The sequence below is a fragment of the Schistocerca americana genome, chromosome 9 (genome assembly GCF_021461395.2).
Source record: "Schistocerca americana isolate TAMUIC-IGC-003095 chromosome 9, iqSchAmer2.1, whole genome shotgun sequence".
NCBI classification, from domain to species: Eukaryota; Metazoa; Arthropoda; class Insecta; order Orthoptera; family Acrididae; genus Schistocerca; species Schistocerca americana.
Window position 1 is genome coordinate 138749502 of NC_060127.1, and position 288358 is coordinate 139037859.

The following is a 288358-nucleotide window of genomic DNA, read 5'->3' on the forward strand; positions in this document are numbered from 1 at the left end:
AATTTTCATGGATGACAGTGCGCCACGTCAGCGGACCACAATAGTTCTGGTTGGTTTCAAGAACATTCTGGACAGTGCGAACGTATGATCTGGCCACCCAGATCGCTCGACATGAATCTCATCGAACATTTATGGGAGAGAATTGAGAGACTACTTCGTGCACAAAATCCTGCACCGGCAACACTTTCGCTATTATGATCGGCTGTAAAGGCAGCATGGCCCAGTATTACTGCAGGGGATTCCAGCGCCTTGTTGAGTCCATGCCATGTCCAGTTGCTGCACTACGCCGTGCAGGAGGATGTCGCCACAACGTTGGGACGTATCTCGTGACTTTTGGCACGTCAGTATATATCGTGTTCGAACGTTGTGACTTACCTCGGAAGTAACGGTCTATTGGCAACAGTCAGCATGGATTCATAAAACAGACAACTAGTTCTTTATTCACACAAGGTAAAAAGTACTATCGACGGGGATCTTAAATTGATTCAATATTAATAGATTGCCAGAAAGCGACTTCCAGTCCAGTGGCGTGGTTGTGGAGAATCGTCTGAGTTGTGCGGCTGGATCTGTGATTTCCTGCCGGGAAGGTCACGGTTCGTAGTAGTCGACGGAAAATCATCGAGTACAAAAGAAGTAATATCTGGCGTTCCCCAATGAAATGTTATAGGCCCTCTGCTGTTCCTGATCTCCATAAACGGTTGCAGATAATCTGAGCAGCCCTCTTAGCCTGTTCGCAGATGATGCTGTCATTCGCCGTCCAGTTAAGTCATCAGAAAATCAAAATTAGTTGCAAAATGACTTAAACACGATGTCGGTATGGTGGGAAAAGTGACATTTGTGTCTCAATGAGGAAAAGTCATCCACACTAAGTACAAAAAGAAGTCAGTTAAATTTCGGCTTCACAAAAAACAACACAAATTTAAAGGATGCCAGTTCGTCTGAATAACTACGAATTACAATTACTAACAGCTTCAGTTAGTACTACAAAATAGTTAAATTTGCGGAGAAGACAAATCAAAGAGTGTGTTTTATTAGCAAAACACTAAGAAGATGCGATAGGTCTATTGAGGAGACTGCCTACACTACGCTTGTTCGTCGTCTGCTAGAATACTGCTGTGCGCTGTGGGATCTTTGCCAGGTAGGATTTACGGAGGCCATCGAAAAAGTTAAAAGAAGGGCAGCTCGTCTATCCGAAGGTTGTTGGAATAACCCTCTGCCAGGCTCTTAAGTATGAATTGCGAAGAAGTAATTTCGATGTAGACGTAGCTATCCTCTTTCCAAAACGCTGGCCATTCCGTTCAACTGTTCTTCCAAGTACTTAGTTGTGTCTGATTGACCTCGAAATTTTAATTTCTTGTCGCTGAACTTCAATTCATTCTCCAAAAGTTTCCTTGATTTCCGTAACTCCTAGGTCAAAGCGCAGATCGAATAACGTTGGGGATAAGCTACAACCGAGTCACTCCCTTGCCAACAAATGTTTCCCTTGCAAAGTTACTTGTGGAATTGCAAAGAATGTATCCAAGTTAACATTGTCAAAAGCGTTCTCTAAGCCTACATACGCTATAAATGTACGTTTGCCTTTCTTTAATCTATCTTCGAAGATAAGACTTTGGGTCAATATTGTTTCACGTGTTCATAAATTTCTCATTTCCCCGAGGTCACCTTCTACGAGTTCTTTCCAATCTTTTGTACATAATTTGTATCAGTATTTTGCACCCGTGATGTATTAAACTGATTGCTTGATGATATTCGCATCTGTCAGCGCCTGCTTTATTTTGAATCAGAGTTATTAAATCTTCATGATGTCTAAGGACACTTCGCCTATCTCGTATCATCTTGCACACCAGGAAGCATAGTTTTGTCACGACTGGTCCTCCTGATGTATTCAATAATCCTGACGTACTGTCTGTCTATTCCAGGGGCCTCGTCTTTCAGTGCTCCGTCAAAATCTTCACGCAGTATCATGCTTCCCACTTCAGCATTATCTACGTCCTCACCCCTTTCTGTAATGCCCTCATCTCACTTGCAGAGCCCCTCTATTGATTCCTTCCACCTTACAGCTTTCTCTTCTCTGCACTTCTCTTAGCCCTTGATACTCATAAAGCGGCTTCACTTTTCCCCAAACGTCTCTTAAATTTTCCTGTAGCCAGTATGTATTTTTTCTCATGCTTCTATAGACTTGCTGCTGCCCTCTCGCCATTCCTGCTTAGCCAGTTTGGTCTTACTGCAAATATCATTCTTGAGACGCACGTATTCCCTTTCGTCTGCTTCATTTGCTCCGTTTCTATATTTCTCCTTTCATTCCGCATCAATCGTGTTATCCCAAGAATTCCTAGTAGGCTTCTTTTGTTTACGTATTTGACCCTCTGCTGCTTTCACTGTTTCGTCTCTCGAACCTGCCATTACGTCTTCCACTCTATCCGCTTCCCCTGTTTCAATCATGTGTTCCTTTATGCTCTCTCTGAAACCAGCATTAACTTTTCGTTCTTTCAGCATGCCCAGTACACATCTCCTTAATTGTTTTCCTTTTCATAATTTACACTATCTGATGTGTTGGTAAATGTGCCAACACCTTGTAGATAGAGGAGGCCGAAATGGAAGCTATCTAACGCAGACGGGCGTGAATTCTGGAACAGGATAAGTATTGAATGCTAATAAGAAAAGTATGCAGCTCCTCGAATACTTATCTTTTATTCTTTGATGTGAATTACAGCATTCTTGATGACACATTTCATACGATAACTATCAAACTATGTAAGGCTAATGGCGCCTTGCTAGGTCGTAGCCATGGACGTAGCTGAAGGCTATTCTAACTGTCTCTCGGCAAATGAGAGAAAGGCTTCGTAAGTGTAGTCGCTAGCAAAGTCGTCGTACAACTGGGGCGAGAGCTATTCCGTATCTCGAGACCTGCCTTGTGGTGGCGCTCGGTCTGCGATCACACAGTGGCGACACGCGGGTCCGACGTGTACTAAATGGACCGCGGCCGATTTAAGCTACCACCTAGCAAGTGTGGTGTCTGGCGGTGACACCACACTATCTAATCAAAATTATCCGGACATCTGGCGGAAAATGATTTACAAGTTTTTGGCGCTCTCCATCGGTAATGCTGGAATTCAATATGGCTTTGGCCGATCCTTAGCCTTGATGACACCTTCCACTCTCGCAGGCATACGTTGAATCCGGTGCTGGAACGTTTCTTGGGGAATGGCACACATTCTTCACGGACTGCTGCACTGGGAAGAGGTATCGATGTTGGTCGGCGAGGCCTGCACAAATCGGCGTTCAGAAACATCCCAAAGCTGTTCTATAGGATTCAGGTCAGAACTCTGTGCAGGCCAGTCCACTGCAGGGATGTTATTGTCTTGTAACCACTCCGCCACAAGCCGTGCGTTATGAACAGGTGCTCGATCGTGTTGAAAGATGCAATCGCCATCCCCGAATTGCTCTTCAACAGTGGGAAGCAAGAAGGTGCCTAAAACAGCAATGTCGGCCTGTGATGTGATAGTGATACGCAAAACAAAATGAGGTGCAAGCCCCTTCCAAAAAAACACGACCACACCATAACACCACCGCCTCCGATTTGTACTGTTGGCTCTAAACACACTGGCAGATGACGTTCACAGGGCATTCGCCATACCCACACCCTGCCATCGGATCGGCACATTGTGTACCGTGATTCGTCACTCCACACAGCGTTTTTACACTGTTCAATCGTCTTTACAACAAGCGAGGCATCATTTGCCATTTACCGGCGTGACGTGTTGCTTATGAGCAGCCACTCGACCATGAAATCCAAGTTTTCTCACCTCTTGCCTAACTGTACTTTCAGTGGGTTCTGATGCTGTTTGGAATTCCTGTGTGATGGTCTGGATAGATGTCTGCCTATTACACAGTACTCTTCAACTGTCAGCGATCTCTGTCAGTCAACAGACGAGGTCGGCCTGTACACTTTTGTGCTGTACCTGTCCCTCCACGTTTCCAGTTCGCTATCACACCAGAAACAGTGGACTATGGATGTTTAGGAGTGTGTAAATTTCGCGTACAGACGTATTACACGAGTGACACCCAGTCACCTGACCACATTCCCACATTCGAAGCCTGTGTGGTCTGCGGAGCACCCCATTCTGCTCTCTCACGATGTCTAATGACTACTGAGGTCGCTGATATGGAGTACCTGGCAGTAGGTAGCAGCACAATGCACCTAATATGAAAAACATAGGTTTTTGGGGTGTCCAGATACTTTTGATCACATTGTGTATTGCGTTTTAAGTTAAAATCCATTAGCCATAAGATATGGTCAGAAAACACTTTCGGCTTTGGACATGTTGTGCAGATTATAATCTGGTTTCGAAATCACCGACCAACATCGCTACCTCTCCTCAGAGCAGCACTCCATGAAGAATGGGTGGCCATATCGTAAGAAACTTTCCAGCACCTGATTCAACGAATTCCGCGAGAGTGGAAGCTGTCATCAAGGCTAAGGATGGGCCAACTTCATACTGAATTCCAGCATTACCGATGGAGGGCGTCACAAACTTGTAAGTGATTTTCAGCCAGGTGTCCAGATACTTTTGATCACATAGTGTAGCAGAGATGCAGAAAGGTACAACAAAAATACTGTCAGAAAGTTAGCTTTCAGTTAACAACGCCCTTGTCAAAAATAGACAACACACACACACACACACACACACACACACACACACACACACACACACTATAAGGTGGCAGAATCAGATTCGCACCTTACATGAGACCTTTATACATCGCAACTAGATGGTGAAGATACCTAACGTAATTCGGCAGTATGAGAACATTTGCCTATCAGTGTGGAAAGCAAAGAGGGGTGACAGCCAATCGATGGTAATTAATACATCATTCCTATGTAAATATCTGCACAAGGGACGGAGAAAAAGCTTTAGAAAGCTGCGTTTCGAAATTCCAACGGAATATGAACAAGAGCCAGTGACGCATTTCATCCAGTGAGTGCCACACATGGAAAGGTCAATGTACTTTAAATGTCTAGAATGGGCACGAAACGTCCGATTGGCGGGAATGCACTTGGAAGGAGAAAAATACTGAAGTTTCGATGCAGTTTAATAGAAGGGACATTGGAATTGGTAGAGAGAGCTTTTTCAAAATAAGAGGAATGCTCCTATTGGTCGAAAAGGACCGTGACATGAAAAACGAATGAACCCAAGTGGGGGGAGGCAGTTCTGCCATGAGTAGGACAAGAGAGAAATTTTTGTGAACGCTTCTCTAAACTGGCGTGAAGTGCAGAACAGAGCGCTTAATACTCTGTACAACACTGAGAAGAAATCTGTGTGGACACTGCGTTCACAGCGGCTGCACTTCAGCTAGAAATTAGCTGTAGCAACGCTTAGCTCCAACTGTGAAGACACGAACCAGCCAAATTAGTTAATTGTTTTTGCAAGAACTGAGAGGGCACTATAATATGCATGCTACTCCGACCATGCACGTGTACATCACCACATAATAAGACTAGGGTCGAGTACATGTTTTCTCGCATATCAAGAAACATAGGGAAAGTTTCTGCTGGAAAGTTCAGCAAAGGCCAGATTAGTTTTGTAGGAATTTCATGTGGGAGAGAGCGGCCTTGCAGTCGGCAGCAAGTCGCAGCTTAAGATAAATACCGCATGCAGAGGCGTAAACTTTGGAAGTTCACCAGCTTGCGTCCACTGTAAACTCGAGCGGCCTTGGGTAATCTTGGGTCTTGGGTCTTTCGGTCTTGGACTATCTTCTCGGATGAGGGTTAAAATGGTTTAAGCCACCCTATTGCATTACCCGTTACTTAAAATGTCTAGTGCATGCCATGAATGTAAATATATGGCACAGGAAACATAGGAATACTAAATGTGTACGGCTTTCACCATCGAGGGCACAATATCGCTTCCGGTGAAAGCTCTGTGTACATTTAGTTTGCTTTTGAAGTCCTGTGTCATCTACTTAGATTGATGGCATGCTCTATACATTTTCAATAACGACTAATGCAATGTGGTGGCTAAAACCATTTTAACCCTCATCCATGAAGACAGTCCAAGACCGAATCCGGTAGATAGTCGGGCTCGAAATAGTATTTGGGTTTAAAATAAGAACAGCTGATGGTTCAAACATGCATTTTATGCAAATGATTGTCTTCAGATTCAATATTTGTTCAGAATGTAATCTGCCCTTTTCAAAGCCACCTTGATACCGGCCTAAATTGCTCTCCAGAGTTATCCTGTCAAGTACAGCCTTGGAAAATTCGTTGTATGCAACTGGTTGCAAGGGAGTTCTTCTGTTCTGTTAACTTGTTGTTCACTGCCTTTCTTACGTAGTGGCTGCATGAAGGCCACCTTCCACTCTCCGGGGAGTTTTTCTGTTTTCCAAGTTTTCTCAAAGATTAATTTTAGTTCAATTTTTTATTTATGGTAGAGACCATTTAAAAAGTTCTCTTGTAACAGCCTTCTCCATTAGCTTTAAAATGTTTTAATTATTTCAGTTTCTTAGATAGATAGGGCAAATTTCCTCTAGAGTTTCATAACTGTTTGAATATTCGAGCGTATGAATTGATTTTGGACAACTGAGAAGCTGATCAACACATTTCAGTGAGCCTGGTCCCATGCTTCTCCATTGTTAGTTTTACTGTACATTTGTAGTACATGTACCGAACTCTGTAAATCTGAATTTCTCATGGAAAGTTCTAATGGAAAAGGCTTCTTTACCACATCATCTACAGAAAATAGTTTCCTAACTATAGCCTTTTTACTTTCAAGGGTCGAAAACCGTAACGAGACGGAATCAATTAATTTTATATTTGTGAACTGAACTGTTCTTTTAAAATTTCGTGAGGAAAAAAAGAAGATAAAAAGTAATTGTTATTGTTGGGTCTTGCCCATCCGTCTTGTACAGGGTGTTACAAAAAGGTACGGCGAAACTTTCAGGAAACATTCCTCACACACAAATAAAAAAAAGATGTTATGTGGACATGTGTCCGGAAACGCTTAATTTCCATGTTAGAGCTCATTTTAGTTTCGTCAGTATGTGCTGTACTTCCTCGATTCACCGCCAGTTGGCCCAATTGAAGGAACGTAATGTTGACTTCGGTACTTGTGTTGACATGCGACTCATTGCTCTACAGTACTAGCATCAAGAACATCAGTACGTAGCATCAACAGGTTACTGTTCATCACGAACGTGGTTTTGCAGTCAGTGCAATGTTTACGAATGCGGAGTTGGCAGATGCCCATTTGATGTATGGATTAGCACGCGGCAATAGCCGTGGCGCGGTACGTTTGTATCGAGACAGATTTCCAGAACGAAGGTGGCCCGACAGGAAGACGTTCGAAGCAATTGATTGGCGTCTTAGGGAGCACGGAACATTCCAGCCTATGACTCGCGACTGGGGAAGACCTAGAACGACGAGGACACCTGCAATGGACGAGGCAATTCTTCTTGCAGTTGACGATAACCCTAATGTCAGCGTCAGAGAAGTTGCTGCTGTACAAGGTAACGTTGACCACGTCACTGTATCGAGAGTGCTACGGGAGAACCAGTTGTTTCCGTACCATGTACAGCGTGTGCAGGCACTATCAGCAGCTGATTGGTCTCCACGGTACACTTCTGCGACTGGTTCATCCAACAATGTGTCAATCCTCATTTCAGTGCAAATGTTCTCTTTACGGATGAGGCTTCATTCCAACGTGATCAAATTGTAAATTTTCAGAATCAACATGTGTGGGCTGACGAGAATCCGCACGCAATTGTGCAATCACGTCATCAACACAGATTTTCTGTGAACGTTTGGGCAAGCATTGTTGGTGATGTCTTGATTGGGCCCCATGTTCTTCCAGCTACGCTCAATGGAGCACTTTATCATGATTTCATACGGGATACTCTACCTGTGCTGCTGAAACATGTGGTTCGTGCCCGATGGAGGTTCTGCACATTTCAGTCTAAGTGTTCGTACGCTTCTCAACAACAGATTCGGTGACCGATGGATTGGTAGAGACGGACCAATTCCATGGCCTCCACGCTCTCCTGACCTCAACCCTCTTGACTTTCATTTATGGGGGCATTTAAAAGCTCTTGTCTACGCAACCCCGGTACCAAATGTAGAGACTCTTCGTGCTCGTATTGTGGACGGCTGTGATACAATACGCCATTCTCCAGGGCTGCACCAGCGCATCAGGGATTCGATGCGACGGAGGGTGGATGCATGTATCCTCGCCAACGGAGGACATTTTGAAGATTTCCTGTAACAAAGTGTTTGAAGTCACGCTGGTACGTTCTGTTGCTGTGTGTTTCCATTCCATGATTAATGTGATTTGAAGAGAAGTAATAAAATGAGCTCTAACATGGAAAGTAAGCGTTTCCGATGTCCACATAACATATTTTCTTTCTTTGTGTGTGAAGAATGTTTCCTGAAAGTTTGGCCGACCTTTTTGTAACACCCTGTATAGGGTGCCTAAGGGATGCTGCAGTCTTGGAATGCTATACAACAATTCAAGGAAATAACATTACCACTTTTATTTCTATGAAGCAGATCTGACAGAACTTGGAGATTTACAAGGAGTAGTTGCACGCGATGGGCGACATGCAAACAGGTAATGTTCGTCGCTATAGATAAAGTCCAAACAAGCAATGGATGTGGATCGTAGCACTCTCTTCTAGACCGCGCTAATGCTGTCCACTAATGTCAGCTATGTCCGCGATTCTGAGCCGATCTGAGCAGCTGGGCCGGCCGGAGTGGCCGAGCGGTTCTAGGCGCTACAGTCTGGACCCGCGCGACCACTACGGTCGCAGGTTCGAATCCTGCCTCGGGCATGGATGTGTGCGATGTCCTTAGGTTGGTTAGGTTTAAGTAGTTCTAAGGTCTAGGGGACTGATGACCACAGCAGGTAAGTCCCATAGTGCTCAGAGCCATTTCAACCATTTTAGCAGCTGGGGCTGGTAGGAGCGGTGCTTATATTCAGTTCTTGCACAGTCGCTCCTGGTGCGGCGCGGTCCTTGTCAGCGGGGCTGTTGGCTTACGTTTCCTCACCACTTTCTCTGGTCTTGCGTTCTTCCTCTCCGTTCCGGCGGTTGTGGTTGCGCCAGAACAGGTATCAGCGAGAATTGAACTTTTTAAGGTCCCATGCTCCAGTCGGCAAAACTGAATCCTTATGGGAGCGCATTGTTCTCCGTCTGTCTGTCCGACTGTTGGAAACCCCGTTTTCTCAGGAACGGGTAGGACGTTTCAATGTGAAACTAATGACACGTACTGATGTCTACAGTCCCTCGGCGAAGTACAGAATTGAAGCTTCCACGTCAGTGCAGTCGAAAGATACGGCCATTTACGTCACTCTCACTACCCGACCACGGGGTCCCAGGTTCGATTCCCGGCGGGATCAGGGATTTTCGCCTGCCTCGAGATGACTGGGTGTTGTTGTAGCTTCCTGGCAGATTAAAAATGTGTGCCGGACCGAGACTCGAACTCGGGACCTTTGCCTTTCGCGGGCAAGTGCTCTACCAACTGAGCTACCCAAGCGCGACTCACGCCCCGTCCTCGTAGCTTTACTTCTGCCAGTACCTCGTCTTCCACATTCCAACTTTACAGAAGCTTTTTCCAGTTGGTAGAGCACTTGCCCTCGAAAGGCAAAGGTCCCGAGTTCGAGTCTCGGTCCAGCACACAGTTTTAATCTGCCAGGAAACTTCATATCAGCGCATACTTCGCTGCAGAGTGAAAATCTCATTCTGGAAACATCCCCCAGGCTGTTCCTAAGTCATGTCTCCGCAATATCCTTTGTTTCGGGAGTGCTAGTGCGGTGTCACCGCCAGACACCACACTTGCTAGGTGGTAGCCTTTAAATCGGCCGCGGTCCGTTAGTATACGTCGGACACGCGTGTCGCCACTATCAGTGATTGCAGACGGGGCGCCGCCACACGGCAGGTCTAGAGAGACTTCCTAGCACTCGCCCCACTTGTACAGCCGACTTTGCTAGCGATGGTTCACTGACAAAATACGCTCTCATTTGCCAAGACGATAGTTAGCATAGCCTTCAGCTACGTCATTTGCTACGACCTAGCAAGACGCCATTACCGGTTACTATTGATACTGTGAAAAATGTACCGTCAAGAGCGACGTTCTCCATTTATGGATTAAAGTTAAGTATTCCACCAGCTACGTCCGTTTTTTCTAAAGTCTAATTTCCCTGTCCTGTTCCAGACCTCACGCCAGCCTGCGCGAGCTAAAGCGCGTGCCTTTCGGCTTCCTCTAGTAAAACGGCGTTGGCTCTCCTGCCAACCCACAACAGCTAGTTCTGCAAGGTTCGCAGGAGAGCTTCTGTAAAGTTTGGAATGTAGGATACGAGATACTGGCAGAAGTAAAGCTGTGAGGACAGGGCGTGAGTCATGCTTGGGCAGCTCAGTTGCTAGAGCACTTGCCCGCGAAAGGCAAAGGTCCCGAGTTCGAGTCTCGGTCCGGCACACAGCTTTAATCTGCCAGGAAACTTCAAATCAGCCCACACTCCGCTGCAGAGTGAAAATGCCATTCTGGGTGTTGTTGTGTCGTCTCTATCATCTTCATTCATCCTCATTACGGTCGGAGGAAGGCAATGGCAAACCACCCCCACTGGGACCTTGCCTAGTACGGCGGTGCGGGTCTTCCGCATCGTTCCGCTACGCTCTGTCAACGAGTATGGGACTTCATCGTCGTCATTTAAATACTAGGAAACTCACTCACATATAGGAAAGTTCTCGTCAGTATAGAATCGTCAAATTTGATGTAAAGAAGGTTTCACAGTATAACCAAAGGTAAAAATCTGAAGACTGTAAATTTGTAATTATATCATACAAAAATTTTTTCATTTCTTATCTGACTCTTACTCTCTTCGTCCTTCTGTTAAGACCCCTTCTTCTGGCGAACTGGTAGACATATCAAGTTGAACATTACGTCAATTACTCAGGTCTTTGGTCCCTTGGCGTTGTAAAAAGTTACAGCTTCTAAGCCAGTGCAGTCAGAAGACACGACATTGCACGTCACATGTTTTGACACTCGCAAACTCACACATCAAAACCTATAGGATACTTCCCCTTGGCCTAGAATCATGAAATTTGGCAAAAGGAACGAATTGCACTCCAAACAAACGGAAGAAAAATTCGAAAATCGTTAAAATATAATTGTTATTGTTGTGATCTTCAGTCCTGAGACTGGTTTGATGCAGCCCTCCATGCTACTCTATCCTGTGCAAGCTTCTTCATCTCCCAGTACCTACTGCAGCCTACATCCTTCTGAATCTGCTTAGTGTATTCATATCTTGGTCTCCCTCTACGATTTTTACCCTCCACGCTGCTCTCTAATACTAAATTGGTGATCCCTTGATGCCTCAGAACATGTCCTACCAACCGATCTCTTCTTCTAGTCAAGTTGTGCCACAAACTCCTCTTCTCCCCTATTATATTCAATACCTCCTCATTAGTTATGTGATCTACCCATCTAATCTACAGCATTCTTCTGTAGCACCACATTTCGAAAGCTTCTATTCTCTTCTTGTCTAAACTATTTATTGTCCATGTTTCACTTCCATCCATGGCTAAACTCCATACAAATATTTTCAGAAATGACTTCCTGACACTTAAATCATTACTCGATATTAACAAATTTCTCTTCTTCAGAAACATCCTCCTTGCCATTGCCAGTCTACATTTTATATCCTCTCTACTTGGACCATCATCAGTTATTTTGCCCCCCAAATAGCAAAACTCCTGTACTACTTTAAGTGTCCATTTCTTAATCTAATTCCCTCAGCATCATCCGACTTAATTCGACTAAATTCCATTATCCTCGTCCTGATTTTGTTGATGTTCATCTTATACCCTCCTTTCAAGACACTGTCCATTCCGTTCAACTGCTCTTCCAAGTCCTTTGCTGTGTTTGACAGAATTACAATGTCATCGGCGAACCTCAAAGTTTTTATTTCTTCTCCATGGATTTTAATGCCTACTCCGAGTTTTTCTTTTGATTCCTTTACTGCTTGCTCAATATACAGATTGAATAGCATCGGGAAGAGGCTACAACCGTGTCACACAAAAAATATTTCGTTTTGCATTTGTTACCAGAGATCAAAGTTGAAAGTAAAACAGTATTTCTGCATTCAGACTGACTGGGTCGCAATACTAAGGATCACACATTAGGCAAAGGATGACTTTATTGCTCTTATGACGCGTTTCGAAATTTATCCATCATCAGATATCTAGGAGCGATTACTGCACGTAGATATGGCATTTCAAGTTTTACGTGAGACAAACATTCGCAGACTACTCTGCAGAGTAGTCTGAGAATGATCGTTTCACATAAAACTTGAAACGCCATATCTTCCGTGATCAACGTAGCACACACCAGAACACGCGAGGTGGAAAATAGGCGGCTGCGTCGCTTCTCTGTGTTAACCGCAGCGCCGCTGACCGTCATTTCAGCGGTCGACACTGGTTTCCAGTTACCGTGAAGAAGCGCTACGAAACGTGTTTTCGACCGTTTTATTTGCATACCAGCACGCATTCGAAGAGAAGTGCACAATTTTAGTGGGATTTGTGCATCGCATTCGAAGATTTAAGATTTAAGCCCCGTATTCAATTCATTAATCAGAAGTGTTTTCCCTGAGGCCTGGTAACTGGCACAAATTAAGCCACTGCCTGAAAAGGACATCGCCACAGCCCACTCTGACTACCGCCCCATCTGCCTTCTTCCTGCACTATCAAAGACCTTAGAATATATAGTTCATGACCAGCTCACCGACTACCTAACTACTTACAACCTACTATACGAATACCAATCTGGTTTCCGTAAACATCGAAGCACAACATCCGCACTGCTAAAGGTGACAGATGGCCTGAAACTTGCCATGGACAGACAAGAACCGACTATCATTTGCTTCTTAGATTCCAGAAAAGCATTTGATACTGTCGACTTCGACATCTTACTAGCCAAACTTAGCGGTCTAAATTTCTCACCAAGTTCAGTGCAATGGTTTCGCTCTTACATGACGTCTCGTCAGCAACGCGTCCTGTCTGGGAATATAAAATCACAATGGCGGCAGGTAGTGTCAGGCGTTCCCCAAGACTCAATATTAGGTCCTATACTCTTCTCTCTGTATGTCAATGATGTGTCATCGGTTCTGACCTATTTCAAATATCATATGTATGCTGATGACCTTCAGTTGTATCTAAGTGCGAAACCAAGCAATCTCAAGAAAGCTATTGAAAATTTCAATACCGACCTCGATGCACTGTCAAAATGGGCACAGGACGTAGGTCTAAAACTAAACCCATCTAAAACCCAAGCGGTACTTGTTGGTCACTCTAAGCTCATTAGCCCAAAACATCGGGAATCCGTACCATCTCTTATCCTAAATGGAACAAATATTAACTTCTCTCCCTCAGCAAAGAGTTTGGGAGTAACAACAGATGAAAATCTAAATTGGACAGAGCACGTAACTGCAGTGTGCAAAAAAACATCAGCATCCCTTCATGTCCTACAAAAATATAAAAAAAATCCCTTTCGATCTGAAAAAGAAATTAGTACAAACGCTTATACTCCCAATCATTGACTACAGCGATATTATCCTACAAGGCCTCTCTCAGGAAAATTCGCGACGTCTAGAACTGGTCATGAATGCCTGCGTCCGATACATCTGTGAAGTTCGACTTTTTGACCACATTTCACCAGCATATGCAATTTTGTCCTGGCTGCGTGCAGACAAACGCAGAGATTTCCATACACTCTGTCTCATCTACTGCCTTATAAATGTACACTGTCCCTTATATCTCTCCTCGTCCCTAACGCTCATGTCGGAACAACATGACAGAAACACACGTTCCCATTATAATAAAATCCTCTCTGTTCAACTGCATCGCTCAGTCACCTTCTCCAAGTCCTTTACAGTAGCGGGAACCCGACTATGGGATAACTTTCCTCGTTATGTTAGAGAACTTAAAAACATGTCCAGCTTGACGTATCTACTTAAGCAACAGTAATGCCTTCCTCTGTACATGAATGCACTTCACCTCATTACTTCCCTCTTTCCCCCTCCTTAAATCTCCCTTCCCCAAAACTCGCTATACTAGTAAACTACTTTACACACCAAGATATTAATGTACAGCTGCACAAATCTTCATCACTATTGCCAATTTTTCTCATGTTTATCATAATTATTTGATTTTTTTACTGTTATTATGATGCTTTTATCATAATCTGTATGTATAGCACCTGTTGTAAAAATACTGCCAGCATTTACTTTATTAGTTCTTGGTCATGTTTATCATTATTATTTGATTTTTTTACTGTTATTATTATTGCTTTTATCATAATCTGTATGTATAGCACCTGTTGTAAAAATACTGCCGCATTTACTTTATTGGGTCTTAGTCACTACTCTTTATTCATATTGTCACTAGAGTAATCTAATTTTCTTATTTAAACTATTGTCATGATGTAAGTCTGACGTGTGAAATGCTGCACTGGCCCGTTGCAAGAGAGGGCCTGATGGCCCTAATCTGATCAGGTTAAATAAATAAATAAAAATATTCGAAGCGAAATGGCATACTTTAGTAGAATATTTACAATGTGTTATAACACGCTGGCACATGATAACCAGCTGCCATTGATGAAAATCTCGGTAGCAAAATGAAACATGCTGCTTCATTTGGCACAAGACACAATAATCACTAGTAAGAAAACCTCTTCTGTAGACATGGACAGAACACTGAACTAAAAGCTAATTATTGGTGCCCAGTGGAAAGCAAAGACTGGGGCGGCAATAGCAGAGAATACAGGTGATAACAGAGAGCAGTCGGCAACAACGATTAAACAATGCCAAAATGACCGAATGTGTCTGGACTGCTTCGAGTGCTTTCATTCAGTTGCTCCCTTGACTGGTTTCGTTCAAAAGAAATGACCTGATAATCCAGCTTACACATAAACCTGCAACCTAATTAAGCGACTGTCTTCATTCGTTTCTTCTTGCTACTGTATACACGTGCCTTGAGGAGACTACTTTCAGTTTTAACCAAGGCCGCCGTCACTTATGCAACAGCCAACACGTGACAGAGGTCACAGGTAGTAGTACTTAAGGCTCGTTTACGCTGGGGCAACATCTTGCAACATTGTAACGTGCTATGGAAATGTGAGCAACATCTTGCCGGCTATGTTGGATGCCGCAGGTTAATTTACATCAAAGCAATAGAATTTGTGCCACACTGAGTCGGTCTTGTAGGAGAACGAGTATAAAGCAATTGTGGCGGCTGCTTACTTCGTCAAAGCACGTGGCACTTACAACAGAAATGAAAATAAACGCCGGCCGAAGTGGCCGCGCGGTGCTGGCGCTGCAGTCTGGAACCGCGAGACCGCTACGGTCGCAGGTTCGAATCCTGCCTCGGGCATGGATGTGTGTGATGTCCTTAGGTTAGTTAGGTTTAACTAGTTCTAAGTTCTAGGGGACTAATGACCTCAGCAGTTGGGTCCCATAGTGCTCAGAGCCATTTGAACCATTTTTTTGAAAATAAACGGAAAAGAAAACGATGGCGGAAGACAAGAATATTTAAAGAACGCCCGCAAACGAGTATACTAGCAGATCTAGCAGCAGATGATGGTGAATTATTTAGTAGTTTTACGAGAATGCGAGAATGTCCAGAGAAGGCCGGCCGGAGTGGCCGAGCGGTTATAGGCGCTACAGTCTGGAATCGCGCGACCGCTACGGTCCTTAGGTTAGTTAGGTTTAAGTAGTTCTAAGTTCTAGGGGACTGATGACCTCAGAAGTTAAGTCCCATAGTGCTCAGAGCCATTTGAACCAACTGTACCAACAAAGCTGACACCGAGCGACCATCACACACGGGCGCTCACAGTGGAAGACATCTTCTCTCCACTGCTGGCTTCGTAGCTAAGCTCGGCTCCTCAGCCACGTAATTCCGAAACCGAACCATATTCCCAAAACTACGGAATATTTTCCCTCTCTACAGATTCTTCCGAATGCCGACCGACCATATTTTAGTCTTTTGTCGTCCAGTATGGAAAGTGTGCAAGGAAAAACCTATACTTGTACAATGGTACGGTTTTCAGAAAAAATGCTTGGAAATAACCCAGCGTGCGTGGTTGTGCCACTTCTTCGTTCCTCTCACCTGCGTCCAAGATTTGCAAATTTTCCGGCTATCCCTCCAGTCCCGCTACAATAGCGGCCGGCCGTCACCCTATTGTGCTCCAGAGCTCAGGTGTCACGACATCCATCTAGGTACTTCCTGTTTTTAAGCAGGACCAACGCCTGTGCAGGTCTTCCACCCAGAGCTTGAGTTCTGCCTGCCGTTTCATCTCCACTGGCGTTCCAGCCTCTAGTAGTATAGGCAGTAATTCATAACGCCGTTCTGATAGTAAAGACAATCCGTCACCTTTCATGCAATAAGCGTTAACAATTATTTACAAGGCGTACGTGACAATGTCAGTCTCCCTTAAATATTCATATATATGATGTACAGCCCATGAAATGATACCTAATTGTGGTTGTATTTCACGGCAAATTATGTGGATGAGTGCTTGTAAGTTGTGAAATTATAGCCTCCCTACAACACCCCCACCTAACGAAGTTTTTTGTACTAGGATGGGGTAATTCTTATAGTATTGTCTCATCCAGTACAAAATCATATAAGCATCAATTGTCTGTACAAATGAACTAATAAGAATACGAGGGTAGAGGAACACTTGAATCGTGGTATGTTCTTCTACAGTCATTCTGCATTCATTTCCGCTAGCCGCCCGAAATCAGAGAGAATTTCCTCCAAACCCGCAGCTGGCGGCACCCTGTAGTCTTCATGGCATTCGAAAGCACACTTTCCACATCCGGAACGACCCCCCCCCCTCCAATATGCGTACGGAGTTCACACTGGCTTCCTTCCCCATGGATTGGTATACTACAGTACTCAGTTAAGAAATATGAACAGTTATTGAAATCGAGATACAATTGAGCTGTCCATTCCTGCACGTGTTTCAGTCACATCAAAGATGAATTTTAATGTTCAAATGTGTGTGAAATCTTATGGGACGTAACTACTAAGGTCATCAGTCCCTAAGCTTACACACTACTTAACCTAAATTATCCTAAGGACAAACACACACACCCATGCCCGAGGGAGGACTCGAACCTCCGCCGGGACCTGCCGCACAGTCCATGACTGCAGCGCCTTAGACCAAATTTTAATGATTCATAATTTTGCGGACCATTTCCTTTCCGTATTACCCGCTGAACCGCTTTGTTTATTCGCCACGTCCTCGCAGCGTTCTCATCAATTTCATATTATGAAGCGGGATTTCGTATTCCGTGTTTTTTCACTACAATATTTTTACAATTACTTTTACGTTCCACAGAACCTCAGCTTGTCTGTAGTCCTCTGTGGATGCTAAATACTTCTTGTTCGACCACTCCATATTTTCGAATTCACTGCTCTCGCGCAGAAAGTTTCGCTCATGAACCTATCCAGCTCGGGAGTTAGCTGCGGCACTTTGCGACAGCTTGCGACATGATTACGGTGTTGTCTAGGCCGCGTGAATCATGCCACAACATGCGTCATGTAGCATGCGGCATTTTCGCATGTCACAATCTTGCAAGATGTTGTCCCAGCGTAAACGAGGCTTTACCGTTGGTAATGGTAGCGTTCGTGGTTATTACCATTTGTGTAAAGTACTCTCCGAAGGACTTGATATATTGGAATACTGTTTCAGTGAAGGGAAACTCACTAAAGATAAGCACACTCGCGTACATGGATTATACAGCACATCGGCAGATGATGTTCGAGAGAGATTTATTTGGTTGTTTGGTTCAACAGGTGTATCTGACATGAGGCTTTTGTATCACAGAGGGATGTTCTGTGTGCAATGGGATTGATTCTGGACACTTTCTAGAGATTCATTGGATATTTTACACAGCAGTTTATTTTAACTGAAATATACATTATTATTTGTTACATATTTTCAGGAAACATTTTTCGTGTTTTTGTCCACACTACCTCCTGCCAAAATACCAAAAGCAAAGAGCTTAAAAGTAGAAGAGATGTCGTTCACAGTATCGCAGATAAACAACTGCTCATATTTCGTGAGATATGTATTTTAAAGCCCATGTCTACAACGTATTTTCTTCTTTTGGTGTAAGGAACCAGTCCTTACGGCTTGTCGGTGTTTTTATGGGACACTCTGTATATTTAAAATCTATACTGCTACGTAAAGATAAGTCGATGTTTAACGTTGTTACAGTAAATATCGAAAATTTCTTGACCGATTTGCTCGTTACGCAATACAATAATAAACTTATGTACAGATATGTGTAGAGGGGCAACTGTCATGACAGTACACATGTGACGTGTTACGGCAGTGAAAGGAACCTCTGACCACTGAAGAGTGTCACAAGTTCCTCCAAAAATCGTAACACAACACACGTGTCATACTAACAAATGTAAATCCACCTGATGATGGCGGTTTAAATCTTTGAAACACGTCTTGGAGATGACTGGTAATAGTAAACTTGTTGATTCATTTAATGTCAACCCAAAATGTTCGCATTTAAAGTATTGCTGTTGTATCATAAGAAGCGCCCTCAGTTGGTCATTTCGTGCACTTCTTTTGTTTCAGTACAACCACACGTCATTTCAAAAATATATGTCAATTTAACCTATTACGTGAAATACAGAATTTTCAAATGTTAACACACTTTTAGGTTGCCCTGTATATGTTGTTGTTGTTGTTGTTGTTGTTGTGGTCTTAAGTACAGAGACTGGTTTGATGCAGCTCTCCATGCCAATCTATCCTGTGCAACCATTTTCATCTCCATGTAACATCTGCAACCTACATCCTTCTGAATCTGCTTAGTATATATTCATCTCCTGGTCTCCCTCTACGATTTTTACCCTCCACACTGCTCTCTAATACTAAATTGGTGAGCCCTTGATGCCTCAGAACATGTCCTACCAACCGATCTCTTCTTCTAGTCAAGTTGTGCCACAAATTCCTCTTCTCCCCAATTCTATTCAGTACCTCCTCATTAGTTACGTGATCTACCCATTTAATCTTCAGCATTCTTCCGTAGCACCACATTTCGAAATCTTCGATTCTCTTCTTGTCTAAATTAATTTCCGTCCATGTCTCACTTTCATTCATGGATACACTCCATACAAATACTTCCAGAAAAGATTTCCTGACACTTAAATGTACACTCGATGTTAACAAATTTCTTTTCTTTAGAAACGATTTCCTTACCAGTGCCAGTCTACATTTTATATCCTCTCTACTTTGACCATCATCATTTATTTTGTTCCCCAAGTAGGAAAACTCATCTACTACTTTTTCCTAATCTAATTCCCACAGCATCACCTGATTTAATTCGACTGCATTGCATTATCCCCGTTTTACTTTTGTTGATGTTCATCTTATATCCTCCTTCAAGACACTATCCATTCCGTTCAACGGCTTTTCCAGGTCCTTTGCTGTCTCTGACAGAATTACATTGTCATCGGCAAACCTCAAAGTTTTTATTTCTTCTCCATGGATTTTAGTTCCTACTCCAAATTTTTCTTTAGTTTACTTTACTGCTTGCTCAATATACAGATTGAATAACATAGGGGATAAGCTACAACCCTGTCTCACTCCCTTCCCAACCTCTGCTTCCCTTTCATGCCCATCGACGCTTGTAATTGCCGTCTGGTTTATGTACAAATTGTAAATGGCCTTTCGCTCCGTGTATTTCACCCCTGCCACCTTCAGAATTTGAAAGAGAATATTCCAATCAACATTGTCACAAGCTTTCTCTAAGTCTACAATACTAGAAACATAGGTTTGCCTTTCCTTAATCTATCTTCTAAAATAAGTCGAAGGGTCAGTACTGCCTCATGTGTTCCAACATTTTTGCGGAATCCAATCTTCACCGAGGTAGGCTTCTACCATTTTTTTCCATTCGTGTGTAAAGAATTCGTGTTATTATTTTCTAGCCATGACTTATTAAACCGGTAATTTTCACACCTGGCAACATCTGCTTTCTTTGGGATTGGAATTATTATAGTCTGAAGGTATTTCGCCTGTCTCATACGTCTTGTTCACCAGACGGAAGAGTTTTGTCATTGCTGGTTTTCCCAAGTCTATCAGTAGCTCTGGTGGTATATTGCCTACTCCCAGGGCCTTGATTACATGGTATATAAATACACACATCAACAAACGTATTGCATCACATCGGTTCCGAATAGAGATCCACATAAACATCATCTTCACCCTTTGTAATGGTCTTGAAAACCACACATTGTATGTCGTACCACCATACAACGACTCCCTCAGAGGTGGTGGTCCAGACGCCTGTACACACCGGTACCTCTAATACCCAATAGCACGTCCTCTTGAATTGATGGACGCCCGTATTCGTCGTGGCATACTATCCACAAGTTGATTAAGGCATTGTTAGTTCAGATTGTGCCATTCCTCAACGGCGATGCGGTTTAGATCCCTCAGAGTAGTTGTTGGGTCACGTCGTCCATAAGCAACCCTTTTCAATCCATCCCAGGCATGTTCGATAGGGTTCATGTCTGGAGAACATGCTGGCTACTTTAGTCGAGCCATGTCGTTATCCTGCGGGAAGTCATTAACAAGATCTGTACGATTGGTGCGCGAATTGTTGTTCATGAAGAAGAATGCTGCCGATATGGTTGCACTATCGGCCGGAGGATGGGTTTCACGTATCGTACAGCCGTTATGGAGCCTTACATGACCACCAGCGGCATACGTTGGCCTCACATAATGCCCCCCTAAAACAGTAGGGAACCTCCACCTTGCTGCACCCGCTGGACCGTGTGTTTAAGGCGGGTTGCCTCCAAACACGTCTCTCACGATTGTCTGGTTGAAGGCATATGCGACACTCAACGGTTAAGAGAACGTGATGACAATCCTGAGCGGTCCATTCGACATGTTGTTGGGCCCATCTGTACCGCGCTGCATGGTATTGTGGTTGCAAAGATGGACCTCGCCATGGACGTCGGGAGTGAAGTTGCGCAACATTGTCTATTGCACACAGTTTGAGTCGTAACACGACGTCTTGTGGCTGCACGAAAAGCATTATTCAACATGGTGGCGTTGCTGTCAGAGATCCTCCGAGCCATAATGCGTAGGTAGCGGTCATGCACTGCAGTAGTAACTCCTGAGCGGCCTGAGCGAGTCATGTCATCGACAGGTCCTGTCTCTCTGTATCTCCTCCAAGTCCGAACAACATCGCTTTGTTCACTTCGAGACGCCTGGACACTTCCCTTGTTGAGAGCCATTCCTGGCACAAAGTAACAATGCCAACGCGATCGAACCGCGGCATTGACCGATTAGGCATGGTTGAACTACAGACAACACGAGCCGTGTACCTCCTTCCTTGTGGAATGACTGGAACTGATCGGACGTCGGACACCATCCATCTAATAGTCGCTGCTCATGCATGGTTGTTTACATCTGTGGGAGGGTTTAGTGACATCTCTGAACAGTCAAAAGGACTGTGTCTGTGATACAATATCCATAGTCAGCGTCTATCTTCTGGGGTTACGGGAACTGGAGTGGTGCAAAACTTTTTTTGATATGTGTATATACATACCATGTAAAGTGGAAATGTTGTTAGCAAAAATATCGAAAGTTCTTGATCAATATAGAACTACTTGATCTTCAATTTGAACGATCTGTCAACGCAAATTCGACGCATTTGGAGGTCTCTTCTACGTGAATACGAGGAAAACTTGGTTCGAAGGATACCTCGAAGATGCCAAGTACTTATCGATGCTGTGGGTGACTGCACGTATTATTATTTGTAATTGTATTTATCTTACTGTGTATGGACATGTTTTAGTTTGTTGTCAAATAAATTTTTATACTGATTAACTCGCTCACTATCTCACTTAACAGATGGTGCTATTTTCACAGATCCAGTGTCAGGGGAAGTGCCTCTCACGGCTTGTGTACCAATGATCTCAACCGATTTACCCGTTGAGTTTAAGGGGTGGTAGGACGTCAAACGGGCCGACTTGGAGCAGGAGAGGCACCACAGGACATTTTATTTTCTACTGTTTATACTTTTACAAATAAATTCATAAAACTTCGTCAGCATGACCAGGGAGGATTCAGGATTCACACTCATATCAGTGGAGGTGCAAAAACATAACAAAATAATTTTTTTTAGATATGAAATTTCATGATTTTTTTCACTTACTGTTGGCTGCATTTGTTGCTATAGGTACATTTTTCTTCACAAGTAAGAAAGATTCTTTGATGAATTTTGCGCAGCATATAAACCATACTTACAGGTGTATGAAACTCTAGAATTTTCCAAATCTATGAAAAACTGTGGTAAAAATTGAGATAATTAACTGTAAAATTTGATTTTTTTCTAAACATAAAGTTTAGAACATGACAGCTCATTAATTTTTTCATAAGTTAAATAGATTCTAGAGTTTCAGACACCTGTAAGTATGGTTTGTATGCTGTGCAAAGTTCATCGAAGAGTCTCTCTTACTTATGAAGAGAAGTGTACCTATAGCAACAAACACAGTCAATAGCAAGTGAAAAAATGATGAAATTTCACATGTAAAAAAAATTATTTTGTTATGTTTTTGAACTTCCGATGCTACGAGTGTGAATCCTGAATCCTTCCTGGTCATGCTGACAAAGTTTTATGAATTTACTTGTAAAAGTGTAGACAGTGGAAATTAAAATGTCCTGTGATGCCTCTCCTGCTCCAAGTCGGCCCGTTTGACGTCCTACCACCCTTAAGAAACTTCAGTTTCCTCTCAAGGTTTCGTTAGCTATAACACTAAGCAAGGCTCAGCGTCATCGAGGGGGGTGGGGTGGGGAGGTGAGGGAAGGAAATGGGCAGAGGAGCAGAGGGATGGACATAAAGAGGGGAGGGGGGAGATAGAGAGAGAGGGACAGAGAGACTGCTTAAGAGGTGATGGAAAGAGACAGGAAGTGGTGGAGGAGGGGGAGCGGGAGGAGAAAGGGATTAGCAAAGAAGGTGGAGAGCACGTGATGGACAGAGGTGGGAGAAAGAGATCAGGATGTACATTCAATTCCCATACATATTCACTCTTAACGCCCCAGGTGTGGTGTCACAGACAGCTAGCGTTCGTTGTTTTTCTGTTTTGAATGCACAGGGGTGGCCGTACGAGACAACAGCGTTGTCGAGTCGTCGTTCTTGCCCAAAGCTGCCGTGATTTCTTTTGTCAGTAGCCACTTCAGCTTGGCGTGACCTAGACTGCTTCTTTTGTGATAGCAGTCTTTGAGACCACACCTGGCACTTTGGCGTGACCATCAATAGCCAGATCTTTATCTATTCGTCCTGCTATGGACCCTGACTTTTAGGAAGTGAAGTTAGATCGAATAATGACAACGAAGTTCCAACTGAACATAATTCAGAACAGCGTAAGTGTGAAAGTGAAGACGATTTTGTTTTGCCACCCGTGAATACCTTGAATGAAACAAATGTTCAAAGTCTAGAATGAGATTTTCACTCTGCAGCGGAGTGTGCGCTGATATGAACCTTCCCGCCAGATTAAAACTGTGTGCCGGACCGAGACTCGAATTCGGGACCTTTGCCTTTTGTGGGCAGGTGCTGTACCATAATTTTTTTTTTTTTTTTTTTTTTTTTTTTTTTTTTTTTTTGTGTGTGTGGTGGTAGATCTCAGGATCACGACGTCTCAAGCTCGTCTTCACTTAATAATAGGATAAATGTTTCCATGTCGTTCTGCATTCGTCATCCATCTGAGCTACCCAAGCACGACTCACGCCCCGTCCTCACAGCTTTACTCCTGCCAGTACCTCGTCTCCTACGTTCCAAACTTCACAGAAGCTCTCCTGCGAACCAGTTCGAGTCTCGGTCCGGCATTCAGTTTTAATCTGCCAGGAAGTTTCAAGTGTTCAAAGTGATTAAGACATAAGTGTAGAGACTGAATCTTTAGTTAAAGGTTCAGCTAGAAATATACTTGGTAGAAACAAGTATCACTGGTGGTCGAAGTCTCTCCCAACGATGGCCATTGACATTATTTTTCCGCGTGTTGGACGTAAGTGGGGTGAATGCATTTGTCCTTCGCAATTCCTACAAAGGCAATACTCACGTCAGCCGCTTCAATTTTTGAAGAAGCTTGCAAACCTATTGGTGACAAAAATGAAGTCAACAACTATTGCATAGTCCATGAACTTCGTGCATCCATGCGGCGTGTTCTGCATGTAGGAGAACCAAGAGTGCAAGTTGTTGTAGAACTATTGCAAAAACTCAAAACATGTTCTACCTGTGATCCAAAGAAAGAAAAACAAAAAGACGCTTTATATCTGCCATTGCTGCAAGAAGCCAGTTGAATTCTCTGCAAAAAATTTACAGCCAGTGCAAAGGAAACCTCTGAGAAGGGAACTAAACATCTAAAAGTTACTAGTGTAATTTTCATTTTTTTAGTGTTTTATGGGTGCTTTTTATGTTTCTATTATTATGTGTATAATAAACAACAAAAAGAAGAAAAAGTACAATGAAGAGTCCAGGGTATTTGAGTCTCCACAGCATTAACATTATCTCTTTTCGGTAAACAGGATTTCTGATAACAGCTATCTGTAAATACATCAGCTTTGGTAGAAAAATTTATGTTTAATGGCTTGCGGTCTCAGAGTACAGTGAGATATCTGCACAGTAATTTTTACTTTATTCTCCATTGGTGTATTTTGTATACATTTCAAACTCAGTAGCACCATTTCAGACATTATATATATATTTCATACACAGTACGATATGGCTAGGGACTGCACTTGTTGTGAGCGGACACAAGGAGAGGTGGCTGCTGTCCGTAAACAGCTGGAAGCTGCGTTGGCTATCATCCACTAAAGTGCGCGTCATTTATGACGGCGGCCGAGTTTAGGTTCGTTCTGCGCATTTGAGTTAACAAAACACAGTCAGCCAATGAACAGAGATCGACGTTGCCAGAGCTCGACTGCAGTGCAGAGCACGGACAAGTGTCTTCAGTTTTAGAAACGTTTAGTCATAAATAAAGTAATTGAACAAAAGCAATGTCTTGATAATGGACTTTCTTTTATAGAAAGTTTGGAAAAAGCATTCTTTATAGCAATTGCTTCATATTCTATTAATAAATTAACACAAACAAGCAATAAGCCTCCTAATTCAGGCGATAGCAAGGAAAGGTGTTTGTATCATTCTCACTAACCGCTTCTTCGCAATAAAGAACAACGGTAATTGTTTATTTCCTATTGTACTTCGATAAAACGTTAGTAATTCATAATCATACCAACAGTGTTTGTCGGTATTTTGCTTGATGGTTTAAAGTCCTCTGGGGGATATATTGAATGGCGAGCTGCATTAGCGTAATGGTTAAAGTGTATGGCTATTAAGTGAAAAGTTCTGAGTTCAAGCCTTGGTCAGTGCTTAATACTTTCTTTATTTAAAAACAATATCGAAGTGTCTTACTTCATGAATTTTATTCGTTTGAATGTAAGTTTTTGAAATTTCTAGTGGCAACTAAAATCGACCTTACGGAAAGTATACACTATGGACTTTTACCTCTGCAAACTCTTCAATAATTCGTGCAATGGTTTACTACATCTAATGCTGCACAATAACTGCGTTGAACATCGAAACAAAATTAAGCCATTTACGGGGGGAAGGTATCAGTCAAGAATATGTGTAAAAATCAAATTTTTGGGGCAAATAGTTTTTGTGAAATCGAATGATAAAGTGTGTCAAAGCAGTCGAAACACCTTGTGTCTGCACAGGCGAGCAGTGCAATGATGACAAAATCGCGCACATCGCGGAATGCGGGGAGCACGTCTCTGTAACAGCGAAGGGGTTAATGCGGCCATGGTGGCTTTACTTCATAAACTGCGCACTCCCCCCTAAACGTAAGTTTGCGAACTATACCATGGCGCTGCTTCTCTTCGCGCGTGCAACTGGCAACGCAGTAATCTCCCGTGTCTGGGCGGGCATGCGCGAACCGCCAAGATAAAAGAATTGGACTAAAGTTTCTAGGTAGGCTCAAAGTTGCGGTAACGTCGGGGCGCCAGCGACGAGGCCTGCGACACCTTTGGTGCCACTGGAATCCCCTGGGGGCCTGGACGTAGCTGCGGCTTCTGATACCCAACATCTGCCTTGTATGTCCTCACTCACGGGTGGATGGCAGACAGTGGTGGGTTCTCGTGTCACTGAGCGGAAGGCGAAAGAGGGAGCAGAGGCCGTGCGGCTGGCTCCCTACGTCTTAGCAACAGGCACGAGGTGCTGCCCAGTGCTGATGATAACTCTGAGCCAGCACGGGATACTTCTCCTGCTGGGCCAGTGGTCGATTTTCCTGCCCAGTCCGGACAAGTACAGAGGGCGGGTATGCTTGTCATTAGGAGCTCCAATGTTAGGCGGGTGATGGAGACTCTCAGGAAGATAGCAGGGAGAATTCCAGTGTGCATTCGGTATGTTTGCTGGGAGGTCTCATCCGTGACGTGGAGGAGGCCATGTTGGCGGCTATCGAGCGCAATGGGCGCAACCGGCTGCATGTAGTGGCACGTGTCGGCACGAATGACTTGGGTTCTGAGGCCATCCTCGGCTCCCTTCGGCGGCTGGCTTATTTGGTGAAGCCAAATAGCGCCGCAAGCGGGGTGCGGATGAAGCCCAGAGTCACGCAGGCACCTCGATTCCGAACTTGATGATTCAGAGAGAATATTCACCGAAGGCACTTTATTTCGCTTAAATTTATCTGATACGGCGAACAATTATTAATGACTCTTGGTGGTAACCAATCTTTAATTTCAGACAAGGGAAATAATGTCGAACCCGTGCCCTCTTTCCACCTCGTGCACCCACCAGAACACAGAAACATTGCACAAAGAAACAGACCAAAATTCTGAACAATTTTTCCGTGAACTGGCGTAAACAACCCGGTAAATTTCTTAACCATCTGAAGGTCATGGCGAATTATGTCTAGGTGTGTGAGGCGCAACTACACACAGTGTGGCACCCAAAGGAATTCATGTTGCACAAGTTAATTCCAATTCTAAAGAAAGCAGGTCCTGACAGGTGTGAAAATTACCTGAATTATCAGTTTAATAAGTTGGCTCTGAGCACTATGCGACTTAACTTCTGAGGTCATCAGTCGCCTAGAACTTATTAAATCCTAACTAACCTAAGTACATCACACACATCCATGCCCGAGGCAGGATTCGAACCCGCGACCGTAGCGGTCGTCCGGTTCCAGACTGTAGCGCCCAGAACCGCACGGCCACTCCGGCCGGCAGTTTAATAAGTCACGGCTGCAAAATACTAACACGAGTCCTTTACAGAAGTATGGAAAAACTGGTAGAAGCAGATCTCGGGGAAGGCCAGTTTGGATTCCGGAGAAATGTAGGAACACGGGAGGCAATACTGACCCTACAACTTGTTATAGAAGATAGGTTAAGGAAAGGTAAACCTACCTGTATAACATTTGTAGACTTAGAGAAAGAATTTGAAAATGTTGATTGGAACACTCTCTTTCAAATTTTGAAGGTGGAAGGGCTAAAATATAGGGATAGCCTGTTTACAATTTGTACACAAACCAGTTAGCAGTTATAAGAGTTGAGGGGCACGAAAGGGAAGCAGTGGTTGAGAAGGGAGTGAAACGGGGTGGTAGCCTATCTGATGTTATTCAATCTGTATATTAAGGACGCAGTAAAGGAAACAAAAGAAAAATTTGGAGTAGCTATTAAAATCCATGGAGAAGAAATAAAAACTTTCAGGTTTGCCCACGGTATTATAGTTCTGTTAGAGACAGCAAAGCACCTGGAAGAGCAGCTGAATGGAATGGACAGTGTCTTGAAAGGAGGATATACCATGAACATCAACAAAAGCAAAACGAGGATAAGGGAATGTAGTCGAATTGAATCATAAGCTGCTGTGAGTATTAGATTAGGAAATGAGACACTTAAATTAGTAAATGAGTTTTGCTGTTTGGTAAGCAAAACAACTAATGACTGTCTAAATAGAGAGGATATAAAATGTAGACAGGCACTGGAAGGGAGAGCGTTTCTGAAGAAGAGAAATTTGTTAACATCCAGTATAGACTTTCTGGAAGTATTCACACGGCGGGTAGCCATGTATGGAAGTGAAACATGGACGATAGGTAGTTTAGACAAGAACGGAATAGAACCTTTCGAAATGTGGTGCTACAAAAGAATGCTGAAGTTTAGACGGTAGATAGTGAGGAGGTACTAAAAGAATTGGGGAGAAGAGGAATTTGTGGCACAACTTGACCAGAAGAAGGGATCGGTTGGTAGGACATATTCTGAGGCATCAAGGGATCACCAATTTAGTATTGGAGCGCAGTGTGCAGGGTGAAAATCATAGAGGGAGACCAAGATATGAATACACTAAGCAGATTCAGAAGGATGTAGGTTGCAGTAGTTATTCGGAGATGAAGAGGATTGCACAGGATAGAGTAGCATGGAGAGCTGCATCAAAACCAGTCTCTGAAAACCACAACAACAACAAGGTAAAATTCGTAAAACCTGAATAAAACGCTCTCAGATTTCGTCACACGATAAACCTAAACCAGTTGCTACAAAGTAATTAATGAACTACGCAGCCACATGAATTTGTGAAGGATAAATTTTGCAACCTAAAAACCACAAGGTCGCGCCTGGCGCGAAGTCATGTCACATCAGAAAATTCCGCAGCTGACAAAAATCGATAAAATTATGACCTCTGCTCGGTTTGATAAATGATAAAAGAGCTGTAGAATATGGCTAAGCTACTGAATAAATCATTCTGATACCTCCGTCCAGTCGTTCGGCACGGGCGTTCTGAGGGAACGCCTGACCATTCACCTGTCTTCTTGTTCTCTCCACCTCAGTGGCCACGAGGACCTTTCTGTGTCCAGCCGAGCCTGTGCTCGTGTCGACCTCTGCACACCAAACCGTTAGCTTTCTCTCATATTTGTTTTGGCCGCCCTGTTCTTTACCTTCCCCAGACAGAAGTTGATAAAAGATTTCCGCTACACCTCTCTGGTTCGTCTGCTGTCACATTCAAAACCACTCACACCCGACAACATGATTCAGCAAAGGGCAGCAAAGAGGAGAGGGCCCAGGACGAGCACAATGTTCAGTAAAAGAAACACACTGACCCATAATTAGCTCATAGGCATGTTGATGTTTATTACATGGGGCTCAGTTGGGGTTGAAACGCCAGAGGACAACGAGCCAATCACCCGAAAACTGACTTTAATAATACACAAATACTGAGCGCACGGCTGGAGAGAGCACACAAGTGCCATTTTCCATTGTGCAATGGCACCGATTGTTCTATTCCAGCTTGAACAATATTTTAGGATGGATCGCAAGAGTGTTTTAACAGCTACTCCAAATTTTTCTTTTGTTTCCTTTACTGCTTCCTCAATACACAGATTGAGTAACATCAGATAGGCTACAACCCTGTCTCACTCCCTTCCCAACCACTGCTTCCCTTTCGTGCCCCTCGACTCTTATAACTGCTATCTGGTTTAAGTACAAATTGTAAACAGCCTATCGATCCCTGTATTTTAGCCCTCCCACCTTCAGAATTTGAAAGAGAGTGCTCCAATCAACGTTTTCAGAAGATTTCTCTAAGTCTACACATGCTATAAATGTAGGTTTACCTTCCCTTAATCTATCTTCTAAGAGAAGTTGTAGGGTCAGTATTGCCTCGTGTGTTCTCCGGAATCCAAACTGGTTTTCCCCGAGGTCTGCTTCTACCAGTTTTTCCATTCTTCTGTTTATGATTCGTGTTAGTATTTTGCAGCCGTGACTTATCAAACTGACAGTTCGGTAGTTTTCACACCTGTCAGGACTCGCTTTCTTTAGAATTGGAATTAACTTGTGCAACATGAATTCCTTTGTGTGCCACACGGTGTGCAGTTGCGCCTCACACACCTAGACATAATTCGCCATAACCTTCAAATGGTTAATAAATTTACCGGGTTGTTTACGCCAGTTCACGGAAAAATTGTTCATAATTCTACTGATTCTACTTTCCAAGTATTCAACCAATGGACAGAATCTACCACTGGACACATCATCTGAGCAGCATCTTTGATTGCTATTAATATTATCTGCAAGATTATTAAGGGAAGACGGAAGGCAATTTTTATCCCAATTCTGCCAATGCTATTTTACCCTTTGAATAAATACACTTTTCAAAAGAACTGTAAGTGATAAAACAATGAAATTTTTACTGCATATATATATATATATATATATATATATATATATATATATATATATATATATATATATATATATATACAAGTAAAATAAACATAATACCTCTTATCGTTTTGAAGAAAAATAATTTTATTCCTTCACTCGTAAAATTATTATAAAACTGTTTCTGATTGTTTTGTGGTTCTCAGTTTACTTGTAATAATTTATTACCATCTGAAGTACAAATGCCGACCGGTGTGGCGGAGCTGTTCTAGACGCTTCAGTCTGGAACCGCGCGACCACTACGGTCGCAAGTTCGAATCCTGCCTTGGGCATGGATGTGTGTGATGTTCTTAGGTCAGTTTGGTTTAAGTAGTTCTAAGTTCTAGGGGACTGATGACCGTAGAAGTTAAGTGCCATAGTGCTCAGAGCCATTTGACCCATTTTTGAAGTACAAATTGACCAAATATCATGTTTCTAAACCCATTAGTTTATCAGATAATGGTACCTGAAAGTAAAAAAAAAAAAAAGAAAGAAATGTAGTTTAGAGAAAAATGCATTTGAAGTTTAATATTGCAATTCTAGTATAGTTATTGAAGAGAGTTACTTACCTCTAATATTTTCCTGCACCATACTGAGCGTCATCTGAATCATACTGATCTTCGTTTCTTCTCTTGGTCCCTCTTCTTTTCTGTCTGGCTTCTTTTGTGCATTTTAAATTAGCAATATCTGCTTTGCGGATTCTCTCTTTATCTATTTGCACCGAGGAGTTTGCAGTATTTCCACTAGATTTTATGCCCAATAATTCCAAAACATCCTGTTTTCTAAGAGAAACAGAGAATCATAAACAGCAAATTTGAGGGTTGTAAGTTGAACAAATACGGGGTTCACCTCCCACGTAATGCCTCATTCACTGCACCAAATGATAACGGGTTTGCCGCAGTGGTAACACCGGTTCCTGTCAGATCACCGAAGTGAGGCGTTGTCGGGCTGGGCTACCACTTGATTGAGTGACCTAGGGTCTGCCGAGCGCTGTTGGCAAGCGGGGCTCACTCAGCCGTGGTGAGGAGCTACTTGATTGAGAAGTAGCGGCTCCGGCCTCGGAAGCTGACAAACGTCCGGGAGAGCGGTGTGCTCACCACATGTCCCTCCATATCCGCAGCCAGTGACGCCTAAGGATGACACGGCTGCCGGCTGGGCCTTCATGGCCTGTTCTGGAGGATTTTACTTAGTTTTTAGTGCACCAAACAAATGGAAATCACCAGGTGCTAAACCAGGACTGCAGCGGGGATGAGACAGTACTTCTCAGCCCATTTTGTCGATGGTTTCACGGGTTAGTTGAGCAATATCAGGATGTGGGTTGTCTTGCTGGAGAATCGTCCCTCTCCTCTGAGATCCACGACGTCTCTTCACCTTGTTTAAAAGCAAATTCGAGTAGTACTGGCTGTTCACTATATGCTGGTCTTCGAGAAAATCACAAAAAACTGGACCTTCAGCATCTCGAAACACCGTCAACATGACTTTTCCTGCAGATGCTTGGGTTTTGAATTTTTTCTTGACAGCTGAGATGGTGTACTTCCACTCCATGCTTTGTCTTCTTGATTTTGGCTGACAACAGTGAACCCAAGTTTCATCCAAAGTTAACGTTCTGTTGAGGAGGTCCTCAGCTTTTCTTTCATAAGTTCCTTTAGCTCTGGGCACACCCTGAACCTTGTTTCCTTGTGTAGCTGCGTCAGATCCTTTGGGCAGCCATCTTGCACGTGTTTTCCGGTACTTCAGCTTGTTACAGATAATGTTATGAACTGTACCAGTACTAACCTGAACCTATCAACCATCCTTTCCACAGTTACACGGTGGTCGGCACGAATAACGTCATCAATTCGACTTTCAAGTGAGGGTACTGAAATTACGATTGGTCGGCCAGAACGGTGTTCGTGAGTCACTGAGTCGCGACCATTTGCGAACTGCTCTGCCTACTTGTAAAAATTTGCCCGATTCATGCAACCTTCACCGTAAACTTTAGACGTTCTACAGTACATATGCGCTGGTGTCTCGCCTTCAACATGTAAAAAACGAATAACAACGTTGTTCAACTAATGTGGACGTTTCAAGCGGACTCGCAATCTCGAAATGTATTTTTGGGGTTATAAACAAAACAATGTTGACACATCAGCTGATCAGGTCTCATCCCAGTGACGCCAACTTAAAGCCATAGAAGTACCAAACTTGCCCTAGTAGCAGTTTTTTCCCCAGACCAATTTGTTTCTTAAATTTTGAATGACCCTCGTCCAATCGTATGCGGTATATGTCGAAATTTTTGACAAGACTGAGGAGGTCGCAGTATGTTATGGATGTAGAGCAACAGACAGATGTAGAAGTAACTTTAGATGTGCCCCTCGAAAATGTGCTGGGAATGTTACTGTTCGTGTTATATATTAAGGGGAGACGGAAGGCAAATGGGCTTCAAAAATTCGATTTTTAGATGTTAGCATATTTGAAATGCCTGGTCTTTCCTGCATGAAAAAGTTTTTGTTTTATATAAATACGACAATGTTTTCGTGAGTCGTGATGCTTTTCCTGACGCTTTGTGCAATCTGGCATTTAAATGCCACGCCTTCCTTTTTGCGTCATGCAGAGATAATGCATAGCATTCTTTTACTCCTTGTATATTATTGCATGCTTCTATTGTTTTATCGCTTCAATGTTTCCTACCCTGTATCTACTATCGATATGCTTGTCTGTTAGCACTCACAACTTAACGCAAACGTAGCTGCTCTCGATCGTTTATAAGTGCAGGCCGTCGGCCACTGCATTGTCCTTGTGAGAGGTAATGCCTGGAAGTTTGTATCCTCGGCATGGGCATAAGAAGAAATGTAGGGAATTTAGAAAAAAAGAAAAAAAAAGTATCGGCTATCTTTTTCCATAAACTTTAACCAAATGAAAATCTTTTTCCATAAGCTTTCCACAAATGAAAATCCAGTGCACGGTCTTTGCCCGAATAATCCTGACACTTGGTGCAAGTACAGGAGGGGTGCCAGATATGACCACTAACATTCTTTAACTGCATCAGTAATGGATGAAATTAAACCCATATTTAGAGACCTTTGTAAAGGTACCTTGTCAAAGATTATTTGTTTCGTCGGTGTGTAAATGACTGAACAAGGAGCAGTTTATTCAATGTTCATCTTATGCTCGTGTTCTGCGTGTACTGTTTGCCAGTGTAAACTTGGCTCTCACCTTTGTCTTTTGATTTTGAGCTCATCGTCAAATACTGGATCCAAGTAGTGACTTTCAGTTAATTAGCTGGACTTTTCCTTTTCCTCGCCACGCCGCGTGCTAAATGGCAAAGTTGAATTGTAAATCTTAACTTCCTACCTCATTTGCGTGGCTTCAGTAATAGAGCCCAACCTGTTAACTAATTAAGGTTTATGGTAAACAAATGTGTTTAAGTATGTTGTTTAAAATGTGTCAATGATTTATGTTGCGCTAGTTGATTCCGAGGTATGAACGGATGTGTTGGCACGTCTGCCGTGTAAGGGAATCCTGCTAGTTTTGATTACCTTCTGACCAGGGTCCCTGCTCGACGCTTGTCTACAATTACGCTGCTAACCTGGTGAGCGTATGTTGTGGCTATTTTGAATTAATCACTGCTCAATAGCCCAACACAGTTTGTCGGCCGTCAGAAGCTGTGTATTATTTAATCCTTTATTCTAGTCACTCTATAAGCATGCTATTCTTAATTTGTTACTCTTGGCAGCCATTAAGTTGCCATTTTTGGGGTGTTTAGATGCATTGCGGCTCCTTTGAGTACAGATTCGTCAATTTATTGTTTTTCTACCAGTTTTTAACTGTGCTTAAGCGCGTATATATATATATATATATATATATATATATATATATATATATATATATATATATGGGTGGAATATAAATTTTTTATTATTACTGAACTGTACTTAATGTCATATTGTAAAGAAAGGAACTTATTGGAGGTTAACTGATGCCCTAAGGTGTTGTGGACGGTACACTTTCCTGTTATTCATTTTAATGTTCTAGTCAATGTGTAAACTTGCTAATTATTTTCTCTTTACATGGACTGTACCTGCCTTTATGCTACAAGTGACCGCTTCATAAACATGTCTTTAACGCACCTATGCGCGTATTTATATTTATGGGAAAACATAAAGTATGTTCCCCTGTTGAACTTTAGTTAAAGTGCAGAAAACTGAATCAGGTGTTTATTGCTCTAGTGCTATTATCTGTCTAGTGTAACACGCGACATTTTCTTGGTCTGTTATCAAGTGTTACGATAAATGCAAATTGCAGTGAAGCGATGCGCTGTTTCAGTTGTTCCCGTGATTTCCTATCTCCGCATTGGTTAATCTAAACTCATAATATTTAATTGTTTAAATATTGGAGAGAGGTGAGTGTGTCCTAGGAAGAGTTTCCAGGACAACGGGGACGTGAAAAAGTTTGATGGAAATTGGTTCAAACATCAAGATAAAGAGTTCTTTGCAGCCGGAATAAAAAAGCTCGTAGGCCGCTGGAACAAGTGCATAAATGTTAAAGGGGATTATGTTGAAAAGTAGAAAAAAAGTATAGTTTTGTAAAAATAAACGCCTTTTTTCTCCAGACAAATTTGTCTCTTTAATTATTGAATGACCCTCGATATTTCGTTAATAAGCGTATGTATGGTATTGAGCCACACGTTTATCTGAAGTCAAGAAGTACTGCACCTACCTGACTGCCCTCACCCATGGCTTTCAGGATGTCACGTACGAATTGCGTTTCGCATGATCGATATTTTCGGAAGCCGTGCTGTTTGGCCTTAGAAGAGGACATTCTGTTCGAGATACACTTAGCTGACGGAAGTCATGGGACGCCTGCTAACATCGTCTCGGACCTCCATCTGCCCGGCGTACTGCAGCCTCTCGACGTAGCGTGGACTCAACAGCTTGTTGGAACTCCCCTGCAGAAATATTGAGCCATTCTGCCTCTACAACCGTCCATAATTGCGAAATTGTTGCCGGTACAGGACTTTTTGCACGAACTGACCCCTCGATTATGTCCCTCAAATGTTCGATGGAATAAATGTTGTGCGATCTGGGTGGCCAAATCATTCGCCTGAACTGTTCACCATGTTCTTCAAACCAATTGTAAACCAGTGTGGCCTGGTGACATCGTCTTTTGGCTACTTTTCTTTTCTTTTTTTTTTTTTTTTTCGTCATCAGTCTACTGACTGGTTTGATGCGGCCCGCCACGAATTCCTTTCCTGTGCTTGACGTATTCCAATCTCTGTCTTCTTCTGCAGTTTTTGCCCTCTACAGCTCCCTCTAGTACCATGGAAGACATTCCTTCATGTCTTAGCAGATGTCCTATCCTCCTGTCTCTTCTCCTTTTCAGTGTTTTCCACATATTCCTTTCCTCTCCGATTCTGCGTAGAACCTCCTCATTCCTTACCTTTGGGTACATAAAGTCCAGCCGGCCGGAGTGGCCGTGCGGTTCTAGGCGCTACAGTCTAGAACCGAGCGACCGCTTCGGTCGCAGGTTCGAATCCTGCCTCGAGCATGGGTGTGTGTGATGTCCTTAGGTTAGTTAGGTTTAATTAGTTCTAAGTTACAGGCGACTGATGACCCGAAAAGTTAAGTCGCATAGTGCTCAGAGCCATTTGAACCATAAAGTCCATAAATGGCGGAAAATGGTCTCTAGATAGCCGAACAAACCCATTTTCAGTCAATTATCGGTTCAGCTGGACCAAAGGATCCAGTCCATTGCACGTAAACACTGCACACACCATTATGGAGCTACCATCAGCTTGTACAGTGCCTCCATGGCAACTTGGGTCCCTCGCTTCGTGGGGTCTGCGCCACGTTCAGACCCTACCATCAGCTCTTACTAACTGAAATCGGCACTCATCTGACCAGACCATGGCTTTCCAGTCGTCTAGGGTCCAACCGATATGGTCTCGAGCCCAGGAGAAGCGCTGCAGGTCATGTCTTGTTGTCAGCGAGGGCACTCGTGTCCGTCCTCTGCTACTCATAGCCCATTAACGTCAAATTTCGCTCACTGACCTAATGGATACGTTCATAGTTCGCCTTACACTGATTTCTGGTGTTACTTCACGCAGTGTTGCTTGTCTGTTAGTACTGACAACTCTACCCAAACGCCGTTGCTCTCGGTATTTTACTGAAGGCCATCGACCACTGAGTTGTCCGTGGTGAGAGGTAATGCCTAAAATTCCAAAATTGAATTTCCCATTCGCTTGGATCCAATTACCATTCTGCGTTCAAAGTCTGTTAATTCCAGTTCTGCAGCCACAATGACGTCGGAAACCTTTTCACATGAGTAACCTGAGTATAAATGACGGTTCCGCCAATGCACTGCCCTTTTATAAGTTGTGTTCGCGATACTTTCGCTATCTCTGTATGTCCATATCTCGTGACTTCTATCACCTCAGCATCCTTCAATACGTTTGTGTTCAGAAAATGTTCTAAAACTCTACAATAAATAGATATCAAGAATACTGGACAGTATTTCTGTGGATGACTTCTGCTACCCTTCTTGTAGAAAGGTGTCACCTGCGCTTTCTTCGAACTACCAAGAACCTAGCAATATCAGGCACGTGGTATGGTACAAAAATCTTAGCAGTCGTGTATTAGGCCGCGGAGAGAAGTAGTCCTGGAACTGCGAGGGAGAGAGAGAGAGAGAGAGAGAGAGAGAGAGAATGTGCACGAATCGCTGTCTGGGCGCGTAGCACACGAGGTCAGCAAGGTTTTTTTTATTGAGAACTTGAGAATGTGCACGAATCGCTGTCTGGGCGCGTAGTACACGAGGTCAGCAAGTTTTTTTTATTGAGAACTTGCTCAGAAACCGGGAGTTGCCTGGGGCAGAATAATATTACATGAGAGAAAGTAGTTTGGTCGCGGTGCGTGGTAGTGGGTGTGCGTGTGGTGGGCAAAAAATACTCTGAGGCACAGATAAATATTAAATGACTTACGAACCATACGGTATGTGTGGAAATATATTTATTGTTTCATTCACGATGCAATGTAATGGTGATAGAGTCGTCAACGTGTTCCCTCCACATAGTGGTGGGTGATTATACTCACGAAGAGTAATGCAAAAGAAGAATAAGCGAAGTGATTTACGAAAATGAGCTAAATTATGAAAAGGATTACACTTACGAAGAATAAGCGAAATGCTATCGGAAATCACTGTGGTGTACCGCTCGATTATTCATTTGTTAGTTGCGAGTTTGAGTCTATCTGGATTCTTTCTTTGTGTCTGTTCATCGTCGGGAAAGTCTGTGAGAGGTTAAAAACTGATCTGTTTGAAATCACACGTCGTTATTAAAGTCTGAATGAATACACTGGGCAAGCATCGTATTATGAAGAACGACTGAAACAACAACGCACTTTCACATGTAGGTAAATTCCGTAAGCCACAGAGCACATAGCTTTTCCTAAGATTTATCGCTCTGTATTTCATCTAGTTTTGCTCGCCACACTCACCCACTACCGCTTACCGAAACCAAACTCGCTTCACAACAATGGTTCAAATGGCTCTGAGCACTATGGGACATAACTTCTAAGGTTATCAGTCCACTAGAACTTAGAACTACTTAAACGTAACTAACCTAAGGACATCACACACATCCATGCCCGAGGCAGGATTCGAACCTGCGACCGTAGCGGTTGCGCGGATCCAGACTGTAGCACCTAGAACCGCTCGGCCACCCCGGCTGGCCATCAGTATGTACTCACAGACAAAACTTTTCTACAGGGTACTCTACAATTCATGGTACACACTTCTGGAGGTTGCAGAGGGAACTGAGTAGATCAAGTTTTACATCGGAACCGGTGTCCGGAAACGTCATCCAACGGCGCTACAGAGCTTTATTCAGCATGCAAACGTCGTTACAGAGATTCGGATCTAGTTTATGACATCTTCGATATGCTTGCCGTCATTCCCGATGATCTGGCGCGGACGAATAGCGAAATTCTGCAGGACCCCCTGGAAGTGTCGGAACATCGATGCTGTCGATGACCTCCTCAGAGGCTGTTTTCGGCTCAGAAGTGGTTTTGGAGTCATTGCTGTACACCCTGTCTTTAATATAGCCCCAGAAAAAGGGGTCGCATGTGTTCAGATCCGGAAAATATGTCGGCCAATCGAGGCACATGCCAGTGGCCTCTAGTTAGCCCAGAGCCAGAATGCAGTCCCCAAAGTGCTCCTCCAGGACATCAAAACCTCTCCGTCTTCGACAGGGTCGAGCTCCATCTCGCATGACCCACAAGTTGTCGAAATCAGGATCGCTTTGTATAATGGGGATGAATGATCTTCCAAGGTCTTCATGTACCGGTCAGTAGTCAACTTGCCATTGAGGAGTATCACACCGATTATTTCCTGACTGGACATTGCCCACCACACAATCACCCATTGAGGATGAAGGGACTTCTCGACAGCGAAATGCGGATTCTCAATGATGTGTTGGTAAATGTGCCAACACCTTGTAGATAGAGGCGGCCTAAATGCACGCTATCTAACGCAGACGGGCGTGAATTCTGGAACAGGATAAGTAGTGAATTGCTGATAAGAAAAGTATGCAGCTCCTCGAATACTTAACTTTATTCGATCCTTGTGGTACATCGCTCTTGATAATACAAATAAGACTATCTTCAGATACGGTTAATGGCACCTTGCTAGGTCGTAGCCATGGACTTAGCTGAAGGCTATTCTAACTGTCTCTCGGCAAATGAGAGAAAGGCTTCGTCAGTATAGTCGCTAGCAATGTCGTCGTACAACTGGGGCGAGTGCTATATCGTATCTCGAGACCTGCCTTGTGGTGGCGCTCGGTCTGCGATCACACAGTGGCGACACGTGGGTCCGACATGTACTAAATGGACCGCGGCCGATTTAAGCTATCACCTAGCAAGTGTGGTGTCTGGCGGTGACACCACACTCAACCCCCCCAAAAATGCGGCAGTTTTGCTTATTGACGAACCCATCCAAATGAAAGTGGGCTTCGCCGCTAAACCAAACCCATTGTGCCCGCGGACCAGCTTTGCAAAACGTTCAGGCGTTATGACGATTCTATTTAATGCAGGGTTGTTCCGTCAGGATGTTACAAGCTTTCTAAGATTATGGAGAAGGATAAATATATCAATTTGAGGTAAGGGTCCCTGCATTGGAAACGAACTAGTCGATAGTTGTAAGAGAAAACCGTTCTGATACCTCTGACAGTGGAATACATGAACTGGTACTGCTGTTCTGCTGTTGCTAAGAGGGTAGGCCACTTCAGTGTTGGTAGTATGGCCCAAAACAATAAAAAATGTCTAGTTAACGTGGACTGTACAATGCATACCCGACGAGCTGTGAGTGTGTTTCATAGTAGCGAAGGTTTGTTGCATCCTCTAGGTGTTCTGCCATAAAATGAAGTCTTTCAATCGCCCTTCCCACAACAGTTTCTCTATGATGGTTCCAGGTTACATTCCCTTGGTGGAAGATATTAGGATGGAGACGCTGGCCGCAGTGCTGCCATCTGTGACGTGTTGTCAGCAGCTCACTTCTAGGAGCGGCAGGAATAGTGCAGTGCCCCGTCTCGGTAGGTAACAGGCCCACCAGAGACAACGCCAAACTCTCCATGTTGCTGAAGCAAAGTGAGCGAGCCAATGTGTTCACGCCCCATTCCAAACACATAACAGTTGCGCTCTCCTCGCCCACTTCCAGTTATGTGTAGAAAAACACCAGAATTCTGTCTGGGCAGCTGTCACCACGTAGTCCACGAAAATCATCGGACTATTAATAATTATTTTGACAATGAACTGAATGTGTTAACTTTTCGAGAAAATGATTCCAAAATCTCTTGCTGTTTGGAACTTAAGATTGTTCCCAGCTAATGAAACTGATTAATCCAAATTTGAATAACAAGAAATGAAGAATTTTGTAATTAATATTTTCGAGAACTATTGAAAAAGCTTAATCTTTGAAATTTCAAACAAATATTTCTTTTTTATTTAACTATTGTTTGTGTTTTTGTGGTCCTCAGTCCAAAGACTGGTTTGGTCCAGCTCTGCTCGCTAATTTACTCTGTACGCAAAGCCAGGGTTAATTTAACCACTTTGTCATGCTCAAGCCTCGCTCTCCAAGAAACATTTTCTCTCTCCCCCCCCCCCCCCCCCGCACACTATCATCCACTAGCAGCTTTATGATTCCTAGACCACTCAGGATGTATCATTTCAATGAGTACATGCTTTCAGTCAAGTTGTGTCGTAACTAGAATAGCTATGGGCATCTTGACCCACTTCTTATTACAGAGTAAACATCAATAAGTGGAACCCTGAAGGATCACCCTACCAATCATAATCACCACTCGCCCCCTCACAACCCCCTCCCATCCGTTCTAATTCAAAGCCAATGAAAACCCTGTATTTTAGAGGGTGCTAAAATGAGGCAGCCAATCTCAAGGTGGTATTTTAGTGGGTATTAAAATGAGGCAGACAATCAGAAAAAAGCTGTGAAATTATGTAAGCTCCGTATGAACTGCGTAAAATCGATGCCAAGATCAAAGATATTTGCTTTTCAATTGCGTAAATTGGCACCATCACACACACACACACACACAATGTACAGATCGGCATTTCATGTATTCTGTGTTTTGGTATGTCAAATTCATTAATGTGTCTACATGTTAACTCGCTCTATCTTGCAAAGTAACCTAGTAAACGTGCAGGTCTTTACAGTAGCTTTATTGCACATATGCAGACACACACACACACACACACACACACACACACACACACACACACATACTCACAAATGTACACATCGATATTTCATGTCCCCTGTGTTTTGATATGTAAAATTCATTAGTGCTTCTACATGTTACCTCGCTCTATCTTACAAAGTAACCGTGCATGTTTATTCCATAGCGTTACCATAGCGAGTAGAAGAAAAAGTGTGCCGTCTCCGCTAGTTTACAGGTTCCGTCGCAAGATGTCAGTTGCTCCGCTTGTGACCCACGGAGATGCATGTTATTACGCCAAACGCTGCGCACGAACTTATTCATTCATAAAACTTTTCTAATCATATGAAAAGTACATGGATATAATTAACTTACCTCAGTAGACATCAGCTGTCAGCTAGTTTGGATAGTTTCCAGGCAGTCTTGGAAGTTTTGGAAGACTTCAACTCCTTCAGAATTTGTGTAATGCCAGTGAAAAACCGACATTTCATGTAATGAAGAATCAGCTTGGAAACGATGCCCATTACATGATCTTTGCAGCATCCAACGTTAGATATTTCAACACTTATGTGGTCCAAACTATTGAGGCAATCATAAAAAATTTCGCCCCATAAACTGTCCTCACAGAGTTTTACCGTGGCTGTATTTTCCAGCTGCATAAGAACAGTGAAGACGCCTTTCGATGGATATGTGAGCAACGTCTTTTCTGTGGTAGAGCCGTAATCTCTAAGAGATGTAAGTAAAGAGAATTGGATGTCAGACGAATTTCCACTTAGAAGGCACAAACACTTATGGTATTTTATGGCTTTTCTTGCTTGATGCATCACGTAACCTGCAAGATGATAAACTAAACATTCCTTTCCTGTGGTGCTTTCAAGACTCTCCGGAATATGTTGTGGATTGGGATGAGCCTCTGTGAAGTTATGTGGATATGTCTTCCATTTGCAGAACTCTGTCCCTGTTCTTTTGCTGCAAATGTCTGGCTAACGTCCGCATTTGGCATACATATGACGCCAATGAAAATTCGTATTTATGTTCGCAGTTTCCGTCGTAAGATAGGTCTAGTTTTAAGGGAATGTAAACGCACTGTAACAAGTGAAAGCTCGAGAAGTCTATTACTGACGGGTGATCATTGCAACTCAGAGACCTTACGATACCATACGGCAAGAAAGGAAGAATCGATTGATTGTTAGTGTTAATAACAATCATCCTCCTTTACCTCCTCTGCATTACTGCAGATGACGTGTCACTGAGCACATTTGTTCTGTGCATGCTGACGCGCCTAGTTGTTTCCACTGCACCGTGTGGAATACAAAGGTTCTGTTATAGTTCACTAACCTGCTGTCTTCAAGTTGATGTCCCCAGCGCAGGAAACAGCACGAAGGTCGTAGGTTCTGTATCTTGAGGCTGAAACTGACTTTTAGCGAGGTTCTGTTCTGAAATAACGTAACACTTCTTTGGGTTGCCACTCGCGTATTTTAATATGGCCACACGACAAGACTACATGATCTTAACACAACACCTTCTGATACAGCAAAGTACATGATCAAACACAATGTACACTATTTGCGGCACGTGTCTGTGCCTCATGACTACCGGAGTGAATCATTTAATACTGAATACTGGCAAACACATCCTGCCACAGAAAACATGACTGTACATCTCGACTGACTAATCCAGAGTGACGAACAGTAACTTAAATAAAAATTGGAAACACATCCTACGACAGACAACATGTCTGTTCTTCTCATCTGCCTGATCCAGAGTGACGAACAAGAACTTAAATAAAAATTAGAAACACATCCTACAACAGATAACATGTGTGTTCTTCTCGACTGCCTAATCCAGAGTGACGAACAGCCCCAAACACTTCTCGTGCCATACCAGAAAAGGCGTGACCCGAACGCTTCCGAAGTGCTTCGTCTGCAATTTCGTCAGTCTTTTGTTTTTTATTTAAATTGTTTCTAATAATTCTAAAATGACTGATTGATAGTCCGCTTTTGAGAGATACTTATGTTAAAAAGTGAAATCATTCCAATGAGTAGTTTATCTAATAATAATAACTATACTTTAACGTTTTGGCGCCCTTGCTCCGAACACAGCAGCCTCACAGAGCAGTAGCATTATACAGACGGTCTTTCTCACGGGAATGGTACCGAATCTAACATCTGTCACAGGTACCTCACACCACATTTCGTGATCTATATACTTCTTGCATCTCCACTGCTCTGGGAACAGCTTCTTGGAGCCCAATATAATGGCTGACTAAGCCAGAAATATTACAACCGACAGGGTTCCCGGGTTCGATTCCCGGCGGGGTCAGGGATTTTCTCTGCCTCGTGATGGCTGGGTGTTGTGTGCTGTCCTTAGGTTAGTTAGGTTTAAGTAGTTCTAAGTTCTCGGGGACTTATGACCACAGCAGTTGAGTCCCATAGTGCTCAGAGCCATTTGAACCATTTGAGCCATTACAACCGAAATGACGTTCAAGTGGTCCTGATTAAATTTTGCAGTCAAGACATAGCTGAAAACTTTTTCCCACAAATATTCAGATATCTCTAATGTAATTTCAATGGTTACTCTTACACTGGAGTGTTCTTTCGGAAGCAAAGCTGTTATTTTTATCAGCGAGAATGCTTTTCCATTTGATTAACGTTTTGTGAGGCTCTGAGTTTTTGTAAAATGCATCCTTAGGAGACGAAGAATTAAGTGCGTCCACTACGCTGTTCATACATCTGGTGAGTGATTCCATTGTTTCAGTGCTTTCGAATCCTGTTGCTTTAATTTCGCTGAAGAACTTTGCGCCGTTGGCTACTGAGTTACTGAATAACTGCAGGGCTAATCTTACATTCATTCGTTGAAATGACGTCGGGCTCAAATGGGTGGAAGTTAACTTGTGGCAAACTTTTAATCTGGCAAATCCTGGGAAATTATCTTCTTGATAGACTCTGAGATAAAAGTTATAGTTGACGATCTCATCGTTAAAAAGTACTTCAGTTTTATCGCAGAAATTATTTCTTACACACTTCATTGAGTGAACAGCGTCTGAAAATGGCCAAACTATTCTGGTTTCATCAACAGGATTTGATATAGAGCAGGTTACTTTTTTTTTTTTTTGCCACTAATTCCAAGGCGTTGCCAGACATTTTTATTTGGTTGACTGCCATCACAAGTGAATGCAATAATTCTTGCTCCGGCTTGTTCCAGCTGGATAATCATTTGAATTAATATCTGCAAGACGACGTCGCCTGGAGTTGCATTGTAACTTGCATACACAACAACAGTTATGCAACAGAGGAGCAAACATGAACACGAGAGCATGATTGGCAAGTTTATTCTTATAGTCGTCCGGAGTATACTCTCCTAAATTGACGAAACCATCAACTTTCAGGAAATTGTTATTAAATTGTAGTTCTTCTTGGAGCTTAATTTCATAAAAATCAGCACACCTAAGCGTTTGTTTTCATGTTTCTCTTCCCGAAAATAAATGGCCTCCACAGCGTGTGTATTGATTCCATATGAACATATGAGGCCCTTTACTAAATTTCGAAGATGTTTCAGAAGGAAGTGGCAACAAACCACGCTTCAAGCAATGTCTGTATCCTTTGGGCGACTTAATTTTTAAGAGCACGCTGTCCAGAAGAAACTCGTCATCATACCGAATTCCCTTAGTGCTTTTTAACTGGCATTTCTTTATCATAGTGTCTACTATCATTTTCTGTTTCTTACTCAGTTCGGAATAATCTAGGACAGAGGGCCGGCAAGCGGGCCCGCGTTAGCTGGCCGGTCATCCCCGGTATCCGGCCCGCCAAATATTTGAGGTGGTACCTATACTGCCACCAACTGAGTTTCGAGGCCTATCGCGACCAATACACCGCGACATTGTCGGAGCTCTATCTTTACAAAGCGGAAGGTCATAGTGAAACTTGTAGCTATCTACAATAAACAGACAGACCATGCTCCGTGCGATAGTGGAAAAAAAAAAAACGGTTAACAGACTAGCACAATAGCAGTTTGTGTAATTTTGATAACAATAAGTATGGTATGCAGCCATATCAGACATATAGTTGCCCAAATCCTGCCCTTACTTACCTTCAACCTGCAGGTTTGCATTACTCATGACGGTAAAACTGAAGAAGTAACTTAACCATTGAGATCAACAATAAGCTGTGAAAAGAAACGGAAAAACCAAAGCGATGTGAAAAAACTCATGTTCTGTATGTAGTTTAAAATAAAAATGAGAAGAAATTCACGTCAAAAGCTTATTAGAGCATTTTATTCTACTCACGAGTCTGGTGCAAGTCTTTCAAATGGACGCCACTTCGGCGACTAGCCTTAGTAATCAATCATTATGGAAGATGCTTCTTAAGCGAGGTCTCACTTTCTTTTGATTACGGCGTAAAATACATACAGAATGTGCAGTGACATACTTTTTTGTCGGTGAAATTCGCCATAATAAAATACGCTAGAATATCGGTCAGGTACGTCCACCAATCAAAATTACGTAATTAAATAAAAATCGTAGTTCGTTTCAGTGCTAGCTATTCCCACAACCTTAGATTTATGCGATTTCATCTTTCCTTTAGCCTTACATTCCGATGATCATGGAGTGCTAGGGTGCTTTAATCCCACTAGGTAGAACTTGGCCCTTAGGACTTCGTGGAGGAGTGAATGTGGCCCGCGGACTAAAAAGTTTGGAGACCCCATATCTAGGAGATTTGTTTGAGCTGCCTTACGCTTTTCGTCTGAGAGCTGCTTTCGCAATAGATGGATTTCCTCATTCGCTGTTCTTAGTTTATTACGTAACCGCACAACTGCCAGCTTCTTACAGTTTAATGTTCTCTTTAGTGAATTGAGCGCTGCACCCGGTACTTTCCGTACATTTTCCTCGACAGATGAAATACTGGGAAACATCGTAACTTCTTGTTGAACGTTTTCTTTACAGCAGCTACCCTTTTGTGAGTGTTTTACTGGCGGTGGTGTTCTTTTGTGTAATATTTTCGATAGATATTTTTGGGTACATTTTGAAATAAATGAGGAACTGCCCCTGATTTTTGAGGCCACCTTTGTCTTGGAATTTCAAGTTGTTTACCCTCAATGATAAACACATCAGCTTTTATAATAAGTTCCTCACAGAAATGTGAATCACACACGAAACAATTGTAAGTTAGAATTCTGTCTTTCCAAGGAATTGCTCTGACCCATATTGCAAATTCTACTTCGTCTTTTGGAGGCCCAAAAAAATTTCTACCTCTACTTTCTCGGTAGTCAGATCTGCACCCTGGAACGAAACAAGTCGGTATTTTTTATCCTTCTTCAAATACGAGTAACTATATCCATAAACACCACTTATTCACCACAGACTTCAATTCTTCAACGTTCACTCACAGCACTATAAATACACTCACAAAATAAGCACAGACAATAGCGAAACACACCTTCCGATAAAGCAAAACCTGAGTCTCAAGCGACAGTGCTGCTGGTAGTTGGCCGGAACGCCACCCGTCCTATGCTGCCCGTGTTAATGGCTGGGGAGCCAGCACACTTTCTCTTCTACTCGCTATGGCGTTACTGCACATATGCACACACACACACACACACACACACACACACACACACACACACACACAGAGAGAGAGAGAGAGAGAGAGAGAGAGAGAGAGAGACACGCACACACACACACTCTTCTCTGTGAATGCTGTACTGCCTCATCATTAAATTTTATCTCATTTACGTACAAAAAATCAAAAAGTTATATACAATATTTTCACATTTCTCTGATTTATACACCACAGTAAATATATTCCATATATGTCTCTTTCTCTCTCTATCTCTCTGTAATGCTTGCTTTAGAGAGATGACAACATTGTATTATAGAGGGAATGAAAGTAAGCCCTGTTTTCGCGAATGGCTGACACTTGGAGCAGCTGACAACTCCTCTCTCCCAGTGTCCGACACCTCTGGTAGCTGACACCTCCACACATCCCTGTAGCCTACGCCTGCAGTAGTTAACACCTCCAACAGCTGGCACCCAGTGCAGTGTGGGAACAAGTTTGACTTGCTAAGTTTCAATATTTTTCCTCTTTTCAGAAAAGAATAAGTACATTAGCTTCATCAACAGTAAAACATACTCACACATCTGAGAAATATACTATGTGTGTCAGTGCAGCTACTTGCCACAAAAAGAGAAACCTTGGCAGGACAGTGTGTGAAAGAGATGTAATTCTCGTATCTCAAGCGAGCCTGCTAAGAGAGGTGACAGAAGTCAGCTTTGCTAATGTTGTGTCACATTCCATCTACATCTACTGCATGAAGCGTGAGCAACATATTACATAGGGATTGAGAGAAAAGAACTCGAATAAAAAATTCTCTAGGTACACACTCTTGATTAGAAGAAACAGACCACCTTTAACGACTAGAGATAAGACACTCATATTCACAGCACATGTTCTGGAGAAATGATTATCATTTCAGTCACCTCAGTTCAGCATGTGCCCTACCACTTCGTAGGTACAGAGTCTGCCATGGGCGCTGATATCTTGTTCGGTGTGCGATGACATCAATGCGTATAAGGTGCAAATGGTTTCCTATGGTATAGCCACTCATGCTGCCTTCACTTGGCTCCATTTCTAGTGGTTGGCATTGGATCAGAGCACTGAACCAGTCGTTTCACCATACCCCACTCATTTTCGATAGGCGACAAGTCTGGTGATCTGGCGCGTCACACACTGTGACGCCTAGAAGGTACATGTTTGTGCAGCAACATGTAGCTTTGCACTATATTGCTGAAGCGTGGCGTCTGAGGTGATGAGCAGAGAGGGCAGGGCTACAGGTGGCAGGACGTCATTCACGTACGTCACACTGGTCACAACGCTCTGGACATGCACTACCTGTGATCTGTGGCTGTACCCAGTAACACCCTACACCCTAGGGCAGGCTGTTCCAAACGAGCTCCAGGGCTCCGGAGCGCTCACTGCGGCAGCTCGGAGCCCGCGTGGAGGGGGAAAGCGAACTCACTGCCCCCTGGCCGCATGCAGCCGTAATAATCCGTGCTCAATGACAGCTATGACTAGCCGCGGGAGCTCTGTACCTCTATTGGAGGATACCTTTCTATTCAATTAGAGGGATGGTTGACCGCAGTGTTTTGTATGTCATAAAGTATTTAATTCTGCGAAGAGGTACAATATACAGAATTAAATACAGTCAGGTAGAAGGCGTTGCACGCAGAGAACTGGTAGCCAGGCTTAGGAACGACATACCAGTAGACGTATGTTTAAAAACGGATTCGTAATACGGAGGGTATCAAAACATGCAACATAGTTCGTGTTCTGTAATGCACCAAGAGGCACTGTGTGCTGAAACAGTAGAGCTAGGTGGCGTAATGAAAGATGTCGTGAACTGTGTGAATTTTGTGCGTCGTCAAAGGATTCCTGAAAGATGTGGAAGCGGAGTATGGGGATATATCTTACCACAGTACAGTTCGTTGGCTGAGCCGGGGAAAAGTTCTTGATGTTTTCTTTGCCATTAGTGAGGAAATACCCATTTTCTCGAAATGAAAGGGGAAGAAATGCGTTGTCTGAAAGACATAAAATGGATATCAGACCTAACGTTCCTAGCTGACATAACTATGCCTCTGAATAATTTAAATCTGTCATCGCAGGGCAAAGGGCAGCTAATCGTTGGCATGCACGACCAGATCAAAGTGTTCATGGAAAAGTTACGTTTATTTGAGAGACAGATGAGTAATGGACATCTAACGTTCTTCAATCATCTTGCTTCTTTAAAACTACCTGATGGTACTACTTTCGGCGATTACCAAGCAAAGTTAAAGCAGCTCATCACGTCGTTTGAAACACGATTCCGAGACCTCACTAGTTTGGTAATGGAACTTAAGGTATTCAGCACTCCTTTTTCAGTTTCCACCGATGACTTGTCATCGTCGCTTCAATTGGAGATTATTGATTTGCAAAATTCAACTTTGTTGAAAGAGAGGTACTACATTACGTTGTACACTCCTGGAAATTGAAATAAGAACACCGTGAATTCATTGTCCCAGGAAGGGGAAACTTTATTGACACATTCCTGGGGTCAGATACATCACATGATCACACTGACAGAACCACAGGCACATAGACACAGGCAACAGAGTATGCACAATGTCTGCACTAGTACAGTGTATATCCACCTTTCGCAGCAATGCAGGCTGCTATTCTCCCATGGAGACGATCGTAGAGATGCTGGATGTAGTCCTGTGGAACGGCTTGCCATGCCATTTCCACCTGGCGCCTCAGTTGGACCAGCGTTCGTGCTGGACGTGCAGACCGCGTGAGACGACGCTTCATCCAGTCCCAAACATGCTCAATGGGGGACAGATCCGGAGATCTTGCTGGCCAGAGTAGTTGACTTACACCTTCTAGAGCACGTTGGGTGGCACGGGATACATGCGGACGTGCATTGTCCTGTTGGAACAGCAAGTTCCCTTGCCGGTCTAGGAATGGTAGAACGATGGGTTCGATGACGGTTTGGATGTACCGTGCACTATTCAGTGTCCCCTCGACGATCACCAGTGGTGTACGGCCGGTGTAGGAGATCGCTCCCCACACCATGCTGCCGGGTGTTGGCCCTGTGTGCCTCGGTCGTATGCAGTCCTGATTGTGGCGCTCACCTGCACGGCGCCAAACACGCATACGACCATCATTGGCACCAAGGCAGAAGCGACTCTCATCGCTGAAGACGACACGTCTCCATTCGTCCCTCCATTCACGCCTGTCGCGACACCACTGGAGGCGGGCTGCACGATGTTGGCGCGTGAGCGGAAGACGGCCTAACGGTGTGCGGGACCGTAGCCCAGCTTCATGGAGACGGTTGCGAATGGTCCTCGCCGATACCCCAGGAGCAACAGTGTCCCTAATTTGCTGGGAAGTGGCGGTGCGGTCCCCTACGGCACTGCGTAGGATCCTACGGTCTTGGCGTGCATCCGTGCGTCGCTGCGGTCCGGTTCCAGGTCGACGGGCACGTGCACCTTCCGCCGACCACTGGCGACAACATCGATGTACTGTGGAGACCTCACGCCCCACGTGTTGAGCAATTCGGCGGTACGTCCACCCGGCCTCCCGCATGCCCACTATACGCCCTCGCTCAAAGTCCGTCAACTGCACATACGGTTCACGTCCACGCTGTCGCGGCATGCTACCAGTGTTAAAGACTGCGATGGAGCTCCGTATGCCACGGCAAACTGGTTGACACTGACGGCGGCGGTGCACAAATGCTGCGCAGCTAGCGCCATTCGACGGCCAACACCGCGGTTCCTGGTGTGTCCGCTGTGCCGTGCATGTGATCATTGCTTGTACAGCCCTCTCGCAGTGTCCGGAGCAAGTATGGTGGGTCTGACACACCGGTGTCAATGTGTTCTTTTTTCCATTTCCAGGAGTGTATTTGTCACGCTGGTAGTGTTCATTACAGAAAAAACATTTCCCAAACTTCACAAGAATGCGGCTCAGATCATTTGCGTGTTTGGATTTGCGTTTTGATGTGAGCAGCTTTTCTGAGCAATGAAAACAGTTATAAAGTAAGGAAGGATCGCTTCTTCAGGATGCAACAATGAAGGCCATCCTCCGCATTAACGCTGCGAACACTTTGACGCCTGATATTTCCGATCTTGCAATGAAAAGAAAATTTCAAACTACAGAGGCCCAATAAATTTAGTATGCAAATTCTTGTAAAACATTTGTTTTTTATTTATTTCCTGAAGATCGTATTTCCTGGTGTAGCACGTCACCACGTCTTAGCAGCTAAGAGTGTGAGGTTTTCGATCTTGTAAGACGCAGCTGGCACATCAAAACCCTTGCCTTGCCGCCTGCCTCAGCCAGCCGTGCCACGTGCCGGCGTGCCGGCCCACTTGACTGGTCACAGCGAGCGACGCGGCTCGCTGGAGCACGGAGCGCTCCGCGGCTCACAGCGGAGCCCACGAGCTGGAACAGCCTGCCCTAGGGTCTTCAGCTGGCGCTGAATGTCTTGTGTGAATGCAGTGACTGTGACGACGCTCCTCCCGTCTATGGCGAACCATAATGCTGCCATCGTTTTCGAACAAATGGAACCTGGGTTCCTATTAAAACTCTGATGCCAATCCTGTCCTCACGTCGTTCCATACTCCATTGCCGTCTAGCACGTTTCTGCACATTCGTAAAAGGTAAGTGGCGAAATGGACGACGCCTACGTAAACCATGCCGTAATAAATGGCGACGGACTCTCAGCCCTGATAGTGTAAGAAGTGTTACAGTGTTCCACTGTTGTGCCAGAACCGAGAAGGACGCAGGTCTGTCCTGAAGTGACTGAGCCGCGCGTGGCTCGTGTTCCCGCCATCATCTATTTTACACCCTGTTTTTAACGTATTTCAGTCTCACTTTTTGTTTGATCATCAGTCTACAGACTGGTTTGATGCGGCCCGCCACAAATTCCTTCCTGTGCTAACCTCTTCATCTCAGAGTAGCACTTGCAACCTACGTCCTCAATTATTTGCTTGACGTATTCCAATCTCTGTCTTCCTCTACAGTTCTTGCCCTCTACAGCTCCCTCTAGTACCATGGAAGTCATTCCCTCATGTCTTAGCAGATGTCCTATCATCCTGTCCTCCTTATCGGTGTTTTCCACATATTCCTTTCCTCTCCGATTCTGCGTAGAACCTCCTCATTCCTTACCTTATAAGTCCACCTAATTTTCAACATTCGTCTATAGCACCACATCTCAAATACTTCGATTCTCTTCTGTTCCGGTTTTCCCACAGTCCATGTTTCACTACCATACGATGCTGTACTCCAGACGTACATCCTCGGAAATTTCTTCCTCAAATTAAGGCCGGTATTTGATATTAGTAGACTTCTCTTGGCCAGAAATGCCTTTTTTGCCATAGCGAGTCTGCTTTTGATGTCCTCCTTGCTCCGTCCGTCATTGGTTATTTTACTGCCTTAACTTCACTGACTTCGTGACCATCAATCCTGATGTTCAGTTTCTCGCTGTTCTCATTTCTACTCATTACCTTCGTCTTTCTCCGATTTACTCTCAAACCATACTGTGTACTCATTAGACTGTTCATTCTGTTCAGCAGATCATTTAATTCTTCTTCACTTTCACTCAGGATAGCAATGTCATCAGCGAATCGTATCATTGATATCCTTTCACCTTGTATTTTAATTCCACTCCTGAACCTTTCTTTTATTTCCATCATTGCTTCCTCGATGTACAGATTGAGGAGTAGGGGTGAAAGGCTACAGCCTTGTCTTACACCCTTCTTAATACGAGCACTTCGTTCTTGATCGTCCACTCTTATTATTCCCTCTTGGTTGTTGTACATATTGTATATGACCCGTCTCTCCCTATAGCTTACCCCTACTTTTTTCAGAATCTCGAACAGCTTGCACCATTTTATATTGTCGAACGCTTTTTCCAGGTCGACAAATCCTATGAAAGTGTCTTGATTTTTCTTTAGCCTTGCTTCCATTATTAGCCGTAACGTCAGAATTGCCTCTCTCGTCCCTTTAATTTTCCTAAAGCCAAACTGATCGTCACGTAGCGCATTCTCAATTTTCTTTTCCATTCTTCTGTGTATTGTTCTTGTAAGCAGCTTCGATGCATGAGCTGTTAAGCTGATTGTGCGATATGTTAATCTAAATTACTACTGTCACTGAGCTGCTGCTTTGCTTGACCGTGACCAGCGCTAGCAGCGCGTATCGATATATTCCCTCTCATAATATCTTTGCTCGACTGCTATTACTTCCCGGTCGTTGTCTGTCACAAGGGAGTTAGCGTCTCGAGTTCGGGTCGCGAGGTCTTGCTGCCAGTCAGTTGGAACGCGTCTGGAGCGCAGTCCGCACCTGCCAGTCGGGGAGTTGCAATGCGGCACTAGTGCAGTCGAGTTGGAGCAGCAGTAAGATGTGCGTCGACATGAATCGCCCGACCACTGCCGCCATGCATCGCTTGAGCCGGGCCACGGTCTTGGTGGATCGTCGGTAGGTCGTCCTACCGGACGACGCGTTTTGTGTCGCCGATCGTTCGTGAATCGGCTGTCTGTCTGTGTCTGTCTGTGTGTGTGTGTGTGTGTGTGTGTGTGTGTGTGTGTGTTTGTGTGTATGTGTGCGCTCATCGACTCCCGATTTGTCTTCGTGTGTGCTTAGTTACTGTTGGGTATCGTTCAGGTCTTCGTGCAAGTGTTTGTCAGGTTGTGTGTGTAGTTCGCGTTATTTGGCTTCAAATGGCTCTGAGCACTATGGGACCTGACATCTGTGGTCATCAGTCCCCTAGAACTTAGAACCACTTAAACCTAACTAACCTAAGGACATCACACACATCCATGCCCGAGGCAGGCTTCGAACTTGCGACCGCAGCGGTCACGCGGTTCCAGACTGAAGCCACACCGGCCGGCTCGCGTTATTTCCTTGACAAGTTATTTTAAATGTTGTCGGCGTACTGCGTCTGGGAGGTCGGTCGTGTCATCGGGCGACGTATAACTGGGCCCCTTCAGTTACCATCTTGTGGAACTTAGATCGGTCCTTTCCTGGTGCAGATACGTCGTTTGGCCGTGGGCGTGTTTCCTCTGCATGGTTGGGCCCGATCTGCCTTCGTGTTCCTGGATGTGAGTCGGAGACGCAGCAGCAGTCGCGGACGGAGCAGCAGGCAGTCGGTCGGTTGTTGCGGACGAGGGAAGTTATCTTCGCGCGGTGCAGTCGGCTGGGGCCGCTGGCGACCCCTGCGCAGTGTCGGAGCGTGTGTGGAGCTGCCCAATTGCTACGACCTTCGTGGTTCACCGACTCAGGACGTGAAAGTTGAGTAGTGGTTTTAACTACCCAAGCCACGTCCATTCATGTTGTGGTGGTTCGTTTTGGTGGTTTGCTGTTGGGGTGGTTTTCCTGCGAGCAACACCAAGTGTCTCTACTGCTGAAATTTAGCCGTCATGCAGTGCAATTATTTATTTTGGTCGACTACAATTTGAGTGCACCAGTGTAATTTTCTGTCACGTGGCCGTTAGTGTTCTGATTAGCTGCCCTGGGCACTGACATAAATTCGGGCAGTGTTCTTTTGAGTGAAGTTAACTATATTTCCGTGTTTCAAATTCAGGTGTACCGGCGGAATTATCCGCCTAGTGGCCGTTAGTGTTCCAGTTACCTGTCCTGGCCACTAACGTAATTTTAGGAAGCGTCCTTTCATCACCTGTTGCCTGCTGCTCCGTCCGCGACTGCTGCTGTCCAGCGTGGTGTGTAATTCTGACAGCTAATACATACTCCATTGCGGATTATCACGTTCGTAACCTTTCTGGTTTGAGTTCTCATGTACTGATTGACGGGAAGCAAGTCGTTGTGTCGGTTGGTCTGTGGCTGTACCCTGGTTGGTTTCCGACGGAGCAAGTATAGTTTGACTCACCACCTGTCTCGTCTAAGTGAACGAGGACAGACCGACCTCCCTAGGGGCTACTGAGTGCCACCGGTGCTTAATTATCTGTTGTCAGCTACTTTAAATTCAAGGCTTTTTGTTATTTTTTTATTTTCTTAAATTTTTGCAAAATTAATTTTTAAATGTGTCTTTCAAGCTTAAACATTGCGGCCTTCTGCTTTTAAAATATTATGGTAATATATTTTAAGATTTTGAAACTTAATTGTGGCCTTCAGCCATTGGTATTGCACCTTGCATATGAATGATCTATCTGCTTAACCTTAAGGCTTTCCACGTAACCGTGATACGTTTCTTTAATTATTTGATTTGCCTCTTTAATTGATTTTTAATCTTGTTGATTTGTTAAGATTTCTTGTTTAGAGGCGTTCAGCTGTGAAAGAGTTGCATTCGGTAAGGGTCCAGCTATGTGCCGTTTTGGTTGTATAGGTTATTAAATTACAATAAATAACAATTAGAAGGAGAAACTGACCTCAACCTTTGGCCCTTTCCACAATCCTATTACCTGTTCTTCCCAGCAGGTTTAGCAGGCGTATCAGTGCCATTCAGATGAGATGTCCATCTTCTCTGGGGGGTGGTCTGGGTGGTGCAACTTGACCCATGTTGTCATGTTGTATGTCCTTCCGTGAACTATGCTGCACACACCTGTTGCACTGTCAAAACATTTCGTCCCACATGAACAGCAATTTCCCAGACGGATGCATCACAGTCTCTCATGCCAATAATGCGTTGTCTTTCATAATTACTGACTTGACCGTATGGTTCGTGCATATGTCTGCAAGGAGTCATATATGTCTGCTCAAGTCACACGGATCCATTATCTTAGGTTTACAGTGACAAGAGCCGCAGGAACAATTTACCAGTAGATGTTGGGCGGCGATATCGATGTTGACCCTCAACCTGCTGGCCAACATGGTTCAAATGCTAATCATTTATGCAGAGTGTACTAATGTACATGCCCTATGGATATGATGATCCTGTCTCTATTCATTCGAGATGTTCAGTTTTTTATGTAAAATTTAATATAATTTTTTATATATTTTCGTACAGTACCAGTATATCACAATAGTTGAAATTTTACAATGTTTCTAAATTTTCATATAATGTTTTTACATTCACTGTTTTTACATAACGTTTTAGTCTACTACGTACACTCTTACTATGGTAAGTTACATTCAGAGTTTAAATTGTAAAATGTTTTCACATTTTTCACATGTAAACTACCTGAGCAGTTATAATGGACGTTTTTTGTACACAAACACCTGTGAACAAGTAAAATTATATAAATTTTGTATTTATCATAAAGTATACATCATACTTGAACTCAGCCTCAAGATAATGTGAACTGTGGAGAATAATAATTGCTGCCAGACACAATAGAAGATGATTTTATTTAACATGTGACTGGTTTCATAAGCCTAACTCTCCTACATGATCTATTGTTAACTCAAGAAATAGTCCAGCGTATTTTATCAGCAGATAGCTAAAAAACGTTCTCGGCAATTTTTTAATTATGAAAGGAATTTCTCAATTGAGAGTAACTGTTAGCTTATGCAAGATGTCAAATTTGCACAAATGTCAGTGCATGGCAAATTTGCCTCAAAGGACATAATAAATCTTTACACTGATGTAGGTAATAATGACACAATCCAAATAATTACAAACAACCTACTGAAACAGATAAAGTTATCCAAGGCCCAGACATATGTCATTTTGTTACTAGAACTAATTATGACAAACCATTATTTCACTTTTAACAACAAAATATACAAGCAAGAAGATGGTGTTGCAGCAGACAGTGACTTGACAGGAATCCTTGCAGACATTTACAGTAATCATATACAAAATTAATTCTTCAGTCATAAAGCTTATTTACAGAAAAAATAATTTGTAACAAATGGTATGTTGATGATGTCATTATTTTGCACAGGGGTCCAACCGAACAGATTTAAAAACTTGCAAATGCTCTCAGTGGCATGTAAAACACCACTACTGTCACTGTAGAACATCAAGTAGCTAAACGAATCTCAAATGTAAAAAACAAACAGGCCTTTCAAATTAAGGAAACCTACCAGCAGTGATGTTGCCACAAACAACTCTTCCTGCCACCCAATACAATACAGAAGGGCGTTCTTCAGACCTATGCTTAATTTTGTAAGTCCTGCTCAATGGAAGCAACAATAATTAATAAAGTGACTAATGTACAATTCATAAGTGAAAAACGAAAACTTTTTTGTAAAAGTGAATGTGGAAATGATGGATACACAAGCTATGTGTAATTACTAGAATGTTTTACAACACATGTTGCTTAGCCACATCCAAATGTTTCATTTTGTATGTTTGGTCATCATTAAATATGATGGGTTTGTTTTTGATTTAAACAGTGATCTACAGCACTGAGTATGCAAACATGTACATGAATGTAAGTCGCCTGAAGATGTACACAAGCTGGAAACCGGTCATATGTAAAAAAAAAAAAAAAAAAGAAAATAAAAGAAAAAAAGAAAAAAGGAACACCATCTACTGTGACTGGCAGTCGTTATTATTGTACACCCTAAAAAGGAACAGTCAATGAGTTCAACTACATCCATTATGGATAAAATACATCATATTAAACTGGTATTAGCGAGTTTAATCTAGTCGATCAGGTTAAGTAAGTGAATTCACATCAGTTAAAATTTACAACTGCAATCTACAGTTTATATTTTTACACACACACAAGTTTTTCATGTCTTTCATTATTTACATTTTTAAAGTACTCTCCCATTTCTCATTTTCTACATTTTTCAGCTAGTAACATTATTCGCATTTTTTCAGGTATTTACACTAAAATCTGTCATCTTCATCACTATCATTTTTCAAGTGGCACTGAACATAAGCCAATGTACTCGCTTTAACCAGAAGTATAGCATTCAGTGCAGATAAACGCAGAAGCTAATTGGTGATTTGATTGAATTACATACTGTGCAATTGTTTTAACTATATATGAAGGTAGTATCTGTTCTCGAAAGCACAGATACCACTGATGACCGTGCAGCTTCTCTAGAATGAAATGATAATTAAATCGACACCCTAGCTGCAAACAAGCATTGATGTACATCACTGGGGACATGTTGAAAATGTGTGCCCCGACCGGGACTCGAACCTTGGATCTCCTGCTTACGTGTCAGACGCTCTATCCATCTGAGCCATCGAGGGCACAGAGGGTAGTGCGGCTGCAGGGACTTATCCCTTGCACGCTCCCCTGAGAGCCACATTCCCAACATGTCCACACAACTACATTCGTACTGCGCCTAATAGACGTTTGTCCATCACACTCATTACTCGTGGCAGGTTAATCTACGAAGTCCCATAAGAGTTGAGGCATAGCGTGTGCGTTCGCACAAGAAGGTCAGTGGCTGGGTTGCCATATTTTAACTGTATATGAAGGTAGCATCTGTTCCCGAAAGAACAGATACCATTGATGACCGTGCAGATTCTCTAGAGTGAAATGATAATTAAATCGACACCTTAGCTGCAAACAGGTGTTGGTATACATCATTGGGGACACGTTGAAAATGTGTGCCCTGACCGGGACTCGAACCCGGCATCTCCTGCTTACATGGCAGATGCTTCTATCCATCTGAACCACCGAGGGCACAGAGGATAGTGCGCCTGCAAGGACTTATCCCTTGCACGCACCCCGTGAGAACCCACATTCCCGACATGGCCACACCACGACATTCATTTAAAATGAAAAATGAAAAAAGGAACATTTTATAGAAAGTTACATGAAAATTTTAAATGTAAATCACTAATTCAAATTGTGAATGGCCGGGCTAGTGGCCCCGTGTTCTTCTTCCCATCGGCAGATGGCAGTACTTTTGCCACTCTTGTTCACCAGTTTGCTTCCTCCTTCACGTAGGATACTCCATGCTCTGCGCTCGCTAGTAGCACACCGCGTCTTGTACTCGTCCACTGAGACGCTCGGAGTCACAGCAGGAGGTGTGAGACTTGTCCTGATATTCTTGGGATACTTCTTTACCCAGGCAGTAGTCTGTAGTACTGTCTGGTGTCACATCGGCATTGACTTAGGTTTTACAGCACCTAGCCCGACTGGTGGTTTTAAAAAATAATTCTTATGAAATCTTTTTTTCATGTATATTGCTGCGTATAAGAAGTATCTCCCGTCTCTTGCTATTTTCAGTACGACACCTGAAGATGAGCGTATAAGAGCCCAAAACCCGTGGTGTCCTAAATAAACGAACTTACAACCGTAGCGGTATTTTCAACCTCTGGTATAAGGCTCAGTTGCGGATGTTCCTCCGACAGGATTGATTATATTAGATTCTTCCAATACCCTTATACCGTTTTCCTTGCGCATTATACGTCCATACTGTCTCAAGTGCCTATATTTTGGGTCACAGACCAACAAACTTTACAACAGGTACACCATTCATTTTGTCTTTGATTAATTCAACCCCTTCTTATTCGCCAGCGGGATATCATATCTGATACTTGAAGTATCAGACCTTGCGTGGAAATTATTCCTAACATTCTCATAACTATTTGGAGTTGAAATGTGATAGATTAAGCTATCAGTGTCTATGTATCACAGCATTACATGTTTCACTGGAAACGTGTTTAATGTATATCCGTAATGACAGTCGATTAGAATGGTGTTCAAAATATACAAAATTGCTGATGGGTTTATAAGAGACTTTATAAACCTGATCAATTCAGTTTTGACAAAATTTTCGTTAAAAATAACAATTCTCTGAAAATGTCGTTTGGCAGTTAATGCACCTGCTTCATATCTGCCTACTGGATATCACTAGTCTTAAGTCGTGCATGTCTCACATATTTTGCGTCGTTTTTCCAAACACACTATTGCTTTTACTCAATCGTGTATGTGCATTGATCTCAAAATGTGACTTCACCCAGGGAGCTTACCTAAATGATAAAATTCTATGAATTTGTCACTGTCTCAGAATCTGTCTATGAATCTGACATTGTCTCAGAGCTGTATAATGAATAACATAAAGATCCAAAATAATTTCTTAGCTTTGTTACCGTCGAGTGTTCGTGACATTTTTGCTGGACATAAGGGCAAATTTGAACGAAAAACGTGAATACTGTCAAGATATTCGACATTCACTTCTAAAACGTGCCCTATTTTGGAACAGTCTGGTGCGTTTTCGACACTGTCTGGAAAAAGCCATACAATATTTGGCTCGTGATGACTAGGTGTTGTGTGATGTCCTTAGATCAGTTAGGTTTAAGTATTTCTAAGTTCTAGGGGACTGATGACCGTAGATGTTAAGTCCCATAGTGCTCAGAGCCACCACCACCACCACAATATTTGGCATTAGAAGCTGTAATGGCTATTCACATCAGAACTTGTTACGTAAGATTCGTCAGTTTTAGCGTCTTAAGTGGCCATTAATCCGTTGTTGACAACGACATGTCTGTAAGAACAATGGACAGTACCACCTGTAACGCCAACTATCTCGAGTTCTTCAGTACTGGTAGTAAGTTGCAATTGCTTAAGTAATTTCCAGTGGAGAATTCATACGAAATCAGTTGAAGTAATATAATGCGCAGGATTCAGTTAATGAGTCATAAGGCATAGACCGGAAAAGTTTACAACCACATCAGCGAGTTCAACAATTTTCCTTCTTTAGGGGCAGTAGCATAATACATTAGATAATGACATGATCATTAGGAAGATGCACAAGAATAGCTGCATATAATATATAATCTTCATTTACAACATACCGTTTCCACATTTTCTTTTCCAAATACCTACGAATAAAATTTTGTCGGAACCATATATAAATGTGATTATCATTTATATTAAAGTGACTGTATTGTACTAACGTTTAGAATAATGTGATGTCCATATTACGTCGTTAGTGAACTGTCTTATACTATCACTGTTTTGGTAAGATAGTAAATGACGTAAATATATTGAGATAATACCTCAATTACAGTTTGACAGTAGTACACTGTTTAAAACAGTTAACAGTGTCATGACAAGTTTAACAACAAACTGAAGCTACCGTTTGTAATTTGTGGTAGAATCAGTTGCAGTCGTATTTGTGACTCTGGTTCATATTCCGATCAAGTACACTTGCTTACTGCAGCTATTCTACTAACTACACTGCAGCTATGACGTTGGCCAAACAGGAAGCAGTTTTAAAGTCAGATATAACGAACACATTGTAGACAGCGAGAATAATCAATCGAGCTTCTCTCCACATTTGAAAAATCAAAACCGCACTGCTGATTCCATGGAAATTACACTCCAAAGTCTGCACAGAATACTAAAAGAATTTCCAATGATCATTCTTGAAGAAATGGAAATCTATATACAGGCGAGAAAATACAGACAACAAATATTAAACGAGCCTACAGAATTTATTGAGCTCCTAGAATAGGAAAATGGATAAATCAAAAATAACAAGCGCAACAACCATAGAGTAGAAATATCTCAAGAGTGAGTATTCGGCTACGCAGAACAGGTTTTGTGTAGTCAGCCTGTTCACGTGACCTCGGGATGCTGTAGATTTGTACTTGAAGGGCCCTGCACGATTATGAGAAGGCCGGCCGGAGTGGCCGAGGGGTTCTAGGAGCTACGGTAGCAGGTTTGAATCCTGCCTCGGTCATGGATGAGTGTGATATCCTTAGGTTGGTTAGGTTTAAGTAGTTCTAAGTTATAGGGGACTGATGACCTCTGATGTTAAGTCCCATAGTGCTCAGAGCCATTTAAACCATTTGATTACGAGAATATCATACATCACTAGTACAGACACTTTATCTTCGTAGGTGCCGTGGATTTGGCTTAGATGTTTCGTGAAGATGATAACAATTTGTGTTTTATACCTGGAATAAACTAGTTTGAAGAGAAACAAAGGAATCCAAGGAGCTGAAGTCTGAAGAGCTTCTTTGCGACAAATCTCTCAGTTCGGATGCAATCATTTTTTTAATCCGGGTCAGCTTCGTAATTTTTCGGAATTATAAGGCACTAAATCGTATTATGGAGTCTGATGTAGTATATTTTTAATGTGATAGTATTGCAAAACGACTTGATAGCATAGCAGTGCCTTTGAAAGGTTCAGAAAACCACGTAATTTACCACGTGTTAGCGATTATACCATCTGCTTCATAGATTTTTTCCAGCTTCAGTAGATTTAGTTTCCTCTTTCTTGTATGCTAGCCTACAGTTCTGTTTACTGGTAACAATTTGGCGTATATATTTCGCGCATTTGCTTCCCACCGCATTACAGGCTAAGTAATAAGTGAATAAAAAATACGATTTCTGGTTAAATGCACTACAAAGTCAGATGTTTGCCACATATTACAAATATACTCGTATATGACAAGTTGCCCTCTGCTTTCGGCGCTACCCCGTCATTCCCCTTGAATCACAGTGTACTGCTTGAACTTATTACACCGTTGGCCTTTTACATTTATTTTACCTCTTCAGTGTCGGACCATACAACAGCATCAAGGGAAGTGGGCGATACACATGGGTGGAATATTATGTAACAATATTTTGTGTTCGTTAATCAGATGGTTAAGGCAATAAACCGAAAGTAAAGTTCAACAAAGCAGCTGGTTTTGTACTTTCGTTACATTCTGAGTGGGAGTGTGTGTGTGTGTGTGTGTGTGTGTGTGTGTGTGTGTGTGTGTGTTTTGCTTTGTCAGATTTTTGTTCCCCATTATTGCGATTCACATTCAGTCTGTTGATTTCTTATTGACTTATTTCCAGAGTAGAATGTGCAGTTTACGCTTGAGTATTCCAGTGTTATGAAAACAAACAGAGCAGTTGCTGTGTACAGCCTGCGCAGGATGCAGTGGCCGATGCGCAGAGACCAGTTTTCGTCCAAAGCGCTGGGCGCGTTCATTCCTTTGTGCGGAAGTTAAGGTCGACAGTGTCTGAAACCTTTCGGCTGGTCAGTGATGACAGGATCAAGGCGCACGCCCTGCAATCCTTCTGAAACGACCTTACAGAAAGCAATCGGTAAAAAAAAATCACTTGTGCTTTTCGTATAGCTTTGTATGTTAGCTTCATTATGGCGAGCCCATCATTAATGGTCATGTGGTATATACGTGGAAGTAATATACTGCACGAAATTCGTAAAAGTAGGAAATGGAAAGTAGAGGTCGCTATGATTTTTCGTTTGGTTCTTATTACCTAACATGTTGTAGCATACGAAGTTTAGCTAAAATACGAGGGTAGTTTGAAGAGTTCTCGGAACGGAATAGAAAGAAAGTACTTACATCCCTGATCTTTTTTTTATTTTTCAATGTAGTTTCCTTGTAGATTAATGCACTTGGCCCAACGATGTTCCAGTGCCTTGATCTCATCTCGAGAATGAGATTCTTCCAGGCCTGCAAAATAGTTGTCAGATCCGTTTGATGTGAACCTTCGTCCACCAGGAAAATTTTCAGCTTTGGGAAGAAAAGGAAGTCTGACGGAGCCATATCAGGTGAATTAGGGGGGGGGGGGGAGACAAAAATTCACACCTAGTTCGTGTGATTTTGCTATGGCGACGGCATATGTTTTTGATCGAGCGCTAGGAGTCGCGGCACCTATAATTTTTCCAATTCTAATTCTTCAGTTAAAATGTGATATACCCTTTCAGATGACATGTGGCAAGCACTTTGAATCGGCAATCGTCCATGACCATTTTGTTCACTTTTTCAACGATTTCTGGAGTAGTGACACATTTTGGCCGACCACTGCGCGGGTCATCATCTAAGCTCTCCCGACCAAATTTAAATTCATTTATCCACTTGGTAACAGTTGAATGTGAAGCAGTAGAGTCCCCCAGTGTATTCTGGAAATCAGCTTGACTGCCCTCTGCTTTCAGACCTTTCTTTTCGGAGTACTTAATCACTGCTCGAATCTCGATCTTTTTCATCCTGGCAAATCACTACGCGGGAACACGAGAGCAATGTCACCGCCAGAACTGTCTGCCAAGAGCTCTGACGTGGCACGTGTTTACAGGCAACAGTCCAACGAATATTACGTGAACAACTCGTTGCCCTAGCGCTGACCTCTCGTGGTGATTCCGAGCACTTTTCAAACCACCCTTGTGTTGAATGTTTGTTTAGACCTGGTTTAGGGTCTCTATCTGTCAACAATTTCGCGAAAACTAATCTGATATAGCACACACGTTTTGCGATCGTGTTGCGCCGCTGATAAAGCCAAAGTGAAATACCTACAATTCCTCAGCTTTCATAAACGGTTTCAGATGCCGGAATGAGAATTTGGTAAATAGTAGCACGTAAAGAGGAGATTGTTTTGCGACATAGTTATTGTGCAAAACTTGATTGCCTACTTTGTTATTCCACTAGCTACAAACTTTTTCGATGAAAAAAATTTAATTTTCAAGGGCCATCGATAATTGGTGAAACGAGAAACGCTTTGGGGTTTGCAACAACCTAACTGAAGGCATTACATACACTCCTGGAAATTGAAATAAGAATACCGTGAATTCATTGTCCCAGGAAGGTGAAACTTTATTGACACATTCCTGGGGTCAGATACATCACATGATCACACTGACAGAACCACAGGCACATAGACACAGGCAACAGAGCATGCACAATGTCGGCACTAGTACAGTGTATATCCACCTTTCGCAGCAATGCAGGCTGCTATTCTCCCATGGAGACGATCGTAGAGATGCTGGATGTAGTCCTGTGGAACGGCTTGCCATGCCATTTCCACCTGGCGCCTCAGTTGGACCAGCGTTCGTGCTGGACGTGCAGACCGCGTGAGACGACGCTTCATCCAGTCCCAAACATGCTCAATGGGGGACAGATCCGGAGATCTTGCTGGCCAGGGTAGTTGACTTACACCTTCTAGAGCACGTTGGGTGGCACGGGATACATGCGGACGTGCATTGTCCTGTTGGAACAGCAAGTTCCCTTGCCGGTCTAGGAATGGTAGAACGATGGGTTCGATGACGGTTTGGATGTACCGTGCACTATTCAGTGTCCCCTCGACGATCACCAGTGGTGTACGGCCAGTGTAGGAGATCGCTCCCCACACCATGATGCCGGGTGTTGGCCCTGTGTGCCTCGGTCGTATGCAGTCCTGATTGTGGCGCTCACCTGCACAGCGCCAAACACGCATACGACCATCATTGGCACCAAGGCAGAAGCGACTCTCACCGCTGAAGACGACACGTCTCCATTCGTCCCTCCATTCACGCCTGTCGCGACACCACTGGAGGCGGGCTGCACGATGTTGGGGCGTGGGCGGAAGACGGCCTAACGGTGTGCGGGACCGTAGCCCAGCTTCATGGAGACGGTTGCGAATGGTCCTCGCCGATACCCCAGGAGCAACAGTGTCCCTAATTTGCTGGGAAGTGGCGGTGCGGTCCCCTACGGCACTGCGTAGGATCCTACGGTCTTGGCGTGCATCCGTGCGTCGCTGCAGTCCGGTCCCAGGTCGACGGGCACGTGCACCTTCCGCCGACCACTGGCGACAACATCGATGTACTGTGGAGACCTCACACCCCACGTGTTGAGCAATTCGGCGGTACGTCCACCCGGCCTCCCGCATGCCCACTATACGCCTTCGCTCAAAGTCCGTCAACTGCACATACGGTTCACGTCCACGCTGTCGCGGCATGCTACCAGTGTTAAAGACTGCGATGGAGCTCCGTATGCCACGACAAACTGGCTGACACTGACGGCGGCGGTGCACAAATGCTGCGCAGCTAGCGCCATTCGACGGCCAACACCGCGGTTCCTGGTGTGTCCGCTGTGCCGTGCGTGTGATCATTGCTTGTACAGCCCTCTCGCAGTGTCCGGAGCAAGTGTGGTGGGTCTGACACACCGGTGTCAATGTGTTTTTTTTCCATTTCCAGGAGTGTATTTCGTTTGTACCGAGAACGTGCTTTTTCATTAGTTACTGATCTTACTTTTCCTCAGTTCCTCACTTAATAAACTTAATAAACCGGTTTGTCTAACTTCTTTTGCAACTACATAATATGTTAGTAAGGTGAGACGGTGTTAATTCCGCTGTGTTTTGGCAAAAGAAGCGAATTTTAACATGGCAGCTAGAAAAAAATGTGTAGGTTTTACTCACAAGGGAACCTCCACATAGCACCCCCCCCCCCCCCCTCAGATTTAGTTATAAGTTGGCACAGTGGATAGGCCTTGAAAAACTGAACACAGATCAATCGAGAAAACAGGAAGAAGTTGTGTGGAACTATGAAAAAATAAGCAAAATATACAGACTGAGTAGTCCATGCGTAAGATCAGCAACATCATGGCTAGTGTGAACACAGGAGCGCCGTGTTCCCGTGGTTAGCGTGAGCAGCTGCGTAACGAGAGATCCTTGGTTCAAGTATTCCCTCGAGTGAAAAGTTTAATTTTTTATTTTCAGACAATTATCAAAGTTCAGGCACTCACACATAATCAAATTCGCTCTCCAGTATTCCAGGACATGTTCAGATTTCCTTGGACATATGCAGGATTTGATGGTCTACACACGGAAAAATTTGAAAGCGTTAAAAACATATGTTCTGATAGAGCACAGGGAAAACTTTGCGACTGTGAAACTGTTGCATTCATTTGTTGCAGTTTATGTGACAAACTCTTATGTTTTCATCACATTTTTGGGAGTGATTATCACATCCACAAGAAAACCTAAATCGAGCAAGGAAGAAGAATCTTTTTACCCATTCGCCAAGTGTACAAGTTAGTTGAGTCGACAACATATTGCTGTCATGTGACGCACATGCCGTCACCATTGTCGTATAGAATATATCAGACGTGTTTTCCTGTGGAGGAATCGGTGGACCTATGACCTTGCGATCAAATGTTTTCGGTTCCCATTGGGGAGGCACGTCCATTCGTCTACTAATCGCACGGTTTTGCGGTGCGGTCGCAAAACACAGACGCTGAACTTATTACAGTGAACAGAGACGTCAATGAACGAACGGACAGATCATAACTTAAAAAAAAAGTAAACTTTTCACTCGAAAGAACACTTGAACCAAGGACCTCTCGTTCCGCAGTTGCTCACGCTAACCACGGGACCACTGCGCTCCTATTTTTACATTAGCCATCATGTTCCCTATCTTGCGCATGGACTACTCAGTTTGTATATTTTGCTTATTTTTTCATAGTTCCACACAACTTGTCCCAGTTTTCTCGATTGATCTGCGTTCAATTTTTCAAGGCCAACTTATAACTAAATCTGAGGGGGGTGCGATGGGGAGGTTCCTTTGTCAGAATGAGCCATTCGTGATGCTTCTCCGGAAGTTACAAATGGTTAACAAGCCAGGCGAAAATAATCGCTGCATTTTCTACGAAATTCATCTTAGATACTAACCAAAGCAGAGGTGATAGTAGATCTTGTTGAACAGCCACCATCCAAGTGTTGGCGTGGAGGGCCCCCACTTAATATTTACAGAAAATGTGAGTGTAGGCTTGAGGTTAGAACGGCTCTTCCCCTCCAGCGCTCAGCATTTCCGCTACAGCGGCTGCCTGTGACCGATACCACTGCCCACCGCTCTCCACACGTGTGCCCTGCCACTGCGCGTCTAGTGGCATTCCGCCGCAGGCGGCCGTGCTGTGCGGACGTGCGGAGCGGCTGTCGCGTTGTTTACATCGTCGCTGCGAGCGGCCGGCGCTGTGTGGTGAGTGAGCGCTTTCTGCGCTAGTCGTAGTCCACAATCATATTTCTAGAATGACATAATGGAGCGGACAACGCGACGCGATACTTTGAAGTTGATTTTCGATCCGAACTACGCCCGACCGAAATCTTACGAAGTTGAGGCATTTATCGAAGAAACTTTTCATATCAAAGTGGATGAATTGATTGGAATTCACCTGTCGATTGTCAGTCCGACTGTGTTCCTTAAGTTATCCAGTTCTGACAAGTGCGACCAAATTGTAGAAGCATGTGGTGGGGTGGCAAAATTCAAACATTCAGACGGACACATAGGGCAGGTCACGGTTTCGCGTGCCGGAACGGGAATAAGAACGGTTCGAATCTTTGAGCTCCCCTTTGAAATTACGCCCGACGAGATTAACAACAAACTGAGAGAATATGGTGCCATTATCAGCAATGTCGCCGAAAAATGGTCTAGCTTGCACAAGTATCCAGTATTAAATGGAGTCAGGCAAGTTAAGATTGACATGCTGAAACATATCCCATAGTATCTCTGGATTGGTGGATATCGAGCGATCATCATTTACGATGGCCAGCCGAGAACCTGCTCGGGCTGTGGTTCGACCCAACACGTCCTCGCGCAGTGTGTTCAACTGTGTGGCCAACTAGGTCAGACTCTAGTCGACCCAGGGGCTTCCTTTACTGCAGTGTCAAATGCTTATTGTCGCCAGCTAAAAAATATGTTCCGTGATATGAAAGCGACTGTGCTGAAGGCTGCAAGTGGGAAATACATCCAACTGACAGGAATATGTGTTGCAAGAGTAAATATCAGTGAGAGAACACAGCCAATCGAATTTGTCATTTTCACAGAATGTTATTCTCAGATGGGGCTTGCTGCATGTGACAAAGGCAATCACAGACTGAAGAAGATGGGTGCTCCAGACGGACGTACCTATTACAACAAAATTTGCTCTGGATGGTTGTTTGTCACTGAAGATGTTATCACACAATCGTAATCGAGAACGGCCATTTCAAATCGAGATACATAGTTAAATTGGCGATTGCTAACAACTACTCAGTCACGAAAGACTTCTACATGCCAGCGATGATCATATACATGTGAGTGGTGAATGAGAACTGTGGATCACTAATTGTGACAAGCAGCTCCACCTCATCCTTAAAGGAATGTGATTAGGGACAGCCGAAAAAGCAGCAGAAAAAAAGTGAAATATAATTGGCTAGTACTATTGACCGAATTAAAAATTTGAAATGTTGACAAAAACCTATTCATGAGAAGTTACAGTCTTATGTTACAGGTTTAACACATTTAGACTATTATTTAAGTTGGAATCTGTCTCTCTGTTTTGAGGGAGTGTAACGCGCGATGCACAAATTATCCAGACTATATTCATCCAGTATCCTTCCACTACCACGTGGACGATTTTCATATTCTCTCGCTCACTGTGCGCAAGCTACTAGTCCTGCAGAAAAAGTGAACAAAAACTTTTTGTGGGAAAATTCTTGTACCTAAATTTTATACTGCATTAAGTTTTTGCTAAAGGCCGCAGTTTTCGAATTATCCAAGAAAAACGCACAGAAGAGGTCTTCAAACGTGTTTTGAACAGTGGCCCTCCACGAAAATGTATCCCTCTACAAAATTTAACTACAGTAAGTTTCATAGATTGCACGTACAAAACAGAGAACGTGAAAACCGTTCATGTGGTATTTGAAGGTACTGTGGGACGCGTAAAGCCATATGTAGAGGCGGCTGAATCAGGCCATATAGCGAGTGGATTTGTACTGGCTATGAAGTGAGTACTTATTTACAGTTGTTAAGCAAGGAACTGTGTAAAGAGATTCAACGGCTGGATCAGTCAGCTGCCTACCACACAGCAGAGCCTGTGCCACGTGCAACAGTCTGTCAATATGTATTCGTAAATGTCAATTTCATTGTCTACAATAATTTTCGCATCACTAGGGGTATTAAATTCGTCACCTCAGCTCTCCCAACATCTGAAGCGATCCGGAGGCTTAAATTGCATCACTCTCCAACACAAGTAGGTCACCTGCATGTTATGGAATTTTAGGTACTTGAACACAAGTTAGGCTATGAATTATAGCAGGTTACTGTTCTAAACTTGATCATGATCAGTCCCATTCCGTCACACATATTCACACACATCTTGAAAGATATACCGTGAATGTGTGGTAATTGGCTCCACTCACTGCAGCCCTCTCTTCAAGTGTCAGCAATTCCTGATTGAAAAAGATTTGTGCCGCCTACCAGTAACACAATTATGTTGATAGAAGTGTAGTAACTTTCTGGTCATTCGTCAATTCATCGACAAGAGATTACAAGGCAGTTACACAGGTCTAAAACAGCCGTTAACGATAAAAAGCAGCGAGGTGCCACATTTACCAATCCCATCCATTTCCCACCAGCGCTACAAGGTCACTGACAACATAACACTTACAAATCAAAGACTTCTCAGCCACCGGCCGGAGTGGCCGAGCGGTTCTTGGTGCTGCAGTCTGGGACTGCGCGACTGCTACGGTCGAAGGTTCGAATCTTGCCTCGGGCATCGATGTGTGTGCTGTCCTTAGGTTAGTTAGGTTTAAGTAGTTCTAAGTTCTAGGGGACTGATGACCTCAGATGTTAAGTCCCATAGTGCTCCCATGGCACTACTCGTGTAAATTGTTAAACAATTAATCTGATTGGATAGTGCAAACGGACTACTTGCAGCCATTTTAGATGTTGAAATTGCTGCGGTATCGCAGTCGGGTTCTTGTGTAATCACGTGTTGCGCATTTATAAAGGATTTCGCTTAGCTCTCCTTGTGTACAATCAGCGACAGGTTAGTTCACACGCGAAAAACTGGTTTCTCTAGATAGGGGAGGGCAGTAGGAGGGAGGTATAGCGGGAGGCAAGAGTGAGTTAGTCAGTAGCTGCACATCGAACTGAAGGCATCACCAGCTACCGCCAATCTCTCCTGGCGATATCTTTTGGGACCAGTTTTTAGGTACTTGTGTTATTACAATGATTTTTCTGTTCCCAGCGCATGTGTAGCTTTATGACCTGCTGTTTACAACTATGTTTTCTTTTTATTTTTCATGACAATTTTTATGTGGAGTTTTCTGCCCTACCCCTTCTTACCACGTATCCTCAGTAGCTATACACTTGTAGGTCGGTAGGAGGCAATTCTTCCGGCAGCAGCTACCCTTAAGCGATCTGTTTGACTCTTGTAAATTGTTAAACAATTAAGGGTAGCTGTAGGGTAGTTTTGAGTAGTACTGTGGCCAGGAGCACACAGCAAGGTGAACATATACACACGCGTGATCGGAAAGGGGAGCAAAACCCAGTTGAGCCCTATACACCAAGCCGAGCAGCTCTGGTTCATTCGGTCTGGGGTTGCGAAATCGGAAGAAGCTGTATACTGCACTGTGGGTTGATCGGCCATTCCATACAGGCAAGAAACGAAGTTTACTATGCTTTCAACTACTTTTAAAGGTCAGCCTGACCCTATACTGCCTTTCCCTCTGCATGCAAATGCACACACACAAATCGCTGTAAATGAAACACTGTCTTAGGACTGAGTAGAGAATACGAAAGCAAATATTCTTGTACAAAAACTTTTGTTAATTTTTGCATATACATTCACACAGAAATAACTATTTCTTATTTTTGTTTGGTGTAGTTTTAATAACATCTCACATAAATTTTAAGTTATTATTTATGTCTACATGCGAATCATATGTTTCACTCTCCAGTCAGTAATTTGACGAGTACAAGGAAGGTATGTTCTTGGTTTATAATACACTCCTGGAAATGGAAAAAAGAACACATTGACACCGGTGTGTCAGACCCACCACACTTGCTCCGGACACTGCGAGAGGGCTGTACAAGCAATGATCACACGCACGGCACAGCGGACACACCAGGAACCGCGGTGTTGGCCGTCGAATGGCGCTAGCTGCGCAGCATTTGTGCACCGCCGCCGTCACTGTCAGCCAGTTTGCCGTGGCATACGGAGCTCCATCGCAGTCTTTAACACTGGTAGCATACCGCGACAGCGTGGACGTGAACCGTATGTGCAGTTGACGGACTTCGAGCGAGGGCGTATAGTGGGCATGCGGGAGGCCGGGTGGACGTACCGCCGAATTGCTCAACACATGGGGCGTGAGGTCTCCACAGTACATCGATGTTGTCGCCAGTGGTCGGCGGAAGGTGCACGTGCCCGTCGACCTGGGACCGGACCGCAGCGACGCACGGATGCACGCCAAGACCGTAGGATCCTACGCAGTGCCGTAGGGGACCGCACCGCCACTTCCCAGCAAATTAGGGACACTGTTGCTCCTGGGGTATCGGCGAGGACCATTCGCAACCGTCTCCATGTAGCTGGGCTACGGTCCCGCACACCGTTAGGCCGTCTTCCGCCCACGCCCCAACATCGTGCAGCCCGCCTCCAGTGGTGTCGCGACAGGAGTGAATGGAGGGACGAATGGAGACGTGTCGTCTTCAGCGATGAGAGTCGCTTCTGCCTTGGTGCCAATGATGGTCGTATGCGTGTTTGGCGCCGTGCAGGTGAGCGCCACAATCAGGACTGCATACGACCGAGGCACACAGGGCCAACACCCGGCATCATGGTGTGGGGAGCGATCTCCTACACTGGCCGTACACCACTGGTGATCGTCGAGGGGACACTGAATACTGCACGGTACATCCAAACCGTCATCGAACCCATCGTTCTACCATTCCTAGACCGGCAAGGGAACTTGCTGTTCCAACAGGACAATGCACGTCCGCATGTATCCCGTGCCACCCAACGTGCTCTAGAAGGTGTAAGTCAACTACCCTGGCCAGCAAGATCTCCGGATCTGTCCCCCATTGAGCATGTTTGGGACTGGATGAAGCGTCGTCTCACGCGGTCTGCACGTCCAGCACGAACGCTGGTCCAACTGAGGCGCCAGGTGGAAATGGCATGGCAAGCCGTTCCACAGGACTACATCCAGCATCTCTACGATCGTCTCCATGGGAGAATAGCAGCCTGCATTGCCGCGAAAGGTGGATATACACTGTACTAGTGCCGACATTGTGCATGCTCTGTTGCCTGTGTCTATGTGCCTGTGGTTCTGTCAGTGTGATCATGTGATGTATCTGACCCCAGGAATGTGTCAATAAAGTTTCCCCTTCCTGGGACAATGAATTCACGGTGTTCTTATTTCAATTTCCAGGAGTGTAGATGCCTAGATTTTTTCCTGTAAACTATCTCCTTTGTTGCTTCTTGCAGTTCTTATAGCCGAGAGCATTCGGGAATTTTAATTTTCCCTCTCATTTCCGGCATAACACAGTTATTTAAACACTCCATAGTATCCTGCGTATATGTTGACAGATCATCAGCTCCACATTCTTTCGGAATTTCCGTACTGAACTTCAACTTTACAATTTTTACAAGTTAATTCCTCTTGAATGATGTTACTCCATCAGTTTGAACCTTTGATAACGGTTGTTTTGTTACTAAGTGCACAAAACTGAGTCCACAAGATTCAGAAACAATGTAACCATCCTTTTTATTCAGATCCAGATGAGAATGGGGCTTTATAAACAGATTTTTCGTCTGTCCTTTAATGTAGAAATGTTCTCGGTGCCGGTATTTTCGGCCAGTTCTCCAACATACGGCCTCTTACCGCAGCTATTTACAGAAAATTCTAACAGCTGAAATTCTCCTCTTGCACCCTGGTTTTCCTGTACTCTGTGTGTAAAGTAAATTATTAGTCTTGCCTGTCCATCCCAGTGGCTTCTTCTTTTTTCTAGGAACAGTTTATACTCCTCCTTTGTGACAATTCTTTTCGCCATGTACTCCAGTTTTCGTTTTTTCGCTTCGACCTCTCGTATTTCCAGTTTTCTTTTTCATGCGCTTAAGACATTAACACAACAGAAAGGAGTAATTTCTTTATGATGGATGATTTAAGCCCGTTTGATAGATTGCTTATTTTTCGTAAGACTTGTAGTATAATACTATTTGTAGGAACAAATCTCAACTCGGCGATCTCTGTATCCGACGGTATTGTAGAGAACAATGTCCTGGATTGGGACAAATATGCTTCTACTGCTGTAATATTGCACTTCTGGATTGTACCTATATTGTCTATGTTGGAGTCAGTTTTAAGACTCTCCGCGTAATTTACAGGTGGATAATTAAAATTGTATGCCGGCAGAGCATAGCTTATAAGCTCGCCTCATTCTTGAGAGTCGGGCAGACTTACTTGCACATCAGTGAATTTTCGGGTATTCTTATTACCCCAGAAGACAACCAGCAGAACGTTGATAAACACCACACAGCAACTGTCCTGTAAGTTAGTAGTTAGTTGACACCACGTGAGTGTTTATTACAATGATTTTTCTGTCCCCAGAGCATGTGTAGCAGTATGATCTGCTGTTTACAACTATGTTTTCTTTTTATTTTTATGACAATTTTGATGTTCAGTTTTTTGCCCTACCCCTTCTTACCACTTTCTTAGTCTTGGCACAGAGTACAGTGGACCACATTGTAAGTAATCTTAGTCATAGATTAAAAGACTTCAACAGTTTTACATAGGGTCAGACGCACAATCCATTCTATAGTTGTAGCCTCCAGTCTGGTAATACCGTGCTGTTTAGCCAAGAGGGATGTAAAAGTTTCTCGTGGTCGCATGTGTGGACACTTTATAAAATGTATAATGTAGTTACCGATACCTTTATTCACACCCGGGCTTGTGATTCGACATACACATTTGCGATAAATCTTTACACTCCAGCTGGTCATATACGTCAAATAGTCTATTCCAGCTGTCTTATCGTTGTTCACAGACTGCTGCTTCCCTGGACGTCTCCTTCCATGCAGAAGTCGTTGTTTGATATTACATAGTCCGGAGAAACCTTGCGTTATGATTTTTTTTTTCTTTTCTGTTTCATTTTATTTGTGACCTTTAGAAATGATCCATTCTTCCAGTCTCCGATATACGATGTGCTAAAATTTAAAAGACTTACTCGATCAGACAAACATGGAACGACTAATCACACAGAATAATTACATTCGTTCGAACCCTATAAATTAAATCGTGATGTGCTCTCATCATTGCGCGAGACTCACTCCATACGCCACTTAACGTATGGAACTTTCCTAGCGTTCATTGCGCAAAAAGTTTCAGTTATACGAAAGCGTTTAGATTCGCTTTCCTAGCATTGTTCTCTGAATTTATACACAACCCTACACAGCGGTCCGTAAACAGATTTACCGCCACGACAGACAACTCTTCCGATCGTAGATACTTACTATTAGCGCAGCCCGTGCGATGACTAATGGGTCAAGACTCACCGGAGGAGAAACACCGCTCTGAAGATGTCCAGCGAAGCACTGGACGAAACGTTAGGAGCTGAAGAGTTTCATGGACCACGACCTTACATCCCGCAAGGTTTACCAGAAGATATATCATGGAGCTTTGCTTTTGTTTCAAACACTCTTTATTGGTCCAGGCTTCGTACCATAATCTGGCTCCTGCTTCAACGTTATTGATTTGATAAAACTATTGCAAACTTTTTAGTCTCTCATTAAATCTTCTTTCTGCTACATTTTCATTAAACATGGGGGAAAAATTCCACCTTAGAAAGGTACGTCTTTACCTTTTTCAAATCTTGTGTTAAGTGATGTGTTTTTAGATTCGATGTATTGATTGTAATTTGTCGCTTTGAAGTAGTCGTTGGCGTTGAGTACTTGACATTCAAATTGCATCCCTGGGGCTGCCTGCCAGGCAATCTTGGGATTTTTATATCTGTGTCTAAATCCTTAGTTTTTTTCCACTGGCTCGAAAATGTTTGTTAATTCGTCATTGCTTTCTCTCTGCTTTTGAAAATTGGCTAGCGTCTCAGTGTTGTACCTGCAGCCACAGTGGTGATCAATGTCAGTATATTCGACCATGTTCACTATTGGCCCTAGATACGAGGACTACCTTGAGGTAATGTGTAGGCAAATAATAAAAAGCAGCTGACGATGCTGCGCTATTTAGTCGCCTAGCACGTGGTCTGATGTCCTGATTCTCTTCACTGTCGTTTTCAAGGTGACTGAGGCTACCATTTACTGGCAAGAAGTTTTCTCTGAATACCTTTATTGATATATAGTTGTGTGACCACCTAGTTTCACAGAACAGTGTAATGTTAGGCACTGTTTTCGTACGCAATGCCCTTTCTTTAAAGAAACTAGTAACTACATTTATTGTTCCGACAGTATACAAATTTCCTGGAACCTGTTAACGTCATCAGCACTAAGTTAAGTGTTGTGGATTGGCAAGACAGCCAACCCACTATGAGAGGAAGCCGAAAGGCACGCGTTTTAGCTCACGCATGCTGGCGTGAGGTCTGGAACAGGTCAAGGAAATGAGACTAACAAAAAAAGTACGCAGCTGCTGGAATACATAACTTTAATCCATAATTGGTGAACATCGCTCTTGACGGTACACGTTTTACAGCATCAATAGTAACTGGTAATGGCGCCTTGCTAGGTCGTAGCAAATGACGTAGCTGAAGGCTATGCTAACTATCGTCTCGGCAAATGAGAGCGTAATTTGTCAGTGAACCATCGCTAGCAAAGTCGGCTGTACAAGTGGGGCGAGTGCTAGGAAGCCTCTCTAGACCTGCCGTGTGGCGGCGCTCGGTCTGCAATCACTGATAGTGGCGACACGCGGGTCCGACGTATACTAACGGACCGCGGCCGATTTAAAGGCTACCACCTAGCAAGTGTGTGTGGTGTCTGGCGGTGACACCACATTAAGTATGTACAGTGCACATTAGAAATAGTTTCTCAAGGATACTTTTCTCTAATCCTAGCTTGGACTCCAGTTTGATGGCCTGCGACTGTCGAACAGCCGTCAAAACCTAAGCTAAGTAACTTAATCATATCATTTTAACATAGACGAAGAAATTCTCTCAACGGCCAATGCAGTTAGCTTTGCAAAAGCTAAAAACGCTTCTTTTACTGTAAAGTTCAATTTCTTGTCAAAAAATCGAACTCTCGTCGACAGTTGTCCTTTTCCGCTAATATCAGCCGTACATCTTCCAATAATGAAACCGCTGCTGATCTGTTTACCTCTACAACTATCTCGTGTTGTAACATAGAAGCAAATATGCTTATTAAATTGTTTTGAACTCTATGCAACATATATTTTGCTTTTGCACTGTGGTTTTGTAAGTGGCCCTCCAACACTTTGTTGCTCGCACTAACTCTAAACAAAAGTAAATCTTGAAAATTTCCTTCACTCCAATACTTTCCTGTAATGGATATTTCATGTACCACAAAACATTAAAGTAGCAAGAATTGATTTTAGTTTGTTCTATTGACATTTATAAGAGGACTGATTGTTCGATCACGTTTCTCTCTCTCATTTCTATGGATTCGCAAAGACGTATGGCCTTATGTAGACTCGAGGCGCCCACTGCTCTTTTCGTGGCCTCGAGCATCATTATGAAATTGTCTATAATGTTGATCCTTAAAAAAACATGAAAGCACCGGATATTCCTCTCTTTAAAACTGATTTGGAAAGAGTAAAAAAGTTACAAAGCGCTCCCTTCAACTGGGTTAGTACATTAGCCATGAATACTTTTCTAGTAAAGTTTTCTAAAAAGATTTTTATATATTTTTTGTTGTCAACATCCTTTTTGACATTATGAGACAAATTTAGAGCACACGGGCGTGTTAGCAACAGATATTTGGCATCGCCTGTCACTGAATTGTGTACGCATTCGCCTGAACCAAAGCTGTGATTGATTGCTAATGAATGAGGCTTCCCTGGCTTGTTGACAGTAGACACTGAAGTTGATGGGGTGACGTCATCTAACGCAGTCGCTTCGAGAGTAGTGATATCAGGAGACTCAAAGCTAATGGTGGGTGAACACTGTGGCAATGACACTTCAGTGACCGGTAGTGGTGAATACTCTTCTAGACAAATAATGTGAAGTTAGAAGTTCGTGTTGGCAATAAACTAGTTGTGAGACCGTAACTTTTCCCGGCGAATTGAATGTTCAAATAACTCACGGGTTTGCTGCCGGGTGACGTCGTCCAAAACCGCCGATATTTCGACAGGAGCACACCCTGCCATTCTCAAGGCACAAATGCAAGGAGGAAGCAATGTGCAAGGGAATTTAATACCTCGGTTAACAGAGGAGAAACACACAGAACAAGTAACCGTTGAGTCAACACACAACCAAAGATAACCAACATCAGAAATATCGATGGTGACCATTAATCGACAGGTGAGGAAGCAGTAATTCTGTCCCTCTGTTTTTTGATGAGAAACAGAGCCTGATTCCAAGCAGCATTTAAAACAAATCCAGCATCTCTGTTTATAAGGTTGCTTTATAGTTTGATTTCAACAGCTTCCTTAACACTATCCCAACAGCTCGACGTGCAAGCCAGAATCTCCGTGTTGTTGTATTCCATAGGACGACCGGTGTCAAGGCAATGTCCCGCAATAGCGGATTTGTTCGGCTGTTGCTAGCGTGTGTGACGCTTATGTTCAATACACCGGTCTTCCACAGTCCTGTTTGTCTGACCAATATATGACATGCCACAACTGCAAGGAATACGATAAACACCAGCCTTACGCAAACCAAGATCAACTTTTACGGACGCCAACAGAGCCTTAATCTTAGAAGGTGGTCGAAAAACACATTTCATATCACATTTCCGCACAATACGGCCAATGCTGTTGGAAATGCTTCCTGCATAAGGCAAAAAGGCCGCAAACTTAGGTGCCACTTCGTTGCTGTCGTCACTCACCCATTGCACAGATTGCTGATAGCGAAACTCACGTTTGATCTGCCTCTCACTATAACCATTCTGACGAAAGGTGATTTCGAGATGTGATAGCTCAGCTGCCAAACTTTCAGGGTCTGAGATAACGTGGGCCCTGTGAACTAAGGTACGAAGTACTCCATCATGCTGAGCTGGATGGTGACAACTATCAGCTCGCAGATACAAGTCAGTATGAGTAGGCTTCCTATAAACAAAATGTACCAACGTACCATCAGTCTTCCATCTGACCAACACATCAAGGAAGGGAAGGCATCCATTCTTTTCCACCTCCATAGTGAACTGAATATTCGGGTGGATTGAATTCAGGTGTTCCAAAAACCGGTTTAAATTCTCACTACCATGAGGCCAAACAACTAAAGTATCGTCTACATATCTGAACAAACACGCAGATTTCAAGGTCGCTGACTCCAAAGCACGTTCCTCAAAGTCCTCCATAAACAAATTAGCCACAATAGGTGACAACAGGTCCCGTTGCAACTCCATCAGTCTGTTCGTAGTATTGACCATTGAATAAAAAATAAGTGGAAGTCAGCATATGTCGAAACAAATTTGTTAAATCTACACCAAACTTAACTTCAATTAGCTGCAACGAATCAGAGAGAGAGTAACGTGAGTGAAAAGAGAAACCACATCAAAACTGACTAAAATATCAGAGTCATTCACACGCAATCCCTGCAATCTACGTAAGAAATCTGCAGGGTTCTTAATGTGGTGTTCACACCTACCTACTATAGTGCGCATGATTTACGAAGGCGGCCGAGTTAAGGTTCGTTCTACGCATCTGGCGTCACAAAACAGTCAGCCAATGAACAGAGAACGACGTTGCCAGAGCTCGACTGTGGTGCAGAGCACGGACGAGTGTCTTCAGTTTTAGAAACGTTCAGTCATAAATAAAGTAATTGAACAATAGCAATGTCTTGATAGCAGACTTTCTTTTATAGAAAGTTTGGAAAAAGCATTTCTTTATATCAGTTACTACATATTGTACTAATTAATTAAACCAAACAAGCAATAAGCCTCCTAATTCAGGCAATAGCAAGGAAACACCTGTTTGTATCATTCTCACGAACCGCTTTTTCGCAAAAAAGAACAGCGGTAATTCTTTATTTCTTATTGTGCTTCGACGAAACGTGAGTAATTCATAGTCATAACAACAGTGTTTGTCGGTATTTTGTGTAATGTTTTAGAGTCCTCCACGATTTCTGTTCCAATACGAGCTGCGTCAGCCTAATGGTGCCGGCACGGTAACTCAGCGTGTTCGGTCACAGGGTTAGCTGCCCACTGTAATAAAAAAAACTGAGTTAATGGGTTAACAACGAACTGAAACGGGTGTCTTGCGACGTCCGCCCCGAGCAAATACAACGAGCGAAAACGAACAAAATGAGATTTAAAAAGAAAAAAATAGTTAATGTGTACGGCAGCCGCGCGGGAGGTTCTGAGTTAAAATCTTCTTCGGTACTTAATATCTTTTTTATTTAAAAACAATGTCAAAGTGTCTTACTTCATGAATTTCATTCGTTTGAATGTATTTTTTTGAAATATCTAGTGCTTTGCCTCTTCATTATAATCGTAAAAAGTTTTCGGTTTTTCTAATTTTGTCCTCCAATATTTCTTTTCACAGCAATTAAAAACAATGAAAAGGCACTCATACAATATTCATGTTATCTGTTTTGTTTGTATAACTTCTCTTCCGCAGTCGCTGTTTTACTATTCATATTGAGATATTCTTTTGCGACAGAATTAAAAGTATAATTTAGAGCAGAATTTCGGCTCGTACGTTGCCGAGCTACTTGATTGTCTGACGTATGCCGGCCGAAGTGGCCGTGCGGTTAAAGGCGCTGCAGTCTGCAACCGCAAGACCGCTACGGTCGCAGGTTCGAATCCTGCCTCGGGCATGGATGTTTGTGATGTCCTTAGGTTAGTTAGGTTTAACTAGTTCTAAGTTCTAGGGGACTAATGACCTCAGCAGTTGAGTCCCATAGTGCTCAGAGCCATTTGAACCATTTTTTGTCTGACGTAATTCTTTGCTTCGCTACTTTGGCAACATCATCATATTGAATGTTTGCTGTCCATTCTGACAAACACAAATTGTTTGCGCACTGCGCCTCACTGACAATATATTTTAGTTTCTATGTTTTATTACGTCCACAATTCATTTCTGTGTACTTCGCCAACTTTGTTTTAGTGAGAACTTTTTAGAAACAAGCGAAATGACTCTGGTATAAATAAAACTTTTACTACAGTCCCGAAATACGGAATATTTGTCAATATTACATACGACACTTATCTGGTACTTGAATTCAAATGGCTCTGAGCACTACGGGACTTAACATCTATGGTCATCAGTCCCCTAGAACTTAGAACTACTTAAACCTAACTAACCTAAGGACATCACACAACACCCAGCAATCACGAGGCAGAGAAAATCCCTGACCCCGCCGGGAATTGAACACGGGAACCCGGGCGCGGGAAGCGAGAACGCTACCGCACGACCACGAGCTGCGGACGGTACTTGAATTAAATGAGATATTGTTATACAGTAAACTTTATATGAAATTTAGGTATCTTGTCCACATTTCATTCTGAACATTCTGGCAACTAAAATCGACCATACGGAAATTGTACGCTATGGACTTTTACCTCTGTTAAGTCTTCAAAATTTCGTGCAATGGTTTACTACATTTAATGCTGCACGATAACTGCGTTGAACATCGAAACAAAATTAAGTCATTTATTGGGGGAAGCTATCAGTCAAGATGATGTGTAAAAATCAAATTTTTGTGTGTCAAAGCAGTCGGAACACCATGTTTCAGCACAGGCGAGCAGTGCAGTGCTGTGATGACAAAGTCTCGCACAGCGCGGAATGCGGGGAGACCGTCTCTGTAGGAGCGAAAGGGTTAATGCGGCCGTGATGGCTTTACTTCATAAACTACGCGCTCCCCCCTAAACGTAAGTTTGCGAACTATACTATACTATGGCGCTGCTTCTCTTGGCGCGTGCGTCGTTTGCAACTGACAACGCAGCAATCTCCCGCGTCTGGGCGGGCATGCGCGAGCCTCCAAGATAAAAGAATTGAACTATAGTGGGCTCAACAAACTAGCAAGATGTTTAGCTACACGATATGTCGGAGCACCAATATTAGAAACAATAGGCCTCAATGGGACAGCCTCTTTATGGACCTCAGGGAGGCCAAATGATCAAGGAGGTACAGCACAGTAAGAGTTAAGACTGCCGGCCGGAGTGGCCGTGCGGTTCTAGGCGCTACAGTCCGGATCCAGGCGACCGCTACGGTCGCAGGTTCGAATCCTGCCTCGGGCATGGATGTGTGTGATGTCCTTAGGTTAGTTAGGTTTAATTAGTTCTAAGTTCTAGGCGACTGATGACCTCAGAAGTTAAGTCGCATAATGCTCAGAGCCAATTGAACCAAGTTAAGACTCTTGATAGTCTCCTGTGACGAAGAACTTTTCTTCAGGAGGTTATTAGTCTTCCGATCAACCCTCTTAGTAGGGTCAGTACCGATTTTGCGATACGCCGAATCAGAAAGTAGACACTGCGTCTTTAGAATGTAATCGTGCTTGTTCAACAATACCGATGCATTTCCCTTGTCTGCAGGTAAAATTACAATATCAGGATACATTCTGAGTGAACGTAAAGCAGCCGCCTCAGCAGCTGTAATGTTACACTTGGGTGGACGGGCCCCAGTCAACACACAACAAGCTTCCCTCTTAACCTCTTCCGCAGCCTCGGAAGGTAGTTTATAAACAGCCTGTTCAATAGAACTAATAAAATCAACGACTGGCAAACTCTGAGGCGTCGGTGCGAAGTTCAAACCTTTCCCCAGCACGGACAAAGCTGCGTCGTCAAACGTTTTCTCCGTGAGACTGATCACAGAACGTTGAGAATTAAAATTATAATTAGACAATGAGCCAAGGAAACGTTCAAACTTCGCCGAATAACGAGCAGTTACGGACTGAAATTCCCAGTCAGACTGCGACCAAGATGCACCGTCCACCCAATCCCAAGAAAATTCAGAAACATTAGACGCCATCATTAAATGAAGCTGAAATAATTCCCTTGCACATTGCTTCCTCCTTGTATTTGTGCCTTGAGAATGGCAGGGTGTGCTCCTGTCGAAATATGGGCGGCGGTCGACGTCGTTACCCGGCAGCAAACCCGTAAGTTATTTGAACATAAACTAGTTATATGAAGACAATAACTGTTCTCGAAAGAAAAGAATGCTGTTGATGACCGTGCAGCTTTTCCCTGGAATAAATAATGACCTCACCTGAGGGTTAGTCATCATTTATTCCAGGGAAAAGCTGCACGGTCATCAACAGTATTCTGTTCTTTCGAGAACAGTTATTGTCTTCATATACATACTTAAAGGCTACCCAGCCATTGACCTTCGTTTGTGCGAATGCGCACAGGTTGCCCAAACTCTTACGGGAATCGCCAAAGCGTGCGCTAGTAATGAGGGGATGGGCAAATGTCTATAAGGTACACTACATATGTAGAATTGTGGACGGTTGGGAATGTCAGTCTCACAGGAACCGTGCAAGGTATAAGTCCCTGCAGTCGCGCTATTCATCTGTGTCCTCGGTGGCTCAGATGGATAGACCGTCTGCCATGTAAGCAGGAGATCCCGGGCTCGAGTCCCGGTCGGGGCACACATTTTCAGCTGTCCACATCGAGGTATATCAACAACACCTGTCGGCAGCTGAGGGTTTCAGTTAGTTATCATTTAATAATCTAGTTGTTCTGCGACGCACTTCCGAAAGTACTGCAGTTGCAACTTCTAATGAGTCATGCATGTTCGTTTTCTGTGTAGCAGAACACCTTTCTGTTGAAACAAATTCATGATATCCATCTCTGAAATAAATAAAATGAAATTTAACTTCAGAATAAGTACACAGTAATCCCCTTCAGAGGATCCCCACCCTACCATAGCAAACCGACTCAAATGTGTTTTTTACAAGAAACAGTAATATGCATCACTTATAATGCTGTATATTCACCTGCAAAATTGTACATATTTTGAACCGATCCGACGAAATAGGAAAACTGAAGAACATTATACAACAACCTTTGCGTTTTCATATTTACGCTTCTCAGCGATTTATTTACTCTACTTTAAAAGTTATTTGCACCGACTTGAGGCACTAAACTAAGTCCAGATCAAGCGCTGGGAACTACAGCCCTATGATGAAAAAACTCGTGTCTGCAGCAGCGAGAGGGTTAATGAAGAGACAAAGCACTAGAAATTTCAAAAAATTGCATTCAAACGAATAAAATTCGTGATGTAAGACACATTCATATTGTTTTTAAATAAGGAAAATGTTAAGCACCGCACAAGGTTTGAACTCTTCGCCTTTCGCTTACTATCCCAACACTTAAACAGTTACGCCAATGCAGCTCATCCGACACAGTTACTCCATGAGGACTCTAACAGCTCAAGCAGAATACTGACACACACTGTTGGTATGACTATGAATTACGCACACTTCGTCGAAGTACAATAGGAAATAAACAATTACCGCTGTTCTTTATTGCGAAAACGAGGTTTGTGAGATTGATACAAACACCTTTCCTTGCTATTGCCTGAATTAGGAGTCTTATTGCTTGTTTGGTTTAATTAATTGATAGAATATGAAGCAATTGGTATAAAGAATGCTTTTTCCAAACTTTCTATAAAAGAAAGTCTGCTATCAAGCATTGCTTTTGTTCTATTACTTTATTTATGACCGAACGTTTCTAAAACTGAAGACACTTGTCCCTGCTCTGCTCTGCAGTCGAGATCTGGCAACGTCGTTCTCTGTTCATTGGCTGACTGTTTTGTGACGTCAGATGCGCAGAAAGAACCTAAACTCGGCCGCCAACATAAATGAGACGCACTTTAGGATGACCTGACCAATGAAGAGCCTCCAGGCCGCCAAGACGGTGTTAAAGGTGATGGCCACCTTGGCAACTTATTGTGCCCCCAGAAAAGTTTCGTGTTGCTAGATACCTTCCCTATCATCTACCGTTGCTGCAAGTTTTCTCAGTACACTTCTGTATCATTTCAAAAATTGTATAGTCGTTTGTCACTCACCCTGTGCATTTATTGATAGTGTTCTCATGTCATCTAACCTTCTTCTTGTCTGCCCAGATTTCTATGGCGACAGATCTCTTCCACCTATTTATCATTATCAAGTATGTTTGGCTCCTCGGAAGATAACAGTTGCCGACTCCTACCATAACAGTTTCTTGTGACTTAGTGCGGTAAGCAGAACGGGGAATCACGTGCTCTATTTTCAGTTTGCTTTTTAGGAGGGAGTGTATAAACACAGTGTGGTGACCTACCATACCTCGCGCCTCTACCCCACACATGCCGCTCTTTACCTGATGGCACCTCTGGAACACAATTTATCTCTTAATATGGTTCTATTGCACTTAAATGTTCTACATACATTTGATGTTTGTTCTTAACCCACTTTGTTTAAAGACACATGCGAATCCTACAATGTTTACCCTAATATGCAATTTTTCCATCCCCTGCAACGCAGAAGTTATTAGCCACAGATAAAAAATGAATAGGACATTTTTTGTAGGAAATGTAATGCAGAGTAATTTCGTACTGGGAAACATTTTCTCTAGAGCCGCAGTTTACGAGTTCTTCGAGAAAAACACAACAATGTGACCTTAAAAGTCTACACGGCTATCCCCCATCCGCTCGTAAACCCCACTCAGCACCGGTATGTTGTTCACGACACTCCCTCTTATCACTGTGCAAAAATTAGAGCCTGCACGATTTGTTGGCCAAGATTCCTTCGTTGACTGCACAATTACAGCTAGTACAGGCTTAAGTCAGTGTTGGCGACGACGTCGAGGCTTCGAGCTGATCCTGAATATGTTTTGAGAGCTTACGTTATTTAGGGTTCATTCATGAACAGGTGTTAGGGCTTACGAAATGAGGTTTTACGTCATGATAACACGTGTTCTTGCAGTAAGGCAAAATAGTGATACTCTTACAGATTTTTCCAGGAAATTAGACGTGACTATCATGTTGCACGCATTTAAAACGCTTCTGGCCCTACATCGATTCTTCGTCGCGATATGAAAGCGCTTTCTTATTCTGAATATCAGATCGAAGCCAGATCACGTCAATATTATTCTTCGGATAAAAATTTTCCATAAAAATTGGTATATTTTCAGGACGTTTTCACTGAAGTCAGTTTAGTTCAAAAGAAAGTTGGCCAGATGCGTGTAGGACTCAGCTTTGAGAGCGCTGCACACACTTGCTTATGTATACAGTCTATCCATTCCAGGAGTCGAGAAACTCTACCAGTTTTGCCTGTTTTCAACACATATACTGGCACGATATCGGTCACAGGGATTCCAAGATTTCCAAGAATGTTTTAATTTCAAAATTATAAATATGGCATAATGTCATGCAGGAGGCAGTCAACCATTATTATAATAATCAGTAGTTCTCCATTCAGGCTAACTGGGTGGCAACGGTAAAAGTCAGACGTCAGTCAAGGAATTACTTCATTGCTCATGCGACGCGTTTCGGAATTTATCTATCATCAGATATCCAGGAGCGAGTACTGTGCGTAGATACGGCATTTCACGTTGTATATGACACAACGTTTGCAGAGAGTCTTGAAACGCCATATTTATGTGTAGTAATCGCTCCTGGATCTCTGACAATGGATAAACTCCGAAACGCGTCTTATGAGCAATGAAGTCATTCCTTGTCTGACGACGGCCGGGGTGGCCGAGCGGTTCTAGGCGCTACAGTCTGGAACCGCGCGACCGCTACGGTCACAGGTTCGAATCCTGTCTCGGCCATGGATGTGAGTGATGTCCTTAGGTTAGTTAGGTTGAAGTAGTTCTAAGTTCTAGGAGACTGATGACCTCAGAAGTTAAGTCCCATAGTGCTCAGAGCCATTTGAACTTTGTCTGACGTTTGACTTTTAGCACTGCCACCCAGTCAGGATGCATGCAGAAGTATTGATCTTTTTAATTTCAAGATTTTCGGCGGGATGACAAATAACAGCTGAAAGCAAGGGGAAACTACAGCCGTTATTTTTCCCGAGGGCATGCAGCTTTACTGTATGGTTAAATGATGGCGTCCTCTTGGGTAAAATATTCCAGGGGTAAAATAGTCCCCCATTCCGATCTCCGGGCGGGGACTACTCAAGAGGACATTGCTATCAGGAGAAAGAAAACTGGCGTTCTACGGGTCGGAGCGTGGCGTGTCAGATCCCTTAATCGGGCAGGTAGGTTAGAAAATTTAAAGAGGGAAATGGATAGGTTGAAGTTAGATATAGTGGGAATTAGTGAACTATGGTGGCAGGAGGAACAAGACTTCTGGTCAGGTGACTACAGGGTTATAAATACAAAATCAAATAGGGGTAATGCAGGAGTAGGTTTAATAATGAATGAAAAAATAGGAGTGCGGGTAAGCTACTACAAACAGCATAGTGAATGTACACTCCTGGAAATGGAAAAAAGAACACATTGACACCGGTGTGTCAGACCCACCATACTTGCTCCGGACACTGCGAGAGGGCTCTACAAGCAATGATCACACGCACGGCACAGCGGACACACCAGGAACCGCGGTGTTGGCCGCCGAATGGCGCTAGCTGCGCAGAATTTGTGCACCGCCGCCGTCAGTGTCAGCCAGTTTGCCGTGGCATATGGAGCTCCATCGCAGTCTTTAACACTGGTAGCATGCCGCGACAGCGTGGACGTGAACCGTATGTGCAGTTGACGGACTTTGAGCGAGGGCGTATAGTGGGCATGCGGGAGGCCGGGTGGACGTACCGCCGAATTGCTCAACACGTGGGGCGTGAGGTCTCCACAGTACATCGATGTTGTCGCCAGTGGTCGGCGGAAGGTGCACGTGCCCGTCGACCTGGGACCGGACCGCAGCGACGCACGGATGCACGCCAAGACCGTAGGATCCTACGCAGTGCCGTAGCGGACCGCACCGCCACTTCCCAGCAAATTAGGGAGACTGTTGCTCCTGGGGTATCGGCGAGGACCATTCGCAACCGTCTCCATGAAGCTGGGCTACGGTCCCGCACACCGTTAGGCCGTCTTCCGCTCACGCCCCAACATCGTGCAGCCCGCCTCCAGTGGTGTCGCGACAGGCGTGAATGGAGGGACGAATGGAGACGTGTTTTCTTCAGCGATGAGAGTCGCTTCTGCCTTGGTGCTAATGATGGCCGTATGCGTGTTTGGCGCCGTGCAGGTGAGCGCCACAATCAGGACTGCATACGACCGAGGCACACAGGGCCAACACCCGGCATCATGGTGTGGGGAGCGATCTCCTACACTGGCCGTACACCACTGGTGATCGTCGAGGGGACACTGAATAGTGCACGGTACATCCAAACCGTCATCGAACCCATCGTTCTACCATTCCTAGACCGGCAAGGGAACTTGCTGTTCCAACAGGACAATGCACGTCCGCATGTATCCCGTGCCACCTAACGTGCTCTAGAAGGTGTAAGTCAACTACCCTGGCCAGCAAGATCTCCGGATCTGTCCCCCATTGAGCATGTTTTTGACTGGATGAAGCGTCGTCTCACGCGGTCTGCACGTCCAGCACGAACGCTGGTAAAACTGAGGCGCCAGGTGGAAATGGCATGACAAGCCGTTCCACAGGACTACATCCAGCATCTCTACGATCGTCTCCATGGGAGAATAGCAGCCTGCATTGCTGCGAAAGGTGGATATACACTGTACTAGTGCCAACATTGTGCATGCTCTGTTGCCTGTGTCTATGTGCCTGTGGTTCTGTCAGTGTGATCATGTGATGTATCTGACCCCAGGAATGTGTCAATAAAGTTTCCCCTTCCTGGGACAATGAATTCACGGTGTTCTTATTTCAATTTCCAGGAGTGTATTATAGTGGCCAAGATAGACACGAAGCCCATGGCTACTACAGTAGTACAAGTTTATATGCCAACTAGCTCTGCAGATGACGAAGAAACTGAAGAAATGTATGATGAGATAAAAGAAATTATTCAGGTAGTGAAGGGAGACGAAAATTTAATAGTCATGGGTGACTGGAATTCGAGAGTAGGAAAAGGGAGAGAAGGAAACATACTAGGTGAATATGGACTGGGGCTATGAAATGAAAGAGGAAGCTGCCTGGTAGAATTTTGCACAGGGCGTAACTTAATCAAGGATAACACTTGGCTCAAGAATCATAAAAGAAGGTTGTATACATGGAAGAATCCTGGAGATACTAAAAGGTATCAGATAGATTATATAACGCTAAGACAGAGATGTAGGTACCAGGTTTTAAATTGTAGGACATTTCCGGGGGCAGATGTGGATATGACCACAATCTATTGGTTATAAACTGTAGATTAAAACTGAAGAAACTGCAAAACGTCGGGAATTTAAGGAGATGGGACCTGGATAAACTGAAAGAACCAGAGGTTGTACAGAGTTTCAAGGAGAGCGTATGGGAACAATTGACAGGAATGGGGGAAAGAAATACTGTAGAAGACGAATGGGTAGCTCTGAGGGATGAAGTAGTGAAGGCAGCAGAGGATCAAGTAGGTAAAAAGACGAGGGCTAGTAGAAAACCTTGGGTAACAGAAGAAATTTTGAATTTAATTGATCAATGGAGAAAATATAAAAACGCAGTATATGAAGCAGGCAAAAAGGAATACAAACGTCTCAAAAATGTGATCGACAGGAAGTGCAAAATGGTTAAGCAGGGATGGCTAGAGGACAAATGTAGGGATGTAGAGGCTTATCTCAATAGGGGTAAGATAGATACAGCCTACAGGAAAATTAAAGAGAGCTTTGGAGAAAAGAGAGCCACTTGTATGAATATCAAGAGCTCAGATGAAAACCCAGTTCTAAGCAAAGAGGGGAAAGCAGAAAGGTGGAAGTACTGTATATAGAGGGTCTATACGAGGGCGATGTACTTGAGGACAATATTATGGAAATGGAAGAGGATGTAGATGAAGATGAAATGGGAGATACGATACTGCGTGAAGACTTTGACAGAGCACTGAAAGACCTGAGTCGTAACAACGCCCCGGAAGTAGACAATATTCCTTTAAACTACTGACGGCCTTGGGGAGCCAGTCCTTACAAAACTCTACCATCTGGTGAGCAAGATGTACGAGACAGGCGAAATACCCTCGGACTTCAAGAAGAATATAATAATTCCAATCCCAAAGAAAGCAGGTGTTGACTGATGTGAAAATTACCGAACTATCAGTTTAATAAGTCACAGCTGCAAAATAACGCGAATTATTTACAGACGAATGGAAAAACTGGTGGAAGCCTACCTCGGGGCAGATCAGTTTGGATTCTGTAGAAATGTGGGAACACGTGAGGCAATACTGACCTTACAACTTATCTTGGAAGGAGGATTAAGGAAAGGCAAACCTACATTTCTAGCATTTGTAGACCTAGAGAAAGCTTTTGACAACGTTAACTGGAATACTCTCTTTCAAATTCTAAAGGTGGCAGGGGTAAAATTCAGGGAGTGAAAGGCTATTTACAATTTGTACAGCAACCAGATGGCAGTTATAAGAGTCGAGGGGCATGAAAGGGAAGCAGTGGTTGGGAAGGGAGTGAGACAGGGTTGTAGCCTCTCCGCGATGTTATTCAATCTGAATATTGAGCAAGCAGTGAAGGAAAGAAAAGAAAAATTTGGAGTAGGTATTAAAATCCACGGAGAAGAAATAAAAACTTTGAGGTTCGCCGATGACATTGTAATCCGTTCAGAGACAGCAAAGGACTTGGAAGAGCAGTTGAACGGAATGGATAGTGTCTTGAAAGGAGGATATAAGATGAACATCAACAAAAGCAAAACGAGGATAATGGAATGTAGTCGAAGTAAGTCTGGTGATGCTGAGGGAATTAGATTAGGAAATGAGACATTTAAAGTAGTAAAGGAGTTTTGCTATTTGGGGAGTAAAATAACTGATGATGGTCGAAGTAGAGAGGATATAAATGTAGACTGACAATGGGAAGGAAAGCGTTTCTGAAGAAGAGAAATATGTTAATATCGAGTATAGATTTAAGTGTTAGGAAGTCGCTTCTGAAATTTGTATGGAGTGTATCCATGTATGGAAGTGAATCATGGACGATAAATAGTTCGGACAAGAAGAGAATAGAAGCTTTTTAAATGTGATGCTACAGAAGAATGCTGAAGATTAGATGGGTAGATCCCATAACTAATGTGGAGGTATTGACTAGGATTGGGGAGAAGAGAAGTTTGTGGCACAACTTGACTAGAAGAAGGGATCGGTTGGTAGGACATGTTTTGAGGCATCAAGGGATCACAAATTTAGCATTGGAGGGCAGTGTGGAGGGTAAAAATCGCAGAGGGAGACCAAGAGATGAATACACTTAGCAGATTCAGAAGGATGTAAGGTGCAGTAGGTACTGTGAGATAAAGGAGCTTGCACAGGATAGATTAGCAGGGAGAGCTGCATCAAACCAGTGTCATGACTGAAGACCGCAACAACAACAACAACAACAACAACAAATAACAAAAGAATATTTTTCGTGTGATTTAATTACAAAACAATAATTTTCGGGTTTTTTTCCTTTACTTGTACTGCGATACCTAACATCTTACCAACTTTCGATGTTGTAGATCAGCCGGAAGTACCCTATATGTTTTGATGAGTGTGTTTCCAACTATCAAAATGTGCGACATAAACGGCTGTTCCATTTGACTGAACTGACTGTGGAGCTTCAGCTTTTTTACACTGGAACTATTCTATTGGCCGCAGTTTGTGACATGAATCTGAATTTGACACACCTACCCGTTCCTGAGAAAACGGGTTTTAAAGAGTGTCACCTAGAAAGGCAGATACACAGACAGACAGATCAACACCAAAGACATGCTATGAGGATTCCTTTTTTACCATTTGACGCACGGAACCCTAAATGTGAAAAAAAAAGCCTTAAAACTGTCCCTGTCACAAAGCCAGAATCTCGTTGCACTGGTTCGAGGAGCATGATAGTGAACTCACTTTGGTGTCTTGGCTACGAGATTCGTCAGATCCCATCCGCATGGAACCCTTTTGCAGCGCTATAGGCGTCAGTTACACCCCCAAATGTCGTCAGGCATAATTTACGGGGCACTGCTTGACATGTTGGTAGACGTGTCTGGCGCCGCAGACATCTAGGAACCTACCGCGGACTTGGCAGTCACGGACATGCCACGTGAGTTCGCCGCTGCACTGTGTTCCGAAAATGGACCTGTACGCTATGGAGCGTGTGGCCACAGCGTTTTGGCTCCTCATTGTTAGACAGCACGCCTCATTTCAACAACCATATATGTAGACGCTTTGAAAGAGCGGTAGTCACTGTAGAAAGTTTACCTAGATGGCTCGAGGATTGGAGTGCAGTACTTTTGCACTGAATTTATGGCACGGGTTGATATTTCATGCATTGTTGGTGCCGTTCGTGGAAATGTCGCGCATTTCTCTCTGTAGTTCTTCTATATACCGCTATTATGGTAGTAAATGTCTATGTACATGCTGACCTTCCATAAATCTGCATTAATATTACTTTTTATTCAAAGAGAATTTTCTTTACTTCAAAGGTGGATTTCTGTGTGGTTAGTGGCGCTGACCATCCCAGTTCTTCTCCATCTGTTATGTTTCGCCAAAAATGAATAATGGAGGATAAAGGTTATCAAATATTAATTGATGAAATTCCTACTAGTGACAACGGTATTGACAATGGTAAAAGTCATGACAATTATTCGAAATTCACTTTCATCGAGAGATGTAAAAAAAGCCTGTTAGCTCCAAAACTAGTTTTAGTGGCTGTGACGTCATCCGCTGTATATAAAAATGAGTTATCATCTCAGTACGTACCGACTTGACAGAAAATCCTAGGAAGTTCTGGTCTTATGTTAAATCAGTAAGCATATCCAGACACTCTGGGGTGATGATGGCATTGAAACAGAGGATGACACGCGTGAAGCTGAAATACTAAACACCTCTTTACAAAGCTGTTTCACAGAGGAAGACCGCACTGCAGTTCCTTCTCTAAATCCTCGCGCGAACGAAAAATTGGCCGACATCGAAATAAATATCCAAGGAATAGAAAAGCAACTGAAATAATTCAACAGAGGAAAGTCCACTGGACCAATTCGATTCTACACAGAGTACGCGAAAGAACTTGCCACCCTTCTAACAGCCGTGTACCGCAAGTCTCTAGAGAAACAGAAGGCTCCAAATGATTGGGAAAGAGCACAGGTAGTTCTAGTTTTCAAGAAGGGTCGTCGAGCAGATGCGCAAAACTGTAGGCCTATATCTCTGACATCGATTTGTTGTAGAATTTTTTGCTCACGTATCTTGTCATTTCTGGAAACCTAGAATCTACTCTGTAGGAATCAACATGGATTCTGGAAACAGCAATCGTGTGAGACCCAGCTCGCTTTATTTGTTCATGAGAGTCAGAAAATATTAGATACAGGCTCCCAGGTAGATGTCATTTTCCTTCTGGAAGGCGTTCGATACAGTTCCACACTGTTGCCTGATAAACAAAGTAAGAGCCTATGGGATATCAGACCAGCTGTGTGGCTGGATTGAAGAGGTTTTAGCAAACAGAACACAGCATTTTGTTCTCAATGGAGAGACGTCTACAGATATTAAAGTAACCTCTGGCGTGCCACAGGGGTGTGTTATGAGACCATTGCTTTTCACAATATATATAAATGTCCAAGTAGATAGTGTCGGAAGTTCCATGCGGCTTTTCGCAGATGATGCTGTAGTATACAGAGAAGATTTAAAATATGTAAATCATTATTCATGCCCCTCTATAATAAAATATTATGTTTACCTCCCCTAGACACTTAAGTGACTTTTTATTCGCAAAAATATTTTTCATTACATGCACTATTTATAAGGTGAAATTAAAATGATTCCGTTTGGTTGCGTTTTTTGAGCACATATGCAACGTAGCATGATGTCCATGAGGGTATATAAGCACCAATACTTAGGCAAGAGATTAGCACAGTATTCATGTCTTTTTCAGGTGAATTTGCAGTAAATACAGAAACAAGAGCTATCATGACGTTATCAGGAGCTTCCAAATAGGGCCAGAGTGCTGATGTTCTTTTCTTGGTTGCCAAAGGCAAACAGCGGTAGACGTCCATTAGAGGATGAAGAATGTGTATGGGACAGCATATCTGTCAGAAACCACCGCTGTGGAATGGTGTGACACCTGCTGCGCTGATCACTGTTCGACAAAGGACGCCAGTTGGCCTGGGACGCCAGCCCCGTCCAGTCAACTCAAGGGCGAGCCAGACGAGCACCCGCCCTGCAGTCCTGAACTCACACTGTGTGACTGCCACGCCTTTGGTCGTTTAGTAAAGGCCTTAAAGGTTCGCTGATTCCTTTCGAGAGAGGCTGTACACTTGGCAGTTACCGACTTATTCACACAGCAGGACACGATGTTTTACCAAATGGATATTCTTAGCCTGGTGCAAAGGCTGGATGATTGCCTGAATGACCATGGCACTTTTGCCTGACTGCCAGACTGATTATGGACTGTTTCCCTTCTAATGGAAACTTTTTGATTGCCCCTTACATCAACACAGTACTTTTAAAATGCCAGTATTGTTGACAAATTATCTGGTGCTGATCATTATTTCTCAACTTCTCTGTATACAATAGCAAGAAACATGAGAATATGTAACCAGCTGTGCTTCTTACTGCAGGTCGGTTATTGGGAGCCCTCATCACCTGTTGACTAATGGCGTGGTGGCCGTGGTTGTTGGTGCAGTTGGTGGTGTGGTGCTGCACTGGCTTGGTGGCTGTGCTGTGGTGGAAGTGGGCCACCAGGCCCCACATCGACGCTCCCGGGCCACCCACACTGCCCATCATTGGGAACATTCTGGACTTCCTTGAAATGCCAGTGACCACCCATAAGGTGTTTGACCTGCATCACCAGTATGGGAACTTGGTGAGGTGAGTTTATGGCATCTGGTGGGAGAATGATCGGCCACAACAAAACATATGGACTGAAATGTTATATCTAATCTCTGGAAATCAGTTATATAATTTTGGATGATGTGATACTTTTGCATAACTTGAGGCAATGAAGTCAACAATGATTCTTTTGAAACCTATAAACTGAAACTGAAGGTGAATGATACTGAAGTGGTGCAAAGTGGAGTAGCTCTCAAGGTTCTGTTCTGATACATCTCTTTTATTAACAACCCTAACATGTAGTCCTAAAGGTTTGATGATCTTCAAAAAACAGAGGCCCACCTGAGTGGATTTGTATTGGGGACAAAGACACAGTTTTACAAATAGGGGCATTTTATTTACAAATAACAGTAAAAAATCAAATGTCCCATTGTTTACACAAAAGAGAAGGTAATTATACGCATGTAAAGCGACATTTTTGTATATAAATAACCACAAAAACTCGATTTCCTCACTCATCCTACCTATGAGCGCAAACTGACAAGTAGATGAAATTGTTCTTTCAGTTACTTTCGATGTAAAGCCATATTAAGGGTAAAAATTCCAGTTCATGATACTCATTATCACTATATTTAAGCTTCTTCATTCCTTTGTGTCTCAAGTTAATAGTTCCATGTTCAAGAAACTGAAAATCACAACCAGTAATTTATTTATTATAACAGTTTGTTATATTTCTCTTAAATTATTTATGAAGTTCAATACAAATATTTTTCCCATATCTAGTTTTTAAATATTCACAACCCATAACCTAATAGAATTTGTTACTTCTAGCTGACTAATGTTCTTAAACAAATTACAATTGCTTACATTATTAAGCTTCTTCAGTAGAGTATCCGTTTATTTATTAAGCTTCTTCAGTAGAGTATCCGTTTATTTACATGAAAATTTAATATGTTTATCAACTTTTATCTTATAAATATGACTAATGTGTGGACCCATTTAAATTTCACGTTTTTGTTGAGGGAAATAATAAACCGAGAGAGAGACAAGTTGAATGTAATATTTGCAGAGACTATTTTAAACCATATTTAATTATAGAACATTTGATAACGACCATACTGACAGTAATGATGTATTTAAGCAAATTTATAGAGAAGAACAATATAAAAAGAGTTGATAGTTATGAGGAAAGTGATATAAAAATATAGGAAGAAATAGGGAAATGAGATTTTCTCTTTTTTATGACTGTCAAAGAAATAGCGAAGTGTAATTTGCCATATGGTATGTATTTATTTTACTGTTCAATACATATCTTTTATCATCTTGAGGACTGTACACTTTCTTGTTTACCCTAAATGTGTAGAGTTCATGTTTTTCACTTCAAATCATTTTCATTGTTCTGTATTGTTCTACACTGTTAAATAAACAATCTTTACACTCTTCTAAACTTATTCTGTTTTTAATAACATATTTCTTAACACCTATAGATTTATTCACTATTTTATAACCAACTTTATATGCGTTTATCTATGGTCTCAGACTGCAGAATCCTTCCATTATTTTTCCACTACATTTATTTGTCACTTTTCCTAAAACTTCTTGCCATACTGGGTAGCTGTGCAGTCTAGGGCGTCTTGCCGTGGTTCATGCAGCTCCCTCTGTTAGAGGTTTGAATCCTCCCTCAGGCATGGTTGTGTTTGTTGTCCTTACTGTAAGTTAGTTTAAGTTACTTTAAATAGTGTGTAAGCTTAGGGACTGATGACCTCAGCAGTTTGGTCCTCTAAGATCTTACAAAAATTCCCAAATTTCCGATTTTCCTAAAACTTTTTTGTTTACTTGTAGAATACCACAAATATTATCTGTTGGGTAATACTTGCATCAAAGTAATTAATCATCGACTTTGTATTTTCATATAAATGTTTAGTCTGTATATAGTAAATGTAACTGGCTGTATCTTGGTAAGGCAGTTGAATACTTTAAATACGAAAATTTTAGTTAGGCTTTACTGTGACTGTTATTGACATTAAATGAAACAACAAGTTTACTGTTATCAGTCACTGTTTATTTATCTCCACAAAGCACTTTAAAGGTTTAAATCTGCATCATCAGGTAGATTTACATCTGTTAATATGACATGTGTGTGTTTTGTGTCACAAATTTTTGGAGTAACTTGTGGCATTGTGTAGTGAGAGAAACAAAACAATATTTCAGACCATGGTTTTCGGTTTCTTTTGACAAGAAACTAAATGTTATATCTAATGGTCAAAATAAAGTGAGGGAAATAGAGGTCCTCCAGTCGTCACAGGTTCCTTTCACTGCCATAACATATCACATTCATACTATCATATTTTGTAAACAATTATGGCATCAGGAAAATATTAGTTGCAAGGATCATATTGCAGAAGAGAAACATTATCACAGAGTACATAGAATAATCATAGTAACAACATTATTACAGAATATATTTTAATTGATTTGGGAGATCTTTGTTTTGAGGTATTGAATATGTACATTGGAATAAATATTTCAGGTTGTATATAAATCTGGTTTGGTCTAGTTAATGTAGCTTTAACTTCATACTCGTTTATATAATAATGTGATATGTTGCAATCTTAAGGTACAATAAGTATGTTGACTACAGTGGTAAAACTATATACAAATAACAATTCTGTTTGAGATTCACAGACTGATATAAAAGGCTGGATGCAGAGTGAGAGGAAGTGAAAGAAAAAGTGAGAGAGAAAGGGTGGAAGAAGTGATTGGATGAGAGAGAACTTTCCAAAGCTGGGGTTCTTAGGATTATATCTGTTTTATGTAGTAATTGTCTAAAGGTTGTGGTAATACATTGGTTAATGCTTTAAAATATGCAGATGGATGTACAGTTCCTGCCATTAGATGATGTACTTATAATTTCCAGCTGGCGGGGGTACAAGTTGTTGGTGCAATAAGTAAATAAGATTAACCCCTCGTACATTTCAGGGATATCACGGTAACATAACTATTCATTGATAATATGAATGTGTCTGTGTGTTTGTGTGTGCATGTGTTTGTGTATGTGTGTGTGTGTATCTGTGTGAATTGCAAATTTAACAACATAGGCAGTTGCTAAAGCAGGGAGAGTACTATAGTAAATATTATCATTTTTGCTATTTAAGGCGAGTTCATATGACAATATAAATCTTTTACAAATTGCCATTAGAATAGAGAATAGCAGACAACAGTTTGAAATCTGTCAGAAGCCTACCACAACACATACAATCCTCTGACTAGGTAACATTTCATATTAGAATGCCAATGCCTACAAACAAAAAGGCATAAACATTTTTACCAGAGAAAACAAGACTAAACAGAATTTATCCCACAACATCAGCACATGAAACCCACTTCACTACACAGGTGTGTACAAAATAGAATACTTGGACTGTAACTGCTTCTTCATGAGCCAGACAGGCAGATCACTTGAAATTAGATTCAAAGAACAAATTGCAGCACTAAAAAACAAAAAATACCACACATTAGCAGTAGCTACCCACCTGCATGAAACAAAACACCATGTTAACAAAACAAGTATGAACATCCTACATATACAACCTAAAGGCAAAAAAGTAGACATCCTCAAAACACTCCAAACATACAAACACAAAACAAAAAACGTGAATCCATCTTTAATGACAAAAATGACAACATTTACAACAGTATCATCTCTATTTTCAGCAACTGTCTATGTTATTAAATATGCAATGCAGACACACACCCACACACACACACACACACACACACACACACACACACACACACACACACACACACACACACACACACACACACACACAGACAGACAGACAGCCATACACACACATTAATATTTACCATAAATATTTAGTTATGTTACCATGAGATCTCGACAAAGTACAAGGGATTGACCTCATTTACGAATAAATCATCATATCAACAGCTTCTACTCCCTGGCAGTTTGAAACAAAAGCCGGCCGGTGTGGCCGTGCGGTTCTAAGCGCTTCAGTATGGAACCGCATGACTGCTACGGTCGCAGGTTCGAATCCTGCCTTGGGCATGGATGTGTGTGATGTCCTTAGGTTAGTTAAGTTTAAGTAGTTCTAAGTTCTAGGGGACCGATGACCTCAGTAGTTAAGTCGCATAGTGCTCAGAGCCATTTTTTTGAAACAAAATGTTCATTAACTAGTGGCACCAACTGTACACCCATCTGCGTATTTTAAAGCATAACCAATGAATTGCTCCAACCTTTAGGCAGTTATTACATGGAACAGGTATAATCCTAAGAAGCCCTGCTTTGGAAAGTTTGCTGTCATCCAATCACTCCGTCCACCCCCTGTCTCTCTCCAACTTTCTCTTTCTCTTCCCCTCGCTCTGCAAGTAGCCTTTTATTTCTGTGTATGAATCGCAAACAGAATTGTTATATGTGTGTAATTGCCGGCCAAAGTGGCCGTGCGGTTAAAGGCGCTACAGTCTGGAACCGCAAGGCCGCTACGGTCGCAGGTTCGAATCCTGCCTCGGGCATGGATGTTTGTGATGTCCTTAGGTTAGTTAGGTTTAACTAGTTCTAAGTTCTAGGGGACTAATGACCTCAGCAGTTGAGTCCCATAGTGCTCAGAGCCATTTTTTTGTGTGTAATTTTATGACTGTAGCCAATATAATTATTGTACCTAAGGGTTGCAGCATGTCACCTTATTGCATAAATAGTATGAAGTTTCAGCCATATTAACTTGACAGAATCGGATTTATACCCATACTGAAATACTTATTCCAACCCACATATTAAACATGCACCTGATGATTGAGGTTTAAACCTTTGACACATACCATAGAGATAAATAAACAATGACTGGTAACAATTCAATACTTCCACCATACTTAAGTTTCATTAATATGTAGTGAAAATCGTACACCAGTTCTTTAGATAGATTGGGCATTCTCATGCCAACATCGATTGGTTTATTAAATTGATTTTTATGTTATTCATATGAATAGCAGCAAGATTTTCAGTACATATTGTTCTTCCCTTAAGGTTTGCTTTATTACATTTTTCTCTATCTGACAATAATATTATATCCACTTTGTTTCTTATAGTTTCCATTGCCTTACTGAATACTGAACTATTCATTACCTTGTAGAAATCTTTTGCAAAGTCGTTCTTTGATTGCATCGCCATTTGAGGATTCTAATCTAAATTTTTCTTCAACTAATCAGATTGTTTAAATTTTAAAACTCTGTATTTTTGTTAGCTTTATGACTTGATACAAGTATTTCTGTAGTGAACTACATAATTGTATTTAACATTTTAAGTATTCAATGACTTACTTTCCTATGTCCCTTGTCCAATTTTATTTTCAGGAACGAGTGGTGATCTGTATGCAAATCATGTAATTCTTTTGTATATTTCAGATGCACTTACGATGTATATATAATTTTAGCAATGTTGGTATTTCACTCATTTTTGTACAATCAAACATTGTTTGTTTCATCCCGTTCAAGTCCAAAATGCGTAAAATATGGACTCATAGCATAACCATACAAGTTGTATGCATCCAATTAGATAATTTGATATGTTTTTATCATCAAAATCTTTCTTATATTTATCACTTGCTGTGACGTATCATTTACAACACAGATACACCTCTTATTCCTTTTTCTATCATTAAAATCGTATCATAACTGTGTAATAATTTAAGTTGTTGTTTAGTCATTTGTAACTGTGCATCCCATGATAATCAAGGTACAGTAAAACACCAAGAAGGATCTAAATCATAACCTTTAATACAAGTTTTTCTGAAATTTTCAAATACATCGCGAATAATAAAACTTCATTTTCTAGATACAGATCGTGGTATTCACCAAGATCTTTAATATTAAACTTTTTCCACACTAATTGGGCATGATTACAGTCTTTATGTCACACTATTTCAGTATACTGTAAAATTCTCCTTTTGGTGGAAGAAGCTCCTCTACAACTTTTTTCCAAGAATCCATTTAATCATTTGGATACACAGCTTTTCTGATCACTATATTGAATAAATCTCAGTGAAAAAGTATCTGATGTTTTTCATTTGATCTCTCTTCAAAGGTTTAAGTGAAGAAGCGATGAACCTAAATATGTCAATAAATCTGATCTTAAAATTTCTGTGTTCTTCTCAAAACTATTGTATCTATCCTCATTGTTTGGTATTTAATCCTTGTCTTTATCATCATAACCAAGTTCTTTCACAAACGAACAAGAATCATATCCTGATAAATTATATACACAAATTGGTACAAAACTCAGATGTTCTAACTGTAACTTGCAATTACTACATAATGGACTTTTGTATTTTCCAGATAAGTGATGATGGTGACAAACTTTCTTTATTATATCTTGTATAATGATAAGTACAAAATCTACAAGTTTGCGATCTTTCACATGTTGATTATTCCTCAGGAGTTAGTGGTCGCATTTCTTCAATTTCAAAAGAATTTCCTCCAATTTCATCAACCTCTTTTTTATACATTCAGTAATTTTTTCTCACAGTTTGATCATGAGTATACAATGGGATTCTTATAATGTCCATTAATGTATTTGATATAGTAACAAAATCCTCTGTGTTCATGTTTTTGATATTTCATTGTATGTGAATATTCTGTATTTGGTTGACAGTTGTCCATCTTTTAATATACTCTCAAAATCTGTACAAATAACAAATGGGACTTTCTGCGTATTTCAATAATTTTCGAAAGTCACATGTGACTGTTTCTGTGGTAATGGTTTGTTAAGTAAGTAATTTGGTGTGTGACTATCTAATATTTCCTTACTATTTAAGTGGAGTATACACATATCACAAATATATTTTGATTCTCTATGTTTTGACATTTGAGCTGAAAAGAGTCCAGAAAAACTTTCAACAATGAAGTGAGTTTCCATTGTTTTTAAAATGTAATAAATTTACATGTTTTTCTTTCTTGCTTTTCGTATTTTCAATGGATACATTTCTTATTTGTCATCAAATAAATAAACATTAATACATACATTAACATGTTATCAACCACCGCAGGAAAGTCAAAATTTTCTAGTTTCTGATCAACACCATGACTAACGTTTTTATATTTTTTAACCCTTTGTGGTTCTTTATCCACATGATATAATGCAGATTTTAAAAACAACAAAAATTTTTCACCATCACGTTTTACATTAACACAAACTTGTTTTTCATTTACTTTTTCTTGTGATTTGATGCAAGATGATGCTGTCAATGGCATATATCTGTTGAATGCTAACTGAAGGCCAATAGCTCTATTTAATGTCCATCCCAATCCTTATGCTTGAAAATTAGATAATTTTGTTAAAATAACTTGGTTTTCAGTCTAAAAGTTTTCAATCAAATCCTTCTCTGTAGCAATAGTATAAGTTTATGTTTGTTGTCCTAATTTCTGAACTTTTTCATTTGTCTGCAATCGGTACTCACAAAAGAAATAAAAATTTATTTTCGAAGCATTAAATAGTTTTATATTTTCCTTAACTATTATCATATTTTTGTGGTTTGACCACATTAAACAAATGATTAGGCTCAATTGATGTTATATATTTTACAAGTTATAGTTTACAACATTGCAATGTGTTTTAAAATGTTGAATCAGCTAGGTAATCTTTAATTGTTTTTCTGTCTCTTTCCTCTCAAATATGGAATTATAAAACTGAAATATTCCTTTCAGATGTTTATATTCTTTATTTAGAAAAAATTCATCATTTCCTGTCTTATGAAACGGTAGTAGTGTCCAAGGGTCTTTTGAATATAAGAATGTCTTTTAATAATATAATAAAATCAGATTTTCTAAATTTATGATATCCCCACAAATTATTCCTTCAACAACAGTCATGAAGGTGAGCAACTGCGAATTGCTCTACTTATTAGAGATAAGAAAACATTAGAGTTTGGAAAATGGCTTCCGTTTTCATTTAATTTTACTCTTATTCATCCATAAATGTTCAGCATGTCTTCTACTTGTCAAATCTTGCATTTACTTGAGAGCTACTCCTAGGATGTGGGAGTTAAATGAAGAAAAGTAACCTCTTTAAATTCTTCATAACTGATACATTTGTAATTGTATTATGATAATCATCAATTTTCAGGAATAACAGTATTTCAGAATGCTCCTCACATGGAATTTGTTTTAAATGTTTGTTATAAAATTCAGATGTAATATTTTTCCTACATACAAAAAAACACTTAAATACATTTATTTCTTTGATAGTTTCTAATACATTTTTTTTCACATATGTGAATATTTATTCTTTATATATTAATGTGAGTGAATGTTATCAATTGACTTTTCCCTTTCACAAATATTACACTTCTTGGATATATACACTTCCATGTATTGAGATAATTTTTATGAGTTTGGTTAAAATTACTATTTAATAAATACAATGGAGATGTATAAGTTATTACAATTGGTAAAGAAAAATGCAGAAAGATATAAAGTAAAAAATGATCATTCTGTTATCAAGGAAACAAAAATTAAGGAACATTTTGAGAAAGAAATTAGAAAAATTAAAGATGAATGTATAACAATTACTCATTAAGAGAATATGTTCTCATATGAGAAACATATTAAATATTGGGCAAAGAAACAGCAAAATTATAGTCACCATAGCTAAACTTTTTATGATTTAGAATGCTCTTTTACAGCGATTTTAATACAAGAGATAGTAGAAGATTTAGAAACAGGATTTAATTTTTATGGACAACCAAGTAGTACTTGAAGAATTAACTTTATTCCACAATATAAAGAAAATTTCATTTTAATAAATGAGCCATCCTTCATGTTGCTGTGGACTAGATCACTGTATAGATAAAATATTTACAATCGCAATTTTATTTCTATCACAAGCATTTCTTCCCCATGAACCATGGACCTTGCCATTGGTGGGGAGGCTTGCGTGCCTTAGTGATACAGATGGCCGTACCGTAGGTGCAACCACAAAGGGGGGGTATCTGTCGAGAGGCCAGACAAATGTGTGGTTCCTGAAGAGAGGCAGCAGGCTTTTCAGTAGTTGCAGGGGCAACAGTCTGGATGATTGACTGACCTGGCCTTGCAACATTAACCAAAACGGCCTTGCTGTGCTGGTACTGCGAACGGCTGAAAGCAAGGGGAAACTACAGCCGTTATTTTTTCTGAGGGCATGCAGCTGTATGATGAGATGTATGACGAGATAAAAGAAATTATTCAGATAGTGAAGGGAGACGAAAATTTAATAGTCATGGGTGACTGGAATCCGTCAGTAGGAAAAGGGAGAGAAGGAAACGTAGTAGGTGAACATGGATTGGGGCTAAGAAATGAAAGAGGAAGCCATCTGGTAGAATTTTGCACAGAGCATAACTTAATCATAGCTAACACTTGGTTCAAGAATCATCAAAGAAGATTGTATACGTGGAAGAATCCTGGAGAAACTAGAAGGTATCAGATAGATTGTATAATGGTAAGACAGAGACTTAGGAACCAGAATTTAAATTGTAAAACATTTCCAGGGGCAGATGTGGATTCTGACCACAATCTATTGGTTATGAACTGTTGATTAAAACTGAAGAAACTGCAAAAAGGTGCGAATTTAAGGAGATGGGACCTGGATAAACTGAAAGAACCAGAGGTTGTACAGAGTTTCAGGGAGAGCATAAGGAAACAATTGACAGGAATGGGGGAAAGAAGTACAGCAGAAGACGAATGGGTAGCTCTGAGAGATGAAGTAGTGAAGGCAGCAGAGGATCAAGTAGGTAAAAAGACGAGGGCTAGTAGAACTCCTTGGGTAACAGACGAAATATTGAACTTAATTGACGAAAGGAGAAAATATAAAAATGCAGTAAATGAAGCAGGCAAAAAGGAGTATAGACGACTCAAAAATGTGATCGACAGGAAGTGCAAAATGGTTAAGCAGGGATGGCTAGAGGACAAATGTAAGGATGTAGAGGCTTATCTCACTAGGGGTAAGATAGATACTGCCTACAGGAAAATTAGAGAGACCTTTCGAGAAAAGAGAGCCACTTGTATGAATATCAAGAGCTCAGATGGAAACCCAGATCTAAGCAAAGAAGGGAAAACAAAAAGGTGGAAGGAGTATATAGAGGGTCTATACAAGGGCGATGTACTTGAGGACAATATTATGGAAATGGAAGAGGATGTAGATGTAGATGAAATGGGAGATACTGAAAGACCTGAGTCGAAACAAGGCTCCGGGAGTAGACAACATTCCATTAGAATTACTGACGGCCTTGGGAGAGCCATTCCTGACAAAACTCTACCCTCAGACTTCAAGACGAATATAATAATTCCCATCTCAAAGAAAGCAGGTGTTGACAGATGTGAAAATTACCGAACTAACAGTTTAATAAGTCACAGCTGCAAAATACTAACGCGAATTCTTTACAGACGAATGGAAAAACTGGTAGAAGCCGACCTCGGGGAAGATCAGTTTGGATTCCGCAGAAATGTTGGAACATGTGAGGCAATACTGACCTTCCGATTTATCATAGAAGAAAGATTAAGGAAAGGCAAACCTACGTTTCTAGCATTTGTAGATTTAGAGAAAGATTTTCACAATGTTTATTGTAATACTCTCTTTCAAATTCTAAAGGTGGCAGTGGTAAAATATAGGGAGCGAAAGGCTACTTACAATTTGTGCAGAAACCAGTTGGCAGTTATAAGAGTCAAGGGGCATGAAAGGGAAGCAGTGGTTGGGAATGGAGTGAGACAAAGTTGCAGACTCTCCCCGATGTTATTCAATCTGTATATTGAGCAAGCAGTAAAGGAAACAAAAGAAAAATTTGGAGTAGGTATTAAAATCCAGGGAGAAGAAATAAAAACTTTGAGGTTCGCCGATGACATTGTAATCCGTTCAGAGACAGCAAAGGACTTGGAAGAGCTGTTGAACGGAATGGACAGTGTCTTGAAAGGAGGATATAAGATGAACATCAACAAAAGCAAAACGAGGATAATGGAATGTGGTACAATTAAGTGAGGTGATGCTGAGGGAATTAGATTAGGAAATGAGACACTTAAAGTAGTAAAGGAGTTTTGCTATTTGGGGAGCAAAATAACTGATGGTGGTCGAAGTAGAGAAGATATAAAATGTAGACTGACAATGGGAAGGAAAGCGTTTCTGAAGAAGAGAAATATGTTAACATCGAGAATAGATTTAAGTGTCAGGAATTCGTTTCTGAAAGTATTTGAATGGAGTGTAGCCATGTATGGAAGTGAAACATGGACGATAAATAGTTTGGACAAGAAGAGAATAGAAGCTTTCGAAATGTGGTGCTACAGAAGAATGCTGAAGATTAGATGGGTAGCTCACATAACTAATGATGAAGTATCGAAAAGAATTGGGGAGAAGAGGAGTTTGTGGTATAACTTGACAGGGAGAAGGGACCGGTTGGTAGGAGATGCTCTGAGGCATCAAGGGATCACAAATTTAGCATTGGAGGGCAGCTTGGAGGGTAAAAATCGTAGAGGGAGACCAAGAGATGAATACACTATGCAGATTCAGAAAGATGTAAGTTGCAGTAAGTACTGGCAGATGAAGAAGCTTGCACTGGATAGGGTAGCATGGAGAGGTGCATCAAACCAGTCTCAGGACCGAAGACCACAACAACAACAACAACAGCATTTCTACTATGCTCTCCTATCTTATTTTGAAACGTTTGCATAATAAGCATTTAGATAGTGTCAGAAGTTCCATGCAGCTTAACATGGATGATGCTGTAGTATACAGAGAAGTTGCAGCATTAGAAAATTGCAGGGAATAGCAGGAAGATCTGCAGCGGATAGGCACTTGATGCAAGGAGTGACAACTGACCCTTAACATAGAGAAATATGATGTATTGCAAATACATAGAAAGAAGGACCCTTTATTGTATGATTATATGATAGCGGAACACTGGTAGCAGTTACTTCTGTAAAATATCTGAGAGTATGCATACAGAACGATTTGAAGTGGAATGATCATATAAAATTAATTGTTGGTCAGGCAGGTGCCAGGTTGCAATTCATTGGGAGAGTCCTTAGAAAATGTAGTCCATCGACAAAGGAGGTGGCTTACAAAACACTCATTCGACCTATACTTGAGTATTGCTCATCAGTGTGAGATCTGTACCAGGTCAGGTTGACAGAGAAGATGGAGAGGGTCCAAAGAGGAGCGGCGCGTTTCGTCACAGGGTTATTTGGTAAGCATGATAGCGTTATGGGGATGTTTAGCAAACTCAAGTGGCAGACTCTGCAAGAGAGTTGCTCTGCATCGCGGTGTAGCTTGTTGTCCAGGTTTCGGGAGGGTGCATTTCTGGATGCGGTATCGAATATATTGCTTCCCCCTACTTATACCTCCCGAGGAGATCATGAATGTAAAGTTAGAGGTATTCGAGCGTGCAAGGAGTCTTTCTGGCAGTCGTTCATCCCGCGAACCATACGCGATTATAACAGGAAAGGGAGGTAATGACAGTGGTATGGAAAGTGCCCTCCACCACACACCATTGGGTGCCATGCAGAGTATAAATATAGATGTAGGTTAGGTGTAATGAAAAAGAAATTCTGACATATAATGACAAATTCTTAAGGAAATTACTGAAATCTAGTTACGCATTTTTATCTGATATTTTTCTATTCTATATGTAAATGGAGTCAGCGATAGTTGAAGCAGCCTCAGGGTCATGTCCAGTTCCAAACACTTCAACAACTACAACATCTATGATGAATAAATTTAAATTTATTAATAGTAACAATTATCAGCTGAATTTAGGAAATTAGTTTAAAGACATTTGGCTTCCATTGTTTGAGATTAAACATGTACTAATTATGAAAGAAATTTTATTATTTTTACATGGAATTCCAGAAGGATCCATTTATCTCCATAGAAGTTTTAAAAAAAATTAAAATGGTTTAAAGGTTTATATTAATTTTTTTAAAGACAACAAAATATCATACACAGAAGTAAAATATGACGATCCTTTGGCTCTACAGTATGAATTTGTTCAAAATCGAAATTACGACATTAAGAGCTGTTAATCTGGTTCAAAAAATGGCTTTTGTTACCTGTTGAAAATTTTATAAGTTCAGTAACGACATAAATGCAAAACAATATAAACAAGTAAAATGTATTACATTACATCAGAAAAAAATTTACTCGATTATCTGAAGTATATGACAATTGTAGAAAAAATAAATCTCCAAAAATTACTGATAAGAAGTGATAAACATACAAGCAAAAGTTTGCAAGTAAGAAGCGTACATTCTGATATAGTAGAGATAAAGAAAGAGCAGATTGTTTACATAGCCACATCTAAGCATTATCCCAAGAACAGTAACCTTAGATTGGTGGTGTATTGTCTGCAAATCATCTTTCGGGAATGTTGTCTCGTTATGACAGTGGAAGACATAAAAAAGATAAAATACATTGTGTTTGAATGTATGAATGTACCGCTTATAAGTTAGTGAAACATATGTTTAATATTTATTTGGTGTACACAGAGTAGATCTAAAGTAAAGAAATGTGCAATATTCACTTTAATAGTGTATCTTATGTCGCTAAGAAATTATGTGACCAATCCAATGATATTGCTGATGAACTAAATGAAATGAGAAAATATATTTACGATGAAGTTTTGAATGTGCCCATTATACAATTTGAATTTATGGTATATATTTTAATTTTTATAAATGGAAATAATCATAAACAAGGTCGTCAAGAAACATGCATATAACAGCAAGCAAATATGTGTGATAATTGATGATCAGAATAATCCATGGTTTCAAGGAACAGATGTAGCTAAAATTTTAGAATATAAAACACTGAGAGATGCTATTTTTGATAATATGGATAAAACTGACACACAAATATATAGCGAATTATGTGGCAGCCAGTCACTAACATCTTTTAATATACAACTAGACAGAGTTTTTATCAAAGAATCAGCTCTCTAAAACGTTATATTAAAACATAAGAAGTGTGCAGCTGAAAAATTTACAGATTACACAATCTATAACTAAAGAATTTTCACCATCAATTAGAGAACATGGTGGATATGTGATTAGAACAGACACCCACGGATGTCAAATAACATATTTATGAGAAAAAACTAAAGTGGATGAAAAGCAAAAATTTGGAGTAAACAGAGAATACTGTTTTTGATGTATAAAACAGAAGAAACAAAGAACTAGATGTACTGTTAGCTATTGTCCCTAAAAGTATGACAATGTAAGACCAACTATTGTTTTAAAATTACTGTGTCATTAGAACACAAAGGTAAAATTAATGAAAAAGTAGCACATTATTCAAAATAGACATCTAAATTGTGATGAAATGTTAAGACCAATTTATGATCCTAATTCACTAATATTGTACCAAAGAATGAAAGATATCTTATTCATCGTTTGCTATCATAATTATTTTAATATTTCGAATGATTACATACAAGAAGAACTGGTGAATGATATTATAAATATTCACTGAATCGATTTGTAGTTTCAGACCTGTGTACTTGGCTCCCTTTCAAAAATTCTACTTTATAACAAAAATAGGGCAGCTATTCACTCCCTCCACAACAATTCAAAAACAGTTTATTAAATATTTTTATATATACAGAAGAGGGTAGTTATACATTACAGTCGCAAAAAATCAACTTTTTTCTTGGATATAAATGAAGAAAATCAGCAATCAGGAAAATCGACCACTGAATTTTAAAATTTTTAAGTATCGATAAACTGATTTTTGATATATTCACGTGCAATGCAAATTTCATCACCTTCCAGGTATTATAAATAATTTAGATCTTTATCACTTATTTGATTTATGAATATAGATATATTTTTCATTCGGAAAATATACGGATAGAAAGAATGAAATTAGTTTTTTCCCTCTTAGTGTAGCCATTTATGTGTAGCTATTTTTCTTTTTTCTCTATTACATGAATTACCAAATAATAACTATTTACATATCATTTATCTCCTTTCGTTCTCAATACTTTTTGAACAGGATATGCATCAGGATATTTAGTTTTCTGCAGTTCTTGTTCATAAAAATTTCCATTAGTATCTTTCAGTTTATATGTGATTGGATTGGAATGAATAATAGATTCAGTTTCCAATTAGCTGTGTATCCTTTCTCAAAAAGTCCTTCAAGTTTACTGTTTTTAGCTTTATCTACTTTTTTAAACCTGGGATTATCATTAGTCACAACAGTTGTAGGTTTATAATTCTTGTCACTGACTTCTATTTGTTTCATTTTAATTGTTAAATCTTTTGTATTCTTGTACTCATCAACAAATTTTGTAAATGTCAGAACCCATTTATTATTTTCTTTGAATAGGAAATTGTTTTCCAAATCTTTTAAGGAGTTCTATTAAAACCTTCAGCCAGAGGTGCTTTTAATTCAAGTAGAATAATGATTAATATTTTTCCATTAATTTTTCAGAAACCGATTATCTTGAATCTGGGTTTGAAAGAGAACCTGTAGGACCAGAAACCGGTTGTTTGAGTGAAAATCATCACCCCCATGCTGTTGCCATGTAGGTAGATGGCAGTGTCTTCAGCATAGTCAACATGATGATATACACTGAGATGCCAAAAGTCATTGGGTGCCTCCTCATATCGTGTAAAGTATCCTTTTACTTGGCGTAGTGCAGCTGCTCGACATAGTATGGAAGTTTCCTGTAGAAATATTGAGCTACCGCTGCCTGTAGAGCGATCAATAATTGCAAGAGTTTTGGTGATGCAGAATTTTGTGCATGAACTGACCTCTCGATTATGTCCCATGATTGATCCATGGGATTAATGTCACTTGTTGGAATTGTCCAGAACTTTCTTCAAACCAATCACGTACAATTGTGGTCCAGTGGCATGATTTACTATATCCATAAGTGTTTCATCATTGTTTTGGAACATGAATTCCATGAATGGCTGCAAAATGTCTCAAAGTATCAGATTTTCTCCATGTAGTCGAACATAACAATTTCCAGTCAATCGGTTCAGTTGGTTCAGAGGATCCAGTCAATTCCATGTAAACACAGCTAACATCATTATGGAGCCACCACCAGTTGCAGAGTGCTTTGTTGGCAACCTAGGTTCATGGCGTTGAGGGGTCTGCGCTGCACTCGAACTGTACCATCGACTCTTACAAAGTGAAATCGAAACTCATCTAACGAAGCAACGGTTTCTCAGTCGTCTAGAGCCCAAACGATATGGTGATGATCCAGGAGATGCTCTGCAGGCGATGATGTACTATTAGAACAGGAATTCGTGCCAGTTGTCTCCTATCATAGCCCATCAACAGCAAATTTCGCTGCATTATCTTAACTGATACGTTAGCCTTAGGTCCCATATTGTTTTCTGCAATTTTATCTTGGACCCCTCGCCAAAGCCCAGAGAAGATAACAGGGCTCGCCATTCAATAATTTTGGCACACAACGAAAGATATTTCACAGATAGATCGGTTCACTGCATGTTTTGTAGTCTTATACTAATCCCAGTTGCAAATGGATTGTAGACCAGTGTAATCTTTCTGCGTGACAGTCATTCTGTAAAAAAAAAAAAAAAAAAAAGAAATTCTATGAAGTTTTGCCTTCGCCAGCTTAGAAGGACCAATATAATTATATTGTTTCAGAAACTTTTTTACTGTTACTGAAACGAATTTAGTTTATAACAGTAAATTGCAGCGTTCTGCTTGGAATCAAGATGAATTGAAGCTGTGATATTTAGCATGTAGCTCAATGGCTACCATCATTAAGTTTTGCAGTTACGAATTACTGAAAATTAAATTACAAGGTTAGTAAATTTTAAGTTAGTGTGCGATTACTAAATTTCAGATAAATATGCATAGATATGAAGATGACTTTTCCAGCTTCACTAAGGGCCACTCACACGTTCAATATTAATAGTATTGTCAAATCAAACTATTAATATATTGGTCGTCTGAGAGTTCCTGCTGACATACTGTCAGTACCAAAAATATTGAGGAGCAGTACTGATGGCCCTCAAAATATTCTGAATAATGTCAACACATACTGAATTGCAGAGCTTCATGAGCCAGCCTAAAATTTTTGTTGGAATGAAGTGTCATTGGAGGAGCAATAACGAAGTGTGGTGTAAAAAAGCATTTGCTGCATGCATAGGACAACAATCTTGTATTAGGCCGATAAATTTGTGTTACTCGACTTCAGCGCAAATGTTGGTTGTACCTATGCTTACTTTCGTGTAATGCAGTGATGGGTGCAGTGATGAAGGGGTCAGTAGGAGCTGCAAATAAGATTTTCGGGAGGCGGGGAATGTTCTCGGTCTTATTCAGGCGAGCCGTCGGAACTGAACTCCTGGCGCCAGAAAATGCGTTCGTATCTGACATGATACAATAATGAAGTCTCAGATGTTATCAAAATTAATTCCATGGTGTCTTAACAACTTTCTCTCTGGAGTTTGCTACAAGGCTTAAGAGATCGCAGATTCATAAGCGACGAGATTTTTCGTTACAGAAGCTGAACGGTTTCACACCTTTATGGTATTTAGTATTTATTTCGGAATACTGTTATGTTTTCACGACAAAAATATGTGTTGCATGCATCTATCAGATGTGAGAATGTTCATATATTATATTCAGTCCAAATATGTCAGTGGTTCTGTGTTACACATAGCTTGAAATAATACACACACATGTACAGGGTGATTTTTTCACAGTGTACAAATTCAAGTGATCGTGAAGTGAGAGGATATGGATCAGAAAAGATCTAATGAACTTATGTCCGGAAATACATGGTTTCCATGCTAGACACCACTCATTCAATTATATTTTGTTACAGACTGCGGTCTAATACCCACTGCGCCATGCAACCACAGTTACAATATGCATGGGTTCCTCCTACTGTTCCTCATACGTCATGCCCCAGTGGCCTCTGCTGCCATAGTAATTGGTAATGTTCTGTCTGATTCACTTCTCTTACTGAGTCACCTTGTAGTGGATGCGATACAGCAGTGCACACAACGGTTCCATGCTGGAATCGAGAGCTTGCTGGCATGGTGTTTACTTACATAAAGGCAAATGACAATAGGCGGCCAGCATCAGAAAGTCTATCCCCACCGACAACAACCACAGCATTCAATGTTTGCAACAGTGTTCCACCATTTGTCTGATAGAGGGTCGTTTCAGGAATCTGGAAATAATGAAGGACGTACCAGAAGTGCTTGGACATCGAACTTGGAAGAAATGTGATAAACACTGTGGAAAGCGACTGCCATGTCTGTACCAGGCAGTCGGTCCCCCAGTACAGGGTACGCCAGACGGCTGTGTGGAACGTTCTCCATGACAATTGCTCCTACCTTCGTCACTTAAAGCGTGTGCAACGCTTACTAGCGACAGACTTTCAACACGGGGAGCAGTTTTGTCACTGGCAACCACGATTCCAGGATTTGGGTCATCCATCCTATTCACAGATGAGGCCACCTTTACACAGACTGATATTTTCGACTTTCATAATAGCCATCTGTGGGATAGTATGCAGAACCCCCATGGTATGGTGACAACGAATCATTAGCATAGGTGTAGCTGGAATGTGTGGGCTGGGAAAATTGGCGACCATATTTTGGGACCAGTCTTCGTTCCACGTCGCCTAACAGCCCGGAACTATTGGCGTTTCTCTCAGGTGACTTTGCCTCCCTGCTTAAAGTAATGTCACTGATGAGTCAAACAGTTATGTGGCTGCTACATGATGGTGCTGCAGCGCACTTTCCCACTAACGTTTGGATGCATCTCACTCGTGTGTTCTGTGGTCGATGGATCAGACGAGGTTGTCCAGTCACATGGCCTGATCGTTCACTGGATATCAATTCATGCGATTTCTGGTTAAGATTCCATCTCAAAAGTATCCTCTATTGCAGAGCTCAATCCATATGTGGAGACACTGGAATGGGGTATTCATGCTGTCTTTGACAGTATTCGGATGCGGCTTGGCTGATGTGATTGCATGAGACAGTGCATGCACACATGTGTTGAGGCACATGGAAACCATTTTAAATGCATACTGTAACTGTGGCTGCATCATACTGTTCATATTAGACTGCTGCCTCTGTAACAGTGTACGATTGAATAAATGGTCTCTAGCATGGATGGAAACCATGCATTTCTGGACATAAGTTCATTAGAATTGTTTCGTTATGTATCCTCTGATCAATCAATCTTTGTAGAGGTTGTGAACAGTGGAAAAATTCACCCTATATCATCCAACTAATATAAATCTTAATCATACAGGCAGAACGATTGCAAATGATAAGGCTAAATGGCTTGTTCTAGTAAAAATATAAGGGTATATATATATATATATATATATATATATATATATATATATATATATATATATATATATTCTTGCCTTGTTTAGTGTAGCTGTTATGCTGCTGTGGCTGCAGATTGCAGAACGATAATTTCCGTGACTCTTCACGAATCCTATGAGACGGAATTAATTTACTACTAAGTTCGCCGCAAATTCCATCATAGACTAATGTTGGGTAACCTTGCGTTCCAAACCTTGCTATATCCAGAGACAATTCTGTGACACATATGACGCCGCCACCCCAGTTTTCACTCGAATATACACAGTTTTAGTACTAAAAAAATATTAACATCGCCAGACATGACGCAGCTAGATCCACACACTAGGCTAACTGCTTGGGGCTGTCACCTTTTGGTTTTTTCAGCCCAAAGGTCATCCACACAACTGAGCAATTTTCAAATTCCACAGTTGATCCCTGCCTGTCTTATTAGCTTTCTGAAAATTGTAATACATTTCCCAAGAACCACTGAACATTATACTTATTATATCTATTCCTGACGTTTTAATTGTGCTATTGTAGAGTTGGTTAATACAAAATGTTGCATAAAATATACTGTCTTTATCATAAAAGTTCCAGGGCAGATTTTTTAAAAATACAAAGTTGCACTTACCAAGTAGTGATTGTAGGTGCTATCAAAATAGTGCCCTTGGTGATCTACACACAGTTTCCAACGTTTATGGAGGTCTTGAAAACAAGCAGGGAAGTAATGAACTGCGATGCGTGTAAGCTCATTTGTCACAGCCCATTGGATGTCAGCGATATCTTGATGAAACGTTCCTTTTAGTCGCCTTTTCACTCGTGAGAACAAGAAAAATCTCAAGGCGAGAGGTCGGGCGAATATGGCAGATTTGGGATACCAATTACAGAATGTCTAGCCAGATACACGGCAACAGACATAACAGTGTAGGATCTTGTTATGTAATAGAAATCGGTCCTGAGAACGCCACAAATTAGGGCGGTAACGTCGAACTGCTTGTCGCAAACGTTTCAAGACTTCGATGTAAAGAGTTTGGTTCACTAATTGATCAAGATTGTTTTTCTTCTCGAAGGTTGTCGTTTGACTTTTTTCGAGGGTGGTGATCCACGACTCAAACATTCTGCAATTTGACGCTCCATGTGAGGGTCTTAATGGTAGCACCACCTTTCACCCCACCAATAATATTTGACATAAACGTGGCTGCGTCCTGCAGTTCAGCAAGAATTCTTCATCTTTCGTCTTTCAATTTGTCTGTTACTGTGTAAGGGACGAGTTTTGCACTAAGTTTCCGTTTGCCTGAATATTCACGTAAAATCTTGTGACACAGACATTACGATTCAAATTAAGCTCTTCTGAAATCGTACGCACAGTTACTTTACAGTCTTCTTGCAAGAACTGCCTTACACGCTCCACGTTTTCATCGGTATGTGTTGCAGACGGGCGACCAGCTCCGGGATCGTCTAGCACTGAACCTCTGCCTTCAAGAAACCTTTTGTGCCACTGGTAACCACGACTTCTTGAAAGTGTCTCGCATGCATATGCCTGCGTAACCACTGTTCACGCTTCATATGGGGTTTTCTCGAGCTTAACGCGGAGCTTAATGTTCACTCTTTCCCCACAATCAGCATCAACTGTGTCACCGTAACTAATGCGCCAGTAGCCCAAACAGTGTGCTGCCAATCACAGACCCGCCACCCAGTGAGTTTGTGCAGAAAGGTGGCCAATGTCATCTTAAGGACGCACGCATACCAGGAAACATAAATACAGCATTTGTTCCTCTTTAGTACTCCAAACTCAGAAATAAAAATGAATCGCTCCAGAAAATTTTCTGACGATGGAGCATGTTGCGTTATGTATCCATGTGGATTATTTTAACAATGATGCAAGGTATTGCCAATTGTTATTTGTCGAATAAGATTTTTGACGCGCTGTATGGAGATAGATTGGGATAGTTCTGATTTGAGATGCCCTGCACCGTTAGCTGTAGGTGCGTGCATGGACGCCAAATGAGACAGAGTGATATCAACTATTCTCTTGTGGGATTGTCTTCAGCACTAGGCTTTAGCCTATTTCAGCTGCACTTTGTGAACACGTCCACAATGACAAAAAGTTCTGATATTCAATGTGATTACGTATTATGTGTATAGTGCCTACTGTATGTGTAAAGTGGCTGTCGGTTAAGCAGGCACTATTAGTGCAGATATGTTATAATTTAACGAACAACTGACGAAATCTTGTTACATATATTTTAAGTGTTCTAATTTTTTTAGTTTCTAATAAGGTTTTATATTTTATATTTAATAGGCCTGGATAGAAAATTTACTTGGTAGTTTGAAACTAGTTGTCAGCGTAGTTCACTCCATTTGAGACGCGATTATGTTATCCAAGTTTCCCGCTCTATCTTGACTTTATGTTGTAAATACATCGTTTGTTTTTCTCACGTAAATCTCGATCTGTTTAACATGTCACATGATTATCTTTTAATCTGAAAATTACAAGGAGCATCCAAGACAGCATCTTCGCAAACTGCCACGATTGTTGGTAACGTAATTTTACGAGATATCCTCATTTACCATCTCACATTATGTGATGTTAAATGTCTATTTATCCACCTGTTTGTTTTTCAGAGGAGTGAGTACCCTACCCTCTACATTGGAAATCTTTTTTTTTTACTCCCAAGTGTCTTCATCGCATTGGATGAAGCTACAACATTTCTTTAGTTTCGAATCTTATGAGCTAATATCTTATTATGAAAGTAATACAATGCACAGTCAGCTAACATTCATCTTGGTGTCTTGACACCTTGATTTAGTAGCAGCATTCATGTTACGTGTACTGTGACGATAGGAAGGACATCCGGCCAACCTCAGACACTAATATCGCCAAACCCATAGTAACAAGGCCAACCCCGTGTTGAAGCGGGACGAAGGCCAACGAAAATGATGATGATGTTACTCGTACTCAATCATCTTTTCCTTAGGCATCTTGTTTGAAGATGTTATCATGGTGATGGCAGTTCTAGCATGATATGTTATTCAGTGGCTTAGCGGACGGACTCCTAAAGGAACTGGATTGGGGTAAAATACAATCTCACCTCCTACAGGGAGGAATTGCAACTTCATGTACTGTTCCTTCTTGAGGTAACACCCCATGGCATACAATAAACTCACAAGTGTTCTCGTATGGAACATTGAAGGTTTGAAGAACGCCCTGCCTCTCTTCCCAATAGAAACGCTAAGAAGCTATGACGTCATCACACTGACAAACTTCCCTATCAGAGGAATATAATATACAGGGATGTTACGGAATTCATTCAATCGGGCGTCAGGCTGCAGGAAGACCAGCAAGGGGAGAGGCCTCAATTTTTCTGAAACCAAGCATAGGAGCAATAAAACAAATAATAAAAGAAGAAAACACAATCATCATAAAGACTTTCCAATTCTCAATCATCGGCATGTACGCACAACCGCACATTTCAACACAAGACCCAAATGAAAGAATTACAGAAGCGCTATCACAAACGGGAACAGATGACATTGCTCCGAATGGAACCACCACCATAGGCGGACAGACATCAAGTCACTCAACAAAAACGCAGTACGGAACTCTGCCATGGCTCCGATTACAAAGCATCTACCAATCTCAACAACCTTTAGCTCGCCGAGAACGACCGCCCATACCACAGAAGAAGAAAATATCCAGGAAATTAGATACAGAGAAACTTGGATACAACATCGAAGAAATAGGTAAAGCAAGACCGTTATTATAACAACACGATTTAACTAAAGCAGTAGAAATATGCACGAGAAGTCTACAAGTCTGCCCAACTCAAAATAAAGGAAGAAACTCCAACAATGATTTAATCAGGACTGCTATAATGAACAGCAAAAACCCTGCTAGCACTACATCAAGCGAAGGATACAAATCACTCAAATGACCTATTGCAAAATGCTGAGCAGAGAAGGAAATATAAGACACTAATCTACATCTACATCCATACTCCGCAAGCCACCTGACGGTGAGTGGCGGAGGGTACCCTGAGTACCTCTATCGGTTCTCGCTTCTATTCCAGTCTCGTATTGTTCGTGGAAAGAAGGATTGTCGGTATGCTTCTGTGTGGGCTCTAATCTCTCTGATTTTACCCTCATGGTCTCTTCGCGAGATATACGTAGGAGGGAGCAAGATACTGCTTGACTCCTCGGTGAAGGTATGTTCTCGAAACTTTAACAAAAGTCCGTACCGAGCTACTGAGCGTCTCTCCTGCAGAGTCTTCCACTGGAGTTTATCTATCATCTCCGTAACGCTTTCGCGATTACTAAATGGTCCTGTAACGAAGCGCGCTGCTCTCCGTTGGATCTTCTCTATATCTTCTATCAACCCTATCTGGTACGGATCCCACACTGCTGAGCAGTATTCAAGCAGTGGGCGAACAAACGTACTGTAACCTACTTCCTTTGTTTTCGGATTGCATTTCCTTAGGACTCTTCCAATGAATCTGTCTGGCATCTGCTTTACCGACGATCAACTTCATATGATCATTCCATTTTAAATCACTCCTAATGCGTACTCCCAGATAATTTATGGAATTAACTGCTTCCAGTTGCTGACCTGCTATTTTGTAGCTAAATGATAAGGGATCTATCTTTCTATGTATTCGCAGCACATTACACTTGTCTACATTGAGATTCAATTGCCATTCCCTGCACCATTCGTCAATTCGCTGCAGATCGTCCTGCATTTCAGTACAATTTTCCATTGTTACAACCTCTCGATACACCACAGCATCATCTGCAAATAGCCTCAGTAAACTTCCGATGTCATCCACAAGGTCATTTATGTATATTGTGAATAGCAACAGTCCTACGACACTCCCCTGCGGCACACCTGAAATCACTCTTACTTCGGAAGACTTCTCTCCATTGAGAATGACATGCTGCGTTCTGTTATCTAGGAACTCTTCAATCCATTCACACAATTGGTCTGATAGTCCATATGCTCTTACTTTGTTCATTAAACGACTGTGGGGAACTGTATCGAACGCCTTGCGGAAGTTAAGAAACACAGCACCTACCTGCGAACCCGTGTCTATGGCCCTCTGAGTCTCGTGGACGAATAGCGCGAGCTGGGTTTCACACGACCGTCTTTTTCGAAACCCATGCTGATTCCTACAGAGTAGATTTCTAGTCTCCAGAAAAGTCATTATTAACATAATACGTGTTCCAAAACTCTACAACTGATCGACGTTAGAGATATAGGTCTATAGTTGTGCACATCTGTTCGACGTCCCTTCTTGAAACCGGGGATGACCTGTGCCCTTTTCCAATCCTTTGGAACGCTACGCTCTTCTAGAGACCTACGGTACACCGCTGCAAGAAGGGGGAAAAGTTCCTTCGCATGCTCTGTGTAAAATCGAACTTGTATCCCATCAGGTCCAGCGGCCTTTCCTCTTTTGAGCGATTTTAATTGTTTCTCTATCCCTCTGTCGTCTATTTCGATATCTACCAATCAAGAAGACGAGGGCAGAATATATTGAAGAAGACGCCAGGCGGCGCGTAACAAACGCCCAAACAGACCCATTCATAGCGTTCAAGAAACCCAAAATCCCAGCGACAAATACTATCTTAAGGGCCGGCCGGAGTGGCCGAGCGGTTAAAGGCGCTACAGTCTGGAACCGCACGACCGCTACGGTCGCAGGTTCGAATCCTGCCTCGGGCATGGATGCGTGTGATGTCCTTAGGTTAGTTAGGTTTAAGTAGTTCTAAGTTCTAGGGGACTTATGACCACAGCAGTTGAGTCCCATAGTGCTCAGAGCCATTTTGAACTATCTTAAGGGAATCGTCGGAAAGCCACTTCAAAAACATCCTCAACCATCAAAGTCCACCAACAGCCTTTGAACTAACTACAGATACAACAACGGCAAATCGCACCCCCACAAGGAAACAGGAAATACTTAGACAATAACAACAGCACAAAACGGAAAGGCCCCAGTACCAGACAGCATCTATATCGAACACCTAAAGGAATCGCTTCATTTCATGCAAGACTATTCACCGAATACATCCACTCTGGGAAAATACCAGAACAATGGAGGTCATCATTAATGAAGGTGATGTTCAAAGGGAAAGGAGACCCCTGAGATCCTGACTCATACCGAAGTATAGCACTCGAAAATACATCCTTCAAGATATTCATCATAATCTTAACAAACAGACCCACAAAAATGGACTCACAAATACCAGAGAATCTGTTCGGCTTCCGAAAAGTAATAAGCCCCCTACGTGTCGTAAGCTACCTAATAGAGCAAACACAAATATACTCTGACATCCAAGAAAGAAATACTTTATGGTCTTCATGGACTACCGCAAAGCCTTTAACGCCATAGACAGAGCGACACTAGTCCAGAAACTCAATCATCTGATAGAAGCCACACACACGTTGGCAATCACAATCTCAATCTTCAGATATAACAATATCCACGAACATAATCTAGGCAAACGGAGTTCTACAAGGAGATCCAATTAGCCCAACGCTATTCAACATCATGACCGCAGACATCACAGACATAATCAGAGACAGCTCAGCATCACTTATTCTCTATGCGGATTACATGGCAATTGGCTCAGAAAATGCACGAGAGCTCCAAGGGGTTCACAACAGGCTCACATCGAGGGCGGAAAGAAATGGCTTGCAAATAAACCACAGCAAAACCAAACAAATGACTTTTAGGAAAGGAAGAAAACACGCTCCCAGAAAGTACAATGACCCTGCACAATAAACCTTTAGAGGTAGTGCCAAAATTCAACTACCTTGGAGTCACCCTGAAAACCACCTTGTCATCCTTCAGTAATCATGTCAAAGCTGCCACTACCACATCCAACAACCACCAAAAAATATCACTGGATACAGCAGTGTTACTCTTCAAGTTTCCCCAATAGCTACCTATGGGATCAGCATTATACGGGAAAAACTCACCCTAAGCGACCTGATAACAAGAGAAAAAGTCAAAGCTGGCTACATGAAAAGGATTTTAGGCATAGGAAAGTCAGCACCATCAAGGCTAACATATGTATTAACCAAGGAAAACTACTTCAGTACTGGCTGCCAAATACCAAGCCCTACGAGAAGCACGTCAAACCTTACAGAGAAGTGCAGAGCCATCTGGCCTGACTTCTACTCCACAGACGTCATAATGACGGACGAATGGAAACAAGCAAACTACTAGCTACGACACGCAGTTACGCGTTACGCCAGGCATGGGTATCACCATGGACTCTAGCAAAGAAAGAGATTTTACTAGCCGAACGAAGACTGTGTTTGTGATTTGTTTAATAAACATTGTGAGAGACACTACGCTCGAAACTACAAAATCAGGAAAACCCCGATTATAAAACTGGCTCTGGAATAGCTATTACTTTGTAATTTGTAATTTCTCTTTGGACATTGTGCGCTTTTCAAAATGGTTCAAATGGCTCTGAGCACTGTGGGACTCATCATCTGAGGTCATCAGTCCCCTAGAACTCAGAACTACTTAAACCTAAGTAACCAAAAGACATCACACACATCCATGCCCGAGGCAGGATTCGAACCTGCGACAGTAGCGCTGTTCGAAAGTGGAATATTAGTGAGTTATTTTGAAGGTGGTTTGATGAACACTCTGCTAGGTACTTTAGTGTCTATTGCGGAATATCGATGTAGATGTAGTGCTACTAATGAATATTTGTGGCCATTTATGTATGAATTATTGAGAGTGATCTTCAGGAACAGATATATTCCGTCTTTGACATGTTGTCAAGATGTTTAGAGAGTTTTGTTACAGAATTTGAGGAAATTACGTCATGATGAACTCATACACATCTTATACAGTCGTGCAAACCTCCTCACTGGTATATTGTCGTGTTCCTCAACTGTTGTGTCACACTTATTACAGTTGTTATATATGTACAGCTGTTTTGTCTGAACAAGGGGGTACACTTGTTATCCTGTGGCAGGCTGTATGTCGGCCCAATGCTGCTGGTGATAGTGGCGCATCCAGACGATGTGCAGCACGTCCTGCTGACATCAAAGCTGGTAGACCGCGGCACCATCGTCACCAACCTCTTGCGGCCCTTCGCTGGCGTTGGGTTGATCAACATTGATGCTAGGCGGTGGAAGCTGCACCGCAAACTTATCAACCCCACGTTCCACTCCGAGGTGAGTTAATCAGCATAGGTAAGGTGCATCCGTTATCAGCAGCCGCTGGAAGACCTACGGTCTATTCAACAACCCTGCAGTCGGCTCTGAGGTGAACTAGTTGTTCGAGCTAGGCAGCTTTCGTTGTTTGTAAGGACTTGCAGGAATGGGCAAAATACGCAAGCAGGAAATGAAAAAGGAACCTCTTGTGACAATGGGTGCACGTCAAGTAACTTTTATTCACAACCTACAGACATTGTAGATTGTTTAAGATCGAAATCTTAAGATCATAGTTTAGAGGACTGATACTCTACGACTGTTGTTGTTGTTGTCTTCAGTCCTGAGACTGGTTTGATGCAGCTGTCCTTGCTACTCTATCCTGTGCAACCTTCTTCATCTCCCAGTACTTACTGCAACCTACATCTGCGTAGTTTATTCATCTCTTGGTCTCCCTCTACGATTTTTACCCTTCACGCTGCCCTCCAATGCTAAATTTGTGATGCCCTGATGCCTCAGAACATTTCCTACGAACCGATCCCTTCTTCTTGTCAAGTTGTGCCACAAACTCCTCCCCAGTTCTATTCAATACCTCCTCATTAGTTACGTGATCTACCCATCTAATCTTCAGCATTCTTCTGTAGCACCACATTTAAAAAGCTTCTATTCTCTTCTTGTCCAAATTATTTATCGTCCATGTTTCACTTCCATACAAATACTTTCAGAAACGACTTCCTGACACTTAAACCTATACTCGATGTTAACAAATTTCTCTTCTTCAGAAACGCTTTCCTTGCCATTGCCAGTCTACATTTTGTATCCTCTCTACTTCGACCATCATCAGTTATTTTGCTCCCCAAATAGCAAAACTCCTTTACTACTTTAAGTGTCTCATTTCCTAATCTAATTCCCTCAGCATCACCCGACTTAATTCGACTACATTCAATTATCCTCGTTTTGCTTTTGTTGATGTTCATCTTATCTCCTCCTTTCAAGACACTATCCATTCCGTTCAACTGCTCTTCCAAGTCCTTTGCTGTCTCTGATAAAATAGCGGCGAACCTCAACATTTTTATTTCTTCTCCATGGATTTTAATACCAACTCCGAATTTTTCTTTTGTTTCCTTTACTGGTTGCTCGATATACAGATTGAATAACATCGGGGACAGGCTACAACCCTGTCTCACTCCCTTCCCAACCGCTGCTTCCCTTTCATGCCCCTCGACTCTTATAACTGCCATCTGGTTGCCGTACAAATTGTAAATAATCTTTCGCTCCATTTATTTTACCCGTGGTCTAGGGGTAGCGTCTTTGATTCATAATCAAAACGTCTTCGGTCCCGGGTTCGATCCCCGCCACTGCCTAAATTTTGATAAAAAATCAGCATTGGCGGCCGAAGACTTCCGGCATAAGAAGTCACCATCATTCTGCCAACGGCCTTCTCAAAGAGGGCGGTGGAGCGGATAGAGGTTCAGGGCACTCTCTTGTCCTAGGGGTGGGAAATTGCCCCTAAAGGCGGAAAAATCAGCAATGATCAACGACATGAGGATGCAGAAGGCAATGGAAACCACTGCATTAAAGACACGTAACGTGTATCCACAGGACATGTGGCCTGTAATTGAAGAAGTGTCATGATGATCTCTCCATTGGCAAAAGATTCCGGAATAATCCCCCATTCGGATCTTCGGGAGGGGACTGCCGAGGGGGAGGTTACCATGAAAAAAATATTGAATAATCAACGAAAGGATAACGTTCTACGAGTCGGGGCGTGGAATGTCAGAAGCTTGAACGTGGTAGGGAAACTAGAATATCTGAAAAGGGAAATGCAAAGGCTCAATCTAGGGATAGTAGGGGTCAGTGAAGTGAATTGGAAGGAAGACAAGTATCGGGTAATAACAACAGCAGCAGAAATTGGTATAACAGGTGTAGGATTCGTTATGAATAGGAAGGTAGAGCAGAGGGTGTGTTACTTTGAACAGTTCAGTGACCGGGTTGTTCTAATCAGAATCGACAGCAGACCAACACCGACAACGATAGTTCAGGTATACATGCCGACGTCGCAAGCTGAAGATGAACAGATAGAGAAAGTGTATGAGGATATTGAAAGGGTAATGCAGTATGTAAAGGGGGACGAAAATCTAATAGTCATGGGCGACTGGAATGCAGTTGTAGGGGAAGGAGTAGAAGAAAAGGTTACAGGAGAATATGGGCTTGGGACGAGGAATGAAAGAGGAGAAAGACTAATTGAGTTCTGTAATAAGTTTCAGCTAGTAATAGCGAATACCCTGTTCAAGAATCACAAGAGGAGGAGATATACTTGGAAAAGGTCGGGAGATACGGGAAGATTTCAATTAGATTACATCATGGTCAGACAGAGATTCCGAAATCAGATACTGGATTGTAAGGCGTAGCCAGGAGCAGATATAGACTCAGATCACAATATAGTAGTGATGAAGAGTAGGCTGAAGTTCAAGACATTAGTCAGGAAGAATCAATACGCAAAGAAGTGGGATACGGAAGTACTAAGGAATGACGAGATACGTTTGAAGTTCTCTAACGCTATAGATACAGCAATAAGGAATACCGAAGTAGGCAGTACAGTTGAGGAGGAATTGACATCTCTAAAAAGGGCCATCACAGAAGTTGGGAAGGAAAACATAGGTACAAGGAAAGTAGCTGCGAAGAAACCATGGGTAACAGAAGAAATACTTCAGTTGACTGATGAAAGGAGGAAGTACAAACATGTTTCGGGAAAATCAGGAATACAGAAATACAAGTCGCTGAGGAATGAAGTAAATAGGAAGTGCAGGGAAGCTAAGACGAAATGGCTGCAGGAAAAATGTGAAGAAATCGAAAAAGATATGATTGTCGGAAGGACAGACTCAGCATACAGGAAAGTCAAACAACCTTTGGTGACATTAAAAGCAACGGTGGTAACATTAAGAGTGCAACTGGAATTCCACTGTTAAATGCAGAGAAGAGAGCAGATAGGTGGAAAGAATACATTGAAAGCCTCTTTGAGGGTGAAGATTTGTCTGATGTGATAGAAGAAGAAACAGGAGTCGATTTAGAAGAGATAGGGGATCCAGTATTAGAATCGGAATTTAAAAGAGCTTGGGAGGACTTACGGTCAAATAAGGCAGAAGGGATAGATAACATTCCATCAGAATTTCTAAAATCATTGGGGGAAGTGGCAACAAAACGACTATCCATGTTGGTGTGTAGAATATAAGAGTCTGGCGACATACCATCTGACTTTCGGAAAAGCATCATCCACACAATTCCGAAGACGGCAAGGGCTGACAAGTGCGAGCATTATCGCACAATCAGCTTAACAGCTCATGCCTCGAAGCTGCTTACAAGAATAATATACAGATGAATGGAAAAGAAAATTGAGAATGCGCTAGGTGACGAACAGTTTGGCTTTAGGAAAAGGAAAGGGACGAGAGAGGCAATTCTGCCGTTACGGGTAATAATGGAAGCAAGGCTACAGAAAAATCAAGACACTTTCATAGGATTTGTAGACCTGGAAAAAGCGTTCGACATAATAAAATGGTGCAAGCTGTTCGAGATTCTGAAAAAAGTATGGGTAAGTTATAGGGAGAGACGGGTCATATACAATATGTACAACAACCAAGAGGGAATAATAAGAGTGGACGATCAAGAACGAAGTGCTCGTATTAAGAAGGGTGTAAGACAAGGCTGTAGCCTTTCGTCCTTACTCTTCAATCTGTACATCGAGGAAGCAATGATGGAAATATAAGAAAGGTTCAGGAGTGGAATTAAAATACAAGATGAAAGGATATCAGTGATACGATTCGCTGATGACATTGCTATCCTGAGTGAAAGTGAAGAAGAATTAAATGATCTGCTTAACGGAATGAACAGTGTAATGAGTACACAGTATGGTTTGAGAGTAGATCGGAGAAAGATGAAGGTAATGAGAAGTAGTAGAAATGAGAACAGGGAGAAACATAACATCAGGATTGATGGTCACGAAGTCAATGAAGTTAAGGAATTCTGCTACCTAGGCAGTAAAATAACCAATGACGGACGGAGCAAGGAGGACATCAAAAGCAGACTCGCTATGGCAAAAAAGGCATTTCTGGCCAAGAGAAGTCTACTAATATCAAATACCGGCCTTAATTTGAGGAAGAAATTTCTGAGGATGTACGTCTGGAGTACAGCATTGTATGGTAGTGAAACATGGACTGTGGGAAAACCGGAACAGAAGAGAATCGAAGCATTTGAGATGTGGTGCTATAGACGAATGTTGAAAATTAGGTGGACTGATAAGGTAAGGAATGAGGAGGTTCTACGCAGAATCGGAGAGGAAAGGAATATGTGGAAAACACTGATAAGGAGAAGGGCAGGATGATAGGACATCTGCTAAGACATGAGGGAATGACTTCCATGGTACTAGAGCGAGCTGTAGAGGGCAAAAACTGTAGAGGAAGACAGAGATAGGAATACGTCAAGCAAATAATTGAGGACGTAGGTTGCAAGTGCTACTCCGAGATGAAGAGGTTAGCACAGGAAAGGAATTCGTGGCGGGCCGCATCAAACCAGTCAGTAGACTGATGACAAAAAAAAAAAAAAAAATTTACCCCTGCCATATCTAGAATTTGAAAGAGTATTTCAGTCAACACTGTCGAAAGCTTTCTCTAAGTCCAGAAATGCTAGAAACGTAGGTTTGCCTTTTATTAATCTTTCTTCTAAGATAAGTCGTAAGGTCAGTATTGCCTCACGTGTTCCAACATTTCTGCGGAATCCAAACTGATCTTCCCCGAGGTCGGCTTCTACCAGTTTTTCCATTCGTCTGTAAAGAATTCGCGTTAGTATTTTGCAGCTGTGACTTATTAAACTGATAGTTCGGTAATTTTCACATCCGTCAACACCAGCTTTCTTCGGGATTGGAATTATTATATTCTTCTTGAAGTCTGTGTGTATTTCACCGGTCTCATACATCTTGCTCACCAGATGGTAGAGGTTTGTCAGGACTGGCTCTCCCAAGGCCGTTAGTAGTTCCAGTGGAATGTTGTCTACTCCTGGGGCCTTGTTTCGACTCAGGTCTTTCAGTGCTCTGTCAAACTCTTCACGCAGTATCGTGTCTCCCATTTCATATTCGTCTACATCCTCTTCCAATTCCATAATCTTGTCCTCTAGTACATCACCCTTGTATAGACCCTCTATATACTCCTTCCACCTTTCAGCTTTCCCTTCTTTGCTTAAAACTGGGTTTCCATCTGAGCTCTTGATATTCATACAAGTGGCTCTCTTTTCTCCAAAGGTCTCTTAAATTTTCCTGTAGGCAGTATCTATCTTACCCCTAGTGAGATAAGCCTCTACATCCTTGCATTTGTGCTCTAGCCTATTCGACTACACTGTTCTTATCTTGTATACCATATCATATGCAGATTACGTAAGCTTGAAATCCCAAATAAACAAATTAAATTTTTTCTCCAAAAACATGGTCATTCTGGTCAAGATGAAAAATATTACGTTTGGGGCATAAGTTCGTAACGCTTTTGTTTTCCATTTTGGTGTTCCAATTTCTATGGGCTCACTTATCGATTGTCATTTTTTATTTGTAGTTCTGCGTTGCTATTTGAGTTTACGAGTTAATATTTTGTCCTGTGTGGACGCTTTAAAATGGGGTGCTGACAAGGGAACCTCCCCATCGCACCCCCCTCACATTTAGTTATAAGTTGGCACAGTGGATAGGCCTTGAGAAACTGAACACAGATCAATCGAGAAAACAGGAAGAAGTTGTGTGAAACTATGAAAAAAATAAGCAAAATATACAAACTGAGTAGTGCATCTGCAAGATAGGCAACATCAAGGGTAATCAGTGCTTAGGACCGCCGTGGTCTCGTGGTTAGCGTGAGCAGCTGCGGGACAAGTCTTTCCTGGAGTGAAAATTTTAATTTTTTATTTTCAAACAGTTATCAAAGTTTAGGCACTCACACAAAATCAACTTCGCACTCCAAAATTCCAGTAGATTTTCAGATTTGCTTGGACTTACGCAGGATTTGGTGGTCTACACACGGAAAAATTTGAAAACGTTAAAAACATGTTTTGCCAAAATACAGGGAAAACTGTGCGACTGTGAAACTGTAGCATTCATTTGTTGCAGTTTATATGACAAACTCTTATGTTTTCATCACTTTTTTGGGAGTGATTATCACATCCACAAGAAAACCTAAATCGGCCAAGGTAGAAGAATCTTTTTACCCATTCGCCAAATGTGCAAGTTAGGTGGGTCGACAACATATTCCTTTCACGTGACGCACATGCCGTCAGCCGTGTCGTATAGAATATATCAGACGTGTTTTCCTGTGGGGGAATCGGTTGACCTATGACGTTGCGATCAAATGTTTTCGGTTCCCATTGGAGAGGCACGTCCGTTCGTCTAGTAATCGCGCAGTTTTGCGATGCGATCGCAAAACACAGACACTAAACTTATTACAGTGCACAGAGACGTCAATGAACGAACGGACAGATCATTACTTTGCGAAAATAAAGAAAGTAAAATTTTCACTCCAGGAGAGACTTGAACCAAGGACCTCTCGTTCAGCAGCTGGTCACGCTAACCACAAGACCACGGCGCTCCTGATCGCATACTGTCCTTGTTGTGGCTTATCTTATTGATGGACTATTCAGTTTGTATATTTTCCCTATATCTTTCATAGTTCCACACAACGTCTTCCTGTTTTCTTGATTGATCTGTGTTCAGTTTTTCAAGACCTATCCACTGCGCCAACTTATAACTAAATCTGAGAGGGGTGCGATGGGGATGTTCCCTTGTGAGTAGAGATGTAGGAACATTTTCGACAAATTCTTTTTGTATCATTTCAGTAGAAGGGTGACAGTTGGGGAGGCAACCAGAAACATTTTCAGGGTTTATGGGGAAAATGCCATTGAACAGAGCATGAAAAAATAATGGTTTTTTCGTTTTTAAGAAGGATCTTTTTGACGTTAGTGACTCTCCACATTTAGAAAGATCTTCGGGGTTTGATGAAGATCGTTTAAACCCATTAATCCACAATGATCCATGTCAGTGTACTGCAGAGCTTGCAAAAGTCATGAACTTTGATCATTCCACCATCGGGCGATATTTGCATGCAATGGCTAAAAACTGCGTGTATGATTACTGCGTGCTCTTAGACTGATGTAACGGTAATGGTTTCAACGTCGTCCGCCAACAGATAGTGTAGTGGCGCAGCTGCCAGAGCGCTATCCGTGTCTACCCATTAATATGGAATGCTCACAGCGGGAACGCTCAGTGTGTTGCACTGAGACGCGCTCGTGCTTCCACAGCCAACTACGCGAGCATGAAAGGTGTCAAATTGTGGTCTTCCGAGTGGCTGGATGCTCAGATTGTGCAGCGATTTTGGTATCAGTGGTTACGTGAAAATACTCATACCACATACGATGTTCTAGACGTCCACGCAGCACAGAAATCCGCCAGGACCACAGTATTGTAAGAGCCGAAGTAACATATCGTAAAGCTATCACAGTACAGGTAAGAGGGCTTGTGAGCCCAGACATCTCAATATCAACCATTGAAAATTGGTTATTAGCAGTGAGACTGCAGGCACGCTCACCTCTAGCCTGTCTTTCTCTCACGCCACAGCACGGAAGTGCACGGCTCGACTCGTGGAGTCAGAGAATCGCATTCGAGACGGAATGACTCGCTGTGGTCTTCAGCGATGAAAACAGATTCTGTCTGCGTGCAGTGTACACCTGGTGAGCGCTGTCTCGTGGAAGGCATACGTCCAATACACAGTGGTTCCGATGCAGGCCTTAAGATCTGCGGCGTGATAAGCCACTACTCTCGTTCACCTTTGATGTTTCTGGAGAGGATGCTAACCAATGGTCGGTATGTGCAGAATGTTGTGAACCTGTTCTTTTGCTGTTTTTGCAACACGAAGGTGATGTATTGTTCCAACAGGATAATGTGCCCCCACATACTGCCCATGAACCTGAATTTGCTCTGTAAGATGTGCAGAAACTCCGCTGGAGAACAATATCCTCCAATGAAGCGTGGGCGGGATATGAGGGGACGGGAAGTGACTTGTGTGACTGGTCAAGTAACAACTGATAAAGAGCTACGTGAGCTGGTCAAGCAGGCGTGAAGAAACGTATCCTAGCATAGTAATAGCCATCGGCACTGTCGACTGGATACCAGCACTGGGGCCTGTGGCTGCTACTTCACACACTAATATCATGTTTCAGCAAAGCTCAATACATGGCGCCTCAGAACTGCCTGTGCTATTTATCTGTAATTGTAATCATTTCATATACTCTACATGCACCGTTGTAACAATAAATCGTGGGTGAATTGGAAACCTCTAAAATCTGTGCTAATTTATTTTTTCTGGAAGAGTATATTAGAAACTATAAAGGGCCCAAGATAGAACCCTGTGGTACACAATTTCTAATTCCTTGCCGTTCAGCGTGGGTGCTATGGTATAGAAAAACCAGCGAGAGACTAATTTCTAGCATGCAAATGGGATAAATTCGAAGTCGTGGCAGCTATAATTGAAGATTAAGCATGTTTAAAATGTGCTGCTGGGTTACAGCTTCTGGAGGGATTCCTGGAGGCTTTCCACGACGGTGGTCTCTTCGTGAGCGAGCGGCTCGCCAGGGCCAGAGGCGCAGCTACCGACGTTCACCCTCCAGTGTTCTTGGCAACCATCCACAACTTCTGCAGCACCATCATTGGCATGAACCATGACCTCATACCAGACGGCATGGCAGGGGAGGAGCTGTCTGCCGCAGTGAACGATGGCTTGACCACTGTGCAGGTAAGATCGAACAAAGCAATGAGTTTACCGACTCACATTCCAAGAACGGCACTGTCTGTTGTCGCAGCTATTTATGTAGCCCTTGAACCACCTTACGATTTGTATCGCAGGAAACACAGTCCATTGTCCCACACGGCGAGTGTTGTTGGACACATAGATATCTTCACGAGTCCCTAGCGAAGGTTTTTTTCCCTTTACAAATAAAACTATCTTTAAAGCGGAATTTTATGCACTCGCAATATAGGGCGATTTCTTCCACAGTGCAGAAATTCAAGAGACTGATAGATGAAAGAACACGAAACAAGAAAGATCTAATGAACGTAGCTCCGGAAATGCATGATTTCCATGCTGGAGATAATTTATTCAGTCATAAATTGTTTCAGACACTGTGATCTACTTGGCGCTGGACCATCCAGACACAGTTAGAGTATGGACGGTTCCCTCCTACAGGGTGGAGCGGTTAATAATACGTGATGCCCTAGCGCAATCTCCATCCATAGTCATTGCTAATGTTGTGTCCGATTCACTTGTCGTGCTGACTCATCTCGCAGCGGATGTGATGAAGCGTTGTACATAATTGTTACGATTCGAATCGAGAGCTATCTGGCATGGCGTGTGCTTACATAAAGGCAAATGACAATGGGCGGCCAGCAGCAAGGTTGCATCAGAAAATCTACCCCCACCGACAACAACCACAGCATTCAATGTTTGCAACAGTGTTTCGCCATTTGTCTGAGACAGGGTCGTTTCAGGAAGCAGGAAATCATGAAGGACGTACCCGAAATGTTCGGACATCGCACTTTCAGAAAAATGTGATTAACACTGTGGAAGGCGACTGCTGTGTCAGTACCAGGCAGTTGGGCTGCCAGTACAGGGTAAGCCAGACGACCGTGTGGAACATTCTCCATAACAATTGTTACTACCGTTGTCACTTACATCGTGTGCAGGACTTACTAGCGACGGACTTTCCACATTGGGAGCAGTTTTGTCGCTGGTTTCTTCACCAGGCAACCACGATTCCGCGATTTGTGTCATCCATCCTATTCACAGATGAGGCGACCTTTACACAGAGTTGTATCTTCAACTTTCATTATAGTCATCTGTGGGATAGTATGCAGAACCCCCGTGGTAGGGTGACAGCGAACCATGAGCATGGGTGCAGCCGGAATGTGTGGGTCGGAATAACTGGGAATAACTGGTGACCATGTTTTGGGACCAGCCTTACTTCCACGTCACCTAACAGGTTGGAACTATCGGCGTTTCTTGCCGGTGACTTTGTCTTCCCTGCTGAAAGAAGTTCCATTCGTGGTTCCCAGTGTTGTGTGGTACTCCAGCCGACTTCTCCGTTGTGCAAAGGGAACGGGTATTCATCGATTTCGTAGCGCATAGAATAGAAACCTCTATACGGTGCAGAAATGCTACACTTGCCATTACTTAGGGTACCGAGTTAAGCGATGTGGACGAGACGCAGCAGTCTGCTACAAATGCGCCAATCCAGGACACATTCAAACCCATTGTACTGATGAGGCAGTTGGTTGCTACCATGAATGTACAGAAACCGTACTGATATCCCTTGCTATACCCTCAGGACAAGGCAGATAGTTTAATATGTGGAAAGGGGCCAAAATGAGTGGCTGTCAATTGAACTCGAACGTACTACTTCATTCATTTGACATACGACAGGAAAGAAAACATTAAAAACAGAGAAAGCCAAAACATTAATTTTAGAACTTATTACCCGGCTAAATGCGCCATTCCATCTCACGCCTCCAGGGCAAAACAACTTTAATTTGAAACCGGCTGAAGGCCAATCGCTTAAAATTCAAATTGTTGTTTTTGAGTCTGAAGAGGCAGGAGGCCCCATTTTAAAATATTTATCTAAATTAAGCTGAAGGCCAAAACAACTTTAATTTAAAGTCGGCTAGAAGCCATACATAAACAAACAACAAGGACAAGTAAGAAAAGGCAGCACAACAAACGGCGCTCAGAAGTTCCCGAGGGTCGGCCTGGAATTCAAACACTAACGCTTGCTTAGGTGAGGCAAGCAGTCAGCCAAATAATTCTTAATCCGACGGCAACCCAACTGACAGTCAACGGACCAAGCGACAGGATAACTTCCGGTCCATCTGACCAGCACACAACAGGGAGTTCAGTGGAACAACGTAGAAGGTATCGGCGCCCACAACGAATTAAACATTCAGCTGTCAAACTAGACGCCGTGCTGGACAGCCACAACACGATGAGGAATATACATTGCCCGAATTTACGTCAACGCCCAGAGCGGGTAACCGGAACGTTAACGGCAACAAGGCAGAAGATTTCGTTGGTGCACTTGAATTCAAAAGTAATCAAGTTAAGATGAACTCCACAGGAGGGCGGCTAGAATTTCGCCAACTTGAAAACACACGTTGTTACTCGCGGGAATGTCCCAAAAGCCCATAGCGAAATTCAAACGACACAATGTGAACAGTTGGGGCTGGCTGGTAGATTAAATAAAGACTCAACTTTCGTGTCCGGGACTGGTGAGCCACGGACCTCGTAGCAATAGGGACAGCCCCTCACACTCTGACCGCGCGTGGACGCCGAAAGCGGCCCCGGCCAGACACGCGCCACGAAGACTTCATCGCTGTCCACGCCAACCGACGAACTGCCCGCACACGGCACAGCCGGAAAATATAAGCCGAGGTCAACGATAGTAAAAGGGTGCGAATATCGATACACGCTGCTGCTGCCACTTTCGGAGAGAGCGATAACCGTGGGAGACTAATCACAGAATAGCAACCAAGATTTAATGTAAGCTGAGCTACGTGAACTTGGCTAAGGTGAACCCGATACAGCCTACCTGAACAGTGATCCTTGACCAACAGATTTACCAGGCCTAAAATACGCACGATCGTGCAAGGCCCCAGAAAACGAAGAGTAAATTTACTAAGATTCCTGCCACGCACCTGCCTCTCCGGGAAATTGCGGACATAGACTTGATCCCGTGGCCTCCCCTTAAAGGTTTATCGATTACGATTATAACGTTCAGCTTGTTTATTATGGGCTCTGAGTATATTACGTCTGGCCCGGTTCCAGTTTTCGTTGATAACTTGAGGACTAATATCCGCTGCAATAAGAGCTTGAATTCCCCGCAAGTCCGAAAAAGAGGAATTAAAAGGGTAGGAAAGGATCAAGGAGGTGGGCGTAGCTCGCTGGCTGTATTAAAGGCAAAACTAAGCCGAAGAAGACTGGAGTTCCATTTCTGATGATAAATAATCAACGTGGACTTAGGATTTCGGTTAACTCTCTCCGCAAAGAACCCCTGAGGACAATACAGGGTGGTCGTGATATGCTTGACACTGTTCTGAAAACAGAAGGCCTTGGAAGGAGCCGAAAGAAAAGCAGGAGCATTATCGCTAACAAGCTGCTTAGGTGGGCCAAAAACACTGAAAACATTAGTTAAAGGAGACATAGCGCTAGCTGCGGTAACGTTACGGCTCGGGAGGAGCCAAGTAAATCTGGAGAACGCATCGATAATAACTAGTACATATCGATGACCCTTCTTAGTACGAGGTAAAGTTCCTAAATAATCAATGTAGAGCTTGTGTATAGGACAGAACTCTCGTTCTTCACTCAACAAACCCTGTTGAAGAGATTTCTTGGGCTTGGCAACATTACACAAGCGACATTGGGATATCGTCTCTCTCACATCCCGGTCCATGGAAGGCCAAGTTAAATGCTCCTTGATTTCTTGGAGAGTCTTATAAGAACCTGAGTGGCCACCCACCAACGAATCATGAAGATAACGAAAAACCGCGCGCACCGAAGCTACAGGCAAACATATCTTGCACTGCCTAGCCCCGCCCACCCTCTTATAGAGAATACCACTCTTATCAACACACTCATCCGACAGGTCTTCGGCCAACACACGTTGCTTAATCGGGGCCCAAACAGGGTCCTGATCCTGATGCTGAGCAACATTCTCAAACAAGAGGGGAATTTCACCCAACACCATAAATTAAAACTGTCTCCCTCTACCTGCTGGTTTCCCTTACTAGGTGTTGTTTCGGCGATCATACGGCTGAGGACATCCGCAAGGATACTTTCAGAGTCTCTCACATGTTTAACTTCAAACTGAAATGCCGAAATGCGTCCCTCCCACCTGACAATAAGGCCAGTTTTACGTGGCCTAGCCAACACCCAGCTCAAAGCCTGATTGTCGAACTGGAAAACCCGTTGTTCAAGGTAGCAGCGGTATTTCGTTAATGCAAATAAAACTGCCTAAGCCTCGCACTCGTAGACAAAGTAGTTAAGTTCGGCATCAGTTAACCAACGAGACGCGTAGGATAATAGCTCTGTCTGCCCCTCAAACTTCTGGAGGAGAACAGTTGAAATACCAGCATTAGAAGAGTCAGTTTGAACAACAAACCTTTTATTATAATCGAGCACTCCAGGAACCGGAGGACTGGCTATTGCTGCCTTAATGTGCTCAAAGCCAGCCTCCTCGGCGGGTCCCCATTCAAAACGCGCGCCTTTCCGGCGTAACTGATTTAAGGGTGACACCAAATGAGCAAAATTGGGAACTAAACGCCTACAGTAGTTCGCCATGCCTATGAATTTAGCAATTCCCCGCTTATCAGTAGGCGGAGCAAAGCCAGTAGGGCTATAGTTCGCTCTTGGTCAATGCAAATATTCTGATCCGACACTATCTGGCCTAAGGATGATACCTGCTGGTTGGCTAGCGTCATCTTACTAGGCTTCACGGTGAGCCCGGCTCCCTGTACTCTCAAAAGAACTTGCTGAACATGCTCCAAACGGTCCTGAAACGAACGGCTATAGATAACTGAGTCATTCAAATACTTATACACACAAACTAACTTCAAGTCACCAAGGATATTATCCAGCAGACGAGTAAGCACAGCCGCACCAGTCGCTAGCCCAAAAGGAACTCTAAACTCAAACAAGTTCCAATCAGTACATGTTTACATTCTTCAGCCGACTGAATCCGATAATAGGCCCGATTCACATCAAGGACCGTAAACCGATTAGCGCCGGCAAACAAAGTAAGAGAATTATGCAGATCAGGTAGGGGTACCGATTCAAGGACAACCTTAGCGTTGAAACGGCGGTAGTCAACCACAGGTCTGAAATCGCGCCATTGATCTTCAGGTATAAGAAATATTGGGGAAGCACAAACAGAGGTAGAAGGCCTAACCACTCCTTGTTGGAGCATCTGAGATATCTTAGCCTTGAGTATCTTCTCTTTAGGGGGTGAGAGGTGGTATGGGGACTGCCTGACCGGATTATTGTCGGACAGACGGATGTGATAATCAAGAACGTTAGTACCACACAAGTTATCACTCAGGAGCTGGGGAAAACTGTGCAACAAACCGCGTAACTGAGAAGCCTGATGGGGCAATAGATGGGCAGATCAAACTTGTTAGCTGGGCCTCAACGGCGAACGCGCCGACAGTTCGATGCACAATAGGTTTAGCGCATCCGCAAAGGCCAAACTTCTAGTCAGGGGCGAACATAAAGGAAAAGGTGCGCCCAGAATAATCCAAGACCAACCTGGTTTTATTAATGAAATAACACCCAAAAATTAGATCAACCGGCAATTTCTTAACCAAGGCTAAAGACATAGACCAGGAAAAATCGCCAACCGATATACTCCCCGGGACCCAACCATGCAGAGGCAACAGTTGGCCATTGGCCACCCGACATCTCTGCAACGCCGAAGGGACAGACCGAAGTTTCATAAGAAGCCCAAATTCCAAAAACCACTCGAAGCCCAATAATGGGAAGGAACTACCAGAATCCAAAAGAGCACAGATCGGCTCGCCACCTACCCGAGAACAAACGTAGGGCAAGAGCGGTGATGAGGGAGCGACTACACGAGTATGCCAAGGTCTGAATGCTCGATCCCGAGTTCGCGGCCCAGCCCGGCGTCATCTATTGGCTCTGGGTGCACGAGGCTGAATACAAGAGCGCACCAACTGAGCCGTACTGTCGCACCTGAAAAAACACCAGGGTTCCCTTCTGATAGCTTCAGCGGATGTAGATACTCCGGAATCAGCGCCGACGACCTACGTTAACCTCGTGACGTACATTGTTCTCAAGTGTTAATGCTGATGCTGCTACGACCACGTCACGGAGCTCTTACCAAGTTGAAGGCTGCTTACGGTAGACAAAATGCGACTTATCCGCCGCGAGCATTCGCCTACGAACGATAGAGACCAACTCTTGTTCAGGCAAATCAATTAACAAGGCCAAAGAGGCTGTGTGAACTCTATCGACATATTGATACTACTGCTCCTCACCCCGCTGTACTTCCAAAATGTAACGACACTCAAACTGTTTACCCTTCCGCCATGGCTCGCGAGAGGAAGATCTGCAACTCACCTCTAGCTAACGGGTACAACAACGACTAAATTACATGGTGCGGAATGCGAAAGGCAGCCGCGTGTTGTTGTAAGCGAACTAGTAACCATAATAATTTTTCCACCTGATCAAGTCGCTCCACAACCAATTCAGTAATATCTCGGAAGAAATAGGCCTGAGGATTAGGCAACTTGGCAAATACGACGTCTAACTTGACAGAGGATGTAACAGTACCACCAAGAGGCTGGCCCTCACCCTCTCCCTGACAGCGCAAGTCCCGACCTTCAACCCTCCTCCCATCCAACTCCAAACACGTAAGCTTAAACTGTAATGCGCTCATCAAAGCTCCCAACTCACAATTTTCTGTGATGATCTTCCAAAGTTAACGTGCCTAAATCCGCTATCTGATTAGTTAAATGCATTAACTGTACCCGCAACCTATCCGGCTGACTGTACTAGGTTGGGTTCCCCCCAAAACACAAACAATGTGCTCAAGGCCTCTAACAGCCTCAAACAGAAGTTCAATTGCCGCTCCTGTCTCACCCACCACCGCCGACGTGACGTCAACCGGATGAAGAACGGCAGTGCAGGACACTTGCTTGACACTAATGTGCAGACTAACTGCAACAACAGCAAGAACATTAATTTCCCCCTCTTCTGTCGTTACTAGTTTCCTCCTGTTATGTCGTCTAGGTGTTATACTACCTCCTCCTCGTAACTGGTTTAAGAGGTTGATAAATAACTGCCGAGATGGTTGACTATTGGAATATCTTGCTACATACACCGTACAACAACAAACTGCGTTCTTCCTACACTCTCCATACATCTTGAACATGTCGGTTTTTTCTGCATTGGTAGATCCCAGCGTCCACTCACGACCTACTGCCTGGACTGTCATACACTAACTGACCAGCGAGTAACAGTGTACTCAAAGAACTCACAAGCACAATGTACGCATACATGACATCGTACCTAGCAACTACGCAGATTGAATGGCGCAAACAGGTGAAAACTTCTCAGAATACAGTGCACGCAGAGATGATAAATGTGATGGGATAGAGATATATCCAACATACCAATGACGGTAGTGTCGTGTACTCAAGAAATATTGGCGGAGCTGTCATTTGTACTCTGGTGATTTATGTGAAAAGGTCTCCGACGTGATTACGGCCGCAAGATGGGAACTAAGAGACTTTGAACGTGGAATGGTAGTTGGAGCTAGATGCATGGAACATTCCATTTCAGAAATCGTTAGGGAATTCAATATTCCGAGATCAGCAGTATCAAGAGTGTAATGAGATTGTCAGATTTCAGTAATTACCCCTCGCCCTAGACAACGCACTGCCTGATCGGCGGAGTTTGCGTAAAGTTGTCAGTGCTAACAGACACGCAAGACTGCGTGGAATAACCGCAGGAATGAATGCGAAACGTACGACGAACGGAACTTTAGAACAGTGCGGCGAAATTTAGCTCCTCTCCCAGTCTCGTGAGCATATTGGTTGATCCTAGACGACTGGAAAAGCGTGACCTACTCAGATGAGTCCCGATTTCGGTTAGCAAGAGCTGATGGTAGGGTACGAGAGTGGCCGAGACCCCACGAACCATGGGCCCAAATTGTCAACAAGGCACTGTGCAAGCTGATGAAGGTTCCATTGTAGTGTGGGCTATGTTTACATGAAATGGACTGAGTTCTCTTGTCTAACTGAAGCGATTACTGACTAGAAATATCTATGTTCTGCTACTTGGAGACCATTTGCAGCCATTCGTGAACGTCACGTTCCCAAACAGCGATGGAATTTGTATGGACGACAGTGCGCCATACCACTGGGTCACAATAGTTCGAGATTGGCCTGAAGAACATTATGGACCGTTGAACTGAATGGTTTGACAACCCGCACCACCCAGCATGAACCCCATTGATCATTTATGGGACACAATCGAGAGGTCAGTTCGTTCATGAAATCCTGCACTGGTAACTCTTGTGCAGTTATGGACAGCTACAGTGTTTTATAAGCTGTCTCCTTTGGAGATGAACCACATCTTCCCAAAATTCTACCCATGAACCGAAGACGACTATCAGCCTTCCCCACAACTGCCATTAGATGCTTGTCCCACTTCATGTTACTCTGCAATGTTACGCCCAAATATTTACTCGACGTGACTGAGTCAAACGCTACACTACTAATGGAGTATTCAAACATTACGGGATTCTTTTTCCTATTCATCTGCATTAATTTACATTTATCTATATTTAGAGCTAGCTGGCATTCTGAAGAAGTCATCTTGTATCCTCCTACAGTCACTCAACGACGACACCTTCCCGTACACCACAGCATCATCAGCAAACAGTCGCAAAAGTGCAAACAGCTTCTACTTCAAAAATAGATTGAAAAAAGTAGGATTTGGCAAATGGAACTTTTTCCCCCTGGCCAATATCTACACTCCTGGAAATGGAAAAAAGAACACATTGACACCGGTGTGTCAGACCCACCATACTTGCTCCGGACACTGCGAGAGGGCTGTACAAGCAATGATCACACGCACGGCACAGCGGACACACCAGGAACCGCGGTGTTGGCCGTCGAATGGCGCTAGCTGCGCAGCATTTGTGCACCGCCGCCGTCAGTGTCAGCCAGTTTGCCGTGGCATACGGAGCTCCATCGCAGTCTTTAACACTGGTAGCACGCCGCGACAGCGTGGACGTGAACCGTATGTGCAGTTGACGGACTTTGAGCGAGGGCGTATAGTGGGCATGCGGGAGGCCGGGTGGACGTACCGCCGAATTGCTCAACACGTGGGGCGTGAGGTCTCCACAGTACATCGATGTTGTCGCCAGTGGTCGGCGGAAGGTGCACGTGCCCGTCGACCTGGGACCGGACTGCAGCGACGCACGGATGCACGCCAAGACCGTAGGATCCTACGCAGTGCCGTAGGGGACCGCACCGCCACTTCCCAGCAAATTAGGGACACTGTTGCTCCTGGGGTATCGGCGAGGACCATTCGCAACCGTCTCCATGAAGCTGGGCTACGGACCCGCACACCGTTAGGCCGTCTTCCGCTCACGCCCCAACATCGTGCAGCCCGCCTCCAGTGATGTCGCGACAGGCGTGAATGGAGGGACGAATGGAGACGTGTCGTCTTCAGCGATGAGAGTCGCTTCTGCCTTGGTGCCAATGATGGTCGTATGCGTGTTTGGCGCCGTGCAGGTGAGCGCCACAATCAGGACTGCATACGACCGAGGCACACAGGGCCAACACCCGGCATCATGGTGTGGGGAGCGATCTCCTACACTGGCCGTACACCACTGGTGATCGTCGAGGGGACACTGAATGGTGCACGGTACATCCAAACCGTCATCGAACCCATCGTTCTACCATTCCTAGACCGGTAAGGGAACTTGCTGTTCCAACAGGACAGTGCACCTCCGCATGTATCCCGTGCCACCCAACGTGTTCTAGAAGGTGTAAGTCAACTACCCTGGCCAGCAAGATCTCCGGATCTGTCCCCCATTGAGCACGTTTGGGACTGGATGAAGCGTCGTCTCACGCGGTCTGCACGTCCAGCACGAACGCTGGTCCAACTGAGGCGCCAGGTGGAAATGGCATGGCAAGCCGTTACACAGGACTACATCCAGCATCTCTACGATCGTCTCCATGGGAGAATAGCAGCCTGCATTGCTGCGAAAGGTGGATATACACTGTACTAGTGCCGACATTGTGCATGCTCTGTTGCCTGTGTCTATGTGCCTGTGGTTCTGTCAGTGTGATCATGTGATGTATCTGACCCCAGGAATGTGTCAATAAAGTTTCCCCTTCCTGGGACAATGAATTCACGGTGTTCTTATTTCAATTTCCAGGAGTGTACATGATGGAAACTATAAAGTGCATGCAACGAAACGCACTTCTAGGAACACACGAGTTTCGATAAAATTTAAATTTCAAAATTTTGAAAAAAAAATTTATTTCCGAAAACCAAACTTCCTATACATCAAACGAATATTCTGCACAGAATATTTCTGCAAAGAACTTCAAACGATTCTTTGAGTCACTGCCACGTCGAGTTTCTGCACTACGTTAGCCAGATAGAATATTAAGAGGATCCCAACGCCTTTTGTCACCTCATTGTGTAATCTCACCGGACAAAATGTTGGTTACTGCTAGAGATATCAATACAGCCATATTTTAATTCCATTTAATCCCGCGTCTGAACTTGATGACCGCCTGGATTCGGTTAGGAGGAGACTCCACAAGTTGGTGCAGGCACGTCACATCCAGGTCAAGCCACACGATGAGGATTTCATGGGGTAATTCCTCCAAATTGCGGAGATGCTGATGTTTCGTCAACAACAGATTCTCTATGGATTTCTGCTTTGTTGATTTTGCAGACTGCTTGAGATGTAGTAGGGTTAGGGAGTGACCAGGAAACGAGTCGCATGTTCTTGCAACCCAGTGGACTTTGCTGTAGTCGTTTTTAAGGTGCTTGTGTGAGCAATGTTCGTTGCATGCGCTTCCAGTCCCAATGTTCTCTCACCGGTAGGTTGGGATGGACCCTGATTCACTGCCTCGAGCAATACTTGTCGGGTCTGGAAGGGCTTTTGATTCACGAGCCGCGAAACGCGTCTCCGACACACTTCACCTTTCTGTTTCGTGGCCACGTGTGTTACACCACTGTTTGCAAACTCGTTCAACAGTCCGCCGCGAAATACCAACAAATTCAGCAACTTCAGAGGCAGTCTCAACGAACCTCGGTGCACGAATGGTAAAACGTCATTTTTTCGGTTGAATCCAGGTTCTCTTTACAGCATCATGATGGTCACATCCGTGTTTGGCGACATCGCGGTCAACGCACATCGGAAGCGTGTATTCGCCATCGCCATACTGGCGTATAAACCGGCGTGATGTTATGGGGTGCCATTGGTTACACGTCTCTGTCACCTGTTGTTCGCCTTGACGGCACTTTGAACACTGGACGTTACATTTCAGATGTGTTACGACCCGTGGCTGTACCCATCATTCTATCCCTGTGAAACCCTACATTTCAGCAGAATAATGCACGACCGCATATTGCAGGTCCTGTACGGGCCTTTCTGGGTGCAGAAAATAATCTGCTGCTGCACTGGCCAGCACATTTTCCAGATCTCTCACCAACTGGAAACGTCTGGTCAATGCTGGCCGAGCAACTGGCTCGTCACAATACGCCAGTCGCTACTCTTGATAAACTGTGGTATCGTGTTGAAGCTGCATGGGCAGCTGTACCTGTACACGCCATCCAAGCTCTGTATGACTCAATGCCCAGGCGTATCAAGGCCGTTATTACGGCCAGAGGTGGTTGTTCTGGGTACTGATTTCTCAGGATCTATGCACCCAAATTGCGTGAAAATGTAATCACATGTCTGTTCTAGCATAATATGTCCAATGAATACCCGTTTATCATCTGCATTTCTTCCTGGTGTAGCAATTTTAACGGCCAGCGACCATGAAGATAACGGCTCAAACATAAGTAAATCAGCTTTTTCCTCGCTCTGCTTGCAAGTAGACCAGGAAAGGGAATTACTAGCAGTGGACAAAGTAACCTGCAACGTACTCTGTTTGGTGGTCTGCAGAGTATAGAATGCTGATGTAGCTTGTAGACGTACCAAAATAACTTTCCACCCATTTCCATACAGTCGATGGTGATTCTCAGTATGTAGATGGATCAACCCAAAAGTATCCAGTATGCAGTCGTTTTAGGGGAGGTAATATAAAGTGTAAAAAAAAAATGCCATACTCAGCAGTCGCCATGCGATTTCCCATCCCATTTCAAGACAAAAGTGTGTCAAGTAAAACCTAGTTCCGGCAGTAGGTTTAATAGAAATGCGATTCAAAAACGATTGTCTGGCAAAATTTTACTGCGTGCAGCGAGGTCAAGGGGCGCTACAGTGTGAACCCTGCAGTGCGCAAGGGTTGCCCTACTAGCGCAGTGAGACGAAGCAACGCCGACGAGAACAAATATGCAGACTCGCATATATCCGAGTCGCGTTTGCTCCGAACTCCTTTTTTAAGTTAAACCATCAAATTGTATCCAATTGTGTGTATTTCTTTCTGTTACTGTTGTCTTTATTTAAATTTTATTACGTAACATGAAGTTCTTACAGACTTTAACGACCACTTTCTTTCGGCTTTGACACACATAAGGTTCGCAAAAAATAGTAGTGAACGCATTAATATCGTCTGTATGCAATGACGTACAAAAAAATTCAATAGGCGGGATACATCATATTCCACAACATTGTCGCAGAAAAAGCCGAGTAGCACCATGGTGTAGTGGGTATGATACTAAACTGTTGCATGAAGGGTTGTGAGTTCAGAAAGCACCTGAACTGTACAGTTTTAATTTCTATTCTCGGTTCGAGTACATTCTAGAAGTATCCACAAATGGAAAGGATCATTGTAGTGGAATGTTCTGTAGCTGTATAAATACTGTATGTTTTCTGGCCGGAGGGGGTTCGCTCCGCGCTCTTGTATGTGCAAGTTCTGAATAAACCTTCGTTAAGTGGAGCTAGTATTCGTCATTCATCTAATTACACCATCTTCTACGTCACAATATGATACGCACAATAATTACATTCTATGCATTTGATGTCCAGACTTATCTTCACAGAGCTGATACGTACTCATACAAGCAATTTTCACTTCAGAGAAGATGTTCAAAGCAACCACTTCGTCACTCTCTGGATCATACTTTGCTGGAACCTTAGCAACACAATTGAATCCACCATTGCCAAAGCGTCATACACGCGATGTATTTGGTCGGGTAAATATCCGCGTGAAGTACGTAAGCTTGTGACTTTGTGTCTCCACAAACAGAAATCTAGTACATTAAGGTTCGGAGGACGTGGAAGCCACGACATTGGAACTCCACGACCAGCCATCCCTGGAGACGCTTCACTTAAATAGTGACGCACATTCGTTCCAAAGCGTGGCAGTGAATCATCATGATGAAACCATAGCTGTCACCGAACGCCAAGCGGTACTTTTTCTACTGCATCAAGCAAAATATTGCAAGGAAATGTATGACATAGTGGTGCATTCAACTTGTCCAGCAATAGGTAAGGCCCCAGAAACACTCCTGCCACGATTCGAGCCCACACCTTTACCCCTTAACGAAAAGCCATGTTCACGGGCGACGTGGGTTGTGTTCTGACCAATAATGGCTGTTGTGGATGTTGAAAATACCTTGACGAGTGTAACTTGATTCGTCAGTCCTAAGTTATTTATAAAATGTTCATTATCTTCCACTTGGTGCAAAAACCATTCACAAAACTGTACTCGTCGAATTTGGTCTTCTATCTGCTGGTGTTAAGTTAACGTGTAACGTGTAATGATATGTATACAGTTCTGCATCATGCTACAACCAGTCTTTGAGATATGTGGAACTGCCCTGCAATATCGCAAGCAACTCGAATGCTGGAACGCTTTCACCATCCGCCGAGAAGCATCTGTGACACGTTTGCGCAGGACTGCAGCGGTGGAGCACATAAGGCGGTAAGGCGGTGCTTGATACCTTGCTAACAGTCTTTCGACTCACTCTGATGAGGACCGGACGATACTCGGCCGAAATAGTAGTTGAAGAAGAAGTATTTTCACATATGCATGCCAGAAATTTTGTGAAAATTTCTTTTGTGCTTTTGTCGATGTGTTCAGAGGATCAATTGTGCTGTGTCGCAAGATACGATGTATGAAGTAAGTCATAGTTAAGCTAATGAACAACTAGAGGTGTTGGTCCATTTCCTGACGTCCTAACCGAAAAATTATGGTCACGAATAAGATTAACAACAAAATTTGGATGACTGATGATATTCATGTGTGAGGACTGCAGAACGGGCAGCCAGCCCCCAAGATGAAAGCCTTGTTCTAACTCGTGGATAACATTATAGAACTGCCTACCTCCCAATACAGCTCACCACTGTTTTAGTCCCAGAAGGCAGGGGGCAGGTTATTGTCTGGTACTGAACTACAGAGTACACAATGATAAGGCAATTTTAGAGTCACTGGCGCTTCCAGACCTACACAACTCTTTCACTTGATTTGTTGGGGCACGCTAGTTCGGATACAAACCAGGCGTATCGTCAAGTCTTCCTCACCAAAGACTGCAGACCATGTAAGTGCATTTTGCGCCAATTGGAATCTCTACGGAATTAATAAAGCTCCTTGTGCGCTATGCACAGGGGCAACCGTGTTGTCACGACTTTCAGACATGATACTGTTGTGTACATAGTTATGCGTAGTCAGCACGTACACAACTTTCCCACTAGAGCGCGCCCCACTAGGCACAACAGCGCAGACGCAGCGCTCGTTCCGTCTCCGCACTACGAGATGGCGCTGCCATAGAGATGGACCAAATTCTGCTTCCGCCGATCCGCGTATTAATATGTAACGCAGCCAATGATATTGCTGCTAATGTAGAACCTTTTCTCCTCGTGGATCACACTCGCGCAGTGATACATGAATGCGCGAGGTATTATAATGAGTGTACAGACCTCCCATTAGTCAGTCTGCATTTGTCTGCACCAGTCTGTACCAGTCTGCATTAGTGTACCAGTCTGCACGAGTTCAACATTTGTCTGTACCAGTCTATAGTCAACTTTCAGTCTGCGCCTAATAAGATTACCATATTGCTGTACATAGCCATGAAGAGAAATGTATAGACACTTTGTCAAGTATCAGAGATATGTGACAATAAGATTAACGTACCAAGACCAAAGGAACTTCAGATTGTCAATTGTAAATAGCATCCACACTCAAGTTACGTAAGGTTTATGCTTGTTACTATTTTAATAAATGTGTGTGAAAATTAATCAAGTTCCGTTTAAAGTTCGTCACCGTCGATCTGCTACTCTAAGTGTGCAAGTGGCATTTCTATTATCTGACCCAACGGCAGAAGATAAACTCGCCACGATAAGACCACAAGACATATTGCTGACACTCGCCTACTTCATTAGAGCGACAAGTCAAATAATCTGATGGTGTGTGTTCTGAAGGTCTGACAGTACGCTCACCACAGGTACTTTGTGAAGTAAAGTTGAAAAACACATACCACAAATTTGACGACATACTAGTGTACAGATCGATGTTTCAGGAGAACAAAAAAAAAATTGTTCAAATGGCTCTGAGCACTATGGGACTTAACATCTGAGGTCATCAGTCCCCCAGAACTTAGAACTACTTAAACCTAACTAACCTAAGGATATCGCACACATCCATGCCCGGAGCAGGATTCGAAGCTGCGACTGTAGCAGTCGCGCGGTTCCGGACTGAAGCGCCTAGAACCGCTCGGCCACATTGGTCGGCTCAGGAGAACATCTGACATCTGAAACAGGCTCTGATCCACCACCAGGAGGCCGATTTGACTGCTAAGCCATCCGAGATCAGTCCTGCCAGCAAGCAGATTTCCTTTTTGTGGCATTTAATGTTGTCACCTTATGGCATTAGTTCTAAAAAAAAGCAAGTTTCATAAATCTCCCTCTTCAAGGAATAAAAAAGGAGTCATCCGTTTCGTCGACACGGCAAAATTCCTTAGGAAATTCGTGTCTAATTTTGTCCAATGGAACACCCCGTTGAATAATTCACGCAAGGAGTGAGAAATTTTCCAATGGGGAGAGAGTCGGCAGTCCAGTTCGCCTCTGACATCCTCAGTAGTCCACCAGCCTTTGACATTCGGAATTTCGAGTGCTCCTTGATGCAAACTGATGCTTCGAATTGTGGAGTTGATGCTTTTCTTTTGCAATAACAAACTGGGAATTGTCGGCTGTGGCTTACGCCTCGAATGCCCTTTTCTCAGCTGAGCTGACGTAGTCTACGAACGGGAGGCCCTGGCGATGACGGTCCCCCTTGAAATTTTCAAGTTCTATTTAGAACACCGCCAACTTACCCTTGAGACCGACAATCAGGCCTTAAGTTCGGTTCTCACCCATCACAGAAAAATGGGGACTATTGCGAAGTGGTGTGAACGCATTTACGCATTTCGTTTCTCTGTGGAGCACATTAAGTGTTCAGACAAACAGATAGCTGATGCCTTTATTTGCATGTTTGAAGCGGGCGATAAGGAATTCCTAGGACATTATGGGATTGAAGATATTGAGATGTTGCGGTGTTCCGCCTGCACGTCTGGCAACCATCTGCCACAACAACGTCGCGGGTTGCCTATATGCAACGCAACCGCTCAGCCCCAGAAAACAGTTTCGCAGCAGTTCCACTAGGTGGCCCTAGCAGCGCCACAAGAAGTAAGTGGGAACCTGTTTGGGTCAGCGACCCACGTGACCTAAAATGTCCTGCCGCGAGACATACCGCTCGCTGTACAGCGTCAGTTCGACCCAGAGCTACCACAGACATCCACTCCACTGCGACGCTGCTGGCCTCTGCCCACCAGCTGCCTCTTGCACAGACACCACCTGGCCTCTGTAGTTTCACCGACGGTGCAGTCTCTGTGCTTGGATGTTATAACGTAGTTCACGAACTTAGGTAGAACACAGAATGTATTCTGTTTTCTCGATGATCAGTATCACTGTGCACGGTCTCAAAGTAAACTCTTGTTGAACTTGATTTTCGAGTGCAGAAGTAGAACTTTCTAAATATTAATTTGTGGAAAACTCGACCAAGTTCGAGACTTTTAGTTATTGAAAAAGCCTTCAGCCTGTCAGTAATTTCTGAGTGTTAATTGTGTTTTGTTCATCAGAGCAGACGACGACACTATTTTTTTCCAATAAACTACACTCATGTTCAAAAAGAACAGAACACCTTCAAAGACCAGAGACACGACGTTCATATTCACGGGACATGTACATTAGTATGTTCTGCACAAATGACTAGCATTTGAACCACGTCGACGTAAGTGTTCAGGGTCAACACCAGTATCGTGGTGCAACACCACCTACCCGGAAGATATGCCCGAGGCTCTTGTCGTCGCTATAAACCGGAGGTAATGAATCAATGTGGCTTGAGCAGACGTTTAGGAGGCCTCGCAGATGTATGCGCGAACCGTACCGTCAAATCAGTGAGATTGAAAGACGCATTATTGGCTTGAGAGGATGCGCTGCATCCATCCGGGAAACTGCTGCTTGTGTGTGACTAAGTGTTCTGGCAGTGCAACGGGTGTGTGCAGAAGAGTTCACGTAAGGCCGTATTACACGACGAGATGGGTCAGGTCACAACCCGTGGTATGTGCTGAAGCATTTCACGACAATACCACACTACCCCCAGTCCTCATTTGCAGAGAGGGTAAATCGTAACCTCAAACGTGCGTTGAAAATATTCCATGCCCACACTCAGAACAAATGGGATACATCCATACCCTGGTTGAACCTAGCATTTAACTCTGCTATCATGAATCCATCAGGGCAACGCCCCCATCTTTGAGTTTTAGGACACAGAATCCTCCCTTCACCAGTTGTTGTCCGTTAATTAGCTTCTTCCCGACATAATTATCCCTGAAATTACCCAACAAACCGGTGAGGAGCTTGGAGTAATACTGATCTAAACGCACCAGAGAAGGTGTAGCGTCATAATAAGTGTCAGTGTGCATTTAAGTTAAATGTCGGTGATCAAGTCTTCATTCATAACCTCAGTGTAAGAGGGCAGAGTGATGTTGCCAATTCGCGCAAGATTTCGCTTCATGTTATGGGACCTTATGAGGTTATTAAGTTACTGGGTCCAGTCAGCCTGTTGGTCAGAAATCTCATTACAGGCAAGACATCGAGGGTTCATATCATCCAGGTGAAAGGCAACGCTTAGCCATACTTGTTTCTAGGTCGAAAGGAGCAACGGAGATTTACTGGCTGTATGTGGGGGAAGATGAGCAGTGCAGCCTCCTGTCGATCTCGTTCTTAGGCACGTGGCATGCGCGAAGAAACTAGGGTGAGTGGGGGTCCGAAGTCCCGGTGGGCTGTAGTGCTGGGACGGCCTGACCAGAGACCACGAAGTGAGGAGCGACATGAAGTGCAGACATGGTGAGCCGGTGTCAGCTGCTGTGACGTAGCTGCCTGGCGAGTGTTACACGCGTACCAGCTGTATCCATACCATTCACAGCGAGTGCAGGCATTATCAAGAGATGCTTGTCATTCGTGGGTGCTCTTATGAGAATGGTTTATTCAACAAAGCATCAACCCTAATTTTAGGCAGTGATCTTGTTCGCAGATGAGGCATCGATTCAACGAGATAAGATTGAAAATTTTCACAATCGGCATGTATGGCCTGACGTCAATCTTCATGCAACTGTTTAAGCAGGTCATCAACAAAGATTTTCTATAGTTTCCAGAATGAGATTTTCACTTTGCAGCGGAGTGTGCTCTGATATGAAACTTCCTGGCAGATTAAAACTGCGTGCACCGACCGAGACTCGAACTCGGGACCTTTGCCTTTTGCGGGCAAGTGCTCTACCATCTGAGCTACCGAAGCACGACTCACACCCGGTCCTCACAGCTTTACTTCTGACAGTATCTCGTCTCCTACCTTCCAAACTTTACAGGAGCTCTCCTGCGTACCTTGCAGAACTAGCACTCCTGAAAGAAAGGATACTGTGTTTATTCAACAAAGCATCAACCCTAATTTTAGGCAGTGATCTTGTTCGCAGATGAGGCATCGTTTCAACGAGATAAGATTGAAAATTTTCACAATCGGCATGTATGGGCAGACGTCAATCTTCATGCAACTGTTTAAGCAGGTCATCAACCAAGATTTTCTATAGTTTCCAGAATGCCGGCCGGTGTGGCCGTGCGGTTAAAGGCGCTTCAGTCTGGAACCGCGTGACCGCTACGGTCGCAGGTTCGAATCCTGCCTCAGGCATGGATGTGTGTGATGTCCTTAGGTTAGTTAGGTTTAATTAGTTCTAAGTTCTAGGCGACTGATGACCTCAGAAGTTAAGTCGCATAGTGCTCAGAGCCATTTGAACCATTTGAACCATAGTTTCCAGAATGAGATTTTCACTTTGCAGCGGAGTGTGCTCTGATATGAAACTTCCTGGCAGATTAAAACTGCGTGCACCGACCGAGACTCGAACTCGGGACCTTTGCCTTTCGCGGGCAAGTGCTCTACCATCTGAGCTACCGAAGCACGACTCACGCCCGGTCCTCACAGCTTTACTTCTGGCAGTATCTCGTCTCCTACCTTCCAAACTTTACAGGAGCTCTCCTGCGAACCTTGCAGAACTAGCACTCCTGAAGTAAAGGATACTGTGGAGATATGACTTAGCCACAGCACTTGCCCGCGAAAGGCAAAGGTCCCGAGTTCGAGTCTCGGTCGGTGCACGCAGTTTTAATCTGCCAGGAAGTTTCATTTTCTATAGTGTTTGAGCCGGCATAGTTAGTGACGTCTTGGTACAGCCTCGCTTTCTTTCACTGAGGCTCAACGACAGTGTTGTAGAGAATGTTCTACGAGCCTTCAGCTGTGCGAGAAAACATGTATTTCATGCACGATGGAACACCTCCACATTTTAGTGTTTGTGTCCGTCGGCTTCTAAATAACAGATTCGGTGACAGATTGATAGCTAGAGACGCACCAGTTGCCTGGCCTCCACGTTCTCCGGATCTAAACCCACTTGACTTTTATTTATGGGGGCACTGGAAGTCTCTTGAGTATGGAACCCCTTCACAAGATGTTCACTCTCCGAGCCTGTATTATGGAAGGCTGCAAAAACCATACGGAATACGTAGGGGTACATCAGAGCATCGGAGATTCACCACGACGGCAGTATGATGCATATGTCAGTGCCCACAGAGGTTATGTTGAACATCTCTTGTTTATGTGCTATAGTGGTCGGTTCGAGTATGTTTCCCATGATTAACGAGTAGGAGAAAATGAGTTGTAACATAAAACAAAGCCCATGTTCATGTAACATAATTTCTTAGTTTTCGTATGAGGAATGTGTCCTGTGATTTGTGCAGTACATTTTTTTACACACTGTATATAAAAGCATCTGACAGATACAATCTGTTGGGTACAGACTGCTTTCCGATGCCGTTGTACTGTACAGGAAAGCGTCGTTCTTTATGGAACTGTAAGAGGATAAACCTTAGTTAGTGCAGACGAATAGATAAAACAATCCAGTAATATTCTAATACAGTATTATTATGCGTTGATTGAAAGGGTGACGTTTACTACATATCTAGCCGTACCTTTACAAAGCGATATGATGTGCATCAGTCTCGTAAGATCGGTTGTAGGGAAGGTGAATGCTAGGCTTCGGTTTGTTGGGATAATTCTGAGGAAATATATTTCATACTTTAAAGAGACAGTGTACGGAATACTTGTGCGACCCATTCTCGACAACTGATCCAGTGTTTGAGATATGCTCGATGTCGGGCTGAAGGAACACATTGAAACAACTCAGAGCTGTGCTCTTGTACTGGTCCGTGACTGGCAGTACCCAAGATCGATTGACAATGACAAGGGATTGTACTGTACCAACGTCTCTATGCCGTTACTGCAAAGTATCCTGTTGCGCAAAGTACTTAGGCCACCGGTCGACCACCACACCTTTAATTAGGTACAGTTTCTTATTTTTAACTACAGATTAAGACGGCAGAACGCTATCTAATTGCAGAAGATTCCAGTTGGAGAGGAGTCTCTGATGACGATAATAATCTAGCCCGCGCCGCAATCACACTGGCAATGAACCAATCGGACACGAAACCAGCCTTAGTACAATTAATATTGCAGCCATCTCAAAACCGCTGACCATGCAAACAGCCTGTCTGCCAAATAATGGGAACAACACCCTGCCTAGACATGACGCCGAAATCGTACCAAGCCACGACAGAACTGCGAATAATCACTTAACAATATTCACACGCCAGTGATTACTGAAGTTAAGCAGTAGTGAATAAATGGGCCTATTTAATGAACCACTCTCGTTGTCTACAATACTGATCTCGTCAGAGCAACAAATTACTTTAATTTCAGTACCTGATTATCTTGTGTGATGATAAATGCGACATCCAACTAGCAATTGTTATCTTTCGCAACGAGCTTTTCACAACGCAGTACGTACTCTGACATAAACTCGTAACTATTTCAGTACTTGTACTAAAATACCAATCTGTCTACCGTCTTGAAATGACTATTCTGTTTATGGACACTTCCATCTCTACTGTTAGGAATTAAAACATTTTTAATTCTCCCTTAAATATTTTCCCAACTCGACGCAGCGATAATATGTAAGTGATGAGACTTCGCATGCGTCACAGAATAACGAATCTTTGTTGGTAGCAAAATCTTTGGCCTTTCCGTAAATAATTCAATTGCTTCAGTTAAACTTATTCATCATTTAGAAAACTTTTTCCCTTAATTGAAATCTTTTCTTTAATATTGAGAAGATCTACTTTCAGTAGCTTATTTATAATTTCATTCGTTCAAGAACTTTTTACCAAACACATTTAAAAACACCACATTATACGTGATATCGACTCCACTGTATCAATATCTTTAAATTACACTCATTTATACTTCCGAAAATGATATAGATATATTCACACTAGATATCAATTGAATAGACTGGGAAGTTTCCTTTAACCCCAATAAAATTGGGTTTATTTTCCTTCTAGGTATCTCAATACACGTTGGTTATCACCAGTGAACGAGTGCCAGCAAATATATTATCAGTCTCCACAATACGGAAACAAGTAATAAAAAAAAATCAAACAAAAATCCTAAATGTCACCGCCACTTTTCAACTAACCTTAAGTTACGATTTAAAAGCAAACCTTGACCTCTTCAGGCGTTGACCACATGCGACCCGCTAAGTTCCCTAACATTTAAATCGGCCACTCGTCACCTTGATGAATCAAGTTTTGGTTTAGCTACGTGTAGCTCGTTAAATGGTTCCTTCGCTTGTCTGCTCAGTGATACGTGCACACCATCACCATATAGTGAAACAGTTCGTCGTTCTATGAGCCAATTCGCTGTCTGCTGCAAGCTAGTGGTCTTGAAAATACAACTACCAACACGTGTTCGAGGCTTTCCCTTCTCGATACACACACGCACAATACCCAAACCACCTCAATAAAAACGACAAGCAACTCAATTACCTCTGGGCGCGTCGCGACCACTCAACATACAATGCAGACGGGATATCGGTCACACCGATCCTACAAAACTCAGCACCTAACAAGGCAATCTCTCAATTAAATCAGGCTGACGCGGGACTCACCCCAGCAAATTTTACGAACGAAACTGTTCCCACAACTATAATCAACAAATTTCCGTGCACTCTCCCCAGACTTAGGTGTCAACTGACAAGGGAACATCCCCATCGCACCCCCCTCAGATTTAGTTATAAGTTGGCACAGTGGATAGGCCTCGAAAAACTGAACACAGATCAATCGAGAAAACAGGAAGAAGTTGTGTGGAACTATGAAAAAATAAGCAAAGTATACAAACTGGGTCGTCCATGCGTAAGATAGGCAACATCAAGGTGTATGTGAGCTCTGGAGCGCCGTGGTCCCGTGGTTAGCGTGAACGGCTGCGAAACGAGAGGTCCTTGGTTCAAATCTGCCCTCGACTGAAAATTTTGCTTTCTTTATTTTCGCAAAGTTATGATCTGTCCGTTCGTTCATTGACGTCTCTGTTCACTGTAATAAGTTTAGTGTCTGCGTTTTGCGACCGCACCGCAAAACCGTGTGATTAGTTGACGAAAGGACGTGCCTCTCCAATGGGAACCGAAAACATTTGATAGCAAGGTCATAGGTCAACCGATTCCTCTACAGGAAAACACGTCTGATATTTTGTATACGACACTGGTGACAGCATGTGCGTCACATGACAGGAATATGTTGTCGACCCACCTAACTAGTACACTTGGCGAATGGGTGAAAAGATTCTTCTACCTTGCCCGATTTAGGTTTTCTTGTGGATGTAATAATCACTCCAAAAAAAAGTGATGAAAACATAAGAGTTTTTCACATAAACTGAAAATAAAAAGTTAAAATTTTCAGTCGAGGGCAGATTTGAACCAAGGAAGCTGTTCACGCTAACCACGGGACCACGGCGCTCCTCGCCTCATATTGCCCTTAATGTTGCCTATCTTACGCATGGACGACCCAGTTCGTATATTTTGCTTATTTTTTTCATAGTTCCACACAACTTCTTCCTGTTTTCTCGATTGATCTGTGTTCAGTTTTTCAAGGCCTATGCACTGTGCCAACTTATAACTAAATCTGAGGGGGGTGCGATGGGGATGTTCCCTTGTGAGTAGCCTCACTATACCACGCAGTGAAACGCTGTAAGATCAGACCTGATATACACCACTACCAACAATTGGTCGGTGAGAGGTCTATCCGGGAACTAACCAACCCTTTTCGTTGTACAATAGGAACCACTTAAAACGAACAAACACGCAACGCCAATCCAACTTTTAACATTTAATGTAATGATCATCGATGCTGTCGATTCTTCGCAATAGCGGCTGGCTGCTGCGCGTCGGTCAGGCGGCATCTCTGGATGCAGCGAGGGCGATATGGAATATCGCTGCAGCCGCGCATGCTCGCATGTGATAGCCGCTCTCACATCGTCTATAACACAATTTGATTTTGGTTTTACCACATCATACACGTATGTTATGGTGACCACCAGGTGTTATCACTGATCTATCGCGCAGGACGCTCAGCTCCAGTAAGGGTGAACGTACCCCGTGCGTTTTGACACAGCACACTGTTGCATTTGTCACCAGTACGTTGGCCCAAAATACTACTATTACAGCATTGCTCAACGAACTCAGATGGGAAATCGCGGAGACAAGAAGACGTTCTTTTAACGAAAGATAATTGAAAACGTTTAGAGAACCAGCATATGCAACAGACTGCAGAACGAGCCTACTGACACCGAAATACATCTCGCTCAAGGACCGTAAAGAGAAGATGCGGTCTCATACAGAGGCATATAAGTAAATCCCCTTTTTCCTCACTCTGTTTGGGAGTGGGCCAGGAGAGGGAATTGCTATCAGTGGTACCTTCTGCCATTGCCTGCTTGTTGGCTTGTAGAGTATAGAGATGTAGGCGTAGTTTGTAGGTGTGCCGGGTCGATCAATGGTGACTGTCAGTGCTCATATGGACCAACCCAAATAACTGTAGAGTTTCGGATTGGAGTTTGTTAACCATATTCTGGAACTAGAGATTTGTTGGAGTCCTCTTCCGTTGTTGATCTCCACTTCTTAGGTTCATGGCGATAAAACGCACTATCTCAGTATGGCAGTAGCTTCCTCTGTTGTATATTTAATTGGTCGTTGCGTCAAAATCACTCAAGACAGATACGCCTAATTAGGTAACGGTTATGACTCATACCAGAGGCTGAATACCAATCGTGTGCTTAGACGTTAGGGGCTCTCTTCGACTACACATTGCTTTTTGATTAGTGCGAGTTGACTTCTGCAAGGCGTTCGATACAGTTCCCCACAGTCGTTTAATGAACAAAGTGAGATCATATGGACTATCAGACCAATTGTGTGATTGGATTGAAGAGTTCCTAGATAACAGAACGCAGCGTGTGATTCTCAATGGAGAGAAGTCTTCCGAAGTAAGAGTGATTTCAGGTGTGCCGCAGGGGAGTGTCGTAGGACCGTTGCTATTCAAAATATACATAAATGACCTTGTGGATGACATCGGAAGCTCAATGAGGCTTTTTGCGGATGATGCTGTGCTATATCGAGAGGTTTTAACAATGGAAAATTGTACTGAAATGCAGGAGAATCTGCAACGAATTGACGCATGGTGCAGGGAATGGCAATTGAATCTCAATGTAGACAAGTGTAATGTGCTGCGAATACATAGAAAGATAGATCCCTTATCATTTAGCTACAAAATAGCAGGTCAGCAACTGGAATCAGTTAATTCCATAAATTATCTGGAAGTACGCATTAGGAGTGATTTAAAATGGAATGATCATATAAAGTTGATCGTCGGTAAAGCAGATGCCAGACTGAGATTCATTGGAAGAATCCTAAGGAACTGGAATCCGAAAACAAAGGAAGTAGGTTACAGTGCACTTGTTCACCCGCTGCTTGAATACTGCTCAGCAGTGTGGAATCCGTACCAGATAGGGTTGATAGAAGAGATAGAGAAGACCCAAAGGAGAGCAGCGCCCTTCGTTACAGGATCATTTAGTAATTGAGAAAGCGTTACGGAGATGATAGATAAAATCCAGTGGAAGACTCTGCAGGAGAGACGCTCAGTAGCTTGGTACGGGCTTTTGTTGAAGTTTCGAGAACATACCTTCACCGAAGAGTCAAACAGTATATTGCTCCCTCCTACGTATATCTTGCGAAGAGACCATAAAGGATAAAATCAAAGAGACTAGAGCCCACACAGAGGCATACCGACAATCCTTCTTTCCACGAACAATACGAGACTGGAATAGAAGGGAGAACCGATAGAGGTACACAAGGTACCCTCCGCCACACACTGTCAGGTGGCTTGCGGAGTATGGATGTAGATGTAGATGTAGTTGCCTGGTTTCGCACCAATTGCCAACATTCTTCGTTGTACACTGCTGTGCAGAACACAAGTGTCATTGCCCAGTAACATAGATCGATGATCTTGGTATGTACACAGAGCGAGGGGCAATGTTATTCGAAGCCAACAATTACACTGAAGTTCCCTCTACTAAAAAGAGTGGGCCACGGCCCATAACACTGTGCCTGATCGGCAGTACGAGGTGCTCTCATGCTGGCCTAGAGGTTGGTTAGGAGCTATTGTGGTAGAGCGTCCAATTCCCCCACCAGCCTGCCTGAAGTAATGGATGGTCGTCGGTGCATCTCGACGCAGCCTACACGAGGTCGAAGGGATTTAATACACGGGAAAGAGCACGCCATTATATTCGGTGTACATCTTCTCGCTCCCAGACCTCATTCGTCTACACCTTTCGGTGCAGTCGTGTATTCTCATCCACAAAAATTACATCAGGACGGAATGCACTCCTCAAAAGACACTCATGTGGATGAAGTACAGTGTCATAACAGCGTTGACCGTGAGCGTACTGGCTTCAAAGATTTGCGATGGAGCCAAGAGCATAGGGACAGGACCAACGAGGAGTAGTGAGCGCGTATTCTTTCCAGATGGGATCAGACTCTGTCTGATTGGTGCTTCCGGACGTAGCCTCATGCGGCCAGAGGTGAGAACACGTAATGCACTCAGTAACATTGTTGAACATCATTGTTTTGGTGTCGAGGTGTTGTGGTGTTTGGAGCTACAATGTTGCACGGGAGTACTGACCTCAGCATCTTTGAACACGCCATACCCACCGATCAACGTTACTGCCCAAATGCGTCCTTTCAAGGGTGCACTCGCTCCTGACTTTGTTTTTATGAATGGCGTCGAACAGCTAAAGTGCGCCTTTTCAGAGGTGCATTCGGCCGTGACGACACTTTTGTGGATAACCGTGCACGATCGCATCTACATGTACATCTGCATCTACATGGATACTGTGCAAATCACATTTAAGTACCTGGCAGAGGGTTCATCGAATCACCTTCGCCACGCGGGATTAACCGAGGCGCTGCAGTCATGGACCGTGCGGCTGATGCCGGCGGAGGTTCGAGTCCTCCCTCGGGCATGGGTGTGTGTGTATGTCCTTAGGATAATTTAGGTTAAGCAGTGTGTAAGCTTAGGGACTGATGACCTTAGCAGTTAAGTCGCATAAGATTTCACACACATTTGAACATTTTTGGATCACCTACACAATTCTCTATTATTCCAATCTCGTATAGCGCGTGGAAAGAATGAACACCTATGTCTTTCCGTACGAGCTTTGATTTCCGTTATTTTATCGTGGCGATCGTTCCTCCCTATGTAGGTCGGTGTCAACAAAATATTTTCGCATTCGGAGGAGAAAGTTGGTGATTGGAATTTCGTAAGAAGATTCTGTCGCAACGAAAAACGCCTTTCTGTGAACGATGCCCAGCCCAAATCCTGTATCATTTCTGTGACACTCTCTCCCATATTTCGCGATAATACAAAACGTGCTGCAATTCTTTGGACTTTTTCGATGTACTCCGTCAGTCCTATCTGGTAAGGATCCCACACCGCGCAGCAGTATTCTAAAAGAGGACGGACAAGCGTAGTGTAGGCAGTCTCCTTAGTAGATCTGTTACATTTTCTAAATGTCCTGCCAATAAAACGCAGTCTTTGGTTAGCCTTCCCCACAACATTTTCTATGTGTTCCTTCTAATTTAACTGGTTCGTAATTATAATACCTAGGTATTTAGTTGAAAATGGTTCAAATGGCTCTGAGCACTATGGGACTCAACTTCTGAGGTCACAAGTCCCCTATAACTTAGAACTTCTTAAACCTAACTAAACTAAGGACATCACACACATCCATGCCCGAGGCAGGATTCGAACCTGCGACCGTAGCGGTCGCGCGGTTCCAGACTGTTATTTAGTTGAATTTACGGCTTTTAGATTAGACTAATTTATCGTCTAACCGAAGTTTAACGAGTTCCTTTTAGCACTCATGTAAATGACCTCACACTTTTCGTAGTTTATGGTCAACTGCCACTGTTCGCACCATTCACATATCTTTTCTAAATCGTTTTGCAGTTGGTTTTGATCTTCTGTTGATTTTATTACTCGATAAACGACAGCGTCATCTGCAAACAACCCATTATGGCTGCGCAGATTGTCTCCCAAATGGTTTATATATACAAGGAACAGCAAAGGGCCTATAACACTACCTTGGGAACGCCAGAAATCACTTCTGTTTTACTCGATGACTTTCCGTCAATTATCACGAACTGTGACCTCTGTCACAGGAAATCACAAATCCAGTCACATAACTGAGACGATATTCCATAAGCATGCAGTTTTATTACGAGCCGCTTGTGTTGTACAGTGTCAAAAGCCTTCTGGAAATCCAGAAATACGGAATCTATGTGAAATCCCTTGTCAATAGCGCTCAACACTTCATGTGAATAAATAGCTTGTTGCGTTTCACAGTAACGATGTTGTCTAAACCCATATTGACTGTGTGTCAATAGACCGTTTTCTTCGAGGTAATTCGTAATGTTCGAACACAATATATGCTCCAAAACCCTGCTGCATATCGACGTTAACGATATGGGCCTGTAATTTAGTGGATTACTCCTACTACCTTTCTTGAATGTTGGTGTGACCAGTGCAACTTTCCAGTCTTAGGTTACGGATCTTTCGTCGAGCGAACGGTTGTATATCATTCTTAAGTATGGAGCTAATGCGTCAGCACACTCCGAAAGGAACCCAATTGGTTACATTAGATTAGATTAATTTTTCGTTCCATAGATCCGTGCTGAGGAGATTCTCTTGGATGTGGAACGCGTCAATTTATTTTATTCTTTATAAGCTGAAATGACAGTACTAATAGTATGAGTATATACATCATTTTTTAAGGTGAAATAACAATACTAATAGTATGAGTATATACATCATTTTTAAGCTGAAATAACAGTACTAATGGTATGAGTATATAAAATACATCATTTGTTTCTATTAAAAAATTCGTCAATGGAGTAGGAGTTGGCCACTAGTAAGTCTTTCAGACTCCTTTTAAACTGATTTTTATTTGTAACTAAATTTTTTATGTGTGCTGGCAAATTATTAAAGATGAGTGTTCCTGAGTAGTGGACCCCTTTTTTAACTAAAGTAAGTGCTTTTAAGTATTTGCGTAGGTCATTTTTGTTCCTGATATCATATGTATGAACTGAGCTGTTTGTTGGAAAAAGAGATATATTATTTAGGACAAATTTCATTAAGGAGTAAATATACTGAAAGGCAGTAGTTAGTATACACAGTTCTTTGAAGAGGTTTTTACAGGACGTCCGTGAATTTACTCCACAAATAATACGTATTACACGCTTCTGGACTCTGAAAACTTGTGGTTGACTTGTAGAGTTAACCCAAAATCTTATACCATATGACATTATGGAATGAAAGTAGGCAAAGTATGTAAGCTTTTTCATTTTTATGTCGCCTGTGTCTACTAACACTCGAATTGCAAATACAGATTTGTTAAGGCGTTTCTGCAGTTCTGTGGTGTGATCCTCCCAACTGAATTTATTATCAAGTTGTAATCCCAGGAGTTTAAGACTGTCAACCTCTTCTATCTGCTCTTCTTTATGCATATACTGCGTGGAAACCTCTTACAGGTTCTGAATTGCATATAGTGAGTCTTTTCGAAGTTTGTCAGTGAGTTGGCTTTAAACCATTTATTAATATCAATGAAAATATCATTAGCAGATCTTTCTAGAACGACACTCAACATACTATTTATTTGCAATACTTGTGTCATCTGCAAACAAAACGAACTCTGCCTCTGGCAGTGTAACTGATGAGAGATCATTAATGTACACAAGAAAAAGCAATGGCCCTAAGATGGATCCTTGTGGGACCAGAAGACTTGCTTTTTTTTAAAGTGATTTAAGTTGATCCACTACTCCGAGGATATTTACTTCTACGTTACTCATATTGGCAAGTGTTCTCGATTCGAATTCTGGAATATTTACTTCGTCTTCTTTTGCGAAGGCCTTCGGAAGGCTGTGTTTAGTAACTCTGTTTTGGCAGCACTTTCTTCGATGGCATCTCCATTGCTATCGCACAGAGAAGGCATTGATTGTTTCTTGCCGCTGACATACTTCACATACGACCAGAATCTCTTTGGATTTTCTGCCAGGTTTCTAGACAAAGCATCGAACAGCGCAGGTGGAGTACCTCTTGGAGGGAGAGGGTACTCAGCAAATGGATTGGCCTCCCGAAACCCCTCGACTTCAGCCCCATCTTGAACGTGTGGGATGATTTGGGACGACGTACCGCAGCATGCCCATATGGACCAGTGACCTTCCAGCGTTTGTTAACCGTGGGCGTGGAGGAATGGAGCGCTTTGGCACAACAACTCATCACCAACCCTGTAGTCAACCTGAGAGCACTGAGACCTGGTAGTCAAGGGTAGGCAGGATTCGGTTTCGATTGTGGACGGGGCCGTAATCATGTACTATTGGTTGCCTTTTACAGTTACACACAACCTATTTTAAACCAGTAATTCCAGACTCAACAATTAATAAAAAGTACTACACGTTATTGATGAAAGAATAAACAACTGTGTAAATAATAGTGTTTTCAATGCGTTACACTGTAACATCACCATAAAATACAGATACAGATAATGTTTAAAAGAACCGAGCCCTTGGGATCACGGCTGAAGGCCTTACACTCCAAAAATGGCAATAAATTAAGAATATTTAAGAACTCGCTCCAATTACAACTTACAGGTATTGATATACTAAAAAGTACGTGGGCACTTCTGCCTTGAAAATGATAGGATTTTCACCTCTCGAAGTATCAGCGGTTGTCGTCGAGGTCACCCGGCTGCATTTCCGTAACGTGTTTGAACGTTGTTTATGCCAGAAAAACTCAGGTCCCATATTGTTTACTTGCGGTGTAAATAATTTTTACTCCCACATAAGAATGTAAAAAAATACTTTCACTTAAGAATTTGAACAGTGAATTCGAGTAATACTACGAGAGAAAAGTCAAGGTAAAAAAAAGTCGCATGGTAAGGTCGATAGGTGGAGCAGAAGCATACCTGTAGGAGCGGACGAGTAAGAAGATAAAACTGAGTGTCGCACGCAACGGTGGGGGTGAGTGTTCGTGGTCGTTATTTTGAGGCTCTAGTTTTGGTGTTACATGTACAATTTCGGCACACACCACAGACGAGGAAGCTAAAATGTAAACATAATACAGTACATATCGGACTGCAAATTTCAAATTCAAACACAGTGCACGGATGAGACAAAAGTCATGAGGTACCTCCTAATATCGTGTCCGACCTTTTGTCCGGAGTAGTGCAGCAACTCGGCATGGGGTCGACTCGACAAGTCTTTGGAAGTCTCCTGGAGAAATATTGAGCCATGCTGCCTCTTCAGCCGTCCATATTTGAGAAAGAGTTGTCTGAGCCGGATACTATTCACTAACTGACCTGTCGATTGTCCCATAAACGTCAGATCAGATTCATGGCGGCTGGTCTGGGTGGTGAGATCATTCCCTCGAATTGTCCAGAATGTTCTTCAAACCAATCTAGAACAGTTTTGGCACAGTGATACGTCGTCTTGTCAACCATAAAAATTCCATCGTTATTTGGGAACATGGAGCTCATGAATGGCTGCATATGGTCCCAGAAATAGAAGAACATAAAAATTTCCAGACAATGATCGGTTCAGTTGGACCAGAGGACCAACACTCTTCCGTGTAAGCACGGCCGACACCATTATGAGGCCGCCACCAGCTTGCCCAATGCCTTGTTGACAACTTAGGTGCGGTGACCTCGAGAATGCACGGTCGCAAGAAGATCGGACTCAGGACGACAACATGGCACTGTCGAGAGGGAAGACCATCGTGTTTGGCGAACGGCTCTCTCGGATTGTACTGCATCTGCAACAGCACTTTGAGCAGCAGTTGGTTCGACAGTGACAACGAACTGTTACAAATTGGTTACTTCAAGGACAGCTCCGAGCCAGATGTCTTGTAGCGTGCATTTCACTGACGCCAAAGCATTTGCGACTTCAATGGTGTCACGCAAGAGCTCACTGGAGGGCAGCAAGGAGCTCTGTATTGTTTCCTGATGATAGCTGGTTCTGCCTCGCTGCCAGTAATGGCCGCGTGCTGCTTACAAGGGAACCTCCCCATCGCACCCCCCTCAGATTTAGTTATAATTTCGCACAGTGGATAGGCCTTGCAAAACTTTCAGTCTAGAAAACAGGAAGAAGTTGTGTGAAACTATGAAAAATGAAGCAAAATATACAAACTGAGTAGTCCATGGGCAACATAGGCAACATCAAGTATGATCTGAGCACACGAGCGCCGTGGTCCCGTGGTTAGCGTGAGCAGCTGCGGAGCGAGAGGTCTTTGGTTCAAGTCTACCCTCGAGCGAAAAGTATACTTACTTTATTTTTGCAAAGTTATGATCTATCCGTTCGTTCATTGACGTCTCTGTTCACTGTAATAAGTTTAGTGTCTGTGTTTTGCGACCGCACCGCAAAACCGTGCGATTAGTAGACGAAAGGACGTGCCACTCCAATGGGAAAACACGTGTGATATATTCTATACGACACTGGTGACGGCATGTGCGTCACATGACAGGAATATGTTGTCAACCCACCTAACTTGCACATTTGGCGAATGGGTAAAAAGATTCTTCTACCTTGCCCGATTTAGGTTTTCTTGTGGATGTGATAATCTTTCCCAAAAGTGATCAAAACATAAGAGTGTGTCACATAAACTGCAACAAATGAATGCAACAGTTTCACAGTCGCACAGTTTTCTCTGTGCTCTGTCAAAACATGTTTTTAACGTTTTCAAATTTTTCCGTGTGTAGACCGTCAAATCCTGCATATGTTCAAGCAAATATGAAAATCTACTGGAATTTTGGAGTGCGAAGTTGATTTTGTGTGAGTGCCTGAACTTTGACAACTGTTTGAAAATAAAAATATAAACTTTTTACTGGAGAGAAGACTTGAACCAAGGACCTCTTGTTCCGCAGCTGCTCACGCTAACCACGGGACCACCGCACTCCTGTGCCCAGATCATCCTTGATGTTGCTTATGTTGCCCATGGACTACTCAGTTTGTATATTTTGCTTATTTTTTTTGATAGTTCCACACGTCTTCCTGTTTTCTCTATTGATCTGTGTCCAGTTTTTCAAGGCCTATCCACTGTGCCAAATTGCAACTAAATCTGAGGGGGGGTTCCCTTGTTAGAAAGAGGCCAGTTGAGGGCCTGCAACCAACCTGCTAGACGGCCTGAACCTGCACCCGTAGTTATGGTCCGGGTTTCTATTTCGTATGGCACCAGGAGCACTTTAGTGGTTATCCCATGTAAGACTGTAATTCAGTCCCATGATTCGACCTGTTGTGCTGCTTTTTATGAACAGCATTCCGAGGGTGATTCGGAACAGGATAACGCCCGCCCACGCACTGTTGTTGTACGAGTAATCCAACATGGTGTATATAGTGTCGACATGTTGCCTGGGCCCGCTCGATGGCCAGATCTGTCTCCAATCGAGAACATATGGGACATCATTAGACTACAACTGCAGCGTCATCCACAAACTGCACTAACTGTTTCTGTATTGACCGACGAAGTGCAACAGGCATCCCACAAACTGACATCCGGCACCTGTACAACGCAATGCAGACACGTTTTCATATTTGCATTCAACATTCTAGTGGTTACAACGGTTATTACTGTAACAGCATTTCTCGTTTGGCCGGCCGAGGTGGCCGAGCGGATCTAGGCGCTACAGTCTTGAGCCGCGCGACCGCTACGATCGCAGGTTCGAATCCTGCCTCGGGCATGGATGTTTGTGACGTCCTTAGGTTAGTTAGGTTTAAGTAGTTCTAAGTTCTAGGGGACTGATGACCTTAGAAGTTAAGTCCCATAGTGCTCAGAGCCGTTTCAACCATTTCTCGTTTCGGTGCAATGGCCTAGCTCGCGCTTACATTAAACTGTGATTCTGTAGTGTTAATAAATTAAATATGTTTACTGGAAAAATGTATTCCCAAAATTTAAAAACTCTACGTTAATTATTTGTCTGGTGTTCAAATGGTTGAAATGGCTCTGAGCACTATGAGACTTAACATCTATGGTCAGCAGCCCCCTAGAACGTAGAACTACTTAAACCTAACTAAGCTAAGGACATCACACAACACCCAGTCATCACGAGGCAGAGAAAATCCCTGACCCCGCCGCGAATCGAACCCGGGAACCCGGGCGCGTCAAGCGAGAACGCTACCGCACGACCACGAGCTGCAGACTGTCTGGTGTTGGGAAGTTTTCTCGGTCACTGTTTTGGGGAGACGTGGGGGTTCCTTTTTCCTTACAGTGAAAATCTATGGTTAAAAGGGAGAAGTGCACACACGGAAACGCCTCAAGTTTCTACCGGAACAAACTGAATTTACCACCTTCCAAAGACCTCACCAAGTCTGCCTTGGTGTTACCAAACACTACCTCCAGCTAGCTGTTTTCTACATGTTCTCATATGAAAGCTCTGTCCACCTAGGAAATGCTAGCTTGTTATGTCGCTCTCGTTCTAACAAAAACCGGAAAACAACTACACTGCAATTCTTAAACCACAGCTCATAGAGCCCACGACTTTCGTCCTACCTTTGTGAGAGTTGTGAGCAGACTCTTCTACTTTGTGAGCAGCTAACATTGCTCCAAGAAATTATTTTAAGATGCCAACCTTTCGATTAACCAGCTTCCGCAGCGCAATAAACACTGATAAGTCAAAACGTTATGGCCACTGCCCACCGCGACTTTCGATGCCACCTGGCGGCGTTGCGGGCACGTGACGTGGTAACAGAAGATCACTCTAGCGAAGATATGGGCTGAGAATTGGGAAACCCATTAAGATACGCGAATTTAATAAAGGGCAGATTATTATTACGCAGAGCCTGTGAACGAGTATCTCGAAAACGGCGAAGTTGGTCGAATGTTCACATGCTACAGTCGTGATCATATATGGAAGGACGTAGAAGAACAGTGAAGCCTCCACTCAGCGCTAAGTGGTTAGATGTACATGACTCTTCGAAGAAAGTGGGGTTCGAATGATTTTCTGCTGCATAATATAGGATAGATAGTGAACCTTGGCAACGCTGCCGAAAGAGCACAATTCTGGTGCACGCACAAGTGTTTCGGGGCACACCGATCATCGTACATTGTTAAAGATGGAGCTCCGCAGCAGACCACACCTACCAGTTCACATGTTGACCAAACGATATCGTCAATTATGACTGCAGTGAGCACGGCACCATCGGGCTTCGCCCATCCATCAATGGCAACGCTTCGGCTCTCCGGGCGAATATATATTAATGACTTGCCATTCTATATTCATGAAGATGCAAAGCTGGTACTTTTTACCGATGATACAAGTATAACTATCACACCCAACCGACAAGAATGAAGCGGTGAAATTGTAAACGATGTTTTTCAGAAAATCATTGAGTGGTTCTCTGCAAATGGGTTCTCATTAAACATTGACAAAACGCAGTATATACAGTTCCACACAGTAAATGGAATGCCCCATTAATAAATATAGACTTTGATCACAAATCGGTAGCTAAGGTAGTATATTCAAAATTTCTAGGTGTATGCATTGATGAGGGGTTGAGCTGGAAAAAAGACACTGAGGATCTGCTGAAACGTTTGACTTCAGCTACTTACGCTATTAGGGTCATTGCAAATTTTGGCGATATACATCTGAGTAAATTAGCTTACCACGCCTATTTTCATTCTCTGCTTTCGTATGGCATCATATTCTGGGGTAACTCATCATTGAGTAAAAGAGTGTTCATTGCACAAAAGCGTGTAATCAGAATAATTGCTGGAGCTCATCCAAGATCATCCTGCAGACACTTATTTAAAGAGCTAGAAATCTTCACTGTAGCCTCACAATATATATATTCGCTTTTGAAATTTGTTATTAACAATCCGAACGAATTCAAAAGTAATAGCAGTGTACATGGCTACAACACTAGGAGAAAGGATGATCTTTACTACTCAAGGTTAAATCTGACTTTGGCTCAGAAGGGGGTAAATTATGCTGCCACAAAAGTCTTTGGTTACTTACCTAATAGCATCAAAAGTCTGACAGATAGCCATGTAGCATTTAAAAGGAAATTGAAAGAATTTCTTAATGGCAACTCCTTCTACTCATTAGATGAATTTTTGGATATAGTAAGTGGGTAATTTTCCAACCTCCACAAAAAAAAAAAAAAAAAAAAAAAAGATGGTCATGTAACATTTTGTCTAATGTAATATCTTGTATAGACACCTTTTATTAACCTGACACGTTCCATATCATTACGAAGTGTATTCATGATCTACGGAACAAGTACTAATCCAATCTAATCTAATCACAAACGCCGTCCTCGGGGCGAACGGCGCGCCATCTACGCAGGCTGGTGGAAGCAGTATTATGCTATGGGAAATATTCTACTGTTCTTGCATTGGACTTGTGGCAGTAATCGAAGACACGCTGACAGCTCTAAACCACCTGCATCCCTTCATACTTGACGTGTTCGAAGAAGGCGATCTCATCTTTCAGCTGTATAACTGTCCGTGTCTCGGAGCCAGAACCGCGCTACAGTGCTTTGATGAGCATTACAGTGAACTCACGTTGATGTCTCGGCGACGAGATTCACACGATGTAAATCCTATGGAAGTCCCCTGCGTCATTATTGGGCGCCACCACTTCGTATACATACCAGCGTTCCGTTATTTACGCGAATTATATGACCTATCTAATGACATATACCTCCACAAACCTGCCAACAAACTGTCGGATCCATGATACTCAGAATCAGTGCTCTGTTGTGTTCCAAAGACGGATAAACAAGCTAGTAAGCAGATGGTCATAATAGTTTTGCCTCAGCAGTATAGACACTTCGTTCGACCATTTCTGGGCAATGCTTACAGTACCTACTGAAAGGTGTTTATTTCTGTCAATCATCTGACAAGTTTCTTTACTGGGTTTCCTTTGGGAATCAGTCGCTTCTGAAAACAGGAGGGTCGGGCCAGACAAGCATCTGTTAGCAAGGTAGAGGAAATGCTGATCCGTTATCTCCAGGCTGGAGAATAGTATCCATTTCCCTGAAACTGGATTACCGACATGAGCGTTCACGATAGCGACTACCACTAACGGGTAGGAGGAGCCAGGAACAGATGTATAATAGTTTATACGTTTAATCAATGTTTTAATTTCTGTCATGAATTAAATTTTGGCTCTTATATTCTTGATTTTATTTAGGGAGTTTCACATGTATTCGTAATTTGTGCGATTTGATTTGATTAACAGAGAACAGTGTTTCATGGCCTATTGTTCCCCCGCTCCCTCCCCACTCCCTCCCCACTCTCTCCCAGGTGGAGACTAGCACTGACGAGTGCCACATGGTTTTTACAGAAGATGACACTGCGGCCATGGATGCAGAACAAATTTCTGCTGCGGCTGACGTCCAAAGGACGTGGTGTGGTAAAGATCGTGAAAATGATGGAGAATTGGGCCATGCAGTGCATCGCCATAAGGTCGGCAGCCACAGAGGACGCACCTACCAAGAAACGGCAGCGCCTGCTGGAAGCTCTGGTCAAGCCAGGCGGTCAGACTGTGTTACCACTCGACGAGATTCAGGGCGAGGTGAGTCACAGGCAAAGACAGTCGTCTGTCCTGCAGTATCTCTTTGTTTTCCTCTTCGGGTTAATTCTCTTCTACGATGTTCTTTCCACTTCATCCACATCTGCAGCCTCCTCCTCGTCCTCATTTCTCTTCTCGTTCCACTTGCTTGTTTTTCCCACTTCTTTCCTTCCGCTTCTTCAGCTTCTCTTTTCTACTATACTTACATCTCCTTTTCCTCATGTGCGCTTCTCTTCCTCCTCTTTCACTTTAACGTCATCATTGTATTATTTCTACTTCTCCTTCATTCTTCCTCCACCTCGTCATCCACCTCTTCCTCTTCCTGTTCATCTTTCACTGTCTCATTCTCCTCCTACTTCTGCTCAACTTCCACCTCATTTTCCTCATCTTCAGTTCTTTTCCTCCACCCTCACTGTATCCTTATCCCTCTCCTAGTTCTACTCCTCTTTCATTTTTCCTTGTGCAGTTCATCCAAATCTTCCTCCACCTGCCCACCCACCTCCACCTTATTCCCCTCAGCTTCTTCCCCATGTTGAGTCTTCACCTTCTTTCACTCCTGCTTCCATCCCGTCTTCTTCTTTTGCTCCTTTGTTTCTTCTTTTCAATCCTTAGTTCAGTATAATCTTTATTTGCCTCTTTTTATATCTTTCCCCCCCCCCCCCCCCATGAACCATGGACCTTGCCGTTGGTGGGGAGGCTTGCGTGCCTCAGCGATACAGATAGCCGTACCGTAGGTGCGACCACAACGGAGGGGTATCTGTTGAGAGGCCAGACAAACGTGTGGTTCCTGAAGAGGGGCAGCAGCCTTTTCAGTAGTTGCAGGGGCAACAGTCTGGATGATTGACTGATCTGGCCTTGTAACATAACCAAAACGGACTTGCTGTACTGGTACTGCGAACGGCTGAAAGCAAGGGGAAACTACGGCAGTAATTTTTCCCAAGGGTATGCAGCTTTACTGTATGGTTAAATGATGATGGCGTCCTCTTGGGTAAAATATTCCGGAGGTAAAATTGTCCCCCATTTGGATCTCCGGGTGGGGACTACTGAGGAGGAAGTGGTTATCAGGAGAAAGAAAACTGGCGTTCTACGGATCGGAGTGTGGAATGTCAGATCCCTTAATCGGGCGGGTAGGTTAGAAAATTTAAAAAGCGAAATGGATAGGTTAAAGTTATATATAGTGGGAATTAGTGAAGTTTGGTGGCAGGAGGAACAAGACTTTTGGTCAGGCAAATACAGGGTTATAAATACAAAATCAAATAGGGGTGATGCAGGAGTAGGTTTCATAATGAATAAAAAAAAATAGGAGTGCTGGTAAGCTACTACAACCAGCATAGTGAACGCATTATTGTGGCCAAGATAGACACGAAGCCCACGCCTACCACAGTAGTACAAGTTTATATGCCAACTAGCTGTGCAGATGACTAAGAAATTGAAGAAATGTATGCTGAAACAAAAGAAATTATTCAGATAGTGAAGGGAGACGAAAATTTGATAGTCATGGGTGACTGGAATTCGGTAGTAGGAAAAAGGAGAGAAGGAAACGTAGTAGATGAATATGGATTGGGGGGAAGAAATGAAAGAGGAAGCCGCCTTGTAGAATTTTGCACAGAGCACAACTTAATCATAGCTAACACTTGGTTCAAAAATCATAAAAGAAGGTTGTATACATGGAAGAACCCTGGAGATACTAAAAGGTATCAGATAGATTATATAATGGTAAGACAGAGGTTTAGGAACCAGGTTTTAAATTGTAAGACATTTCCAGGGGCAGATGTGGACTCTGGCCACAATCTATTGGTTATGAACTGTAGATTAAAACTGAAGAAACTGCAAAAAGGTGGGAATTTAAGGAGATGGGACCTGGATAAACTGAAAGAACCAGAGGTTGTACAGAGTTTCAAGGAGAGCATAAGGGAACAATTGACAGGAATGGGGGAATGAAATACAGTTGAAGACGAATGGGTAGCTTTGAGGGATGAAGTAGTGCAGGCAGCAGAGGATAAAGTAGGTAAAAAGACGAGGGCTGCTAGAAATCCTTGGGTAGCAGAAGAAATATTGAACTTAATTGATGAAAGGAGAAAATATGAAAATGCAGTAAATGAAGCAGGCAAAAAGGAATGCAAACGTCTCAAAAATGAGATCGACAGGAAGTGCAAAATGGCTAATCAGGGATGGCTAGAGGACAAATGTAAGGATGTAGAGGATTGTGACACCAGGGGTAAGATAGATAATGCCTACAGGTAAATTAAAGAGACCTTTGGAGAAAAGAGACCCACTTGTATGAATATCAAGAGCTCAGATAGAAACCCAGTTCTAAGCAAGGAAGGGAAAGCAGAAAGCTGGAAGGAGTATATAGAGGGTCTCTACACGGGCGATGTACTTGAGGACAATATAATGGAAATGGAAGAGGATGTAGATGAAGATGAAATGGGAGATATGATATTGCGTGAAGAGTTTGACAGAGCACTGAAAGACCTGAGTCGAAACAAGGCCCCAGGAGTAGACAACATTCCATTAGAACTACTGACGGCCTTGGGAGAGCCAGTCCTGACAAAACTCTACCATCTGGTGAGCAAGATGTACGAGACAGGCGAAATACCCTCAGACTTCAAGAAGAATATAATAATTCCAATCCCAAAGAAAGCAGGTGTTGACAGATGTGAAAATTACCGAACTATCAGTTTAATAAGCCACGGCTGCAAAATACTAACGCGAATTCTTTACAGGCGAATGGAAAAACTAGTAGAAGCCGATCTTGGGGAATATCAGTATGGATTCCGTAGAAATATTGGAACACGTTAAGCAATACTGACCCTACGATTTATCTTAGAAGCTAGATTAAGGAAAAGCAAACCTACGTTTCTAGCATTTGTAGACTTAGAGAAAGCTTTTGACAATTTTGACTGGAATACTCTCTTTCAAATTCTAAAGGTGGCAGGGGTAAAATACAGGGAGCGAAAGGCCTATTTACAATTTGTACAGAAACCAGATGGCAGTTATAAGAGTCGACGGACATGAAAGGGAAGCAGTGGTTGGGAAGGGAGTGAGACAGGGTTGCAGCCTCTCCCCGATGTTATTCAATCTGTATATTGAACAAGCAATGAAGGAAACAAAAGAAAAATTCGGAGTAGGTATTAAAATCCATGGAGAAGAAATAACAACTTTGAGGTTTGCCGATAACATTGTAATTCTGTCAGAGACAGCAAAGGACTTGGAAGAGCAGTTGAACGGAATGGATAGTGTCTTGAAGGGAGGATATAAGATGAACATCAACAAAAGCAAAACAAGGATAATGGAATGTAGTCGAATTAAGTCGGGTGATGCTGAGGGAATTAGATTAGGAAATGAGACACTTAAAGTAGTAAAGGAGTTTTGCTATTTGGGGAGCAAAATAACTGATGGTGATCGAAGTAGAGAGGATATAAAATGTAGACTGGCAACGGCAACGAAAGCGTTTCTGAAGAAGAGAAATTTGTTAACATCGAATATACATTTAAGTGCCAGGAAGTCGTTTCTGAAAGTATTTGTATGGAGTGTAGCCATGTATGGAAGTGAAACATGGACGATAAATAGTTTGGACAAGAGGAGAATAGAAGCTTTTTAAATGTGGTGCTACAGAAGAATGCTGAAGATTAGATGGGTAGATCACATAACTAATAAGGAGGTACTGAATAGGATTGGGGAGAAGAGATATTTGTGGGACAACTTGACTAGAAGAAGGGATCGGTTGGTAGGACATGTTCTGAGGCATCAAGGGTTTACCAATTTAGTATTGGAGGGCAGTGTGGAGGGTAAAAATCGTAGAGTGAGACCGAGAGATGAATACACTAAGCAGATTCAGAAGGATGTAGGTTGCAGTAGTTACTGGGAGATGCAGAAGCTTGCACAGGATAGAGTAGCATGGAGAGCTGCATCAAACCAGTCTCAGGACTGAAGACAACAACAACAACATATATCTTTTTCTTTCAGCCTACCGTCACATAATACTTTGAGTTTTTTCTCATCGTTTTTTGCTTCATTTTTGTCCCTTTCCCACATTCTCCTTCTTCTCCGCCTTTTCTCTTCCCTCTCCCAGTTCTCTCCTCCCTCTTCTTCTCCTCCTCCTTCCCTTTATTCCCATCGTCATCTTTCTCTGCTGTCTGTTACGCATTTTGTTCTACGTTCTTCTCCCACTTCTTTTCTTTTTTTTCTTCATCTTCTTCCTCTATTCCTATGTATAGAATTTACACCTTTATGTCCTTATTCACATCTATGTTCCCTCTCCCTGTATCTTTTGACTTCTCTGGGTTTTTCCTCTCATCTTTCATTCTCTCTCCAATCCCATTTCTCTTTGTTGTCCTACTCACCCTCTTCATCCTTATTTCCCTCCCTCCTTTTCTCCCTTATAACTCTTCATCTTGCGATTATTCTCCATATTTAGTATCCAAATAAATATGCCTTAAGAAACTAATGGACACATTGAAAAATTCTCAGCTTGACAATTTATGAGTGTCTGTTTTTAAAGTAAGAAACAGATTTATTTCTTTATGTTGGTCACGTAATCATTTTACTCAGAAGATTCCATTAAAAACGCCCCGTTTATTAAAGTCTGTAAATAAAACCATCTTTCCACTTTAAGCAACACTGTCCGTGCAATGTGGGAAATTTTTTCTTTGATCTAGTAACATTGAGTTTATTAATGAAACAGAATAAGAAGAACCAGCATGGAAGCAGAAAAACTCTTTCGTTTGTTTATGATAGCGAACTTGTTAGTGATCATAAAAAGTTTATTCACTGGAAGGTACAGGAAAAGACAAACGGCAGGTGCACGTTGGTTGTCAGAAGACTGTAATCTTCACGTCTTTCCAGTGCTTGACTTTTGCCCATGTATACAGTATATGAACAGGCTTCCTCATGAAGAACGCGCAAATTAAAATCCAAACTAGTGCATAAGCAGCTCTTGATTGAGGTCTACATAAGACCATATTACTGTATTTATGAAAGAGATATTTTTTTAAAAAGTGGTTTCCTTTCTCAACTAGCGATTCAGCTTAATTTTACTGCTGCTGGCAGTCTTCCTGCAGACATACCTGCTTAGCCTATTAGACGAACACTCTTATAACGACCCTCCCCTGTTATTACGAAAAATCATGTAAATTGTCCGAATTTCAGAACGTGTAATCAAATGCACTTTTTTAGCTATTGAAACGTTACTAAAGCGCAGCTAATAAATCACTAAGAAGAAATATAGTGCTATGATAAACTATATTTTACTCATCTGTTTCTTATGGCTCTTCACTGAGAATGTGGCTCACTGAAAAATATGGCTCACTGTAAGAGTACTTTGTCTCCATGAAGTATGACGCAGTTTTGATTATTTCGATTGGAACACTCAGTATGCTTTAGTTGATGTGTTCATATCATTTTAATTAACTTTTACGTACAAAATCTTCACATGAAGACTGTTTAGGAACATGCAACAACTACAGCCACAAGGCTTCTAACAGACCAACAGATTCCATCTACAACAGATTCTACAACAGATTCCATCCATCATGTTACAGCAGCCCAAATCAGGCTTGAATTATTAACGCATACCAACACATGTTAGGTCAAGAAGAACAACAATATGAAAGCGACCAAAAACACTAATTTTACAATACACAGAAGTTGTTGTTTACATATCGGCTTTTCTCAGTCCTAGAAAGTCAGACATAGGAAATAATCTGCTTTAAAAATGTGATTCTTCAGTTTCTGCCGGCGTATTTGTTGCTCGAACAGTCCACGGGTGTACTGTTCGAGTACTTTACAAATGTTTTCAAATTATTATCCATTCTAAATTATAGAAATGACTATAGTGGCAATAATGTTTATTAGTTTTAAATATATTTGTAAACTTTACAAGAATGTAATTACTATAAAACGGAAAAGTGTGTCTATCGTGCGATCTGGTTATCTTAGCGTACTTTATACTCCGAGGACTTGGACCAGGTGAGTACTCCAACTGTTTGTGTGCATCGTCAAGTACAAAACATAACGAAAATGAGCTTTCCCCTTGTGACATTTTCATTACGTCAAAATGATGCAGGGAATTTAATTCTGCGAGGGAAACTGTTAAGTCTGCTGACAAGCACAGAATCAAATATGGAATAAAGCAGTTTACTGTGGAGACTCAGTCGCAAATTCTTCTTTGGCAAATGATATCGCAACAAAAGCCTATACCTGACACCTCGGAAAGAACCAATACGGAAAACCATAGAATCAGAACATGCCTTCCCTAAGCTTTCTACATGAAGTTATGGAGTTTATGGAAATTTTATCTTGATATAACACGAGAGCTTAACCTTATTCACACTAATAACACTCTGTAAAAGATATTTTCTTTGTCACGAGGGTCTCGCACTATAAGTATTTGAACACCGAGTGTCCCAGGAAATGGTTCACGGAACATGTCAAACGTCCTTACAGTGTTGTAATTTTCTACTGCACTATTTTTCGTTCTACCCCCATTCAAGTCAGAGGCATGAGTCCGCCACTTGCCTGAGGGGTGTCTTCGTTGGTTTACTGCATCTTAATAATTCTGTAGACCACACGTGTACCTACTGAGACCTGGTAGATTATCGAAGCCCATATAAACCATACATGTGGCCACATTCCTATTTACGTGCTGACTGTGTGACTCTCCTCGATTAAAGGTGTAATATTTATGGCTAATTGCCTTTTGTTATCTAAAAAGTCTCAAATATGACCTTAGTTTATTGGGAGATAATTACCAGAAGACAACTAACACAGTATACTGAAACTGTAATATCGCAGAATGTTGTGTAAACTCATGCAACACATCCATCGAAATGCATGGACGATCATGCGTAACGACTGAGAAATTCGTTTCTTCATCTACCATTGGCTGTCGAGAGCATGCTTTCTTAGGGACACGTGGCCTTTTCTGGCCTCTTATTGGCTAGCATTCGAGGGCAGAGAACCCCAGACAGCCTGACTGACACAAAGGATGGCGCCAGTCTGAGAGCGAAGATGCGCGTAGAAAAGGTACATTGTATGAGAGTGCTTTATATCCTGTTTCAATTGTGTGGAAGTATTTTCATATGGCCTTTGATAAGGATAGTGGCAATTAATGAAAAATACTGTGGCATCCTTCAAAAATACGCATTGCCAGTAGGTCAGAAGACTGTTAAAATCATTGCGACGCTCACTGCAGTCAAGGTCAGCGTCATCAATGGAACTACGACCAAGCGATACATTTTGCATAAGGGACACAGCTGTGGATGATGCAACATGAGTGAACAGAACATTTGTGAAGTGTGCCTGAGGAGTACAGGTTTACTTGCAATGCCCGTGTGAAACATCTGGCTCTTATATACAGTCCATGTAATCACGTTTACCGCTGTAGCATTGTCTGGAGATGATGCAAAGAATGCACCTACGTCAGACTACGAAATCTGTCGCACTGCTTAAGACAAACACAAAAATAGGTTCTTGCATATTTTTTTACCGACTTTCATCTTCTATATTTAATGTAAATTAATTACTGAGCCGTGGTAAAAATTGCTGTTTTGAAGAGCGCGCCGCAGCGCGTTGTTTGAAGCAGTCGCCCTGCGTTTCTGGCGGTGGCGCCGCTGTGGCAATCGCAGCTTTGGTGTCTCCCTCTGGTGGGAAAGGGGAACGGTTGCGTCTTCACGTGCATTTAAGGGGCGCTATAAGCTCGCGATTGTCAGTTGGTCAGCCGTGTCAGTGTGGGGCAGTCAGTGTCTGTCTGTCGTCCGGAGTGCTAGTATGTGTTAGGCCGCCAGTCTGCTCCAGTTGCTCAGGCAACGGTGATTGGCGGTTGGATCGATCGGTTGGTCGGTCGCGCACTGAGACACAAGATGACTTGTCCGCCTTGAGCGTAGGCGCATGTGAGGTCGCCACGTGAGTCCAGTGGGCCGCGGCGTATAGCGAGGGGTAGTGGCTTCGCGGTCGACACGAGAGCAACCGGAGTCAAACGACGACATCTGTCTGGCCGGGGCGAGCTGCGACGCCGTGAGACGGGAGATCGGCGCGCCTTCCTGCGTCCATTGAAGCGGCTGGCAGCGGACGGTTCGGGAGAGCGATTTGGGGGTGGTGCGCCAGGTCTTCGCCAGACATCGCAGTTTATTAGAAGTTAAGTGATTCGTGATATGTTGTTTCATTTACTTGTTAAATTCTACTTGTTTTCTTGGTCAGTCTCTCGTTCCCAGCTTGCTCGTCTGTCTCCCTTCCGCATTTGTTGGGCAGTTAGTGTCTGTCTGTCTGTCTGTTGCTCTGCCGTACGTTAATAGCTGCCTCTGTCATGTTTGTCTGATTCGGTGTTAACGAATTTATTGCTTGAAGTGTAACGGCCGAATTCCTGAAATATGTTTTTATCTTGCCTATCATCTTGAGAGGTGGTATATGTGTAATGTAGAGCATGTTTGGCCAATCTTGTATATTTTATGTAAGACTGCATTTCATGGGTTTTTATTTAAATGGTCATTTTAGTACATAAAGTTGCCACCCTTCCACCGTAAGACCCTTTTTTTTTTTCAAAATCAAGTTGTGATTTCCCTAAATCACTCCAGGCAAATGCCGGGATGGTTCCTCTGAAAGGGCACGGCCGACTTCCTTCCCCATCCTTCCCTAATCCGATGAGACCGATGACCACGCTGTCTGGTCTCCTTCCCCCAAACAACCAACCAACCAAAATCAAGTTGCACCTTCAGTGGCAAGTTAATCTTTTAATGTTAGTGTTTTGTACCATTTCCATCCCTCTTACGGGATCCATAGTTTATGTGCTTGTGTGAGTTCTTAAAATTTTTAGTTTAAAGTAATGTGGTGTGTTGCAGATTTGCACCAGTGTATTCTTTCAGAGGTTGTGACAATGGCCGTGTCAAAATGGAGCGGCAAGGTCCTCAGTCCTTAAGCTCATACTATCAAAGCTTTGTTCTTTCTGCCTCTGAATAAATTGTAACGTGATATTTAGAGGGTGCCTTCTGATTGTAATTTTAAATCTATTTCTTAAAAAAAGTTATTAGGAATAAAATTTCCATTTGTTGAAAGGAATTTGATTTGTTTTTATGAGTTACCCTGTGGCAACTACTACCACGCTCACATAGCGTGATTAAATGTGTTAATGTTCTTGATGAAATGCTAGTAAATAAAGTAAATTCTTAAGACAAAGTTTTGAAGGTAAATTCACGGTTCAATTACCACCCTATTTCTGTCGTTTTACATAATTAAGAGCAAATAAAACATGTACTCTTTCATATAGCTGTACAGTGATTGTTTCATCTATTACATTAGAATAATAGTAATACAAATATGAATCGTTAGATATGGAGTGCAGTATCCATCCTAGGATTGTGCACGGGGCACATCGTGAAAAACTCGAGTTCCCATACCTCAAGTTCTTCTATCCCATTCACAAGAAATAACGATCTGGAGGCTCCCATTTCTTGATCCACACCTACACGTTTATGCTGCAGCCACGCTGCTGGCACCTCGGGCGCATCACACCTCTCTGCTTGCCAGAATTTTTGTTACATCTACTCTGAAGCCTCCCTGCTCACTGCTCGCCTGGAGTAATTACCTCGCAACTGTTCACATTGCTCGCAGAGTCAAACACGGCACTGCTGGAGTGACGCTGAAGAAGCCCACCACCGATCAAGTTCCAGGCCACGTGGCGATGCTCGCGGCGCGAAACACAAACCATCTTCATATCACCGCCTGGGGAGCGTCATAGCGAGCAGAGATGGTGTGGCTTAAATGGGTCGTTAAGACTCTGCAGGCTTATCTTACTGCCAGCAGGCCAAGCCGGCGAGCATCGAGCAGTGAGTAGCGACATGGCAACAGAAACCTATCCTAAACATTGCTGGATCCACGATCAATAGGATTCGCTATCGGGTGGAGAAATGTAGGGTCCCCTCGAATAGGTCAGGCGTGCACTACACGCAGGAAGCGGCTACAAGGGTAGCGGAGTACGTGTGGAGTGCACATGTGCATTTTTTTGGTTAGAGGATTCCCTCCCTAAGCCCGACAAGACGCCACCTGAGACGCGGCAAGGTAGGAGTAGGCAAAATGTAACAAGGAATAACAATATTAATGTGCTAATAGTAAACTGCAGGAGCGTCTATAGAAAGGTCCCAGAACTGCTCTCATTAATAAACGGTCACAATGCCCACATAGTACTTGGGACAGAAAGTTGGCTGAAACCAGACGTGCCGGTGGTCTAGCGGTTCTAGGCGCTCAGTCCGGAACCGCGTGACTGCTACGGTCGCAGGTTCGAATCCTGCCTCGGGCATGGATGTGTGTGATGTCCTTAGGTTAGTTAGGTTTAAGTAGTTCTAAGTTCTAGGGGACTGATGACCACAGATGTTAAGTCCCATAGTGCTCAGAGCCATTTGAACCATTTGCTTTTTTGAAACCAGACGTAAACAGTAATGAAATCCTAAACTCAGATTGGAATGTATACCGCAGAGACAGGCTAGACAGTGAAGGGGGACGCGTGTTTATAGCGATAAGAAGTTCAATAGTATCGAAGGAAATTGACGGAAATCCGAAATGTGAAATAATTTGGGTGAAGGTCATGGTTAAAGGAGGCTCAGACATTGGATCTCCCTATAAGCCCCCTGGCTCAGCAGCTGTTGTGGCTGAGCACCTGAAGGGTAATTTGGAAAATATTTCGAGTAGATTTCCCCACCATGTTATAGTTCTGGGTGGAGATTTTAATTTGCCGCATATAGACTGGGAGACTCAAACGTTCATAACGGGTGGCAGGGACAATGAACCCAGTGAAATTTTTTTACGTGCTTTATCTGAAAACTACCTTGAGCAGTTAAACAGAGAACCGACTCGTGGCGATAACATATTAGACCTTCTGGTGACAAACAGACCCGAACTATTTGAAACAGTTAACGCAGAACAGGGAATCAGCGATCATAAAGCGGTTACTGCATCGATGATTTCAGAGGTAAATAGAAATATTAAAAACGGTAGGAGATTTTTCTGTTTAGCAAAAGTGACAAAAAGCAGATTTCAGAGTACCTGACGGCTCAACACAAGTTTTGTCTCAAGTACAGATAGTGTTGAGGATCAGTGGACAAAGATCAAAACCATCCTACAATATGCGTTAGATGAGTATGTGCCAAGCAAGATCGTAAGAGATGGAAAAGAGCCACCGTGGTACAACAACCCAGTTAGAAAACTGCTGCGGAAGCAAAGGGAACTTCACAGCAAACATAAACATAGCCAAAGCCTTGCAGACAAACAAAAATCACGCGAAGCGAAATGTAGTGTGAGGAGGGCTATGCGAGAGGCGTTCAATGAATTCGAAAGTAAAGTTCTATGTACTGACTTGGCAGAAAATCCTAAGAAATTTTGGTCTTATGTCAAAGCGGTAGGTGGATCAAAACAAAATGTCCACTCACTCTGTGACCAAAATGGTACTGAAACAGAGGATGGCAGACTAAGGGTCGAAATACTAAATGTCTTTTTCCAAAGCTGTTTCACAGAGGAAGACTGCACTGTAGTTTCTTCTCTAGATTGTCGCACGTATGACAAAATGGTGGTTATCGAAATAGACGACAGAGGGATAGAGAAACAATTAAAATCGCTCAAAAGAGGAAAGGCCGCTAGACCTGATGGGATACCAGTTCGATTTTACACAGAGTACGCGAAGGAACTTGGCCCCCCCCCCCCCCCCCTTCATGCAGCGGTGAACCGTAGGTCTCTAGAAGAGCGTAGCGTTCCAAAGGATTGGAAAAGGGCACAGGTCATCCCCGTTTTCAAGAAGGGACGTCGAACAGATGTGCAGAACTATAGACCTATATCTCTAACGTCTATCAGTTGTAGAATTTTGGAACACGTATTGTGTTCGAGTGTAATGACTTTTCTGGAGACTAGAAATCTACTCTGTAGGAGTCAGCATAGGTTTCGAAAAAGACGATCGTGTGAAACCCAGCTCGCGCTATTCGTCCACGAGACTCAGAGGGCCATAGACCCCGGTTCCCAGATATATGCCGTGTTTCTTGACTTCCGCAAGGCGTTCGATACAGTTCCCCACAGTCGTTTAATGAACAAAGTAAGATCATATGGACTATCAGACCAATTGTGTAATTGGATTGAAGAGTTCCTAGATAACAGAACGCAGCGTGTCATTCTCAATGGAGAGAAGTCTTCCGAAGATAGAGTGATTTCAGGGGAGTGTCGTAGGACCGTTGCTATTCACAATATACATAAATGACCTTGTGGATGACATCGGATTTCACTGAGGCTTTTTGCGGGTGATGCTGTGGTATATCGAGAGATTGTAACAATGGAAAATTGTAGTGAAATGCAGGAGGATCTACAACGAATTGACGCATGGTGCAGGGAATGGCAATTGAATCTCAATGTAGACAAGTGTAATGCGCTGCGAATACATAGAAAGAAAGATCCCTTGTCATTTAGCTACAATATAGCTGGTCAGCAACTGGAAGCAGTTAATGCCATAAATTGTCTGGGAGTACGCATTAGGAGTGATTTAAAATGGTATGATTATATAAAGTTGATCGTCGGTAAAGCAGATGCCTGGCTGAGGTTCATTGGAAGAATCCTAAGGAAATGCAATCCGAAAACAAAGGAAGTAGGTTACAGTATGCTTGTTCGCCCGCTGCTTGAATACTGCTCAGCAGTGTGGGATCCGTACCAGATAGGGTTGATAGAAGAGATAGAGAAGATCCAACAGAGAGCAGCGCGCTTCGTTACAGGACCATTTAGTAATAGCGGAAGTGTTACGGAGATGAGAGATAAACTCCAGTGGAAGACTCTGCAGGAGAGACGCTCAGTAGCTCGGTACGGGCTTTTGTTGAAGTTTCGAGAACATACCTTCACCGAAGAGTCAAGCGGTATATTGCTCCCTCCTACGTATATCTTGCGAAGAGACCATAAAGGATAAAATCAAAGAGACTAGAGCCCACACAGATGCATACCGACAATCCTTCTTTCCACGAACAATACGAGACTGGAATAGAAGGGAGAACCGATAGAGGTACTCAAGGTACCCTCCGCCACACAGCGTCAGGTGGCTTGCGGAGTATGGATGTAGATGTAGATGTAGATAGTAATATCCTAAATGTTACACAGATTACCATGTCTCCAGCGCATAGGCCAACTGCAGTAATCCTCTGATCGACAGTTGTAGAAATCAGCACCGCTGGTTTCCTTTTGCGTCTTCAGTGTATTGACTGGTTTGATGCAGCCAGCCAGCAGTTTCTCTCTTTCTACCATCTTACAGCAGCATTTGCAACCTAAGTCCTTAATTATTTGTTGGGCATATTCCAATCCCTGTCCAGCCCTACGGTTTTACCCTCTAGACTACCCTCTAATACTAAAGAAGCTGTTGTCTGATGTCTTCTGTCACATGAACCAAATACATAGCTGAGGTGGGGTGGCCTGCATGCGTCAACGGTACAGATAGCCATACTTTAGATGGAACCAAAACAGAGACGTATCTGTGGAGACATTAAGCAAACATTGTTTGCTGGATGAGACACTGGTCTGGCCCTGCAACGTTAGTCATCACAAGCTTGCTGTGCTGGTCCTGTGAACGGCTGAAAGCTATGAGAAACTACAGCTGTTACATTTCCCAAAACTATACAGCTCTACTTTATGGCAAAATGATGATGCCACTCTTTTAGTAAAATATTCCAGAAGTAAAACGGTCCCCTATTTGAATCTCCTGGTGGGGCTACTCAGATGGATGTCGTCATTAGGAAAACAGAAGTGCCATTCTACAGATCGGAAGTCATGTTAGATTCCTTAATCTGCTGGCTCGGTTACAAAGTTTAAAAAGGGGAAATGGATACGTTGAAGTAAGACATGGTGAACGTAAGTAAAGCTCTGTGACAGTATAATAGGACTTTTCGTCACTTGGTTACAGGGCTATAAATACAAAATGAAAGAGTGGTGACGCAGGTGTAGGTTATGCAAGGTAAGCCAGATAGTAACAAAACAATACTCGACGCAGTAGTACAAGTTTGTATGTCATGCAGGCATGTAGATGGTAAAGACATATATGATGAATTAAAAGACTTTATGCAGACAGTTAAAGAAGAGGAAAATTTAACTGCAACAAGTGTTAGAAAAAATTTGTAAATTTGTGGTAAGGTCTTAAGGGACCAAACTGCTGAGGTCATCGGACCCTAGGCTTACACACTACTTAATGTAACTTAAACTAATTTACGCTATGGAAAACACACACAGCCATGCCAGATGGAGGAATCGAACCTCCGACGGGGGCAGCTTCACGGACCGTGACGAGGCGCCTGGGACCGCGCAAGAGATTGGAATTCGGTAGTAGGAACACATGGGAGAATAGTATGAGAATTTTAACTTGGGAAACGAATGAAAGCGGAAGCTGTCTGGTACTATTATTAACAGTCGACAATTTAACCGCCGCTCTCACTGGGTTTAAGAATCACAAAAAAATGGTCGTATATATTGAACACGCCTGGAGATACCAGAAGGTTTAAAAAAATGGTTCAAATGGCTCTGAGCACTATGGGACTTAACTGCTAAGGTCATCAGTCCCCTAGAACTTAGAACTACTTAAAACTAACTAACCTCAGGATATCACACACATCTATGCCCAAGGCAGGATTCAAACCTGCGACCGTAGCGGCCACGCGGTTCCAGACTGTAGCGCCTAGAACCGCTCGGCCGCGCCGGCCGGCCCAGATGGTTTCAGGTGCATTGTATAATGGCAAGACAGAGATTTCCGAAACCAGATTTTAAACTATACGACAGTTCCAGACACGGTCATGTACTGTAACCATAATTTATTGGTTACGAAGAAAGAGAAATTGATGGGAGTTAAAGGAAACAAGGGAAACGAATACAGTAGAATGAGTAGCTTAGAATTATGGAATAGTGAAGGCAGCAGAGGATCAAACAGGCAAAAAAAAAAAAAAAAAACAAGGCCTAGTAGAAAACCTAGATATTGAATTTAATTGATGGAAGGAGAGATTATAAACATGCGGTAAATGAAGTAGAGGAAAAGGAACACAAATGGCTGAAAAGCGAAGTTAATAGATAGTGTGAAGTGGATAGGCAGGTATGACACGAGGACAAATGGTGGTCCGTAGAAACCTGTATAACTTGGAGAAAGATAGATATCGCCTAGAAGAAAATTAAAAATCCTTTTGGAGAAAATGGAAGCAGTTGTATAACTATCAAGAGCTCAGATACAAAACCAGTACTAAGGATAGGTCGGTAAGCTGAAACATGGAAGAAATACATGGAGTTTCTATACTAGGGAAATTAATTTGAAAGCAGTATTGTAGACAGAGAAGATGAATTAAATGAAGGAGAGATGGTAAATATGATTCTGAGAAAAGAATTGCGCAGAGTACTTAAAGAAATAAGCCCAAATAAGGGCTGAGGGGTGACTGATATTCCCTCAGTACTACTGATAAATTTGGAAGAGGCAGCCATGCAAAAACGTTCGTACGAAATGGAGAATGGTGAAGAAAGGGAAGGGATGGGTGGGGATTCGTGACTCCCAGCCGCACAGGACACTGCGGTAATGCAATGGCGAAAGCTGAAAACGGGTGGCAGACCTGGACTCACTGTGGGACATACCACTGCTCATCAGTGTTTGCCTTAACGACTTCAGCAATCCGGACACGACCACCAAGTGACAAAAATTTTCAAGTTATTGCCCGATGTAATGCATCAAACTAGTCTTCGTACTGAGAACTACAACAATAACAACATCCGATGTCGTAACACTTACCCTATCGCCTGGTCGCTTCTTGTTGTCATTGTTTTCCTTATACTCCTTCCTGTTGTTTTTAGCAAATGATTCTGCAAGACAGGTGTACGACATCACTCAGGCGAGAAGGCACAGCCAGGAGGGCTCTTTATGCTGTGAAGTAATCAGAGCAGCACAGGGCACAACCCATAAGTTGCAGCTACAACAGCGCTTAGGGACCTCTGTGTAGGGGCCGAAGCGTGCTGAGGAAAACTGACGTTGTAATTATTAAAGAGCACTCCACTTGTCTTGCCGGCCACTGTGGCCGAGCGGTCCTAGGCGCTTTAGTCCGGAACCGCGATTCTGCTACGGTCGCAGGTTCGAATCCTGCCTCGGGCGTGGCTGTGTGTGAAGTTCTCAGGTTAGTTATTATTAAGTCGTTTTAAGGCTAGGGGACTGATGATCTCAGGTGTTATGTCCCATAGTGCTTAGAGCCATTTGATTCCACTTGACCCGTCCAGAGGAACCACATCAGAGGTGTAGGGAAAAGACGTATTAATATGCGGGCCCGGAGGCCCAAAGCGAGCAACACGGTCTGCGTCTAGAACCGGAGAGTATGACGACTATTTAAGTTGCATCCCAACCACGACGACCTTCTGATGATGGATATCAGTGGACAACTGGCCCGCTGAAACTACCACCAACTTCCACTGCTTGGACACGCGATAATTGGGACAGGGCTGGCCGCACTGTGGAGCTTCACAGGCTTGAGGAGCGAGAGGGCTGCTAGCCTCCGCTCTGTGGGGGACATCGGCCGCAAAACTGCAAGCTGCCATCCACAGGTGCCGGTCCGGGGCTCGACGTGGTGGCCTCCAAAGTGCAGAGCTGTATCTTACCACGGACTGAGCTGCACTGGGTGGACGGCCGGAGCTGTCAAGGCTCACTACAACGATGGTGGTGGGCTGTTTCCCTTCGGCGCTCTGCTTGAGGTCTCTGAGATACTTGAGGGAGCGGCCAACCATGTCCCGGGCTACCGGCGCATCTGACACTGATGGCGGTCACTTAGCCGTGGCGTGATTAGGAGCGCCACGTCTGCAGAGATGGGCGTCCGGACTCTGCCATTGGCAATGGCATGCCGGGCGGCGCCAGCAACAGGGCCAGTGGAAGGCTGCTATGTACCTTCGATGCAACAGATGTCAATGTAAAACTTTCTGGTGTCTTTCTGCCCCCTGAGCTCAGGGGGGTTGTGATAATTTGGTGACAGGAAGTGGTCATTCTGCTTTCCAACACAATACGTTATGTCCATCTCAGACTTAGTTGTTTGAGCTAGGGTACACAGGAATCCGTGGACGTATCATTGTTTAGAGATATTGGTGGAGGTGCCACTGACATGTCCATTTTGTAGTTTATCTGGGCAAACCCACCGTTTACTGGAGCTGTAGCAGATGGATGGTTATTCGCCAAAGCAAATTCTTTGGGTAGGATTAAATAGGACTACGTGCCTTTTTTAAAAATAAAATCAGTTAAGGTGCAAGTAGGGTAATGTAAATGGTGGAAGCACATGCTACTGCGTTAGAGGTAGTTGATGCTTTAACTCGACAAGTGCCAGGTACTAACAGAGCAGTGTGAGCATGAAACGGAGAAATATAGAACTTCATCGTGAGTTAGAGGCTCGTTATGACAGTCACGATCAGTTGCAATCGGAGTCATGGGAAAGCAAATCTGAATTGATAGTGCCTTCTGTTCCATATGACCTGGCAGTGGTCGCACTGATTAATCCATTCTCGGGAAAGACAACGGAGGACATGACAGTTTTCATTCAGCATGTTAGGGACAGGTGAAGTACAGGTGAAGTAACCTTGTATGGTACCAATATGCGTTTGGCAGGGGACGCCAAAGTATATGCCGTCTATCACGAGACATTTAGTAAAGCACATACGTTCCAGGAATGGACCGCTGGATTGTGATACCAGTACGTTGTCGATGCAGCGCAACGAGTCTGTGGAAGCATTCTCGGATAGAATCCATTAGCTAAATGCAAAGACATGTGTACAGAACCAGAATGAAGACGCTAATACTGTTACAGGAGGCAGAAGATAGTGCGGTGGCCGGCTTTTAGCGTAGTATACACGGCGATATGTCACGGAGGATGCGGATGGAGAACTTAGATTCAGCTCTTAGGATCGCAACAGTTATAGAGGTGGTGGATATGGTCACACGGCAGGGAGTGGACCACTGCGTGTTTGCTTCTGAAGTCAAGTGTTATAGATGTGGTCGGGAGAGGCATGTAAGAAAGCAGAGTAAGCGACGAGAGTGCTATGTATGTGGCGTAGTGGGCCACCGAGCATTTGAGTGTAGAAGTAGGAAGCGTGGAAGGCACCGGGAAGAGAAGGAGCCATTAAATGGAAATGGGATTGCTTCAACCGTGGGGAGGTGGATCCGATAGAGTGTAATGTGGCACAAGTTGGCGCACATACGGAATGTGGCCTAGTAGGAATGTAGGGTGGCAGGAAACAGATATTTTGGTGGACTCAGGTGCGAATGTGTCCATTATCAGTGTGGATCTCTTGGTAAACAGGAGTCTTGGGCCAATATGGTATAGGTTACAGGGGTCGGCGATAATAGGGTGGAATAGTTTGGTGCAGCAGTTCTGGAGTTTTTGGTAGGGAAAACTAAGTTCAGCCAACGCCTGGAGGTGTTGTCATGCGTAGGCGAAGGTTATTCAGTGATTCTTGGGCTAGACTTCCTTGGAAAACATCAAACTAAGTTTGGTCGTCTCGAAAGCACATTGGAACTCAGTGGGACTTTGTTTCAGCGCTGGGAACAGTTGCAACTGAGACAAGGGCGCAAGGTTCACCTGTTACGGGGATGAGACCAACTAAACTGCTACGTTTTCTGTAATGATCGATCAGCGGGATAAAATACCCGCAGGTACAAGAATGATAGCGTGGGATTCAGTGGATTCCGATTTGTGGAAGGAAACATTATACAGGGCGAAGAGAAATTCGCGCCCTCTGGCTTCCCAGCACAACCCCTCATATGCCAACGATAAAAAAAACGTCTCTCATAAAATTTCGACTGTCGAGTACTTCCAGCAGAAAAAGGACATTGAAAAAGAGTGGAAATCTGGCAACATTGTTACCACATGTATGGTAACTACCACTGTCAACCCACATTAGTTACGCTGCGCAGTTGGTGCAGTGGCTAGACTTTTGGGTTAGTATGCAGGAATGTGGGAGGTCGTGGGTTCTATAATGGGTTGGGGTGCATTTTTTCATTTGCTAATTTCATTCTGATATTTCACACTGTAATATACACCGTTTCTTAGGTCTCAACATTCTGTAGTGCAGAACATAACAGATACGCGGTTGAACAAACAAGAAACAGACAGTTGAAACAAATGACCTGTCATAGGACAGAATAATTACAAAAAATGTCAATTTCGAATTGCTAAAGATGATAGCACAGTACAAAAACACATCATCTACTTGTAATTTGTACTACATGTAACTGCCCGCCCAGATGTACCACATTAGCAAGCAGTGGCAATAATAATGTCTGTGTTAATGACCGCATGACCTTCACAACAGAATATGTTGTCCTCTACATCTACATCTACATCTAAATGATTACTCTGCAATTCAGATTTAAGTGCTTGGCAGAGGGCTTCATCGAACCACAATCATACTATCTCTCTACCATTCCACTACCGAACAGCGCGCGGGAAAAACGAACACCTAAACCTTTCTGTTCGAGCTCTGATTTATCTTATTTTATTTTGATGATCGTTCCTACCTATGTAGGTTGGGTTCAACGAAATATTTTCGCATTCGGAAGAGAGAGTTGGTGACTGAAATTTCGTAAATAGACCTCGCCGCGACGGAAAACGTCTTTGCTTTAATGACTTCCATCCCAACTCGCGTATCATATCTGCCACACTCTCTCCCCTATTACATGATAATACAAAACGAGCTGCCCTTTTTTGCACCCTTTCGATGTCCTCCGTCAATCCCACCTGGTAGGGATCCCACACTGCGCAGCAATATTCTAACAGAGGACGAACGAGTGTAGTGTAAACTGTCTATTTAGTGGACTTATTGTATCTTCTAAGTGTCCTGCCAATGAAACGCAACCTTTGGATCGCCTCCCCCACAATATTATCTATGTGGTCTTTCCAACTGAAGTTGTTCATAATTTTAACACCCAGGTACTTGGTTGAATTGACAGCCTTGAGAATTGTACTATTTATCGAATAATCGAATTCCAACGGATTTCTTTTGGGACTCATGTGGATCACCTCACACTTTTCGTTATTTAGCGTCAACTGCCACCTGCCACACTATACAGCAATCTTTTCTAAATCGCTTTGCAACTGATACTGGTCTTCGGATGACCTTACTAGACGGTAAATTACAGCATCGTCTGCGAACAACCTAAGAGAACTGCTTAGACTGTCACCCAGGTCATTTATATAGATCAGGAACAGCTGAGGTCCCAGGACGCTTCCCTGGGGAACATCTGAAATCACTTGAGTTTTACTCGATGATTTGCCGTCTGTTACTACGAACTGCGACCTTCCTGACAGGAAATCACGAATCCAGTCGCACAACTAAGACGATACCCCATAGGTCTGCAGCTTGATTAGAAGTCGCTTGTGAGGAACGGTGTCAAAAGCTTTCCGGAAATCTAGAAATACGGAATCAACTTGAGATCCCCTGTCGACAGCGGCCATTACTTCGTGCGAATAAAGAGCTAGCTGCGTTGCACAAGAACGATGTTTTCTGAAACCATGCTGATTACGTATCAATAGATCGTTCCCTTCGAGTTGATTCATAATGTTTGAATACAGTATATGATCCAAAACCCTACTGCGAACTGACGTCAATGATATAGGTCTATAGTTCGTTGGATTACTCCTACTACCCTTCTTAAACATTGGTGCGACCTGCGCAAATTTCAATCTGTAGGTACAGATCTATCGGTGAGCGAGCGGTTGTATATGATTGCTAAGTAGGGAGCTACTGTATCAGCGTAATCTGAAACGAACCTAATCGGTATACAATCTGGACCTGAATACTTGCCCGTATCAAGCGATTTGAGTTGCTTCGCAACCCCTAAGGTATCTACTTCTAAGAAACTCATGCTAACAGCTGTTCGTGTTTCAAATTCTGGAATATTCCATTCGTCTTCCCTGGTGAAGGAATTTCGGAAAACTGCGTTCAATAACTCCGCTTTAGCGGCACAGTCGTCGGTAACAGTACCATCGGCACTGCGCAGCGGAGGTATTGACTGCGTCTTGCCGCCTGTGTACTTTACATACGACCAGAATTTCTTCGGATTTTCTACCAAATTTCGAGACAATGTTTCGTTGTGGAACCTATTAAAGGCATCTCGCATTGAAGTCCGTGCCTTATTTCGCGCGTCTGTAAATTTTAGCCAATCTTCGGGATTTCGCGTTCTTCTGATCTTCGCATGCTTTTTCCGTTGCCTCTGCAACAACGTTCGGACCTGTTTTGTGTACCATGGGGGATCAGTTTCATCTCTTACCAATTTATGAGGTATGAATCTCTCATTTGCTGTTACTACTATATCTTTGAATTTGAGCCACACCTCAGAACAAACGATGCTCAAAGCGACCTCCCTGCTCGTCCAAACAGTGCACAACCTGCCGAATTATACACCGCTGGACTCTTCACAGCAAAGCTGCGTGCTCAGTAACAAGAGCAGCATGAACACGAACTACCTATTCTTCCACATTCGTCGGCAGAGTTGAGTACACGTTCTTCTTCAGGTGTTCCCACAGGAATAAATCCAGGGGTTTTAGGTCAGGTGAACGCAGTGGCCCTACAACTGGACCTCCACGTATGAGCAATTTCCGTGGAAATGTTCTGTTTAAATACTTACGCACATTAATTCCAGTGTGTGCACGTGCACCATTCTGTTGGAACCTCTGCACAACATGTAGTGGAACATCTTCCCGCGCACCAGGCAGATAGTTGGAGAGAAATTTGTCATACCTATGTGCAGTCAACCGGTCAGGCAACATGCAGGGGCCAAACATCGGTAGCCCAATATTCCGCCCCAGGCGTTGATACCAAAGCGAACTTGACGTCCGCAAGGCGTTTGATACAGTTCCCCACTGTCGTTTAATGAACAAAGTAAGAGCATATGGACTGTCAGACCAGTTATGTGATTGGATTGAAGAGTTCCTAGATAACAGAACGCAGCATGTCTTTCTCAATGGAGCGAAGTCTTCCGAAGTATGAGTGATTTCAGGTGTGCAGCAGGGGAGTGTCGTAGGACCGTTGCTATTCACAATATACATAAATGACCCTGTGGATGACATTGGAAGTTCACTGAGGCTTTTTGCGGATGATACTGGGGTATACCGAGAGGTTGTAACAATGGAAAATTGTACTGACATGCAGGAAGATCGGCAACGAATTGGCGCATGGTGCAGGGAATGGCAATTGAATCTCAATGTAGACAAGTGTAATGTGCTGCGAATACATAGAAAGAAAGATCCCTTATCATTTAGCTACAATATAGCAGGTCAGCAACTGGAAGCAGTTAATTCCATAAATTATCCGGGAGTACGCATAAGGAGTGATTTAAAATGGAATGATCATATAAAGTCGATCGTCGGTAAAGCAGATGCCAGACTGAGATTCATTGGAAGAATCCTAAGGAAATGCAATCCGAAAACAAAGGAAGTAGGTTACAGTACGCTTGTTCGCCCACTGCTTGAATACTGCTCAGCAGTTGGGATCCGTACCAGATAGGGGTGATAGAAGAGATAGAGAAGATCCGACAGAGAGCAGCGCGCTTCGTTACAGGTTCATTTAGTAATCGCGAAAGCGTTACGGGGTTGATAGATAGACTCCAGTAGAAGACTCTGCAAGAGAGACGCTCAGTAGCTCGGTATGGGCTTTTGTTGAAGTTTCGAGAACATACCTTCACCGAGGAGTCAAGCGGTATATTGCTCCCTACTACGTATATGTCGCGGAGAGACCATGAGGATAAAATCAGAGAGATTAGAGCCCACACAGAGGCACATCGGCAATCCTTCTTTCCACGAGACGGGAATAGAAGGGAAAACCGATAGAGGTACTCAAGGTACCCTCCGCCACACACCGTCAGGTGGCTTGCGGAGTATGGATGTAGATGTAGATGTAGATATCCACGGTCGCGGGTGACATGTGGGCCAACCCCACACCAATGGTGGGTATTGCGCATATTGAAGAAATCGTCACGAGACAATACTGCTTCATCCGACCATATTATGGGGTTCAAGACGTCGTCGTTGGCTTCATCTACATCTACAACTATACTTGGCAAGCCGCCTGACGGTGTGTGGCGGAGGGTACCTTGAGTAGCTCTATTGGTTCTCCCTTCTATTCCAGTCTCATATTGTTAGAGGAAAGAGAGATTGTCGGTATGCCTCTGAGTGGGCTCTAATCTCTCTGATTTTATCGTCATGGTCTCTTCGCCAGATATACGTAGGAGGGAGCTTGACTCCTCGGTGAAGGTATGTTCTCGAAACAAAAGCCCGTACGGAGCTTCTGAGCGTCTCTCTTGCAGAGTCTTCCACTGGAGTTTATCATCACCGGAACGCTTTCGCGATTACTTAATGATCCTGAAACGAAGCTCTCTGCCCTCCGTTGGATCTTCTCTACCTCTTCTATCAACCCTATCCGGTACGGACCCCACACCGGTGAGCAGTATTCAAGCAGTGGGCGAAGAAGTGCACTGTAACCTACTTCCTTTATTTTCGGACAGCATTTCCTTAGGATACTTCCAATGAATCTCAGTCTGGCCTCTGATTTACCAACGATTAATTTTACATGGTTATTCCATTTTAGATCACTCCTAATGCCTACTCCCAGATAATTTATGGAATTAACTGTTTTCAGTTGCTGACCAGCTATATTGTAGCTAAATGATAAACGATCTTTCTTTCTGTGTATTCACAGCGCATTACACTTGTCTACATTGAGATTCAATTGCCATTCCCTGCACCATGCGCCAATTCGTTGCAGATCCTCCTACATTTCAGTACAATTTACCATTGTTAAAACCTCTCGATGTACTACAGCATCATCCGCAAAAAGCCTCAGTGAACTTCCGATGTTATCCACAAGGTTATTTATGTATATTGTGAATAGCAACGGTCCTACGACACTCCCGTGCGGCACACCTGGAATCACTCTTACTTCGGAAGCCTTCTCTCCATTGAGAATGACACGCTGCGTTCTGTTATCTAGGAACTCCTCAATCCAATCACAGAATTGGTCTGATAGTCCATATGCTCTTACTTTGTTCATTAAACGACTGTGGGGAACTGTATCGAACGCCTTGCGGAAGTCAAGAAACACGGGATCTATCTGGGAACCGGTGTCTATGGCCCTCTGAGTCTCTTGGACGAATAGCGCAATCTGGGTTTCATACGATAATCTATTTCGAAACCCATGCTGATTCCTACAGAGTAGATTTCTAGTCTCCAGAAAAGTCATTATGCTCGAACATAATAATGTACGTGTTCCAAAATTCTACAACTGATCGTCGTTAGAGATATAGGTTTATAGTTCTTCACATCTCGTCGATGTCTCTTCTTGAAAACGGGGATGACCTGTGGCCTTTTCCAATCTTTTGGAACCTACGGTACACCGCTGCAAGAAGGGGGGCAAGTTCCTTCTCGTACTCTGTGTAAAATCGAACTGGTATCCCATCAGGTCCAATGGCCTTTACTCTTTTGAGCGATTTTAATTGTTTTTCTATCCCTCTTTCATCTATTTCGATATCTACCATTTTGTCATCTCTGCGACAATCTTGAGAAGGAACTACAGTGCAGTCTTGCTCTGTGAAACAGCTTTGGAACCATTCACAAAATTGCATCCTCTGATGGCGATCTGCAAGATGCAGGTGTTGCGTGAAAGCATAATGATAGCGGTGCAGCACGTTAACGACTGTGCGTGGCGAGACACGCAGCTGCCTTGCTATGTCACGTGTTCGTCGCTGAGGATCTTGGTGTATGACTTCCAGAATAGCTTGCTCAGTAGCTGGGCTACGGCGACCCCGTGAACGACCTCTGTCTCGCGGTAGTGGCAGGAGAGAACCTGACTCTCGAAGGCACAGCTCCAGACAGCGGAACACATTTTTATCTGTTTGGTGGTGACGAGGATATCTAGAAGCTTATTTACCAGCGGCAACACCAGCCCTGTTATCAGATGCACCAAGGACCAGAAGCATATCCACATATTCATCGTTTGCGTATGCCATATTTCTGCCACACTGGTTTACAATGATAGAATTCGATTCATGTATGCATCTACATTGGAGTCTGTCACTGGCGCGTTACTCCACTGTCCGCAGCTCGTGGTCGTGCGGTAGCGTTCTCGCTTCCCACGCCCGGGTTCCCGGGTTCGATTCCCGGCGGGGTCAGGGATTTTCTCTGCCTCGTGATGACTGGGTGTTGTGTGATGTCCTTAGGTTAGTTAGGTTTAAGTAGTTCTAAGTTCTAGGGGACTGATGACCATAGATGTTAAGTCCCATAGTGCTCAGAGCCATTTGAACCATTCGTTACTCCACTCGCAACTAGTCACTGTCTGGTGGACAGCGCATGTAGTATAGACACGTTGTCAGTCAAGTGGTTCAAATGGCTCTGAGTACTAATGGGACGTAACTTGTGATGCCATCAGTCCCCTAGAACTTAGAACTACTTAAACCTAACTAACCGAAGGACATCACACACATACATGACCGAGGCAGGATTCGAACCAGCGACCGTAGCGGTCGCGCGGTTCCAGACTGTAGCGCCTAGAACCGCTCGGCCACCCCGGCCGGCCGCTGTCAGTCCTGCGTACTGTTCCACCTAACGTACATTACACCTCTGACAGGTATTGTTCTTCGTGATTCATCCCGACACCGCTAATTATGAAACGTTCGCTTCAAAATTACATTGTTTTTCTAACGGTAGTAGATGTGATGTTTTCACAATCCCATCGCCAGAATAATAATAATAATAATAATAATAACCATAATAATAATAGTATTAATAATGCATTGAGATACGTACTAAACAGCATGCGGTTACCAGACTCAATGCTGAAAGGCAGAATTAGTCAGACAATGGTGATAACACACTCAAATAGTAACCAAGTTTAGACATTATCCGCAAAGCACGTTGCTGGTCCTACTGGTAATGTAAGGCCCTAACGAAATGTAATGGACCTGAACGAGGCTATAATAATTGTTGGCACTAATTTATGGGACCATTGGAGAAGGTTACAAAGAAAAGAGGTTTCGCATCTTGTAGATGAAGTAGGAAGGTCGTCTTTCAAAGCTGACCAATCTTCCATTTCTGCAATTGTAGTATGTAAGTGCAAATGTTTTCTAGAGGACCCGCTGCAATCGCTGTTGACGATTGAGATGCCACATACCGTACCACATGGACTACATTTACCATGAACAAAACACATGCCTCAATCCGTGATCGAACTGTCGACGTGTTGCATGCGAACCCAAAACTCTATCCACTGCACCAACTGTACAGCAGAACTAATAGGTGCTGCAGAGGTAATTACCGTACATGTGGTTACAGTGTTGCCAGACTGCAACTCTTTAACGTCCTTTTTCTGCCGGGTGTACTCAGCGGACGTAATTTTGTGAAAGACATTTTTTTATCGCTTGCATGTGAGAGGAGTCGCGCTGCGAAGCCCGAGTGCGCGAATTTCGCTTCACCCTGTATGAGGTTCAGCCGCTTTTAACCCTGTGGCGCATAGCGTCCACTACAGTGAACAACTGTTAATGGTCGCTTCTTTGGCATTTTCAATCGGTCCTGAGGCTGAAAATGCCCACAGTTCATTGCAGTGGGCCCTCCCTACTGGTGTTGTGTCCTACATGCATTTGCAGCCTCATGACTAATTGAAAACGCCAGAAAATTGACCATTATAAGTTGTCCACTGTAGTGAAATTCATGCACCACAGGGTTACGTAATAAAGAGGTGATAGCTCACGTTTTATCCGCAAGAGTTTGGTGCATTGGAGCGAAATTAATGGGTCGCAGATGATTCTGGTTAGTGTGGGTAACTTTGGCAGAGGGGAGGTAACATTGTCAAAGAAGATCTTGGAACATGATGATTTCGATAGGTGGAGACTAGAGGCAAGCTAAAAAAAAAAAAAAAAAAAAAAAAAAAAAAAAAAAAAAAAAAAAAAAAAAAAAAATGGTTCAAATGGCACTGAGCACTATGGGACTCAACTGCTGTGGTTATCAGTCCCCTAGAACTTAGCACTACTTAAACCTAACTAACCTAAGGACATCACACACATCCATGCCCGAGGCAGGATTCGAACCTGCGACCGTAGCAGTCGCACGGTGGCGGACTGCGCGCCTAGATGGCGGACTGCGCGCCTAGAACCGCGAGACCACCGCGGCCGGCAGCAAGCTACAAGGAGACCGTCGATAAAGAAGTGTTACAAGGGAAAGTAGGTCACTTGAAGGGCAGTGACCGAATAGAAATGAAGAACTTGTTTTTGACGTTTAGCGATTTATTTTGTGCTAACAGAGGGTTACTGGTAACCCCGCTGATGCAAGATGGCACAACGACAGTGGACAGTGCACAAATTTACATAAAGCCATACTGTACAGCACAGCAACTGCAACCATTGATAGAAGAATTTATTGGACAACAACTACGGATTGGGATAGCAGAACCGTGTGATAGTCCCTGGAGCACAAACAATTCGTGTCGAAAAATTCGGCGGACAGGACACGAAAATACAGATTTTTCCGTGACTACAGATATCTAAATGCGCGAACCATTTCGGATGCTTACCCAAACACCGTTTACCGTCCCAGCAGGACAATTTCGTCAGAAACGCGTGCCATTTGGACTAAAGAACGCCCCGGCAAATTGTTTGGTCTACCTCGATGACAAAATTGTCTATTCAATGGATTTATCAGACACATGAGGCGTTCGGAGGATGTCTTTTGTAGACTACGATCGGCACGTTTGACGTTAAGTGTGAACAAGTGGCAATTTGCGAAAACACAGGTAAGCTATCAGGGGCACGTGATTAGCGAGCGTGACGTTCACACCGATCCTCACCTCACAGATACTGTTCAAAATTATCAAATATCACGAACAACGAAGCAGTACAGTTCCTTCGTCGGGCTCTGTGATTACAACAGATAGTTCGCGAAGGATTTTGTGGAAATAGGCGGACCATTGAACAAACTTCTGAAGAAGGGGTGAAAATTCGTTGATCACAGCAATGTTAGGAGGCTTTTGAAAAATTGAAAGTAATATTATTTTCTTTTTCTGGGTTTCGAGAAAGAGTTTATCCTTGCGTGTGATGCTTCAAATGAGGCAGTCGGTTGTGTTCCGGGTCTGATGATAGATGGTCAAGAACATTCGGTAGCTTACACTTCAAGGAAGTTAAAGAAGGTGGAGCATAACTGCTCAAGAACGGACAAAGAGATGTTAACAGTCACATTTGGTATTAGGGGAAGCTGGGGTAAGACGGGGAAGGGCTATAAGCAACAGTTAGAGTGCTGCCACCCGTGGATAGTTACGTCAACATCATCAATACACAGGTCCCAGTGTGTTGACATTGCTGAACCTTAGTTTCACGGCGGTTTCTGTGAGCTTCGCAAGGTATGTACAACTGTTATACTGATCTGCAATGTTTTACACCTTTCGAGGTCCTAAAACATGTGTTTCGTGAACATTTGCCCAAACTGTATACACTCCTGGAAATGGAAAAAAGAACACATTGACACCGTTGTGTCAGACGCACCATACTTGCTCCGGACACTGCGAGAGGGCTGTACAAGCAATGATCACACGCACGGCACAGCGGACACACCAGGAACCGCGGTGTTGGCCGTCGAATGGCGCTAGCTGCGCAGCATTTGTGCACCGCCGCCGTCAGTGTCAGCCAGTTTGCCGTGGCATACGGAGCTCCATCGCAGTCTTTAACACTGGTAGCATGCCGCGACAGCGTGGACGTGAACCGTATGTGCAGTTGACGGACTTTGAGCGAGGGCGTATAGTGGGCATGCGGGAGGCCGGGTGGACGTACCGCCGAATTGCTCAACACGTGGGGCGTGAGGTCTCCACAGTACATCGATGTTGTCGCCAGTGGTCGGCGGAAGGTGCACGTGCCCGTCTACCTGGGACCGGACCGCAGCGACGCACGGATGCACGCCAAGACCGTAGGATCCTACGCAGTGCCGTAGGGGACCGCACCGCCACTTCCCAGCAAATTAGGGACACTGTTGCTCCTGGGTTATCGGCGAGGACCATTCGCAACCGTCTCCATGAAGCTGGGCTACGGTCCCGCACACCGTTAGGCCGTCTTCCGCTCACGCCCCAACATCGTGCAGCCCGCCTCCAGTGGTGTCGCGACAGGCGTGAATGGAGGGACGAATGGAGACGTGTCGTCTTCAGCGATGAGAGTCGCTTCTGCCTTGGTGCCAGTGATGGTCGTATGCGTGTTTGGCGCCGTGCAGGTGAGCGCCACAATCAGGACTGCATACGACCGAGGCACACAGGGCCAACACCCGGCATCATGGTGTGGGGAGCGATCTCCTACACTGGCCGTACACCACTGGTGATCGTCGAGGGGACACTGAATAGTGCACGGTACATCCAAACCGTCATCGAACCCATCGTTCTACCATTCCTAGACCGGCAAGGGAACTTGCTGTTCCAACAGGACAATGCACGTCCGCATGTATCCCGTGCCACCCAACGTGCTCTAGAAGGTGTAAGTCAACTACCCTGGCCAGCAAGATCTCCGGATCTGTCCCCCATTGAGCATGTTTGGGACTGGATGAAGCGTCGTCTCACACGGTCTGCACGTCCAGCACGAACGCTGGTCCAACTGAGGCGCCAGGTGGAAATGGCATGGCAAGCCGTTCCACAGGACTACATCCAGCATCTCTACGATCGTCTCCATGGGAGAATAGCAGCCTGCATTGCTGCGAAAGGTGGATATACACTGTACTAGTGCCGACATTGTGCATGCTCAGTTGCCTGTGTCTATGTGCCTGTGGTTCTGTCAGTGTGATCATGTGATGTATCTGACCCCAGGAATGTGTCAATAAAGTTTCCCCTTCCTGGGACAATGAATTCACGGTGTTCTTATTTCAATTTCCAGGAGTGTATATAGCACTGAATAGTATGTCTTATTAACAGTAAACTGCTGTGTCAGTAGTCAATGTTCACTAAATGGTGTTCGTGTAGGCGTAACATAACCTGACAGCATATTAGGGGGCAAGACGGGGTGGGGAAAGATGGGGAGCTTCCCCGTCTTGCCCCTACTATTTCTCCAACCATTACGTTCTCATCGTCTCATGTGTTTACCTCGCCGCGAGTTTTGAACACGTACATTATGCGTTGAATACAGTTGTAAATAGCCTCTGAAGAAGGCTGGATATCGTGTATTAGCTGCGGTCGCTGGGCCCACGACGTGCCGGGATAGAAAGTGATGATGACGAGGCTGTCCACACCTGTGTACTATGTGAATGTAAGAGGCATAAATAAAACGTAATACCTGATTCTACAATTCGCAGAACCATGTTTCGAAACCTTATCGTCACATGATTTCATTATTCCAGTCCTTATTTAAGATTTAGAGATGAATTCATGCTAGTTCCCCATCTTACCCCACATATGGGGCAAGACGGGGAATTGGTAGTTTATGTTTCAAATCGAGACGTTTCTAACTAAATGTAACAAGTTTTCAGGTTTCTTTGCATGCTATTGTAATTCAATGGTTAAGTAAACAAATGATAATCAAACCTACTTGAATTTGTTTATTTTTATCCCTTTTGTAAGGGTTTAAAGTTAGCTTCCCCATCTTGCCCTGCCTTCCCCTACATATTTTCGATGTTACTGGCATGGTAGGAAGTTTAACGTCGTGACAGCTCATGCTTCATTCAAATGGTCGCTTGGTTGCAAAGATCCAGCTACTATATTGTTTTGTAAATAAAACTGCCTTTTCTTGCCGCAAATTAGTTTATTTTTCCCAGACACGTTTCGCCCTTTTCTTACTCTAAGGCATCTTCAGTGGGATCTATAACGATATTGTTCTGTTGTTTTTAGATTATCAAACAGTTCACTTCGCGTTTTTTGTGTAAAACTGTAGTTACTAACAGTTTGCTGTGACCTGCGTTTCCTCTCATCTGGTCTGCAGCAAGAAAAGGTGGTTTTATTTACAAAACAAGTATTTCTGTGTTTGCTGCAGAAGATGGCCACACAAAAAGAATTGTTATCCATCTAGTAGATTAACTTGGAGCGCACTTAAGCTTAGTGAATTCGAGTTTGAGGTAATCCATAAACCAGGGAGATCACACGCAAATGTAGATTCGTTAAGACATGGAGTAACGATGGTGAATACGCTAGGGAAGATCATTGAAGAATGATAGTGAGCACAGGCAAGGGATCTGGAGTGCCAGGCATTTAAGTCCCAGCAATATTTTGTTATGCACGAGGGTATGTTGTGACGAACGATGGGGTGTGGACCGCGTATGGCGATTCCAGAGGGTTTTTGAAAGGAAATTTTACGGCAAGCTCACGACCATACGTTGTCAGGTCAGGGTGGGCGACATGGAGGAATACATTGAGGACTACGTGCCATGCACGCGGAGGGCTATTACACATCAGAGAATGCCGTTGCAAAGGTTACCTGAGTCCATGTTCTGTGTTAGGGTAAGATCTACTCGTGCCTTTTAATAAAACATCTGTAGGAAATAGGCACATTCTCACGATCATCGATCTTTTCTTCGATTTTTAGCAATGGCACCGATGTCGGACCAACCGCCTACTACTGTAGCGTAGGCGTTAGTAAACAACTCGAATAAGAAATTTGGGATGTCTGAGGACATAATTTTGTCTCAGATTTAATGAACCAATTTTGCCGTTTGTTGCGTATACGGACATTATGAACGGGGCCATTTCATCTGCAGAGCAGACTATTATAAAGATGTTGAACTATTACGCAAGTTTCAGGCACGACGATCTGGACGCCTATTTACCTTACGTACAGCGTGCCTATAATTTGAAAGCTCATACTGCCCTTGCACGTCCTAAATCAGGACACGATGATGAGTCGTTGAGGAAGTTTGAAAGAAGAGTTCGGGAAGTTTGGAGGAATGTACGAAAGTCAAATGCAAAGGCATTAGAAAGCCAGGAACAACTGAACAGTCACAGCAGCAGATTCCCACAATACTGCGAGGGGCAATGGGTAATGGTTACTAGACCACATATGTCAAAGGGGAAAGGAAAGAAATTTTTAACAAAATATAAGGGGCCGCACCAGGTCGTGGAAATGACCTCACCAGAATTAACTGAGTGTGTTGGGCAACAAATTGAATGTAGGGACGTTGTTCCGGAGGCTTGCGGACCAACTTGGGACTCTAGGAGTGAAGTGGCGATACTACAGGAGGCAATGTTTCATGCCGTGGATGGACAACTTAGTCCCATACTGGTTACACTGAGGGCATTCACGATGGGACTGTGGTGGGCAGAAAGGCAGTCTCTCGCAGAGTTGCAGCATATAGCCAAAGTGTCAGAGGAGAATCTGTCACTGTTCTTCGATATATCTAGGGCGTACGTGGAGACAGGTGAGGCAAGGGTGCATGTACCTGCTGCAGGGAAAAACTTAGAGTTCACCCATATTTAATTAAATGAGGGATACTGGGGAGGTGGTGCAGGTAAGAACACGTCACACATAGAGTTGGAAAGTACCTAAAAGGGAAGGTTGTGATCTGTCCGAGTGGCCAGGAACGGACTAGTACTTTCTGGCGACACTGTCGCGGAATATGTCGTATTGGCCAGAAAGTTCTCTAAGGGTGTTACCTGTTTAAAGTTTCACGCATTTAATCGAGACACTCAGTTCAGATCTTTTGAAGTCCTTCTACAGGTTAACAGAGTCTCAGTATGGAGGAGTTTCGGTGGAACACATATGGTAGCGTGTATACCATTTCCAGGAGGAACAAGAGCACGAAGTATTACAGGTGAGCATATCGGCCACCAGTTGTGATTTGTTTCTAGCAGGCTTCTGGGTACTGTGTTGCTCGGTAAGACTCGAGAGAGTACAGGCTGGGAACATGCTAATACAACCATTACCAGTCGATTGGTTGACCAGTATTGGTCAGGGTAACAATTAGTATATAAGTGTATGATAAGGGTATATCATAATAGCAAAGTGTAAGCAGAAGTCCTGTATGGTGAATGCGGGAGATCGTCCTCAAAACGTAAATTATTGGTGTGGTGTCACCGCCAGACACTACACTTGCTAGGTGGTAGCCTTTAAATCGGCCACGGTCCGTTAGTATACATCGGACCCGCGTGTCGCCACTATCAGTGATTGCAGACCGAGCGTCGCCATAAGGCAGGTCTAGTCTAGAGAGACTCCCTAGCACTAGACTCAGTTGTACAGCCGACTTCACTAGCGATGGTCACTGTCTACATACGCTCTCATTTGCAGAGGCGACAGTTTAGCATAGCCTTCAGCTACATCATTTGCTACGACCTAGCAAGGTGTCATATTCAGTTACTATAATTACTATCTTCAAGAATGTATTCTTAACAGATAATATTGTGAATCTTGTACCCTAAAGAGCGATGTTCATCATTAAGTATCAAACTAATTACGTCCGCTTTCTGAATTCTCATTCCTTGTCATGTTCCAGACCTCACGTCAGTATAGTACTTCCCTCCTCACGCCAGCCTGCGTGAGCTAAAACGCGTGCATTTCGGCCTCCACTCGTAACACGGTGTTGGCTCTTCTGCTAACACAAAAATTAGACATAAGGTAGATGAGTGGAAGCCCGATGTTAGAGATTCAGGATGGACTTCTAGGAAGGGAGGAAGTATGTTGCTGTTCGTCAGGATAGAAGTCAGGAGCGGAGGACATTGTAAAATGAAAATTAATTGAGTGGAATGGACCCAGTTTATTCTTGTAATGAAGGTACAGTGGTGCCTACGTAGGGCTGATCAGCCCCAAGAGGGGTTGCCGTCTGCTCATCAGAGAGGCAGAGGCTAGAGGAGCGACTACTCGGGGCCGAGGTCAGAAGCTAAGAGAGTGCGGAGCTGTTTCCAAGCCGCCCACGCCGCTCCCGGCCGCGTCCCCACGTCATCACACGATTAGTCTCTGATTGGAGGATTGATTCCACCAACGCGCCTTGCTAGTAGCGTACCCCCGTCAGCGCAACCAACCCGTGGGACTTGAGTCTGACCGAGGAGCACGTGGCAGGAATGTGCCGACCGTGGTCTTCCGTCCAGCACCTTCCACCACAGTATGCCCAAGCCGGCTACGGCCGAACATTATGCATGAAAAATTTACTTAATAAAATTTTGCCGGCAATGATCCCTCTTGGGGGGTCTCCTCCCTGCACATTGCGCTACGAGTAATACAGGCGTGGATTTGGGGAATTCTTGTAAATTTCGCGCAGGCATGGGTACAAGGTAAGTAGTTAAGGTACCGATTGTCGCATACGACGCAGGCATGGTCAAATCATACAATGAAGGCTTTCACGACCGGACGGTACTGTAGTTGATAATTCTTCCGGGATATATGGCCGTGGTCCATGGAATACTTCTATTCCTGACGTTTCGTCCAATACTACGTTGGACATCCTCAAAGGTATGGCTGGTCCTGTTGAGACCAGCTATACCTCTGAGGATGTCCAACGTAGTATTGGTCGAAACGTTAGGAATAGAAGTATCCCATGGACCACGACCATGTAACCTGGAAGAATTATCAACAACAGGCATGCTAAAACTTGTTAACTAAGCAAACGAGTCTGCTACGCATGTTTATGACACCGCTGGCATCCTAGAAGGCACAGTCCAGTGGGCACTATATACAAGCGTAAAAAATCATCAGGGCAGCTCAGGGCACTGATGTGCTGTGAAGAACCCGTATGCAGCAGCTACGACAGTACTTAGTGAGATGGCGTGGGGGCTGAAGTGGGCTGAGGAAAACTGACGTTGCAATTATTAAAGAACATTCCATTTGTCCACTCCAGAGGAACTACGTCAGAGGCGTAAGGAAAAGAAGTTAAATAAGCAAGCCTGGACGTTCAAACGGGCAGTCGTGTTGCAATAAGTCGAGCAATGGAGATAATGACGATTTTTTAAGTTGCAGGCCAACCACGACGACCTTCTGGTGATGGATACTGGCGACCAACCGGCCCGCTGAAACCACCTCCAACCTCTTCTGCCAGGTCGCGCCGTAGCTGTGGAGGGACAGGCCACACCGTGGAGCTATTCAGGCGCGAAGAGCGAGAGTGCTGCTAGCCGCTCTGTGAGTGACATCGGCCGGCAGACTACAAGCCCCCATCCACAGGGCCGGGGCTAGGGCACGAAATCACGACCTCCAAGCAACAGGGCTGCACTGGACAGACGGCCGTAGCTGGGAAGGCTCACTATAAAGATGGCGATCGGCTGTTTCCCTTTGGCGCTCTACATGGGGTCTGTGAGTTACACCTTAAGGAGCAGCCAAGCTTCCAGCCTACTGGGGCAGCCAACACGCTCGGCGGTCACTTAGCCGTAGCATGGGCTGCCGGACACTGACGCAGCAGATTCTGGCATTGGCATTGACGCTGACCCACACACGCACGCCGTGCGGAGCCATCAACAGGGTCAGTGGAAGGCTGCTATGTATCTTCAATGCAACAGAATCCAATGTCAACCTTGCTGGTGTTTCTCTGCATACTGCAGTGCGAGTCACCCCTCTATCCCAAGCCACATCTCTCGGTCTTTCTGACAAACTGCAGCCCCTGAGTTTCTGGGGTTGTAACACATTACATCTACACACATACTCCGCAATCGACCATACGATGCGTGGTGGAGGGTACCTCGTAACACAACAAGCATCTTCTCTGTTGTGGCGTAGCAAGACAGCCACGCCACGGAAGTAGCCGAAAGGTACGCGTTTACTTTCACGCAGAATAGAGATAGTTCTGTAACAGGATACGTAATGAATGCTATAAAGAAAAGTACGTAGCTTCTGGAATTCTGCAAATGAGCGAGGCTTTGTCAGTGTAGTCGCTAGCAAAGTCGTCCGTACAACTGGGGCGAGTGCTAGTCCGTATCTCGAGACCTGCCTTGTGGTGGCGCTCGGTCTGCGATCACAGTGGCGACACGCGGGTCCGACATGTACCAATGGACCGCGGCCGATTTAAAACTACCACCTAGCAAGTGTGGTGTCTGGCGGTGACACCACATTCTCTCCCTGTTCCACTCCCAAACAGAACTAGGGAAAAATGACTGCCTATATGCCTCTGTACGAGCTCTAATCTCTCTTATCTTTGTGGTCTTTCCGCGAAATGTAAGTTGGCGGCAGTAAAATTGTACTGCAGTCAGCCTCAAATGCTGGTTTTCTAAACATCCTCAGTAGCGAGCCACGAAAAGAACGCCTCCTTTCCTCCAGAGACTCCCACCCGAGTTCCTGAAGCATTTCCGTAACACTCGCGTGATGATCAAACCTACCAGTACCAAATCTAGCAGCCCACCTCTGAATTGCTTCTATGTCCTCCCTCAATCCGACCTGATAGGGATCCCAAACGCTCGAGCAGTAGTCGAGAATAGGTCGTATTAGTGTTTTATAAGCGGTATCCTTTACAGATAAACCACATCTCCCCAAAATTCTACCAATGAACCGAAGACTACTATCCGCCTTCCCCACAACTGCCATTACATGCTTGTCCCACTTCATATCGCTCTGCAATGTTACGCCCAAATATTTAATCGACGTGACTGTGTCAAGCACTACACTACTAAAGGAGTATTCAAACATTACAGGATTCTTTTTCCTATTCATCTGCATTAATTTACATTTATCTATATTTAGAGTTGGCTCCCATTCTTTACACCAATCACAAATCCTGTCCAAGTCATCTTGTATCTTCCTACAGTCACTCAACGACGACACCTTCCCGTACACCACAGCATCATCAGCAAACAGCCGCACATTGCTATCCACCCTATCCAAAAGATCATTTCTGTAGATAGAAAACAACAACGGACCTACCACACTTCCATGGGGCACTCCAGATGATACCCTCACCTCCGATGAACACTCACCATCGAGGACAACGTACTGGGTTATATTACTTAAGAAGTCTTCGAGCCACTCACATATTTGGGAACCAATCCCATATGCTCGCACCTTACTTAGGAATCTGCAGTGGGGCACCGAGTCAAACGCTCTCCGGAAGTCAAGGAATATGGCATATGTCTGATATTCTTCATCCATATTTCGCAAGATATCATGTGAAAAGAGGGCGAACTGCGTTTCGCCGGAGCGATGCTTTCTAAATCCGTGCTGATGCATGGATAGCAACTTCTCTGTCTCATGGAAATTCATTATATTCGAACTGAGAATATGTTCGAGAATCCTGCAACAAACCGATGTTAAGGATATTGGTCTGTAATTTTGAGGATCCGTCCTTCTACCCTTCTTATATACAGGCGTCACCTGCGCCTTTTTCTAGTCGCTCGGGACTTTACGTTGGGCAAGAGACTCTCGATAAATGCAAGCTAAGTAAGGAGCCAATGCAGTAGAGTACTCCCTGTAAAACCGAATTGGAATCCCATCAGGACCTGGCGATTTATTTATTTTCAACCCATTCAGCTGCTTAAGAATCCAAGGGACACTGTGTCTTTCATACGGGAATCTGTACGAGACTCAAACGGCGGTATGTTTCTACGATCCTCCTGCGTGAAAGATTTCTCAAATGATAAATTCAAAATTTCAGCTTTCGTTTTGATGTCGTCCGTTGCCAGGCCAGACCGATCAGTGAGTGACTGGATGGAAGTTTTCGACCCGCTTACCGATTTCACGTAAGACAAGAATTACCTTGGGTTTTCAGCATGATCTTTTGCTAAGGTATGACGGTGGTAGTGGTTGTATGCTTCGCGCATCGCTCTTTTTACAGCAGCACTAATCTCTACTAACTTTTGTCTGTCCTCATTCTCCCGATCTTTCTTGTACCGCGAGTGCAACTGTCTTTGCTTCCTGAGCATTCACCGAATTGCGCTTTAAACCACGGTGGGTCTTTTCCGTTCGTAACCCACTTTTCGGCACATACTTGCCCAATGCGTGATTTACAATGTGTTTAAAATTTGCCCATAATTCTTCCACGTCCATCGTACCGGAAGTAAATGAAGTCGATTCGTTTACTAAGTGGGATGCTAACAACTGCTTATCAGCTCTTTCTAGTAAGAATATTCTCCAAGCCTTCTTGTCGGACTTTTTAACTTTCGTAACCATAGTCGTAATGACAACATCATGATCACTAATCCCTGTCTCAACACTGACACCGTCGGTGAGGTCTGGTCTGTTCGTGGCTAACAGATATAAAATATTTCCATTACGCGTTGGCTGTCGATTTAGCTGCTCAAGACAGTTTTGTCTTTCCGATACACGTTCCAACCCTTACTAAATATTTCAGAACTTCCTATCTCAGGGTTCAGCCAGTGCTAATATCTTGATAGCTGAAGTGTCTTTACACTGAGCGCGTCCTGATTTCCCTGCCTGCACGTCGACTGGTGAGTGTTCATCAGGACACCTCGCACTACTGCCTAGCCTAAAAAAAAACCATGTGCACGCCACAAGCACTCTGCTACCTGAGTGGCTGCTTCCTTTGTGTCGTGCACCCCTGACCTGTCTAGGGGCGTCCTACAATTCCCCAACCAATGGCGCAAGTCTAGAAATCTGCAGCCAAGACCGTCACAGAGTATACGAAGCCTCTGGTTGAGACCCTCCACTCGGCTCCAAACTAAAGGACCCCGATCCACTGCGGGAACGATGCTGCTTGCCCCTCACGTGCGAGGCCAGCGGTCTTCACCAAATCCGCCAGCCGACCGTACGAACTGAGGATCGCCTCAGAACCCAAGATACGGGCATCATTGGTGCCGACGTGAGGAACTACTTGCTGACAACTACACCCCGTATGCTCTATAGCCACAGGCAAGGCCGCCTCCACATCTTGGATGAGGCCCCCCGGCAGACAAACCGAGTGCACGTTGGAATTCTCTTGTTTACCTCGGAATGTCGGAAGATATTGCGCCTATTCAACTGTCAAACGGTTTTCATATTTCAACAAATGCTATGGAGGTAACTTGATTTTTATAGTCTTGCTTCCATTATCGGTCGCTACATCAGATCTGTCCCTCTGGTGCATTTCCGACTGCCAAACTGATCGTTATCTGGCGCCTCCTTTTTTACTGTGTATTTTTCTCGACAACTGGGATGCATGATTCGACAATAATTCTCACATTTGTTTGGCCCTTTAATACTCCAGATTGTGTGACTGATATATTTCCGATTGTCTTATTGTATATCTCATTTCTCAGAGAGTATACACACCAACCTACAATAGTCGGCTTGTTGCCACATCTCCAACCGTATTAGAAACTCCGAAGAAATTTTATCTAGACCTTCTAATAACACTTTAGGCAGCAGTAACCTCCAGGAATGTTGGTCTTGAAGCTGTCAGTATGTTTCACATCTCTCCTGTTGTAGGAAGCAGCTCGATAATGTTCTGGTTGATACCAGACGATTCCCAAGTCAAGGAACGGCACTGAATGAATATCAAACTTGTGGTGCATCCGAGTGTAGAGAGACTGCTTCCAAATGCCGTCATTGTGGCACTAAGTTGTAAACTTTAAAAAACGCTACAATTATATACACAAAAGTGACAACATAAATCACAGTTTATGGGTCAAAAGCGCTTTTTATAATCAGTTTTGAAGGATATAATTTTTTGAACCAAGAACAATTCTTTTACATTCAGTAGATAATGACCCACAGCTTTTTCTGACAACATTTTCATTCATAATAGTTAGAATTTGGTGATAGATGAGTCAAAATTTCTTTTCTATGTACTGTTATGTTCTAGAGGGTCTGTGCCATGTTCTATGGGCTTACGTTAGTGGCACGTAATAGCGTGTATTCCCCGTCGGTAAATGCTCTTGTCTTGTGCTCATACACATGTTTCCACTGCGTGAATTACACTCTCACCATCTTCAAAATGTATCACTTGCAGAGAATTCCTAACTGGCCAAAAGAAGCGGAAGTCCCATGTCAAAAACTATTTGCGCATGTGTTCACAGGTTATGACACTTGGGTATGGGCGTGCACTATGTGTTTGAGTAAGATTTCCTTTGTAATACCTAAAACGTCGTAAACGATCTTGAGTTTTTAGTGTCTCAACACAGACCTTTGAATTAATCACAATAACGAAAAGAGGAGGGGGGGGGGGGGGGGGAAGGATTAAATACTTTAATGCAGTCACATAACACACATTTTAAAACTTTAAAGAAAATATTTATTCTTTTCAATGAATTACTCCAACGGATCTTCAACTGATTTAGTTTTTATAAGTCAAACTTAGTTTAAAAACGGGACTCCAATTGACGTAACAGTAGGTGCGAGTTTTCACAAGGAACGCCATACTCTATATTTTCAGGTCTGGTCGCTACTTAGACATAAGTATCTATGTCGTGTTAGTAAAAGTCAACAACAGTTAAGAAAATCTGCAGTTTTTTGTAGTACTAGTAGTGGTAATAGTAGTCATAGTAGATTATGCCATTGAAAATACTGAAGTTCATAGCGTTATCCGATAAGTTTAATAAGCACAACAGATACACATAACTGAGACATTAGTCACCAATAATATGTTCCCCCTGGCTATTTACTACAGGTAGTGGAACAAAACTGGAATGAGTGAATTTGTTAGTGCACATTGCCTACATCAGGGATGAGCATACATTCAGGAGCAAACCCATTGTCCTCTTTTGCTTGGCAGGTCGTTAACCCATTTTTGTGCTAAGTGGATTATGACCCCTGAGATTGGCAGAGTACCCAGAGAATACTAGAGTAGCCAGAGAGTCCCAGAGATCACAAGAGAGCATCCCAGAGTGCACCAGAGACTAAAACACTAAGAAGAATCGCTTCTCGGCTTTTGGCAAGATCAATGTGTAGTTATATTTATTAGAGTGTAAAAATCTTAGATAAAAAAATAATTACCCACCCACCTCCCCAGGAGTCGTAACTCCCACATCCTAAGGTAAACTAAAATTTATGTACAGCAGTATAAACATGTTTCTGTATATTCATTTACAGTGAAGCATGGCTGTCTGTACAATGCTGTTGCTTCGTGAACAGTGAGTGATGCATTGGCCCCAGTACAGAGCTGCAGGCGGTAGTCGTTATAGATAAGAGTTGCGCGCTACGTCACTACTGATAAGACCACAGCCAGCCAATCAGCGCGCAGCGGAAGGGCGTCGCCGCAACCGGAAACGCTTTTTAGCAACGGATCGCGCTCTGTTAAAGCAGACTGGCGGCAGCCAGACGAAGCTCCTTCAAGGTCACCCGCCTTGCGTAGCTGACGTGTGTAAATGAAGACAGCCAGCCCCCTACTCTCCACCTCCCCTCCCTCTTCACCCCCCTCCCAATCCCTCAGGCAATTCCCCTCACCAATACAAGTACTCATTTCTATTACATTAATTGACTAATTAATTAAATCGATCAATTAAATAACCTGCCCACTCTGGGAAATCCCCCAGCTCTTCCTCTCATATCCCCCAGCTGGAAATTTGAGGGAAGAAGATTCAGTTGATTGGCTATTTGGTGGGAAATTGACAGCAATATATGGAATCTTATTTAAACAATTTCTGGTAGACAACGCAGTTTGTGGAATATTGCTTATTCAAACAATTTGTTAGATACAAGACAGTGTTTGAGATACGCTTTACTTACTTTTTTAAAGAATTTGGTGGGTAATCGATTGCAGTAAATGGAACATTGTTTAAAAAGTTTCTGGTAGACAGTGCAATATGTGGAATATTGTTCATTTAAACCATTTATTGGATACAAGGTAATGTCTGGGACATAGTTTGCTTATTTATCAAAGAATTTGTCAGGAAACTGAATGCAGTATATGGAATACTGTTTATTTCAACAGTTTATAGCTGGCAAGGTAGTATGGAACTGTGGAGCTTTTTTTATTCCGATCGCACAAGGATCGCTGTGAACATAACATACCAGATATAATTGCACAGATAAAAATCTTTCATTCACGACGCACATGCCCGTCTGCTGTCCTCCGGCCCACACACGGCACTGGATCACACCACTGCAGCAGTCCCCAGACCGCGCTAATCCCTTGAAAAAAAGCATCAGGTGGTGGCAAGCCTCAGCTATTGATGCCTGGGAAACCACCCCTGCTGTCTCTCAAGTGGCCACATCCCATCACGTGCCACTGCCAGGCCTGCATGCTCCATCAGTTGTGGTCGGACCGAACTACAAATAAAGCACTGCTTAACTATCAAACGCCCAGCTGTGCATTTCTTGGAAATATTTCCTCACTGTATTAAATTGATTGGAAATTAATTAAATTGATGCCCTTTGTGTGAGACAGTTTTTCCGTGGATCCTATTGGTGAACACTAGGTTTGGAATATTTGTTGGGATTCGATCTGCATCAACTTGGTTTAGAAACCCCACTAGATTTTTTCCTTTGCCTCCTAATGGTGATTACTGCGACAGTTAGGGCATCTGGTAGGAAGAAACTGAAAAATTCCAATATCAGCTAAGTTACATGCTACGTCCTTAAACAATTTGCGGGAGGGGCTGGACAAATGTGTGCTCGCGATAAAACTAACAGAAACAATAAATTGATCAATCGGAAATTTGATGTTGTGATTGGATGTTTACAGCACTGTATAACCGCTAAGTTTGTTCTATCAGCTACACTAGAACGAGGAAAGAGGAGGAGGATGAGGAGAAGGAGGATCAAGGTTCTACTGTGTGATAGGATTGAGACAACAACAACAAATACCGCTGCAAGACGAAGTGCACTGAGATGTATTGAGAAGCACTAAACACGAGACACTTAAACCAAGATCCAGTCCATAGTAGACGTTGTCTTGGCTAGATGTTGGAGATCGCTGAAACATTCGTACATCCCACAGCCCATGTCCTGGTGTCCACTCGCAGTGCCCCAGGTCAGGGGATTGTGCAGCATCAGTTACTGCAGTGCACACATAGGTATGCCCGAATGAATCACCCCGGGCCAAAGACAGCATAAAGGGAGGATTGGAGCGGTGGGATTTCGTATGTTATCAATACGTCCAGCGCCAACACTTATCAGTGATCGATATTGAGTCGCTCAATATTCCATTGAGAACGCATACGACACATGCAGTCGCTGAGACAGCCCAACGCATCATGAGTATTATTAGTTGGCTATTCAGCTTACCAGAGAGCGCCAGAGAACTGAATTAGAAGAATATGTTTGAAGTACTCCAATATCTGCACTTAGCACTCCATTTTCTAGCATCCACAGCTCCACCCACTACCTCCAAATGACTATATTCAAAATAAAATGGCAATAGAGAACTAAAACTAAAAAAATGACAGTTGATAAATAAACCCATAGTAACCGGAATACCAACATGAAAACAGAAATGCTACGAACCTATAACCAACCTAACATGTTGGTTTTGTTAAGACAGTACTATGAGATATTTTCATACTCTGGACCCTACTTATACAGCAGTAAACGTTTAAAAAGTATGTTGTTAATAAAATTGCAAAACAGTTATCGAATTTTGTGTTTTTTTAGGTTTGGTGGTTGATGCTTTAGGAACAAATGCACGTGAATGACAACACTATCCCAAAACATTGCCATGATTTTTGTCAGCAGAGGGAACTGTGTTGATTTTGTCTTCTTCCATGAATGCAGGTGGTACCAGTTCAGTGACTGCAATTAGTTCCTAGCTCATTGTGTTGCACTGAAGTTTCATCATCTGTAATGATCTGTGACAGAAAGGCCTCTCCTTTCCCCTAAGACTGCTCCAATAATTCAGATGAAGAAGCTTTTTTGTCTTGTGGATTCTTGTGAAGGAGAACTGCGAATATACAAGATTCTCAGTCACTGGGCACACACTTAGACTATGCTCACTGATAGCCGTAGTGCCTGTTGTCGAGTTGCCATGCGCCAGTCTGCACGATTAATGGCATCTGACTGATTCGCCATACCGCACACGTTCTAAGATCAAATTTGAAGCACGTGAACTAACATTCTCTAAATATTACGTTGCTGATGCGTAAATTCGTAGTGTTTTTGTTTTGTATGTTGGTATTCCGGTTGCTACGGGTTCATTTACAGAATGTAATTTTTTATTTGTAGTTCACTCTTGCTGTTTGAGTTTACATATTGCCACTTTGTCATTTGGAGTTAGTTAGTGGGGCTGTGGACGCTGTAAAGTGGAGTGCCACGCGGAGAAATTGGAACATTTGCCACATATTCTTCTGCTCGAATTCAGTGGCTGGATGACAGAAGCGGAAGCAGCCAGAAACACTTACGCTGCATAGGGGATAATGCCATAGGGCACAGCAGGAAAACGGTTTTCTCGTTTTTAGGAGGATCGTTTTGATATTAGTGACCTCCCACATTCAGGAAAACCTTCAGGGTTTGATGAAGATTGCTTAAACGTATTAGTCCACAATGATCCACTTCTGTCTACTCGGGAACTGGCAGATGTGATGAACTGTGATCATTCCACCATTTAGCAGCATTTGCTTAGAGTGTGTGGGTACTGCATGTTTTATGCCAAAATTACACAAAACAGTGGGTGGACATATGTGCATCTCTGCTTGCTCGTCATCAATTGTCTCGTGAACACAACCGACCACTCCTGTCCTGTGTCGTTACTGGAGACGGGAAATGATGTCTTTATGCTTACACATAGAAGAGGCATGAATAACTGAGCCCAAACAAAGCAGCAACTCCCCTATACGAAGACCCGTGTACATCCACAAAAGATGAATTATTCATCTGGTGGAACATCGACGGTGTGGTGGAGTATGAGTTCCTCCCCCCTGCGGTGTAACCATCGCTGTAGACATCTATTGTCAACGACTGAGACGTCTTGCAGACGCATTCGGAGAACAACGACCAGGAAGCCTGCGTGAAATGACGTTCCCCCCCCCCCCCCCCCCCTTTCCATCACCCCTCAATTGTGATGAACCGACATTGCAGATATGTAAACGGCAATAAAAAAATTTGTATGGTTAATTCATCTACATCTACATCCATACTCCCCAAGCCACCTGACGGTGTGTGGCGGAGGGTACCTTGAGTACCTCTATCGGTTCTCCCTTCTATTCCAGTCTCGCATTGTTCGGGGAAAGAAGGATTGTCGGTATGCCTCTGTGTGGACTCTAAAGTCTCTGATTTTATCCTCATGGTCTCTTCGCGAGATATACGTAGGAGGGAGCAATATACTGCTTGACTCCTCGGTGAAGGTATGTTCTCGAAACTTCAACAAAAGCCCGTACCGAGCTACTGAGCGTCTCTCCTGCAGAGTCTTCCACTGGAGTTTATCCGTCATCTCAGTAACGCTTTCGCGATTACTAAATGATCCTGTAACGAAGCGCGCTGCTCTCCGTTGGATCTTCTCTATCTCTTCTATCAACCATATCTGGTACGGATCCCACACTGCTGAGCAGTATTCAGGCAGTGGGCGAAGAAGTGTACTGTAACCTACTTCCTTTATTTTCGGACAGCATTTCCTTATGATTCTTCCAATGAATCTCAATCTGGCCTCTGATTTACCGACGATTAATTTTACATGGTTATTACATTTTAGCGGTAGCGTTCTCGCTTCCCACGCCCGGGTTCCCGGGTTCGATTCCCGGCGGGGTCAGGGATTTTCTCTGCCTCGAGATGGCTGGGTGTTGTGTGCTGTCCTTAGGTTAGTTAGGTTTAAGTAGTTCTAAGTTCTAGGGGACTGATGACCATCGATGTTAAGTCCCATAGTGCTCAGAGCCATATTCCATTTTAGATCACTCCTGGGGCCTACTCCCAGATAATTTATGGAATTAACTGCTTCCAGTTGCTGACCTGCTATATTGTAGCTAAATGATAAGGGATCTTTCTTTCTATGTATTCGCAGCACATTACACTTGTCTACATTGAGATTCAATTGCCATTCCCTGCACCATACGTCTATTCGCTGCAGATCCTCCTGCATTTAAGTACAATTCTCCATTGTTACAACCTGTCGGTATAACACTGCATCATCCGCAAAAAGCTTCAGTGAACTTCCGATGTTATCCACAAGGTCATTTATGTATATTGTGAATAGCAACGGTCCTACGACACTCCCCTGTGGCACACCTGAAATCACTCTTACTTCGGAAGACTTCTCTCCATTGAGAATGACATTCTGCGTTCTGTTATATAGGAACTCTTCAATTTAATCACACAATTGGTCTGATAGTCCGTATGCTCTTACTTTGTTCATTAAACGACTGTGGGGAACTGTATTTATTGAACAACACTCGTACAACAGCTAGCAAATAAACCTACTCGTCCGAGAATCATGCGATGGAGTACGAACGTAGCAGAATCTTGGCACAGGCGCATTTGTTGGTCTAACGGCCCACGAGTGTACAGTGTCGGAGATCCTTGCCGAGAACGCCACAGGCACAGTGGCGTAATGTATCCCAACTAGTCAGCGGTCGCGGAGTTCTCCTCGTTCGAGAATCATGCGGTGGAGTACGAACGTAGCAGGATCTTGGCACAGGCGTCCAAGTACTGGGACAGAGGCCATAGAAATTCGGACGAGGGACGATCTCATGAACCGATTGCGCCTATATTTTTAGGAAGACTTGGGAACCAACACTGAATTTAATTAAGAAGACTTTCGGCAAACAAAACGATCTGGTGACCAGGGTGGACAGGGAACTTACATCAACGCTACCACCACCGCCAACGCTAGCGCCTCCACGACCTCCGACGAGCGGCTGCGTGCTCGGACCGCGGACGGAGCAGCCCGCGGCGGCAGGGGATACTGGTCATCCGCGCGCCCTCAGGAGATCAGGTCTCCAGCTCACCTGACGACGGCGATGTGTTTGAGCGCCGATGTGCTGTACCCGTAGAACACTATGAACTGGCAGTATACCCGTTCCTCTGTTCCTGTGTGTGGCTACTTTTAGGCTAATAGTGTGTTTTGGATTTCCCACATTCTCCAACATTTCTTGATGTGGGCGTGCAGAATAAACAGAACATACAAGCTAATTTAATTGACATGCTTTACAGGTTATGAATCTGCTGGTAGCCGGCACAGAGACAGTGTCCTTGACCGTCAGCTATGCACTGACACTGTTGGCCCTCCACCCTGAGTGGCAGGATGCAGCCCACCAGGAGCTGAAGGACGTCTTCGGCGAGGGTGACGACTACCTGCGGGCCCCCAGTCTTGCAGACCTAGGCAGACTGAGGGTGCTGGAGAGCATCATAAAGGTGAGCCACTGTCTACTGGTTGCTCTTGTGTTTGTAAGGCATGCTACTTTTCCATATGTCGACCAACATCGTAGGGCCCCATATTCCGTACATGTACGAATGTATGTATGTTAACCGGGGACCTAGAAACGATGGAGAGTCTCCGTCCCCGCCGCAGCCGCAGTGGTCACAATCCCACGACGACTACAGCAGTCCACTTCGCCCCTCCGCCGCCCCACACCCACAACTCGACAACAGGCACTATGGCTATCAGTGAGCATAGTACAAGTGTGTGTCCAGTGACTGAGACTCTGGTATATTCGCAGTTCTCCTTCACAAGAATCCACAAGACAAAAAACCCTGTTCATCCTAATTATTGGAGCAGTCCGAGGGGAAAGGAGAGGCCTTTCTGTCACAGATCATTACAGATGATGAAACTTCAGCGCAACACAATGAGCTAGGAACTAATTGCAGTCACTGAACTGGCACCACCAGCATTCACGAAAGAAGACATAATCAACCCAGTTCTCTCGCGGAGCTCTGCTCGTCCGAGAATCATGCGATGGAGTACGAATGTCGCAGAATCTTGGCACAGGCGTCCAAGTACTGGGACAAAGGCGATAGAAATTCCGGCGAGGGACGATCTCATGAACCGAGATTGCGCCTATATTTTTCGGAAGACTTGGAAACCAACTGTGCGGTTCGGCCCCCGGTGGACCCCCAGGGAACGTTTCACACCAGACGAGTGTAGCCCCTATGTTTGCGTGATAGAGTAATGGTGGTGTACGCGTACGTGGAGAACTTGTTTGCGCCGCGATCGCCGACATAGTGTAACTGAGCCTGAATAAGGGGAACCAGCCCGCATTCGCCGTGGCAGATGGAAAACCGCCTAAAATCATTCACAGGCTGGCCGGTTCATCGGACCTCGACACAAATCCGCTGGGCGGATTCGTGCCGGGGGCCAGGCGCTCCTTCCCGCCCGGAAAGCCATGCGTTAGATTGCACGGCCAACCAGGAGGGCTATTCTGCGCATACTGACGGTTGGAAAACCAGCCAGTACACTTTAGAAATAATGTATGTTTCAGTCAACAACAGCAATTTTTCGTTTTGCCAACTGGCTACCAGTTTCCATAAAATGTGTCATTTTTGGACCATCCCCTGGCATACAGTCAGACCTCTCGCTTCCAAAGTAGAGGCGTCAAATACTGCTATACACTAACGTGACACTTGTACACATACACATGGTGGTAGTATCACGTACATATGATGAAAATTAACAGGCTTTGAACACAGAATGGTAGTTGGAGTTAGATACACTGAACATTCCATTTCGGCATACGTTAGGGAATTCATTAATCCGAGATTCATCGTGTAAAGAGTGTCCAGAGAAAACCGAACTCCACGCATTACCTCACCACAGATAAAACAGTGCCCAACAGCTTTCACTTAACGACCGATAACAGCGACGTTTGCATAGAGTCGCCAGTGCTAACAGACAAGATTGGCTTCGGATCTCAATTACTTTTCTGTGCAAATAAAAGTTATCGTAACTCAAATTTTTTGAGTAAACACTATCATTCATTCCACTTTAATAAAATATATCTTTTCTGTTAAAAGCCCTTAAAATGTTGCCTAGAAGTAACGTCAATTGTGACTAGGTTTCGGTGCATTGTTATATATTACTAGTATGCTTTAACGTGAGAGCATTACAGAACAGCTACTGTTTGCAGCACATATAAACGATTTTTGTAAATACTGTTGCAAGCCCCATGACGTTGTGGATGACGGTGCTCTATATAGAGAAGTCGCTATGCTAGAAAAATGTACCGGACAGCAAGAAGACCTGCAGAGGATCGACACTATCCAAATACCTGAGATTCCCCGCACATGAACCATGGACCATGCCATTCGTGGGGAGACTTGCGTGCCTTAGCGATAGAGATAGCCATGCAGTAGGTGTAACTACAATGGAGGCGAATCTGTTGAGAGCCCAGGCAAGGGTGTGGTTCCTGAGGAGGGGCAGCAGCCTTTTCAGTAGTTGCGGGGGCAACTGGGTGAGTGACTGATATGGCCTTGTAACATAGCCAAAACGGCCTTGCTGTGCTGGTGCTGTGAACGGCTGAAAGCAAGCGGGAACTACAGTGGAATTTTTCCCGAAGGCATGCAGAGTTACTGTATGGTTATGTGCTGATGGCGTTCCCTTGGGTAAAATATTCCAGAGATAAAATTGTCCCCCATTTGGATCTCTGGGTGCGGACTGCTCAGGAGGACACTGTAATCAGAAGAAAGAATATGGATAGGTTAAAGTCAGATATAGCGGTAATTATTGAAATTTGGAGAGAGCAGAACAAGACTTCTGATGAGGTGAATGTAGGGTTATAAATACAAAGTCAAATAAGAGTAATGCAGAAGTAGTTTTAATCGTAGAAAAGCAGGAGCGCTGATAAGCTACTACGAACAGCATAGTGAACGCATTATTGTAGCCAAGATAGACACGGGGCCCACACTTACCACAGTAGTACAAGTTTATATGCCAACTAATTCCGCAGCTGATGAAGAGATTGAAGAAATGTATGATGTGGTAAAAGAAATTATTGCGATAGTTAACGGAGACGAAAATTTAATAATGGCGGGGGGGGGGGGGGGGGGGGGAGAGACTGGAATTAGATAGCAGGAAAAGGAAGAGAAGGATAAGTAGTCGGTGAATATGGACTGTGGGGTAAGGAGTGAAAGAGGAAGCCGCCTGGTAGAATTTTGCACAGAGCATAACTTAATCATAGCTAATACTCGGTTTAAGAGTCATGAAAGAAAGTTGTATACGTGGAAGAGGCCTGGACACACTAGAAGGATTCAGATAGATTATATAATGGTAATACAGAGATTTAGGAACCAGGTTTTAAATTGTAAGACATTTCCAGGGCCAGATGTCGACTCCGAGCACAATTTATTTGTTATGAACTATTGATTAAAACTGAAGAAACTGCAAGACGGTACGAATTGAAGAAAATGGGACCTGGATAAACTGAAAGAACTGGAGGATGTAGAGAGTTTCAGAGAGAGCATTAGGGAACGACCGACAAGAAGGGGGGAAAGAAATACAGTAGAAGAATAATGGGTAGCTTTGAAACAGTGAAGGCAGCAAAGCATCAAGTAGATATAAAACGAGGGGTAGAAGATGATGTTGGGTACAAGAAGACAATTTGAATTTAACTGATGAAAGGACAAAATATAAAAACACAGTAAAGGAAGCAGATGAAAAGGAACAGAAACGTCTCAAAATGAGATCGAAAGGAAGTGTAAAGTGGCTACGTAGGGATGGCTGGAGGGCAAATGTAAGGATGTAGAAGCATATTTTACTAGGGTTAGGATGGATACTGCCTACAGAAAAACTGAAGACACCTTTGGAGAGAAGAAACCACCTGTATGAATATCAAGATCTCGGATGGAAAACCAGTCCTAAGTAAAGAAGAGAAAGTAGAAAAGCGGAAGCAGTATATACAGCGTTATACAAAGGAGATGTACTTGAGGGCAATATTGTGGAAATGGAAGAGGATATAGATGAAAATGAAATGGTTGATACAATACAGTGTGAAGAATTTGACAGCCCACTGAAAGATCCAAGTCGAAACAAGGCCCCGGGTGTAGAAAACATTCCTTTAGAACTACTGATAGCCTTGGGACAAAACTCTTCCATCTGGTGAGCAAGATGAATGAGACAGGCGAAATGTCCTAAGACTTTAAGAAGAATATAATAACTCCAATACCAAAGAAAGCAAATGGTGACAGGTGTGAAAATTACCGAACTATCAGTTTAATAAGTCACAGTTGCAAAATATTAATACGATTTCTTCAGGAGCGAATGGAAAAATTGTTAGAAGCCGACCTTGGGGAAGATCAGTTTGGATTCCGTAGAAAATGTTGAAACGCGTGAGGCAATACTGACACTACGACATTTATTAAAACATAGGTTAAGGAAAGGCAAATCTAAGTTTCTAGCATTTATAAACTTAGAGAAAGATTTTGACAATGTTGACTGGGACACTCTCTTTGAAATTCCTAGGTAGCAGGAGCAAAGGAAGAAAAGGGTATCTAATATTTGTACAGAAACGAGATGGCAGTTATAAGAATCGAGGGGCACGAAAGGGAAGCAGTGATTGAGGAGGGAGTGAGACAGGGTTGTAGCCTATCTATTATGTTATTCAATCTGTATATTGAGCAAGCAGCAAGGGAAACAAAAGTATTTGTATGTAGTGTAGCCATGTACGGAAGTGAAAAACGTACGACAAATAATTTAGACAAGACGAGAATAGAAATTTCGAAATGTGGTGCTACAGAAATATGGTCAAGGTTACAAGGGTAGATCAGGTAACTAACGAGATGGGGCTGAATACAAGTGAGGAGAAAAGAATTTTGTGGCACAACTTGACTAGAAGAATGTCTTGTACGACACATTCTGAAGCATCAATGGATCACCAGTGTAGTATTGGAGGGAAGCGTGGAGGGTAAAAATCGTAGAGGAAGACCAAGAGACGAACAGACTGAGTCGAGTCAGGAGGATGTAGGTTGCAGTAGTATCACAGAGATGGAGAGGCCTGCACAGGATAGGGTAGGATGGTGAGCTGCATTAAACCGGGCTCTGGAATGAAGAACACAGCAACAACGCATGAGAGTCAGAAGGCGGCAGATACTGCAGCTCAGGCAACGCCATGTACTACCACTTCCAGAAGGTGTGCGATACTTTTCGGCACCATTGTTTCATAAACAAAATACGATTGTACGAAATATCAGGTCGTCTTTCTCATGATCTGAAAAGATCCTAGCAAACAGAACACAGTGAAATGAAATGAGCGTGCGGCATTGTGGGCAGGGAGTCACGCAGTCGGAGAAGTTCGGCCCCCGAGGACAGGTACTTGCATTCGACGCCACATTGGGCGACTTGCACGTCGCAGGTGGCGATGAAATGATGATGAGGACAACACAACACCCAGTCCCTGAGAGGAGAAAATCTCCTGCCCAGCCCGGGAATCGGCGTGGCATTCCACCGTGTCGACCACTCAGCTAACGGGGGCGGACAGGGAACACAGTGTATTTTTCTTAACGGAGAGAAATCTAGAGACACGAAAGAGACTTCAGGCTTACCACAAGAGAGCATTACCGAACCGGTGTACAGAATGCGCTTAATCTTCATCAGCGACATCAGTGACTCCAGGTATAATAACTCTTGCTTGTTGGAACAACTCACAACCTCCCAGAACTAGCCTGAACATGTTTAGTTGACATCATGATTAGAGTTGCTGACATCTGCATATGTACAATGATGCAATCTTCCAGTATGTCATATTTCGAAAAGTTGAGGTACATGCATATGCAAAGTATTGACAGTCACCTTGTCGGCTGACCATCATTGCCCTATCTATTACTATCTAGGGTAATAGTGGCAGTTACTTCGTCAAATGGTCATCATTGCCCCCTCATAATATAATATGGGGGAGTTGCAATCACTTAGAATTTTGCTGCACTGTGACAATGTGACTTGTTGGAAACAGAAATAGTTAGAGCTATTTGGAACATTTAGAAACTTGTCTGGGGTAATGGTAGTGAGCCTTTAGAATACTATGTCAGTTCAGAGCGCATATTAGTCTGTGTTAACCATCACTGCCTTTCCTGCTTAGCATCATCAGCATCAGGCGTCAAACGTTTTGTAGTGGGGGATAAAATTAATACTCTAGCATGGAAGCACTATAATGTTGGGTGACTTTGAGTGCATAGCAACTATCTTTTCTTACTTATATGAAAGTGTTAAATATGCTATTGCATGTAGTTTCCACTTTGTCACAACAAATGATGACATACAATCTAAACAAAAAAAGAGGAAGTCACTACCATACAATGGGGTCACTGACTGACTTGTAGATGTCTATGCCTAATACATTCCGTCTAAAGTAAAGGTTGAGAATGAGGCTTTCGTTAAATGTGTATTTTCTTTGTATATTCCTGAATTTTGTGTTTAGTATATTATTAAGTCTATTGTCGCTATGTACTGTGTTTTATACTCGAACCTGGTGAGCGATAATATTCTTAGGGTGCTTTATAGTTAATGTGATTTGGGTCTGTACCTACTGATGAGGTGAGATGAAATTGTGATGTGCCTGTTTTGTTGTAGTTTCATTACTTTTTTTTAATGATAGATGTGATGGATGGCGTGTTTGTGTCTTGGTCTATGTGTATATTGAGAATGAACCAGGGTTCATCTCTAATGATTGCAAGTACTTTGTTTTGAAGCACTTGTAGCTTGTGTAGATATCAGCAGCTGTGCCCAAGACCTCACAACCATACAGTTTAGTTCGAAGTATTATGGTCTTCCAAATTAACAGTTTGGCTTTTGTTGTCAACCCATTGCTCTTGAGCATCGAGTAAAACTGATGAAACCTACCCGAAACCCCAGTTACATGTATCAGTAATGTGTAAGCTCCAAAGTAGTTTGTGATCAATATTTTACCGACTCACACCATGGGAAATCCCGCCTGTCTAGAGAGAGCTGATGGCTGGTTGGTCTCCTCCTGGTTGTGAACACTATGGCGCTGAATCTTTTAGAGATTAGTCTTGATCTTCGAGAAGTTGCACATTTAAGTAATTTGCTCAAGGCGCCGCTGCAGGCGAGTGGCGATGTAATTGGAGTTTGCGTGACTGGCATAGACAGCTGTATCATCTGCAAAGAGTGTGAGATGACTGTTGCCTTGTGCGGGGATATCATTAATATAGATGCTATGTAGTATGGGGCCCAGGACAGAACACTGGGGTATTCCTGCATCTGTGCCTTTATGTTGCTTTTGTACTTGTCCAAGCTGATAAAAAAATTTCTATTACTTAAGAAAGATGCCAGAATTTTGATTATGTGGAGGAGACAGCCGATTTCATTAAGTTTATGTATTAAGCCATTGTGATTAACATGGTCGAAGGCCTTCACGGTGTCCAAGAAGACCAATGCCATGCTATGCCCTTCTGTCATGGCCTTGCACATTTCTTTATCCACCAGACTGGCCTGGGTTGTTGTGCAATGCCCTGCACGAAAGCCACAGTGTTAGGAGATAGTGACCTGCCTGTCGTTGAGGAAGGTTTGCGATGATGTGATAATTAAGCGTTTAAGGACTTTTCTGAGAAAGCTTAGGTTGGTTGTTTTGGGGAAAGAGACCAGACAGCGAGGTCAGCGGTCTCATCGGATTAGGGAAGGACGGGGAAGGAAGTCGGCCGTGCCCTTTGAAAGGAACCATCCCGGCATTTGCCTGGAGCGATGTAGGGAAGTCACGGAAAACCTAAATCAGGATGGCCGGACGCGGGATTGAACCGTCGTCCTCCCGAATGCGAGTCCAGTGTCTAACCACTGCGCCACCTCGCTCGGTGAGAAAGCTTAGGAAGGATATGGGTCTGTGGTTTTGTGGAAAGAGGGAATTTTTATTTCTTTCCTGGAGGTTGATGACTTTGGCTTCCAGGTTGTACGAAAATAATGCAGTCCAGACAGGAGTTGTAGATGGAGGTCAGGTAAACTTTGGCTAAGAGTGGAGGATATTTGAGTTGAGGTGGACTAACGCCATCGGTACCAGTAGGTTTGGAGTTACGAATGCTTCTATGGTTGAGCTGAATGTTTCACAACTGACTGGCGGAACTGAGGTTTATGATACTCTTCTATGTGTTCTTCTGACTAATCACCCGACTTCCACTTCGTAGTTTTCGGTGTCATAGTCAAAAACGTGTTCTCGGACTGGCGCTGGAAATTATTTGCCATTGCCTCAGCTTTGTAATGGGCTGCGTAGCCTGTGCCATGGAGTGATTTAATACTCTTTAGTGCTTCTCACTGGGATTTTATAATCCTCCAGAATTTTCATGGATTATTCTCTGTTATAGTTGGGAGTTCCAATGTTAGGCGCGTTATGGGGCTCCTTAGCGACATGGCTACCAAGAAGGGGAAGAAAGCCAATGTGTACTCTGTTTGCATACTGAGCGGAGTCATTCCAGACATGGAACGGGTCCTTTAGGACGCCATGATGTGCGTAGGGTGCACCAAACAGCAGGTGGTGGCTCACGTCAGCACCACTGGCATGTGTCATTTTGGATCAGAAGAGATACTCTCTGGTTTGGAGCTGCTAACAGAAATGAGAAAGACTGCCAGTGTTTCTTGTGAGATAAAAGCAGAGCTCAACATTTGCAGCATAGTCGAAAGGATCGATTGTGGTCATCTGGTACAGAGCCGAGTGGAGGGTCTGAATCAGAGACTCAAAAGGTTCTGTAGCCGTGTAGGCTCCAGATTCCTCGACTTGCGCCGTAGGGTGGTTGGGTTTCGGGTTCCGCTGAACAGGTCCGTCCACTATACGCAGGAGGCGGCTTTACGGTTAGCAGGGGCTGTGTGGCGTAGAACGGGCGGTTTTTTAGGTTAGTGGGTCTCGGAAAAACACAAGAAAAGCTTTAGTCAAGTGCAGGCTGAACACAGGAAGAGCATAGATACAGGAACCATTGGTATAACAGTTTTACAACTGTAGCTGTGTTGGGAAAGTGCCAGAGTTCCAAGCGCTAATAGAAACCATTGATGCTCAAATCGCTATAGGCACTGTAAGCTGGCTAAAGCCAGGGATAAGTTCATCCGAAATTTCTACGAAGAACCTGAATGTATTTCGAAAGGTTGGCGGTGGCGTGCTTGTCGCTGTTAGAAGTAGTTTATCTCGACAAGAAATTGAAGTACATCGTTCCTGTGAGTTAGTGTTGGCAGACGTCATTCTCGCCATCTGCAGTAAATTAATAATTGAATCACTTTACCGTCTTTCCAGTGCAGGTGATATAATTGCTGAAAATTTCAAATAAAACTTGAATTTAACTGCAAATACCTACCTGACTCATAAAATTATACTTGGTGGTGACTTTAATTTACCCTCGATACATTGGCAAAAATACATGTTTAACTCCGGAGGTACGCGTAAAACTTCATCCAATATTGTGATAAACACATTCTCTCGAAATATTCCGAGCAGTTAGTTCATGAGCCTACATGAATAGTAAACGGTTATGACATCTTAGCAACAAATAATCCTGAGGTAATAACGAGCATCAAAGTGGATATAGGGATTAGTGAACACAGGGTTGTCGTAGCGATACTGAATATTATAGCGCCAAGTCCTTCAAAAATAAACGAAAAATAAACCTATTCAAAAAAAGCAGATAGAAATTCACTTGACGGCTTCCTGAGAGACAACCTCTACTCCTTCGATATTAACGATGTAAGTCTAGATCAGGTGTGGCTTGAATTCAAAGAAATAGTATGGGCAGCGATTGAGAGATTTATATGAGATGAATTAACAAACGACGGAGCTAATCCACCTCGGTTCACAAAACGGGTCGGGACGCTGTTGCAGAGAGAACGAAAAAAACATGCCAAATTTAAACGGAGGCAAAATCTTCAAGATTGGCGACTTTCACAGAAGTTCGAAATGTAGCGAGGACTTCAATGAGAGATGCTTATAATAATTTCCACAACGAAACTTTGTCTCGACACCTGGCAGAAAATCCAAGGACATTCTGGTCGTATGTGAAGTATGCTATCGGAAAGACACTGTCAATGCCTTCTCTGCGAGATAGTAATGAAGATGCTATCGACGACAGTGCTGCCGAAGCTGAGTTACTAAACACATCCTCCTGAAATTCCTTCACCAAAGAAAAGTAAGTATTACAGAATTCGAATCAAGTACAGCTGCCAACATGTGTAACATAGACGTAGATATCCTCGGAGTAGTGAAGCAACTTAAATCACTTAACAAAAGCAAGTCCTGGGGTCCATACTGTATACCAGTTTTGTTCCTTTCAGAGTATGCTAGTACAGTAGCTCCATACTTATCAGTCACATACAACCGTTCGCTCGACGACAGATCCGTACCAAAAGACTGGAAAGTTGCATAGGTCGCACCAATATTCAAGAAAGGCAGAAAACGTTGTAGGTAAGGCTAACCAAAGACTGCGTTTTATTGGCAGGACACTTAGAAAATTTAACAAACCTACTATAGAGAGTGCCTACACTACGCTTGTCCGTCCTTTTGTGGGATACTGGTGCACAGTGTGGGATCCTTAACAGATAGGATTGACAGAGTACATCGTAAAAGTTCAAAGAAGGACAGCACGTTTTGTATTATCGCAAATAGGCGAGTGAATGTCACTGAAATGATACACGATTTTGGGGTGGAGGCAATTAAAACAAATTCTTCACAGTAGATGATAACAGCCAAACAGTTGCAGGATAAAGATTTATTAAAATTCTTGACCACGGTTTCGGTATATCTAAATATACCTTCATCAGAAGTAAAATACACTAAAATCACATCCTGCACAGGAGATACATAACAACAATTGTGCCAAAGGCGTCGTCAGTAGTTAAAACATTATCTCCATTTATACAACATAATTATGGACAGAGGGTTGATGTGAACACAGCATAGCATCATTATCTCGCCTGTGAAATATTCGAGATAATGATGCTACGCTGTGTTCACATCAACCCTCTGTCCATAATTATGTTGTATAAATGGAGATGATGTTTTGACTACTGGCGACGCCTTTGGCACGATTGTTGTTATGTATCTCCTGTGCAAGATGTGATTTTAGTGTATTTTACTTCTGATGAAGGTCTATTTAGATATACCGAAACTGTGGTCAAGAATTTTAATAAATTTTTATCCTGCAACTATTTGGCTGTTATCATTTACTGTGAAGAATTTCAACAGTTGTTTCAGCCATGTTTCAAATCTTGAAATTAAAACAAAGACGCTGTTGTTGCGATGGAAACTTCTCACGAAATTTCAATCACCAACTTTCTCCTCCGAATGCGAAAATATTCCGTTGACATCGTTCTAAACAGGGGGAAACGATCACCATAATAAAATAAGGAAAATCAGTGCTCGCAGAGAAAGGTATAGGTTTTCGTTTCCTTCACAGGCTATACGAGTCTGGAATAATAGAGAATTGTGAAGGTGTTTCGACGAAACTCTGCTAGGCATGTAAATGTGATTTGCAGAGAATCCATGTAGATGTAGATGTGGAGGGTGTGTTTAGTTAGTTTGACCTTGACTTCTTGTGCGAGACTGGCGGTGATCCCCCTGTCAGCTGGTGCTATGATGTTAGCATCATTAATTTCCTCTACCAAGATATCACTGTCGTTTCCAGTACTACAACCTCATGCCATATTTTTCGAGTTTAAGCCGCTCCAATAATCACTCTTTGACCTAAGACTAATAGCGTTTCTAAACCTACTTGGGGAATTGTGCCACCAGGAGGACGGTAGGCTGCCACTAGAGTGACAGTCGTCCTATGTACTCCTGTTTCTACCTGTGGCCTCAATCCTCTGTAGGTGGGGTATCTCTACCTGCCTATGGGATAACCTATTATCAACTGAGACTGGCTTCCCCCTTTGAAATGATTTGATATATCATTTCTATACATAGTATAGTTTCTAATCCTAAGGTTGTTATGAGGTTAAAGGTGATTCTCGTTTACTAGTGCAGTCTCGATCGCATGGTTGTCTATGAATAAATCTGGTGTTGAATGCCATCTGCTTTAAAATTTACAATGGTGAGGTATGACTTAGCATTAAAATCCACTAAAGAATGGCATCACTGCTGCGCAAATAATCATAAACTTTAACAGATTGTCTGGGACAGTCATGAGCTGCTCCATCTTAGTTTCCACAATTGTAACTATTTTGCCAATGTTGAAATTGTTTGGCAGATAGGCAATGTGATTGTGTTGGACGTTCCATCTGTAGGACTAGTTGTGGTTCTCATCTGCAGGCTGTGAGCTGACTGAGGCGGCACATTGTCGTCCTCTATGGTGGGCGCAGTGGTGAGAGTGGAAGGGAGAGCAGTGGTGGGGGTAGGAGCGGTGGGTGCAGCAGCAGGTTGCGCTGCAGTCACCACTTGCTGTTACTGATTTCTGTTTCCCAGCAGAGGAAAATTTCACCTGTTGAGAGCAGGGGCTGCTTTGGGGCCGGCTTAATCTCTCGGTCTCTCTTTGGACTTCATGGATTTCGACATTTCGATCCAAGATGAGTATTCCCTATAACTTTCTGGGTGCGACTCTTTACAGTTTACACTCTACTGTCACTTTCAAACAGTGATTGGTGAAGTAGCTGCTTCTGCATTTTAGACAGAGGGGGTCTGTGTGGCACTTGCATGAAAAGTGGTTGAACCTTTAGCATCTGTAGCGCTGGGTGTGTCTACCTCTCTCTCTGTATGATACAGTAGGTGCATGATCATTTAGACATCTGAGAAATTGTCGGCCTTCACGACTTCTGCAATGAATACAGGTGTTTTACCCTTGTTGTCTTGTCTCTTTTTCACAGGTTCGTGCATCCTGACTACAATTTATGTGTTAAATCCTAGTTCCTTTAGTTCATGTTGGAGGATTTTATAAAGCTCAGGGTCGTAAGTGTGGTGTTGCATGTCTCTGTCTACCTTTGAGAACCAATCGAAAATCCTCATAGTTGTACAGCTGGTACTTCACTGTGTCGCCTTTGGAGATGGAGACAACTTTCCATTTCATGGAATGCCTAATGTCTTTGAGAAAATTTACTTACCCCTTCGTTTGATAGCTCATTATTCGAGGAATGTGATTTGCTTTTTGCTTTGTGTTGATTCTGGAGTGGGAGCATTGGCAGCACTGTGTGTGAGTCCTGTTGTGCTCACGGGATAATCCATGAGAATATCTTCTCTGTCAGTAAGAGCCACGAGCAAGACAGATACCCCTTCTTTGGTAGCCATTCCCATTGATTTACTTGCAGATGATACACCTGGTTCACCTCCAGTGCTTCATACTTTGCAGTTCTGTGTCTGTTGTTTAATCTCGACTGTATCACTGTGGTAGCCCAGAAGTCTGCCACAACTGGATGGGGTGGGAAACTATTCAGGCGCAGTTTGCTTGGACGTCAGTTAAAAGGGAAGTCCACCAGACACAACGCTGGGAATGTCATACAACACCTTGGTCAAGACTGCAGTGTAGCTGGGAGAGCCATGCACTGCACCACATTTACAAGCCCGAGCCAGGCTGCAGCTGGCTGCTCCTGTTGCCTGCACCGCCGGTAGTTGAGCTCAGCTGTACCAGCTGATGAAGTTATTGCACAATGATTAGCTCTTGTATGAAATATTAAAGTATCTTACTCGAACGCTACGGTCGCAGGTTCGAATCCTGCCTCGGGCATGGATGTGTGTGATGTCCTTAGGTTGGTTAGGTTTAAGTAGTTCTAAGTTCTAGGGGACTGATGACCTCAGATGTTAAGTCCCATAGTGCTCAGAGCCATTTTTTGAAAGTATCTTACACTGTTCTGTTAATCATAAAGTTTTCATTATGGAACTGACTGCCTCAGCCCATCCTTGGAATTCGATGAGAAGGATACACCTACTTTGCAGTTGACATAATTTTGAAATCAGGAACCACGGAAGGAAGGACAGTTTCAAATGACTTTCAGTGTCAAGTCTATTTCTGGATTTAATTTTTATGTGCATGTAAGAAGGAAAAGAATGTTCACACAGGTATGTGTACGAGACGGGTAATAAACTTATTACTGCCTCATTCAGTAGCATTGGAATTTTTGTTTTTAAGCTTAACCAGAAACTTACCAGCGACGGAGACTTATTTTCTGCAACTTAGTCATTGTAAGTTTCGAGTAACTGCTCACTTCAGTTCACACTTCATGTGGATTTCAAAGCTATTGTCTTTTCCTAGATAGAGCAGGGAAATATTGTTTGAAATTTTACCAATACCCTTAAAACTTGTCTTAGTACTATTTCTGACGTTTTCGTCCAAAGTAAGACGTGTTTGTACCAGGAAATCTCGAATGGTACCGAAGTCCTTAATTTGATTGGGATTAGATTTCCCAATCTGCAAGGCTTTTGATGAACGATTCACATGGCCTTCCACATTACACAGGCTAGTGTTTGATCTGTGAAGTAGTAAATTTCTACTGCTGTCTTTTTATCAAAATTTCTTCAAATGAACTACAGTTGGAAGGCAGACATTGCCTAAGGAAGGGTGTACCTGGCCAGAAAAAGATAACTGTCACACCATATGAGATCAGTTCTGCTGTGATATAACCATCTTACGCATGTGTTAGTCAATAAAAACTTTTAAATACTTTGGTGCACCTGTGTTAGTCAATAAAGACTTTTAAATGCTCTGATCAGCATTACAAAAATTTGCTGATGAGTAGTATGACCATTAATAAAAGTAAATGTTTCCACAGCATCATAACATTTTTCACATGCATCTAACAACAAGTTGATTTAATAATTACAAGAAACAGTGGTAATTTAAATAACCATATTGTTGCTTGTGTTACAGCCATCAGTTATTTTAACATAATACCGTAGATGAAGTAATGTGTCTGTAAATAACATGAGAAGTAGAAAACTGCCTGCTAATGGGCAATGGAGGTTTCATTTCATGTCCGCAACAGTGCGACTGCTGGCGGGCGCGCGACCTAACGAACAGTGGAGCAACAGAGGTTCTGGCTCTGGCTACGAGCGACCTGGCTGGTGGTTCATTGTTATCCAGTGTTTTTACAAGTTCTTAAGTAATGTTTCACCTTAGTAAGTACCATTTGGAGAGGGGGGGCAAAAGAGATAATGATGCATCATATTGTACACTAGAAAATATAATTGGTATTATTACCAGCCCAATATTGCTTTTTATTTGCATTTGCACTAAAAGATTAAGTGAAATCGGACTTTGTGTAGTTCATGTTAAGCCAATTAGTGCCTTAATTTTTTCCAAAATGATCAGTGCACAGAAACACACACACACACACACACACACACACACACACAGGTATACATTTTACGCCAACAAGCCACCTCACAGCCTCAGCTCTGCCTCAGCTGACTACTTCTTAGCAGCGAGGCGATGGTAAGTAACATTGTGACTCTTGACATTAAGATTGTGTTTTGTATGTTGATGTCGTATTTTTTAAGATATTTTAGAAACTGTAAGACCATTGTGAAACTGAACATGTTTCATAGCCAACTCTCACTGAATTGTATTTACTCTTTTAATTTATAGGAGTGGGTCAGAAACAAAGGAGTATGAGTACACTTCTTCTTGTTTAGAAAGAACTTCAGTTAAAGGTCACAAGGTTTCGGAATTTTGTTGAGATTACAAAGTGGAAGTTCTATTTTTTGTGTGTATTAGACACAAAAATACTTTCTAGCATGTTGGAGTAACAGGTTAACATAAAACATCAGTTTTGGATCATAAATTGTAAAAGTTTATGTGCACTTGTATCCCATTGCTCCCAGAACATCGTGATTTAAGAAGAAAGTGATTGACGTTTTCTCTATAATGCTTTATCATAGGTTTTTATCGATTCAGTTATCATAAAATTACTTTTTAGAGTTATAACAAAACGTTTTAGTAATGCTATGTGAATACTATGCCTTTTGTGGCTTACTGTAGTGAAACAGAATAAGAAAGAGTACTGTTTACTGCGTAATCCCATTACTGAATATATTTCTCATCATCTGGGTCACTTCTATCTCTCATGTGTCATAGAAAGATTACTTGAATAACGTGCCACATCGAAAATCAGTATAGGCCTATATCAACGTAGCTGTCTCGTGAGATCTTGTAACTAGTTTCCTTTTCGATCACCAGTGAGCGGCAAAGAGTGGTATTTCACTTGCATCCCTTTGCCACAACAATTTTAGATGCCTTACTTTGCTGTAGATGCACTTATCTCATTTTTATGGGAAATCTCACTTGCACCTCGTTGTTTCTGGCGTACTCATGGTAATCGTTTCTTACGAACAGTCTTTCCAGAAAAGTATTGTTTCATCTGTATGATAATTTCTTATCATTATTTGTTCTTTTTGTATGATTACTTTCAAATCATAAATCAAGAGTTTAAAAGGGCACTGTGACACCCTGACCCAAACACCAGCCGATTTTCTTGTGGAAGCAAGCGAAACACCATCTTTTAGGCCAGGAGTATCAACAATACGCAATAACGCGATATGTGAAGCAAAATTCTGAAATTATTTGAGATAAGAGAGAAAACTATAACACTATGCGTTATACAGGTATCTCAAAAAGAATGACCTGCTTTCAAAACTCCATATTTTTTGATAATATTACAATGCAAATATGATGATGATGAAGTCCCATACTCCTTGTCAGAGCATAGGAGAACGATGTGGGAGACCCACACCGCCATACTAGGCAAGGTCCTAGTGGAAGTGGTTTGCCATTACCTTCCTCCGACCGTAATGGGGATGAATGATGATAATGAAGACGACAAAACAACACCAGTCATCTCGAGGCAGGTGAAAATCCCCAACCCCGTCGGGAATCGAACCCGGGACCCCGTGCTTGGGAAGCGAGAACGCTACCGGGAGACCACGAGCTGCGGACAATACAAACATCGGATGAAATTCAAAATATTTACAAAATCTTTATCGTTTACCTATGCTGTAACAAATGGTCTATTTATCTACCGGCAGGAGCACCAATATCTAGAGGGAACACCGAGCCACTGTTCAGTGTTCTTGGCATCAAGGTACCAAACGTGATCCCATGATATTGTCTTGTGGGGATATGAGACGAAAAGCGTGTTCATCTCCCCTTTAGCTCGTTCCAAAGAAGAAGTAATCAACAAAATAACATCTACTACGACTTCTGTACAAAACAGATACATTATGTAAAGTTTATGTTGAATTTAGCTCTCGTCTAGATGTTGTTAATGCTACTGCTGATTCACACATGCAGCGTTTGTAATAGGATAGCTGTAACTACAATCTTTTTTGAGTATTTTACAATTCATCCCATGTTCAGAGTATGTTTTTGTCAATAAATATGGAATATTGAAATCAAGTCGTTCTTTCTGAAACACCGTGTACTTGCAGCACCTATTTTCGCGTGCAGCCACGAATATTGGTCACAATATGAAACTGATGATAATTAATAGTGCCCACTGCCGAGAGGTATGCGTGCAACAGTAATGCAGCAGAGACTCAGTTGTATATATCGATGCACTCTAGTGCTGATTAATACACATTACTACAGAAAGTTTCTCATTTAGCCAGTTATGTCAACATTGTAAATCTGTTGATGAGATTCGAGTGATGTAAATACACTAAATTATTACAGGTTTTCAGCGTACTGACTCTTCACGAATAATATAGATTATGTTCATCATTTGTGTGACTGTGGTTTCAGGATCTGCCACACGTGTGGGCTATTACTATTGATACCATGTGTGAAATATCTGAAATGTGTTTATTATTTTTTACTTTAAAACATTGTCAGCGGCAGGGGTTTCCAGATTTCTTCATGTTTATTAACGAGACATTAAGTCTGAATTCGTGTTTCACAAGAATTTCCCCCTTTGGAACTGAAGTTGTAAATAAAAGACAAATGGAGACTGGCAACCACACACACAGCGTGGCACAGAATTGTACTAGGAGGGAACTGATACAGATAGTCAACAACACACCATGGGCAGCTCTGGAACAGAAGGGAGCAGGGAGAGAGGTGAAGGACGGTCCACCCCCACACCTCCTCCCGTCGCATCGCATCCCGTCGTCTCAGCTGCTGCTACAGTAAGCTTCTGGCCTGTAGTCGGCAGCGGTATTGGACGTTTGTGCCCAGAGAACATGTTCGTAACTGCACGACATAATGTAGCGACTAACTGTATACTCGTATTTAACGCACTTGCAGCTAAAGACTTGTATTCCATCCAAAACTAAGACGTGATACCCTACAATGATGGAAAAAAAACTGCAGCTCGAAGAAGGAGTTATGCGACATAAACGAAAGTTGGTACGTGTGATTCCACATGTCAAATACGATGTCTGTTAAAATTTTGCTCCAGTCGCATCAGTGTGGATCCAGTACCGCCACTATGAGGCTACAACTCAGGTTCACTTTAAATAAACGCTGAAAGGGTCGTGAGAACTAGTTGCCGTTAAGATTGGACGTATTGGACGTAGTGAGGTGATGCCGGTCAAGAACGCCTTTCAGGCGAATAAGATGGCATTGTAAACAGACTGTGAATGACGTCGAGTAATAGGGCTATGACAAGGTCGGCGTTCCTTCTGCGATATTGGTTGAAGGCTGGACAGGGATACACCCACAGTAGTTCATTACTAGCAGCGGTGGTCACGAGAACGTACAGTCGCAAGAAGACCGCCCCTCAGGACAGCCACGTGGCACTACTGAGAGGAAAGACCATCGTGTTCAGCATATAGCTCTGGCGTATCATACTGAATCTGCAAACAGCAACTTGAACAGCAGTTGACAACGATTTTGTCGCAACTGTTAGAAATGTTCTACTTCCAGGATAACTCCGACCCAGACTACCTGCAGTGTGCATTCCCCTTGCAACAAACCACCGTCATTTTTCGACTTGAATGGTGTCAAGCGAGAGTTCGTTGAACAGCATGCTAGACTATTTTCTAATGAAAGATGGTTCTGCCTTGATGCCACTGATGGCCGTGTATTGGATAGGAGGAGGCTAGTTGAGGGCCTGAAACCAACCTATTAGAGTGATAGACCCACTGACCTATACTTTGAGTTACGGTCAGCAGTGCACGTTCATGCGACACCATTAGCACTCACAAGGTTATCACACGCAACCTGACTCCAAATATGTGCGTTAATCTGATGATTCGATCTGTTCTGCTGCCATTTATGAACAGCATTCCCAGAGACGTCTTCCAACAGGATAATACTCGCCCTCATACAGCTGTTGTAACCCAGTATGCTCTACGGAATGTCTACATGTTGCCTTGGCCTGCTCATTCACGAGATGTGTCTGCAATCGATCACATATGTGACATCATCGGACAAGATCTACAACGTTATCCACAACCAGCATTAACCATATCTGTATTGACCGTCGAAGTGCATCAAACATGAAACTCTAACCCAAAAATTAAAATTTGGCATCTGTAATACAACGCGTGCACGTTTGCATACTTCCATTCAACATTCTGGCTGTCTCAGGGGACAATGTGCTCACCATCACACTACAGACCGTTAAGTCTATTATTAATATATCAGTATTTCACATTTGCAATGGGTCATCTCGTGCTTAGATTAATCTGTGATCTAGCAATGTTAATCACTTAAATGTATTAGCTAGACAAATGTATTCCCTAAATTTCATTACTCTACATTAATACTTTTTTGCATTGCGACTTTTTTTTGGATCAGTGTATCTTCACTCTCCTCTGGTATAACCTACAGGAGACACTGCGGCTGTTTCCAATGGTCCCGATACTCCCTCGGGTGGCCACAGAGGACCTCTGGCTGTCTGGAGGGTCTCCAGGGAGTGTGTTGGTTCCTAAGGGGGCACTGCTTTTCGTGATGCCCTTACTCACACACCGCCTGCCACAGTTCTTCCCGGACCCACAGCGGTTCGACCCATCACGCTTCTTGGAGGACCGTGTTGGCAAAGAGCATACATGCAGCTACCTGCCATTTGGATTGGGCACGCGCAACTGTGTGGGCTCCCAGTATAGCCGACTGCAGCTAAAAGTCTACCTGGCAGACATACTGAGGCGCTTCCGCTTCCTGCCATGTAGCCAGCGGGAGGACCTGGAGAACTGCGCGCTCTCCTTGAGCCTAAACCCCATCAAACCAATCAGAGTGTCATGCATGCCTCTGGGTGGCCCTAGCACATAGGACCACTCTCAGCATTGCTGATTATAATATTGGCCAAAGTTTGAGACGGTTTTCATTCCTGGCACAAAACTCCTGAGAATGACAACACTCACTCTGTCAGTGAACACCCTGTCTCCTTCAAGTTTCTGTGTGGTTCCAGCACATTTGGCCACCCTGAAAATTAAGATTAACCAGGCCGTTATCCTGAGACACTTCACCTTCCTGCTGCACAGCCACTGGCATGAGTCAGAGGACAATGTGCTCTCCGTCAGGCTACAGACCATTAAGTCTAGAAAGCTTAATGGTCTGTAGCTTCATTGATATTTTCCATGGTATAGTACGTCTGTCTACAAATGCATCTGAAACTCCTAAATCTGCATGCCCGCCTACAACTATCACCATAGTCATTCACCTCGAAAGACTGAACTTATACTAACATTAAAATCAAAACGACACACTAAATAAATTTGGGACCTCTAATAAGAGTATTGTTTTTTGTGCGTTCCAGTAACTTCAGTCGTAACTACTTGTAAGATCGTGTATACAGTGAAGTATGGTCGACGACATGTCTGTTGCCTTTGCAAAGGTCTGCTAACTTGAGAACATTTTTATTTTTCTGGTTTTGTAAGTTCAAATTTTGGAGGTTGTAGAGGTAGTTGCTGGTAGCCAGTAATTTTTTTTTTTTTTTTTGGAGATGTAATACTGTCTTTTAGAAATAAAGATATTTAATTAAAAGGATTGTATTAATCTCAAACAAAGCCAAGTGCCTCTGCTGGATCCTAGTAAATATGATTATACACCACACTCCTGGATCTATAGGACTTCACAACATTGTTCTGTGGTGCTTTCACTTTTTCCCCAGATTGCTACTGTGAGAACCTGGAAAGCAATGCAGTCTCTATCAGCCACACACCATCCAGACTTTTAGGTCTCCTACGTGCCTCTGCGCAGGATTCCAGCATATAGAACCACTCTCTGTAGTATTGAAAGACTTTCTGGCAAATATTCCAAAGTGGTTCTGATGTCTCCTGTCCCCCTGTGCACAGGTCCAGCACGTAACACCTACCTTCACCTTGCTGAAGCTGAAAGATTTTCTAGCCAATATACCGATATGTTTCTGTTTGCTGCTGCACAGCTCCTGGGAGGCCCTTGAGGACAATGACCTCACCACCGGCCTATATACCACTCAGATGATCAGTCTCCTGCATGCCCCTGCTGGGCCTCAGCACTGCTGACCAGTAACGTCTGCTTGGCCAACATCCTTAGGTCACAGGGAGTGCCTGGAGGACAGTCTGCTGTCCACCACACTACATATCATCAAGTTCCAATTTTTTTTTCTGCCTGTTGATGACCTCAGCTCATAGGACCACCCTTCAGAATGCTGAAACTGAAGGTGCTCTACGTGAACGTCGTGAGGGTGTTTCTGCACAGCACACATGCTGGATGACGTTGAGGGACAAGACAAGTCTTCCTGTTTCATATCCCACATTTTCCCCACTTTCTCCCACATAGCTGCTGAGAGGTCCTGGAGAACAAGCTCCCCACAACCAACATACCACTCAGCTGATAGGGTTTCTTTGTGGCTGCACGATATCTTAGCACATGGGATCTCCCTCCACACTTTTGGAGCTAGTAGGTCTAATATCCTGAGGTTTCCTCACTTTGTTCTACATATCAGGTGTTTATAATAAAACTACAGCTACTCACGGAGGGTCCAGTGTGGGCTAGGTTATCTTACGGCAGCGAAACGCGGTAGATATACTAACGCGTTAATGCAGAACCAATTTACGCTGGAGAACAAATTGTTTCCGATTGTAGGCACCAGGTGCAAATATGGCGCTGTACACTGTTTGCATATCGTCATGGCGTCTCATTTGACATGCCATAACGTGAGTGAACAGTACAGCTATAGAGGAGAGAGACTGGTGATGTTAGTGAAATTGTGTTATGTGAATGGCAGTAATTACAGTACTGCATTCAGAGAGTATTGCCGAAAGGACTGAGGAAAGGTCCGATGTCATTAAAAAGTTAAAGATGATAAAACTGAAATTCGAAAACATCTGTGTGTTTTGTGTGGCACCTGGAAGAGAAAGGCGGTGGAAGACATTGATGAGGTTGCTGTTGCTGTAACTGACCATGCAGCAAGTGCCCTGGGTAGTGCTAGTTTTTGCGCAGTGTCACGAGAATTATCCACCCCATGGTCAACAATATGGAAACTTTAGCGATCTATTTTACATTGGTACCTGTACAAGATACAGATGGTGCAGCCACTGAAACCTCATGATCTGTAGCAATGTTTTTAATTTGCTGTTCAGTTTCTGGCATGGATCGAAGTTAATGACATGTAGCCAGACAATGTTCTATGGAGTCATCACGCACATATTATACTACAGGGTACAGCGAATACAGGTTGCCAAAGTTTTAGTTGTATTACTGTACTATGCTTATTGTGCCAAACACGATGTTAATGTGGAGTGATGAATGTTAATTTTCCTTATCGAATTGTAACCTCGTACATGTTTGTTCCTTTTAAAGTGCCATTTATGGTTTACGACAAACTTCATAAGGGAATAAATATAGTGCAAAGCGACAGTCAGACTGCACAACTCCTTACAAAGATGTCAACAAGATTGTCGTGGGTGAGCAGCACATGTCACTCTTACAGCACGTTTTTGAGTAATGAACACATTCTTCCTTAAAGATTAGGTACTCCAGAACATGGTTTCACATGACAATATAAAAAATATTTGTCTCTCTCAAAGATTTGCAGCAATTGTGGCTGAACTAAATTGTTTTAGCCATTCCCATATGTGCTTTTTGAAGTTCAAATTCTCATCAACAATATCACTTAAGAATTTGTATCCACCCTATTAATTATTTCCTTACCAGGTGTTACTCTTATCATTTGTCTAGCACCCATAGACGTGCAGAAATGAATATGTTCTGACTTTTTAAAATTGAGGGTGAAACCAGTCAATGGTACTTTTAGTAACATTGTTTACCATTTATTTGGTTTCTGTTTGTATGCTTGTCTTGATTACAATGTTATCCGCAAAAAGAACTAACTCTGCATTTTGTGTAATAGATGGAAGATGCTTTAGATATGTGAGGAGCAATAGTAGACCTCAAACTTTTTCTCTAGCCAGATTAATTTCCCCAGAAGACATTGACTGACTTACTAAGTATGAGTCCTTGCTTTAATTTGGCTAAATATGATATTATCGATTGGTTGGCTGTACAATAATCCCACAAACCTCAAATCTGTTTAGGAGAATACTGTGAGTCACACTGGTCGCAGAAAAAAAATATCCGACGCTGTTTCATTATTTGATGCCTGTACTACTAATTGCTTGCAGTGGATTACCCATTTACTATCATGATATGCTTTCTATATCTTTCGATATTCTGCCTGCAACGTCGGCATATATATCTGAACTATTTGTGTCTGCATTGATAGCTGTTATCAAGAGAATCAACAGTAGACCAACACCGACAACAATAGATGCTCACGTCGTAAACACAGAATGAAGATATAGCGAAAGTATATGAGGATACTGAACGGATAATTCAGTAGGTGAAGGGAGATGAAAAGCCAATAGTCATGGGGGATTGGAATGCAATTGTAAGGGAGGGAGAAGGAGAGATTATGAGAGAAAGAATCAGTGAACAAAGAAGTGGAGTATGGTCGTACTAAGGAATGAAAAAATATGGTTAGAGTGCACTGGCGCTCTAGACACTGCTATACTGAATAGCTCAGTAGGCAAATTAGTTGAAGAGGAATGGGCATCTCTGAAAAGTCTGATCAGAGAAGTGGGAAAGAAAATCACAGGGACAAAGAAGATAACTGTGAAGAAATCATGGGTAACAGAAGAAATAACTCAGTTGTTAGATGAAAGAAGAAAATAGAAAAATATTTACGGAAATTCAGGTATACTGAAATACAAGTCACTTAGGAATGAAATGAGGAGACAGTGGATTGGGGGGAAGATTACACTGAATGCCTCTGCAAACGATAACGTCTGAAAAATTAACAACAAACACCTAAATCACAGTTGGTTCTGCTCCTACAGTGAGGGACATTTACTTACATTTGCATGACACTGGGAAACAAGGGAATCGAAGAAACAGATACGTAACCGGAAGATGCTGGAATAATTTTCAGAGTTCTCATGTAAACAAACATCTGTTCTTATAAGACAAGAAATGAAGAGATTCTGTGCATAATCGATGAGGCCAGGATTTGACGAAAACATTACATTTCAAATGGGACAGGTGACGGAATATGTAATCAGAAATAAGAGAATGTAAAACGTTAAAATTGTAGCTCAACACAAAGACTAGGATATTGAATTAGATGCATTTCTGAGATGAATATATTGACACAGAAAAGGAAATCACGGTGGGCCACATCATACTGGTCAGAGTTTTTCACAACTGCCCCTCTTCCTCCAAATAAAAAACTGAAACTAACGGTGCTGAGCTGCAAACAAATGCAGACTGTAATTCCTTGAATTACTTAGCATCCGCAGTACTTCCACCTTCCTTTCGATGGTAACTACATTAGTTTACATGAATACCTTTAATTGTAGAAATGAGAATAACACCATCATTTGTCATCTTCAGGAAAGTATTTCAGTCTCTACCTGTAAAATCAAATCACAAAAAATTGAAGCTTTGCATATTAAAACAATGATAGCATACATCATTGCTTGTAACATATCGACTACGTAAGCTACACACTGATTATATTACTGTCATGTCAGTGTCTTTGATGTCTGATGAGCGCCAGATCACAGATTCTAAACAAACACATCAGTTTTATGGAAGTCAGGCAAGATCATATGAATGCAAAATGGCTAAATTAAACCATACACTTTAAAAAGGAATAAATGCGTTACTAGCCATTTCTACAGAGTATCAGTTCCTTCAAGAATGGTACTTCCTCTGGTTTGTTGGATAAACTCTGTAAAGTTCGTAAGGCACCAGAAGAGGTACAGGCGGAAGTAAAGCTGTGGTGATGGCTTCTCAGTACGGCTTGGATAGCACAGTCGTTAGAGCATTTGATCGCAAAAGGCAGACGTCTCCAATCCTACACCCAGTCTGGTACTCAATTTTAATTTTGAGCCATGACTGCATTACAATCGATACCTACCACTCATTAAGCCTTAACGTTCTTGGTATTCTAGCGACTGTATCACAAGCATGCTGAGAGAGGACATGTGTCTGCTGGCCAAACACATACATTCCCTCATGGTCTCAGTGAGTGCCAACTGTTTGGCACAAAACCTTGGGTTGATCAAGGAGTTTTGTTTTGTTCTGGATGTCTGAGGAAAGTGTGCCTGCCAAATATGTAAAATTACTGTATTCCTCTGGCCTCAAATAGTGGGTTTCTGTCTCCAGAATGGGTACATTTCTTGTTACAATTTCTTTGGTTGGAGGTTGCTGAGTTGCCAATATTTAGTATTCAGCCTATTATTTGGTAACAAGAAATTAATGTTTTAAATTTTCATTTAAAGACCATAAGTTAAAATTTGAAAGAAGTTAATCTCTGAAAGAATTCGTCTTTTGAAAACTTACATGTCGAACTTCAAAGGACTTTATGAGATTTATTGTCGAGCATATTACAGTTAATTTCTGTTATCGTTTTAGATATGTCTGTGTATTCAACAGACTCTGGTCTAATTTCAGGCTGGAGACCTTGTCTTCACGTCTGTTTAATGAGTAGATATATGTGTCTCAAGCCTTAATTACCGTTTTTTTCCTATTTCAAATTTTGTCAAAATTGATTTATCACTTGTAAAAAAAAAGCGACAAACTTCTAAAATTTCGTTGTAGTATCTGTTAAATATTATACAGTGCTTCTTAATAGTTAATACACTCTATGTTAAAATGCTGTTGAGAAAAATATATATTCTTGATTGTTCTGTTGTTGACTGTGCTCCTTATCACTTCCAGTTCCATGACCTTTGCCATTCAGTAGCTAGTATTGAGTGGTCCTTTTAGTAGATGGTGTTACTGTAAATAACAGAAGTTGATGGGGAAAGAGATTGTTTTGGTGTTTGTAGTGTTTGTTCACCATGCACAAGGGAGCTGTAGGTGGAATGTCATATTTAAAGAAAAAACAACTCCAGTACATTCTGATAATATGCTGTTCATCCAGAGAAGGCAACATCACTTTGTTAAGGCAGTGTTCGCACAGTGCATTGGACTACCAGCTCTCCTGTATGCAGTGTTTTAGTTTCTGCAGTGCAAGCAAATATTAAATTGTTGCAGCGAACTTCCCCTTTGTGGTTGCAGGTCTTAGAAGTTCAGTCACATTTAAATCATTTCTGTATCCATATTCAGGACTTACAGGTTTTGAATACAGACTCCATTTAAGCACATGTTATTGAAGAGATGCGCAATAAATCCATAAAGCTGAAACTTAGTATTGTTTACTAAATTGGCTAGATAACACTGTTCAAGATAGAGTGGCCTGTTTTCTTCCTGACCAAGCTGCTCAGGTGGAGACAGTTCAAGAAATCACCTAATCCATTTTTGCCAATATCGCGAAACATCAACAGCCTTGCCAGTTGAATCAAGTTGTGAAATTATGAATCTCTTATGGTTAACTGTTCAGTAACAGAGGTGTGTGGAAGTGGGTAACTTAAACTTACTACTAATTTCTGGTGTGGCTAAACATTCACTAGCATTGATACATTAGCTCTGAACAATTCACATTATCTCTCTCCCTAACCACCATATCATATATATAATAAGTTTCTATTCTAATTCCCTGAATCCTACTTCTCATTAATTTGTGATTTATGATTTATTTTAATTCTTCATTTATTATTTTTATTTCATGTTCACAAATGTCCATTTATTACATTTAAAATATATCGATATTTATAATTATCTATTAATAGTTGTAACAAGTCCATATAAAGACCAAAATGAATTCAACGGGATTTTGTTTCCTTCCAACATTACAATGTTAATAATTTTACCCTTTTAATTCTTAATTATTTGGTGCATTTCCAACAAACGAATCAAAAACTATTTTTTTATTATTTCTTTTATAGTAACAAATATATTAGCAGAAAAATCTGTATTAAATATACCATATACAAATTTTTTAGGATATTTTTTAATTAATCAATCATAAAAAGCCTATGAAATGTTTAACTTTTAGTTCTTTAGCAAAATTTCCTGCAACAAAATCTGATTAAACGTTCATTATTTATTTATTTTTATTTGTTTTAGTTACTTCAGCTCCAGTACATTTGTTTTCCATTGCTAGATTATCTCTTTTTTTCTTCAGATTCACTAGCATTTTGCTTTTCTTTATTTCATATTGTGTCTGATACTGTACCAGCTAGTGTTCTAGCAGCAGCTAAATAATGCTGCAAATCCACCACCATATGTTACAATTCCGGAGTCCATTTTAATTGTTTTAGGATGTTCAATCATTTTTTCACAACTGGAATACCTAATGTTATAAGTAAATGTCCAACAGTTTTCATCTCGGTTTTTGTCTTTTGCAGCAGTTGAAAAATTATCATTACTATGATGAAAAATGAGATAAACATATTACTGAATATAAATAACGTTAAGAAATTTTGATTAAAAACTTATAAAAAAGTTTTATTTGATCGAATTTAAATGTTTCAAATTTAGCTTGAAAATTTTTAAAAGCATTGAATTGAATATAAATAAAGAATTTATAATCTCCCAACCATTATCACTGAGGCCCATTTTTAAGTGTTGTTTCCCATACACTATTCCTCTTCTACTGTTGCTGATAATTTTTCGCCAAATTAAGCATCTTCCACTTACATTCTTTCTTTTGCAGTTAATTGAAGTACTTTACCTGGTTCATAACCTTTATCTAAATCTTCATTATTTCTGTATGAAATTTCGTTTTTTACCTTCATCTATTGCATTTGTCACTTTACCATTTCCTGGACTACAATAATTATAACCAGGAAGTTCCATTTCAAAAGGTAATTTATTAATTTAATACTTTTTATTCATTTAATAGTTTTACATATTTTTCTGATTAACAAAGTGTGTGAAGTAAGTTGTTCAAAAAACTGATTAAATAAGGAATACCATTTGTATTATTAATAATAGAACCATTAAATTTGTTTGTTACATTCTTGTCATTCCAGCTGTACGAATATAATAATTTTTTCCATCTAATTCTTCTCCATGATTTCAAGATTTTAAACATGGCTGAAACAGCAACTGTTGAAATTCTTCACAGTAAATGATGACAGTCAATACAGTTGCAGGATAAAGATTTATTTCTCTATGAATTGTTGTAATATACTGATGAATTAAGAACATCATTCATCCAGATATGTTCGATTGGTGTTTCTGTAAATTCTTAATATAATATTAGCCAATTTTTTCATCTAAACCTCTTGCAGATTTACATTTTTTTAAAAAAATGAACATCAATGGTTTCCTTAATGAAGTATTTGTATGTATAGCTTCTATATGATTTTATTTTATTCGAATTATTATCATAATATTTTTTTTATTTATTCTGGATTTACAATGTGAGTACATTTTTCCAGCACCTATTCTAGATTACAGTAAGTCACTAATTATTGTTCTCCACTCTTCTCTATTTGTCCATAAATCTTCAGGAATGTTGTTCTTCCTCATTGCTGACTGAACTCCCTGTATCCATGTATCAGGTGGTCGTCCCCTTTTTCTTCTTCCAATTGGTACCCAGTCGATTATGCATTTTGGTATCCTTTCCTGTTCCATTCGTCTGATGTGTCCATACCATTTAAGTTGTTTGTGCTCGATGAAATCAATAATTGAATTTTTACATTTCATCTTGTCTCTGATTACTTCATTTCTTATTCTTTCTCGTCTTGATATTCTTGCTGAACTTCTCCAGAAATCCATTTCTGTGGGTAATAATTTTGATTTCAGTTGCCATTTTGTTGTCCACACTTCTGAACCATATGTAATAATGCTCCTAACTATTGTTTTAAAAATCCTTATTTTGTTGTCAGTTGTTATGTGTTTGTCCCAGAGAATTCCATTCAATAGAGAGATTGTCGTTTTTCCAGAATTTATTCTTGATCTAATTTCTTTTTCCTGTTTCCCATCATTTGTAATTTTTTAAAAAAATGGTTCAAATGGCTCTGGGCACTATGGGACTCAACTGCTGAGGTCATTAGTCCCCTAGAACTTAGAACTAGTTAAACCTAACTAACCTAAGCACATCACAAAGATCCATGCCCGAGGCAGGATTCGAACCTGCGACCGTAGCGGTCTTGCGGTTCCAGACTGCAGCACCTTTAACCGCACGCCCACTTCGGCCGGCTGTAATTTTCACACCTAAATATTTATATTCCTCAGTAGCTGTTATTGTTCCCATCCCTTCTTCTAATATTAAGTCTCCATTCACTCCACCAATTACCATGTACTTTGTTTTATTCATGTTTACATTTAGACCTGATTTTTTATATTCTTGAACCAATTTTCTGGTCATATACTCTATGTTCTCATAGTCATGGGCTATAATCAGTTGGTCATCTGCAAATTGTAATGAGTATATTGTTCTATCATTTATTGGTATTCCCATAGCGTGACATTTTTTCTTCCAATTCTGTAAAGTTACTTCTGTATATATTTTATACAATGTAGGTGAGATGCTACATCCTTGACGTAATCCTTTTGTGACTTGGAATCCATGTGATAGATATTTACCAATTTTTATATCTGAAATAGAATTTTTATATAAATTTTGAATTGCTTTAATTATTCTTGGATTTATTCCTATTGATATTAAAGCTTTCCATAAACTGGATAAAGGCACACTATCATAGGCTTTTTCTATATCTATGAATACTAAATGTATAGGTTGTGCCCGAACCATTTTTTTTTTCAATAATTTGTTGTAGACAAAAGACATGATCAATTGTTGATCTTCCAGCTCTAAAACCTGCTTGTTCTTCAGCCTCCGTTTCTTTGTATTCTTGTTCTAACAAATATTTAATAATTCTTCCATATAATCTACTGAAGGTATTGGTCACTGTTATTCCCCTATAATTTTTACACTCATCTTTCGCTCCTTTTTTTATGTATCACTGAAATATATCCTACTTTCAAATCATTTGGGACATCTTCCCCATTTAAACATCTTTCGAAAAGGTTTCTTAACAATTTCATTAATTTCTTTGTTCCTAATTTTAATAATTCTGCAGGAATACCTCCAATGCCTGTAGCCCTTCCATTCTTTAAACATTTTATTGCAGTTTTTACTGTCTCTATTTCCAAACGGATGTAATTCTCTGCTTGTAGATCTATCATTCCATTATATTCAGGGTTTCCCAAGTATTCTTCCCTGTTTTCTGTTAATAAACTTTTAAAATATTTTTCCCAAGAGTCATGAGTAATATATCTAATATGTGTTGTTTCTTTGGAATTCCTTCTTAAATTTTTTATAGTTTTCCATGCTTCTGTGCTTCTTTTACCACCAATATAGGATTCAATTTTTTGACATGACTGTTCCCAAACTTTGTTTTTTGCTTCTGCAACCTTTTTCCGGATTTTCGCTTGTTGTGCATTAAGCTCTATTTTATCTTAAAGATTTCTGGTATTTAACCATTTTAAGTATTTTTCTTTCTTTAATTTCACTTCCTTTTTAATTTCTTCATTCCAATAGTATAATGGATGGTTTGTACGTGTTTCTTCTGTTTCTCCTAAAGCCTCCTTGGTGGCTTCATGTAGTTTATTTACAATATAATGATATTGATCTTCTGTATTATCAAACTCTGTTTCTACCAGTTTTTCATCTAATCTCTTTTGATATAAAAATATTGTGCTTTCATTCTCAAAACTATTCAAATTATATTTAGGAATTTTGATTTCTGTTTCTATATTTTCTATAGGGCAATTTCGATTTTCTTCAGTGCTTTTTCCTCTGAAGGGGAATAAAAATTTGGAATTTACCAAATAATGATCGCTAAGAGTTACCCCTCTATATACTCTTATGTCATGTATTTTTATCCTCGTTTGCTGTTTAATTATAATATAGTCTATTATTGATTTTTGATTCAATGTATCTTTATGCCATGTGTATTTATGTATTTCTTTATGTTGATAAAAGCCATTTAATATTTTCAATGAATTTTGTTCACAGATATCAATAAGTCTATTACCATTATCATTTATAACATTTTCTCCAAATGGTCCTATAATTTTATTTCCAATTTTACTTCCACTTCTACTGTTAAAATCCCCTGCAATAATAATCTCCCTGGTTTTCCCGATATCCTCTATGATTCCATTTTAATTATTATAGAAATCATCCTTTTTACAAATTGGTTCATCTTCGCTTATTCCATATACTCCTATAATAGTAATTTTGTATCCATGAATATCAATATTAATTTTAATCAGATATTCATCAATAGGTTCCCAGTTTGTGACCATTCTTTTGAATTTGTTTTTCATCAATATCGATATCCCCCATTTTGCTCTTTGATTTTTTGGGACACCATTATAGAAATGTGTATATGATCCTATTCTTTCAATACCTCATCCTTTTTTTTTAGTTTCTGGGAGTATAATAATATCTTGATTTCTAGCCTCCATTTCTTAAATCACTTCTCCTACTTTATTTTGTAATCCTTGTATATTCCATACACTAATTAAGACAGTCCGTTTCCTTAGCCTTTTTCGTCTCCTATTATATCTGTCCTGCTGTAGCCTTATAGGCTTTTTAACCAGTGAGGTTTTTCCAGTGAATGGGGAGTTGGCCCATCGCATTAACCCCCAACCTGGAGGACCAGGTAATTTTTGCTCAAGGTTTTCTTCCTTTAGCCTTTGGTAATCCAATACCTAAACTACAAGGCAGTAGCTGCTAGTTTTGGTCCACCCCGGGTATTTTATTTCCCCGGTACCCTCCATATCTGGTGGGCATTCCCCTATCCACCACCTGGGGAGGCGCCCGATGGAAGACTAGCAACTCCACACGGGTATTATCATAATATAATTATGTAAAATATCCACATAATATGATAAATCAACAAAATCCAATTTTTATTCATGGCATCTACTGTAGCCTGTTTTTAGTTCAAAGATTTAGTAATGGTGTTTATTATCACCAACTATTAATTTATCACCATCAAATTATATAGGTAATTTAGCAACAAATTTGAATGTAGTGTCAGGTCATAATCCACAAACTATAACTTCATTATAGTTGATACAATGTTGCATACTTTCACTTACTTTTATTTTTTATGTTTGATTCTTGTCCATTTGACATTTTTATCTTTGATCTCTTCTTCATAAATGTTCAATAAAATGTATTTTTGCTTCACTTTCACGGTAATCCCTATCATATTTTCAATGTTGTTAGTATATCATTAAACTGTTTTAAATAGTTTTGTCATTGTAAATGGTAATTGACTATTTGTTTTCTAACTTCTCTATTATATTTTATATAATGTTCTAGCTTGTTTTTCCATTTTTAAATTCCTGTCAGAGTTGTTCTTCTATCTTTCTATTTTGTCTTTTTTTTAAGAACCTCTATGTCATATTTTTTGAACCTTTATTAAGGATAAAAATTACTTAATTAGTGAATTATTTACTTGTAACATTTCTTGGTTGATGATTATGTTGTTAAGAAACTTCAACTTTTTGTTGCAAAGATATGTTAATGTAAATAATTTATACATGAAAAAGTTTGTAAAAATAAAGTTAATGATAAGGAAGAGAGAAACTCGCAAGAGTAAAGAATTGTATAGTAAATGTTTATCATATTTACATTTTTTTAATGATTATGTTGTTAAAATAATTTCAACAATTGTTTTGTGTATATTGTTGACAACGTTGTTTAACGATTGTGTTGTTAAAAATCTTTAATCTCTTTGGTTTTGTTTATGTTGTCAAAAGGATTGTTTATTGATGAGAAGGTCTTTTTTATTTGTTTATGTTGTTTCAAAAGTTCTTTAACATTTATTTAATTAGAAAAATCTTTAATTTTTTTGTTTATGCTGTTCAAAAATGTTTCATTCAATATCTGTACCTTCCTTTATTAGTTTTTATGATCATATCTATTGCAATAAATCCTAATATATCATTACTCCAACATTTAGTACACATTTGCTTACAATCACTGAATTTTAAGTCACCACCAGCAAATATACGAAATTTATGTTTTAGTTCATATCACCTTAAACAAATTGAAATTATCTCTGATTGTTTTGGTATTTTAAATGTATTTTTGCTGAATAGAAAGATCTACTTCTTTATGTCTCCCTTTAGTAAAATATTCCTTAACTGTATTCTGATTTTCAATAGTAAAATCATGAAATAAAACAACTGAACTCTCTTCAGATTTATTCACAGTGGGTTATACAAAAATGTATTAAAATATAAATTCAAACTTAAAAATGAAAAACAAATAGTACAGATTTATAGTTAAATGTTGACACGTATGGTACCTAGTATAAAAAACGAGAAGTGAGTGGTTTTTGTTATTATACTAAATATCTGTCCCTGTACAGAACCAGTTATGTGTAGAGGCCAAAATTGAAATAAGAATGCATTGAATGTATGAAAAAGGATGTTGAAAAAATTGGTGAAAGTTACTCTGAAACTGAAGAAATATAACCATTGATTGGGAAAGAACAATGTAGATATAATAAATCAAAAATTTGTCTTTTATTTGAGAAATAGCATACAAAAAAATATGGAAGTTCAACACCATGATCATTTGACTGGAAAATACAAATCTCTGATATATCATAATTGTAATCTAGAACTAATAAAACCTAGTTTTGATACAGTTTATTTGCATTATTTATCAAGGTATGATCCTTAATAATTTGTGAAAGATATTCATTATGATGAAAAGGTAGTGTAGTTATACTACATAATTAATCTAAACATATTAGTTTGGATCAACAACGAAACAACTTTGAATATGTGATTTACTGATACATTCAGATTTATGCCTTTTATCCTTGATATACTTTCTTCAGATTTAACAAAGTATCAGCTGGTAAATATTCAATTTTTTTGCAAAAAAAATTAATTTAATTACCAAAAAGACAGTTTATCCAGATGATGAAATGGATAATTGGGGAAAACTTAAGGAAACGAATCTGATATTAGTGAAGAAGATGATAAACATGCCCAATTAGTTTGGGAAAAATTTTACATCTAAATCTTGGTGAATATCATGATTTATATTTTAAAACCAATATTTTATTATGAGTTGACAATTTTGAAAATTTTAGAAAAACTTTATAGAGACTTATGATTTAGATCTATCTCAGTATTGCAAAGTACCTTCTTTTTCTTTTGACACAGTTCAATTATTATATAATCATGAAGTGATTTTAACAATTGAAAAAGGAATAAGAGGTGGTATATTCCATTGTTGCAAAGATATGTTAATGTAAATAATTTATACATGAAAAAGTTTGTAAAAATAAAGTTAATGATAAGGAAGAGAGAAACTCGCAAGAGTAAAGAATTGTATAGTAAATGTTTATCATATTTACAAAAGAATAGTTTATGTGGTTATGCAATGAGCTGGTATGTAACATATGGTCGATTTAAATAGGATGAACCAAAAACTTTCGATATCAAAAAAGAAGTTAAATCTCAACCACTTCTAAAAGTAGTTATACTCTAGAAGCAGATTTACAGTATCCAAAAAATTTGCAAGAAGATGTACCTTTGATTCCCCAAAAATAAAACTGTGTCAAGAACTACTGGAAAAGTTATAAATTACTATAGGAATCAACATAAGTATTTTGCTCATTATAGAAATCTTAAATGGTATCTGTCTTTACCAATGAAAATTAAAAAATCATGAAGTTTCAAATTGTAAACCATCTGACTGGTATGTATGTACAAGTAACAATTAATGAAAAAGTAGCCAGCCAAAGCCATTCTTGGCATTGAATAAAGTATTCCATATTTTGAGAGGTGGTAATATGGGCAACAACAAGACAAAAATGTCCAATAAATATGGGCTCTAAAATGCATTCCTTAACAACTATGAGCATTTGCTCATGCTTGCTGCTGTGAAACAGTTCTCTTCCAGTGCGAGGCCTCTGCTATTAGGAAAACCCTACAGAATGCAGTAAATAGATAAATACTCATTTTTCTGTTACTGTCCATGGGTACAGCATGAAGTAAAAATCTGTTAGTGCTGCTACTGTAAACTGTATTTACAGTTTGGGATAAATACAGAGCATACATTAGTTCCAATGGAACCTGTTTGTGTTTTGATAAGTTTGCAAAATGCTTTTTCAGAAGTGCGTCATTCCCTAAGACATCAGATGGTAACATGCCTTAGTATTAATGGACACCGTACTACACACATCTCTGTAACAATGGCTCACAAATGCAGGTTCAGTGTAATAGCAAGTAAATTAGATTATAATCTCTGAAATTTCACAAGGGCAGAATAATGTGTTCTCATTTGTTAGCTGGAATCTGCAGGTCGTTTGTAACAGCATACAGCATGCAGTACAAGCGATGTATTTCACACCATGGAATAATTTTTAACACAATGTATAAGTACCAAAACTGACTCTTCAATCTAATGGCTGTTACAATCTGTTTCTCTCCTTTACACTTGCACGTGTAAGGCATATGAACAACATTGAATCTCTAGTCTGCATCATGCACTGTGGATTGTAAATAACCACTTTTACATTTCAACATTCACTTTTATGGAATATGTTTGGACAAACAAATAAGTTGAGTCGCACAAAGGAAATTTTGAGTCAGAGAAATGGAATGATAATGGGGTTGAAACAAATCTTTTTTGGTAAGAACTGTTTGTGTACATGTGTTAACATTGGGAAAGTAACACAGTTTTATTGAAAAAATTCCATTTCTATGAAATTACAAATGTTTATTAATGTTACATATATATAATGTGGTCATAAAAACTACATTTTTATTGTACAATTAATAAGAACTTTATTTCTGTGTTTCATCAGTCAAGTATTACACCTTTGAAGTTACTGTTATTAATCAAGAATTTCGCTTCTTGTCAAGAAAAGTAGTTAGTTCGAAAATATAAATAACAGTTTGGGAAGTGTATTATTACTGTTCTTCAATCTATTTCGCTCATACACTGAGCATCACCCAGTTATTTGTACCAAAGGGGAAAAACTATACATGAAGTGCATGCATTGACTGTACATAGTGTCTTGTAAAACATTATTACATCTTTTGTATAACGGATACTCTATATATAATGCATTTGAACAAGATTAAAAATGTTTTATGAGAACTATGCACAGTCAGTGTATGCACATTATGTGTGAGAGGCACTCAAATGATAATGAGACACATGTAAAAATGTAAGCCAACTGTTTATTATTTCGAACATAATCGCCGTAACTGTTAATGCATTTATCCCACTGTGAGACAAAATGGTCAATGCCTTAATTGAAAAATGTTTTCAGTTGTGTATGGAAACACGATTTTACCCAGACATGTACATCTTCATCCAAAGCAAACTGATGGCTACAAATGTATTTCTCCAGGGCTCCTAAAACATGGAAATCACATGAGGACAGATCGGGTCTATGTGGAGGATGTCTAAGGGCTTCTCAGGAATACTTCTGCAGTATACTCGTAACAATTGTAGGGACATCTGGGCAGGTTCATTAACAGCTGTTGCGATTTCTTTTGAAATAATGAACAGCTTGCTTACTTTTTTTCTATCTGTCTCGTTTTGATTTGACTGCTCCTTATATAATTATTCTCCTCTGGTACAAATGTGTCGAGCGTGATTGATACTGACTAAAAAAAATAATGCGATGTACTGTATGACGCAGCCCCTATCCTTTATGAAAGCTGTTCATTAATGCCTGTACAAAATATATAAAAGTGTTTGAATGTATCAAATCACTGAGTTGTCATCAGTTTTGTACAATTAAAATGAATCTATATCCATTTCCATATACCACCACACTTTTCTCATAGTACAACCATGTATACACATGCCACATGAGCAAATCATTTCTCATAACTGAAGCAAATCAGATGAATGATTTAGCTGTGACAGTTGTACAATTTCTGTGTCTTTGAGACTTACATGTTCTGCTTATTGTCTGACAAGTTCATGTTAAGGTAGTTACCTGTCTACCCAGAAAGCTTTATCACAGACAGCAGAAGAAAGCAGTCAGGTGAAGAAACAGTCTTCATGTATGTGTGCTATGTGGAACAGATATAGTGTAATTAACATGTTATATTGAGTGGCACACTGCCCAGAGCGAGCACAGAAACATAAATATATCAGATATAGTAAACGATATACTGTCACAACACCACTATTAATTAAGTGGAAAATTTTCCAAACACACATACATGAGATGACATGCCTGTTGTGCATGTACAGTTATACCACATAATACAGTACCATTAATTACAAACTTGTCTTCAGTTTCCCCTGAGGAGTAATGTGCCTTCTTGACAACAAGTATGCTACTCTTAATGCTACTGGTGAAACTTTGTAGTCACAGTTCTGTATTATTAAGGAAGACAGCAACTTCGAAATGTAGGCATGTTGTAGTGTTATGAGTAGTAAGCCGGTTTACCAAGATACACATCATGGGTAGTGTTCATTGTATAATTTACAGCCCAACAAACTCCATCTTAAAACACTCATTTTAGTGTCTTCCATCTGTGCAGTTTCAGCCCAAAATGTTTGAAACATTTGAATATCAGCTTCCACCAACGACTGTCTGTAGCAAAAGTAGTTGCAGTTACGCTGCAGGAATTATAAAAGTGAACACAACCACCTTTGATTTTGACGAGTATGACAATTTGTACCTCTGAAGTGGTCGACATCATCACCCACCTCGACCACTTCAGCACCCTGCAGCAGGAGCTATGTCACACAGCACACGTTCTCTTCCTCCTGCACTACTTGCTGGGCCGTCTTTCTTCCTCTGACCTGCACCCCTACAGGTGCACCTGCTCGGAGTAGAAGGGTGATGACATCAGCATGACTTCTACCAGCCGCCTGGTGCACAGAGATGTCACCATGTACGGTCTGAGCCTGCACGTCCGCGCCCTCCGCATTGCCGTTCAGTGCAGCAAAGTGCTGTATGTGTAGCTGTCTGAGTCCCGTGTACAGACGACTGACCCAGCAGCCGCCAGCAGGTCGGCACACTCTACATCCCCATTGGCTGCTCCACAGTGCAGCTGCGTGCAGCCTTCGCCATCCAGTATTGCTAGACTAGCGCCAGCGTTCAACAGGAGGCAGATGCAGTCGACATTGCCACCACTCAGTGCTGTGTAGTGCAAAGGAGTCGACCCATCCTCTGAGACAGCTCAGAGCTGCCATCTACAGGGTGTTACAAAAAGGTACGGCCAAACTTTCAGGAAACATTCCTCACACACAAAGAAAGAAAATATATTATATGGATATGTGTCTGGAAACGCTTACTTTCCATGTTAGAGCTCATTGTATTACTTCTCTTCAAATCACATTAATCATGGAATGGAAACACACAGCAACAGAACGTACCAGCGTGACTTCACTTTGTTACAGGAAATGTTCAAAATGTCCTCCGTTAGCGAGGATACATGCATCCACCCTCCGTCGCATCGAATCCCTGATGCGCTGATGCAGCCCTGGAGGATGGCGTATTGTATCACAGCCGTCCACAATACGAGCACGAAGAGTCTCTACATTTGGTACCGGGGTTGCGTAGACAAGAGCTGTCAAATGCCCCATAAATGAAAGTCAAGAGGGTTGAGGGCAGGAGAGCGTGGAGGCCATGGAATTGGTCCGCCTCTACCAATCCATCGGTCACCGAATCTGTTGTTGAGAAGCGTATGAACACTTCGACTGAAATGTGCAGGAGCTCCATCGCGCATGAACCACATGTTGTGTCGTACTTGTAAAGGCACATGTTCTAGCAGCACAGGTAGAGTATCCCATATGAAATCATGATAACGTGCTCCATTGAGCGTAGGTGGAAGAACATGGGGCCCAATCGAAACATCACCAACAATGCCTGCCCAAACGTTCACAGAAAATCTGTGTTGATGACGTGATTGCACAATTGTGTGCGGATTCTCGTCAGCCCACACATGTTGATTGTGAAAATTTACAATTTGATCACGTTGGAATGAAGCCTCACCCGCCAAGAGAAAATTTGCACTGAAATGAGGATTGACACATTGTTGGATGAACCATTCGCAGAAGTGTACCCGTGCAGGCCAATCAGCTGCTGATAGTGCCTGCACACGCTGTACATGGTACGGAAACAAATGGTTCTCCCGTAGCACTCTTCATACAGTGATGTGGTCAACGTTACCTTGTATAGCAGCAACTTCTCTGACACTGACATTAGGGTTATCGTCAACTGCACGAAGAATTGACTCGTCCATTGCAGGTGTCCTCGTCGTTCTAGGTCTTCCCCAGTCGCGAGTCATAGGCTGGAATGTTCCGTGCTCCCTAAGACGCCGATCAATTGCTTCGAACGTCTTCCTGTCGGGACACCTTCGTTCTGGAAATCTGTCTCGATACAAACGTACCGCGCCACGGCTATTGCCCCGTGCTAATCCATACATCAAATGGGCATCTGCCAACTCCGCATTTGTAAACATTGCACTGACTGCTAAACCACGTTCGTGATGAGCACTAACCTGTTGATGCTACGTACTGATGTGCTTGATGTTAGTACTGTAGAGCAATGAGTCGCATGTCAACACAAGCACCGAAGTCAACATTACCTTCCTTCAATTGGGCCAACTGGCGATGAATCGAGGAAGTACAGTACATACTGACCATACTAAAATGAGCTCTAACGGGGAAATTAAGCGTTTCCGGACACATTTCCACATAATATCTTTTCTTTTTCGTGTGTGAGGAATGTTTCCTGAAAGTTTGGTCGTACCTTTTTGTATAAGAAGTTTCACACACTCAGTATGGCGACCTTCTGCTGTAAAGCGCAATGGAATGCAGCCGTCATTACTCCTTTGCCTTCACATCAGACCCATCATCTACGAGACGTTTTATGCAATTACCGTGAACCTCTTCTGCCGCACAATGCTACCGTGTGGCCTTGTCACAGTTCTGCTCGTGCACACTGGTACCCAACTGGATCAACAGCCTGACACGGTCTGTGTTTCCCATAGCAACGGAAAAGTAGAGAGGCGTGTTGCCTGCGTTGTCCTCTACTTGCACACTTGCATCAGTATCTGTCAGCAACTTGACACACTCCCCACTCCCCACCACAGTTGTAGTGTGGACCAGTGCGTAACCTCTGAGTCCCATACTTTGACTTCTGCACCTGCAGCTACCAACAGCGCAACACATTCTGCATCGCCACCATCCACTGCAACACAGAGAGCGGTATCACCATGGCTGTTAGTCGTGCACGCGTCTGTGCCAGCATCTAACAGTATTCTCATACACTCGAAGTGCCACTGCCTGCCACACGGATCAGAGGAGTATCCCCATTTCAGTTCTGCCCTTTGATGTCTGAACCACTCCTGACAACCAGTGTCATACTGTCTGCATAGCTGCTCCTCGATGCCAAGTGCAGGGCTATAGAGCCATCATCAGATTTCGCCACTACGTCTGCACCTGCTTCTAAGAGGAGTGAGATACACTCTACACTCCCAGAGGGGACAGCCTAGTGGAGTGCTGCATTGCCATACTCATCTGTTTTGTTCACATCTGTACCGATATTTATATGTGTGAAGAAAATCGGCATTGTTGACTGCTGCGTCATAGTGTAGTAATGAGTTTGCAAGATGCTGCTCGAGTTCACCCTGTGTGGTAACTACTTAAAGCTTTATTCCTTGAATGCCCACTGTTACGGGCAAACACAATAGATTCTGCAAGCATTCTCTGACATTTCTCACCTGCAACCACTGTTACTCATTGCACTATTGTGCCCCCATCCACAAACAATGTGGCGCACCCTTCGTTATCTACCAGGTACATGGTGTGCAGCCCTGTCCATCCACTTCCACAGGCGTCTGCTCCAGATTCCACATAGAGCACCCCCATTTGGAACCTCTACAGCACAGCTGGGGCCAGCATTACCGCCTAGTTCCTGCCCTCCCGCCACTATTGACACATCTTGTTGCTGGCCAGTGTCCTGAATGTTTCTCAACGGATCTGCACGATCATCTTTGGCTTTCAGTTTTGCTACTGTGTCAGCAGTTTCTTCTTCCACTGTGTTGACATTTGTATGTAAATTGTGATCCTGAAAAAGAGCATGAGGGTTTGGACGACAACCATGTCAGATTATTAGTTTAGTTAGGGCTAAAGGTATCGCAACGTCACATTCTTCTTGTGTAAAAAAGATTGTTATGAAATAGGTTCTCATTCATACAGCTGAAGGTGTTAGTGGATGGAACAGCTCACAGAAATACTGTCGGTTCTTAGTATCCAGCGGATACAGTAGAGATTGTATCAGAAAGAACTTTACAGTTTAGGATACTCATATATACTTATTAATACGACTTACTTGATATCATTTGGAAGGGAAACAGATCATATTTTGACTCTCATGGTCAGCTAGAACAGTCTTGCATCACTGCAAGCGCTAGTGGCAATTGAAGCAAAGATGGATGTCTTCACTGGTCCCCAGCAAGCTCGCTAAATGTTTTGGTTTGAAGAGTCAATATCTGAGATAGCTGTGAAAGGTAATTTTCATACACAGTACGGTAAAGGTTCTGTCAGCATCCATACTGTTCAAGAGTGACGTAATTGTTTTACTGAATATGAATATTCAGTAAGACATAAAAAATCCTCAGGTTATCCATGTGTATCTGACGATGTTGTAGAGTGAACCAGACAAAGCTTTATGAACAGTCCTACATAATCGAACTGGCGTGCACCTCAAGAGATGGGCCGCTGACATAACTATTCGGTGGGTGTTAAAAAACGGTGTCATCTCAAACTGTACAAGTCGATAATGGTGCAAGAATAAGAAGACACTTATAGGATTTCCCATAAGGACTTTGTGCGGAAATGTTGCGTTGGTTGAATGAAGATGAAGGTTTCACTGGAAAGATTACCTTTGGTGATGACTTTTCACTTGAGTGGTAAAGTTAATACACACAGCTGTAGAATTTGGGGCATTAAAAATCCATGAAAAGTCCTGGATCATGAATGTGATGTCGAAAATTGAATACGATTTGTGCACTGAGCAAGAACAAAGTTTATAGGTCTTTCTTTCCAAGAGAAAACTATCAGTGACCTAGTGTACTTAGATACATGGGAAATCTTTTTAATCGCCAAATTTGACGTTGATACCGAAGAGCGCCATATTGAGTTATGCAAAATGGCGCACTGCCACACTACCTTCCTGACGTCCAGGCTTTCCTAAACGTCAGCTTCCCAGGTAAAAGAATGGGCTCAGGATCACCAACCGCATTGCTGCGACGGTCACTGGACCTGACATCTGCTGACTTTTTCTTACTAGGTCCTCCACCAGAGCTCAGAGCTATAATGTACCTCATGAGTGAGAAAGTCACGCCTGACATGCTGCAGCAAGTTTGGAAAGAAACCCACTTCAGATGGTACGTGTGCCACACAACGAATGGAACTTGCATTGAACGTGTGTAGGTATAAGCTAAAAAAATCTGGTTTGCTGTAAAATTACCTCAAAACTATGTAATTCAGCTGAATGAATCAATGACTACTAGTTTCCCAAACTTGTAAATTACTTTTTGATGTAAATGATATTTCGGTCATCAGATACATAACCATCGTCAGCAGCACTGCTGAACTGATTTCCATGACGAGCGCGACCGTTGCGAGGAGGGAGGGTAAAAGATGGCGGTGTGTCTCCAGTAAGTCAATTAGTCAGCGCCGTTCATGATGGTGACGTGCCCGATGGTATCCGCTGGACTGTATGAATCAGCTGTATACCCATCGACTGTCCATTCGATAGATGCATGTTTACCGGCAATAACTATCACGAATAGTATGTATATTCTTCCATAAATGTTTCTCGGCGCTCTTGTCGCAACACACTTGTTTGTATATCAATTTATCAATACCTCCTTTCGTCGTAATAAGGGGTTCACCGTTGTACTAGTAGGCCAAATTTTACTCTCGTATGTAATTGCCCCAATTGTGTCATGGGGACTTTATGGCGTCATTCAGCTTCCATATGCTGTCAAGGATTATGCCGATTCTTAGCTGCACCGCCTTTAAGCCGAAAAACTGAAACCTGGTAATGTTTCGGGATTTACAGACATTCTTATTGCTTTAATCTTTCTTCGATGTACTGATTAGACTGCTCATTCCATGCAACAGATCGTGTGTGTCTTGTCCGCTGTCACTGAGGCTAGGAAAGTGATCAGCGAATTTTATCACAGATATCCTCTCACCTTGAATTTTAATCCCATACTTGAACCGTTCTATTATTTCTGCCATTGCTTCTTCCTTGCATAGATTGAACACTAGGAGCGAAAGACTACATCCCTGCCTTGCACCCTTTTTAATCCAGCGCTTCCTTCTTGTTCTTCAATTCTCAATGTTCTCTCTTGTTTGTTGTACATATTGTACTACATATAACTTTGCCATATTTCTCTGAATTTCGAATATTTTGCATCATTTTAAATTGTCGAATGCTTTTTCCAGGTCGACAAATCCTATGGGTGTATCCTGATTTCTATTCAGGCTTGCTTCCATTATCAACCGCAAAGTCAGAACTGCTTCTGTGGTGCCTTCACCTTCCTTAAAGCCAAACTGGTCGACATCTAACTGATCCTCAATTTACTTATCCATTCCTCACTATATGATTCATGTCAGCAAATTGGGTGCATGAGCTGTTTAAGCTGAGTGACAAGTCTCTACACTCGCAGAGGCCTTCAGTGTAGTCTTGCCACCTATCCACTCTCTCCTCTGCATTTAACAGTGAGATTCCCTTTGCACTCTTCATATTACCACACTTCCTGTGGTTAGCACACTGGACTCGCATTCGGGAGGACGACGGTTCAATCCCGCGTCCGGCCATCCTGATTTAGGTTTTCCGTGATTTCCCTAGATCACTTCAGGCAAATGCCGGGATTATTCCTTTGATAAGGCACGGCCGATTTCCTTCCCCATCCTTCCCTAATTCGAGCTTGTGCTCCGTCTCTAATGACCTAGTTGTCGAAGGGACGTTAAACACTAATTTCCTCCTCCTCCTCCTCCACCCTTCCTTTTGATTTTGCCGAAAGTTGTTTTGACTTTTGTATATGCTGAGACAGTCCTTCCAATAGTCATTTCTTTTTCGATTTATTAACATTTCTCATGTAACCATTTTGCCTTAGTTTCCCAGCTGTTCGTCTTTAGTTCATTCCTACGTGACTTGTATTTCAATATACCTGAATTTCCGTGAACATGTTTATATTTTCTTCTTTCATCGATCAACTGAAGTATTTCTTCTGCTACCCATGGTTTCTTCACAGTTAACTTCTTTGTGCCTACGATTTTCTTTCCAACTTCTGTGATCAAACTTTTTAGAGATGCCCATTCGTCTTCAACTAATTTGCCTACTGAACTATGCAGTATCGCAGTGTCTAGAGGCTCAGTGAACTCCAAGCGTATTCCTTCATTCCTTAGCATGTCCATATCCCACTTCTTTGTTCACTGATTCTTTCTCTCGTAACCTTTCCTCCTACTCCCTCCCTTACAGTTCCATTTCAATCCGCCATGACTATTGTATTTTCATTTCCATTTACCTACTGAATTACCCGTTTAGTATCCTCATCTACTTTCGCTATATCTTTTCCTGTGCCTACGACGTCAGCATCTATCGTGTTGGTGTTGGTCTACTGTTGATTCTCTTGAGAACAGAAACAAACGCCAACAACAATTGCCCAGATATATATGCAGGTAGAGAATGGAGAGATATAGGAAGTATATGAGGATGTTGTACTTGTTATGGTCTTCAGTCCAGAGACTGGTTTGATGCAGCTCTCAATGCTACTATATCGTGTGCAAGCTTCTTGATGTCCCAGTAGTTACTGCAACCTACATCCTTCTGAATATGTTTAGTGTATTCATCTTTTGGTCTCCCTCTACGATTTTTACCCTCCACGCTGCCCTCCGACACTAAATTGGTGATCCCTTGATGCCTTACAATATGCCCTACCAACCGATTCCTTCTCCTACTCAAGTTGTGCCACAAATTTCTCTTCTCTGCAATTCTATTGAATACCTCCTCATTAGTTATGTGATCTACCCATCTAATCTCCTGTAGCACCACATTTCGAATACTTCTATTCTCTTCTTGTCTAAACTATTTATCGTCCACGTTTCACTTCCTTACAAGGCTACACTCCATAGAAATACTTTTAGGAACGACTTCCTGACACTTAAATCTATACTCGATGTTAACAAATTTCTCTTCTTCAGAAACGCTTTCCTTGCCATTGCCAGTCTACATTTTATATCCTTTCTACTTCGACCGTCATCAGTTATTTTGTTCCCCAAATAGCAAAACTCATTTACTACTTTAAGAGTCTCATTTCCTAAGCTAATTCCCACAGCATCATCCGATTGAATTTGACTACATTCCATTATACTCGTTTTGCTTTTGCTGATGTTCATCTTATATCCTCCTTTCAAGACACTGTCCATTCCATTCAGCTGCTCTTCTAGGTCCTTTGCTGTCTCTGACAGAATTACAATGAAATCGGCGAACCTCAAAGTTTTTATTTCTTCTCCATGGATTTTAATACCTACTCCGAATTTTTCTTTTGTTACCTTTACTGCTTGCTCGATATACAGATTGAATAACATCGGGAGTGGGCTACAACGCTGTCTCACTCCCTTCCCAACCACTGCATCCCTTTCTTGCCCCTGGACTCTTATGACTGCCATCTGGATTCTGTACAAATTGTAAATAGCCTTTCGCTCCCTGCATTTTACCCCTGCCACCTTCAGAATTTGAAAGAGAGTATTCCAGTCAACATTGTCAAAAGCTTTCTCTACAAATACTATAAACGTATCTTATTCTAAGATAAGTCGTGGGGTCAGTATTGCCTCCCGTGTTCCAAGATTTCTACGGAATCCAAACTGATCTTCCCCGAGGTCGGCTTCTACGAGTCTTCCAAGCGTCTGTAAAGAATTCGTGTTAGTATTTTGCAGCCGTGGCTTATTAAACTGATAGTTCGGTAATAACCATACAGTAAAGCTGCATGCCCTCGGGAAAAATTACGGCTGTAGTTTCCCCTTGCTTTCAGCCGTTCGCAGTACCAGCACAGCAAGGCCGTTTTGGTTAGTGTTACAAGGCCAGAACAGTCAATCGTCCAGACTGTTGCTCCTGCAACTATTGAAAAGGCTGCTGCCCCTCTTCAGGAACCACACGTTTGTCTGGTCTCTCAACAGATACCTCTCCGCTGTGGTTGCACCTACGGTACGGCTACCTGAATCGCTGAGGCACTCAAGTCTCCCCACCAACGGCAAGGTCCATGGCTCATGGGGGGATAGTGAATGGGTAATCCTCTACAAGCAGTTGGTGGTACAAGCAACAAATAATTAAACAGCGTCGGATGTTATTTTCTGCGACCTATCTACGGAATTTGACAATGTGACTCAGTATTTTCCTAAACAAATTTATGTTTTGTGTGATCCTTTGTGTAGACAACCAATGCATAATGTCATATCCAGCCAAATTAAAGCAAAGACTTGTACTTAGTAAGTCAATCATTGTCGTCTGGGAACACTACTCTGACTGGGGAAATATCTGAGGTCCTCTTCTGTTCCTCACATATTTATTTATTTACACGTTAAGTTCCGTAGAATCGCATTGAGGAGCAAATCTCCAAGGTCATTTACGTGTCAGTACATGCAATTACGACATAAAAGTAATAACAGATAAAAATAAAATGTTTATGAACACAAAAAGTCAAGTCATAAGTTTCAGTAAAGGCAGTGATCAATTTTTCAAGAAATCCAACGTGCACTCGGTTTGTCTGCCGGGGGGGCCTCATCCAAGATGTGGAGGCGGTCTTGCCTGCGGCTATCTAGCGTATGGGGTGCAGTCGTCTGCAAGTAGATGTTCACGTCGGCACCAATGATACCTGTCACTTGGGTTCTGAGGCGATCCTCAGTTCGTAAAGGCGGCTGACAGATTTGGTGAAGACCGCTGGCCTCGCACGCGGGGTGCAAGCAGAGCTCTCTATTTCCAGCATCGTTCCCAGAGTGGATCTGGGTCCTTTGGTTTGGCACCGAGTGGAGGGTCTCAACCAGAGGTTTCGTCGACTCTGTGACGGTCTTGGCTGTAGATTTCTAGACTTGCGCTGTTGGGTGGGGAATTGTAGGACGCCTCTAGAAGTGTCAGGGGCGCACTACACAAAGGAAGCGGCTACTCGGATAGAAGAGTACTTGTGGCGTGCACATGGGGGTTTTTTAGGCTAGGCAGAAGTGCGAGGTGTCCTGATGAACACTCACCAGTCGACGTGCAGGCAGGGAAATCAGGACGCGCTCAGTATAAACATACTTCAGCTATCAAGATATTAGCAGTAAATTTTCAGAGTGTTCGTAATAAAGTTCCTGAATTTACTGCCCTCCAGGAAGCGTGTGGTCGGCAATTTGTTCTCGGGACTGAGACTTGGCTGAACCCTGAGATAGGAAGTTCTGGAATATTTAGTGAGGGTTGGAACGTGTATCGGAAAGACAGATTAGACACCGTAGGAGGTTGTGTCTTCATTGCAGTTGACAAAATATTGTGTGCACTGAGTGTGATTGTGAAGTTATCTGGACACGTTTAACAGGGCTAGGGCAAATAAAGTTAATTGTGGGGTGTTATTACCTGCCACCAGGTTCCACCGTGACAGTTCTAGAATTGTTCAGAGGGAGTCTATATTCTGTATCGCAGAAGTACCCGGATCATGCTATATTAGTCGGAGGCGACTTCAACCTACCTAGTATAGACTGGGATGTCTATGGATTCATTACAGGTGGTACAGACAAGGCATCGTGTGAATTACTTTTGAACACATTATCCGAAATCTGTCTTGAGCAGCCAACGCGTATTGGAAATATTTTGTATCTGGTAGCCACGAACAGACCAGACCTCATCGACGGTGTCAGTGTTGAAACAGGGATTAGTGATCATGATGTTGTCATTACGACTATGGTTACGAAAGTTAAAAAGTCGGTCAAGAAGGCTAGGAGAGTATTCTTACTAGAAAGAGCAGATAAGCAGTTGTTAGCATCCCACTTAGTAAATGAATCGACTTCATTTACTTCCGGTACGATGGACGTGGAAGAATTATGGGCAAATTTTAAACACATTGTAAATCACGCATTGGACAAAGTGGGTTACGGACGGAAAAGACCCACCGTGGTTTAACAGCGCAATTCGGAGAATGCTCAGGAAGCAAAGGCAGTTGCACTAGCGGTACAAGAAAGAGCGGAAGAATGAGGACAGGCAAAAGTTAGTAGAGATTCGTGCTGCTGTAAAAGGAGCGATGGGCGAAGCATTCAGCCACTACCACCGTCATACCTTAGCAAAAGATCTTGCTGAAAACCCAAGGAAATTCTTGTGTTACGTAAAATCGGTAAGCGGGTCGAAGGCTTCCATCCAGTCACTCACTGATCGGTCTGGCCTGGCAACGGACGACAGCAAAACGAAAGCTGAAATTTTGAATTTATCATTTGAGAAATCTTTCACGCAGGAGGATCGTACAAACATACCGCCGTTTGAGTATCGTACAGATTCCCGTATGGAGGACATAGTGATAGACATTCCTGGGGTTATGAAGCATCTGAATGCGTTGAAAATAAATAAATCGCCAGGTCCTGATGGGATTCCTATTCGGTTTTACAGAGAGTACTCTACTGCATTGGCACCTTACTTAGCTTGCATTTATCGCGAATCTCTTGCCCAACGTAAAGTTTCGAGCGATTGGAAAAAAGCGCAGGTGACGCCTGTATACAAGAAGGGTAGCAGGACGGATCCTCAAAATTACAGACCAATATCCTTAACGTTTGTTGCAGGATTCTCGAACATATTCTCAGTTCGAATATAATGAATTTCCTTGAGACAGAGAAGATGCTATCCATGCATCAACACGGCTTTAGAAAGCATCGCTCCTGCGAAACGCAACTCGCCCTCTTTTCACATAATACCTTGCGAACCATGGATGGAGGGTATCAGACGGATGCCATATTCCTTGACTTCCGGTAAGCGTTTGACTCGATGTCCCACTGCAGACTCCTAACTAAGGTGCGAGCATACGGGATTGGTTCCCAAATACGCAAGTGGCTCGAAGACTTTTAAGTAATAGAACCAAGTACGTTGTCCTCGATGGTGAGTGTTCATCGGAGGTGAGGGTATCATCTGGAGTGCCCCAGGCAAGTGTGGTAGGTCCGCTGTTGTTTTCTATCTACATAAATGTGCGGCTGTTTGCTGTTGATGCTGTGGTGTACGGGAAGGTGTCGTCGTTGAGTGACTGTAGGAGTATACAAGATGACTTCTTCAGGATTTGTGATTGGTGTAAAGAACAACAGCTAACTCTAGATATAGATAAATGTAAATTAATGCAGATTAATAGGAAAAAGAATCCCGTAATGTTTCAATACTCCATTAGTAGTGTAGCGCGTGACACAGTCATGTCGATTAAATGGCTGGGTGTAACATTGCAGAGCGATGTGAAGTGGGACAAGCATGTAATGGCAGTTGTGGGGAAGGCGGATAGTTGTCTTCGGTTCATTGGTAGAATTTTGGGAAGATGTGGTTCATCTGTAAAGGAGACTGCTTATAAAACACTAATACGACCTATTCTTGAGTACTGCTCGAGCGTTTGGGATCCCTAACAAGTGGGATTGAGGGAGGACATAGAAGCAATTCAGAGGCGGGCTGCTAGATTTGTTACTGGTAGGTTTGATTATCACACGAGTGTTACAGAAATGCTTCAGAAACTCGTATGGGAGTCTCTAGAGGAAGGCAGGCGTTCTTTTCCTGAATCGCTGCTGAGGAAATTTAGTGAACCAGCAGTACAATTTTACTGTCACCAACTTACATTTCGCGGAAAGACCACAAAGATAAGATAAGAGAGATTAGGGCTCGTACAGAGGCATATAGGCAGTCATTGTTCCCTCGTTCTGTTTGGGAGTGGAACAGGGAGAGAAGATGCTAGTTGTGGTACGAGGTATCCTCCGCCACGCACCGTATGTTGGATTGCGGAGTATGTATGTAGATGTAGATGTAGATGAACTCCTCAACAGAGTAGAAGGAGTGACCCACGAGGAAACTCTTCAGTACAAATTTGAGAGCGCGTGCGTTACTGCTAAGATTTTTGAATTCTTGTGGAAGTTTAATGAAAACGGATGCAGCTGTATACTGCTCAAGCTAGTGACATCAGCAAACAGAAATATTTTGGAGTTACATGTAATACTAGAGGGCATATCATTGTTTGAATAAGTAACGGGAGTGGCCTCAACACTGACTTCTGGTGCACCCCCCCCCCCCTCCCCCACTTGGCAGTACGCTGCCCAGACCCCACATCACAGCCATTCTCAACATTGTGAATAATGACCTTTTGCTGTCTGTTGTTAAAGTAAGAGGTGAACCAATTGTGAGCTACTCCCTGTATTCCATAATGGTCCCACTTCTGGAGAAATATTTTGTGATCAACACATTCAAACCCCTTAGTTAAATAAAAAAAATCATGACTAGGGTTCGAAACATTTTTTTAACCCATCCAGTACCTCGTAGAGAAAAGAGGATATAGCACTTTCAATTATTAAACGACTTATAATGCCGAACTGTACATCTGATAGCAAAATTATGTGATATAAAATGATCAATTATCTTTACATACACTGCCTTTTCAATTACTTTTACAAACACTGATGGCATAGGAATACGTTTAAAATTGTCTACATTATCCCTTTCTCCCTTTTTATCATGAGGCTTTACTACTGAGTACTTTAATCGTTCAGGAAACTGACCATTCCTCAAGGAAAAATTACAAATATGGCTAAGTACAGGTCTAACATGTGCAGCACAGTTCAATATTCTGCTAGGCACTCCATCATATCCATGAGAGTCCTTAGTCTTCAGTGATTTAATTATTGACTCGATCTCCTCCCTATAAGTATCTAAAGAAGTATTTCAGACATCAGTCTTGGAAAGGCATTTTCCAAAAGAGTTATATGACTCTCTCTAGAAACAAAATTTTTGTTTAGTTCACCAGCAGTGCTCAGAAAATGATCGTTAAGTGCTGCACATACATCTGACTTATGAATAACAGAAATATTTATACTACGAACTCACTTTATATTGTCGACCTTCTGCTGCTGTCCGGACACTTCCGTCATAATTCACCATATGGTTTTAATTTTATCCTCTGATTTAGCTTTTCTATTTGGGCATCACGTACTGTTTGCCTTCCTACTAACATTTTTAAGCACCTTCCAATTCCGTTTGTAATGGGCTACTGTAGCTTGATTATGATTGCTTCTTACATTTTGATATCGTTCCCACATTGCTCTACATAATATCCTTATTCCACTTGTCAGCCACCCAGGCTGCCTTTTACTGTTCGTACCCCATTTAGAACATTCAAACCGAAGGCAACTCTCAAAGAGCATGAGAAATTTGTCAAGGAAAACATTACAGTTGTCATCTATGTTATCAACACTACAATCATCCTGCCACTCTTGTTCTTTGACAAGCTCTAAAAAAACTCTCTGTAGCCCCTGGATTATCATTCCTACATAGTTTGTAATTATATGTGACATATGATTGAGTAGAAAAGCCTGTTAGTGTCAAAATTTGGCATCATGGTCTGAAAGACCATTTAACCTTTTATTAACAGAATGCCCATCTAGTAATGAAGAATCAATAAGAATATTGTCTATGGCTGTGCTATTGTTCCCCTGAACACTAGTTGGAAAAACACAGCCTGCATCAGATCATATGAATTTAGGAGATCTACCAACATCCTTTTTCTTAGGCGTCCACAAACGGAATTAACATTGAAGTCATACATATAACTAATATCTGATACTTCTTATAAAACGAATCAAATACCCTCTCTAGCTTTAGCAGAAATGATTTCAAGTCACTGTTATGGGACCTATAAACAACTCAAATTAGATGTCTAGTTTCATTAAATTCAATTGCCCCTGTGCAACATTCAAATATCTGTTCAGTGCAGTGCTGTGATACGTCTACAGACTCAAATGGAATATTGTTTTCTATGTACATGGTCACTCGGCCATCCTGCAAGGAACTCCTTGAAAAACAGCCGCACATACAAGTATCAGAGCTACTTCTTTTTGCAGGTAACATTGGTATTGTAATCAATCGAAGCATGCATACAGAAACAGAATAAATGGTAAAACATATTATTAAAAGTATCATTGACTGGTTTTCTGTGAATGATCTCACCCTCAATTTTAAAAAGTCCCAACGTATTCATTTCTGCACGTCTAGGGGTGCTACACCAATGATAAGTGTAAGATGTAGTAAGCAAACAGTTAATATGGTTAAACAAACTCTTAAGTGATAATGTTGATGAGAATTTGAACTACAAAAAGCACATTTTGGAAGGGGTAAAAGACAGTTGCACTTAGAATTGCTGCAAATCTTTGAGAGAGACAAATCAGTAAGCTGACATATTTGGCATATTTTAGGTCAATAGTGTCATGTGAGACAATGTTCTGTGGTACCTCATCTTTAAGAAATAAAGTTTTCGTTACCCAAAAACGAGCTGTAAGAGTAACATTTGGTGCTCACCTACGACAGCCTTGCTGCCATCTTTGTGAGGAGTTGGACATTCTGATCACTGCTTTGCAGTATATTTATTCCCTCATGAAGTTTGTTGTAAATAATAAACTGCACTTTAAAGGAAAAAGATGTGCACGATTATAATACCAGAAGGAAAAACAACATTCAGTACTCCACATTAACGTCTTTGGCACAATAAGCATTGCACAATGCACAACTAAAACTTTCACTGTAGCTTGTAGTGTAAATGTGTCTCACGACTCCATAGAATATTGCCTGGCCACATGCCAACTTCGATCAATGCCAGAAACTGAATAGCAAATTGAAAACATTCCTACAGATCACGAGGTTTCAGTTGCTTCAACATCCGTATCTTGTACAGGTACCAATGTCAAACAGATCGCAAAACTTTCCATATTGTTGACCATGGGATAGATAATTCTCGTGACGCAGCATGAACGCTAGGACTACCCAGGGCACATGCTGCATGGTCAGTTACAGGAACAGCAACCTCATCAAAACCTTCCACTGGAATAGGGCCCCTTTCTCTTCCACGTGCCACACCAAGCTCACCCATGACATCGAACCTTTCCTCAGTCATTTCATTCAGCAATACTCTCTCAATGGAGTACTGTAATTACTGCCATTCCAATAAAACACTTTCACTAACAGTGCACAGTCTCTCTTCTCTATAGCCATACTGTTCACTCATGTTATGGCTTCTCAAATGACAGCGTGGATGTCATACCGCCATTCAAACACTGTACAGCGCCAGAGTTGCACCTGGCGTCCACTATCGGAACTAATTTGTTCTCCAGCGTAAATTGGTTCAGCATTAACTCGTTAGCCAGCCGGTGTAGTCGGGCGGTTCTAGGCGCTACAGTCTGCAACCGCATAACCACTATGGTCGCAGGTTCGAATCCTGCCTCGGGCATGTGTGTGATGTCCTTAGGTTAGTTAGATTTAAGTAATTCTAAGTTCTAGGGGACTGATGACCTCAGATATTAAGTCCCATAGTACTTGGAGCCATTTGAACCATTTGATTCACTCGTAGGCATATTTACAATGTTTCGCTGCCATATGATAACAGTAGGACACACTGGACCTTCCATGAGTAGCTGCACTTTAATCATAAACACACGGTATGTGGAACGAAGTGAGGAAACCTCAGGATATTAGAGCTACTACCTCGAGTAGTGTGGGTGGTGATGCCATGCGCTGGGACATCGTGCAGGCACGATAGAAACTCTGATCAGCTGGATGGTATGTTAGATTGTGGAGAGCTTGTTATCTGGGTCCTCTCAGCAGCTATATGGGGGAAAGTAGGAAAGCGTTGGGATACGCAACAGGAGGACTTGTCCTCCAAAGTCATCCAACACCAGTGCTATGCAGAAACAACCTCACGATGTTCACTTAGAACACCTTCAGTTTCAGCAGTCTGGAGGGTGGTCCTGTGTGCTGAGGTCATCAACAGTCACGAAAAAACCCTTTTCAGCTTGATGATATGTAGGGTGGTCGACAGTGAACTGTTCTCCATTTACTCCCAGTGACCTTAGGATGTTGGCCAGGAGAACGCTCATCGTCAGGAGTGCTATGGCCCTGCAGAGACATGCACGAGACTGACCAGCAGAGTGGTATTGTAGGCTGGTGGTGAGGTCATTGTTCTCAAGTTCCTCCCAGGATCTGTGCAGCGGCAAGCAAAGACACCTCAGTATATTGGCTAGAATGTCATTCGGCTTCAGCAATGTGAAAGGTAGTCCTTAAGTGCTGCACCTGTGAAAAGGTTCACAGGAGACATCAGAACCACTTTGGAATATTTGCCAGAAATGCCTTCAGTACTATTGAGAGTGTTTCTATGCACCGGAAGTCTGCAGAGGCACGTAAGAGGACTAAATATCTGGATGCTATGTAGCTGATAGAGATTGCATTGCTCTCCAGGTTCTCACAGCAAAAATTTGTGGAAAAAGCGGAAGCAGCGCAGAACATTCTTGAGGAAGACCTACAGATCCAGGAGTGTTTTGTGCGGTCATATTTCCTGGGATCTAGCAGAGGCTCTTGGCTTTTGTTAAGATCAATGCACTCCTTTCAATTAAATATCTCTTTATTGGCTATAATACAACAATATATCTCCAAACAAAAATTTTTATAGGCTGCCAGTAACTCTCTCTACAACCATCTAAATACTACCTCCAAAAACTGAACTACAAGAGCAGAAACATCAAAATGTTTGCAAGTTAGCAGACCTTTGCAAAGCCAAGCAGACGAACATCTCATCGACGATACTTCCCTGTATACATGACCTTGGTAGCGGGTACGACGAAAGTTACTGGAACGCCAAATAAACAACAAGTTATTAGAGGTCCCACGGGATTTAGAGTGTAATTTTGATTTTAATGTTAATATAAGTTCAGCTGCTGGAGGTGCATGACTATGGTGGTGGTTGTAGGTAGGGTTGCAGATTTAGAAGTTTTAGAAGCATTTGTAGACAGACGTAAAATAACATGAAAGATATCGATGAAGCTACAGACCATTAAGCTATCCAGACTTAATGGTCTGTAGCCTGATGGGGAGCGCATTGTCCTCTGAGTCATCCCAGTGGCTGTGCAGCAGGAAGGTGAAGTGTCTCAGGATAATGGGCTGGTCGATCTTAAATTTCAGCAGCGAACCATGCAGAACCATGCAGAAACTTGCAGGAGACCATCCTCCACTTGACAATGTGTTCACTGACAGAGTGAGTGTTGACATTCTCAGGAGCTTTGAGCCAGAATGAAAACCATATCAGGACACCGTCCAATATGACGATTAGCAATCTTGAGAGTGGTCCTATGCCCTAGGGCCATCCAGAGGCATGCACGACACCCTGATTGGCTTGATGGGGTTTAGGCTGAAGGAGACCTCCCGTCGGCTACATGGCAGGAAGCGGAAGCGCCTCAGTATGTCTACCAGGTAGACTTTGAGCTGCAGGCGGCCGTACTGGGAACCCACACAGTTGCGCGCGCCCAATCCAAATGGCAGGTAACAGCACGCATGCTCTTTGCCAACGCGGTCCTCCAAGAAGCGCGATGGGTCGAACCGCTGTGGGTCTGGGAAGAACTGCGGCAGGCGATGTGTGAGGAATGGCATCAAAAGATGCAGGGTACCTTTGGGATCAACACCCGCCCTGCAGACCCTCCAGACAGCCAAAGTTCCTCTGTGGCCACTCTAGGGAGTTTTAGGACTATTGGGAACAGTCGCAGTGACTCCTGTAGGTCACACTAGAAGACAGTTAAGGTACACTGATCAAAAAAAGCCGGACACAAAAAAATTGTTAATGTAGGGTACTGAAATTTAGGGAATACATTTGTCTAGTTAACATGTTTAAGTGATTAACATTGCAAGATCACAGGGTAATCTAAGCGCAAGATGATTCATGGCAAATGTGAAATGCTGATATATTAATAATGCACTTAATGGTCTGTAGCGTGATGGAGAGCACATTGTCCTGTGAGAGCACCAGAATGTTGAATTGCAGAATGCAAATGTGCACGCGTTATATTACAGGTGCCAAATTTTAATTTTTGGGATGGAGGTTCATGCTTGATGTACTTGGTCAGTCAACACAGGAACCTGATGATGGCGGCCAGGTGGACCGCTGAAATATTGTCTTCAGATGACAGTTTGATCCGGCTGGAAACCCGACAAGAATTTGATTTACTAATAAGCTGGGAATGTCTACATACTCACAGGAACGGTTAATGCTGGTTGTGGATACCGTCATGACTTTGTCGGATGATGTCATGTATGTGCTCGATTGCAGACACATCTCGTGAATGAATAGGCCAAGGCAACATGTCGACATTCCGTAGAGCATACTTGGTTACAACAGCTGTATAAGGGCAAGTGTTTTGCTTTTGGAAAACGCCTCTTGGAATGCTGTGAATGGCATGGCACAACAGGTCGAATCATCAGACTGACGCACATATTTGAAGTCAGGTTGCGTGGGATAAACTTGTGAATGCTCCTGCTGCTGAATGAAAATGCACTTCAGAACATAACTCCAAGTATACGTTCAGTGAGCCTATCACACTGATAGGTTGGTTGCTGGCCCTCAACTAGCCTCCTTCTAACCAATACACGACCATCACTGGCACTGATACAGAACCAGTTCTCATCAGAAAACACAGCAGACCTCTAGCATGCTGTCCAGCGAACTTTGGCATGAAACCATTGAAATCGAATAATGATGGTGGGTGGTGGCTAGCGGAAACCGTTCTACAGGGCGTTTGGGTCGGAGCTGTCCTTGAAGCTCCTCTTATTAGAAACCACTGACGTCGGAAAATGACAGTGGTTTGTGGTCAGTGGAAGGTATTCTACAGGGCGTCTGGGTCGGAGCTGTCCTTGAAGTAGAAGATTCCTATCAGCTCGCTGTGACAATATGGTGTCAGCTGCTGTTCAAATTGTCGTTTGCAGATGCAGTATGACACGCCAGAGCCATACGCTGAACACGATGGTCTTTCCTTTCAGTGGTGCCAGGTGGCCATACAGAGGCCGGACTTCACTCGACTGTACATCCTACTGACCACAACTGCTTTACTTAATGTATCTGTTTTTTACAGAAGTTGTGGTAGATGTTATTCTGTACATTACTTCTTCATTGTCACGACACTTTCCGTCACATATTCCCACAAGCAAATGTCATGGAGTCATGTTTGGCACCTTGAGGCCAAGAATATGGAACAGTGGCTCAAGGTCCCTCTAGATGTTGTTGGTGCTGCTTCTGGTGGGTACACAGTGCATTTGTTACAGCATAGGTGAAACTTTAAGATTTTGTGAATATTTTGAAATTCATTCCATCTTTGTATTATGATATTGTCAATAAACATGGAGTTTTAAAACCAGGTCATTCTTTTTGAGATACCTGTATAATGCATAGGGTTGTAGTTTTCTTTCTTATCTTAAATGATTTCAAGCTTTTTCGCTTTATATATCCCGTTATTGCGTAATATAGGTACTCCTAGCCTAAGAGATGGTGTTTCGCTTGCTTCCACAAGAAAATCGGGTGGTGCACGGTTGAGTGTGTCACGGTGCCCTTTTAACATTTTGATTTATGATTTCAAGGTAATGATGCACAAATAACAAATAATGATAATATATTATTATATTGAAAATACAATACTTTTTTGGAATGTTCGTAAGAAACGATCACTACGAGTATATCAGGATGTCAGAAACAAGTAGGTACAAGTGACATTTCCCATAAAAAGTGACATTTCCCATAAAAATGAGATAAGTGCAACTAGAGCATAGTAAAGCATCTAAAATTATTGTGGCAAAGGGATACAAGTGAAATCCTACTCTTTGCTGCGCACTTGTGATCATAAATGGAACTAGTTATGATGTCGCGAAACAGCCACGTTGTTATAGGCCCATTCTGATTTATGTTGTAGCATGTTATCCAAATAACCCTTCTATGATATGTGAGAAAGAGAAGTGACCCAGATGATGAGAAATATTTCAATAATGGAATAACACAGTAAACAGTTCTCTTTATTATTTTGTTCAGTATAGTAAGGTAGAAAAGGCATGATATTCACGTAGCATTACCTAAATATTTTGTTATACCTCTAAATAGTAATTTTATAACTGAATTGATAAAAACCTATGATAAAGCATTATAGAGAAAACGTAAATCACGTTCTTCTTAATTCACAATATTCTGAAAGCAAAGGGATACTAGCACATGTAAACTTTTACAATTTGTGATCGAAAATTCGTGATTTATGTTAACGTGTTATTGCAACATGCAAACAGAAAATGATAGAAAGAATTTTTATATCTATTTCCATTTTGCTATCTCATTACATTTCCTGATCTTTTGACCTTCAACTGAAGTTTCTTCTTTTTTTTTAAATTGGAAGAAGTGTACTCATATCCCTTTGTTTCTGATCCACTCCTATAAATTACGTGAGTAAATAAAAATCAGTGAGTGTTGTTATGACACAATGCTCTTACAGTATCTAAAAATCTTCAAAAATACTTCATGAATATAAGAAACGCAATGTTTATGTAAAGTGTCACAATATTATTTACCATATCGTTACTGCTGAGAAGTAGGCAGTTGAGGAAAAGAGAAGTAACATGAACGAAAGGTCGCTTGTTGCCGTAAAATACATACATGTGTGTGTGTACGTGTGTGTCTGTGCAATGATCATTTTGGAGAAATCTAGGGACTAATGGAGCTAAGCATGAATGACACAAATTGCTGCTAGGTTACCTAGTTCTTAGAGGTTGCATCTTAAGGTAAGTCAATAGTCATATTCCAACTAATGTTACTGAGAACAAAGCAATTGTGGCTGTTACTTCACAGGAAGGAACGCAAAGAAATGGAAGACCTACAGAATGCGTCGTACGCTCTCTGCTACTATCATGCACATATAGGTTTCGAATTCTTAAGAATTAATAATATAGTTCATCGAAGTTTGAAATTCAAAAATCGAAGACGACAGCACCCACGTGACAAGCCAGTCTCCTTTACCTATCATGTGACATGCTTCACCCGTCCATCACGTTGCCTCCCCTCTCCAGTCAGTATCAGCATAGTTTCAAAACGACACAGTCAAGCACAGCGTATTATTAAAGAGGAAATTAAAATAAAATCGCGGTGTAGCACCATAGCAGACATATTGGTTGTGCTGAAAAATGTCTGAACGAGTTAAATTTTTGCGTCGTGTTGAAATGTATTTATTCAAAAAATTACGTAAATGCTGTATCTTGTAGTATTTTCACAGTTAAATATATTAGGAACACACAAACACACAAATACACACACACACACACACACACACACACACACACACCCACACACATACACATTGAATGTGTGTATCATGAAATTGTAGGTTAAGTAGCAGTAGTGAATGAGTTAAGTTCGATTTCTGTATAAAGCATAATGGAGCCTCATCTTAGTTATTTTCCACATTTAAATGAGTCTATGATGCTTTCAAGTTTCGCACTGTTCATTAGGAATCTAAAATGTCTGCAAAAAGTCGTGAGCAGTACAAAGTACACAGTGGTTGTGTCAAGTATCAGTATGTTATTTGCCTCGAATTAAGTTTTTTCCAAGTCTGAATTGTTCTAGGATGATTTTAAAGTGTTACAATGTTAACTACACGCTTAAAATAAATGAAGGATGTCGACATATCACACTGAGGAAATGTTATTGGTGGTTCATAGAACAAACTGTCGTTACCCAGTGGTTTTACAAGTTCTTAAGTAATGTTTCACCAAAGCAAGTAGCAGTTCAGGGGGGCGCGGGGCGAACGAAATAATGTATCATATTGTACATTAGAAAATACAATCGGTGTTATTACCAGCATAGCACTGATTTTTACTTGCATTTTCTCTAAAAGATTAAGTGAAGTTGGACTTTTGAGGAATACTGCAGTGTTTAAGATGTTTACCGACTGCATTTCCTACAAGAAACTAAGAAATATCATCAAAATCTAATCAATATGTGATGCAAGAAACGCACATACAACGCAACCAAGAAGCAAACGAAATGATGAACCACGGTTTTAGGTAGGAAGAAAGAAGGTATTTTGATGACATTTTTTGTAAGCCATCACTTAAACTTTACATTTTTGTAATACGCGAATGAACTGCATATTAAAACTACTCATTCAGATTGTTCGGGGCAAAAGCCTTGCCGCAGTGGATACACCGATATCCGTGAGATCGAAGTTAAGCGCTGCCGGGCGTGGTCGGCACTTGGATGGGTGACCATCAAGGCCGCCATGCGCTGCTGCCATTTTTCGGGGTGCACTCAGCCTCGTGATGCCAACTGAGGAGCAACTCGACCGAATAGTAGCGGTTCCGGTCAAAGAAAACCATCATAACGACCAGAAGAGCGGTGTGCTGACTCCACGCCCATTCTATCTGCATCCTCCACTGAGGATGACAAGGCGGTCGGATGGTCCCGGTAGGCAACTCGTGGCCTGAAGACGGAGTGCTTTTTTCTTCAGATTGTTGACGTTCATTCCAGCATAAGAAAAGAAGGAGGTGGCAGAACACGACAGAGATGAAACATACCAAAAGATGAGAGTGCAACAACACGAAGACAGAAACTACATACCTCGAAAGTATAATGTTTGTGCCAAGTTTGAAATTATTTATAATTTATCGAGTAGAAACACACATGCACACACACACAGACACACACACACACACACACACACACACACACACACACACACACACAGACAGACACACACTCATGCAGGTCGCTTATACTAATACGTAATTACACTCTAAGACAAAATAAAATGACGCACAACAAAGAAATTATGGGAATAAGACAGAAATCGGTAAGTGTGATGTACATGCCACGACTAACAAATGATTACAATTTCTGAAAAATAGGATTAGGGCTCCACAACTGAACAAGTCAATACCGCGTTGATCCAGCACCAGCCCTGGTGCAAAACAGTTATTCGGCTTGGCATTGGTAACGGAGTTGTTGGATGTCTTACTAGGGATATCGTGCCAAATTCTGTCCAACTGGTTTGTTAGATCGTCAAAATGCCCTGATGATTTGAGGGCACTGTTTATGATGCTCGAAACATTTTCTACTGGGGAGAGATCTGGCGATATTGCTGGTCGAGGTAGGGTTTGATAAGCAAGACGACGTGCACTATAAACTCTCGTCGTGTGCAGACAGATATTATCTCCTGAAGTGTAAGCCCCAAAGGATTCGCCATAAAGAGCAACAGAAGAGGGCATAGAACACCGTTGACGCACTGCTGTGCATTAAGGGTGCCATGAATGACATAAGAAAAGAAGTGGCACTCCTGACTATCACTCCTGGTTATCGGTCTGCATGGCAGGCGACAGTCAGGTTGGTGTCTCACAGCTGTCTAGGGCATCTGCAGACGAATCTTGGCCCTGAAATCTCTTTGAGTGCAATATCATTGTCTTCTGCGGTGAATGCAGCTTTGGATTGAGCCCTGACAACCAGTACTGATCTCTGATTGCAAACAAAATTTGGCAGCAAAATAAAACTGTATTATGTCTCAAAATATGGAAGGTTTTGAACACATAACAACTGAGATACTAATGTCTTGATTTATTATTCTATAAGATTTAAAAAAGTACATATGAGTTTCATTTTTCACACTACCAATAAAAGTCACTTACAAACAGCCAATGTTCGATTATTGTACCATAGTCTGCAACAACAATGGACCTTAAAATTAAATATTTTTTTCTAAATTGTTTCTATTACTTACTGAATGACGCACTTCTTGCTTTTTGGCACTACTGAAATAAATAATAGATCGGTAGACGAGCATAGTTCGATCTTTGTACTGTGCTTTAGTACCAGACACGAAATTTATGAAAAATATGGGTTCTATAACAGTACAAAAAAGACATGGCTAGTACTGCTGATCTAAGTTACAGCTTAAAGTCCACTTGTTGATCAGAATTACCGAACTAAACTATATAATTCCCAAATTCGCAAAAAAAAAACCAGTCAACCCATGCACAGCGCATCCCGAATTGCGACTCTGTCCTGTGTGAACTCTCGTGCTCTCGACGCTGCCTTGTGTTGCTGCATTTACATGGAGAATTCCGGTCTGGGACAAAGATGGTGTGCCCTCGCTGCTGGGTAAGTCGGTTCATGTGTGTTAACGTCGCTGTTCATGAAGACAGCACGAAAATTGAACTGTTTTCACCGATACGACATCGCACTGCAAAGAACCCTCTCTATATTCTCCAAGTATAGGGTAATTTCCGAGGCAGCGCCTGTGTCACGGCCCGGTAACCTGCACTGGCTAAAAAGTGGTGTACCAAGGCTGCGCTGTCCATCTGGGAACGCCGCCTCGACAACCAGGTGATCTCGACTCGTGCTGCCTGGTCAGTGGTTAGGTGGGTGAACCTCGACCAGCGCTGCCGTGTCAGAGGTCATCCGGCAGAGAACTACTGGGGCCTGCCGATCCAGATCGCTCATAGCGGTGGCACTGCCAGAGCCAGAACCCCTGTGGCTCCACTGTTTGTCAAGTCGCGCGCCCGCCAGCTGTCGCACTGTTGTGGACATGAAATAAAACTTCCATTACTCATTAGCAGGCAGTTTTTTACTTCACATGTTATTTACTGAAACATTTCTTCATCTGTGGTCTTATGTTAAAATAACCGATGGCTGTAACACAAGCAACAATGTGGTTATTCAAATCACCACTGTTTCTTGTAATTATTAAATGAACATATTGTTACATGCATATGAAAAATCTTGTGATTCTGTAAAACATATAATTTCATTAATGGTCATAATACTAATTAGCAAATTTTTGTAATGCTGATCAGAGTATTTAAAAGTTTTTATTGACTAACACGGATGCACCAAAGTATTTAATAGTTTTTATTGACTAACACAGGTTTAAGATGGTTATATCACATCATAACTGTTCTCATAGGGTATGACATCTCTTTCTGACCAGATACACCTTTCCCTAGGCAATGTCTGCCTCACAACTGCAGTTCATTTGCAGAAATTTTGATAAAAAGCGAACCGTTGAAACTGATCAAACACAAACCTGTGTAAAGAGCAAGGCCAAATGAATCGTTCATCAGAAGCCTTGCAGTTTGGGAAATCTGCCTTAATCCCAATGAAATTGAGGACTTCGGTACCATTCGCGATTTCCTGCGAGAAATTCGTCTTACTTCGGACGATAATGTCAAGAATAAAATTACATAGCATTTTAAGGGACTTGGTAAAATTTCAAACACTATTGCCCTGCCCTATCTAGTAACAACAACCGGCTTCGAAATCGCTTGGAAAAGACAATAGCTTTGGAATCCACGTGGTGTGTAAACTGAAACGAGCAGCTACTTGAAACTTCCAGTGACTAAGTTACATAAGATAAATCTTTATTACCAATAAGTTTCTGGTTAAGCTTAAAGACGGAATTTATAATGCTATGAAATAAAGCAGTAACAAGTTTATTACCTGTCTCGTACGCATACCTGTGCAAAAAGGCTTTTCCTTCTTACATGTATGTAAAAAATAAATCCAGAAACAAACTTCACATTGAAAGTAATTCTTTCCTTCTGTGGTTCTCAATTTCAAAATTATGTCAATTGCAAAGCAGGTAGGTCCTTCTCATCGAATTCAAAGAATGGGTTGAGCCAGTCAGTTCTACAATGAAAATTTTATATTAACAGAAAAGTGTAAAATACTTTAATATTGCATACTAGAGCTAATCATTGTGCAAAAACTTCATCAGCTGGTACAGCTGAGCTCAACTACTCACAGTGCAGGGAAATGGATGGAGCGGTCAGCAGCAGCCTGGTTCACATTGAAAGTAATTCTTTCCTTGTGTGGTTCCTAATTTCAAAATTATGTCAATTGCAAAGCAGGTGGATCCTTCTCATCGAATTCAAAGGATGGATTGAGGCAGTCAGTTCTACAATGAAAACTTTTATATTAACAGAAAAGTGTAAAATACTTTAATATTGCATACTAGAGCTAATCATTGTGCAAAAACTTCATCAGCTGGTACAGCTGAGCTCAACTACTCACAGTGCAGGGAAAAGGATGGAGCGGTCAGCAGCAGCCTGGTTCAAATTGAAAGTAATTCTTTCCTTCTGTGGTTCCTAATTTCAAAATTATGTCAATTGCAAAGCAGGTGGATCCTTCTCATCGAATTCAAAGGATGGGTTGAGCCAGTGAGTTCTACAATGAAAACTTTTATATTAACAGAAAAGTGTAAAATACTTTAATATTTCGTACTAGAGCTACTCATTGTGCAAAAACTTCATCAGCTGGTACAGCTGAGCTCAACTACTCACAGTGCAGGGAAATGGATGGAGCGGTCAGCAGCAGCCTGGTTCACATTGAAAGTAATTCTTTCCTTGTGTGGTTCCTAATTTCAAAATTATGTCAATTGCAAAGCAGGTGGATCCTTCTCATCGAATTCAAAAGATGGATTGAGGCAGTCAGTTCTACAATGAAAACTTTTATATCAACAGAAAAGTGTAAAATACTTTAATATTGCATACTAGAGCTAATCATTGTGCAAAAACTTCATCAGCTGGTACAGCTGAGCTCAACTACTCACAGTGCAGGGAAAAGGATGGAGCGGTCAGCAGCAGCCTGGTTCAAATTGAAAGTAATTCTTTCCTTCTGTGGTTCCTAATTTCAAAATTATGTCAATTGCAAAGCAGGTGGATCCTTCTCATCGAATTCAAAGGATGGGTTGAGCCAGTCAGTTCTACAATGAAAACTGTTATATTAACAGAAAAGTGTAAAATACTTTAATATTTCGTACTAGAGCTAATCATTGTGCAAAAACTTCATCAGCTGGTACAGCTGAGCTCAACTACTCACAGTGCAGGGAAAAGGATGGAGTGGTCAGCAGCAGCCTAGTTCAAATTGAAAGTAATTCTTTCCTTCTGTGGTTCCTAATTTCAAAATTATGTCAATTGCAAAGCAGGTGGATCCTTCTCATCGAATTCAAAGGATGGGTTGAGCCAGTCAGTTCTACAACGAAAACCTTTATATTAACAGAAAAGTGTAAAATACTTTAATATTGCATACTAGAGCTAATCATTGTGCAAAAACTTCATCAGCTGGTACAGCTGAGCTCAACTACTCACAGTGCAGGGAAAAGGATGGAGTGGTCAGCAGCAGCCTAGTTCAAATTGAAAGTAATTCTTTCCTTGTGTGGTTCCTAATTTCAAAATTATGTCAATTGCAAAGCAGGTGGATCCTTCTCATCGAATTCAAAGGATGGGTTGAGCCAGTCAGTTCTACAATGAAAACCCTTATATTAACAGAAAAGTGTAAAATACTTTAATATTGCATACTAGAGCTAATCATTGTGCAAAAACTTTATCAGCTGGTACAGCTGAGCTCAACTACTCACAGTGCAGTGAAAAGGATGGAGCGGTCAGCAGCAGCCTGGTTCGGGCTTGTAAATGTGGTGCAGTGCATGGCTCTCCGAGATACACTGCGGTGTTAAGCAAGGGGTGTACGACATTCCCAGCGTGGTGTCTGATGGACTTTCCTGCTGCCTGACGTCTAAGCAGCCTGTTCCTGAGCTGTTTCCCACCCCACCGAGATGTGGCAGCCTTCTGGGCTACCAAAATGATACAGGCATGAGTAAACAACACACACGGAACCGCAAAATATCAACACACAGATCGTAGTCAGGATGCACGAACCTGAGACAGTGGAAAAAGGCAATACAAGATATAAAGGGTAAAACACCTGCATTCATTTCAGAAGTCGTGATGGGTGACAATTTCTCAGAACCAGGTGCATCATCTGCGAGTGATTCAAAGGGAATGCCAACCAAAGAAGGAGTAGCACCTACTGTATCATATAGAGTGAGAGGTAGACACACCCAGTGCTACAGATGCCGAAGGTTGAACCATGTTTCATGCAACTGCAACACAGATCCCGTCTGTCTAAAATGCAGAGGCAACTACTTCACCATGCTATGTCTGAAACTTACAGCAGAGTGTAAACTGTAAAGGGTCTCGCACAGACAGTTACAGAAAATACCCATCTTGGATCGAAACGTCAAAATCCATGAAGTCCAAACAGAGACCGAGAGATTAAGCCGGTCCCAAAGCAGCCCCTGCTCTCAACTCGAGAAATTTTCCTCCGTTGGGAAACAGAAATGAGAAACAGAAAGTGGCGACTGCAGAGCAGCCTGCTGCTGCACCCACCACTCCTACCCCCACCATTGCCCCCCCCCCTTCCTCTCCCACCACTGTGCCCACCACACAGGACGCCTCTGTACCGCCTCAGTTAGCCTGCAGCCTGCCGACGAGAACCACAACAAACTGTACAGGCAGACCTCCCACACTTACCCAACTGCATGACATTGGCCATCTCCTAAGCGATTTCAGCATCAGCAAAATAGTTACCACTGCCCCAGTCAATCTTTAACAGATTTTATGATACAGTAGAAATATTGAATTTCATTGATGAAACGAGAAAATATAAAAATGCAGTAAACGAATACTCAAAAATGAAATCGAGAGGATGTGCAAAATGACTAAGCATGGGCAGCTTGAGGGCAAATGTTAGGATATAGAAGCATATTTCACTAGGGGTAAGATAGATACTGCCTGCATAAATATTAAAGAGACTTTTGGAGAAAAGAGAACCACCTATATAAATATCAACTGCTCAGATAGAAAACCAGTCCTAAGCGAAGAGGGGACGGCCGAAATGTGGAAAGAGTATATAGAGGGTCTATACAAAGGCAATGTACTTGAGGAAATGGAAGAGGACGTAGATGAAAATGAAATGGAAAATACGATAGTGCGTGAAGAATTTGACATTAGTCAAAACAAGGCCCTGGGAGTAGACAACATTCCTTTAGAACACTGATATCCTTGGGAGAGCCAGCCATGACAAAACTCTTCCATCTGGTGAACAAGATGAATGAGACAGGCGAAATATCCTGAGACTTTAAGAAGAATATAATAATTCCAATCCCAAACAAAGCAGATGTGGAGACGTGCGAAAATTACCGAACTATCAGTTCAGTACGTCAAGGCTGCGAAATACTAACATGAGTTCTTCACAGATGAATAGAAAAACTGTTAGGAGCCGACCTCTGGGAAGATCAGTTTGGAACCCATATGAATGGTGGAACATATGAGGCAATACTGATCCTGCCACTCATCTTAGGACATAGATTAAGGAAAGGCAAACCTGCGTTTCTAGCTTTTGTAAACATTGAGAAAGCTTTTGACAATGTTGACTGGAACACTCTCTCTAAAATTTGTACAGAAACCAGATGGCAGCTATAAGAGTCGAGGGTCACTAAAGGAGAGCAGTGATAGAGAAGCAAGTGAGCAGGATTGTAGCCTATCTCTGATGTGATTCGAAATGTGGTGCTACAGAAAAATGCTCAAAAATAGACGGGAAGATCAAGTAATTAATGAGGTGGTACTGAATAGGACTGGGGAGAAACGACTTTTAAGGCACAACTTGACTGGAAGGAGGGATCGGATGGTAGGACACATTCTCAGGCATCAAGGGGTCACCAGTTTAGTATTGGAGAGAAGCGTGTAGAAAAAGAGGTGAACACAATAAGTGGATTCAGAAGTATGTAGGTTGCAAAAATGTCGCATTGTCATGCAAAAAAGTTCCATCATTGTTTGGGAACAAGTACACATCCAAAACCATTTCCAATCAATTATGGATTCAGTTGACCACACCGTGAAGGAGCCACTACCATCTTGCACAGTACCATGTTGACAACTTGGGTCCATTACTTCGTGGGATCTATGCCACACTCTTACCAACTGAAATCTGCACTGATCTGACAAGGTTGCTGTTTTCTTGTAGTCTGGGATCCAACTGATAATGGTACAAGCACAAGAGAGGCACTGCAGGTAATGACATGCCGTTAGTAAAGGCACTCCCGTCGGTCGTCTGCTGCCGTAGTCCATTAACGCAAAGTTTCGTCAGACTGTCGTAGAAGATACATTCATCTACATCCCACACTAATTTTTGCGGTAAGTCACACAGTGTTGCTTGCCTGTTAGCACTGAAAACTCTATGCAAACGTCGGCGCTATAGGTCGTTAAGTGAAAGTGGTTGGGCACTCTTTTATCTCTGGTGAGAGGTTATGCCTGAAATTTGGTATTCTCTGCAGGCTCTCTGTGGGCCTTGCATTATTGCATTCCCTAAGGACTTCCGAAATGGAACGTTCCTTGCATCCACATCCAACTACCATTTTGTGTTCAAAGCCTGTTAATTTCCGTCGTACATACATGATACTACAGCCGTATGTATGTGTAAATATCGATAAATCATCAATTTTGTCATGTCAGTGTATAGCAGTATTTGATGGCTCTACTTTGGAAACGAGCGGTCTGATTGCATGCCAGGATATGGCTCAAGAATGACACATTTTATGGAAACTGGTAGCTAGTGGGGAAAACTAAAAATTGCTGTAGTAGACTAAAACATATATTATTTCTAAAGTGTACTGGCCGGTTTTCCAACAGCCAGTATGTATAGAATATGGGGTCCTACTACGTTGGTCGACAAATGGAAAAGTAGCATGCCTTGCGACCACACGGGCAGCCAGTGGACAGTGGCTCACCTTGATGATGCTCTCCAGCACCCCGAGTCTGCCTAGGTCTGCAAGGCTGGGGGCTCGCAGGTAGTCGTCACCCTCGCCGAAGACGTCCTTCAGCTCCTGGTGGGCTGCATCCTGCCACTCAGGGTGGAGGGCTAGCAGTGCCAGAACATAGCTGACAGCCATGGATATCGCCTCTCTGCCGGCTCTCAGCAGATTCATGAGCTGTTGGGCATTTCAATTAGATTAGCTTGTATGTTCTGTTTACTCTATATGCCCACATCAAGAAATATTGGAGAATGTGGGAAATCCAGAAAACAATATTAGCCTAAAGCTACCCACGCACAGACAGAGGGATATTGTAAAACAAGTCAGATGATCGAACAGTCCACGGATGTACTGCCAGTTCATAGCGGTCTACGGGCACAGCACGTCGGCGCTCAGACACCTTGCCTTCGTCAGGTGCGCTGGCGACCTGAGCTCCTGAGGGCGCGCTGCCGACCAGTATCCCCTGCCGCCGCGGCCAGCTTCGTCCGAGTTCGCGGAGCGCTAGCGTCGGCGTCGGTGGTAGCGTTGATGTACGTTCTCTGTCCGCCCTGGTTGCCAGATCGTTTTGTACGCCGAGAGCCTTCTTAATTAGTGCTGGTTCCTAAGCCATCCTAAGACTATCATCGCCATCTCGGTTGATGATATCGTCCCTCGTGCGAATTTCTGTGGCCTCTGTCCCAGTATTTGCAAGTCTGTGCCGAGATCCTGAACGTTCGTACTCCATCGAATGATTCTCGGACGAACTGTGCTCTGCGACCGCTGATTGGTTGGGATTAGTCGAGTGTACCTGTGGTGTTCTCGACAAGGATCTTCGGCAGTGTACACCAGTGGACTGTTGGACCAACAAATACGTTACAAGAAACTGAAGAATGACAATAAATCATATGTTTAAGTTTTATTTGCAAACTAAGAGTTTGAACTGCTATTGTACGAATGTTGTTCAATAAAAAACCCTCGAAATTTTTTTACAGCTGTTAACATATCGGGTTGGTCCATAAGCTCGTACCGTTTCTCCATAAGTTTAGTAAACACAACATACACACATAACAGAGACTTTAGTCATCAATAATACATTCTCGTTCACTATTTCTAACAGTCCGTCAATGATGGGGTAGCTTTTCTATTCTGCGACTGTACAAAATCACACGGTTTTGAGGCGAACATCTTGGCGAGGCTTCTTCGGAGCGCAATTTTATCCGCGATGCTAGTTCCTTGAAGGTTGTGCGACAGAGAGCTGAAAAGGTGAAATTCTGAGGCCACAAGATCAGAGGAATGTGGCGGCTGCTCAATGACTACCGCATAGTGTTTTCTTGTGAGTCTAGCATGATGTTGTGGGAGGGTGCGGAGTTATCGTGGAGTAGCTTCACTTCACATAGTCTTCCTGTTCTTCGACTGCATCTGGAAGACATCCCAGTTATTGACAATAAATGTCAGCAGGGATGGTTACACCTCGGGGAAGTAAGTCTTAGCAGATCACACCGTCTTCTGTTCCACCAGACACATAGCATTATGTTTTGTAGATGTATAGAGGTCTTTGTATAGGGACTAGCTGCTTTTTTTTTGGACTCAATCATTCCGGGATTTTAGTTGTGTAAACATAAAGACACCATTTCCCGTCTCCAGTGACGATACAGCATAGGAGTGGTCGGTGTTGTTCACGAAACAGTTGGTGACGAGCAAGCAGAGGTGCACATTTGGCAACTCACTGACTTTTGAGAGTTTTGGCTTAAAACATGCGGTACCTATTCACTCAAGTATTGAACCTCCCCCTCTGCACGCAAATATCGCTCACTAGTGGAATGATTGCAGTCCATCACATCTGGCAGTTCTAGAGTACACAGAAGTGGGTCATTGTGGACAAACACGTTTAGACAATCTTCATCAAACCCTGTAGGTGTTCCTGAACGTGGAGGGCCACTAATATCAAAACGATCCTCCTTAAAACGAGAAAACTGTTTTCATGCCATGTTCTCCAATGGCATTATCCCCATGCACGCCATACACCTCTACTTCTGTCATCCCTCCACTGAACTCAACAGAAGGATATGTCGCAAATGTTCCGATTTCTCCACTTGGCACTCCATTTTTTAGTGTCCACAGCCCCACTCACTATCTCCAAATGACAAAATAATAATATATAATGTCAAACAGGAACAGTGAACCACAAATAAAAAATTACATTCGATAAATAAACCCATAGCAACCGACATGCGACATAGTGTATCAGGAAGATGCCATTACTGGTGCAGACTGGCGCATTACAACTCGACAATAGTCAGTGTGACCATCAGTGAGCATAGTCTAAGTGTGTGTCCAATGACTGAGACTCTTGGATGTTCGAAGTTCTGCTCCACAAGAAACCACTAGATAAAAAAGCCTCTTCATCTGTATCATTGGAGCAGTATGAGGGGAAAGGAGAGGCCTCTCTCGGAGCTTCGAATTGAGCCAGAAATGAATATGCAGTCACTGTAGTGGCACCCCATGCATTCACGAAAGGAGACAAAATAAACCCAGCTCCCTCTTGCAGCGGTATTTGTTGTTGTTGTCTCTATCCTATCACAGAGTAGAACCATCCTTCTCCTTCTTCTCCTCCTGCTCCTCTTCCTGCTCCTTTTTCGTCCCCATGTAGCTTATAGAACCAATGGGGTTATATAGTGCTGCAAATACCAAATCGCAACATCAAATTCCCGATTGATCAATTTATTGTTTCTGGTAGTTATATTGCGAGCACACATCAGTCCAATCCCTCCCACAAATTCTTTAAGGACACAGCATGTTACTTAGCTGATATTTGAAAATTTCAGTTATTTCTAGTGTAATAGGCTTCCTAACAAATGACCCAACTGCCCCAGTATCCACCAATAGCAGGCAAGGGGAAAAATACAGTAGGGTTTGGAAACCAGGTGGTTGCAGGATCGAATCCCGCCAAACATCCCAGTCCTAATATCCACCAGTAGGATGCAAGGAAAAACTGTCCCACACAAAAGGTACGAATTTAATGAATGAGTCAATCAATCTGATACAGCGAGGAAATATTTTTAAGACATGCACAGCTGGTGGTTTACCAGTTAAATATTGCTTTATTTGCTGTTCGGTCCGACCGCGACTGACATAGCGTGCAGGCCCGGGAGTGGCATGTGAGAGGATGTGGCCGTTTGACAGACAGCAGAGGTGGTTTCCCAGGTATCAATAGCAGAGCCTTGCCACCACCTGAAGCTTTTGTTCAGGGGATTAGCAGAGGCTTGCCACCACCAGCAGCTTTTGTTCATGGGATTAGCGCCGTCTGGCGACTGCTGCAGTGGTGTGAGTCAGTGCCATGTGCAGGCTGGCGGATGGCAGACGGCTCGTGCTTCGTGACTGATAGATATTTAACAGTGCAATTACATTTGGTGCATTATGTTCACAGAATTCCTTGTGTGATCGGAATAAAAAAAGCGCTGCAATTCCATACTGCCTTGCCAGCTATAAACTGTTTAAATAAACAGCATTCCACTCACTGCATTCAGTTTCCTGACAAATTCCTTAAATAAATACGTAAACTATGTCACAAACACTGTGTTTAAATAAACAATACTCCACACATTGCATTGTCTACCTGAAATTATTTAAAAATATTCCATACACTGCATTCAATTTTTAATCAAATAGCCAGTCAGCTGTCTTCTTCCCGCCAATTTCGAGGTGGGGGAGAGGAAAGGAAAGATTTGGGAATTTCCCAGAGGAGGACTGGTTGATAATTGATTCATTTAATTAATTACACAATTAATGTGATATCAAACCAGTACTTGTGTTGGTGAGAGGACTTCGCAGAGGGGTGGGGGAAGAGAAGAAGGAGGAAGAGGAGTGATGGGATTTCTTGGAAAGATGGATTATCTATCCCCAGGGAGTCATAATCCACTTAGCAGAACAATAGGTTAAGGACCTGTCAATCAAAAGAGAACAGTAGGTTTGCCCTGAATGTATGCTTGCCCTGATGTAGGCAACCCACACTAAAAAATGCACTTGTTCCAGTTTCATTCCACTATTAACCTGTGGTAAATAGCCAAGGAGAATATATGATTGATGACTGAAGTCTCAGTAAGCGTATGTGTTGTTTTTATTAAACTTATGGAATAATGATGCCAATTTATGTACCAATCTGATATTTCAGTATTTTCAGTATCGTATACTCGTACGATTACTACCACTACTACTAGAACTAGTGCAAAAAATTGCAGATTTTTCTCAATTGTTGTACACTTTTACTGACAACACACAGATATTGTTATCTAAGTGAGGTCCAGACCTGTAGACAATGACATTTGTTGTGAAAAGTCACACCTACTGCTCCACATTAATTACATTTCAGCTTTTGGATTAAGTTTAATTCAAAAATTAAAACAATGTAAGATCAGGGAGGAATATTCATTGAAAGGAATAAATATTTTCTTCAAAGTTTCAAAATGTGTAGTATGTGAGTACATTGAAATATTTACAAAGGGTGGAGACAATTCCCCCCTTCTCCTCCTTGTGTTACTATGATTAATTTAGAAGTCTGTGTGAAAACACTAACGATTCGTTTACGACGTTTTAGGTCTGACAGGAACCTTAACGAAATCTCATTCCAACACGATAATGCACGCCCATGTCCAAGTGTCACCCTGTGAACACATCCCCAAATAGTTTTCGGCGTCATTGTCTTATAGACCCTATATCACAGAGTTGGCACAGTCGGATTTTCCTCTGCTTTGACCACTTACGAGTTCTGGACATGAAATATACTTTGCACATGGTGAGAACGTAATTCACGCAGTAGGAACATACATATGAGCATAAGATGAGAGCTTTTACCGACAGGGAACACACTCTGTTACAATCACTGACGTAAGCGCATAGGACATGATGGAGACTCTGTATAAAAAGTGAACTGTCACCAAATCTAGCTGGCCAGGGTGGCCGAGCGGTTATAGGTGCTCCAGTCTGGAACCGCGCGACCGCTACGGTCGCAGGTTCGAATCCTGCCTAGGGCATGGGTGTGTGTGATGTCCTTAGGTTAGTTAGGTTTAAGTATTTCTAAGTTCTAGGGGACTGATGACCTAAGAAGTTAAGTTCCATAGTGCTCAGAGCCTTTGAACCATTTGAACCAAATTCTAATGCTTAAGAATCAAAAAGTTCTCTGAAAAAACTGTGGCACATTACTTATTGAATGT

General features: G+C 42.5%; 1 protein-coding gene and 2 non-coding genes across 3 annotated transcripts; 1 reads left to right on the plus strand and 2 right to left on the minus strand.

Annotated features, from left to right (window-relative positions):
* Positions 1 to 93570: 93570 nt before the first annotated feature.
* On the plus strand, positions 93571 to 234358 carry LOC124550744 (cytochrome P450 4C1-like). The gene is made up of 6 exons (XM_047125467.1): positions 93571 to 93814; positions 121103 to 121304; positions 129866 to 130090; positions 167398 to 167628; positions 214475 to 214675; positions 233921 to 234358. Exons 1-6 carry the CDS (start codon positions 93600 to 93602, stop codon positions 234356 to 234358), a joined length of 1512 nt encoding a protein of 503 aa, XP_046981423.1. The 5' UTR covers positions 93571 to 93599.
* Trnal-caa lies at positions 148811 to 148884 on the minus strand. The gene has a single exon. It is a non-coding gene; the product is annotated as a tRNA-Leu (tRNA).
* On the minus strand, positions 149465 to 149538 carry Trnas-cga. The gene has a single exon. It is a non-coding gene; the product is annotated as a tRNA-Ser (tRNA).
* Positions 234359 to 288358: the final 54000 nt, after the last annotated feature.

Bases quoted from the DNA above. Each gene is read 5' to 3' on its own strand.
- LOC124550744 (XM_047125467.1), top strand. From the start codon at position 93,600: ATGGCGTGGTGGCCGTGGTTGTTGGTGCAGTTGGTGGTGTGGTGCTGC. The intron at 93,815-121,102 runs GTGAGTTTATGG...ATCCTGTGGCAG, and splicing joins CAGTATGGGAACTTGGTGAG to GCTGTATGTCGGCCCAATGC. The intron at 130,091-167,397 runs GTAAGATCGAAC...TGGTTTTTACAG, and splicing joins ATGGCTTGACCACTGTGCAG to AAGATGACACTGCGGCCATG.